Source organism: Chlorocebus sabaeus, chromosome 17 (assembly GCF_047675955.1).
Source record: "Chlorocebus sabaeus isolate Y175 chromosome 17, mChlSab1.0.hap1, whole genome shotgun sequence".
NCBI classification, from domain to species: domain Eukaryota; kingdom Metazoa; phylum Chordata; class Mammalia; order Primates; family Cercopithecidae; genus Chlorocebus; species Chlorocebus sabaeus.
Window position 1 is genome coordinate 52,395,499 of NC_132920.1, and position 252,525 is coordinate 52,648,023.

General features: G+C 42.5%; 2 protein-coding genes, 1 long non-coding RNA gene and 1 pseudogene across 9 annotated transcripts; 3 read left to right on the forward strand and 1 right to left on the reverse strand.

The window, feature by feature from the left end:
* Positions 1-4,815: 4,815 nt before the first annotated feature.
* Positions 4,816-78,315, forward strand: EFHC1 (EF-hand domain containing 1). 6 transcript variants are annotated; one of them, XM_007972258.3, is made up of 11 exons: positions 4,816-5,030; positions 8,493-8,714; positions 22,941-23,228; positions 37,676-37,825; positions 39,083-39,275; positions 50,800-51,020; positions 55,818-55,958; positions 64,552-64,765; positions 65,155-65,302; positions 76,010-76,220; positions 78,167-78,315. In XM_007972258.3, the coding sequence occupies exons 1-11, from the start codon at positions 4,968-4,970 to the stop codon at positions 78,236-78,238; spliced, it is 1,923 nt and encodes a 640-aa protein (XP_007970449.2). In that variant the 5' UTR covers positions 4,816-4,967; the 3' UTR covers positions 78,239-78,315. The 6 variants fall into 6 exon arrangements, with proteins under 6 accessions (XP_007970449.2, XP_007970450.2, XP_072862161.1 ...); XM_073006060.1 differs by lacking the exon at positions 4,816-5,030 and adding an exon at positions 8,243-8,365 and having other exon boundaries at positions 8,493-8,628; XM_073006059.1 differs by lacking the exon at positions 4,816-5,030 and adding an exon at positions 22,198-22,314 and having other exon boundaries at positions 8,608-8,714.
* A 5,772-nt stretch (positions 78,316-84,087) lies between these two features.
* On the reverse strand, positions 84,088-163,413 carry TRAM2 (translocation associated membrane protein 2). Of its 2 annotated transcripts, none has more exons than XM_073006062.1 (11): positions 163,174-163,413; positions 122,224-122,287; positions 103,688-103,797; positions 103,060-103,176; positions 96,547-96,605; positions 95,271-95,355; positions 94,577-94,647; positions 93,054-93,158; positions 92,621-92,764; positions 91,580-91,676; positions 84,088-90,273 (listed from the first exon to the last, which is right to left on the reverse strand). In XM_073006062.1, the coding sequence occupies exons 1-11, from the start codon at positions 163,291-163,293 to the stop codon at positions 90,250-90,252; spliced, it is 996 nt and encodes a 331-aa protein (XP_072862163.1). In that variant the 5' UTR covers positions 163,294-163,413; the 3' UTR covers positions 84,088-90,249. The 2 variants fall into 2 exon arrangements, with proteins under 2 accessions (XP_072862163.1, XP_007970447.1); XM_007972256.3 differs by having other exon boundaries at positions 91,580-91,743.
* Positions 163,414-163,491: 78 nt separating this feature from the next.
* On the forward strand, positions 163,492-170,412 carry LOC119626852 (uncharacterized). Its single transcript, XR_012089185.1, has 2 exons — positions 163,492-166,894; positions 169,276-170,412. It is a non-coding gene; the product is annotated as an uncharacterized lncRNA (long non-coding RNA).
* A 69,863-nt stretch (positions 170,413-240,275) lies between these two features.
* On the forward strand, positions 240,276-240,628 carry LOC103221363 (SH3 domain-binding glutamic acid-rich-like protein 3; annotated as a pseudogene).
* The last annotated feature ends 11,897 nt before the right edge of the window (positions 240,629-252,525 follow it).

Here is a 252,525-nt window from a genome sequence, read left to right on the forward strand (position 1 = left end):
CCACTTTCCGTTTCATGCTGCATATGTGAAAGGGGAAAAGGAAAAGTGGTTTGAGGTGCTCAATAGAAGGTGTCAATTTCACCACTGTTTCAAAGTTGTCATTTACCTGAATTAATGAATTCACTTCTTGTCCACATTTGGAATCTAAAACTGTAGTCAATATTACTACCACAACATACTCACACTTCTCTTTCTCCGTATTATTGAGAGCTATATTATGCCAGAGATGTCTCACAAGCAGGATGCCAAGATCAATTATCTATCCTGAGCTAAATGAGGACTATCTTTCCTAGATGTGAGAGGATTGAGGTGGAGTGTAAGAATACTCAATTGGGAACCAGTCATTAATTGATAGTTCCTTGATCTCTTTTGGTCTGGAGATTTCTCATTAGTAAAATGAGCTAACTGGATTGTGTCAATTACTTTTCAAGCATTTTGACTGTGACGATATTCATAGTGACGATATACTCTCACTATGAATATATATGTATGTATATATCTTGAAAAAACTTTCACTGAATTATTCTTACAAACAAAATGGAATGCATCCAGATAATTTCTATTCTATTATTTTTAAAAAATAATTCTGGTTGTGGTCACAGCCTCTTAAGTTGATTGTAAGAACTGCTAAAGGAAATCTGCAGCAGTTTGAAAAATACTTTCCCAGCTGACCTCTGAATCATTCATTCATTGACTGTAGTAGGTCAGTCATTTTACAGCTATTTAATGGGCATCTATGTAGTACTAGGCACTGCAATGAGAGTTAGGAAAATGGCAATGAAAAAACGAAGACCCTCTTATGACGCTTATATCTGTGAAGTATGTTTGATCAGCTTTGACAAGGAAAGAGAATTCCAATGGAATCAGCTAAAGCTATTGAATAGGTTGGACTTAAGGGAGGAAAAAGCAGAAATACAGGTTTTTCCAAACCTCAAGCAGGAGCCCACATCAAGACTAAAATAGTCTAGACCCAAATGATGTAATTTTTGTGTCAAATGAAGATCTCCTGTGGATCCTAAATCTAATTACTGGATGTTTCTCCTTTTCCCATACTTTGCAAAGATCGAAGTGGTTGACGGGGCCCTCTTTTTAGATAAAATATTTCAGAGGCCATGGAGTGATGGAAAGGAATTCTAGAGAGCACTCTGACTGAGGGACACCCCCTGGCCATCTTATCCCCATATTCACGTGCTCACCACACCCACACCCCCAGTACCTGCAAAACCTGCTGGTATGTAATCGGTTGTTTTCTTTTCCAGAAATTTTGCTGTACCATTTTTATCCAGCAGAGGGAAGCAGAACACCAAAATCACTGCAGAAATAGTCCAGGACACATGCACACACAGCCCTTTGCTATTTTTTGTCCTGTGAATTTAGGTACTATAAAATAAGAATGTCACAGTTTTGAAAACAAATTCTGGGTAAAGCCAGCTATGGGCAAAATGCTGAAAGAGGAGAGGTTTATTTTAGCTAACTACTTATGGCCTGTCCCATCAGGATTGCCTGGAAGACATCACCCAGCTCACAAGGCCCTCTTTCAGGCTTGGCTCCTGGCAGTCTGACCTTTCAATTTTTTTCCATTCCCCAAGTTTTGGAACACCTGCTAAAATCATGCAATATTTCTGTGGTCTTCTGAGTCAGGCTTTATGCAATGGCCTTTCAATCACGGCATTTCCTACTTTAACTGCCAGGAATGGTCAGTTTCTTGTCCTCTTTTATATATTCCACAAACTGGGAAATGGTGGGTACAAACTGAAGTGCAATGCATGCTAAGTGGTCATGTAGATTGGAGTGCAGTGGCACGATCTCTGTTTACTGCAACCTCTGCATCCCCAGTTCAAGTGATTCTCCTCCCTCAGCCTCTTGAGTAGCTGGGACTACAGGCATGCACCACCATGCCCAGCTAATTTTTGTATTTTGAGTAGAGACAGGTTTTCGCCAGGCTGGTCTCAAAATCTTGGCCTCATGTGATCGGCCCACCTCAGCCTCCCAAAGTGCTAGGGTTACAGGCATGAGCCACTGCACCTGACTGAGATACAAACTCTTAATCATAGCAGACCTTCTGAAGATCCAGGTACCTTTCTGAAGCTGTACCTTTCCTCCTGCCCCACTTCTTTACAGACTTGTCCCTGTGCCTTTTAAGACTGATGCAGTACTGTCTGACTTCCCCTCCTCAGAGATGACAGCATTTTTAGGAGGCCATAGACCAACAGAAGTTGTCTTCATGCATTTCTGGGGTCCGAAAGTAGTTAAAACAAACCCCTTAGCCATTTAACTGGTGTGCTTTTCTGGAGAGAAAGGCATGAGCAGAGAGCACTCCTCAAACAGAAACAGATGCAATAATGGACAATAGACTTGGGCATGACTCAGCCTTTCCAGCTCCACACGCTCCTTCTCTACCCAACCCAGGAATATAGATCCAAGTGCAACCATGCACTTAGTCAAAAAGGGCTCTTCAAAGTGTGTCCTAATGCCATGAAATTTACTTTTATTAAGAGAGTGGGTAGGGAGGGATCATGGAACTTGTAACAGTTTAAGGTTATCATGAAGAGTCAGCAAGAATTACAGTAACGCGTGATTCTGGGTAATCAGAACCAATGAGGTGGAGAGAAGTGGGAGAGGTGCCTTATCTTTGAAAGTTTAAACTTGCCATCTTTTTTTTTTTTCTTCTTTTTTTGAGACAGAGTTTCACTCTTGTTGCCCAGGCTGGCGTCCAATAGCGCAACGTTGGCTCACTGCAACCTCTGCCTCCTGGGTTCAAGCGATTCTCATGCCTCAGCCTCCCAAGTAGCTGCGATTACAGGCACCCGCCACCACGCCCGACTAATTTTGTATTTTTAGTAGAGGTGGGCTTTCACTATGTTGTCCAGGCTGGTCTTGAACCCCTGACCTGAAGTTATCCACCTGCCTTGGTCTCCCAAAGTGCTGGGATTTCAGGCGTGAGCCACTGCACCCAGCAAACTTGCCATATTGACATATTCCTCCAGTGACTGGCATCCATCCTCGGTTGGTGTCTAAGGTATAATACAACGGACAGGTACTTTAAACGTTTTCAGTAACTTCCACAACACTAATCCATGTTTTAGGGAAAGGATTACATTTCCTTTTTAAAAAATAATTTAAGCAAGTTTTGTAAAAAGCACCAAAGGCAAAAAAAGTCATTGAAGTTTTTAAAAAATGTATTCAACTGCTGCATTAAAATACCGTACTTACAGAAAAAGAAAAAAAGGTTTAAAAAAGGACAAGAACAGGAAACAGATGCAGTAAGGGGAGAAGAGTTAGAAAAGAAACTCTGTGGGCAGGGTATGGTAAGCAGCCATCAATAACTGCCTCAGGTGCCACTTAATGCATTAATGTCCTGGGCCTCCTGAGCATCATGCAAATTAGTGAAACCCAACAGGGGGATTTGCTCTGACAAGCAGCAATAAAAGTAAAGCTGCTGTCTGTATTGACAGTAAACTACCTGTGACACTGAGATATGCCTTCTGTGTCTGGCTTATTACTCTATCATGTTCCTAAACTGGCTTGTCACAAACACCTGTTACAAAAATCAGATTCCTGGCCTCCACGTCAGACCTAATGAATCCAAATCTCTCGGCACTTGGGTTTGGATTACTTTTTATTTTTAAGTTCCTCAGCAATGATGGATAGCTTTCTTCCCCCCCACCCAACTAAAAATGTTTCAGGAATAGGATTACGTTTAAGAAAAAATAATTTAAGCAAGTTTTGTAAAAAGCATCAAAGGCTATACCTATGATGCTGACAATATTTCACCTCACTTATCTGCTTCTTTCCCAAGACTTAGTCTTTCTCTTTGAAGGAGCTGTGTTTCTCCTAGTGGTTCTGATCTTTTCATTGAAGCTGCAGGTACAAACGATGGATTGAAGTGACCACCCTTCAATCTCCAGTTCTTCAGTCAACAAATATCAAGTACCTATCAGAGTGCATCCTGTCCTGCAGCAGATATTCAAGGCTCTCCCTACAAGAATGAAGAAGGTGTTTAACCGAACGGATTGGTGGTAGAATAAAGAGAGCTGGGCGCAGTGTCTCACACCTGTAATCCCAGAATTGTGGGAGGCGAGTTGGGAGGATCGCTTGAGCCCAGGAATTCGAGACCAGCTCGGGCAACATAGTGGGACATCATCTCTAAGGAAAGAAGGAGGGAAGGTTGGAAGGAGGGAAGGAGGGAAGGAGGGAAGGAGGGAAGGAAGGAAGGAAGGAAGGAAGGAGGGAAGGAGGGAAGGAAGGAAGGAAGGAAACAAACAGAAAGATTTTAAAAAAGAGTTAAAAGGGGAAAAATACAATGTGGCAGTGGGAGAATTAAGGATGAGATGATTGCATTAGTTCATTGACCATCCCTGAGCAACAGAAACACAATCATGAGTAATCCTCGGCCCCTGCCTACAAGAAGCACGAGTCTAGGTTAGTAGCACTGCCAACCGGACCAACCATTTACACTTCTGTGTGAAATGGGGCAGAGTGGGGAGAAAAGAGTGCCTGAGCTCACAGCGTTGGCGGGGCGCAGTGAGGTCCGCCGGGACTAGGTGGAGGGAGAGAAGGAAAGTCCCTCTCTGCAATTCATCTAAGGGCCTGCTTGGACCCCGGATCACACAGCGAGAACTACCGCCTCACTACACTGGCCTTTCCCCGCGCCACCCAACAGCTCTCACGTCTCATCCTCAGGGAGCGGGGCGGGGCGAAGCGGAAGGGGAGGGGCCGACACAACCAGGCCCACTAGCCGCGCTCCAAGGCCGCGGCCCCCTTACCGCGAGAAGCGGAGTCTCGCGGGCGGCGCACGCGCAAACCTCCTGTGACGCCTGCGCCTCCTGGCTCCGCCCTCCGCTCGTGGGAGTTCCGGATGTTTAGCGTTACCATGGAGCCTGCAGGTGCCCGCGAACGCTGCTTGTCGCCTGGGCAACTGGAGAGGACGAAGCAGGACCTAGGTGGCGGCGGTGGTACCGGCTGCAATGGTGTCCAATCCCGTGCATGGCCTGCCCTTTCTTCCAGGCACGTCCTTTAAGGACTCTACGGTGAGAAGTTATCTGCCAGACTCCCACCTGTCCCCACCTTCCAGCAGCCCAGGAGGGTTCCCCGCTCAGTGCACCTCCATTCTCCTCCACTCAAGTCTGCTCTCCAAACACGTCTTCTGTCCTGACCTTGTTCTTTCTTCTCGGCCGAACTTCTGCCGTTCTTCCCTAGCCAGCTTCATCCTTCCTCTCCAGTCCTTTGCCCTCCGCCTCATCCCTTTCTAGTTTTTTCCCCACTCCATCTTGACAGTGTGTTGGCGCCTTCATTCTCATCCCGTTAGCCGCGTTCTTTCTTACGGCTCTGTTCCTCCAACCCGCTGCCTCTTTTCTCTTTAGATCACTGTTTCCCCCACGCTACTCCCAAGCTATCTGGGCCCTCTCCCTAGCTCATTCTCTCACATCATAACCTGTCTCCGTCTGCCTCCACCCTTAAAACCCTCCGCCACTATGCACCTTCATCCTCATTCCCACAGGTCCATCATTCCCGCCCCACCTGCTTCCTCTTCTGAATCCTGTACCCGATAGTCTCTCCCACTCCCAGCTCCATTTCCTGTTTTGTATGTATATCGATTCCGCTCCTCTTCTTTCCGCCAGGTCTTTTTCCTTTCTTCTTTATGCTTGCTTCCAACCTCATTCTTTTCTCTCCATCTTCTACCTTTCCATAATTTAGTCCCATCCTCTCCCCATTTTTTTCTTTCTCCATTCGGTTTTTCCCCCAAAGCTTGCTCACCTTCCTCCCAAACCATCTTTCCCTGCTTTGTAAGAGATATTCCTCTCCAGTTCCCTCAAGAATTGATTAGTTGCTGTTTATTCTTCCCCGGCTCTATTCTTTTTATTCTAACGTTTTTGTAAAAAGATTCCTGTTTAGATTTTGTTTTGCTCATTCCCCCAACCTTGTATTTTTATTTGCATTTTCTAGACAAAATTTTTTAAACAGCAGCAGCAGCTTGGATTCTTTTTTTTTTTTTTTTTTTTTTTAGCTCTTAAAATTATTTAGTATTTGTTTTAATCCTAACAGGGCTACTGAAATATGTGCTGAAAAATCAATAATGAGATTCAGTAGACTGATCATCACAGATGAGCTAACAGTAGTTTATGTTTATATAGTTTAGTACTTTAAATTCTTACCTTCCTCTCCAGCTTCACAAAGTTAAGATAAAATATTTTGTCAATTTATTTTCTTTGGAAGAATAAATTTAGAATGAAATCGAAAGTTTGATGAGAGAATTTGTATTCTGAATCTCTTTGTAATTATCCCTGCATTAAGACAAAACATCATAGATTTTTAGTTTCAGTGGACTTTTCAGTTTTATGTCATTTAGAAAATGTTGTAGGCACTTGCCTGCCCTATACAGGATGAGCTTAAGCTTTTGGTGTTGGTGAGTATAGACAGGGCTGAGTTGATACAGGGAATTACGGAGGCGTGGATGGAAGTGCAAAGCTCTAAAAACATATTGCTGTATTACAAGTAAGATGAACTGTGCATTGGACATATTTCAGATTTTAAATACACTGACCAAGTGTCAACCAATTTGCCCTATTTGAAATTTGAAAAGCATCGTCAGTATATCTTCAGCAGTGAAGGACTGAATATGTGTGAATGTAATTCTAAAGACATGCAGATAAGAAGTTAAAAACTTTTTAAAGGGGAATGGGAAAATGATTAAAAAAAAAAAAAAAGACACACAGAAGGTGAACCATAATGGACAAGTGGGGTGGAAAGGGCCGAGGTTGCCTTGCCTGGTGTGTCTGTGAGTTATGGCTGAATGGTGGTAGAGACGAGACATTTGTGTAAAACAAAGAAATAAACGGAAGTTACTGATGTTGCTCCTGTCTTTGGTGGTGGAAGAAGAGCTTGAAGTTCCATAAATTACCCAATGAGGATGTCAACTCAGCGCATTTTGTTCTGTATCATGTTTACTATGTACCTGGAGCAGTCCCTGTCAACTGACTTGTGACTCTGAATACATGACCTTTAAAAACAAATGTCCAAGTTTATAACCCTTTTAGCAAAAGAAGTTTATTCTGTTGTACCTTTCATGTTAGTACAGTTCTTGAAAGATGGTAGGCTGGACTCTAAAGCAATTAGGATGTAGAAAGTTTTTTTCATAAAAATATATTTTATGATTAATCCTAAATTGTATCTATGTAACTTTATATATTTGAATGTTGTATATATAAAATTTTGAAAGTATTCTCACAACAGAAAAAGGAAAACCATTAACATAACCTCTAATTTACCTTTCTACTCTTCTTTATGTAATCTTTTAAATAAAAATGTGTTCATTGTAAAAAAAATCAACATAATTTAGAAATGTATAATACAGAGGACCAAACCAGTCTCTTCGTGCACATATTTCCATGCTTATAATTGTAGTATACATATAATTTTATATGTTGCTTTTTCAGGCTTATTAAATCATAAATATTTTCACTAAGTTGCCACATAATCTTTAAAATCAATATTTTAATGACAGCACCATAATCCATTGAGTGAGTTTTCGATCATTTACTCATGTCTTCATGTGATTGTCTTTTAGACTGTCTTCAACATTTACCATTGTAATAGGCAGCTTCAGACATATAGCTCTTTCTCATAATTCTGGATCATATTCTTAAATAAATGGTCAGGGGTAGAATTGAGTTCAAGACTTTAAATATATACCATCCAGTTGCTTTCCAAATAGTTGTAAGAATGTATCACTGTCATTGTGACAAGGGGAACATGTAAAAATAAATTCATTGCATGTAAAAATAAAATTCACAAAACCATATCTTCTAGGTTCTACAGTTTTTATGGTCACCAGATATCAGATGAAAAACATGAGAAGACTAGTGAAAAACTTAAGAGTATAGATGAGATACTCTTTTAATCTCTCGTGCAAGGTGAATTGATAGTTAAATTGGGCATTACAGAGCAGGGCTTTAAATTTTACTTTAAGCTCAGGTGGCTACTTCGCTCCTTGTTCTTGTTCAAGTGTTATAACTTAAAATACACAATCTTTTAAGGTAGGTAAGCTTTTTTTTTTTTTTTTTTTTTTAAGACAGAGTGTCACTGTTGCCCAGGCTAGAGTGCAGTGGTTCAATCATAGCTTATTGCAGCTTGGACCTCCCCGGCTCAAGTGATTCTTCCGCCTCAGCCTCCCAAGTAGCTGGGACTATAATAGGCATAAGCCACCACACCCAGCTAATTTATTTATTTCTTTTAGTTTTTGTAGAGACAGGGTCTTGTTGCCCAGGCTACTCTTGAACTCCTGGGCTGAAGTGATTTCTCCCTCTTCAGCCTCCTAGAGTGCTGGGATTATAGGCATGAGCCAGCATGCCCAGCCTTAATATTGGTAAGCTTCTTGGTGTAAGTTTCGTGATGCTTATAAGCAAATATTTAGGTTATATTTTTAAAAGTTAATTTTTTTAACCTAAAAAATATTTGTCTAATGTTATTAATGACACACTTCTTTTCTTCAGAAAACAGCCTTCCATAGAAGCCAGACGCTGGGCTACAGGAACGGCTATGCAATTGTTCGACGTCCCACAGTTGGGATAGGCGGAGACCGGCTCCAGTTCAACCAGCTGTCCCAGGCTGAGCTGGATGAGTTGGCCAGTAAGGCACCAGTCTTAACTTATGGCCAGCCTAAACAAGCCCCACCTGCAGATTTTATTCCTGCACATGTGGCTTTTGACAAAAAGGTATCATCTGGAATTTTAGGGTACCCCTTGAATTAGGGTCTGAGAGCCAACTGCTTGCAGAAAAGTTAAAACAGTAAACCACAGAATTTCCAAAGTGCTCTGAGGAGAAAATTGTTCAAATGCCTTAACCCTTAGTCATGGACAGCTGAACTCAGGCTAAAAAGAGGCTTTCTTTAGTCAGGAAGCTGATTACAGGGAGTAAAGTAATTCCCTGTAGCCTTCACCGGACTATTTTCCAAATGCAGTTAAAGAAAAGTTGGCTATAATTCTGAATTCCTGAATTTATATTCTATGTTTATCGGCCATGTGTTTTCCCCTTTTTAAAGGTACTGTATTCTGTAATGGGGACATATCTAATCTTCATGAGATGCAGAATATCATAATGAAAACAATGACTCCATCTATTGTCAGTTTTTTGCAGGCAATCTCCGTAAGTTGTTTTTCAGGGAACATTTCATGTTTGATATTACATAACCAATGGGTGGTATAACATTTTTGTTTGTTTCTCATTTATCTTTATGTTTTTGCAATGTGAGTTTCCTCATTTCCATCTGTTGACATTACCACATCATTCTTGTTTTTCCTTGTCAATGAGCCTCCTCTTTTCACTAAAGTGACCTAGCCCTGACCATGTAGCAGAATCACTGGCGAGATTTTTAAGAAAATTACATGTTATTCCAACCCTCATCAATTCTAATTTCCAGATGAGCTTTATGTGTAACTGGTTCTGAGAACTACTGATCAGTTTTGATAAGTTAGCTTTCCTAATTTACTCTTAGTCTGTTTCTTTTCTTGTCTTAATTGTTATGTTATCATTCCTGTTAAATGCCTGTAACATTTTCATCCAGCTAACCAACTTTTATTGAGTACCTGTTGTAAGCTAGAGGCTGGGGAGGAGCTATGTCATTTACATTGATAATCACTTATTTTTAAACAGTTTTAATCTCTCAACTAGAATCCATATCATTTCCTCTTCCTCACTTAACTCATTTATAGGGACACATTCACATCTGCATTCATAGGCCGAATCTAAACATCCACGAAACAGTATGATTTATATAATTGGATATATCTTTTCCTTTTGCTTGTTTCTTTTGTTTATTTGTGGCTCTGACAGGCACTGCAAAATCAGCAGAGAAGGGAGAGGGCTGAAAATACAAGAGAGAAGTGGGATAGGCACTAAATAATTACCAAGATATGAATCCTGGTATGTTTAATTTTTACCGAAAAGAATAGTAAGTAACTGTGATAAAGTAAAAGGTGATAAAGTGATACCTGTCGTAAGAAAGTATTAGTAAAATTCAGCGGAGAAATTGTGCTTGAGTAGGAAATAGGCTTCCTATGTTTTGTTTTTCTATGTTATTTTACACTAATTGTTGTTACTTACTTTGTACTTATTTAATATTCATAATTCATTTATTTAAGGATAGTGCACATAAAATACTATTTTTATTTTCCAATTAATTTTACTTGGATCATCACAATTTCTAGATAAATGAGCCTTAGCGTAGATAATGGGGTTGAGAGAAGCTAAATGCATGACTTTGAAACTAAGTTTGTTTGTTTATAATAAGGGAATTATGGTTTCTTTGAATTAAATGAAGGTTCTAATTTTTTTAGGAATACCTGGAGGTCCACATAATAGCCAACATATTTGTTTATATTTTGGAAATTCTTAGGACTGTTCCTCATAAACAGAATATAACTTCATTTCTTACTTAGGTAATAAAGACCAGGACATCTATTCCAAGTGCCCTCATCTTTTCCCGTTGCTCCCATATAATTCTGGCATCACCTACTATATTCTGTTTCCCAGACTGACCTCCAGCTCTTTATTTCTGATGTTCTTCTTTCATCCTTTTCATCTTCAAGTTTCATATTATTTCTATTTCAGACACTCTAGTGACTACTTCTCTAGCAAGAGTCATATCATCCTGTCCTCTTTCTATAATATCTTGTGACTCCTTTAAGCAAGATAACTTTGTTTCTCACTTGACTGCCAAATCACTTACAATCTGACTTCTCCCTACCCACAGCCCCAACATACTTTTTCCTAGGTAGCCAGTGCTGTCCCTTTTACCAGATCTGGAGAGGTTTACTTTGTCAGCATTCTCTTTGGCCTGTTTGTGCCACCTGACACTGTTGACCCTCCCTCCCTTCTTGAAACTGCTCTTCTTTTGCCTCCATGACTCTCGTTTTCCTTCTCCTTTCTATGTGATTGCTTATTCTTTAGCCTCCCTTCCTTTTTTCAATTCTTAACTTACAAGTATTTTCAAGGTTCTGTCTCATTCTTTATATAATTTTCTTGAGATCTCACACACTTTCATGTTTTCAGCCGTCACCTCGCTGTAGACAATGTCACTATTTAGTTCCAACTCTGACATCATTGAGACTCAAGACCTATATCCCCCTGGCCCATGGGATATCTTCACCTGGATTAACTGTTGGTACCTCAAGTTCTGTATGTCTCTAACTTATCTCTATCCCTCACTCTTTCCCATAGATCTGCTTTCCCTTTGTGATTCCACTAGGTAATCCAAGCTTGAAACCTGAGCCATCTTTGGCTTTTTCTCTCCTCTATTCTCCACACTTAATGAGTTGCCAAGTCAAATGTCTCTCACTTTCATTTCCTTTGCCACTATCGTAGTTCAAACAAGCCAAATGACTACCTAACTGTTGTTTTAGTCTCATTCCTAGTCCTTATGCTTATAACAGGTATGCTGCCTGGTTTATTCTCTAGAGTTCAGCTCTGATTATGTCATTTTTCTGGGAAAATGCCATCAGGCTTTCTTAACCAATACAGTAAGCATTACCACTATTCACCTTGCTGTTCTAGCCCCCAACTTGAAAGTCATCTTTCATTCTTCTTTCCCCTCACAATCCACATCTAATCTACTAGCAAGCTCTATTGTTTCTGTTTCTAAAATGTGTAACTAATTCATTTACTTATTTTCATCTTCACTATTACCATAAATTTATTTTCCACAGAGCAGCCAAGCTTATTTTTTGAAAATCCGATTATGTCAAATACTGACTGAAACACTTCCATGGCTTCCCCATCATCTATAAAGATCCAACTCTACAGGTTCCTCACAGGCCTACTGGAGCTGACCCTCCCTGCTATCTCCCCAGCCTCATCTTGGGTCCTTTTTCTCACCTACCATGTTTCAATACATTGGGTTTATTTTTACTGATTTCCTTGAAATGGCAGCATTTGAAAATTCCAATTCGGGACCTTTTTGTACATGGCGTTTCTCCTATCTGAAATAGTTTCCCCACCATCCTTAAGTGGCTGACTCCATCTTTCCTTTCAGTGAGGCTTTTCCTGACCACTCTACTATGGCAGTTCCTCCTCATTTTTCTATATCACTTCCCTCTCTTTTTTTTTTCCCTTCGCAGCACTATAATTTGTGTTGCTGATTTGTTTAGTGTTTGTCTGTCCCACCTGAGTGTATACTTCATGAAGGTAAGGACTTATCTAGTTTATTATATATTTAGTGCTCAATAAATGTTAGTTCTAAAATGACATGAATAATTAACAAATAAAATTTATTTCTTGTCTGTGTCACTGCTGAAAATTGACAAACTGAACACGTAACATATATGCATATAATAATGTAAAATTAAAAATGTGACTTGGCTTTTTATAGTTGTGTGTGATATGAAAATATTTATGCAGCATTTCCCCCCTTCATCTTGAAGTAAATAGAAATATTTTTATGTTTATTGTGGCATTCTGAGAACTTCCTGGGAGTTAGGAGACCTGTATTATAATTATGGGTCTCCTACCAGCTAGCATTGTGACTTTGTAGAGTCACAATCTCTAATTTCCTCATCTGTAAACTCAGAAGGTTAGACTACATGATAACCAGGAGCCCATCCTGCTATAAAATTCCATGAAAAGTATATATTTTAAACACAGTATTTAAATATAATTTTTCTTTTCTTTCTATGTAATAATCAAGTTCTTATTCTACCTGGGAAAGGTGATGTTATCCCACTACTTAAAAAAATGTTTTTTTATTTCCATAGGTTATTGGGGAACAGGTGGTGTTTGGTTACATGAGTAAGTTCTTTAGTGGTGATTTGTGAGATTTTGGTGTACCCATCACCCAAGCAGTATAGAGTGCCCCCAATTTGTAATCTTTTATCCCTTACCCCCTTCCCACCCTTTACCTGGGTCCCCAAAGTTCATTGTGTCATTCTCATGCCTTTGCATCCTCATACCTTAGCTACCACTTATGAGTGAGAACATACAATGTTTGGTTCTCCGTTCCTGAGTTACTTCACTTAGAATAATAGTCTCCAATCTCATCCAAGTAATTGTGAATGCTATTAATTCATTCCTTTTTATGGCTGAATAGTATTCCATCATATATATCACAGTTTCTTTATCCACTCATTGATTGATGGGTATTTGGGTTGGTTCCACATTTTTGCAGTTGCAAATTGTGCTGCTATAAACATGCATGTGCAAGTATCTTTTTTTGTATGATGACTTCTTTTCCTCTGGGTAGATACCCAGTAGTGGGATTGCTGGATCGAATGGTAGTTCTACTTTTAGTTCTTTAAGGAATCTCCACACTGTTTTCCGTAGTGGTTGTACTAGTTTACATTCCCACCAGCAGTGTAGAAGTGTTCCCAGTTCGCTGCATCCACACCAACATCTAATAATTTATTATGTTTTGATTATGGCCATTCTTGCAGGAGTAAGATGATAGCACATTGTGGTTTTGATTTGCATTTCCCTGATCATTAGTGATGCTGAAGATTTTTTCATATGTTTGTTGGCCATTTGTATATCTTCTTTTGAGCATTGTCTATTCATATCCTTAGCCCACTTTTTGATGGGCTTGTTTTCCTTGCTAATTTGTTTGAGTTCATTGTAGATTCTGGATGTTAATCTTTTGTCAGCTGTATAGATTGTAAAAATTTTTTCCCACTCTGGGTATTGTCTGTTTACTCTGCTGACTGTTCCTTTTGCTATGCAAAAGCTCTTTAGGTTAATTAAGTCCCACCTATTTATCTTTGTTTTTATTGCATTTGCTTTTGGGTTCTTGGTCATGAAATCCTTGCCTAAGCCAATGTCTAGAAGGGGTTTTCCAATGTTATTTTCTAGAACTTTAATAGTTTCAGGTCTTAGATTTAAGTCCTTGATCCATCTCGAGTTGATTTTTATATAAAGTGAGAGATGAGGATCCAGTTTTATTCTCCTATGTGTGGCTAGCCAATTATCCCAGCACAATTTGTTGAACAGGGTGTCCTTTCCTCACTTTATGTTTTTGTTTGCTTTGTCGAAGATCAGTTGGCTGTAAGTATTTGGCTTTATTTCTGGGCTCTCTGTTCTGTTCCATTGGTCTATGTGCCTATTTTTATACCACTACCTTGCTGTTTTGGTAACTATGGCCTTATAAGTATAGTTTGAAATCAGGTAGTGTGATGCCTCCAGGTTTATTCTTTTTGCTTAGTCTTGCTTCGGCTATGCGGGCTCTTTTTTGATTCCATATGAAGTTTAGGATTGTTTTTTCTAATTCTGCGAAGAATGATAGTGGTACTTTGACAGGAATTGCATTGAATTTGTAGATTGCTTTTGGCAGTATGGTCATTTTCACAACATTGATTCCCATCCCATTGGCATGGAATGTGTTTCCATTATTTGTGTCATCTATGATTTCTTTCAGCAGTGTTTTGTAGTTTTCCTTGTAGAGGTCTTTCATCTCCTTGGCTAGGTATATTACTAAGTTTTTGTTTGTTTGTTTGTTTTTCAGCTATTGTAAAACGGGTTGAGTTCTTGATTTGATTCTCAGCTTGGTCGCTGTTGGTGTAAAGAAGAGCTAGTAATTGTGTATATTAATTTTTATCCAGAAGCTTTGCTGAATTCTTTTATCAGTTCCAGGAACTTTCTGGAAGAGTCTTTAGGATTTTCCATGTAAACAATCATATCATTAGTGAACAGTGACAGTTTGACTTCTTTACCTATTTGGATGACCTTTATTCCTTTCTGTTGTCTGATTGCTCTGCCTGGGACTTCTAGTACTGTGCTGAAGAGAGTGTGCTGTGAGTGGACAGAGTGGGCATCCTTGTCTTGTCCCAGTTCTCAGAGGAAATGCTTTCAACTTTTCCTCATTCAGCATTATGTTGGCTGTGGGTTTGTCATAGATGGCTTTTATTACGTTGAGGTATGTCCCTTGTATCGATTTTGCTGAGAGTTTTAAACAGAAAGGGGTCCTAGATTTTGTCGAATACTTTTTCTGCATCTATTGAGATGATCATGTGATTTTTTGTTTTAATTGTGTTTATGTAATGTATCACATTTATTGACTTGCATATGTTAAACCATCCCTGCATCTCTGGTATGAAACCCAGTTAATCATGGTGGATTATCTTTTCGATATGTTGTTGAATTCGGTTAGCTAGTATTTTGTTAAGGATTTTAGCATCTATGTTCATCAGGGATATCGGTCTACAGTTTTATTTTTCGGTTATGTCCTTTCCTGGTTTTGGTATTAGGGCGATACTACCTCCATAGAATGATTTAGGGAGAATTCCCTCTTTCTCTATCTTGTAGAATAGTGCCAAAAGGATTGGTACCAGTTTTTCTTCAAATGTCTGGTAGAATCCTTCTGTGAATCTATCTGGTCCTGGACTTTTTTTTGCTGGTAATTTTTAAATTATTTCAATCTCGCTGCTTGTTATTGGTCTGTTAAGGGTATCTAATTCTACCTGAATTAAGCTAGCAGGGTTTTCTCTTTCAGGAATTTATCTGTCTACTATAGGTTTTCTAGTTTATGTGCATAAAGGTGTTCATAGTAGCCTTTTGTATTTCTGTGGTGTCAGTTGTAATATCTTCCATTTTGTTTCTAATTGAGCTTATTTGGATTTTCTCTCTTCTTTTCTTGGTTAATCTTGCTAATGGTCCATGAATTTTATTTATCTTTTCAAAGAACCAGCTTTTTGTTTCATTTATCTTTTGTATTTTGTTTGTTTCAATTTCATTTGTTTCTGCTTTGGTCTTGGTTATTTTCTTTCTTCTGCTAGGTTTGGCTTTCGTTTGTTCTTGTTTTTCTAGTTCCTTGAGGGAGATGTGACCTTAGATTGTCTCTTAGTGCTCTTTCAGACTTTTTGATGTATGCGTTAAGGGTTTGAACTTTTCTCTTAGCACTGCTTTTGCTGTATCCCAGAGGTTTTGATAGATTGTATCATTATTGTCATTCAGTTCGAATAATTGTTTAATTTCCATCTTGATTTTTTTTTTACCCAAAACTCATTTAGGAGCAGGTTATTTAATTTCCATGTATTTGGATGGTTTTGAAGGTTCCTTCTGGAATTGACTTCCAATTTTATTCCACTGTGGTCTGAAAGACTGCTTGATATAATTTCAATTTTCTTAAATTTATTAAGGCTAATTTCGTGGCATATCATATGGTATATCTTGGAGAAAGTTCCATGTGCTGTTGAATAGAATGTATATTCTGTGGTTGTTGGGTAGAATGTTCTGTAAATACATTAAGTCCATTTGTTCCAGGGTATAGTTTAAATCCATTGTTTCTTTGTTGACTTTCTGTCTTGATGGCCTGTCTAGTGCTGTCAGTGCAGTATTGAAGTCCCCCCCTCCTCATTATTGTGTTGCTGTCTATCTCATTTCTTAGGTCCATTAGTAATTGTTTTTTCAGTCGGGTGCTCCAGTGTTAGGTGCATATATATTTAGGATTATGATGTTTTCCTATTGGACAGGCCTTTTATTATTTAATGTCCCTCTTTGTCTTTTTTAATTGCTGTTGCTTTAAAGTTTGTTTTGTCTGATATAAGAATAGCTATTCCTGCTCGCTTTTGGTGTCCATTTGCATGGAGTTTCTTTATCCACCCCTTTACCTTAAGTTTGTATGAGTCCTTATGTATTAGGTGAGTCTCTTGAAGGCAGCAGATGGTTGGTGAATTCTTATCCATTCTGCGGTTCTGTATCTTTTAAGTGGAGCATTTAGGCTGTTTACATTCAACATTAGTATTGAGATGTGAGATATCATTCCATTCATCGTAGTATTTGTTGCCTGTATACCTGGATTTTTTGGTTTTTGTTTTTAATTGTATTTTTGTTTTATAGGTCCTGTGAGATTTATGCTTTACAGAGGTTCTGTTTTGATGTGTTTTGATTTGTTTCAAGATTTAGAGCTCTTTTTAGCAGTTCTTGTAGTGGTAGCTTGGTAGTGGCAAATTCTCTCAGAATTTGTTTTTCTGAAAAAGACTGTATCTTTCCTTCATTTATGAAGCTTAGTTTCACTGAATACAAAATTCTTGGTGATAATTCTTTTCTTTTAAGAGGCTGAAGATAGGGCCCCAATCCCTTCTAGCTTGTAGGGTTTTTGCTGAGAAACTGCTGTTAATCTGATAGGTTTTCCTTTATAGGTTACCTGGTGCATTTGCTTCACAGCTCTTAAGATTCTTTCCTTCATCTTAACTTTAAATAACCTGAGGAAAGTGTGCCTAGGTGATGATCGTTTTGTAGTGAATTTCCCAGGTATTCTCTGAGCTTCTTGTATTTGGTTGTCTATGTCTCTAGCAAGGCTGGGGACATTTTCCTTGATTATTCCCCCAAATATGTTTTCCAAACTTTTAGATTTTTCTTCTTCAGGAATGCTGATTATTTTTAGGTTTGGTTATTTAGCGTAATCCCAAACTTTTTAGAGGCTTTGTTCATATTTTCTTATCCTTTTTTCTTTGTTTTTGTTGGATTGGGTTAATTAGAAAACCTTGTCTTTGAGCTCTGAAGTTCTTCCTTCTGCTTGTTTGATTCTATTGCTGAGACTTTCCAGAGCAGTTTGCATTTCTATAAGCACATCCATTGTTTTTTCCTGAAGTTTTGATTGTTTTTTATTTATGCCATTTCATTGAAAAATTTTCCCTTCACTTCTTGTATCATCTTTTTGATTTCCTTAAATTGGGCTTTGCCTTTCTCTGGTGCCTCCCTGATTAGCTTAATAACTAACCTTCTAAATTATTAGGTAAATTAGGGATTTCTTCTTGGTTTCAATCTATTGCTGATGAGCTAGTGTGATTTTTGGGAAGCATTAAAGAACCTTATTTTGTCATATTACCAGAGTTGGTTTTCTGGTTTCTTCTCATTTGGGTAGACTCTGTCAGAGGGAAGGTCTAGGGCTCAAGGCTGTTGTTCAGCTTCTTTTGTTCCATGGGGTGTTCCCTTGATGTAGCACTCTCTCCCTTTTCTTATGGGGATGTGGCTTTCTGGGAGCCGAGCTGTAGTGATTATTATCTCTCTTCTGGATCTAGCCATCCAGCAAGTCTGCCAGGCTCCAGGTTGGTACTGGGGGTTGTCTGCAGAGTCCTGTGCTGTGAGCCATCTGTGAATCTCTCAGCCATGGATACCAGCACCTGCTCCAGTGGAGGTGGCAGCGGGGTGAAGCGGACTCTGTGAGGGTCCTTAGCCTTGGTTGTTTAACGTACTATTTTTGTTTTGGTTGGTCTCCTGCCAGGAGGTGGTGTTTTCAAGATAGCATTAGCTGTGGTAGTATGTGGGGGAACAGGCAGTGGGTGGGCCCCTAGAACTCCCAAGAGTGTATGCCCTTTGTCTTCAGTTACCAGGGTGGGTAGGGAAGGACCATTAAGTTGGGGCAGGGCAAGATGTGTTTGAGCTCAGACTCTCCTTGGGCAGGTCTTGCTGCAGCTGTTGTGGGGGCTGGTGGTGAGGGTCTGAGGTCAATGGAGTTGTGTTCCTAGGAAGATTATTGCTGCCTCTACTGTGTACTTCAGGTTGTCAGGGAAGGGGGCGAAAGCCAGCAGTCACAGACCTCACCCAGCCCCCATGCAATCCAAAGGTCCAGTCTCACTCCCACTGTCCCGCCCCTCTCCAACAACACCAAGTCTGTTTCCAGGCAGTGGGTGAGCAGGGCCGAGAACTTGCCCCAGGCTACTTGCCTCCCGGCTTTGAAAGCAAGTGGGGCTTTCCTTTTTCCCCAACCTGTGGAATCTACACATTGGATTCACACCCTCTCCCGAGTTCTGGCCAGGAGACTTCTTGATTGGTTCAAATTGTTACAGAGTTCAGCTGGAGGTTCCCTTCTTCCTGTGGCCTTTTCCCAGTGCCTCTGGCTGCCCTCCCCAAGTACCCCTGTGAAGCAAGGCAGAAATGGCTTGGTAGGGGACCCCAGCGAGACCACAAGACTTTTCCTGCTGCTTCCTCTACCCCTGTATTTCACCCGGCTCTCTGAATTGACCCAGCTCCAGGTAAGGTCAGAATCTTCTGTAATCTAGACCTTCAGGTTCCTCAGTGGGGGTGTGTGTTTGGGGGCAGTTGATCTCCCTTTCCCACTTCCATGGTTTGGGCACTCACAGTATTTGGGGGGTCTCCTGGGTCCTGCAGGAGCAATCTGCTTCCTTCAGAGGGTCTGTGGATTCTCTCCGCTTTCCTAATTTACTCCTGCAATCATCCTGTAGCAAAAGTTCACCGTGTGAGCCTTCACACGCTGCTCTGCCTGTCTGAGTGGGAGCTGCAATCTAGTCCTTCCTTCCATCTGCCATGATTCCAGGGAAACTTTCCAAAGACCTTTTCTTTGTTAACTCTTCTCCCCAAGTCATTCTTTGTGGGAGGAGCATAGAACTCTTAATTCTGTTCTTAATAAATAGATAAATGCCTTTTAAAAATTAACAATCAATTAAGTAATTCTTTTTGGTTAGCGTATTCTTTACCTGAGACCTTACACACACACACACACACACACACACACATATATATCAAGGAGATATATATATCTCTCTCTCAAGGAGATATGTGTGTGTGTATATATATATATATCAAGGAGATATAGATATCAAGGAGATATAGATATAGATATCAAGGAGATATATCTATATATCTCCTTGCCTCCCATTCTGAGGCCAACTTCCTGTGGCCATAGGCATTTTCATGCCCACCAGTCTTAGAAAACAGACGGTTTGACAACATGGCTATGGCCACAGACTCGATCTTTGGTTGTCTTCTCTGTGATTCTCTTCTTACTCCTTTGGTGAGTTGCCCAGGTTCATGGCTTGAAATGTCCTCTTTATGATGATAAGTTGTTCTCTAAACATATGTATACATAAATGCCTATTTGACATCTCCTCTTGAATGTCTAATAAATATCTCAAATTAAGCATATCTAAAACTGCACTCCCAATTTTGTCTTCTTACCCCCAAAATCTGTTCTGCAGCAGTCTTCTTCACATCAATTTGATAGTAATTCTGTTCTTTCAGTTGCTTGGCCAAAAATGTTTGTATTATCCTTGAATGTTCTGTAATATTTACTTCTTCCCCTAAACCCAGTCCTGCAGTATAAATTACCCCCTGCAGTATACAACTTGTGCTGTCATTTAAATTCAGTAAGTCTAAAATCAAACTCACCATCTGCCATACCCAAATTATCTTCCTATGTTTACATTTCTATGGGATCACCACTATATCGCCAGCACTGGGTTTTCCTTAATACCTCATCTGCTTCCATCTTCCCACTTCCTTACTATCAATCCAGTCAGACTTCTGCTTTTCCATTGCTGCTAATTAATTACTGCAGACCTAGACTATTCAAGGGGCTTTCAATCTGATTGCCATACCTAGTACTTCCTCCTCCATCATAGCCTGCATACTGCTGCTGGGTTTCCTTCCTCTGCTTCTGTTATTGCCACTGCTTACAAACCCCCCTTGTATCCTCTGCTGATCTAAAATCTTCCCACTCTTCAAGTCTAATACGTCTCCTGTTTCCTCCTAGTTAAGCTTTCTCTGACTACTTTAGCTCACACGGATTCCTTCTTGGAACCACTATAGCATCTGTTATCTGAGAAGTAGCAAGATATGTGGAGAGAATATTGGGTTGTGAGTTAATAGTCTGAATTTTAGTTCCAGCTCTGGCCCTAACCCCTTACATGGCCTCAGGCAAGCCACCTTACTACCCTGGGTCTCAGTTTCCTCCTTATATAAAATAAGTGGGGTTCGACTAGCTGAACGGTTCAGCTTAAACATTTTATGTATTTATAAATATATGGCTCAGATACAGGCCATTTTATATATGAATTACTATGATCATGTCCCCACTTTCAGTTCTTTGCAGTTGATCTAAAATATTACTTCAACATTATCTGTCCTTTGTTTTTACCGTGTTATTTTTCTCCTTCAAACATTCCACTGCACTTATCCATTTTATCTTTTTATTATGAGTTTTAAGGCCTTCATTGTATTCATATTTCTTCTATGCAATTGCCAGTTCTCTTTTGGTTTTTATCTTGTTTTTCCACAGTAGTTATTCTACCTTTTTTTTTTTTTTTTAGTAGCAGTGCCCATGTATAGAATTATTTCATCTTTCCATTTATCAATTCATATTTGTGTTTCATTTAGGATCTTCTTGATTTGTTCCTCCTATTCTAGTAGAGGCTTGGGTAGACTATCTTGCCTGCTTAGAATCCCATTCTAATACTTTCTCTCCTTGAAAAGACACATTAAAAACAGAGACAAAATAACAGAAATTTAAAAATCCCAAAGCATGTCAATATATGCTTTTTATAATATTGTTTTATGTTTTTATTTTTTATTTTTTTGAGATGGAGTCTCACTCTGTCACCCATGCTGGAGTGTGGTGGCGCTAACTCAGCTCACTGCAACCTCCACCTCCTGGGTTCAAGTGATTCTCCTACCATAGCCTCCTGAGTAGCTGGAATTACAGGCGCCCACAACCATGCCTGGCTAATTTTTGTGTTTTTAGTGCAGACGGGGTTTCATCATGTTGACCAGGCTGGTCTCGAACTCTTTAACTCAGGTGATCTGCCTGCCTCAGCCTCCCAGAGTGCTGGGATTATAGGCGTGAACCACCGCGCCTGGCATGTTTTATGTTTTTTAAATGTATAATCTATATATTGATACCATTTTGACTTCACATTGATGATGATGCTCCCCAGAGGACCAAGGGTTTGCTTGATGTAATATATGTGTTCCTGAGCACAATGAGGGTATTTACACACACCTTTTAGAGATTCTGTAGTGGATTGATGATGAGGGTATGTACACACCCTGCAAAGATTCTATAGTGGATTGATGATATGAAAGTCATTCATATAAATCTATAATAATGAATGCAATTAATATACATTTACAAAGGACTACACTTCTAAAGAAGTGCAATTAACCCTCATTTTCAGTTTGAAACCAAAAATCACAATCTTTTCCAAGACTTTTTACTCTTCCCAGAAGTTCTGGGAGGGACTTTTGACATGGAGGTGAAGCCAGTAGAGTTAAGATGTATTTGAGATATATTCTCACCAAGGAACGTATGCAATAACTGTTTATACACATTGTGAGTATTTAAGGCAGATGTCAGCAAACTTTTTCTGTAAAGGGGCAGATAGCATATATTTTGGCCATTGCAGTAGTTTTAGTCTGCATAGTCTGCCACAACAAAATACTACAGATTGAGTGGCTTAAATAATAGAATTTATTTTCTGACAGTTCTGGAAGTTGGAGGTCCAAGATCAAGGTGCCAGCTGGTTTGAATTCTGGTGAGGGCTCTCTTCCTGGCTTGCATACAGCAGTCTTCTTGCTATGTCTTCATGTGGCCTTACCTTGGTGTGTACATGTGGGAGTTGGGGGAGGGAAGTAACTCTCTTTCTTTTCTCCTTCTCTTCTAAGGCCACCAGTTCTATGGGATTAGACTTAAAGGTGGCATACCCCTATCCTTAAGATCTCGTTTAACCTTAATAACCTTCTAAGGATCCTGTCTCCAAATATAGTCACATTGAGGGTTAGGGGTTCAACATATGAATTTTGGGGATGAGGGGGACACAATTTAGTCTGTGTATTTCTGTCACAACTGTTCAACTCTTCCCTTGTAATGGGAGAGCAGCTGTTAACAAAAAGGCATAAATTATTTACATAGTTATTTGTGGATTGAGAATTTAAATTTGTATAATTTCCATGTGTTATGAAATTTTTTAAAAATTTTTAAACCATTTAAATATGTAAAACCCATTCTTAGCTTGCAGGTCATAAAAAAAACAGGTGGCAGGTTAGATTTGTCCCATGGACTATAGTTTTCAGTGTCTGTAGTTTTAGAGTATCAAGATTTATAGGATAGGAGTGATGAGTGTTAAAATCTCCCTGTGTGGTTCTGTTTTCAGGAGGGTACTTGATATTTTTCAGATGACTATGACAAGCTAATAGTACACCATTTCTCCTTTCCTTGCATGTTACAGGTACTGAAATTCGATGCCTATTTCCAAGAAGATGTTCCTATGTCAACTGAGGAACAGTATAGGATCCGTCAAGTGAACATTTACTATTATCTAGAAGATGACAGCATGTCTGTCATAGAGCCTGTTGTAGAAAATTCTGGAATCCCTCAAGGCAAGTTAATAAAACGCCAGCGGCTAGCCAAGAATGACCGGGGTGACCATTACCATTGGAAAGACCTAAATCGAGGAATAAACATCACAATTTATGGCAAAACTTTCCGCGTTGTTGACTGTGACCGATTCACACAGGTATAGCATATATTTTTGACAGTTGTGGGGTCTGAGGCATCATTGTAATTTATAGAAGGATACATTTCATTTATTAGGGTAAGGGGAGGACATTGGTAATCTGTCCTGCATGAATTATTATGGTTGGGTAGATATTTGCATGTGTGTATGTGCTGATATGTGCCAACACTAGTAGTAACATAATTTTTTCAGAATGATATTGATACTTATTCACTCAAAATCAAACTCTCATCATAGATGAATCGTTTGGTAAGAAACCAGGTTAAAATGGCAGTTCAAATAGAGAGTAGGGGAATAACACCCCTGCTGGGATGGAAGTATAGAAGAGGGATTAAACGTTTTATCTTAAGTGTGAGCTTACAAAAATAGCACTACTTCTATTAGCCGATATGAGCCTAAAACTTTTTGTGTAACTCATATATTTTTGGTAAATGATACTCGCTATATTCTAGGAAAGCTTACCATCTAAAGAATTTCTGAAATAAAACCACTTTTAAATGAAAAAAACTCTTCTATATGTAAAAAGTCCTCTACTTTCTTTATTTCATAAGTTTGGATTTTTTAGTACAAAGGAAACCCTTCTTAAAGTTACATGCATAGAGGCTGTAGATGGCCTTTCTTTACTACAAAGTGTAGGAATTAGGAAGTCAATTCCAATTGTCTTAGTTAAAAAAATATTTCTAGCAGCAAAGATATAGTTTCTGAAGTATTTTATGTCCTTATTCCAGGATACCTAGTGCCATATTTGACTAATTTTTACATGCAGTGAGCTTCTATGAATCCGTTATTATTTTCATTTAGTTTATTTAACAAATATTTATTTGCATGCCTGCTTTGTTCCAGGCAGTGTTCTAGGTGCCAGATGTAAGGACTTGCCTCTATAGAGGTTCCAATCTTGTTGGAGGAGATAAACAATAGCAAATAAATAGATTGATTATATGTCAGATGATGATAAGAGCAATGGAGAAAAGTAAAGCTGAGTAAAGGGAATGGAAGTTGAGGGGCTCTTTATAAAGGCGGATCAGAGAATGCCTCAGTGATAAGATTACACATGAATAGAGGCCTGAAGGAAGTAAAGAAAGGAGCCATGGCATCAGTGCCATTCCAAAGCATTAGAGACAAATAGCTTCAAAAGTAGAGGTGCTAGACCGTCTTTGAGATATTCTCCTGTTCCAACATATTTTTATCTCTTTGTTTTTTAGGTGTCTGAGGTCTTATATATCATAGGCAGTTTCACAATTGTACCAACAGTGAGAAATTATAAAATGTTATCTAAACATAAAGGTATTAACAATTATTTTTACTGTTGTGTTTTCATAACAATTATTTTTACAGTTGTGTTTTTATGGGCAATTTGAACATTTGCAAATTAATCACTGAACAGTTGATCTATTCTATTTATAGTCAGTTCTCATTATTCACAGTAATTATGACTATAAAGTCACCACAAACACTGAATTAGTGAATACTGAACCACTGGTCTTAGAGGAAATACAGGGTTGGGTTCCCACCAATCTCTGGCCACATTTTTGTCAACTGATCAATACGTAAGTTTGATTTATATGTGTTTCTGTTTAAAAACACCTTATTTAATATATACGGTTGATTCATTAACATTAAACTCACACCCAACAGCACTATAACTCATGTCTGAACAAAGCTTAGATATGAGGTGTGTTACAGCCTTCTTGTGCTTAGAAACACTAAATAGCACTTCAGTGCTAGGCATTGGGACCCTTTAAACAGCAAAACCACCAACGAAAAACAAAAATGCAAAAAACGTGGCACGTTCATGTATATGTATGTGTATGTGTATATGTATATGTATATGTGTATGTATATGTGTGTGTATATGTATCACATTTTCTTTTTCCAGTTTACCACTGATGGGCATTCAGGTTGATTCCATGTCTTTGCTATTGTGAATAGTGCTGCAATGAACATACTTGTGGATATGTCTTTATGGCAGAATGATTTATGTTCCTTTGGGTATATACTCAATAATGAGATTCCTAGGTCAAATAGTAGTTCTGTTTTCAGGTCTTTTAGGAATCACCACACTGCTTTCTACAATGGTTGAACTAATTTATACTCTCATCAACAGTGTATAAACATTTCTTTTTCACCATGACCTTGACAGCACCTGTTATTTTTCGACTTTTTAATAATAACCATTCTGACTGGTGTGAGATGGTATTTCATTGTGGTTTTGATTTGCATTTCTCTAATGATCAGTGATGCTGAGCTTTTTTTTTCATATGTTTATTGGCCGTGTGTATGTCTTCTTTTGAGAAGTGTCTGTTTATGTCCTTTGCCTACTTTTTAATGGGGTTCTTTGCTTTTTTTCTTGTAAATTAAAGTTTCTTATAGATGGTGCATATTGGACCTTTGTCAGATGCATAGTTTGCAAATATTTATTTACCATTCTTTAGACTGTCCTTTTACTCTGTTGATGCTTTCTTTTGCTTTGCAGAAACTCTTACATTTAATTAGATGCCATTTGTCAATTTTTGCTTTTGTTGTGATTGCTTTTGGTTATGAAATCTTTGCCCATTCCTATATTTAGAATGGTGTTGCCTTAGTTGTCTTCCAGGGTGTTTATAGTCTTGGGTTTTACATTTAAGTCTTTAATCTATCTTGAGTTGATTTTTATATCTGGCGTAAGAAAGGAGTCCGGTTTCAATCTTCTGCATATGGCTAGCAGGTTATCCCAGCACCTTTCCCCATTGCTTGTTTTTGTCAACTTTGTTGAAGATCAGGTAATTATAGGTGTGCAGCCTTATTTCTGAGCTCCCTGTTCTGTTCTATTGGTCTGTGTGTCTGTTTTTGTACCAGTACCATACTGTTTTGGTTACTGTAGCCCTGTAGTGTAGTTTGAAGGCAGGTAACGTGATGCCTCCAGATTTGTTCTTTTGCTTAGAATTGCCTTGACTATTCGGGCTCTTTTTGGATACCACTGCATTTTGAAGTATTTTTTTCTAGTTCTGTGAAGAGTGTCATTGGCAATTTGAAAGGAATAGCATTGAGTCTGTACATTGCTTTGGGCAGTATGGTGACTTTAAAGATATTGATTCTTCGTATCCATGAGCATGTAATGTGTTTTCATTTGCTCATGTCATCTGATTTCCTTAAGCAGTGTTTTGTAATTCTCATTGTAGAGATCTTTCACCTCCGTGGTTAGCTGTATTCCTAGGTATTTTATTCTTTTTGTGACAGTTGTAAATGGGATTGTGTTCCTGATTTTGCTCTCAGCTTGGCTGTTGTTGGTATATAGGAATACTAGTGATTTTTGTATGTTGATTTTGTATCCTAAAATTTTGCTGAAATTGTTTATTACCTTAAGGAGTTTTTGGGATGAGGCTATGGAGTTTTCTAGATATAGAATCATGTTGTCGCCAAACAGGGATAGTTTGACTTTCTCTCTTCCTACCTGGATGTCCTTCATTTCTTTCTCTTGCCTGATTGTTCTGGTCAAGACTTCCAATACTATGTTGGATAGAAGTTGTGAGAGAGGGCATCCTTTTCTTGCGTCAGTTTTCAACAGGAATGCTTCCAGCTTTTCCCTGTTCAATATAATGTTGGCTATGAGTTTTTCATAGATGGCTCTTTTTATTTTGAGGTGTGTTCCTTTAATACCTATTTATTTATTTATTTATTATTATACTTTAAGTTCTAGGGTACATGTGCACAACGTGCAGGTTTGTTACATATGTATACATGTGCTATGTTGGTGTGCTGTACCCGTTAACTTGTCATTTACATTAGGAATATCTCCTAACACTCTCCCTCCCCACTCCTCCTCACCCCACGACAGGCACCGGTGTGTGATGTTCCCAACCCTGTGTCCAAGTGTTCTCATTGTTCAATTCCCACCTATGAGTGAGAACATGCAGCGTTTGGTTTTCTGTCCTTGCGATAGTTTGAGAATGATGGTTTCCAGCTTCATCCATGTCCCTTCAAAGGACATGAACTCATCCTTTTTTATGGCTGCATAGTATTCCATGGTGTATATGTGCCACATTTTCTTAATCCAGTCTGTCACTGATGGACATTTGGGTTGATTCCAAGTCTTTGCTATTGTGAATAGTGCCGCAATAAGCATACGTGTGCATGTGACTTTATAGCAGCATGATTTATAATCTTTTGGGTATATGCCCAGTAATGGGATGGCTGGGTCAAATGGTATTTCTAGTTCTAGATCCTTGAGGAATCACCACACTGTCTTCCACAATGGTTGAATTAGTTTAGAGTCTCACCAACAGTATAAAAGCATTCCTATTTCTCCACATCCTCTCCAGCACCTGTTGTTACCTGACTTTTTAATGATCACCATTCTAACGGGTATGAGATGGTATCTCATTATGGTTTTGATTTGCGTTTTGCATTTCTCTGATGACCAGTGATGATAAGCATTTTTTCTTTCTTTTTTTTTTTTATTATACTTTAAGTTCTAGGGTACATGTGCACAACGTGCAGGTTTGTTACATATGTATACTTGTGCCATGTTGGTGTGCTGCACCCATCAACTCGTCAGCACCCATCAACTCGTCATTTACATCAGGTATAACTCCCAATGTCATCCCTCCCCCCTCCCCCCCACCCCCCTCCCCATAATAGGCCCCGGTGTGTGATGTTCCCCTTCCAGAGTCCGAGTGATTTCATTGTTCAATTCCCACCTATGAGTGAGAACATGCAGTGTTTGGTTTTCTGTTCTTGCGATAGTTTGCTGAGAATGATGGTTTCCACCTGCCTCCATGTCCCTATAAAGGACACAAACTCATCCTTTTTTATGGCTGCATAGTATTCCATGGTGTATATGTGCCACATTTTCTTAATCCATTCTGTCACTGATGGACATTTGGGTTGATTCCAAGTCTTTGCTATTGTGAATAGTGCTGCAATAAACATACGTGTGCATGTGTCTTTATAGCAGCATGATTTATAATCCTTTGGGTATATACCCAGTAATGGGATGGCTGGGTCATATGGTATTTCTAGTTCTAGATCCCTGAGGAATCGCCATAGTGTTTTCCACAGTGGTTGAACCAGTTTACAATCCCACCAACAGTGTAAAAGTGTTCCTGTTTCTCCACATCCTCTCCAGCACCTGTTGTTTCCTGACTTTTTAATGATTGTCATTCTAATTGGTGTGAGATGGTATCTCATTGTGGTTTTGATTTGCATTTCTCTGATGGCCAGTGATGATGAACATTTTTTCATGTGCCTGTTGACTGTATGAATGTCTTCTTTGGAGAAATGTCTATTCATATCCTTTGCCCACTTTTTGATGGGGTTGTTTGTTTTTTTCTTGTAAATTTGTTTGAGTTCTTTGTAGGTTCTGGATATTAGCCCTTTGTCAGATGAGTAGAGTGCAAAAATTTTCTCCCATTCTGTAGGTTGCCTGTTCACTATCATGGTAGTTTCTTTTGCTGTGCAGAAGCTCTTTAGTTTCATTAGATCCCATTTGTCAATTTTGGCTTTTGTTGCCATTGCTTTTGGTGTTTTAGATATTGAAGTCCTTGCCCATGCCTATGTCCTGAATGGTATTACCTAGGTTTTCTTCTAGGGTTTTTATGGTTTTAGGTCTAACATTTAAGTCTCTAATCCATATTGAATTAATTTTCGTATAAGGAGTAAGCAAAGGATCCAGTTTCAGCTTTCTACTTATGGCTAGCCAATTTTCCCAGCACCATTTATTAAATAGGGAATCCTTTCCCCATTTCTTGTTTTTCTCAGGTTTGTCAAAGATCAGATGGCTGTAGATGTGTGGTGTTATTTCTGAGGGCTCTGTTCTGTTCCATTGGTCTATATCTCTGTTTTGGTACCAGTACCATGCTGTTTTTGTTACTATAGCCTTGTAGTACAGTTTGAAGTCAGGTAGCGTGATGCCTCCAGCTTTGTTCTTTTGACTTAGGATGGTCTTGGTAAGGCGGAGTCTTTTTTGGTTCCATATGAACTTTAAAGCAGTTGTTTCCAATTCTGTGAAGAAAGTCATTGGTAGCTTAATAGGGGTGGCATTGAATCTATAGATTACCTTGGGCAGTATGGCCATTTTCACGATATTGATTCTTCCTATCTATAAGCATGGTATGTTCTTCCATTTGTTTGTGTCCTCTTTTATGTCACTGAGCAGTGGTTTGTAGTTCTCCTTAAGAGGTCCTTTACATCCCTTGTAAGTTGGATTCCTAGGTATTTTATTCTCTTTGAAGCAATTGTGAATGGAAGTTCATTCATAATTTGGCTCTCTGTTTCTTTGTTACTGGTGTATAAGAATGCTTGTGATTTTTGCACATTGATTTTGTATCCTGAGACCTTGCTGAAGTTGCTTATCAGCTTAAGGAGATTTTGGGCTGAGATGATGGGGTTTTCTAAATATATAATCATGTCATCTGCAAACAGGGACAATTTGACTTCTTCTTTTCCTAACTGAATCCCCTTGATTTCTTTCTCTTGCCTGATTGCCCTAGCCAGAACTTCCAACACTATGTTGAATAGGAGTGGTGAGAGAGGGCATCCCTGTCTTGTGCCAGTTTTCAAAGGGAATGCTTCCAGTTTTTGCCCATTCAGTATGATATTGGCTGTGGGTTTGTCATAAATAGCTCTTATTATTTTGAGATACGTTCCATCAATACTGAATTTATTGAGCGTTTTTAGCATGAAGGACTGTTGAATTTTGTCAAAGGCCTTTTCTGCATCTATTGAGATAATCATGTAGTTTTTGTCTTTGGTTCTGTTTATATTCTGTATTATGTTGATTGATTTGCATATGTTGAACCAGCCTTGCATCCCAGGAATGAAGCCCATTTGATCATGGTGGATAAGCTTTTTGATGTGCTGCTGGATTCGGTTTGCCAGTATTTTATTGAGGATTTTTGCATCAATGTTCATCAGGGGATATTGGTCTAAAATTCACTTTATTTGTTGTGTCTCTTCCAGGCTTTGGTATCAGGATGATGTTGGCCTCATAAAATGAGTTAGGGAGGATTCCTTCTTTTTCTATTGATTGGAATAGTTTTCATGTGTCTGTTGGCTGCATAAATGTCTTCTTTTGAGAAGTGTCTGTTCATATCCTTTGCCCACTTTTTGATGTGGTTGTTTGATTTTTTTCTTATAAATTTGTTTAAGTTCTTTGTAGATTCTGGATATTTGCCTTTTGTCAGATGAGTAGAGTGCAAAAATTTTCTCCCATTCTGTAAGTTACCTGTTCACTCTGATGGTAGTGTCTTTTGCTGTGCAGAAGCTCTTTAGTTTAATTAGATCCCGTTTGTCAATTTTGGCTTTTATTGCCATTGCTTTTGGTGTTTTAGTCATGAAGTCCTTACCCATATCTATGTCCTGAATGGTATTGCCTAGGTTTTCTTCTAGGGTTTTTAAGATTTTTAGGTCTAACATTTAAGTCTTTAATCCATCTTGAACTAATTTTTGTATAAGGTGTAAGGAAGGGATCTAGTTTCAGCTTTCTACATATGGCTAGCCAGTTTTCCCAGCACCATTTATTAAATAGGGAATCATTTCCCCATTTCTTGTTTTTGTCAGGTTTGTCAAAGATCAGATGGTTGTAGATGTGTGGTGTTATTTCTGAGGGCTCTGTTCTGTTCCATTGGTCTGTTTTGGTACCAGTACCATGCTGTTTTGGTTACTATAGCCTTGTTGTATAGTTTGAAGTCAGGTAGCATGATGCCTCCAGCTTTGTTCTTTTGGCTTAGGATTGTCTTGGCAATGCGGTCTTTTTTTTGGTTCCATATGAACTTTAAAGTAGTTTTTTCCAATTCTGTGAAGAAAGTCATTGGTAGCTTCATGGGGATGGCATTGAATCCACTTGGTGCAGAGCTGAGTTCAATTCCTGGATATCCTTGTTAACTTTCTGTCTCATTGATCTGTCTAATATTGACAGTGGGGTGTTAAAGTTTTCCATTATTATTGTGTGGGAGTCTAAGTTTCTTTGTAGGTCTCTAAAGATTTGCTTTACGAATCTGGGTTCTCCTGTATTGGGTGCATATGTATTTAGGATGGTTAGCTCTTTTTGTTGAATTGATCCCTTTACCATTATGTAATGGCCTTCTTTCTCTCTTTCGGTCTTTGATGGTTTAAAGTCTGTTTTATCAGAGACTAGGATTGCAACCCCTGCTTTTTTTTTGTTTTCCATTTGCTTGGTAGATCTTCCTCCATCCCTTTATTTTGAGCCTGTGTGTGTCTCTGCACATGAGATGGGTGTCCTGAATACAACACACTGATGGGTCTTGAGTCTTTATCCAATTTGCCAGTCTGTGTCTTTTAATTGGAGCATTTAGCCCATTTACATTTAAGGTTAATATCATTATGTGCGAATTTGATCCTGTCATTATGATGTTAGCTGGTTATTTTGCTCACTGGTTGATGCAGTTTCTTCCTAGCATTGAGGGTTTTTACAATTTGGCATGGTTTTGCAGTAGCTGGTACTGGTTTTTCCTTTCCACGTTTAGTGCTTCCTTCAGGAACTCTTGTAGGGCAGGCCTGGTGGTGACAAAATCTCTCACTATTTGTTTGCATGTAAAGGATTTTATTTCTCCCTCACTTATGAAGCTTAGTTTGGCTGGATATGAAATTCTGGGTTGAAAATTCTTTTCTTTAAGAATCTTGAATATTGGCCCCCAGTCTCTTCTGGCTTGTAGAGTTTCTGCTGAGAAATCCGCTGTTGGTCTGATGGGCTTCCCTTTGTGGGTAACCCGACCTTTCTCTGTGGCTTCCATTAACGTTTTTTCCTTCATTTCAACTTTGGTGAATCTGACAATTATGTGTCTTGGAGTTGCTCTCCTCAAGGAGTATCTTTATGGCGTTCTTTGTATTTCCTGAGTTTGAATGTTGGCCTGCCTCACTAGGTTGGGGAAGTTCTCCTGGATAATATCCTGAGGACTGTTTTCCAACTTGGTTCCATCCTCCCTGTCACTTTCAGGTACACCAATCAGACGTAGATTTGGTCTTTTCACCTAATTCCATATTTCTTGGAGGGTTTGTTTCTTTTTACTCATTTTTTCTCTAAACTTCTCTTCTCGCTTCATTTCATTCATTTGATCTTCAGTCACTGATACCCTTTCTTCCACTTGCTCAAATCGGCTACTGAAGCTTGTGCATGCATCACATAGTTCTTGTGCCATGGTTTTCAGCTCTATCAGGTCATTTAAGGACTTCTCTACACTGTTTATTCTAGTTAGCCATTCATCTAATCTTTTTTCAAGGTCTTTAGCTTCTTTGCAATGGGTTCGAACATCTTCCTTTAGCTCAGAGAAGTTTGTTATTACTGATGGTCTGAAGCCTTCTTCTCTCAACTTGTCAAAGTCATTCCCTGTCCAGTTTTGTTCTGTTGCTGGCGAGGAGCTGCATTCCTTTGGAGGAAAAGAGGCGCTCTGATTTTTAGAATGTTCAGCTTTTCTGCTCTGGTTTCTCCCCATCTTTGTGGTTTTATCTACCTTTGGTCTTTGATGATGGTGATGTACAGATGGGGTTTTGGTGTTGATGTCCTTTCTGTTTGTTAGTTTTCCTTCTAACAGTCAGGACCCTCAGCTGCAGGTCTGTTGGAGTTTGCTGAAGGTCCACTCCAGACCCTGTTTTCCTGCATATCAGCAGCGGAGGCTGCAGAACAGCAAATATTGCAGAATGGCAGATATTGCTGCCTGATCCTTCCTCTGGAAGCTTTGTCTCAGAGGGGCACCCAGCTGTATGGGTGTCAGTTGGCCCCTACTGGGAGATGTCTCCCAATTAGGCTACTCGGGGGTCAGGGACCCACTTGAGGAGGCAGTCTGTCCGTTCTCAGATCTCAAACTCCATGCTGGGAGAACCACTACTCTCTTCAAAGCTGTCAGACAGAAATGTTTAAGTCTGCAGAAGTTTCTGCTGTCTTTTGTTCAGCTATGCCCTGCCCCCAGAGGTGGAGTCAGAGGCAGGCAGGCCTCCTTGAGCTGCAGTAGGTTCCACCCAGTTCGAGCTTCCCGGCTGCTTTGTTTACCTACTCAAGCCTCAGCAATGGTGGACGCCCCTCCCCTAGCCTCACTGCCACCTTGCAGTTTGATCTCAGACTGCTTTGCTAACAGTGAGAGAGGCTCAGTGGACGTGGGACCCTCCGAGCCAGGCGCGGGATATAATCTCCTGGTGTGCCATTTGCTAAGGCCATTGGAAAAGCACAGTATTAGGGTGGGAGTGTCTGATTTTCCAGATAGCATCTATCACAGCTTCCCTTTGCTGGGAAAGGGAATTCCCCGACCCCTTGCACTTCCCAGGTGAGGTGATGCCCTGCCCTGCTTCGTGGGCTGCACCCACTGTCTGACAAGCCCCAGTGAGACGAACCTGGTACCTCACTTGGAAATGCAGAAATCACCAGTCTTCTGCGTCACTCACACTGGGAGCTTCACACTGGAGCTGTTCCTATTCGGCCATCTTGGAACCTCTCCTACTTAGTTTATTGAGAGTTTTTCTCATTAAGGGATACTGAATTTTATCCAAAGTCTTTTCTATAGCAATTGAGATAATCATGTGGTTTTTGTCTCTAGTTTTGTTTATGTGATGAATCACATTTATTGATTTGTGTATGTTGAACCAACTTTGAATCCTGGGAATGAAGCCTACTTGATTGTGGTGGATTACCTTTTTGATGTGCTTCTGGATTCAGTTTGCAAATATTTTGTTGAGTATATTTGCATCGATTTTCATCAAATATATTGGCCTGAAGTTTTCTTTTTCTGTTGTGTTTCTGCCAAGTTTTGGTATCAGAATGATGCTGGCCTCATAGAATGAGTTAGAGAGGAATCCTTCCTCCTCAACTTTTTGGAATATTTTCTGTAAGAATAGTACCAGCTTTTGGCCAGGTGCGGTGGCTCACGCCTGTAATCTCAGCACTTTGGGAGGCCGAGGTGTGTGGAGCATGAGGTCAGGAGATCGAGACCATCCTGGCTAACATGGTGAAACCCCATCTCTACTAAAATTACAAAAAATTAGCCAGGTGTGGTGGCAGGTGCCTGTAGTCCCAGCTACTCAGGGGGCTGAGGCAGGAGAATGGCATGAACCTGGGAGGCAGAATTTGCAGTGAGCCAAGATAGTGCGACTGCACTCCAGTCTGGGTGACAGAGCAAGACTCCATCTCAAAAAAAAAAAAAAAAAAAAAAAATTGAATAGTACCAGCTCTTCTTTGTATATCTGGTAGAATTCAGCTGTGAATCCATCTGGCTCTGGGTCTTTTTTGATTTATAGGCTATTGATTACTTATTAAATTTCAGAGCTTGTTATTGGTCTGTTCAGGGAATCAGTTTCTTCCTAGTTCAGTCTTGGGAGGGTGTATGTGTCCAGGAATTTATCCATCTCTTCTAGGTTTTCTAGTGTGTGTGCATACAGGTGTTCATTATATTCTCTGATGGTTGCTTATGTTTCTGTGAGGTCAGTGGTAACATCCCCTTTGTTGTTTCTAATTGTGCTTATTTAGATCTTCTCTCTTCTACATTAGTCTAGCTACTGGCCTATCTTTTCAATAAAAAACAACTCTTGGATTCATTGATCTTTTGAATGGTTTTTTGTGTCTTGATTTCCTTCAGTTCAGCTCTCATTTTGGTTATTCCTTGTCTTCTGCTAGCTTTGAGGTTGATTTGCTCTTGCTTCTGTAGTTTTTTCAGTTGTGATATTAGGTTGTTAATTTGACATGTAACTTTTTGACATGGGCATGTAGTACTATAAATTTCCATCTTAATATTGCCTTAGCTGTGTCACAGAGATTCTGGTATGTTGTATCTTTGTTCTCATTACTTTCAAAGAAGTTCTTGATTTCTGCCTTAATTTCATTATTTACCCAAAAGTCATTCAGGAGCAGATTGTTTAATGTCCATGTAATTGCATGGTTTTGAGTGTTTTTTTTTTTTTTTTAGTTTTGACTTCTGTTTTTATTATGCTGTCATCTGGGAGTGTGTTTGCTATGATTTTGATTCTTTTGCATTTCCTGAGAATTGTTTTCTGTTTGATTATGTGGTCGATTTTAGAATATGTGCCATGTGCTGATGAGAGTAATGTATACTCTGTTGTTTTTGGGTGGAAAGTTCTGTAGAGGTTGGTCAGATTCATTTGGTCCGATGTTGAGTTAGGTCCTGAATATCTTTGTTAATTTTCTGCCTCAATGATCTGTTTGATACTGTCAGGGAAGTGTTAAAGTCTCCCACTGCTGTTGTGTGGGAGTTTAAGTCTCATTTTAGATCTCTAAGAACTTGTTTCTTGAATCTGTGTGTTCCTATGTTGGGTACATATGTATTTAGCATAGTTAGGGTTTTTTTGTTGTTGGGTTGGATCCTTTACCATTATACAGTGCCCTTCTTTGTCTTTTTTGATCCTTGTTGGTTTAAAGTCTATTTTGTCTGAAATTAGGACCACAACCCCTGCTTTTTTCTATTTTCCATCTACTTGGTAGATTTTCCTCTATCCCTTTATTTTGAGCCTTTGGGTGTGAGATAGGTCTCTTGAAGTCAGCATACCATTGGGTCTTCCTTTTTTATCCAGCTTCTTATTCTGTGTTTTGTTTTCAGTTTTTTGTTTTGTTTAGGTTTTTTTTTTTTTTTTTTTTTTTTTTTGAGACAGAATCTCACTTTGTCACCCAGGCTGGCATGCAGTGGCGTGATCTCAGCTCACTGCAAACTCTGCCTCATGGGTTCAAGTGATTCTTCTGCCTCAGCCTCCCTAGTAGTTGGGATTACAGGTGTGTACCACCATGCTTGGCTAATTTTTGTATTTTTTAGCAGAGATGGGGTTTCACCATGTTGGCCAGGGTGGTCCTCAACTCCTGACCTCAAGTGATCCACCCACCTCTGCCTTCCAAAGTACCGAGATTACAGGCATAAGCCACCATACCTGTCCTCTGTGCCTTTTAAATGGGGCCTTTAGCCCATTTATATTTAAGTTTAGTATTGATATGTGTGGATTTGATCCTGTCATTGTGTTGTTAGCTGGTTATTATGCTGGTGTGTTTGTGTGGTTGCTTTATAGTATCACTGGTCTGTGTACTTAAGTGTGTTTTGTATTGGCTGGTAATGGCCTTTTCTTTCCATATTTAGTGTTCCTTTTAAGATCTCTTGTAAGGCAGGTCTGGTGGTAATGAACTCTCTCAGCATTTGCTTATTTGAAAAGGATCTTATTTCTCCTTTGCTAAGAAACTTAGTTTGGTTAGATATGAAATTCTTGGTTGAAGATTTTTCTTCTTTAAGAATGTTGAATATAGGCCCCCAATCTCTTCTGGCTTGTAGGGTTTCAGCTAAGAAGTCCAGTGTTAGCCTGACGGGGTTCCCTTTGTATGTGACCTGCCCTTTCTCGGTAGCTGCTTTTAACATTCTTTCTTTCATTTTGACCTTTGAAAATCTGATGATTCTGTGGCTTGGGGATGATCTCCTTGTGTAGAATCTTGCAGGGATTCTTTGTATTTCCTTAATTTGATTGTTGGCTTCTCTGGTGAGGTTGAGGAGGTTTTTGTGGACGATATCCTGAAATACGTTTTCCAAGTTGTTTGCTTTCTCACTTCCCTTTCAGGAATGTCTGGTGAAATCTGAGCACTTGGTTTGTCTTTCCTATTTTGCTAAAATGTTTTCTGGTCTAATATAACCAGTGGGTATGTTTTTGTTTTTTTCTTTTTTGGTGAGGGGAAGGGACTTAATCATACACAGTATTTGTTTTAAGTGAATTAGAAAATTGGGAATATGATTTCAGCCTAACTTGGCCATTGTGCAGCTTGCCTTCAGATCTAATAGGAATTACATATTGTTTGAAACCATGGTTAGGTTCCAGATATATGGAAGTAAGCAATCCTAAGACTTACTCTGTTACAGGCACCAAACTAAATTTGATTGATTTAAATTCATATTTGAAAACAGTTATTTTGCCATTGTGCATCCCAACTAGCTTAGCAAATACCTAGCAATATAACAATATAAAATACTTCAGGTAACTCCCGATTATTATCTGCATTATGGAGTTGGCTCAGTTGGAAACTTAATACAGCTTACATGTGCTCAAGCAGCAAACTAATGTTTAACTTGAGCATAGAAATCATGATTATACTTTTTCTTTCTTTTTTTGTTTTTTTGAGGCAGGGTCTTGCTGTCATACAGACTGGAGTGCAATGTCATGATCATGGCTCACTGTAGCCCCGACCTCCTGAGCTCAAGCGGTACACTCATTTCAGCCTCCTGAGTAGCCTGGACTGCAGGCAAATGCCATCAAACCAGTCTAACTTTTAATTTTTTTTGTAGAAACAGGGTCTCACTATGTTGCTCAGGCTGGTTGTGAACTCCTGCGTTTCAGGAGTCCTCCTACCTCAGCCTCCCAAAGTGCTGAGATTGTAGGCCTGAGCCACAGTGCCTGGCCCATACACTTATTTTTATATCATCAGTTTATAACTTACTCTAAAAAGCTCTAAGAAAGATGATCATTGTTAACTTTCAATTATTTAGGTATTTTTAGAAAGCCAAGGAATTGAATTAAATCCACCAGAGAAGATGGCTCTTGATCCTTACACTGAACTCCGAAAACAGCCTCTTCGTAAGTATGTCACCCCATCAGACTTTGATCAACTCAAGCAATTTCTCACCTTTGACAAACAGGTAAGTGACAGAGGAACTGCAGTAGGCTTACTTATTTCCAAATGTGACCTATACTTATTGGCAAAAGGTTTGGGTAGCTGTATTGGTAACTATTTTGAAACATTACAGCTATAATTGAACTGTTCGGACACAGTACTGTCTTTCTGCTTTCATCAAGGATTACAGGTACAGGAATGCCTACATTTCATATGGAGATCCAAAGAAGATTGTGAGTTGCGGAGTTGTTTTGTGAATCCCACCAAACATTTAAATCTCAAAACAATTCCTGAGCTACATCTGCTTCCCACCTTACGTTTCCAATTGACAATTTCTTTCCCTTAAAATGAGCTAATTTCATAGACTCCTTTGGGAAACCATAAATCGATTATTGGGAAATTTCAAAAATATGCATATATGTAGGTTCTAATGTTAAAATGTTTAATTTCACAGAAACCCCACTACAGATGCTTCGTTGTTAAATGTTATATTAATATTGGAGTCCAGAATGTTCTGAGCATTTTCCAACTCCGTTCCAACTTTCCTAATCCTCTCCCTTGTGAGCTGATGTGTATAAGCAGATTTAAATCCTTTCCTTTCTGTACTAAAGGGAGAGAGAAAAGGAAGAGATCACCCTCAGTGCTTCTTTGCTGTTCCTTTTCTTTAGACATTTAACCCCTTTTAGTTCAGAAAATGTAAACTAGCACTAGTATGGTCTTTTAAGGATTTTATTCATATCAGTCATATATCTGTTATTATTTTGTATTTAAAGATTGTGTTTATTCCCATGATTTGAAGAAGCCTAGCAAAAAAAAAAAAAAAAAAATTGTGTTTATATTATTGCTAGAAGATATGTGTTGATGGAACCAGAAAAAGACTGGTTAATAAATAAAAAATTTTTCTATACTAATTATATATATACTATATTCACATATACCTTTATTAATATTTATAAACCACTATGTAAATAACTTCATTGCTCTTTTAATTTAGCTTCTCTTTCACTGACTAATATTTTGGATCAAAGTGAGCTCTTCTTTTCTGGCACAAACTTATAATCCTATTATTTATTTATTTCCGGCTGCTGACATATGGTACATAATTTCAGATGTTTTAGTATCTTTGATGAATATTTCTTTTTTTTTCTCAATTTACCCCATCTGAAATTACTTCATAGTCTTTCCAGCTAATCTTTTCATCATTGATACATAATTGCCAAAGTAGTCAAGTTGAACTCCCTACTTTTAAGATTCTTGAGTCACTACTTTGGATTCTTCAAAGGTCCTTCGATTTTATGCGATCTGGGATGATACAGACAGCATGTATGGTGAATGTCGGACCTACATCATTCATTACTATCTTATGGATGATACGGTGGAAATTCGAGAGGTCCACGAACGGAATGATGGAAGAGATCCTTTCCCACTCCTAATGAACCGCCAGCGTATGCCCAAAGTTTTAGTGGAAAATGCAAGTATGTTTGATTCAGTTTATTCTCTGTTACTTGGGATATTTTTAGGTTCTTAAAGGAATTAATCAGTATCCATAATTCATTCATACTTGGAAGCCTCTAGCTATTTTTGCTTAGATGCTCAGAAAATGGCTTCCCACAGCTTTCCTCCTTTACTTGCCCCTTGGTCCAGGCATGTCCCCAAGACAGTCTGGTACCCAGGTCAAGGAAACAAAACCAAAACAACAGGGTTTATTTAAAGTGCAGTAGAGCAAGGTTTCTGAACTGAAATGATTTAATATTAGATTTTTAATGCATTTTTCAAACAGGCTTGTTTTCATTCAAGGATGTGAATGAAAGCTTAGCTTTTCTTTATATGCTTTCCTAACTTTGCTTCTCATTTCAACTACCTCCTAAACAGGAAGTTTCTTTTTTTTTTTTTTTTAATTTAGTTATTATTATTATACTTTAAGTTGTAGGGTACATGTGCATAACGTGCAGGTTTGTTACATATGTATACTTGTGCCATGTTGGTGTGCTGCACCCATCAACTCGTCATTTACATCAGGTATAACTCCCAATGCAATCCCTCCCCCCTCCCCCCTCCCCATGATAGGCCCCGGTGTGTGATGTTCCCCTTCCCGAGTCCAAGTGATCTCATTGTTCAGTTCCCACCTACGAGTGAGAACATGCGGTGTTTGGTTTTCTGTTCTTGTGATAGTTTGCTAAGAATGATGGTTTCCAGCTGCATCCATGTCCCTACAAAGGACACAAACTCATCCTTTTTTATGGCTGCATAGTATTCCATGGTGTATATGTGCCACATTTTGTACCATATGACCCAGCCATCCCATTACTGGGTATATACCCAAAGGATTATAAATTATGCTACTATAAAGACACATGCACACGTATGTTTATTGCAGCACTATTCACAATAGCAAAGACTTGGAATCAACCCAAATGTCCATCAGTGACAGATTGGATTAAACAGGAAGTTTCTATGTGGTTTAACTTGAGATTGGAAAAGGCATGTCTGTGACTCATAGAGGTGAGGTCCATTGTGTCAAACCCAGCTCATTATTTGCAGTTTAAAATTACTTAGCATGGGCTGGGCACAATGGCACACTCCTGTAATCCCAGCACTTTAGGAGACTGAGGTGGGTGGATTGCTCGAGCCCAAGAGTTTGAGACCAGCCTGGGCAATGTGATGAAAACCCATCTCTACAAAAAATACAAAAATTAGCCATGCTTGGTGCTGCACACCTATATTCCCACCTACTTGGGAGGCTGAGCTGGTAGGATCATCTGAGCCTGGGAGGTCGAGGCTGCGATGCGCTGTGATTGTGCTGCTGCACTTCAGCCTGGGCAACAGAGTGGGACCCTATCTCAAGAAAAAGAAAAAAAGTTACCTACTATGTTTGAGAGTGGCAGTGCAACAAAATGGCAGCAGATATCTGCTGTTCACTAGTTCCTGGGATGAGTAGGCTTGCTTTAGTTATTGTTCTAGTAGTTTTTACATTTCTCTTAGAATAAAGTCATCTTGGTCACATGTAATGACTGACAACTCTCATGTTTGGGTGGCTGACAATTCTGTAAATGTGTTCATTGATTTTTTTTCTTTTTACTATATTTGTTGGGAATTAGGATATAAGAAATTTCAGGTATTGGGGCCGGGCACGGTGGCTCACTCCTGTAATCCCAGCACTTTGGGAGGCTGAGGTGGGTGGATCGTGAGGTCAGGAGATCGAGACCATTCTAGCTAACATGGTGAAACTCCATCTCTACTAAAAATACAAAAAATTAGCTGGGCGTGGTGGTGGGCGCCTGTAGTCCCAGCTACTCAGGAGGCTGAAGCAGGAGAATTGTTTGAACCTGGGAAGTGGAGGTTGCAGTGAGCCAAGATTGTGCCACTGCACTCCAGCCTGGGCAACAGAGCGAGACTCTGTCTCAAAAAAAAAAAAAAAAAAAAAAAAAATAGGAAAGAAAGGAAAAGAAATTTCAGGTATTGAGCAAGAAGTTTATCTACATTAGAGGTTATAAATAAACGTGTAGTCTGAGGCTAAATTCAACCTGTCCACGTGTATTGCTTCTCTTGCACAGTGCTTTTTACATAAAAAATGCATTGTTATTTGTGGGCAAGGAGTTGGAGGTTCCCATCATTGAAAGAATGGATAAGCAAAATGTAGTGAAGGTACATTTTGATTAATATACAGTAGTTAGAAGCAGTAAACAAGATGTTCCCAGAAAGCAAGTAGATCTTAAAACATAGTGCTGTGTAGGAAAAATACATAAAATTAGATATATAATGCTATAACACATGCAAAACACAGTACACATAGGACACATTCAGTCACATAGCTGCATTAGAATGATTGCATGTGAGGGGAGGAGAATGAGATTGGGGAAAAGGATAAAAGGGAGTGAAAATTGTCATCATTTTAGAATTAGGAAAGTTTATATTATATATATATTAAATGAAAATAACTGCTAATTCAACTTGTATGCTCAAGTAGAAACAACTGGATCTGTGCCCTAGTTCAACACAGTTTGGTTTCTACCTACTGTACATATTCTTATAATCAGTTCTCTATAGAACCGTCTTAGAGTTCAGTGACAATGGGACTAATATACTAATTTTGGCCTTTCAGAATGGTTAAACAAGCCTGAAATCCATACAGTTCGGAGCTAACAAACATTAGATTTACAATAGATAAAGAAAATAAATAGGAATATATTCAAGGTGGCATGAAAAGTCTCACTGAAACTAAATCCCTTTAAATGACAGATTCCAGGTTTGTCTCTGCCTTATCAATGTGACCTATATTGAAAACTTAATATATAATTATCCTCTTCTATAATTTCCCAATTAAAAATTTTTATCAAAGTTGCATGGAGAGGCAACCTGGTGACATATATAGGGTTCTTTTCAAAAGTAGGAAACGCTGGGTGCTGTGGCTCATGCCTATAATCCCATCACTTTGGGAGGCCAAGGCAGGAGGATCACCTGAGGTCAGGAGTTCGAGACCAGTTTGGCCAACATGATGAAACCCTGTCTCTACTAAAAAATACAAAAGTTACCTGGGCATGGTGGGAGGTGCCTGTAGTCCCAGATACTTGGGAGGCTGAGGCAGGAGAATTGCTTGAACCCAGGAGACAGAGGCTGCAGTGAGCGGAGACTGTGCCACTTCACTCCAGCCTGGGCAACAGAGCAAGACTCCATCTCAAAGAAAGAAAAAAAAAGTATCAGTCATGAGGTACAGAAAAGGCTATGTTTCCATCAGCTACATAATTCCTTTAACTAGAACGGTAGTGTTAAAAGAATGATGTCTAACTGACTCTCAAAGGCATTTATCCAATGGGTGATTTTTATTAAATTCAATTAAACAAGAGGTAAGTAACTTCTATGGGAACCATTTCACATGCTATGTATTATGGAGGACAAAATGTAACTCCCATTCCTAGAATCCTATCTTTCAGTCATTTCTAGTATCATTAAGAAGACAAGGCATATAAAATACATAAAGCTATTAAGTAATAACATGAGTATACCAGATTATCTGATTATGTAATTAGTTAAGTCATGCAGACAGAGGTCAGAAGGAGAAAGGTGTGGGCCTGAAAAACTAAAGAAGTCTTTGTCAAAGTGCTGGGATTGGACCCAGATTTAGAATGGCAGAGAACAAAGGGCACACTGGAAAGAAGAACAAGAACAAAGGTTGGGAATTAGGAACAAGTATGGCATGTTTGGGGGCGTCCAAGAGATGGTGGCTAGGCAGAGTTTGTGTTAGACAGTAATAGGAAATTGTGGGAGTAACTTTCAAAAGTCCTCTCAACCAGGGCCTCCTGTTAAGTAGCTAAGATGAATCAAAATTATATATTTATAATGGATGGAGTTAAAATATCAGAAATTCTGGAAGTTATTTCTTTGTCAAGGACAATTGCAGATTACCAATAGGTGGCAGGTAATGTCAAAATGGGACATTTTTTGGCTTACCAAAAGCTTTTTATTCAGCTCTTGAACTCAAGGAACCAGGTTCTGAAAGTCTAAATATGTCGGTTATCCTTCAGAGTGGCTTTCATTGTTTGATCTTGCCCTTGCCTGTTAGGTGAATCTTGAACACCCCTTGGACCTTTAGTGTTCCAGAAAGTTGAATGTTTTTCCTCACTTTCTGTGCGTCTTTATTGGCTCACTCAGTCATTCAAATAATATTAATCGAACATCCATATAGATGAAGGAAACACCATGCTAGGCAATGGAGATCTGAAACTACTATAAGCCCCATATCTCAAAGACTTTACAATCTGATGAGATCAACATACAGATCAATGAAATAGAACACATTGTCCAGAAATAGATGCACACATATGAGGTCATTTGATTTTTGACAAAGGTAAAAAAGCAAGTAGGTGGAGAAATGATTGTCTTTTTAACAAAATGTGCTAGAACAATTCAATAGCCATATGCAAAAGTAAATAAATGAATAAACATCAACCCTTACCTCACCATACATAAAAGTTAACCCCAAATGGATCGTAGACCTGGGCGACAGAATGAGACCCTGTCTCAGAACAGGGGGAAAAAAAAGCAAATGTAATCAAAACAAAAATTGACAATTGGGACCTAATTAAACTAAAGAGCTTCTGCATAGCAAAAGAAACTATCAACAGAGGAAACAGACAGCCTACAGAATGGGAAAAAATACTTGAAACAGTGCATTTGACAAATGTCTAATATCCAGAATCTATAAGGAACTTAAATCAACAAGAAAAAAAAACAAATAACCCCATTGAAAAGTAGGCAAAGGACATGAACAGACACTTCTCAAAAGAAAACATACAAATGGACAGCAAACATTTTAAAAATGCCCAACATCATTAATCATCATGGGATGCAATCATACCAGTCAGAATGGCTATTATTAATAAGTCAAAAAATAACAGATGTTGGCAGGGTTGCAGAGAAAAGGGAATGCTTATACACTGTAAACTAGTTCCGCCCCTGAGGAAAGCAGTTTGGAGATTTCTCCAAAAATAGAATTACACCAATCCCATTATTAGGTATATACCCAAAAGAAAATAAATTGTTCTATCCAAAAGATATTTGCACTATGGCCAGGCGTGGTGGCTCAAGCCTGTAATCCCAGCACGTTGGGAGGCCGAGACGGGCGGATCACGAGGTCAGGAGATCGAGACCATCCTGGCTAACATGGTGAAACCCCATCTCTACTAAAAAAAATACAAAAAACTAGCCGGGCGAGGTGGCGGGCGCCTGTAGTCCCAGCTACTCGGGAGGCTGAGGCAGGAGAATGGCGTAAACCCGGGAGGTGGAGCTTGCAGTGAGCTGAGATCCGGCCACTGCACTCCAGCCTGGGCGACAGAGCGAGACTCTGTCTCAAAAAAAAAAAAAAAAAAAAAAAAGATATTTGCACTCATGTTTATTGCAGCACTATTCACAATAGCAAAGACATGGAATCAACGCAGGTGCCCATCACTGGTGGATTGGATGAAGAAAATGTGTTAATGGTACATATACACCATGGAATACTACATGGCCATAAAAAATAAAATCATGTTCTTTGCAGCAATGTAGATGCAGGTAGAGGCCATTATACTAAGTGAATTAACACAGAAACAGAACATTGGGTACACATGGACACAAAGATAGGAGCAATGGACACGGGGGACTCCAAAAGGAAGAAGTAAGGGAGAGGGGCAAGGGTTGAAGAACTGCCTATCAGGTACTCTGTTCACTATTTGGGTGACAGGATCAATAGAAGCTCAAACTTCAGCATCATACAATATACCTGTGTAACCAACCTGCACATGTACCCCCTGAGTCTAAAATTTAAAAATAAATAAATAAATAACAAAAGTTTTGCTTTCCAAAAGACACTGTTAGGAAAGTGAAAGGAGAAGCTAAAGATTGGGAAAAATATTTGTAAAACATATTTTACAAGGTACTTGTCATAGGATATATAAAGTGGCTTTTAAAACTTAGTAAAACAACCCAAATAAAAAAATAGGTAAAGGATTAGAATAGATACCTCACCAAAAGCATGCAGGTATGACAAGTGGGCACACAAAAAGACATTTAGCATAGTTACTTATTAGAGAAATGAAAATTAAAACCATGTAAGATACTACTGTATACCTACTAGAATGTCCAAAATTAAAAAGACTGACCATACCAAGTGTTGACTATGATGTAAAGCAGCTGAAAATTTCATACACTGCTAGTGGAAGATAAACTGAAATAACCACTTTGAAAAATAGTTTGTTTTTTCAAATTGCATATATATCTACCACACAAACCAGCCATTCTTTTCTTGGGTATTTGCCAAGAGAAAGGAAAACATATGTCCACACAGAAACTTATGTGAATGTTTATGGCAGCTGTTTTTGTAATAGCCAAAAGTTGGAAAGAATGCAAATGTCTATCAACAGTTAGTGAATAAACAATTATTGTGTATCAGTACTTTGGAATACTACTGAAAATAAAACAATTATTGATGTATGAAACAACATGAATGAATCTCAAAGTAACTATGCTAAGAGAAAGAATTCAGACAAAAATACATGCCTTATAATTCCATTGTTGTAAAAGTATTGAAAACACAATATAAATAAGCAAAATAGATCAATGATTGCATGAGGATGGTGAGGAGAGTTAGATTATAAAAGGGCATGAGGAGCTTTTTGGATGTGATAGGTATGTTTATTATTTTGATTGTAATGATGGTTTCATGGGTAAATACATATGTCAAGCAACATCAAAATTGTATACTCTAAAAATGTGCAGCTTATTGTAGTCAATTACACCTCAGTAAAGTAGTAAAAATATAAATTCATATCTAGATATGTCATAGTCAAATGTAAGAACACTAGATTCAAAAAGATCATGAAAGCAGCTCCAAAGAAAAAGGGAACCCATACAGGATGGCAGTTAGAATGACAACTGACTTCCATAGCAACAGTGATTACCAAAAGACAGTGAAATAATATCTTCAGAATGCTGAGAAAAAATGGAATTTAATGCCTAGAGAAACTGTCTTTCAGGAAGAAGGTGAAATACATTTCCAGGCAAACAGATGTTACTAACAACAGACCCTTACTGGGAAAATTCTAGAGTATACTTCAAATGGAAAGAAAATGATTGCAGAAGTAAGGTCTAAGATACAAGAAGTCATGAATAAAGAAAATAGCAAAGTGTGGATAAATCTAAATAATTATTAACTATACAAATTAAAATAACAATATTGAATTTGTGAGAGTTAAAAATATCAAACTAGAACCAAAATGTATTACAGTAATAGCATAGGAAAGGGTGATAGGATTAAATATATAACAAGTTTTGAAAAATGTTGTTTTTTTAACTTTTATTTTAAGTTCAGGGGTACATGTGCAGGTTTGTTTTATAGGTGAGCTTGTGTTGTGGGGGTTTGTTGTACAGATTATTTTGTCTCCCAGGTGTTAAGCCTAGTACCCATCAGTTATTTTTCCTGATCTTCTCCCTCCTCCCACCCTTCACCCTCCAATAGACCCCAGTGTATATTGTTCCCTCTCATGTGTCCATGTGCTCTCATCATTTAGCTTTCACTTATGAGTGAGAACATGTGGTACTTGATTTTCTGTTCCTGCATTAGTTTGCTAAAGATAATGGCTTTCAGCTGCATCCATGTTCCTGCACAGGACATGATCTCATTCTTTTTTATGGCTGCATAGCATTCCATGGTGTATATATACCACATTGTCTTTATCCAATCTGTCACTGATGGGCATTTAGGTTGATTCTATGTCTTTGCTATGTGAATAGTGCTGCAGTGAACGTACACTTGCATTTCTTTATGATAGAATGATTTATCTTCCTTTGGGGATATACCCAGTAATGCGATTGCTGGGTCGAATGGGTAGTTCTGTTTTTAGGTCTTTGAGGAATCACCACACTGCTTTCCATGGTGGTTGAACTCATTTACACTCCCACCAACAATATATAAAACCGTTTTTAAAAACATACTTAAGGTATAGGCACGTATCTTTAAAAAGATAGACAAATAAGTATCAAAAGAAACTGATGAAGTATAAAAACTGATGAAGCTATATTAATATAATACAAATAGACATTTGGGCAAAAAGCTTTGATTGACATGAAGAGGATCATTACCTATTGCAAGAATATTTTATTTACTAGGAAAATATAATGATTCTAAACTTAAATGCAGTTAATAACATGGATTCAAAATATAGGAAAAATTCATAGCACCATTATTCAATGAGACTGGAAAAATACACCACAATAGTTTGAGCCATTAAAACATTTCTTTCAATAGTTATTATATCAAAAAGACAAACCAATAAACATATATAAAACTTGAATAACATAATTATTATTCATTTAATAAGTATGTATATACTTACCCAACACCTAGAAGATTATCATTCTTTTCAAACACAAATATCTGTAAAAATCAGTCTTAAGAATTTTTAAGGCTAGCTATTGTATACCATACTTTCTGATTTCAACAAAATTAAGTTAGAAGTCAGTTTTGGAAATATAACGTGAAAAAAACCATGTATTTGGAAATTGAAAAGCATATTTTCAAATAACCCATGAGTTAAAAAAAATATTGTCAGAAAATACCTAGAACTGAATGGTAGCAAAGACTCTTAAAACTCTAAAAAAAGAGGTACTTGGAGGAAAATATATAGCTTTAAATACTTACTAAGAAAGAAGAAAGATGGCAATAAGTTAGGCATATTTCTTAAAAAGTTAGAAATCTAAAGAATTTAAAAATTAAAATATTAAGAAATTAAAAGGAAGGAAATCATAAAATAAGAGTCTGAAAATAATGAAATTGAAAACAAAGGTAACAGAGAAGATTTGTCAAGTCAGAAGTCGTTTCCTTGAAAGGACTAATAAAATGACAAACTATAGACAAGATTTATGAAGGGATAAACAAAAGAAGACACATATACACAATATTAAAAATAAAAGAAGAGGCCAGGCACAGTGGCTCACACCTGTAATCCCAGCACTTTGGGAGGCCCAGGCAGGCGGATCACTTGAGGTCAGGAGTTGAGACCAGCCTGGCTAATGTGGTGAAACTCCATTTCTACTAAAAATGCAAAAATTAGCCCAGCGTGGTGGTGCGCACCTGTAGTCCTAGCTACTTGGGAGGCTGAGGCAGGAGAATCGTTTGAACCTGGAAGGCAGAGGTTACAGTGAGCCAAGATTGCGCCACTGCACTCCAGGCTGGGCAACAGAGCAAGACTCTGTCTCAAAAAAAAAAAAAAAAAAAAGAAGCATTCTTTAAAATGCCATAGCTATTAAACATAAAATAAAAGAATAATACAACTTTATGCCAATAAATTTAAAAACCTAGGTAAAATGAGCAGTTTTTTGTTTGTTTTTGTTTTTGAGACGGAGGCTCGATCTGTCGGACAGGCTGGAGTGCAGTGGCGTGATCTCGGCTTACTGCAAGCTCCGCCTCCTGGGTTCATGCCATTCTCCTGCCTCAGCCTCCCGAGTAGCTGGAACTACAGGCGCCCGCCACCACACCCAGCTAATTTTTTTTTTCTTTTGTATTTTTAGTAGAGACGGTGTTTCACTGTGTTATCCAGGATGGTTTTGATCTCTTGACCTCGTGATCCGCCCACCTCAGCCTCCCAAAGTGCTGGGATTACAGGCATGAGCCACCGCGCCCAGCCAAAATGAGCAGTTTTTAAAAAGTATAACTTGTTTATGAAGAAATAGAAAACCAAATATCTTCAACATTAAAGAAATAGATTTAGTTTACACATTTCCCACAAAAAAAGTCAGCAGATCCAGATTTTACAGAAGATTTTTGACAAATATTTAAAGAACAGATAATTCTAAGCTTAACACAAACCCTTTTAGAGAGAAGGAGAACTTCTTAATTCTTTCATTTAAAAAGGCCAGTGAAACCAAAGTCACCATGAGAAAGAAAAACTATAGTCATTCTCACTTAAGAAGATATATGCAAAATCCTAAACAAGATATCAGTAAACCAGATCCAGCATTATATGAAAAAATAATTTGTTGAGCAAACAAAGGCAGATGACTGGACAGCACACACACATATACCAGATCTGCTGGAATATTGTATACTAAGGGAAGTTCATATAGTCAGAAGCTGTGTCACCCATTGCCCATCACTTCCTGGGGAAGCTCAAAGGGAGGTAGTAGGGTTGGGAGCAGACATAGGGAGAAGGATCCCTTGGACTGTAGAGCTTTTATTAATAAGATGCATTATTAGGGAAATAGCAGGCCCTCCTTTGCCATGATCAAGGGCTGGAGTTCAAATTTTATGCCTGTTATAGCAGAAAGTTAGCCTTATTCCTGTTTTTCAATCTTAGTAATTACCAGTTAGGAGAACATCAGCGTACTTTTCATCCCCGTTGTGATCAGGGTTCTGTGCCAAAGCTTTGTGGTTACAACTATAGGATGTGGCACTCTACTAGAACTGATTGACTCTTAAGATTTCCTTGGATGCCAAGCTGCAGGTAATCAATCTTTTTTTTTTTTTTTTGGAGACGGAGTGTCACTCTGTCGCCAGACTGGAGGACAATCTCGGCTCACTGCAACCTCCGCCTCCCGGGTTCAAGCGATTCTCCTGCCTCAGCCTCCCAAGTAGCTGGGACTACAGGCGCCCGCCACCATGCCCGGCTAATTTTTTATATCTTTAGTAGAGACGGGATTTCACCATATTGGCCAGGATGGTCTCAATCTCTTGACCTCGTGATCCACCCACCTCGGCCTCCCAAAGTGCTGGGATTACAGGCGTGAGCCACCGCGCTTGGCCCAGGGAATCAATATTAAACAAGTTAATTCTTAGTTCTCATGAAACAGTAAGACAAGACTGGAATTATTTCACAAATGCAAGATTGATTCTACATTTGGAAATTATTTATTCCCACATGAATGGATTATTGTCATCATCTCATTGACTGTCCCTGCCTCCTATCTCCAGGACTAGCTTACAATGTCCTAATAGCAGTGATTACAACTGAAATGAAACCATTATTTATATAATTTTTTAGTATCTGTCTCCCTAAACAGAATATTTTCTCCATGAAGTCAGGAATTGTATCTACAGTGTTAATTATTGTAATCCCAGTATTTAGCAGTGCACCTAGTACATGATGGTCACTAGTAATTGTTGGATGAATGGATAAACGGGTAGGAAGTTGAGCTAAATGACTTCGATCTTTCCTAGACCTAAGACTTTATCCTTATAGAAGGACATTTGTTCTTTCCTCCTGTAGTGATTTCTTCTAAGCATTAATTTGCTAAAATTAGTGATTTGTAGTGATAGTTTGAGCTGAATATGGGAGAGAGACTTTACAAAAACTTTATTATGTATGTGTCCTATCAACAGATGGAAATACACAGCCATGTGTTCTAGTGGGAATGTAGGGGAGACCCTGACTCTTGACCAGAGCAAAAGACTGCACTCCCTCAGGTTCTCAAGTCTTTCTTGACCCACTCATTCCTTCTTCTTTTCTCTCTAACACCATCTTATTTTAGAGAACTTCCCTCAGTGTGTGCTGGAAATCTCTGACCAAGAAGTGTTGGAATGGTATACTGCTAAAGACTTCATTGTTGGGAAGTCACTCACTGTCCTTGGAAGAACTTTCTTCATTTATGATTGTGATCCATTTACTCGACGGTATTACAAAGAGAAGTTTGGAATCACTGATTTACCACGTATTGATGTGAACAAGCAGGAACCACCTCCAGTAAAACAGGTAATCAGATAGTACTTCTTAGGGTGGTGAGAAAACTAATTTTTTGAGGTAGAAATTTAAGAAAAAGAAAAAAGACTTCTATGCAAATATTCGATAAATAATGGACAAAGTATATGTAATACAGTAGTTCACAAAAGAAGAAATACAAATGGCAAAAAAATTATGAAAAGATCCTTAATGTAACTCATAATCAATGAAATAGAATGAAAATAATGATGTTTTTGGATCTGTTCAATTTTAAAAGATTCACGATATTCAGTGTTTGCCCTATATGAAGAAATGGGAATTTTCATATACTGTTTGTGGGAAAGCCAATCAGAGTAAACTTTCTGAAGGGCAATTTGTTGTCTATTTTATTTTTATAAATAAATAACATATATATTTTCTGGCCGGGCACAGTGGCTCATGACTGTAATCCAGCACTTTGGGAGGCCAGGGCAGGCAGATTACTTGAAGTAAGGAGTTAGAGACCAGCCTAGCTAACGTGGTGAAACCTTGTCTCTACTAAAAATACAAAAATTAGCCAGGTGTGGTGGTACGCACCTGTAATCCCAGCTACTGGGGAGGCTGAGGCATGAGAATTGCTTGAACCTGGGAGATGGAGGTTGCAGTGAGCTGAGATCACGTCATTGCACTCCAGCCTGGGCAACAGAATGAGTGAGAGTCTGTCTCAAAAAATACATAGCTATATCTGTTTCGATATATATATTATAAATCATTATGGTTTATAATATATATGATATTGGATATATATGATGATAGGACACATACATAATATGGTTTATATTATGATATATAGATATAGATGTATCTCATATCTTTTACCTAGAAATATACTTTGGGAACTCTAAAAACATGTGGAAGAATGTGTATTGTAGCATTATTTATTTAAAAAAGTGTGAGGAGATTGACAAAATAAATGATATCCATTCATGAAATGGATGTATGAAAATACATCTATTCATACAATTAAAAGATAATTAAAATACAGCCATTCATAAATTAAAAGACTACTGTGTGTGTAAAATATCACTGGGCCCTTTCTCCTCAAAAGAAAGGCATGAATAAAACGATGAAATGATTGAGTGCTTCCAGCCAGGGCCCTGCCTTCCCCTCCAACAGCTGCTCCTCTTGCTTGCACTTGGCCTCCAGTCGTACTGAGTTCTGTGGTTCTGCCAGTACAGCATCTTGTTTTACTCCCAGGAACTTTTGCTTATGCTCTTCCTCCTTGAACCACTTTTCTGTTGTTCTTACATGCAGCTCTTTTTTATCCTCCAATACCCAGTGTAGGCTTCCTCTCCAAGAAGTCTTTTCTAAAGCTCCAGGTAGGGCTAAAAGCCTTTCGTCTCTATTCCTGGGGTATTCTCTGCCTCCCTCCACTAGCTCTTCTCTATTATATTAAATTATCTGCTAGTGAATCTTTTGTACTAGATTATAACTCCCTTGAGGTCGGAGACTATGTCCTACTCATCTTTCTCTCCTAGTACCTAATACAGTGCCTAAAAAATAGGAGGCATATGTTTCTTGAACTGGACTGAAGAAAATTGGCTATGAAGGTGTTCTGCAAAAAAGAAGTGGTGTCTTAGGCAAAACTTTTAGAAACAATGTTTTATAGAAACGATTACAAAGAAGGATTTGGATTTTGGTATGCTGTGAGTTCCCAGAGGCAATACAATTTCTGGAAGGAAGTGTGGGTGATAATACCTCTTGCTGTCAGTTTTTTCTCTGGTATATTTCTTTATCAATGATGTGTTAATTGATTAAGAATGATGATAAACCCTCTCCTTGTGTATATGGATTGTGAAAAGAAAAATAATTATGATAAACCCTCTGCCCCCAAGTTTTTTGGCAGCAGTTGATGCAGTATACAGGGGAAAATAGCTTGGGATCAGATTTAGATTTTGATCAAGGGAACTATTTTACCTCTTCAGTTTATAGATAAGGATGGTTGTCTAACCAGGAGGTAGAGTAGTGAGAGACTGCAACATAGTGATGCCCTTTGCTTAGTGAAAGGACTTCGACTTATTTATTTATTTTTTTTTAAAGACTGGGTCTTGCTTTATCTCCCAGGCAGGAGTGAGTGGTGCAATCTTGGCTCACTGCAACCTCCACCTCCCAGGTTCAAGCTATTCTCATGCCTCAGCCTCCCCAGTAGCTGGGACTACAGGTCGTGCTACCACACCCAGCTAATTTTTGTATTTTTAGTAGAGACAGGGTTTCACCATGTTGGCCAGGCTGGTCTGGAACTCCCTACTTCAGGTGATCCACCCACCTTGGCCTCCCAAAGTGCCAGGATTACAGGCATGCGTCACTGCACTGGCCTGATCTATTTTTGAGCCAATGAAAGCTTTTGAGTCTTAGAGTACCTCTGTTCCCCACCTTTATTACTATCATCTTTTTTTTTCTCCTAACCTATCTTGAAGTAAAGAAAAGAGAGGGAAGCCTTGTATAAAGAGCAGAGGGAACTGAAGATCTACTGTAGATTTTAGTTGGTTATTTTGCTCTATCCCAGCCCCTATGTATAATAAAACTAATTTTATATAATAAAACATCTATACATTTGGCACATTAATTACAGTATTTGGTCAGTTTCTTTCCCGTACTTTCTCTATAATAAATAGCTCTATAGTAAACAAATTCCATCTGTCCATGAAATTTGTTGGAGATAAATCGAATGCCAATTACTAATCAGCAAACACTTTTTAGTCATTACACCTCAGTCGTTTTAACCCTAAATAACATAAATGGAAACCAGGCATAGGAATTTGTAGCAGAGTCTAGAGGGATAAAGCTAGAGCCAAGCCAGTGGAGGGATAGAAGTAGGTGTGAAATGGATATATTCAATTCGAGAGGCATGGCACTTGTAAGTCAAGCTTCTCTGCTCGATCAGGAATTAGTAAACATAAATGCAATAGCCAGATGTGTTTTCTCTCAGGCTGGCTCCATCTGGAGGCATAGTGGTAGGGAAAAGAAAGAAACCAGAATTAGGAAAGCTAATCTGCTGTGGAGATGGCCCCTGAAAGCAGTATCTGAAGGTTGTGGTGCTCTTGGGTTCTAGGTATACTACTAGCTCAGTTGAAGATGTCCAGACAGAAACTGTGGTAAGTGGATCATATGAGCGGGAGTATCTAGGAGTGATGATATCCATAGTCAGATGAGTGTTCATCTAGTTTACAACAGGACCCACCCAAGCAGTAGCTTGAAGTATGAGAAGCAAGATGCCAGGATACCATGCATACGGACTGATATTTAGGGAAGGTCTTTATTCCAGGCAGGGAAAGTGAGGTATATTCAGGAAAAACAGGTAGTCTGTTAAAATACAATAGGAATTTGAGAAGAAGGCCCAGAGGCTTTATAGCTACCTTCTTATTGCAAAATCTTCAACCCTCAGTGACCTCCCTACTGGCACCCGCAGCCAGGATGCTCTCATTGTGTGTTGTTGGTGTAAGTGCAAAGCAAGTTCAGATACCACCACTTTGCAGTTTGTGCCTAGCCTCCAGAGAAAACTCAACTGCTTAGCACATAGGCCATCAGCTCAGGGTTCCTCTGCCCATAGTAACCTGTAAATTCACTGAGTAGTGGTTTTGCAATAGAAGCAAATTAGGTCATTTTCCATCTGCTAAATCTACTAGTCATATTCTAGCCATGACTACCACCTTAACTACAGTCCCAACAAGTGATTTTGGGGTCAGTGTTCCAAGTAGTACGCCGTGGACAAATTTAATGGTCCTTTGTTGTTGAAGAAATACTCTGTTATGGATGGTACTAGGGACTATATGGACTTACTTATTAAAGTGCCTGAAAATAATATATAAAAAGATTTTGTGGAGGTATATACAAGAGAAAATGTGTGTTACAAGCTGAATTTCCTGAGAAAGCATAGCAAAGAGGAGTCAGGAATAAATAACCCTGCCGATGTTTGCCTATCATTAGATGAGGAGGAGGAAGACTTAGTCTTTGACCTAAAGTTCTTAGGGAAATAAATCTTAGCATTCTACAGTGATACTTCAGGCTCTTCATGGAGCCTAAATGAAACATACAAGCTCAACCTATATCTTCACGCAAACTCATTAAATAACCTTTGTATCTGAAAAATAATTTCCTAAATTGAACTTTTTCATGAAGAAAGGGGGTCCTGTGTGGAAAAGGGATCTGAGTTCTCAGAAAACTATAACTGTCATCCTGTTCTGTGAGGCAGAAATTAAGAAATAAAAAGATTAGAAATATGGATGTAAGTAGGAGAAAAAGTAGCTTGAATCAAGTTCTTACCACCGTTCCCCTATCACACATACACTCACTCACTCTCTCTCTCCCTCTCCCCCTCCCTCCCTCCCTCCCTTCTTCCTTCCCCCCGCCCCCCGTCCCTTTCTCTCTCTCTTACTTTGAGTGAACTGAGGAAACAGTTTCCAGGTCTGCTAGGGTGAGGTCCACATCCTAGAGCAAAGAAGTCATAGACAGAACCATGCTAGGATGACTACAGGGTCATTTGCATTGGGACTGGGGTGGGACTAGGTCTTGCTTTTGTAGTAAGGGGTCAGTTTACATCAGCAATAGTTTCTCTCTAGCCCTGAGAGTTACTTTAGAGCATCATCACTTACATCTGTGATCACTGAACATGATGCAAAATCCACAAAGAGGAAGGGGATAAGTTGTTTTTTCTGACTGTATTTGTTTATATAGAAAATATATTTGAATAAGTATTTTCTAGAGTTTTTTTCATTAAACTTATAGTTACCTTTAATGTAATTTTAACACAAGTAGCATTTGCCTTACGTCTTGCTTCCTATGTATCTCCAGGAGTTGCCTCCTTATAATGGTTTTGGACTAGTGGAAGATTCTGCTCAGAATTGCTTTGCTCTCATTCCAAAAGCTCCAAAAAAAGATGTTATTAAAATGCTGGTGAATGATAACAAGGTGCTTCGTTATTTGGCTGCACTGGTGAGGCTAATTTTTATATACTAAAGATTCTCTTCTATCTCAGTACTGTGTACGATTGTTTATTTTGTCTGTAAGCTATAGATTAACAGCTGTCAGAGTTATGTGTTGACTCAACCAACCATTGTATCATTGTATCTGTATACATTGTATACAACCATTGTATCTACCCTGAAGTACCCAGCCTTCAGGGAGGATGGATAGTATTAAGTATGGTGCCCCTGAGCTAAGACCTAGATCAAGTCCTATCTCTCCCAATAATCTTTCTTAGATCATTAATCTCTCACTCTTAACACCTCAAATGTTGACAGACCTTTTGCCTCTTTTATTAAGTAACTATGAAATTGCTTAATATTCAAACCATGTGTGTATCTGTGTCGCTTTTTAGTATACTGTGATTTCCTTGAGGTTAGGGACCATGTCTTAGTAAGTTCTGCATTTACCTGTGATATCTTGCCTGATATCTTGAGAGGTTATGTGACTAATAGTTAAGAGCATGCAGTTGGAAATAGACATACACTCAAGTTCTGCATATCCCATTAATTAGCTGAATTGTATGAGATAAATGATTGATAGAAATTCAAAGTATAAGGTCTTTAAAATGGAAAAAAAATGTAGACTAGGAACCTAACCATTTTATTAGAAATATGGACATAAATAGCAGAAGTTGAAATAAGTTATATCTGGGAATAGGAATTAGGAGCTGGGGGTAGGAGGTGTCAGGTGACTTTTCAAACTACATACATGTATTTGAAAAGATAAAAACTAAGGTAAAGACAACTGAATAATAGATTTTAGAAAATGATTGTACAAAGCTTTAAATAAAAAGGGAGTCCTGGCTAAAAACAAAATTTTTTAAGAAAACAACATAACAGCAAAATGTAGGCCAACTAGAGCACTCTCCATAAGAATTCTGACCAACAAAGGTTTTGTAGTACTAGATTCTTTCAGTTACTGTTAAAATTCAAGCGCCTTGTCGAATTATGATATGGTAACTGTAACTCCTTGAAGGGCAGGAATCATGTCTTTCTAGACTTTGTAGGTACTCATTAACTGCCCGTTCAGTAGGCAAAATAATTTATTTCTGCACACATTATCCATGAGTAAGGCAATACAATATTTTACCTATTTTATGTTTCAAAACTTAAGAAACAGAAAGGCTAGTTATCTTGTCCCAGATCCAGTGCTGCTTAGACAGGGGTAGGACTAGAACTCAGCCTTCTGGCTTTCAACCCAGTATTCTTTTGATGAAGAACTAGTTTAATACTTAGGATTAGAAAAGGGAAAGGAACTCATACGGATTTGTAAACTGCAAAATTGTAAGCTTACCTTTGATACATGAAAAACCTGGAAAAATTAATACAAAGTTGATTCAAAAACGGCTATGAATAGTGTTAGATATTGCTAACTAAGGAGAAAGGATTAATTTCTTTTGATTGCAGCCTTCTGTACTCACAAACAACCTGGTCAAACATGATATATTACAAAAAGTTAAAGCGTTTGCAGAGGACTTCTATTCCTAGCCATGATAGACCGGATAATTTGGATCAGCCCTCTTGCTGAGGGGGGTGTGTGTGTGTGTGCACGCGTGCGTATGTGTATGTGTATGTGTATGTGTATGTGTGTTACCACTTGAAGGTGTTGAACAACTAGCAAGATGTGAAGAATCACAGAACAAGAACCAGGGAAACAATGAGAACCACAGAAGTGAACCTGACATTTGGGGCCATTTTTCCGCTAGGTGCATTTGCTGATTTCAGAAGACCCACCTGTGAGGACAAACATTGGAATCTATTTAGGGCCTGTCAAAGGCAGAAGCTCCTGGTAAACCCTCTGTGCTTCAGTCTGTCTGTAGCTAATTTTTGAAGGGACTATTGTCTGTCTTTGAATTATAGTCCCTGATTGTCTCAGTTTTACAAATCAGATTAAGGTGATCCTGGATTCTAATAACCCCAGGTGACTGTCAGAAACAAACAAATTCTCTGCAGATGACATCATTTTCGGCTTCAATTTATTTCTAGAATTTTAAAAATACAATGTAAGAATATTAATAATACAGTGTTCAGAAACAAGACAAGATAACATAAAGTGACCAGAAATAAAAGACTATAGAATATACCTATAGGGACTTCAGATACTGGCATTATGAAACTTAAACTTAAGCCGGGAGCAGTGGCTCACGCCTGTAATCCCAACACTTTGGGAGGCCGAGGAGGGTGGATCACTTGAGATCAGGAGTTTGAGACCAGTCTGGCCAACATGCTGAAACCCCATCTCTACTAAAAAAATACAAAAATTAGCCAGGCATGGTGGCACGCACCTGTAATCCCAGGTACTCAGGAGGCTGAGACATGAGAATCACTTGAACCCGGGAGGCGGAGGTTGCAGTGAGCCAAGACTGCATCACTATATTCCAGCCTGGGTGACAGAGCAAGACTCCGTCTAAAAATGAAATGAAATGAAATAAACAATTTAAAAAATTTAAAAAGCCTTTGTTTAACGTGTTAAAGAATAAGATTGAGATTTTCAGCAAAAAATGAGAAATAAGCCAAAAAAGTCTGTTTCAGTTTTGAAAAATCATCACATTAACAGAATAAAAGAGAAAAATTAGATTTTGAAAAGCATTGGCTAAAATCAATCTGATTTAAAAATAAAACTCACATATACCCCTGAACCTAAAATAAAAGTTTAAAAAAGTAAAAAATAAAAGAAAAGAAAACTCTTAATAAAAAAAAAAGGAATAAAAAGGAGTTTCCTTAATCTTTTAGAGGGTATGTTGAAAAGTCTACTGCAGTTTACTTAGTGATAAAATGTTGAAAGGGTACTTTCTGAGATTAGGAACAAGGCAAGACTGCTATCACCCCTTCTGGTCAACATTGTTCTGGTAGTCCTAGCTGGAACAGTGAAACAGGAAGTGAATAAGCAAGCATACTGATTGAAGAGGAAAAAATAAAATTGTCATTATCCAAAATGAACAATTGTATGTACAGAAAATAAAAAATCTGCCTTCTACATTAGGGAAGTCAATATACAAATAGCAACGAAGAAAACATAAAGTTAAAAAATACCATTTACCATAGCATCAAAAATATTAAATTCCTAGGTGTAAATTAAATTCCTTGGTATAATATTTTAGGTGTTACATACAAAAGATATGTTACATACAAAAGATATGTGTTACATATCTTTTAGGTATTACACACAAAAGATATGTTACATACAAAAGATATGTAACATCTAAAAGATATATCTATCATACAAAAGATATGTGGTATCTTTTACATACAAAAGATATGTAACACCTAGATGTTACATACAAAAACACTTTAGGTGTTACATATCTTTTAGGTGTTATATACAAAAGATACGTTACATACAAAAGATATATAACACCTAAAATATTATTGAGAGAAAATTAAGAAGACCTAAATAAATGAAGGGATATACCATGTTCATTGGTTAGAAAATTCTGTATTATAAAAATATTTTCCCCAAATTGATCTATGGTTTAAAAGTAATTACAGTCAAAAAATCCAAAAATGTTTTTATTTTTACAGACAAATTGATTCTGTAATTTAGGTGGAGAGGCAAAGCACCAGGAATAGCCAAGATACTCTTGGAGAAGAGCAAGATCAGTGGATTTTGCTTACCAAAATATCACTCCGTATTAAAAGTCACAGTAATTAAAACAACATGTTTTTGGTGCAAGGATAGACAAACCAATAGAATAGAATAGAAAGCCCAGGAAAAGACATATGATAAATACAACACTGCAGAGGGGCTGGGAAAGGAAGATGTTTCTAATCAATGATATCAGAACAATTAGATATTCATGTAACAAAAAAGAAGAAAATTTGACCTCCATCTCACACCAAAAGTGGCAATCAAGTCTAGGTAGATTGAAAATCTAAATGTGAAAAGCAAAACAATAAAACTTCTTAGCAATAAATAATCTTAACATTATAGTGGGGAAAGATTTATTTAGTGGGATACAAAAAAGCAGTCATGTTTTAAAAATGGATAAATGGCCAGGCACAGTGGTTCATGCCTGTAATCCCAGCACTTTGGGAGACCAAGGCGGGCAGATTGCCCCAGCTCAGGAATTTGAGACCGGTATGGCCAACTTGGCGAAACCCTGTCCCTACTAAAAATACAAAAAATTAGCTGGGCATGGTGGTACATGCCTGTAGTCCTAGCTACTTGAGAGGCTGAGGCAGGAGAATCACTTGAGTCTGGGGGGCAGAGGTTGCAGTGAGCTGAGATTATGCCTCTTCACTTCAGCCTGGGTGACAGAGCGAGGCTCTAAAATAAAATAAAATGGATAAATTTGACTACATTAAGATGAAAACGTTCTTTTCTTCCAAAAAACAGCATTAAGAGTATAAAAAAAGGCAAGCTTCAAGTGGGAGCAGATGTTTAATACAGAAATCAACCAAGATCTTATATTCAGAATATGTAAAGAACACTCTGAAATCACTTAGAAAAATGAGCAAGAAACTTGAACAGGTATTTCACAAAAGAGGATATCCAAGAGGCAACTAAACATATAAGAAGGGCTAGGTGCAGTGACTCATACCTGTTTTCCCAGCACTTTGGGAGGTTGAGGCAGGAAGATCGCTTGAAGGCAGCCTGGGTAACATAATGAGACCCTACCTCTACAAAGATAAAAAGATAAATTAGTTGGGCATGGTGGCATGTGCCTATAGTCCCAGCTACCTGGGACACTGAGGCGGTAGGATCACTTGAACCCAGGAGTTTGAAGGTGCAGTGAGCTATGATCCTGCCGCTGCACTCCAGCCCAGGCAACAGAAACTCTGTCTTTAAAAATATGTACATATGAGAAGTTGCTTTGCTTCGTTAGTAACTAAAGAAGTGCAGATTACAATCATAGTGAGTTGCCTCCACCGACCCATCAGAATCATTAATATGTTGATGAGAATATGGAACCATAGGAACTCTCATACTCTTTACTAAGAGAGTATACTCACTTTGTAAAACACTTTGGCATAATCAAATATACTAGATTGTGCTAAGGGTGCAATATATGTGTACCAAAAGATAAGAATGTTTATAATAGCATAATTCATAATAGCAAAAATAGACCTAAATGTCTACTACAAGAGACTGGATAAGTTATGGCATATTTGTGTCATAATTTGATTTCTGTTCAATGAAAATTAATGAACTACAGCTACTAATAACAACATGGCTGAATCACATCAACATAATTTTGAATGTAAGAATCCAGACACAAAAGAATGCATGCATATTATGTAATTTCATTTATATGAAGATTAAAAAGCAGACAAAACAAAACTTTATGAATGTCTGCTTTATAGCAAAACTAAAGAAAACCATACAATTCAAGGCAATGGCCTGTTCGGTGGGGGAAGGATAGAATATTGATTGGGAGGTTCTGTCAGCGTTCTGTTTCTCAACCTGGATGGTGGTTATATGGTTGTTCACTTCATTAAAATTCTTTCGGCCATACATTTTGGTATTTTTATTGTTGTTTTGGGTTTTTTTGTAGTTTTCTCTCTGTGTTACTGTTCACAGTAAAAAAATTTAAAAGAAAGCCAACAGAACTATTAGTAAAGAAATAGTGGATATCTTCACGTGGGCAGGAAAAAAGAAGCGATATTCTGGTCATGGTAATTTTCAGATGTTTTCCCCTGACCTGTTTGATGAAATAGAGAATGTATTTGTTAGACTCATCACAAAAGTTCTTGAGGAAGAAAGGGTGCTTGACAATAAGGGGAAAAGGTTTATGAGTGAGGTGGGGACTTAAAAAGAAAATATATGGAAATTCAAAAAGAAGGGAGTATGCTAGAGAAATGATCAGAGACAATTAAGTCCTATGGAGGTCAGACAAAGACACGGGATGTGTTCTGAGAAAATGTATAGTAAGTTCTGATAGGCAATTGGTGCCTAAGTAAAAGTATGCTGGTAAACTCTCTGGGACTGAGAGTGGAGTGCTGGCTGAGAAACTTGGCAAAGTTTTGGAAGAGCATAAGAAACATGATCTGAACCGTGATCTTCAAAGCAGCTGAATGTCTTCCAAGAGATATGCAAGACAGTACCATCTGTGGTGTTTGTCAAGAAAATATTACAGCCTCTGTTTATTTTATTTACTATGAGTGCATTTATTTTATAGTCTCTGATATTTTTATATGTGCCTTTTAATGCACAAACTATATTTATATAGAAGAACATATGTTTCATTATTAATTCATTCAATAAATATTAAAGGACTACTCTGGGCTAGATATGGTTCTAGATACCAAAGGTACAGTGGAGAACAAGATAGACAAATATTTGCTCTCATGGAGCTTACATTCTAGTCAAATAAATACACTGTATAAGGATAGGTAGTAACATGCTGTAAAAAATAAAGCGAGACAGAGAATGATGGGAAAGGGGCTCATTTATATCAGCAGAATGGGGAAAGCCTCTCTGAAGAGGTCATAGCAGAGCAGAAACCAAAGGAATAGCTGAGGGAGCCAGCCAGGGGAATATCTGAGAGAGCTGCATGTAAGACCGAGACAGTGTGCAGTGAATGGAGGGCAAAAAGGTGGAAATGACAGGTCGGTGGCCAGCCAGGGCTCTGCAACCAGTGGTATAACAAGGCCAGAGGAATGGGCTGATGGGAGCAGTCCAGGTAACAAGAAAGTATAGATAACAAGCTGCAGAGAATTTAAAAATAAAACCAACTAAAAGTTGGTCTGTTTCTTCTTCTTATCATTTGCCTGTAATTCTAAACAACATCAGTGATACTCATCCCCAAAGGGATGGCTCCTCCGTACAGTAGAATTTCAGTTAATAAATGTAAAAGAAAAGTGGGAAGTAGAAAAATTATCATTATGCACACACTGCTGTAATCACGGTTGCAGATAAGATCCAGCAATGGCTGCTAAAATTAGTGGGAAAACCTTTGAGGAGAAACGGGATTCCCATAATCTCAAAACGTCTCCCGCAAGGTGTTTTGTAATTGCAAAGGGAAATACGGTAACTTTAAGGGAAGAAATCCAGCAGAAATCTTAACCAAGTGATCAAGGTTAGTGTCATCCATAATAAGATATACTGACTTCATAAACTCCCTGGTATACACTAAAGACATGACATCTTTTCTGGGATACTTTTGCCAAAAATGCAAAAATGAGATGCATGAGGAACATTCAAGAAAATAATTGATCAGTAGTCTTCAAAAGTGTCAAAGTCATGAAAGAGAAGGGCAGATTGAGGAACTATCTATCACATATTGGAGGAGACTCAAGAGAAATAATAACTAAATGCAATGTGGGATCCTGGATGGGATCCTGAAACAAAAAGACCATTTGTCAGAAACAGGTGAAATTTGAATAAGGACTGTAGTTTATTTATTAATGTCATACTATTGTTATTTTCCTGGTTCAGATAATTGCACTAATGGCTATATAGGATGTTAACATTAGGAGAACCTTGGTGAGGGGAGTGAGAATTCTCTGTAATATTTATGCAGCTTTTCTATAAATGTAAACCTCATTCCCAATAAAGACAATAATTTTTTTTTAAGTTTTATAGTACTCTTTCCTGCCATGGTAAACCATTACCATTGTCACCCCCAATGGCCCTGGTATGCCCCTGCTTAGAACTTTGTATTTTATTCTAAGTATGACAAGAATTCTTTGAAGGTTTGAGAGCAGAGGAGTGATATGATTTTATTTTTATTAACTATATTGTGATCGTTTAACATTTATATTTTTATTACATGGGTGTATAATCCAAATGATTTGGAAACTATTAGATGAGGGAATGATATGAGAAAATTATTTCACTAAGAGAAAAATCTAATGACTTCTTTAATAGATAAAGAACTATTATACAAACAATCCCATGGTCTTAATGAGAAGATGTGCTACAGTTACAGTATGAGTGGATTTTAGGAATAAGCAGAGCTGTATTAAGGTTTGTTGGAGCTGGAATTTCTTCCTTAGGGGTTGTGTGATCACTCTGCAATTTGATTTAGAAAAAGTCTTGTCTACAAGGTAGTTTCTTAGAATTGCTTTCAATTCTTTGATTTTATATTACTCTTATCCCCTCTTTTTAAATTTTTTTTTTACATTATGTATATACATTTGCTTAAAAAACAAAACCTTACTTAATCATCTTAGTGTTCATGAAGTTGAACATAATATCAGCCAACAGGTCTCAGCTAGCAGCCTGTGGTCAGAATGTAGCCCACATATATGTTCTAGTATACTGTGTTTGGGCGTCATGGTGCTTTAAAAGAGTTGGAGTCAGTACTTTAAAATCAGAGGTTTAAAATAGTAATCCACATTTTTATCTTTTGAAAAACTGAAAGATCTAGCAACATTGGGCCTACATTCTCCAAGGCAACAACTGAGTTGCGTTGGTGCAGCCTCCCTTGGGAAGCCTCCCTTAGATGAGGCACGTTCTTCCCAGAGACACCAGAGTTCCCCCATAGATGGTTTGTTTATATTGTAAGAACCCAGACTGTTTCATATATATCCTATACCTGGCCCCTGTAGGCATTTAAGTTTGCACATCTGCATAGACCATGAACCTTCATAATATCCTCTTTTCTTTACCTTTATAGGAATCCCCCATTCCAGAAGACAAAGACCGGAGATTTGTCTTCTCTTACTTTCTAGCTACCGACATGATCAGTATCTTTGAGCCTCCTGTTCGCAATTCTGGTATCATTGGTGGCAAGTACCTTGGCAGGACTAAAGTTGTTAAACCATACTCTACAGTGGACAACCCTATCTACTATGGCCCCAGTGACTTCTTCATTGGTGCTGTGATTGAGGGTAGGTCTAAATACAGTCCAGAGTTTCCTACTGGCTGCCTGAATGAGTTCTTAGTTGGAATTTAATTCATTTTACTCTTGTAAGAAGCAATTCGATTATATTACAACTGAGATAAAGCTACTATCCTTGTATATATGGTTTAATGTGTTAATTGCCTTCCTAATCAATTAAACTCTAAGTTGATTGCATTTGTTGGCTACAGATGTCGACAGTAAGTTTTGTAAATACTGAGCAAATGACTGCATATTAGTATGTCATTTAAAGAAAGCTCATTAGTTTCTGTCATAAATGCATAACTGTGAATTTATCATAGGAGGGTTAATACTATTTTACTTCTGATTGCGTGAGAGAACATCACCAAGCTAAGTGTACTGCTACCTTCTCTCCAGTATTTGGTCACCGGTTCATCATCCTTGATACAGATGAGTATGTTTTGAAATACATGGAGAGCAATGCTGCCCAGTATTCACCAGAAGCACTCGCGTCAGTTCAGAAACATGTCCGAAAGCTAGAAGCACCTGCTTCAGAATCAGAAAGGTATGTGTTTGATTGCTAGGGTTTGGCACACTCAAGATATTCAGGAAGTAATTCTGACTTTGAGTAATCACATTTTAGATTTTCCGATTTCTCTCACCAGGTGGGAATTATTAGACATAAACAGAAGGTTCCCTGTGTCAGTGTAATAACTAGTAATTTAGAACTTTTTCAACTTTATTTATTTAGCAAATACAGTTGACCCTTGAACAGTGTGGGAGTTAGGGGTACCAGCCTTTCTGCACAGTTGAAAATTCATGTATAACTTTGACACCCCAAAACTTAACTACTAATAGCCTACTCTTGACTGTAAGCCTTACTGATAAACAGTTGATTAACATGTATTTTCTATGTCGTATGTACTGTATCCTGTATTCTTACAATACAGTAAGCTAGAGAAAATACAATTAAGAAAATCATAAGAATGAGAAAATTATTTACTATTCATTAATTGGAAGTGGATCATCTTAAAGGTCTTCATCCTCATCTTCATGTTGAGTAGGTTGAGGAGGATGGGTTGGTTTTGCTGTCTCAAGGGTGACAAAGCAGAAGAAAATCCAGGTATCAGTGGGCCTGTGCAATGCAAATTCTTGTTGTAAGAGGGTCAGCTATAATTATTAAATGTCTACTATGTATCAGAGACTATCACCAGGCCCTTGGACTTTTATCGGTAAACAAAGTAGACAAGAAGTTGCCTCCCACATTGAGTTGACCTTCCAAGCAGCAGGAAATAGACAATAGCACAAATAAATTATACAGTATATTGGGTGATGAATGCTGTAAAAAATGGAGCAAATTAAGAGTAATAAGTGTTTCTGGAGAGTGGCAGTAGGTTGTGAAGGTAGGTCAGGGTATGTGGTTGTACCTTGAGGTGACATTGAACAACCACTTGAGGGGAGTTAGCTAGGTGGATTTCTGGAGGAAGTGCTTTTCAGGAAGAGGAAATGGTGCATGCAAAGGCCCTAAATGCTAGCGTATCTTACTTAAAGTACTCAACGAACATTGGGAAGAAGTAGGCCAGTGAGGGTAGCTGAAATGGAGTGAGTGAGAGGAAGAAGAGTAGGAGATGGAATTAGAAAATTAACAATGGGCTAGATTGTGTAGGACTTACTAGGTCTTTGGAAAGGTGCTGGCTTTTTTCTCTGAATGAAATGAGCCTTTGGGAGCACGGGCATCTGATTAGAGGAGTGGCAAGATTTGACATATATTTTAAAAGAACTATTCCAGCTGTTGTGTTGAAAATAGATTAGGAGAGAGATTAGTTAAGAGACTATTGCAGTATTCCAGGCAAGAGATGGTGATGTCTGGGCCCAGGATGGTGGTATCAGTGGAGGTGGGGAGAAGTGGTCTGATTTGGATATATTTTGAAGGTAGCACCAATTGGACTTCAGACAGATTTTCTAGGGGATGTGAGGGGAAAAGAATAGTTAAGGAGGACTCCAAGATGTTTGGCCTGAGCAACTGGAAGGAAGAAATTGTGATCACCTGAGATGGGGAAGATGCGGGCTGTGGGTAGAACAGTTGCCTTCTTTGTTGGTTGGGGTGGTGATTTCAGTTCTGGATATATTGTATATTAGGTTTAAGACAGCCAAGTCGAGAACATATAGTCTGTTGGATATGTAAATCTGGAGTTTGAGTGAGAGGTCTGGGCTGGCGATATAAATGTGGGAGTTGTTGGCATATAGTGATATTTTAGGCTGTGAGACTGGATGACATCTCTCTCTGTCTCTCTCTTGAGACAGGATCTCGCTCTGTCACCCAGGCTGGCATGCAGTGCTCGTAGTAGAATAATAGCTCACTGCAGCCTCAAATTCCTGAGATCCTCCCACTTCAGCTTCCCAAGTAGCTGGAACTACAGGTGCATGCCAGTATGCCCAGCTAATTTTTAAATTTTTAGTAGAGACAGGGGTCTCAGTTTATTGCCCAGAATTCCTGGACTCAAGTGATTCTCCCTCCTTGGCCTCCCAAAGTGCTAGGATTACAGGCATGAGCCACTGTTCCTGGCCTGGATGAAGTCTCTAAAGGAGTTAGTGTAGATAAAGAAAAGAATGGCTCCAAGAACTAAGCTCTGGGGTCCACCAACACTTAGAGTTAAGGAAACTGAAAAGGAAAACCAATGAAGCAGGAAGAAAACCAAGTGAATGTGGTGTCCTGGATGCCAAATGAAGAAATTACAGGTAGTTCCTTGTTTACATGGTAGCGTAAGACTGTAAAAAAATAACATGCAAAACAATTTTAATAATCAAAGGGAAAATGTACAATTGTTCTGTGCCCTTTAAAAATTTTTGTCACTGCCAGGCATGGTGGCTCATGCCTGTAATCCCAGCACTTTGGAAGGCCGAGGTAGGCGGAGCATGAGGTCAGGAGTTCGAGACCAGCCTGACCAACATGGTGAAACCCCATCTCTGCTAAAAATACAAATTAGCCAGGCATGGTGGTGCGCACCTGTAATCCCAGCTACTCAGGAGGCTGATGCAGGAGAATCACTTGAACCCAGGAGGCGGAGGTTGCAGTGAGCCAAGATTGCACCACTGCATTCCAGCCTGGGCAACAGAGCAAGGCTCCGTCTCAAAAAAAAAAAAAAAAATTTGTCACAACATTAAAAACTTTGATGGTTATAAATGTATAAGAACATGAAAAAATAGTAAAACTAATTTTTACTTAGCACACTGAAATTTAAAACATTGATGACATTAAGAATTAAAGTGTTTTATTGCTTTATAAAAACTTTATCAAAAGTGGTTTGAGCAGCACTTGCCTACTTCTCATTGTATAACTTATGATACAGAGTGAACATCTGTTCTATGCCTTGGTGAATTGTCATACTCCTGTTTAAGATGGATCAACTTCCAACATTTTATGATTTTTGCTTTCAATGTTATAAAATATCTCTTAGACTTCCTTTAATGAGAATGAAATATCTCTGAGAGTTCTTTTAATGTGAAGCATTTTACAGGCATCTGGGATATCTTCATTCTTTTCATTACAACCACTTTTCTCATTTGTGTTGATAGGTTTGCCTTCACCAGTTTCCACTGGCTGCACATCTAGAGTCTCTTGAAAGGCAGCTGTGCCGACATTCCTACAGTCAGCTTTCTCTTCTGTAACTTCATTTATATTTGACTTGAATTCACTTCTTGCATCTTTGCTGTACTTTCATCTTTATTGGCCAATTCTCTCTTTTGATTATCCATTTTTGTAAAATACAGTTTGTGTATCACTGAGAGACGAGGAAGCAACATAGCTACACACTTTACTGTCTGCGTGAACTATAAAACAAATATACAGTGACCAGTCACAAACAGACTTTGAAAGAAGTGATGTAATTGTCACTGATGGTGATATGCATCTGTTTAATTACATTGTGGTTAGTGGACTAAAGTCCTGACAGATAAGTTTGTACTTTATGCAATTACTCATAGTTAATAACTGTGTTGACTGAAATTTGAACCATGTTGTTGGGGGAATGGATTATTTTACTAAACGGTGGTAGTCAAAATTCATGCATCTTGGAACTGTGCAAACTGAGAAATGCCTTCATATCGAGGAAGACAGACTTGATGGAGGACAGGTGAGCTTCAAAATTAGGGCTCAGCCAGGGAGAGTTACTGGCTTTTCCCAAGAAAGAATTCCAGGGAGAGCTGGTGCTGTTAAACAGCAACTGTTTTTAAGCAACAGTGTATAGCAGCAGCTGAGGTTCTGCTCCTTGTAGAGTAGGGATACCCCCTAGGCATTGTGCCCAGAATAGTAGCTCAAAGGCAGTTCTGCACTCATATTTATACCCACTTTTTATTATATGCACATTAAGGTGCAGTTTATACAGAAATTTCTAGGAAAAGGGTGGTATCTTCCAGGTGTTCGTGTCGTTGCTATGAAAAGGGGTGGTTACTTCCAGATGTTGTCATGGCAATGGTAAACTGATATGGAGCACTGGTGGGCATGTCTTACGGAAAGCTGCTTCTACCCCAGACCTATTTTAGCTAGTCCTCAATTTGGTCCTGTGTCCGAGCCGAGCCTCCAGAGTCGAGTCCCACTTCCAACCTCAGAATGATTCATTATATCAAATGGGGATTTAGCAATATTAAGGGAATTGGGGACCTTGGAGACCTTAATGAGGAGTTTCAGTGGAATGGGAAGACGGGGAAAACCTGATGGCAGTAGATTTAAGAGAGAATGGGAGAGAGGAATTCTGGATCAGAGTGGAGACTACTCTTTTGGAGAGGTTTGGTGCAAAGGACAACAGAGAAATGGGGCAGCAGCTGGCAGAGAAAGTGAAGTCAGGAGAAGGTCTTGTTTTATTTTGTTTTTGCTTTCGTTTTAACATAGAAGAAGTCGCATGTTTGTATGTTAATGGGAATGATTCCATAGAGAAGAAAACATTGATAAGTGTGTGAGAGAGCAGGGAGAATTTCTGGAGTTTGTGAGAGGATGGGGTTTAAGTGGAGGAATTGGCTTCAGATAGAAGCACCAACCATTCACCTAGGGCAGTATTTCTCAAACTTTTGGGTCTCGAGACACCTTTATACCCTTAAAAATTATTGAGGGCCCCAAAGAGTTTTTATGTGTTTGTATCTATTGCTATTTAGCATATTAGAAATTGTATCTGAAAATTTTTCAAATATTAATTTATTTTGAAAACAACCCATTTCATGTTAACACAAATAACATAATTTTGTGGGAAAAAAAAAAACCTATATTTTTACAAACAAAAATTGAGTGAGAAGAGTGATAGTGCTTTACATTTTTGCAAACCTCTTAATGTCTGACTTTAGTAATAGATGATGACTGGATTTTCATGCATTTTTGTATTCTGCCTGCTGTGATAGCCTGTGTTGTGTGACCTTTGGAAAACTCCATTGTGTACTTGTGGGAAAACAAGAGTAAAAAGATAAATAAATGACTAAGTATTATCACAAGAAAAATTTTGACTTCACAGACCCCCAAAGGGTCTTGGGAACCTCCACAGGTCCTGGGATTACTCTTTAAAACCTTGATCTAGGGCAACAGGCAAAAGGCAGGCAGGATATGTGGGTTCAGATGCTGGTAGGTGTGTAGATATTGGAAGGCCCTTGTGATTGTTTCCTGATAGTAGTGCAGTAGAAAGAGTGAGGATAGAGGGAGATGTTGGAGGTTTCAGGAGAGAGGAGAAGTTATGAAATGTTCTTTTTATTGAATATATAAATATCAACAAAATGAATATAAAATAAAATTTTAAACAGCATATATTAGCTACTACTAAGAAAGAAAAAATATCCAAATATAATCCATATTCACCATTAATTGAAAAATGCATGTTAATTCCAGAGATGTTAAAATGTTAAAAAAAAAAAATTGTCTCATTTCATGGACACATCTTTAATTAAAAAAAAAAATTGCCTCAGGACTTAAACAAATATGATAGCTGTCCAGGAGAGTGGGAGGCTGAATGGACTGGAGAAGCATAGTTTGGTGGTTGACCAGCATTAAAGACCCACTTCATATTCATAGTCATATATTTAATTCTAATACTTCCCAAAAGTTTTTTTCTGTAATTATCCCTTGTTTATGCAAATACCAGCAGATACTGGAAAGCTTCTTGCTTCAGCATACCACTAATTAAATCATCTTTCACATTTTTTTTAAATTTAGTAATTTGTTTTTTAAAATGCAGTAATGAGGAAAAGATACCACTGTGACTCTTAGAATATGATATCAATAAAAATAAGGAGAAATTCAAATTTTAGGTTGCCATATGGATATGGTTTGTTTGGCCCCACCAAGCCTCATGTTGAAATTTGATCCCCAGTGTTGGAGATGGGCCTCATGGAAGGTGTCTGGATCCTGAGGGCAGATCCATCATAAATGGCTTGGTGCCATTCTCATAGGAATGAGTTCTCACTTGTAGTTCCCATGAGAACTGTTGTTGAAAAGAGCCTGGCACCACCTACTCTCTCTCTCTCACTTCTTCTCTTATCATGTGATCTCTGCACATGTCTGCTCTCCTTCCCCTTCCACCATGAAAGGAAGTAGCCTGACATTTTTACCAGAAGCAAATGTTGGTACCATGTTCCTTATATAGTCTTCAGACCTCTGAGCCAAATAAGCCTCTTTTTTTTAAAAAATAAATTACCAGCCTCAGTTATTTCATAGCAACATAAATGGACTATGACATGGGTTAAGAGATCCATTGCCATCCTCATTTTGATCCTCACCCTCCCTTTCTTCTCTTGTGATGGGTCAGAGAGATGAGTTAGGGAAAATGCATGGAGATGATAAGAATCCACGGTCACATCTGTGTTTCCTAGCTATTCTGCATTTAGCTCTTGACTCACCCATCTGATAAAGAATCCTGCTCTAAGGAAATGCAGTTACAAATATATTTTGCCACTCATTGCAGAGAGTCATGAAAGGGGATCATGAGTACTTGTCAGACCAGTACTGTTTATGTCAATTGTCAGTTCCAAGATGATGAAATTTGGAGTTGGCCATTTGCTTTCTCTGAGCCAGAAAATTAGAATAATGCACAGGTAACTGAGTATTAACTTCATCTTCAAGGTCTTAAATTCTCTTTGGGTTTGGGGTCCTCATTGCAGTATTTGAACTCAGACTTAAGGAGAGCAAATGCACACACTTATTAACCCACCCTCCACAGGAAATCCACCTGTGTGAATAGCATAGATACATACACACATTGGTTCATATGTATTATTCTTGTTCCATTAACATGCCCTTTTATGTGCTTCAGCTTCAAGAGGACCCGACTCTCTTACTCAATGATCTTTTTAATCTTTTTCTTTTTTACTTCCAGCTACTTTTCCCATGAGAATTGTCCAAATATTCTCTTTTCCTTTTCCATTTTCTTTAAGGAAATGGAAGTAATTTGGTTTCAAATATGAGATCAAATGATCCAATGTGGGCTTCATCAGTTTTCTCACCCTTCATCTTAGAATGTTTCTCTACTATCACTCTTCTTCTCTTTACCTTCTTTTGTCAGAGATAAGTAACTCCTCCTATTTCTTCAAATCTAATTCTTCTATTTTGTGTCTGTAACCACTTCCCTCCTGACTGCTCCAGAATCTTTATGACTTTTTTTAATGACTGCTTCATAAATTTCTTTCTTGAAGGTCATTGATTGTTTCCAAGTATAATGGACTCTTCTCATTTAGTCATTCATTCAACAGATATTTGAGCTTATACCATATACCAAACCTTATATTAAATGCTTAGGCAATTATATAAGAGAATAGGGAGCACATAATCTATTCTCTGAGAGCAAGGGTTGACAATTTTTTTTTCTTTTCTTTTTTTTTTTTTTTAGTGAAGGGACAGGTAGTAAATAGTTTAGGCTTTATGGATCATGCCTTCTTTGGCGTAACTACTCAACTCTACCCTTACAGCATGAAAGTAACCATAGACAATATGTAAATGAATAGGAGTGGCTGTATTTCAATAAAATGTTATGTATAAAAAATAGGCAACAGGTTGACTTTGGCCTGGGTGTCATAGTTTGCTGACCCCTTGGTCTAGTGTTCAGTTTTTCTGATCTGCATATAATATTGATTACTCTTTACCACCCCTCTTTTGAAATCCTCTTTTGAGTTCTGGAAACTCAAAGTTTTTGGTAGTCCTACCTTTCTTAAAGCCTATTCTGTGTGTCTTTCCTACTTCTGTCTACTAGGTTGACATTTCTCAAGGTCCTGTTTTTTGTCCTCTTGCTTGCCTTCTCTAAACTTTCTAGACATTGCAGTATCTGAATTGCTCTCCTGACCATTCTGCTGAATCTATTTTCAACATGTCTTTGTTCATCTGAGCCACCAGCATCTCCCACTCTGTACAACTAAAAATGAAGCCATTGTCATTTTCATCTTTCTGATTCTTCCTTATTCCTTCTTTTTGCTTATCTGTCTCATTTTCTAAGTGGAGAACTTTGCCAGGATGCTTATAGCAAAGTATTCGAAGAGCACACAGAAAACTGTGACATCCCTCTTACCTCTGGAAGATTAGCCACTCTATAAAACACGTTCACTTTTATGGAAGTTAAGGAAGGTCATTGGAGAACTTGGCACAGAGTCTTCACCCAGCATGTTAGGACCTCCAGCCACCTCTCAGTTGGCAGTCCCTGTTGGGCGTAACCAGCTGGCCCCTGTGTTTTCTTGTTGACCCATGTGAGCAAAGCTTGCCCTGTAACTTGCAGCTCTTTTCCAGAATGTGCCCTGACTTGGGCTTTGGCAATAAAGTAAGGGCTGTAACTTGAACTAGCTCTTCCTTAAACAGTACCACCTGTTGCTATCTATCTGTGAATTTACTCCATCTTACTCAAAGGCAGCAGATGCCATGGGCATTTTTCCTGCTGTATAAAGGAGAATGGGAATCTGGCTTCTTCGGGAAAGGGAGAGTTATTGTCTCTTTCCCCAAATGATTGGATGATCACATTTTAACTTTATATGTTTCATGGCTCTAGTTCTTGGAAACACATGGAAGATTGAGGTTTGACTGCTTCCTGCCACTAAAATAGCTCCCTGGTGGTCATTCATAATTTAGTATATGTGATTTGAATTACATTAATCAGATAAACATATTCTGCTTCTATAATGAATAATGCTAGAGAGCATTTAGATATTGGGGATTATTACAACAATTTTTATTGTTCTTGGCTTACTACAAAGGTAACACATGACCAGCATTTGAAAATTTAGGGAATAAAAATCTAGGTAATAGAAATGGAAATAAGCAAAAATTTTTGAAAATCTTATAACTCAGAGATAACTACTTCTAATATTTTTTTTTTTTTTTTTTTGAGACGGAGTCTTGCTCTGTCACCCAGGCTGGAGTGCGGTGGCCGGATCTCAGCTCACTGCAAGCTCCGCCTCCCGGGTTCACGCCATTCTCCTGCCTCAGCCTCCCGAGTAGCTGGGACGACAGGCGCCCGCCACCTCGCCCGGCTAGTTTTTTGTATTTTTTAGTAGAGACGGGGTTTCACCGTGTTAGCCAGGATGGTCTCGATCTCCTGACCTCGTGATCCGCCCGTCTCGGCCTCCCAAAGTGCTGGGATTACAGGCTTGAGCCACCGCGCCCGGCCTAATATTTTGTTTTTAAAGATGCATATAAAGTGGAAAATTCTGTAATACTATTTTGCTTTTTTCACTTGATAGTCTATCATGAACCCTTGTGAAATAAAATATTTTAAGACATATATATGAAGGGACCAAGGAGAAGCTTTGCTCCTACCCCATCTTTCATGTACCTACTTCTTACCCTCCACTCCCCATAGGTAACTACCTCTTTCATTGATTTTTTTGAATATCTTTTCAGAGTTTCTTTAAATAATATAAACAACTTTAAGTACATACTCTTATTCCCCCACAACTTTTATAACACAAGGTAACACTCTATACATACATTTATGTCTTGATTTTCTCACTAAAAATACCTTTATACTCTTTCTGCAGCATTTTCAATGGCTACAGTATTATTCCATTCCTTTATTGTAGTGTAAATTATTTAATTCCCTATTTTTGGACATTTGGGCTATCTCAAAACAATCTTATAGATGTATCTTTGCATACAACCCATGATTATTTCCTTAGGATAAATTATTTGAGATTATTTGCTGGACTGTTGCTTCATGTTTCCAAATTTTTCCTGAAAGGTTATTCCACTTTATACCTTCCCCAGCAAGACTTGCCAGCAGGTAAAAGGGGGAAATAAGTTAAAAAGAGGTTATTTGCAACAGTGAACTTTAAAAATATTATACACAAGAAAAACAAATACAGAAAAGCAATGGTAGATTGACAGTTTTCAAGTTATGGAAGGAGAGGAATTCAGTGAGAGGTGACTGGGCACAATTGAGAGAATATGTTGGAACTGGAGTAGGATGTGAGTGCTAGTCTTGCCACTGACACGGGATGTGGGATCAGTCACTCAGGTCTTCAGATGTGTTTTCTCATCACTGAAAGAGGGAAGAATGCTTACTGAGTTTATTTGGCCCATTTTGTTCTAAAAGGATTTATGAAGATGAAATATGAGGGAATCTTTCAGCTCTAAACTTTTTAATTTTATAACTGTACCTTCATTTTCAGAGGAAATAAAAATTGAGCCTCTACTTATTATTGAAGGGTTAGACCTCTCTCTTTCCAATACCCTGTGCTACTATTCTCTCTTAATTTCAGTAAATGCTAAGCCCAAACTTCTCACTCTACCTCACAGAGCAATCTCTTAGCTTCCATAGATAACCTTTCACAAAATTCAGTGTGAATTGGACAGGCAATAATATTAAAAGTATAAATGGTTGATTCTTGGCTGCAGATCAATATCAATATCTGTATCTATCTATCTGTCATCTCTCTTTATATATATCACTCAGGCATTTAGCTGTAGATGAGGAAATATTAATCTGCAACATCAGTAAGAGACAATGATGTGACTTCCACAGATGCCAAATTTGGCATGGTGGTGGTATTAGATTTGCCTCCTTGTAGTGCAGTGATTAACAGATGGCAGGAAAGGAGGCTGAGCAAGAAGGGAGGAAATTCAAAAACTGCCCCTAATCACGCCTTCCTGATGTGGAGGTCAGCTATCGGCCTGTGGGCAAGTGTCCAGTCATTGGTCAGCTCAGTCTCAAAGCTGGGATTAGAAGCTTCACTGATTTCATCAAGTAAGAACTTTGGTCACTGAGATGAGATTGGTCAAGAATAAATACCATGTGCAGTCATTTCCTTCCTTTCTCTACAGCAAGCAAACTGAAAAGAATCCAGGCGTGCAGGAATTGGAAGCATTAATAGACACAATTCAGAAGCAACTGAAAGATCACTCATGCAAAGACAACATTCGTGAGGCATTTCAAATTTATGACAAGGAAGCTTCAGGATATGTGGACAGAGACATGTTCTTTAAAATCTGTGAATCACTTAACGTCCCAGTGGATGACTCCTTGGTTAAGGAGGTCAGTATGAATTACTCTTCTGAGTTGATTGCAAAGGCTAAGCACTGATCATTCTTTCCTAAAGGCAATTGTATATGTATTTCACTACAGCTGACACAGATTTAGGATGTTCAGATCAGATCTACTATTCTGTCCTGATTAGGTATTGCCCGTTGATTCTAGCATTGGCATTCTTTTCTAATTGCTGTTGCAGGGCATCTCTTTAAGTGGGCCTGGGGCTGGACAACACAGAGTAGTTAGTAGACCAACATGTCAGGACTGAATAAGAGCAACAGAGATGATCCAGGAGGGGCAGCTACCAAGGGGAGGCTCAAAGATGTTGATTGAGCAGACTGGTTGGCAACCTTTGATATCCTTCACAGCTGATACCTACACTGGCCCATCAGTAGGGTTAGCATGGAAGAGGGCGTGGCCACTGTGGGAGGGCTGTGGCATCTGTCAGTAATGGTAGCATGACCAGCAGCAGATGCAGAAAGGGCATGGAAGTTTTCTTCCTTGAATTTTTCTAAGTCAGTTGAAGGGGGACTTTCATGCCTTTTCTTCATTATAAACCCTTTAGCCAGGGTTCCCTTGGAAGTCAGAACAAAGTCCCCCTAAGAAATGCCAAGGACTGTGGCTTATTATCATTGAGACATTCTTACTGATTAAGAATATTGAGGTTCTGTAGGCCCTTTTAAAGATCTTTTAGCCAAAACAGGTGTTCATAATTTAAGAGTCATTTAGGAACGGGTTTGGTTTAGGGCTAGTGACTAGGTTGGAGACAAGGATTTGTCATAGAAACATTAGCAGGGAGTGAGTAGGAGGGCAGATAGAAGAGTGTTTGTTTATGTGGACCAAACACACATTTAGCTCCTCAAATTTTAGGTTGACAGCATGCCCAACTTTTGATTTTCAAATTCTTCATACTGTCTGATGTGGGAACTGACACGGGAGAGAGAAATGGCAGTCATTGGCAAGTGCAGCAGGAAAGTGGGGGTGGGACAGATTTGCATATGTCTTATAAAAATAACCACAGAAAATCAGTCCGTTACCAGTCACAGTTGAGTTTCAAGGGACACAGGTTGAGCAGTGGCATAACCAGACCCTTCCGTTAGGCTGCGGTAGCAAGAGCCTGCTATTTAAAAAGTCTTACTCCTCATGAGCTGAGTGGACAGTCTTTTATTTGAATATAAAAACAACTAAAAGTGCTTTTATAAATATGGATGTTAGTTCTGAAATCTTGGGAAGTGTGGCAGACTGCCACGGTTACTACTTGAGACCGTCACTACAACAATTACTACTGTTACTACTTGAGACCGTCATTACGAGAGTTAATGAAGGAGGATGAAAGCAGAAATGAAAACTTAAAAGAAAAGTAACTATTTTAAAGGAAGGGAAAGAAGAGAGCTCCCTGCTTCTAGTGAGCAAAGACAGCTGCCCGAGCCTCTACACCCCTTCATCTTTATTGGGTAGAAAGAACAAGGAGGAGGAGGTAACGATTGGTCAGTTGCTTAATTGATCACAGGTTCACATTATTGCTAACAGGCTTCAGATGTGCCTAATCACAAGAAACACTTGTGCCTGGGTCATGACTGCCCTCAGCATTCCTTCTGGGCAGCAGATGCAGTTTGTCAGTTTGCCAACATCCTGCTTTCATGAGAAAGAGTTTGCTGTTTACTCATATAGCCTCCAGTGATATACCGAGTTGATCATGACCCTCATTCTTTTGACCTTCAACAGGGAAGGTCATTTACTCCATCCATCTTTGGTTTCATTAAGTGTAAGATGGGGATGATATCTGTCCTACCTGCCAGGTTCACAGGATCATTTCAGAATCAACTTGAAGATATAAAAATTCGGAACTGATTTACAAAGGCTGGGGATCATTATGTATAAGTGCACTCTGCAGTTGAGCTGACGGAAGCCCTGCGGATCTGTCTCACCTATTCTCTTTGCTCTCTCTGCAGTTAATCAGGATGTGCTCTCATGGAGAAGGCAAGATTAACTACTATAACTTTGTTCGTGCTTTCTCAAACTGACCTGATGAGAAAATGCAAGACAATTTCTGATATTGGAATTATGCTTTGAAATACACCTTACACTCTTCATAGAGGCATTTACAGAGTTCCTGAAGTTTTATTTCTGTTTTGGTTCTTATTTCACTACTACTGAAGTCGAAACTAAACTGGATCTAATAGGATCTAAGATTGGTGCCTTATTTAGGGCAATAGGGGTATAGCAATGTCTAATTTTGTGTGTCAAATTGACTTGGCCACAGGGGGCCCAAATATTTCCTTTCTTTCTTTTTTAAAAAATATTTTAAATTTTTTTAGATATGGGATCTCACTCTGTCATCCAGGCTGGACTGTGGTGGCACTATCCTAGTTCTGTGAAGCCTCAGACTCCTGGGCTCAAGTGATCCTCCCGCTTAACCTCCCCAGTAGCTGGGACAACAGTCTCAAGCCGCCATGCCCAGCTAATTTTAAAAATTATTTTGTAGAGACAAGGTCTCATTATGTTGCCTAAGCTTGTCTCAAACTCATGAGCTCCAGAAATTCTACCACCTCAGCCTCCAAAAGTGCTGGAATTATAGGCATGAGCCACTGTGCCCAGCCTCAGATATTTCATTATTCTGGGGGTTTCTGTGAAGGTATTTTTGGATGAGATAAACATTTGAATCAGAAGACTAAGTAAAACAGATAGTCCTCCCTAATGTGGGTTAACCTCCTCCAATCATTTGAAGACATGAGTAGAATAAAAAGGCTGACCTTCCCCCAGGTAAGAGAATTCCTCTTGCCTGACTGGCTTCAAATTGGGACATCAGCCTTTTCCTGCCTTCAGACACAAATGCAAACATCAGCTATTGGTCTGGAGCCTGCTGGCCTTCAGACTGGACCTAAACCATCAGCTCTCCCAAGTCTTAGGCCTTTGGATTCAGACTGGAATTACACCTTTAGCTCTCCTGGGTCTCCAGCTTGCCAGTTTACCCTGCAGATCTTGGGACTTGTAAGCCTTCATAACTGTGTGAGCAATTCCTTATGACTCTTTCTCTCTCTCTCTCTCTCTCTATATATATATATGTATATATAATATATACGTGTATATATAATACATATATATCTAATATATACGTGTATATATAATATATACATATATATACACATACACACATGTACATGTTTATATGTATATATGTGTATATATATGTACACATATATGTGTATACATACATCCTATTGGTTCTCTTTCTCTGGATAACCCTAATTCAGATGTAGAATGATCAAGAGCAGGAGGAATGTTAGAATTCTCTAGAAGAATCATCTGGGATGTTGGAATCAGTATGCAGTATCGCTGTTGCTGCTAGTCAATGGCCCCACCACTACCCATCTGCCCACCCTGATACTGAGGGAAATATACACCCATTTTTCAAACTGGTTCTAGGCCCATTAGACCTGCATTTAAAAAAAAAAAAAGAAGGAATATAATAGAAAATATCTGGTATACCTAGCAGGGTATTTTTTCTTTTTTTCTTTTGTTTTGAGCAAGACAGAGGCTCACTCTGTCACCCAGGCTAGAATGCAGTGGCGTGATCTCAACTCACTGCAACCTCTGCCTCCTGGGTTCAAGTGATTCAGCCTCCCGAGTAGCTGGGACTACAGGCATGTGCCACTATATCCAGTTAATTTTTTAAATTTTATTTTTAGTAGAGACGAGGTTTCACCATGCTGGGCTGAGGCTTCTGTTTCAAATGAGAGTGGATTTACTGGATCATCATGTAAAATGTATTTCTTGATGTGGGTTGTAGTAAAAAAATAAAAATAAAAAGATTTGGCTGGGAACACTTGCTCACACCTGTAATCCCAGCACTTTGGGAGGTGGAGCCGGGTGGGTCACTGGAGGTCAGGAGGTCGAGACCAGCCTGGCCAACATGGTGAAACCTCATCTCTACTAAAAATACAAAAATTGGCCAGGTGTGGTGGCGTGTGCCTGTAGTCCCAGCCACTCAGGAGGCTGAAATGGGAGAATCGCTTAAACCCCGGAGGCAGAGGTTGCAGTGAGCCGAGGCCACGTCCTGCACTCCATCCAGCCTGGGTGACACAGCAAGACTCCATCTCAAAAAAAAAAAAAAAAAAAAAAAATTAGAAAAATACCGCTTTTAGAGAGCCCAGCCTTGAGAGAGGAAGAAAAGACGAGTTGCAGTTACTATTCTCTAGTGAGCTCTGATTGGCTTTTTAGAATCAGGGCTGCTCTTTGGTTGAAGTCAGCCACTAAGTTCATCTTTAAACATGCTATCTCAAATTCCCCAAGCCACCCAAAACATGGTATGAGTGAGGATAGAGTTACATAGAATTCAGACTGCTTTGCCCTCTCAGAACTTCTAGGGAACTTCCCTTGGTGTTTCCTTCCCTAATGAGCTCAGCTACTTGTAACTAGCTTATTGAAAGGGCTGTGAATATATTATGTTGACTCCTTTTCTGTTCCAGGTTATTATCTTGGGAATAACCCATGTTTTGTTTTGTTTTACCTTCAGTCGCTCATAACTATTTAAGACAGTATCTCACTTTCAACTACAGATGCTCCTCTACTTGGGGTTATGTCTCAATAAACTCACATAAGTAAAAAATATCACAAATTGAAAACACATTTAATAACCCTGATAAGCCCATTGTAAAGTAGGAAAATAAGCTGAACCGTTGAAAGTTGGGGTCTATCTGTATTTTACAAGTTTTTTCAGTTTAAAAATTACCAAGCTCTATCCTGCCTGGCCCTGCTCAGTCCTTCCCCAGGCTTAGAAGCCTGTGGTAGAGAGTGTGTATACTGGGGTGATGATAGTGGTTCCTTCTTCCTCCCTTCTTTCTGTCTTCTCCCTTTGTTCCTATTCAGCTGTGCTGCTGTTTCTAGCCCATGTAGGCTCTGGGAAAGGTTAAGGGGGTAGAAACCAGAGAAAAAGGGCAAAGTCTTATTTCTGTGGCTAGTAATGTCATAATGTGGGGCCCAGTCTCTGAGTGACATGTGCCCAAAGGCTGACTCTTTCTCCCAGAGCACCTTTTTTCTCTTTTTGGATTCAGGGGGTACATGTGCACGTTTGTTACATGGGTATATTGCACCTAGGTAGTGAGCATAGTACCCAGTAAGTAGTTTTTCCACACATACCCCCTCCTTCCCTCCGCACTCTGGTAGTCCCCAGTGTCTATTGTTCCCATTATTATGTCTATGTGTATTCAATGTTTAGCTCCCACTTAGAAGTAAGAACATGCAATATTTGGTTTTCTATTCCTACATCAATTCACTCTAGGATAATGGCCTCCAGCTGCATCCATGTTGCTGCAGAATACATGATTTCATTGTTTTTTATAGCTGCATAGTATTCCATGGTGTAGATATACCACATTTAAAAAATCTAATCCACCACTGATTGGCATCTAGGTTGATTCCATGTCCTTTGCTCAGAGCCCCATTTTGGTGAATACTTAGAACTCTTTCCAACCGGAAACTGCCCAGTGCACCACTCTCAGGTGGAGGGGACCCAGTCAGCACCTGACCACCCCGGCTCTAATGGCATGCTCTCCAAAGCTCCTTCTGATCTTCCCAGGAGGCCCTTTCGGGCTGACACACCTTCCAGGCTGTGCATTCTCGCCATGTTCTCACCCAGATGGCTCTCTTGGCTGTGTAATTAGGCAGCTCAATCCCTTTCCTTTTGACTGTTTCAGGGGAGAACCAGGTACCCCAAACCTTGTGCTCTCCAAACTCCAGGGGACAGACACGTGTCAAACCCTGAGTCTTTTAAAGTATCCCCTCACTTAGCTTGCAGACCCAAGGTACTCTAACAGCCTCTTTCAAGCAGCTTGCACTTTCTGGTATTTTCTCCATCACTCTTGCCTCCTGTGGTAGAGTCGCTTTGGGCTCCCCCTCAGCAAATCATTCATGGATCAGCAGCAAATCTGCAACATATGGAAATATTTGCCAATTTTTGTCCTCAGCGCTGGGTCTCAGCCAAAATGGAGATTTAGGAAGTTCTCATTTAGTATCCTCTAGCCTGCTTTTGGTTGTTTTGTTTTTCTGTTTGCTCTGTTTGTTTTTTAGAGACAGGGTCTTACTCTGTTGCCAGACTGGAATGCAGTGGTGTGACCATAGCTCACTGCAGCCTCAAACTCTTGGGCTCAAGCAATCCTCCTGCCTCAGCCTTCTGAGTAGCTAGGCCTATAGTCTCAAAGGGAACTGTCTTCAACAAAGCTGGCACTATTCACATCCACTCCTTAAGTTTGCTGTCCACTTCTTGCCTTGCATCTCCTTTTAAGTTTACTTAAGATTGAGAAGCTGATCTCTGACAGCACCATCACAAGGTATAAAAGCGATTTCATGAAAGACCAAAGCCAGCAGGCCATTTCTGTGGTGTCCACACACTTGCTGCTCACCTGTTTATACAAAGCAGCAAGGGTAGGAGCCACAAATGTTAGAGCAAATCACTTTTTCTACTAAAATCCTGAATGGCAGTACAGCCATTGGATGTCACTAATTACCTTGTGCTACAGTCACAGCTGGCACGCATCTGGAGTGTCAGGCTCAGATGACAGAAGAAAGCTGAGCATTAGCCTGCAGCAAGCAATACTGTAGGAAGCAGAAATGATCATCACTTCAAATTGGCCACCAGGGAGTTGAAAGATTCTAATACACACACACACACACACAGAGAGAGAGAGACAGAGAGAGAATTAAGATTAGCGCTGGTAGCTGAAGCTATCAGGTCTAACTGAAGAATTTGACTAAGACTGCTTATAGTGCTTACGGCTTTGGGACTAATAAAAATCTGCCTTGTGGGTAAAGATGGGCTGTGAGTTAGCCACTACTCAGAAACCTGGGCCTGTACCTTGTCTGCCCCACCAGGGGGGCCTTGAAAATACCATCAAATTAAGGTGTATCAAATCCATATCTATAGGCTTTGAGGGTATTTGGGACAAACAGGTAGAGAAGACATCTCTAAATGTTGTCTCCAGAGTATCAAGAGTCACTTGGGTAAGTGACTCCTGAATATCCTGCTGGCACATCAGTTCATTTTAAAAAGCCAATTTGAGTGCTTTATATGTACCATGAACTTAGCATTCAGTATCTCTAAGTCTCTCACCACCATTCATTGCAAAACATGAAACCCTTTTGACACAGATGAGCAAAAAGACTCAGAAAGGTTAACTGCTTAGTACACCTAACTACTTATGGCAGAGCAGGACCCAAGTCTACAATGAAGCTTGCCATGCATCAGAACCACTCACCTTCACCTCAAGCAAACATTTCCTCTTTAATTCTCACACCCCATGGGTGTCCTTGACTAACTGCCACCTGTAACTGCACTCATCTTTTGAAATCTCTCCAAAGATGGTTCTGGTAAACACAGCAGGCAGCTATACGCAACAGCAGCCATGTAAGTGGCACCAGCAATCCCCACTGCCCGCCATTATTACTAACACTTGGATGTCATCTAGTCAGCACCAACATGTTTGTTGGCCTTTACACAAACGAAACCCCATTTCCTCCAAGCTAAACAACGTCATAGTATAGTAGGCATCAAGGATGATGTGCTTATTTCTGGAGCTTCCTACCCACAAAACCCCATGTTAAGAAAACCCCTTTCCCACTTTACTATTAAAGATTCAAATAAAAATGATGCTTACTATCCAGCACTTGACATAACTGACTCTCCATCCTTAATTCTAATTCTCTAATTCATATCAGCACAATGGACAAATACGGATGGAGATATGTAAGAAATGACTAATAAAGTGAAAAATAATAGACACGAGGGCTAAAATTCATTGCAAACTCCTTTAAGCAAACATAAACATCCATGTTAAAAGCATCGCTGTATAAAAGCACATCAAGGAAATTATGAGAATTCTGATCATTTTCTGCCTTTTATTATTTCAGAAAATATTTGATGTTTCAAAATGTACATTTCAAAAATCCATACAAAACTGTAATTTGTTTTAAAACCAGACAGAAACAGTGGAAAAATGATTTTGAAAAACAGTTCACCAAAAGTAAAAAGACACCCCTCCCCCAACCCTTTTACATGAAAGCATAAATACGGCAGGTACAAATTTTCCTTGAGTTCCTTGTTGAAATTTGGTCCATATGAACAGGCTAGAGTAGAAAACAGACAATTTGTCCACATTTGCATTATCAGTTGCTCAGGGCACCAGCAGCCTTAGTTTATCCTTCAGATGTTTTTTTAAACAGAGGAACTGAAAAATGAGGTTTACAGTCTCATCACATGAACACTCAAATCTGTACCCAAGGAAACGGTGGTATTATATTTACTATCACAGCCAGAGCCTATCAGGTGAACAGGGCTATCCACCTGCGGCTGCTGCTTGGCAAAATATCCTTCCTCTCACGTGAACAAGAAGCTCTAGAATGCTTTTAGGCAGAGTGATGGTGATGTTATGGGCACCACACTAATCTTACTCCTGGACAATGACTTAAGCCCCATCATGAGAATGGTTTTTTCCTCTTCAACAGATTTTGTAAAAATAGACCTCTAAGATGATGCTACATGTTCTAAAAGAGTGCCACAGAAACCCACCCAGGATGAGAATGACAGCAACAGAAGGAAAGAGGCTATTTCTTCTGTGAGGGATGATGACTACCCCTCCCATGGGTCCCATTTCTCCCCCAGTTAGATGTTCTAAGGGACAGAAAGGCTGTGGAAAGGACCACCGGCTGGGAGAGTTATTGCACAACCCGGAAGAGCGAGAAAAACGTGGACAGGCAAGGGGCAGGGGAGAGGGTTGCTGCGACTAACACAAGGTAACACTGAATTAGGAGCTCAAACCGTTCTGCAACAGTCAGATATGTATGTGTTAGCACTTGAGACTGGGAAGTAAAAGTGAACTCCTTTATCATATAAACTTTGGGCTGAATGGGAAGCAAAATAGACCAAAAGAGGTTATGGTAAGTGTGCCTTTTAAAAAAATCTGGCGGTGGGGAAAATAATGGAGAAGCAGGGCTTGCTATGTGGGGCCAGATGGGAGTTTTCGAGGAGGGGGCTGGAAACTCTGGGCTTCCCTTAATAGGTATGCTTGTGGTTGGACCACCTCACTGCCTTCCACAGCCACCCAGCTGGGCCAGAAGAGAACTGACACAAGGGAGAAACCAAAAACAGAACACGCCACAGACCCTAATGCTGGGCAGCGGGGTTTGAAACAAATGGGGTGAAACTGTCACAATCCGTGTCCCTTTTATATGTAACTGTACTGAGGTATGGTGTCTTTGGCTGCTTGTGACAAGCAGCCATCGAGCCCTGGCAGCTGGGGGCTGGCCACGGAGTACAAGTGAAAACCACACAGCAAAGTAAGGCACTTATTCTCACACACACACACACACACACACACACACACACACACGCGCACGCGCGCGCAATCTGCTTGGGACAAAAAGTCTACAGGGGTTGCCAAGCACGAAAGGCTACGTGGAGACTGCAAATCCCAATGCTCTTCTTTATAGCTCTGCCAGTCAAGGGAACTCCATAAAAGAATGAGGCAGCTCTCACTGGGGGGAACTGGTCTTCAGCCTTTGCGAGGTGGAGCTAACACTCATGCGAGAAGTGGGGTAAAGAGTGAGAAGTTGGTAAAGTCTTCCTCACTGGGACAACCTTGGGCTGGAGAGGGATCCTATTTAGGTTTTCCAGTCATCTGACAATGACCTAATCCTCCAATAATCCCTGAAGTCCTCTCCTGAGGAAAGGAACCATAAGCTTGGAAGGCAGAGCAAGGGAGGAAGAGCACACCACTGTCTTGACTCACAAGCTTTCAGCACTCCCTCTGTTAGAGGGGAGAGCTGAGAACATCAAGAACTGAAGTTTGTGCACTTGTGCCACTGGCCCTTAGGCGGGAGAATTAGTTATGTGCAGACTTCCCTCTCTCTCATACCAGGCCTAGGAAAAGCCAACTAGGAAGGCTAAAGCATACAAAGGAAATCTAAGCCGAGGCCTTTTCTAGGCACAAAGGGAGTCGGCAACCCACTTCTGATTAAAGCATCCGTGGAAGATAAGAATTTTGTTGTGGAATCCTGGGATGAGATGCACTCTTTCACCCAACCTCTTATTAGCTGCTGAGAAAAAGGTCAAGGGGTACTGACAAAGGAGGTCCAAAGAGAGACCCCAGAAGCACACACCCACCCCAAGCTTCGGGGGTTCTTAGGGTCCCAGGGTTTCCGGTCAAGACAAGGATCTGTGAATGTGGCCAGGGCAGCAAGGTGTCTACCGGGGTTTCTTACATGTTGGGAAGTTATGCCTTGGGACATGAGCAAGTTTCTCAGCAACCATTTCCGTCTGGTGGCCCAGACACACACAGGGTTAGAACTGACTCGAAAGGGAGGACAGTAGCTCCCCTCCTGGCTCAGCCTGCTCCCCCTTCGCCCAGAACCATCCCCTACCTTCAAAAGGAGCACATGCAATTTATAAATAGTGCAGCTATCAGCGCCCGGATGGTAAAAATAACTCCCATCATCACTGCACCTCCAAGGAGGGGAGCCGGTAGCACGGATCCTTGGTCCACCAGCGCCACCTCCCTCTCCTCCCACTGTGTCTGTCGGCTTCCCCACAAATTGAAGTTAGGGCTGTCGAGAGGCCACAGTTGCTGAGGTAGGTCACGTCTTTCCTCCTGCCCTCGGTGCATGGTGCCGAACTCTCAAGCTTGGAGGTGTCTGGCGGAGCCTTCACAAATGGCTTGGCACTTTGGGGCAGGAGAAAATGCATCAAACTGAGGAAAACAGCCAAAGTGACCAAAATTAGAACAGCTAGCCCAACAAGCTCATAGGATGAAGTGGAATTATTTCAGCTCTGGCAACAGAGTCTGTGTCGACCTGCCAAAGACTTGGCTCTGCTGTGAAATAAACGTGCCAGGGAGGGTGGCGGGCGGGGTGGGGGGTGACAAAGTACCCTACAACTACCCTCTAACCACCCTCCTCCCCAAACATCCCTGAAGCCCAGGCTGGCAAGATGCCAGCCCCACTCACGGTCTCAGGGTTTTTGTTTCACATAAAATAAACCCTTAGCACACCCCTGTCCACCAGGAAGCAGAGCCTAAGTTGACTCCGGCCACTGGGCTGGTGGGACCACATCCAAGGCATGAGGTACTGGCAGCACGGAAAGCTTTGCAAGAGACAGGCACATGAAGTTGTGGTGTCTCTGGCACGCCAAGTGTCCTGGGACAGAGCAACGGAAACCTACAGGCATGAGAATGAAGGTTGCTTGATGGCAAGACTTCAGCTGCTCTGCTCAACACTACCTCTCCAGCATCTGGCACAGCGCAGGCACCTGGCACATCCCAGCATGCCATACATATCTGTTGAAGGCACAACTCAACAGTTTAACCTGGGCTCACCTGAGAGAAGCCTCCTGCATGTGAAGCCCTGCCAATGACACAGCCTGGAGAGCACCCAGGATGGGTGTTCTATAATGGGGGAGGAAGGTGGGCGTAGGAGGCTGCTGACTGAACACGCCATTTGCAGTTACCAGGCAAGGTGGGGGGCCTGAACTCAATTACAGCCTCTGTCGGGGCTGTTTGACTGAAATGGCTAAGCGATCCCGTATCAGGTCTGCTGTATTGATACCAAAACTGCCCTTTCACCAACAGTTCTGCTGTGCAGCCCAGAGAAGTGTCAGGGAAGGAGAGGGAGAAATGGGGGAAATGCATATTTTCAAAAACACTGTCTCACTTCCTAAGGGTAATCAAAAGCAACCACAGGTAGCTCTTCCCATTTCTGCAACCTTATTGTGGAGAGGGATGGAGGCCTCCAAGGGCGTTAGGAAACAAATCCCTCAGTTACTGGGAAGTTAAAATTTATCTTCGATGTAACTGACTTGGAGAAGGGGAGTTGCCTTGATGAAAAGACCCATTTCCCCCTTTTTGATCTAAATTCAGGTTTGGTTTCTGCTGTGATGTCAGGAAGATGACCAGTATACCAAATGACACTACTATTCCTGCACCTACCAAGAACCTCCCCTTCGCCTCAGCACAGAGTTCGGAGGTTCTTTTTTTTTTTTTTTTTGAGATGGAGTCTCGCTCTGTCGCCCAGGCTGGAGTGCAGTGGCCGGATCTCAGCTCACTGCAAGCTCCGCCTCCCAGGTTTACGCCATTCTCCTGCCTCAGCCTCCCGAGTAGCTGGGATTACAGGCGCCTGCCAACTCACCCGGCTAGTTTTTGTATTTTTAGTAGAGTCGGGGTTTCGCCGTATTAGCCAGGATGGTCTCGATCTCCTGACCTCGTGATCCACCCGTCTCAGCCTCCCAAAGTGCTGGGATTACAGGCTTGAGCCACCGCGCCCGGCCCTCGGAGGTTCTTAATTAGGATCTTTTTTTATTGTTGTTGTTTTAGACAGAATTTTGCTCTTGTTGCCCAGGCTGTAGTGCCATGGTAAAATCTCTGCTCACTGCAACCTCCGCTTTCTGGGTTCAAGTGATTCTCCTGCCTCAGCCTCCCGAGTAGCTGGGATTACAGGCACCTGCCACCACGCCTGGCTAATTTTTTGTATTTTTAGTAAAGATGGGGTTTCACCATGTTGGCCAGGCTGGTCTCCAGCTCCGGACCACAGATGACCTGCCCACCTCAGTCTCCCAAAGTGCTGGGATAACAGGCATAAGCCACTGCGCCCTGCCATAATTAGGACCTTTTTAAAGCTGAACGCCCCTTCTAAAAGTTCCCACAAGGCACCATAAGGACTTGGAGGCCTTGTCTTCAGGTGGAGGGGAGGGGAAAGAATCTGTGAGGGAAGCAGCCAGAAAGGCGCCTATCATCTACCCAGAGAGTGATTCTCAGTCAGTCATGGTTTCATGCAGCCTAAAATGCTGTAGTTGTGCTCAACAAACGACAATTCCAAAGAACACTCAACAAGGGCGGCCAGATGGACAGTGGTCCAAGTGACCCTCCCTGGACACCAACGGACCGGCATGGGGCTGAAGCCCTTGAGGCTTAGTGTTTCTGCAGCTAGAGATGAAGTCAAGGTAGTAAGTTTGGCCCCTGATGGGGCTGGCTGGCTCTGGAGGTGAGGACCAGCGTATCTCGGGCAGGTTTATGAACCGCTGTTTGGTTTGGTTTTGAATGCTTGTGAATGTCTAAAAAAGCAACAGCGACGGGGACTGCTGAAGAAAGGCCTAGGTCGACTCCTCTGTGGGTTCTGCCACCATTACCTTTCTGGAGGGGCCTGCCGTGCAGTTTGCTCTGCTCTTGCTCTAAGCAGTGGGAAGACATGTCTCCCCCACAGAGTGACAGCAGGCTGGCTTCCAATCCGCGGCCAGCCACTGGTAAGCGCTCAAGTCATGGGACCCAACTGAGTTCACACCATCCTTCTGGGTTGAGTTGTCATGTTCCAAAGCCAAATGCCTTGGCATTTACAACGAGCAGTGGCTGCTGTGCCTCAAGATGGTACGTGCAGAACTGGAATCATATATCTCATCAGTTAATCAGCACCAAGGAGATGATGATCCGAGAGGGCCGCTCTCTCTCCTTCTTGCCCATCCACATGAGGACCACCGAGGGCCTGCTACCAGCCCCAGCCTTCTGACTGGCAGGCCCTGGGGGACCGAAAGACAGGACTGCAATCTTAGCTCCCCTCCCATTGTAAAAATCAGACAGAAAAATGGCAAGATAAGGTGAAATTAGAAAGGAAAAAGGAAAAGCAGCAGCCATGAGGGAAGAGACAGAGCAAGCAGAAAGGTGCCAGCCACCGGGGCCTGGGGTTCTGGAAAAGCCAGCACAGGACAGGAGTGAGGACAGGAGGTGGCCTGAGGGGGAGAAAGAGAAAGATTTTTGGCTTTATTGAGAATGGTTTGTGGAAGAATAAGAGAAAGCCAAGAAGAAAGAAAGCGAAACCCCACATTGAAAGACAGGTTTCGGTCGTTTGAGACGGAGCATCACAGGCAGGGAGGAGGAGGCAGGGAGGGGCGTGGGCTCCTCACCCCCTGCTGGGCCCCCACCAAGAGGATTCCTGTTCTTAGCACTTTGGCTTTAGGGAGACTTGAGTTTCTTAGTCCGTGGGGAGGTTCCGTTCTCTGCCTTCACCACTCCATTTTCATGGTAACCTGGGAAGTGGAGAGAGACAAGGATACATGGTATTTCTGCTGCAGCTAAGGCAGGAGAGGGGAGGGTGGAGCCAGGCCAAGGAAAGGGTCCAGGCAGCCCGTCTGCTACACATGGATGCACCAAAGGGGCGCAGGGCTGCAGCCTTGCACAGCAAACAGAAGCCAGCAGATGGCTCCCAGGAGGGTCCTGTCTTCCCCAGGGCCCCGTTTGGGAGGCTTGGTCTCTGACTGCGCTTTAGCAGGAAGGGCCTCGGATGACGCACAGTAACTCAGCAACAACAGAGGCCAGCCTGCCCAAGCCCGAGGCTGGGGCTAGATACTCGCTGAAATCACTGAGATGCTGTCACTGTCTCAGTGTCCTCAGTTCCTCTCAGGCCCCTGCAAGGCATCAGCCCATTTCCAGTTCAGCAAGTACTCCTAGGAGCAGCGGCCACAGAAGGGAGGGAGACGAGAGGCTGTAGGAACAAGGCCTCGCGCGGATGCCCAACACTCTTCTGGCAGAAAAATTGTGCTCTTTCTATTGTTCAAAATACCTCCGTGCGCCTGCTCAAAGTCAGAGGTACTGGCTGCAGTCTTATGCCCCATACCACCCTGCCAGCCAGGCCTGACTCTGCGACACACCCAGCTGTGCGCGTGTCTGCTTCAAACACACATACGCCTTTGCCAACCAGGTGGCCGCCTGGAGAAAAGCAGGTGAGTCAGAAAGCAGCGCCCAGTGCAGACAGGTCCCCAGGCTGGGCAGAACGTGCAGGGTTGGCAGGGCCTGGAGACCTGCTGAAGGTGGGTGATGACTGGAGTGCATGCAGGGGCCAAAGGAGAAGTGGGTGTCCTACCCCTACCCCCCACCTAGCACTGTGTCACTGTGAGTCATTCTTGGAGACAGAGGAGGAGCCAGCAAGCTGGGAGGCAGGGGCAGGCTGAGATGTAGAGCAAAAGGGCAGGTGAGGACAGAGGCCACTGTCCGGCACTGAGAATGGGCGGCGGCAGCAGCAGCAGCTGGCTGGGGTCCAGAAGCCACCCTGAGGACACGCTTCCTGCCAGAGTTCCCCGCCCAGCCACTGCCCTGCCCCACGGTGGCCAAGGCTCCCAGCCTAGTTAGGGCCAGCCCCACCCAGTCTGTCCTTGGCCCACACCCAGCCACGTGCCAACCAGGGAGCTAGGAGCCCCAGCCCTGAGGAAGGAGTCAGGAAGGAGAAGCTGGCAGGATGGGTCTGGGGAGCACCCAAGAAGCCTGGTGCCTCGGCTCCTCCCACCCATCCCAGCCAGACTTCCCTGGCTCCTCTCTGCCAAGGGCCCTGGCACTCACCAGATTCCCTCTTGATGAGCCTGGCTGGTAGTCTGGGTGTAGCTGGGACTCTCCGCTTTGCACTCTGCTCATTCCAGTATTCCCGCCAGTGCCGCAGCTGGGAGTGGATGAAGCGCCACATGAGCCACGCCTGGGCGGCACACACCAGCAGCAGCACGCAGAGCCTACGGAGGGGCGGGGGGTGGGCTTAGGCCGGGGCTTGGGCTCACAGCCTTGTGGCTGGGTTGTGCGGGGGAGAACAAGGGCCAGGGGCCCTGCCGTTGCCATGGCTCATCAGCTCCTCTTTCACCGCCAGCCCTCCCGCATACCACCACTATCACCAGGAAGAGTGTGTGCTTCAGTCAGTCTCCGCTGCAGCACACATCACACGTGCCAGGGAGATGGGAAGGAAGTGGCGACAGACGTACGGCCAGCTCTACAATCACGCTACTCCCGTGACGAGGGAGGGGTCTATGGCTGTGTCTCTTTTGCGTACATCACACAGAACAAGACTAATATAAGCTCCACAAATACTGGTGGAATTCAAATGATCTGAATTTCTGGAAGAGTGGCTTCTCATTTAACATGTCACTTAAAAGTGGAGCAACCCTGGGCAAATCACTCTCCTGGGCCTAGGGGCTCTGGGAAATAGTGGCTTCCTCGCTGCCTTTCTCACTGGTACAGGAGGCCACTGGCCAGGGCACTGAGCACATAGTTTTAAAGCCCCCACACGCAAGAAGAAGAGAATGATATCAACTGAGACACTGAGTGTGACATCTCTATGTGCCACGAAGTGCCAGACAAATGTACGGGACTCCTATTTGAACTACAGTCTGAGCAAACGAGGACCAGGGGGTGAAGATGGTTTGGATGGAACCAGAGGCTGCTATCTCTTCTCCCTTCAGGCCTGATATCCAAAGATTTCCAAAAAAATAACAACACGTGGGAGACTAAAGGGTCTGCTGCCTCCAGACCTTCTGCAGGGGCTGCGCCAAGTTCAGGAGGCTCCTTGTGGTACTCAGGAAGCCCTGGCTTATCACCTTGGACTTCTGCTCGACTCACCTGCAAAACAAAGTGTTGAAGTTCCCTTTCTCGGGGTCAAATGCCTGGTTTTCCATGCGAGCCAGTCCAAAGCCAATGGCCAGCACGGCAAGGGTGAGGATGAAGAGGCGGGTGACCCCAAAAACAGCAGCCCAGGCACTGAACCTGCCCACAGAGGCAGAAAAGGGATGTCAGTCTTTAGCGCCCTTGAAGGAATCTTCACCCACTTCTCCAGAAGACATCCCAAGTGGGAAGAGGATTCAAGGGTGGCTGGGAAAGTGCTTGAGGGATGAGATATCTAAACTCAGATGTTCCAGAAAAAAATAACGTGAGGGCACCACCTGCAGGTAAGTGGGCAGTGTGCACCCAGGGAGGGACCCTCCAACCCTCCGGGCCTCACCGGGAACCCCTGCCCAGGCCTCTAAGCAGCCCAGCCTGCAGCAGCCCCACTTACAGTTTCTCGTTGTTTTCATCTGCAAAGTAGAAGAGTCGAGCCGTGTGGAAGAGGAACTCAGTTGAGTACTGCAGCAGCAGCAAGATCAGGCCCAGGCGGCTCAGGCTGAGGGGGAAAAAGACTAGCCTTACATTCCCTCCGAGATGCTCGTGGGGCAGAAGCCATTGCATCTTGGCTCAGGCTGTCCCCTGTGCCTGGCTGAACTCTGCTTTCCACTCCCACGTTCCCTGGCTGGCTCTGCTCCATCCTTTAGGATTCAGTTTAGCTGTCACACCTTTAAGACATTTTTCCTAATACAGACCCACTGGCTGTTCAGCTGTCCTGTCTCGGTCAGATGCCCTTGCCTGCTCCCACAGCAAACCTGGCATAGGCCCTTCACAGTACTTAGCACCTTGCACTCATCACCTTGGCTGGAACCAAGCACATAAAAGGTACTCAGAACACATTTGCTGAGCTCTGAGTATAGGAATATGAAGTGTTCCTGTTGGCTGACTTTCCATTATCCAAGTCTTCACAGCTCCGAGATACATGCAGAAGCAGGAAGTGCTCCTTCTGTGTGGTCCTGCTCGTACATTCTCCCCGGTCCTCACCACTGCTACGGTGACAGTGCAGACTGGCTTCTTAGACCCATTAGGCATGTGACACATAAGCATCCAACACAAGGGCAGAGCTGGCATCACCCCACAGCCTTCGGCCCTCAAAGACCCATCCATGAACTGATGCTGCTACAGGCCACCAGAGACAGGAGACAGAGTTCGAGAGCTCCCTCCCCGCCTGAATCTCACTAATCCAAGTCAGTCATTTGCACAGGATGCCTGCTGCAAGGACCTAGTCCAATGCACCTCGGGATTTCCAGGCACCTTGGCAGAAAGTTACACACAGTGAGCTCTGTAAGTGCCAGCTTAGAGAAAGTGTGAGGTGCTCTCTTTTACTGCATGGATAACACTCAGCAAAAGCCCAAATTATCAATGACACAGCTTATTACCATCAATAGAACTCTTTTCATAAAAGAGGCTCTCAAGAACTGACATTACAGCAACTCTTTCTGCCTCTAGATCAACCAAGAGAGACCTACTCTCCAAGTCATTATAAACCAAAGGGAAAGGAATTCCAGGGCTACGAGCTGTAGCAGTGTTTACACTGGACACTGTGAGGCAAGAGCCCAGCTTTGGGAGGCCTTCAAGCTGCAAAGCCATAGTTCAAAGGCCAACATCCATTGGAAGTCTTCCTGGCTCTCTCTGTTGAGGGTCTTCTTCTGGGTTGCAGAGTAGATGATACATACTGTGTTATGGTGCTCATCATTCTAAACTCTCCTTACCTATGTCTATAACTGTCTCTTCAGACTAAGAATGAACCACTGAAGATAAAGAATCTTCCATTACCATCTTTGTATTGTCAAGTCTTAGCATGGTGCTAGGCACACAGAGGGTGTCAACAAATGCCTGATAATTATATGATTGTGTGGACAGATGCATGGACATAAAAGGGCAAGGAACTCTGGCTGGCTCCATGGTCTCACTCACTTTAAGAGGTATGCTCCAGCTATGTGCACCAGATACAGGCAAATATACTGGAGCTGGCGGGGAATTTCCTCCTGGAAACAAGAGAAGCAGATGGTAAATTTGCTAATTCCCTAACTGAAGACTCAGGGAAGGGGGAAAAGTGCAGGGGGTTGAGAGAAGGCCAGGCTTCTCTGGGCTGCTTTAACACACAGTCCCATGTCCCACGAGTCCCACAGTCCCACTGCATCAGGCTGCTGAAATTCAAGGGCATTCAGGTCCATTCCCAAATTCCAGCAGCCTTGGGTCTAGTGTCAGAGGGCGAGGTTTGGATTGAGAAAGAAGAAACAGGGACTGGAGAAGAGGGCTCTTGGAAATAATTCAGAAGGAAACTATAAAAAGTAAAAATTAAAAAAGACTATGGAAATGGCAAAGACCTCTTCTTTGACATCTAGAAGATGAGAGTTAGGTTTCCTCCAAAGCCACAGGTCTGGTGGAAGAGGCAGGCAAGAGACTGACACTGGTGGACAACACTCATGGGGGTCTACATGGCACTTCTCCAAGAGATGACTCAGCATGTTGCTCAACCCCGAACATATTCCTATCACCACCCAACACTCCATGCTTCTGGAGGAAAGGAAGGGAGGTACCCCCGGGAATAGCAGGAAGGGAGTGGTGAATGAATGGCCTCCAAGAAGGGGGAGAAGTGAGCACTCACCTTCCGTACCTTCTGGAAGTATAGCTCAGGAAGGGCGTGCAGCCAGTAGGCCAGCTGGCATAGGTAGAAAAACTTCACCTGGAAGCTGGAGACAAGGGGGCAAGTCACAAGGGCAGGATAGAGAAAAGTGTCCCTGCAGGCGCTGGCCAAGCACGGGAGGGAAAAGCATGGGCCGAGACTCTGCCTGTGAGGAGCTGGTCCAGGAGCAAGGGAGTAAGGCCTGTGACCACCGCACCCTGAGCCTGGGACCCTGGCTTCTCCGTTGGCCTGTGCCCTTGTTCCACATACAAGACCACTAAAAGGGACACAGAAAGTCCACAGAAAGAAACAAACATGATTAAAAGAGTGCAAAGGAGGAGGAATCCTTCAGCCTTGAGGAGGGAGCTGATTACAGAGCACTGTTGATGGAGATGGGGACCAACAGATATACTGACACAACGAACGGCTCTAAGCAGCAAGGGAAGATTCTAACTCAGTCCTATGTCCTTTACTATTGTTGCTCTTAAAGATCTCAGGAAAGGCAGCCAGGTGCAGTGGCTCACGCCTGTAACCCCAGCACTTTGGGAGGCTGAGACAGGTGGATCACCTGAAGTCAGGAGTTCGAGACTAACCTGGCCAACATGGTGAGATCCCGTCTCTACTAAAAATACAAAAATTAGCTGGGCATGGTGCAACATGCCTGTAATCCCAGCTACTTGGGAGGCTGAGTCAGGAGAATCGCTTAAACCTGGGAGGCGGAGGTTGCAGTGAGCTGAGATCGTACCATTGCACTCCAGCCTGGGCAACAGGAGCAAAAGTTCATCTCAAAAAAAAAGACAAAAAGTAAAGTTCTCAGGAAAGGCAAAGGGTGGCCTCCTGAGGGAGACGGCCCCAGGTATTGCCCTTGGGGTAAACTGCCCTCTTGGCAGCACTATATGAGGCAGAGGACGCTGGCTCCGACAGAGCACCAGCCATGGCAGGCCAGAAGGGAAGACACTCTACGGATGTCAGGGGGCTGCCATTATGGAGGGAGATGTTCTGCTTCTATATCTGTCTCGTGCAGCTGAGGCACCTCCGTGATGGGAGCCAGCACAGATGGAATTTCACCTGGGGATTCTCTGGTCAAGCATGGCTGGAAGAAGTGGCTTCCAGACAAGTCTACCATCCACAATAGGCTCAGGGCATGACCTGCTCATCAGGCCAGCTGGGCCTGTGGTGTTCTGGCCACACTCAGCTGGGACAGGAAGGCAGCGGGCCCGGTCGCTCCTCCCTGGGGCTGAGTCATGAGAATACTCACGGGAGGTGCACATGCGGGTAGTCCTCCCAGAGGCTTCTTGGGTTTGTTAAGTATCCTTCCTGCAGTGGGTGAGAAGAGAGACCATTTAGAGATGTGGACACGAGACCTGCTGGGGGCCCTAGGACTGGTCCAGGGGTCAGGGATGCATCCAGCCCCCACCTGACAGAAAGAGGAAGGAAGGGGAAATGCAAAAACAGAGAACTTCTCTGTGTGGGACCCCTGGTGCTTGGCTGGTTTCTTTACTGTGGAAGAGTCATGCTGGAGTAGGAAGGGCCATGGTCTGAGGTCCAAAGACCCACATCTGAAGATGAGTCTGACAAGCGAATTAGTCTTGCTCCTCTGAGCAAGCTAATTAGTCTCCCTAAGCCACAGCTGGCTCATCTGCAAAACAAAATAAAAATATCCACCCTCACAGAGTTATTGTTGGAAATGAATGAGACAGTTTATGTGCCAGTGTCTAGTCCTGTGCCTGGCATGCAGGCGCTCAGGAAATGCCTCTATAATGAATACACAAATGAACTCTAGAATCACCACCCGCTGGAAAAATGAAAAGCCTACTTTGGCTTTTCACATCCTGCTGAATAAGAAACATGGCAGGACCCTGTAGGCCTCACCATGCAGCTGGGCTCTGACACCTACCACACCGTGTCATTACTGTCCGTTGTTTCCATTACTCTTGCAAGTCCCTTCACATTAGGGCCTTTTCTTGCCTATCTTTAGGATTCTAATATCTAGCCCAGCACCTTATATGGGGTGGGGAAGGTAACATGAAAATCCTCCCATCACAAAACATCTAAAAATGCTGGCGGCAATCTAACGAATATTCTTTTAAATACAAAGAGCTGATGAGTTCACAGTAAGAAAGGGAAACCCCCCGGGACCCAAAGGAAGAGGGAGGCTAAAAGGCAGAGCAGTAAGGTGACACTGTAGCAGCCCAGAAGGCACTTCTCATGGGCCAGGGTTTTTGTGCCCATGTGAGAACAGAAGATGGTGCCTTGGGAGGTGGACCCTGAGACCCTTGTATAAGATCAGGACCTCTGAAAGGCCGCAATCTCAGAGAGAAGAAAGACTAGAAAGTGTTTGCTGATCAACACAGGGAAATGAAGATGTCTGCTCAGCCCATACTCAAGGTGAAAACAAAATCATGCATTCTAAAAATCTGCAACCTCAGGTTCACTCTGAGTTTGTAGGTGAAATATACCACCTGTGTGATCCAAAAGCCACCAAGCTAAGAAATTAGAATTAATAGCGTTGTGGGCCAGTGATACCCTAGGGACATACCCTCATTCAAGGATGCTCAGGATTGCCACAGATAAAACCTTGCTAAAGATGAATTTATAATTTAAGATTACAAAACACAGAAAGAAAAAATCTGCCACAAGCAAGAGTCAGCTGACACTACAGGAGTGCAATAAACACCAGTTGGCTGAATGAACGAATGATGAATGCTTTGTGCAATTTCTCTCTTCTGAAGAAAGGGCTCTCATTTGTCACTCAGAGAAGGCAGAGCAGATTAGATTAGGATGACTTCATTTTAGAAATGAGAAAATGAAAACACAGATAGGCAGGATCTCCTGAAATAAGATAGTTTTGTTTTGTTTTGTTTGTTTGATACGGAGTTTTGCTCTTGTTGCCCAGGCTGGAGTGCAATGGCACGATCTCGGGTCACTGCAACCTCTGCCTTGCAGGTTCAAGTGATTCTCCTGCCTCAGCCTCCCAAGTAGCTGGGATCACAGGCACACAACACCACGCCCAGCTATTTTTTGTATTTTTAGTAGAGACGGGGTTTCACCATGTTGACCAGGCTGGTCTCGAACTCCTGACCTCAGGTGATCCGCCTGCCTCAACCTCCCACAGTGCTGTGATTACAGGCGTGCACCATCACGCCCAGCCAAGATAGTTTTTCAGTAGCACAGCTGAAATCTGAGTTGGGCCACAAAACTTCTGGTCCAATAACTTCAGGCTAGGTTGCTTCAGTAAATCAGAAAATCAACTGAGCTGGTGGCTTTGATGAGAAGGCTGAGAACCTCAAATGTTCACACTGGGATTAAAGGCAGAGGTTTTATAGTGCTCAGCATTTGGCCAACAAGGTTTAGTAAGAAGCATTCTAGGTTATTGTCTATTAGGATCTTTAGTTGTATTTTCAAGTGAGGGCTGATCCACCCACCTTTGAGTCACTAAACGCCCTGTGATCTGTCAGTATGCCTTTCAGGTAGAGTCCACAGCCCTAATTCCACAAACTTGGGCCTCCATGAGCACAATAACCTAAGTGATAGGTCCAACTGGATACATGTATACCACTGTAGTCACGGTCACCTGGATTAGAAGGAAATGATCTCACCTCGAACTTACATGGCCTCATTTCTAATCTCTTCTCACTACCACGGCCCTCCTTTCTCCTCCCTGGGTCACGCGCTGATTGAGGAATAAAAGTGGACGAGGCTCTCAGGTGGTGGCATGTGTGGCGGTCGTGACAGTTGTGAGCTCTTTCACATACACTGCTTCTATCACCCCCACCCGCCCCCTCTGTCACGCACACACGCCTGCCTTCATCAGCTCTCCTGCCCTAGGCTACCTCATTCCAGGGACATCAGAGAGGTGACAATGTCTCTTCCTAGAGGAAGCAGCAATGGACTTAGCAGGAAAAATGGTACTTCTGAAACTGAGGTGGGAGAGAAAGTTTTGCCAAAACAAGACTCGCCAAGAAAAGCAGCACTGAGAGCAATGTAAAGCCCAGACAATCTCATGATTTTAAACAGGAACGCTCCTTGGCTTGCCCTCTTACTCAGAAACAAAGAGGTCAGAACTTTGAAGCCAACAAGCAAAGAAACTCCCCAGAAAAATGTTGCCTGCTTGTGAATGTCCAGTCCACTGGGACTGGAGGAGGAAAGGGGTGGAGGGAAGAGAGCAGGGGGAGCCAGAGGAAAAATGACTCACTGCTCTGAAAACAGCCTTTTCCAGACCTCTGTCCAGGCAGCTGTCTGAGGGAGGACTGAGGCTGGGGCACCCTCTGAGCTCAGGCACGCAAAGCACCTGAGTCCACAGGGGGCTGAGGGTGACCCAGCAAGCACCTGAAACCCACCCCAGATGGCATCCACTGACAGGCCCCGGCAGATGGTTTGGAGAAGCTTTTGAAATCCTTTGTTGTCTCTTGATTCTAAAAATCCACCCACGAGCTAAGCAAGGCCTCAACAAGGTGGAGAGATCCCTCCTGTTTCCCCAGCAGCCTTCCTTTTGGTGTGTGAACAAACACAACCACGAAGAACAGCGTAATTCAGACACAGCACAGGCAAGTGCTACATAAATTCAGACATACCTTATATTATTTGACCATCAGAACAACCATGCACTAAAAATCTGCCCTAAAGCAACTAGTCTGTTAGTAGAAACCGGTCCTGGTACAAACACCAGCGTTAAGGACATTCCCTCTACTTGGTTCTAAAATCTACGGTGGATTTTAGGTTCTAAAATATGAAGTCAGATGTGGCAAGGAAGTCAGACAGGGAAGACCAAACGCCCACCCATCCTGCTTTCTCCAGTGGAATGTTCTTTTCTTTTTCCCTGAACAATGAGTAGTCGATCAAAGGTAGATTAAAAGTTGGAGGCTGACATTCCCATAAAATGACTGGTGGTCCAGCCACACTCCCACTGCTCTCCTTCTATATATGCAGAGAGAAATGTCTCAGTCAAACACCAAAATAATACTGGTATTTCTGGTGGGAGGAATTTGCTTTTTGGAACTTCTCTATGTTGTTTGCTTTTTTAAAAATAATCATTTACGATATTTATTAAAACAACCAATTCATTACTTAAAAAATGTTGAAGGCTGGAGAGAGAAGATGCATTTGCAGTTTACCCACTCATTCTACAGCCAACATTTAGTGGGCACTTAGTATGCGCCAGGCACCATACCAGGGATACAGCAGTGAGCACGGTGCCTGCTAGCAGGCAGCTCAGAATCTAGTGGGAGAAACAGACAGAGAATACACCAACAAGAAAAGCACCAGCAACAGGCACAGTACAGAAAATGCCAATTGGTGGGGGATTCTCTGAGGAGATGGTATCTGGGAAGAGACTTGGATGGCAAGAAGGAGTTGGCCATGGGATGGCAGAGGACGAAGCCCTTGAGCAGAGAAACCACCAGCGCAAAGCCCAGGATGCAGAACAGCCAGGACAAACGTGGGGTTGTGGCCAGTGAGATGAGACCAGCAGGATCAGCAGGACCCAGATCACATGAGTGGGGAGGAAAAACGATTTCACTGCAAGTGTGATGGGGGCTTTTAAGCATGGGAATGTATGGTTTTATTTCTGTTTTAAAAGATCCATCTGGTTGAGCAGAAAATGGATTGGGGTGGGAGGGTACAAGAGTGGAAACAGTCTCCTAGAAAAAAAGATATTCAGTGTCTAGGCAAGAGAAGATGGTGGCTTGGACTACACAGATCAAGGTGTCTCAACCTTGGCACTATGGCTAGATAATTCTTGGTTGTGGAGGCTGTCCTGTGCATTAAAGACTGTATCATAGCATCCCTGGCCTCCACCCACTAGATACCAGTAGCATATGGCCAAATGTCTCCTATAGGCCCAAATCTCCCCTGGTCAAGGGTCACTAGACTAGGGGTGGTGGTGCAGGCAGAGAGCGGCAGACAGTTTCAATGGGTTTGGGAGGTACAGCTGGCAGGACCTGCAGATGAAATGACTGTGGAAAGTGAGAGAAAGAAGAGTCATGAAAAAATTTGCATCATAACAGAAAAATATGATTTTTTTAAAAAACAAGCTGTTTTTACGTCTTTTACAGAACTACTTCTCTTCTTTTTCAATCACTTTCCTTCCAGGAAGCACGGTTCCGACGGAGGGGGGCAAGGAGTCAAATGCTGTCAGGAGGAGTTGGGGGTCACTGGAGCTTTCTGTGGTCCCCTGGTCTCTGTGCCTATTGAATATGTTGAGTGGGGAACTGGCTCTCCCCAGAATAAAAGACTGTTAGGTGCCTCCCCAAGAAAAGCCTATGTGCTCTCAAACTAATTAGCATCATGTTCAAATCCTTGAAGAACTGCAAGAGGCAAAGACAGAGCTGCTGAGCATTTCACACCCTGGAAGGCATGCTAAGCAACTTGGCTCTAGCCTCCAAATCTGGTCACCACGTGTCACAGCTGCGGTGGAATGTCTGGGGGTGAAGTTGAAAGGGTAAAAGTGACTCAGAGATGAGGCAATCCTTCTCCTGAACAGCGGTTAAGCATCTTTGGTATCTTGAGGCTGTTCTGCTTCAAAGCAGCTTAGGCCTCCGGTGGGGGGGCGGGCACGGACGGAACGTCAAGGGACTAGGTGTGGTCTGAAACCTGGAAGTCTAGGCACTTACGTGCACAGCATGACAGCAGGGATGCACTGTTTACACAGGGTCAATCTGCCCCTGGGACTGTGACAGAGTAGCCTTGCTTGAGAGGACAGAAGTCTTGGGCCTCTCATTTAAAATTCCTAGCGTTCTGCTTAGGAAAGCTGTTCTACGATGAAATGATAACAGGAATAAAAACAATGTACAAAAGGACATGTTGACTCTGGCTTTGAGAATAGGAATTCAACATTCAGCTCTAGAGACAGAGTTCCTTGTGATGGAAGGGCCCATCACTGTCACTGAAAGAGGAGGAAGAAAGGGAGGGATCTGTGGAAGGCCAGGAAGGCAATCTTAAAGAGGTCACAGGGTTGCTGAATTTTCCAAGACCCAGGCATGGATTCCTCAGGGGCCAGGTTACAGAAAGGTGGAGCTCCAGGTGATGGTGGGTACTAACTCAACACTTCCTAGCAGGACAGGCAAGGTCTTGTTACAGCAAACTCCAAAGGACCATCCGCATTCCTTTCTATGAGGGAATTTTGCTGTATCAAAGGTTGCTTGAAATAAGAGTCCGTTTACGTAGAAAGGAGGGGAAATTGTCTGGTCCTGCAGGCATCTGTTGCAACGGCATTGACTCTCACAGGATTTGATGAGCTGAGAGAGTGAGGCTGGCCTCGTTTATAGAAGGCCAAGGTAGTAAAACAGAGAGTAAGCTGGGTTTGGAACTCTACGTCCAAGTCCAAACTATCCTTGCTGCTTCAAAACCACAGACCCAAAGGCATACTGCAAAATTTGAGCTTGGAACTCTTCAATCTGTAACACGGGTATCAGAATGAACATCAAACATATCTTATGGGACCGTGTTTGTAGAAGGGCCTTGTAAAACAATACAGTGTTAATGTAGGTACACGGTATCATTACTGCAGTATTGCATAATGATTATAATAAGTGGTGACTGTTGGCCAAGATGACTCTCTCCAGCTATAAAATGGCATCTCTCTGCAATACCATGAGAATGCAAACATAGTTTCATTTCTAAGAAGCTAAGAAGGTTCTAAGAAACTTGTTCCCCTTAACAGAAAAAGAAAAAGAGCAAGGTGTCCTCTGCAGTCATTTGATTAGCAATCCCAGAGCCGGAAGTGCCCCTTGGTCTGAGCTCTCCCACTTCAGCCGTCCTGAGAATGGCTCACCGTCACCACCACGTAGAAGCACCAAATCACCGAGGTGAAATGAAAGACGACCAGCTGTCCAGATTCATTGAACTTGCTGTGTTTGACCTTGGAGAGATGAAGCCGTTTGCTGATTTTCTAAAGAATAAAGAAAACCCCTCATATTAATACACAAATGTATCGATACTGGGCAGGTTTCAAACTCCTGTTTTCTCCCCACAAAAGGGCTGAACATCCTTAGAAGTTTGCAGCTGGCCATAATCCAAGGTATTTGGTGTAAGCCTACTGTGTGCATACAGTGCTTGGTCTAAGGCAAGCATTTTGAGGAAGTGGCAAGATGAATGCCTCTAGCTTACATGTAAAGAAAATATCCCCAATTACTCCATGTGCCACAGACCCATAAGGAGATCATCTCCAGACAGCTTTCTTTCTGGGTAATAAATACTGCTGTTCCATGTGCTGATTAAAGGAGGCTGTGAGAGGGAACAGAACTCAAAGTGTGGTGAAGGAAGCCCAGGCAACAGACCCAACCAGCGTAAGCAAGTTGGAGGATGAATGGGTGCGGAGCTGCAGTTTCCTCCAAGGCCAGGTCCTCCACCCCAAGGCACCTCCCCAGCTTCTGATCTCAGAATCCAGACATGTCACTTACATCTAAAATGTACTCCTGAACCACAGCGTGCAAGATGATGGTGATGAAGATGTAGAACAAGATTGTGACCAGGTCCTTAGGGCCATAGTGGTAGTGCACGGTCTCACTGTCTGTGGAGGTAATAAAAGTCCCATCAGCATCCCTGGGGGAAGGAAATACTCTGGGACCCCCAAACTGAAATGAGATGGGAAGCAAAATGTGCCATCAAATGGTACCCATTTGCTGTAGCCCCAGACTCAGAAGAAGGTTTCTGGTTTCTGCCCCAGATTCCTACCCACCCGCTGGTCTTAGCCCTTGGAAGCACCAACGACGGTGACTAAGGAGAACCAAGTGCATGGCTGTATTGTCGTAACAGTATCTCCCGAGTCAGTGCAGCAGAGCACAGCGGTTAGGAGCCAGGGTTGGAGACCACCGATCCCCATCACTGGCTCTATCACTCCCTAACTGTGTGACTGTGGATAATGGACTAACTTCTTTGAGCCTCAATTTCCTCTCCTGTAAAATGGGACTGTAGTTACGCTTTCTCAAGAAAGTACCGCATAAGGGCTGAAGGTGGACTCAGAAGCTGGACTCCTCAGTTTGTACCACAGCTCTGTCCTATGTGACCCAGGGCTATCTATCTCCATGTGTGACTTTTCTGTACCTCAGTTTTCTCATCTGAAAAATGAGGACAACATTTCCTGCATAGTAGGTTTATTATGAGAACTAAATGAATAAATGCGAAGTGCTTAGAACAGTGTCTGGCACAAAGTAAGTGCTATATACATACTTGCTATTATTTTTGTTGTTGGGCTATGGTAAGGATCAAATGAGGTAATTTGCTTACAACAATTTACAGTAAGTCTGTTTAAATGGTAGCTTATTAAAATACAATTTAATAGTAATCAATGAGACAGCATCCCAGGTAGAGCAATCTTGTGAAACTCTGCCGTTGCAGCCTGTGGACAGGGGAGAATCTGCATGCTTGCTCCAGTCAGTGGGCAGCAGGCTGCGGGGCTGTGAGCCTGGTGGCCGTGTGCCTGGGTTTGGTCTGCTCTCTGCAACCCCCACCTCCACCAGGCAAATGGCTGCTTTCCAGCTGTGCTGCATTCGCTCTGAGTCACACACACATGAGTCATCTCGCTGCTGAGATGCATTTACCAGAAGGTAGCCAGGCTCAGTTTGTTTCAGGGTGGCCAGGGAGCAAAGTCAAGCTGACTGGGTCACTCTGGGAGTCCACCCTAATCTCAGCCACCCTGGACTGAGGGAATGTAACGGTGGGCAGTGGTGAGGGGGTGGGAGGAGGTGGCGAGGACAGAGAGAGCATGATCTTTGAAATCAGACAAACTTTCCTTTTTCCTCTCCCTCTTCCTTTCCACAAAGACCTCTTCTGTGAGAGGCACTGGGCTAACTGTTGAAACATGGAGATAAAAGACACCACCCCTGGTTGGAAAACATACAGTGCAGCAGGGAGACTAACAGACAGATGTACAATTACACTTCAGACAGGCAGCACTCCCAAGAGGCACACACAGTGAGCCACAGCAGGCGAAGGCCCCACTCTGGCTAGGGTGAAGGTGGTGGGTAAACTGTTCACTGGTCAGGGTGAACAGGACAACATCGGAACTTGGGGACCGGCAGGGGAGGCCGTTGCGGGGGCGGAGGGCATCCTAGCCAGAGAAAGCCACATCCACAAAGAATGAAGGGACTGTGGCTGGAGTGCTGGGGGCAGAGGAGAGGTCACCATGGTGAGTGGCAGGCTGCTGTGCATGGCCTTGTATGCCATGTGAAAGGGTGTGGACTTTATCCTGAAGGCAACGTGGAAACATCGAAGAATTCAAACAGGAAAATGATGACATTTGCGTTCTGGAACATTTACTCTGGCAGCAGTGAACATGCCCAGAGGTAAGGACACCAGTTAGAAAGCTGTTCCTGTGATCCAGTTTAGAAGCCACAGGGCATGAATCAAGGCAGGAGAAGAGAAAGGAAGGGAGAAGGAGGGCTGTCAGTGAGAGAGAGCTGATGAACCTACGCCACTGAGGACTGAAGGGCTGGGATCCAGGACGGGGAGTCAGGCACTGAAGACCCAAGGAGAAGACATGAAGATGAGGGAGAGGAGACTCATGGCCCTGCCTCTCTGCTCTACCACGTGTGATGCCAGGATTACATTTTCCTTGCCTTCTTCATAAAGAGATCGATTAGGTGGCTGCATATTTTGAAATTATAAAATAACTAAACACAGTTTCATCATCAAGATCATCCTTATTAGGTAAAATGGGATTTATACTCAACCAAACAAGCACAGTCCAAAAATCAGTGAAACAGTACCTGACAAGACTTTAGATTAGCCATTTTAAAGCCCTTTAAGAGGGTCACCTGCTATTCTTGATCCCAAATAGTAGGGTTCCAAAGAGATGTGACCATAGTCTGAAATCCCTGTTGAAACTAGAATGAATGTAGAAATAAACACAGACTCGTGTTCCTTTGCTGTTGAGAGCTGCACACACGTATCCTCATTGGCTGACAAACCATGCACAGGGCTCCGTGCTGGGTGCTGGGAGATGGCAGTGAGCAAGGTGGGCACAGCCCCTGCCCTCTTGGAGCTTAGCGGGTACACACCAAATCCTCGTACACTTAAACACCAGCAGCCAAAGAACTGTAACTCAACAACAAAAACCAAACAACCTGATTCTAAAAGGGACAAAGTTCTTGAAGAGACATTTCTCCAAAGAAGAAATACAAATGGCCAATAAAGACATGAAAGATACTCAACACCACTCATGAGGGCAATGCAAATCAAAACGACAACAAGGTTATCTCCTCACACCCATTAGGATGGCTACAATGAAGAAAAATAAATAAATAAAATAAAATAAAATAAAATAAAAAACAGAAAACAACAAGTATTGGTGAGGATGTGGAGAAATTGGAAACTTTGTACATTTTGGTGGGAGTGTAAAATGGTACAGCCACTGCAGAAAACAGTATAGTGATTCTTCAGAAAGTTAACAATACAATTACCACATATTTCAGCAATTCCACTTCTGGGTGGTAGGGTAATTGAAGGTCAGATTTCAGTAAAATATTTGTACATCCATGTCCATAACAGCACTATTCACAATAGCCACAAAGATGGAAGCGACGCAGGTGTCCATGGATTGACAAATGAATAAACAACATGTGCTGTACATATACAGTGGAAGATGATTCAGCCTTTAAAAAAAAGGAAATTCTGACACGTGCTGCAACATGGATGGACCTCGAGGACAGCAGACTAAGTTAAATAAGTCAATCACAAAAGGACAAATACTGTATGATTCCATTCATATATGAGTTACCTAGACTAGTCAAATTTAGAGACAGAAAGCAGAATGGTGGTTACCACGGGCTGGGAGTGGGAGGAACAGGAAGTGCTATTTCATGGGTACGGGGTTTGTTTTGCAAGACGAAAAGAGTTCTGAAGATTGGTTGTACAATAACATGAATGTACTTAACAGTACTGAACTGTACACTTAGAAATGGTTAAGACGGTAAGTTTTACGTTATGTGTATTTTACAATTTAAAAAACAGTAACAGCCGCATGTAGGTGTGTCAATGCTCTGAAAAAACCCGCATGCAGGTGTGTCAATGCTCTGAAGTGGACTGAAGGCTGGGGGTGTGGAGCAGAAGGTTGGAGACCTGCAGAGGTGGGAGATCAGGAAGGACCCCTTAGAGGTCAGGGCAAGACATGTGGACTGTACCCTAAAGGAATGAAAACTACTGGAGGAGTTTAGTCATATGTTCATACAGAAATCTCTTCCTGCCACAGGGAGAACGGGTTAGAGCGGCAAGGCTGGAAGAGCAGTCAGGAGGCGCCCGCAGGAATTCCAGGTGGAGCAATGGGAGAAGACATGTGCGTCGGGTAGACTCCGTGACGGAATCAAAAGAACCAGCTAACACACTAGCTATGCAGATTGATTCGATCATCGTAACTATCTCATGAGATGAACAAGGAAAGTGAATGAGGAAAGAGTTCACAGAGTTAAGGGACACAGTCTGTTTCTTGGGTTTCCTCATTCCTAGAACCCAGCCACCAAATGCCACCTCAAGGTCAACACAGCCCCCCATCCCACTCCATCACCGCTCCATTTCTGGTAACATGCCATTCCTCTGACCTCTTATTCCTACTATCATAAGGAACAGCTTCACACACAAATACTCAAAACTATATTCTAATTTGCAGAAATTATCTCCATGGCTTCCCTCCTTACCTGCTACCTTCCTACTTTTTGTTTTGTTTTTCGAGACAGTCTCGCTCTGTCACCCAGGCTGGAGTGTAATGGCACAATCTCGGCTCACCACAACCTCCTGGGTTCAAGCAATTCTCTTGCCTCAGCCTCCCAAGTAGCTGGGATTACAGGCGCGGGCCACCACATCCAGCAAATTTTTTTTGTATTTTTAGTAGAGATGGGGTTTTGCCATGTTGGCCAGGCTGGTCTTGAACTCCTGACCTAAGGTGATCCACCTGCCTTGGCCTCCCAAAGTGCTGGGATTACAGGTGTGAGCCACCACACCCAGCCCTATCTTCCTACTTTTGATCAGAGGAGGAAAGTATTAGGTTGGTGTAAAAGTAGTAATAAGTTGGCTTGGCACTTTCTGTTTTCATAGAGCTATACAGGTTGGACTTTTGTCCTCTTCCAGGTGCCTATAAACAAACTGATGTTTTTGATTTTTTTTTTCTTTTTAAATTTTGGTTGCTCACTAATTCTTACAAAAATCCTCACACAAGACTGGGTGCAGTGGTTTACGCCTGTAATCTCAGCACTTTGGGAGGCCAAGGCGGGTGGATCACGAGGTCAGGAGATCGAGACCATCCTGGCTAACATGGTGAAACCCTGTCTCTACTAAAAATACAAAAAAAAAAAAAAAAAAAAAATTCGCCAGGTATGGTGGCAGGCGCCTGTAGTCCCAGCTACCCAGAAGGCTGAGGCAGGAGAATGGCATGTGGGAGGTCGAGCTTGCAGTGAGCTGAGATTGCGCCACTGCACTCCAGCCTGGGCAACAGAGCGAGACTCCATCATAAATAAATAAATATCCTCACACGACCCAGATTAGAGCTCCCACTTCTCATAGACTGCCCCTGTCGTGCATGAGCTCTCAAAAAGAACAGCAATCGTTTGGCAATAATCTATTATATTTTTTTAGAAGAGTAAGTCCAGCACATCTCTGGCCTATGAGGCCAGACAGGTGACTCTGATTTTAGATCAAAACAAAACGCCTACAAGGGCACAGGGGGAGCACAAATGAGCCAGGTGGTCCAGGTGTCTTAAGATAGCTGCTTTCAATACAGAGGCCCACTGCATTAAGCAGGTCATATTCTTCACTTCCACAGAGAAATATGCTTTACACTGTTTTCCTTTAAACACATCACCCTCTTGGTCTATCTTTCACATCTCCACTTTGAGAGAAACAAGTTTAAGAGATATCCACTGACCTTTTAACCTTACTAAATAAATACACATTAAAACTGAGATAAACGGTAGCAACAGGCAGCCTCGGTGTCAGGGACACACTAGAGAGGAGGGGCACATCCCATACTGTGTCCCGCAGGGGTGAGGGAGGCAGTGGCGAAGCTGCACCTCAGTCACTGTGGCTACGGGAGAGGCGCAACCCAGTGGCTGGAGTCCCAAGATTTCAAAAGCAAAGAAAAATCTTTACGTGGAATCATCTGATTTTAAAATGCTGGTGACTAATTCGAAATTTTTAAAAACACTGTATGGGCCAACACCAGACTGGCCAAAGAAAACACATCTGTGGGCCAACTCTGACTACAGACCACAGATGTGTAACCTCCAAACTTCTTGACCCCTGATACCTTTCCAACACCAATACTCGATGAGCCTTCTCCCTATATAACCCGATGGAGTATGCCAATATGCTCTAGTGTAGGAATTAATCTAGCTTTGGTAAAAAGCACCTTCAATAATGACCTTCCCACCGTAGTGGGTTATCCCACCTCCTACCAAAAGTGACACTCGCTTTGCTTATCTTTGATTACAGTTTAAAGGGAGACCTGAAACAGTCAGAATCTTGCCTGTTTTGACAATCTCTGTGGGCAGCTGTCCCTTTTGGGGAGTCACATTCTGCTTGACCTCCTGCTCTGTTTCCTATGACTAATAGACATTTTCCTGTTTCCTTCTGAGGTCACCTGCAAGCAGCTTCTCCTGCCTGCCTTTACATTTTCCAATCCTGTCTGGATCCCACTGTGTGGTCTCTGACCTCCTCTGCACAACCTGAGCTGGTGTCCACTTACTACTGCCATCCCATCTGCTTCTGAGAACTCGTCTGAGCGGGGACAGGCATCTGCCCTAGAAGCTTCTTCTCTTGTCTGAAAGCTAGCTGTTTAAAGAGCATCACTGTACTCCCAGTTTCTTTCCGAAGCCCTGCAAATCTGGATTTGTAAAATTTTCTTCTGTTGGTTTCTGTGCTAAGAGCCAACTCTGTTTTCATATTATTTTGAGTCTTTTACACTATATATAAATCCAGAATTAGATACGGAAACACCACCACAAACAAAAGCCGGAGGCAAATGATCACCTGGGGAAAATATTTACAATTCAGATCAGAGACAAAGGGCTAATCTTGCTAATAGGTAGTAAGTTGCTATAATTTGACAATAAAAGGATTTTTAAAAATCAAGTAGAAATGAACAAAGGATATAAACAGACAAGCTACAGAAAAAAGAAACATAGAAAAGATGATCCTTATACATTTAAAAAAAATGCTCAGCCTTACACAGAAGAGATATGCAAATTAAAACTACACTGAGATACCATTTCATACCTATCAGATTGGCAGAAATCCAAAGCTTGACAATATATTCTTGCTCAGGCTGTGGGGAAACAGACTCTTTCTTACACACTGCCAGCAGGAATGTAAAACGGTACCACCTCTTTGGAGGGCAATTTGGCAATTTCTATTGAGATTACAAACGCATCAATCCTTTGATGCAGCAATTCTACTTCTGGAAATTTATCCTGCAGCTGGTACCTGGTACAGTCAAAATGACATGTGTACAAGGTTATACACCACAGCACTGTTTTTAACGGTAAACGAATGGAAACAACCCATGTTGTTTTATCTATAGGGAACTGCTAGATACAGTTATAATACACCAGGGTTATTCAACATGTGGCCATGGGCCAATAGCATCAGTAACACCTGTGAGCTTAGAAACGCACATTCTTGGGCCCTGCCCCAGGCCTACTGGCTCAGAAACTTAAAGTAGAAATCTGTATTTAACCACACCTCCAGGTTATGCTGACCCAGCAACAATTTAAAAAATACTTATGTAAGCAATAGAGTGATTTAAAAATGAGAAAAATGAAATCAAGAACAGGGAAAACTGTAACCAGGGGATTTATGAGTCAGAACAGTGGTTACTTTAGGAGGGGTGCTGATTGGAAGGGGCAGGAGGAAGCTGGGGTGCTATATCTTGATCTAGGCTAGAGCTGCATGGGTGTGTACATATGTAAAAATTCATCAACATGGGCACTTGGCTGCATGCACTATACCTCAAAACAAAGTTTTAGAAAGTTGATGATGCTCTCTACATATTGATATGAAATGATACCTAGGATACATTATTTGTTGGGGAAAAAAGCCAGGTACAGAAGAAGCATATAGTATTCCATCTTTTATGTAAGAAAGGGCAGGAAAGAAAAATAAGCATTTGTATCTACATAAAGCAACACTGGATGGCCAGTTAAGAAAGTGTGGGAGGGTACACAGGACACAACAGGGACTGCCTACAGGGAAGAGGGGTGTGAAAGGAAGGGAGGGCAGGGTGGGAACAAGACTCCCTCTGTAGTCATGGACTGGATGGGGCACAGGGAAGCTGGGAAGTGGGAAATAGTCTATCTTGGTCTAGGTTCAATTGGTACAAAAAACCTTGACCTAGGTTAGAGCTGTACAGGAAAGTGTTTCAATACAGATTTATAATTGAACCATGTGAATGTATTTCTATTCAAAAAATAATTTTTAAGTAAGTCTTCAAATTCTTCCTGCTTTGTACAAATAAAGTGGTGTCTTCTTATCTACCTTGTTGCTCTATTTTTTTTTTTTTTTTTTTTCCATAGGAAGCCAGACCGAGCATGAAAAGACCTGAAGCTCACTTCTGGAACCGCCACACTTGTCTGTCCTATGATCCAGGGTCTCTCTGTCTCAGTTACCTCTTCTGAACAATGGGATAAAACCATCTACCTTTTCTCACAGAGCTATACATTGTAAGGTGCTATGCAAATAGATGAAAGCATTATGCCTATTTCCAACAGAAAGAATTAGACACTAAAGGAACAGAAGAGTCACTTGTTCTATGCTATGCACGGTACTGAACACCTCTCATGGGAACATTTACTCTTCACAGTAATCCCGGATTATTATCTCCATTTACTGACATGGCACTGAGGCGCAGAGGTGAGCAGTTGCTGTACCCCCAGGACCTGCAGCGAGGCAGCAGTGGGGCCAGGACTCAACCGTGCTACTAATGCCAGGGCCAAACCCATTAGCTCCCCACCAGGCCTCTCTGCCTCCTGACGTCCCTTCAAATCACACAGAAGGTGCACTCATTAAACCCTGAAGGCCTGCCCTACCCCCCAGGTGGCAGGGAAAAAAGAGGAGCTTAAGACAGGCATGGGGCAAGCAGCCTCCAAGGGCAGCATTCTGACCTCCACCCCTCCCCACTCTCCAGGCGGCTGGTCTACTCCCTCTGTGGCCTCCCAACCTGGAAGATGTGACCAACGGTGTTTTAACTACAAGCATCACCATAGTTCTCAGACACATGAGCACAGACACACACACACACATACACACACACAAAGGCTGTTATAGGTTGAATTGTGCCTCCCAGCACTTTGGGAGGCCGAGGCAGGTGGATCACGAGGTCAGCAGTTCAAGACCACGCTGGCCAACACAGTGAAAACCCGTCTCTACTAAAAATACAAAAAATTAGCCAGGCATGGTGGTGGGCGCCTGTAGTCCCAGCTACTCTGGAGACTGAGGCAGGAGAATGGCATGAACCCGGGAGGAGGAGCCTGCAGTGAGTCGAGATAGCACCACTGCCCTCCAGCCTGGGCGACAGAGCAAGACTCTGTCAAAAAAAAAAAAAAAAAAAAAAAAAAAAAAAAAAAAACGAAAAGAAAGAAAGGATACTTCCATGACATAAAACAATGTAGCAAAGATGAATGAGGGGCTGAAGAGAAGTTGATAAGATCCTAGGCTTCTGCATTGTTTTGTTTTTTTTTTTTCTTCCCCCCAGGCTGGAGTGCAGTGGTATGATCTCAGCTCACTACAACCTCTGCCTCCCAGGCTCAAGTGATTCTCATGCCTCAGCCTCCCAAGTAGCTGGAATTACAGGTGTGCCCCACCACACCTGGCTAATTTTTTTGCATTTTTACTACAGACTGGGTTTTGCCATGTTGGCCAGGCTGGTCTCAAACTCCTGACCTCAAATGATTCTGCCTGCCTCGGCCTCCCAAAGCGCTGGGATGACAAGCATGAGCCACCGCACCCAGCTGGCATTGCTTTCTTGATGCACCATTCCTTTTTATAAGGCTGTAACCCTCCCTGTAGCTTTCCAGAAAGAAATATACAAGGATTCCTAGGTGCCAGGCACATACTACAGACTCCACTGTACTTCAAAGTTCTGTGACTTCTGCAACAACATCGCCTGGGCATGACACATGCATTCCATAGGCTGCCTCATGTGAAGAATGCTTACAGCTAGGGGAATGTGTGAACATTTTAAAATTCAGGGAGAGCTGTAAAGAAAAAATAATCTCTCAAGAGTCACATACAAAAAAAAAATTTTAATTAAGGCTTTTTTTTTTAAACTTACATGAAAAAAATAACAATTTTAACAAACCCATCATTAAATTGACAAAAATTACGTCAGTAAAAACAAGTGATTAGAAAAAAAAAAAATTATCTGGCTGGGTGTGGTGGCTCACGCCTGTAATCCCAGCACTTTGAGAGGCCGAGGTGGTGGATCACTTGAGGTCAGGGGTTCCAGACCAACCTGGCCAACATGGTGAAACCCTGTCCCTACTAACAATACAAAAATTAGCTGGGCATGGTGGCAGGTGCCTGTAGTCCTTGCTACTCGGGAGGCTGAGGCAGGAGAATAGCTTGAACCCAGGAGGTGGAGGATGCAGTGAGCGAAGATCGCACCACTGCTCTCCAGCCTGGGCAACAGAGCAAGACTCCATCTCAAAAAAAATAAAAAAAAGAGAAAAATTATCCTACCTAGATAGAAGAAACAATTTGATTAGGAGAAATAGGAAAGTGAAGTTCAAGTAAAGATGTGGGGTGGGGTCCAGGTCAGAAAGGGTGCGGGGGGGAGTGGGGTAAGAGCAAGATGATTCACTAGGAGAAGAGACATTTGGGGGCTCAGTGCAGCAGTTCAAAGATGTGGGTCTGCAGGCTCTAGCCACGTTCCTGCTGACCGCAGGCTTCAGGCTGGTTAACAATCACACAGAATGGGATAAATTATCTGAGCTACAACAGGGAATTGGATAAAAATCAAGCTGCGTCTGAAGAAGACACTTCTAGGCTGCATGGGTGTTCAGTGTGTGAAAATTCGTTGAACTGAACACATGATTTGTCCGCCTTTCTGCACAATTGTTACACTTAAGTTTTAGTTATTGGGGAAAAGAATCAAGTCCAGGACTGGCCACAAGTCATGGGTCAGAGGCTCCCCATTCTTTTTCAGATGGCCAACCAATAAGGCCAGGGACACTGGGGGCCGTGGTTTTTCTCTTATTCATACACACAGAACCTCAGGGTCAGAGGAGATATTTGTGGCTATTTGACTCAACAGGGCCAGGACAGAGCCAAGTGTCTACCTCCCTGGTTGGGACTGCCTATGCCCACTGCCCCATTTGATAAACCCAGCTTTTCTAAAGCTTTCCAGAACCCTGGTGCTGTACAGGTGTGACCACCCCGGCCCCTCCTTGGCTCTCACTGGTGCATCCTTGGGAGCACGAATCAATTCTCTGAGCCTCAGTTTCCTTGGCTGTAAAAGGAGCAGGCTAGGCTAGATGAGTCTCAAGTCTCCTCCAGCTGTACGGGCCACAGATTAGGTAGCTTTCATCTATAATCAAGTATGGCTTCCATCTCCAGAGCCACCGCTGTCCACCTGTCTCTTTCCTTTCTTGACCCTCATAAGCTCATCTTACAAAGAGGGGCTCAGCTTGATATGTGATGCCAACCTTTCAAGTATATGATACAAGCAGTAGACAACACTAATTCCTGCCAGTCACCAAAGGGAACAAGAATCATTTGAGCCCTGGAAAAAGGCCTTTGGCTGAATGAGGCTTTAAAACCATCTGTCTGAGGTTGTTTTGACTGCAGCAAGTCTCATCATAGAAGAGGCTGCGAGAACAATGGCCAAGCTATGGTGTAGGAGGTTCTCAGGCCTTTCATCTCTGGCTGCAAAATGCAACAGAGCAGATGGTAGTAATAAAGCCAATTGGGATCCACAGGGCCTGGGGATGGATCCTTATTACCTTTGATCACTGCAAAACAAACCCATCTCTGGAAGAGCTCCCTCAGCCTCAACCTTGGTGTTCTAGGTGTTCTAGGCGTGAGCAGCAGGCAGGCTGAGCAACGTCAAAGCTACCAGAACTGCTGCCCACATTGCCTTACAAACATGTACATGACTTTTTTTTTTTTTTTGAGACGGAGTCTCGCTCTGTCACCCAGGCTAGAGTGCAGTGGCGCGGTCTCAGCTCACTGCAACCTCCACCTCCTGGGTTCAAGAGATTCTCCTGCCTAAGCCTCCCGAGCAGCTGGGACTACAGGTGCATGCCACCACGCCTGGCTAAATTATTTTTAGTAGAGACGGGGTTTCACCGTGTTAGCCAGGATGGTCTTGATCTCCTGACCTCTTGATCCGCCCGCCTCGGCCTCCCAAAGTGCTGGGATTACAGGTGTGAGCCACTGTGCCCAGCCACAAGTGTGTACATGACTTCTTAGCGAGCTGTAGCCCCAGCTGGAAACCAACTCCACTAGTGATACTCCCCACCTCCCCCAACCTTTCTCAGGACCCGATATTTATAGAGAAACCAAAACTAGAAAAGGACAGAAAGATGCAAATGAGTTACTGGGTTTAGGGGTTTCCCTATCTTACCTTTGAGGTTACAAGCGCAGGATTATTTGAAAGCCTAACTAGAGATTTTCGCCTACCTCACTTAAAATCACGCTTCTCGGGCTAAAGCTCCGGGCACAGGAACCTCCGGAGCTCTTGTTAAAATGTAGGTTTTGATGCAGCAGGTCTGCGCTGGGGCCTGAAAGTCTGTGTTTCTCACAGGTTCCCTGGTGGTGCCGATGGTGTTGGTCTAAGGAAAATCTGAGTAGCAAGCCCCTCAGAGGACTCCCAGGGCTTCCTGTCTACAGGAACCACTAGGGTTGAGGGAGTGGTCATCACTCTGGATTTTGCAGATGGGAGATAGAGACCCAGGTGTTAAGTGTTTTGCCCAAGACAATTCAGCAAATTAGTAGCACAACCCAAGACAACCTTGTGGCTAAATGCTTGGCCCGTTTAGGCTCACCTGTCGTAGATCAGACAGGAAGTCAACAGGCTTGGAGTCTGCCTGTGGGAAGAATCAAACTTTTCTTTTCTGACCTTTATAGTCCATACATTTCTGATCACACATGAGATACTTTGGGGTAGTTTAATTAGAAAGAAGACTCAAGAGTGTGTAATGGTAAGATCAGAAAACACACATTTTATTCCTTGCCAGAACTGAGCAGGGTGGACGGTTGTGGCCAGTTAAATTTGAATTTCAGATAAACGATGATTAATTTTCTAGTATAATTCTATCTCATACATCATTTGGGACGTACTTATACTTTTAAAAAGATATCTATTGTTTATCTGAAACTTTAACTGGCAGTGCTGAATTTTTATTTGCTAATAGAATGGCAAGCAGAAATGAGGAGAGCAGGAAGTTAGTAAAGGAATATTTCCTGCTTCATCACTGTTGTCCTTGAAGAAAACCTCAAGGATGCCAGGGTGGCAGGGGCTCCACCAGGATGCACAAGATGCATCACTGCCACTACTGTGTGCATCGTTCTGAAAGAAAAAGCTTAATTTTTTTAACCAGCTGATTATAATAATGCACAAAGTCGTAAATTTATAGCTGGTGTTATGAGCTAAATTGTGTCTCCCCCACCTCCACCAAATCTTGTGGATGTCGTAACTTCTAGCACCTCAGAATGTGACCTCATTTAGAAACAGGGTCTCTGCAGATGTAGTTAGTTAAGATGAGGTCACCGTGGAGTAGGTTGGGCCTCTAATCCAATATGACTGTGTCCTTATGAAAAAGAGAAATTTGGACACACAGACGTGTACACAGGGGGAATTCCGTGTGAAGACTGGCACTGCACTGCCGCACGCAAAGAAACTACCAGAAGCCAGGAGGGAAGCCTGGACTAGATCCTTCCCAGAGCCTTCTGAGGAGCGGGGCCCCTCTGCTGGCCCCATGGTCTCGGGATTCTAGCCTCCAGAAGGCTGGGATGGTAAATTTCTATTGTTTTAGCCACTAGGTTTGTGGTACTTTTGTTACACTGGCCCTAGGAAACTAGTACTGGGAGCTGGGAAGAAGAGAAAGGAGTATAGAAGAAGAGGGAGTTATGGCAAAACAAAACCTTCAAGAAAAGGCCCCAACCACATTACTTATTAACTTTGTTCCTTAGAACTTGAAAATGTCAGCTGAGGAAGACACAGGGATTTGGAAATGATGGACCCCCTTGTATGAAAACAGTTACTGGCTCTACTAAAATTCAGTTTTAAATGTTGAGTTGAGCAAGTTACACACTACTTAAGGAAGAAACCTTAGAAGTCGGAATTTACGCTGGTTATACAAAAAAAAAAGGTACATTTCCAAGAGTAGAGTGCGATCTAAAGAGATTTTGGGGAGAGTTTTTAAAATCACAACTTTAACAGACTTGTTATTGTACAGTGTTTTTTCCCATGAGAAGTCTGCTTTCCTCCAGTTCTTACAAACCAAACAATTACCATATTGGGTTAGTGATTAAGAAGCTCAAAACAAAATTAAGCAGGCTATTCTGATTTCATTCTCTCTCTTGATTATTTGCTTGTCATATTTCCAATAGCCCCAAATGGCAAGATTTAAATAAAAGATAGGCTACTTAAAACACTTAATCTTCTCTTTCTAAAGTAACTGAAACCCCCTCCATTTACCATGTACTTTACTGTACCTTTTCCTCTACCCAGGTCTGTTCTGGGCCTGGAGGAGGATTCCAGGAGCAGAATTCAATAGTCCCACCCTGGGAAAATGCCAAAGCCCACTGGCTCAACTCACGCTGGCCTATGTACAGTTACTAGAGCCACTGCGCCCCCCGAGGTGTTACTAGAACCCTCCGAGGTATCTGTGCCTCACTTGACGGCTTTTGCTTATGCTGGTCCCTGTGCACGGAGTGCTTTCTTGTGCCCAGACCTCCCCTCTACTCACAACACAACGCAACCCCACACTCAGAAACATCTTCTGTCACCACCCCTTTGTTTTTCCTTACCACATAACCTTGTACATTTCCTTCATCACCCTATCACAACTACAATTTAATTCATTGTTTACTTATTACCTCTCTCTCTCTAATAAATGGTAAGTTTCATGACATCAGAGATCAGATGGGTTCTGTACATTATTTTCCACCCAGACCCTGGCCCACAATGGGCACACAAACATTTGTCTAGCTTGATTAATTAAGCAAATGAAGGCATGACACGGTGGCACGCCACTACCCCCACTCCCCCTTACTCAAACACTGTAGGAAGCTTTTTCTGCCCAGAGGGTCTGAGTTCAGCTCTAAAGTGTGCCGTATCTACGCTTCTCATGCTGTTGTGAGAACAATGCTTGAGGATATCACTTGTCTTGCCAGTGTCTCTAGGGGGAAGGTTTCAAACCCAAAAATCAACCCTCTGATCATGATCTGGCTTTACAAATAGCCCTTCTTATAATAAAAGGATGCCCAATCACATGCACATCAACTTTTGAGGTCTCCAGCACAATTCTTTCTCATGGTAAATTAGTAACACAGCTCTGGGTATGTAGGGTATGATGCAGCATCCCCTGTAAGTTGACTTCAGGGAGAAATGTAATGAAAACACCAGCACAATATTTGATAACTGGCTGTCTCTGTAGACATTTATAAACTGGCATTCTGATTTTTTTTTTTAATCCTGTGCATTTTTATATTTACAAAACAACTTTAAAATTGAGGGTTTATGGGTCATGAGTATTAAATGACAGAGGATATTTTGGCAATACATACATTAAAACCTTTACATACTACTTAACCTAGAAGTTCCAGTAATAGGAAGTTATCCTAAGAAAGCAATCATAAATAAATGTAAAAATTTAGCCACAGGAAAGTTCACTGTAGTACTATTTACAATAAAAACAGGAAACTTAAATATCCATACGGGGCTGATTGGATAATTTGTGGTAATCCCTATTAAGAAACATCCTGCAGCTTTTCAGAATATCTGGTTGACTGGAATGATCATCAATGACACACAAAAAGGTTCATCATATTATAATAGCAAAAAATTGTGTTATAAATCAATATTCCAAAACATTCTAACTTTAGTTTTTTTCTGGGTGATGGGGTCCTGTGTGACTTTTATCTTCTTAATGGTTTTCTGTGTTATAATTTTTCTCTAAGACTTATGTATCACTCACATAAATGTATTTTGAAAAAGTGCTGAAGAATAATTTTTAACTAGTTACAAAAGGTCAAATACTATCTATATTTCACTTATATGAAGTACCTAAGGTAGTCAAATTCACAGAGACAAAAAATGGAATGGGGGCTATTGGGGGCTAGAGGGGGTAGGGAAAGGGGAGGTAGGGTTTGGTGGGCAGAGTTTCAGTCTGCAAGATGAAAAGGGTTCTGGAAATGGATGGTGGTGATGGTAGCACAACAATGTGAAAGTACTTAGTGCCTCTAAGTTACATGCCTAAAAATGGTTACGATGGTACATTTTATGTTATACATATTTTACAATGTTTTTAAACTAAAAAATAAATCAGTAAATCTTGAGTACCGTCAAGTCTCTGTTATTAGGATTTTCAAGAGGCAAGAGTAAATAAGCCCGGATTTAACTTAGAACACACAGCCCTGAGCTATATCATCCACGTGCCCCCAGTACTAGAGTGTGCCCTGGGATGAGCAGGCCTCTGTCTGCTTGCTGACCACTGGTGCTGGCCACAAGTCTCCTGGCCCATTGAGGCCAGAGATGCTCTCCAGTCTCTTTCGTGGCATAGTTTTCTTCCTCTCTTGCCAATGTCCCTCGGTTTGACTCTCAGATGAAGAAACTGACTTGGTTGCCCCAGAAAAACATGGCTTCCTCCCAATCCTGGCCACAGTGACTGGGGCCAGGAAACATTCATGGCTATATCCTCCATGAGCCGCAGGTTCAGGATTTGCCCCCAAAGTCTTTTAGCTAGTAGCTGGCAGAGCCAGACAAGGAAAAGAATCTCACCTTAAAGTCACCTCTCTACTATAAAGAGGAAAAGGCCGCGTGCAGTGGCACATGCCTGTAATCCTAGCACTTTGGGAGACCAAGGCGGGTAGATTACCTGAGGTCAGGAGTACAAGACCAGCCAGCCTAACACGGTGAAACCGCTTCTCTACTAAATACAAAAAATTAGCCAGGCATGGTGGCACACACCTGTAATCGCAGCTACTTGGGAGGCTGAGGCAGGAGAATCACCTGAACCCGGGAGGTGGAGGTTACAGTGAGCCAATATTGCGCCATTGTACTCCAGCCTGGGCAACAAAAGCGAAACTCCGTCCAAAAAAAAGGTCGGGTGTGGTGGTTCATGCCTGTAATCCCAGCACTTTGGGAGGCCAAGGTGGGCGGATCACCTGAGGTCAGGAGTTCGAGACCAGCCTGACCGACACGGAGAAACCCTGTCTCTACTAAAAACACAAAATGAGCCAGGCATGGTGGCGCATGCCTGTAATCCCAACTACTTGGGAGGCTTAGGTGGGAGAATCACTTCAACCCGGGAGGCGGAGGCTGCAGTGAGCTGAGATCGTGCCATTGCACTCCAGCCTGGGCAACAAGAGTGAAACTCCGTCCAAAACAAACAAACAAACAAAAACAACAACAACAAAAGAAGAAAGAACTACGTTCAGCAAACAAAAGTCCTTCCTTTGTTCATCAAGAGGCCACCCAGGACTTTGCTACTGAGAAAGGAGTGATGCTCAGGTGCTGGTGGCGGGATCTGAGAAGCCCAAAGTTGCAGACCTGTGCCCAAGGGCTGGACTCGGCCTTCAGATGATGTGTTGGTTTGGTTTACATAATGTTGACCCACATGGTGTTTGCAGAATTTCTAAATTAGTTGGCAACATTTAAAAATCAGAGTTTTTCTACCTAAAAAGAGATTTCTTTGGATTCTTTTGTGGAGGGTGGAAAAGGAAGTTCTTACGCACACAGGGTTTACACTCCTATGTGACGACTGGCTAGAAGTGAGCAGCAGCTACTCCTTTAGATAGACCCTCTCCCCTGTCCAGTTCAGCGATTTACCTGCCTGGCCCTGCTGCTCCTTGAGCTGCAGCCCCTCAACTGTACTGGGAACTGCCAGTGAGGCCGCTGTGGTACCTGGCATGATGCTGGCTGGGTTCCCTGTAAGTGCTTGGAAATGCTCAGCCACTATGGGGGAAGCTTGTGATGCAGCAGCTGTAGTCAGTGGCCCTTAACAACAGCCGTGCAACAAGACCTGGGGCTGGGCCTGAGGTTTAGTCCTTACCCCAACCCAGTCAAGAGTGCAGCACTCTGTCCCCCAACCATGCTTCCATGCACTGCCAAAACGCAACATCCTGCCCATTGTCCTCACTGAAAATGTTAAAAGAAAGCCATGCTCTGGAGAACAGATCAATGGTCACGATGCCTCATGTCCTGTCTCCAACAGAACTCAATGTTAGATGCTTTGGAGAAAGGAGTAGGAGCTGCATGAAGCACCACGTGGTGCAGCAGGTCCTCTTCTGATGAAGAAGAGAGAGCAGAAGAGAGGAAGTTCTTAGCTGTTAATGCTGCACCACTGCAATCTCAGTGGTGGAGGCTGCCAGAGGCTGGTTTTAATATCTAAAAAGATTATACACAGCTAGGTGTGGTGGCTCACGCCTGTAATCCCTGCAACTTTGGGAGGCCAAGGTGGGTGGATCACGAGGTCAGGAGTTCGAGACCAGCCTGGCCAACACGGTGAAACTCCATCTCTACTAAGAATACAAAAATTAGCAGGATGTGGTGGCACACACCTGCAATCCCAGCTACTTGTGAGGCTGAGGCAGGAGAACTGCTTGAACCTGGGATGCAGAGGTTGCAGTGAGCCAAGATTGCGCCACTGCACTCCAGTCTGGGTGACAGAGCAGAGACTCCATCATGGGGGAAAAAAAAAAAAGATTGTACACGGATGGTGAAAAGGAAGCTTTCCAGGTTCTTCAGGATTAACAGGGCCAGGAGAAGATGGAGACCAATGATTCTTACCTGCTGTAGGCACGCTAATGTTATACTGAGGTAAAATAAATAGAAAGGCAGTCTTGGCTGTGACCTGTAAAACAAACGAAAAGAGTTCCAGTTTAGCTTCTGGCCACATCAAAAGAAACAAGTGGAAGCTGCTAACCGCCCCTTTTACATCTTAGACCCTCAAACCTCTTGACTGAAGGGTTCTGCCTAATGCAGAGTTGGCACTAGTTTTTTTTCTATTTTTCTTTAATGACATGCCTCTCAATACCTGTACGCTGGGACCCAGATGGTATCTAGACTGATACTCACTGCAGATGGGATGAAACAAGCTGTGTGTGACAGGATGGGAGCTCACAAGTGAATAGTACAAATCTGTTGGCCATTTATTCATTCATTCAGATATTTATCAGTTTACTTCTGTGCATCAGCATTGTGGAAGACAGAAACTAATAAATAAAGTCACAACCTTCAAGAAGGTTAGGGACTAGCTGAGGTTTCCCCAGCACTTTGGCTGCCTGTGCATTGAAGAGCAACCCTGAAAGTCGACACCTGAGCTTCGGAAACAGAGAATTCCAGCTGCTAATTTCATATCTACCTTACTGGGAGTCATGGGACCAGATGTAACATCCCACATTGCTGGCTTATTTCAAAAACTGCCTTTAAAATCTTAGTTGTGCTGTGAAACAAAGAACTGTGGTTTCCACCTAGTTATGAATGGCCAAATCAGTACTGTGACAGTTTAGCCAGCAGGGGAGAGATGACAAAACCTGGAGGTTTGAAGCTTGGACTCAAGAATCGACTACCTGGGTTTAAATGCCAGCTCTACCATTTTCTTGCTATGTAACTACCGGCAAGTAATCTTATACGCTGAGCCTCAGTCTGCTTGTCCATAAAATCCGGGGTGTTTGTAATACCTCAGCTGGTCTGGGTACTACAGACTGGTGTGGCGCTGGCCCAGCGGTTAGCGTTGTTCAAAGATCCCCAGAGGTTTCAGATGTGCAGGTGGGCCTGAGAACCACCATCTACACTGTTCTGAAACCTGCAGTGAGGCCAGGTGAGGAGGAGGCCCAGGACCACGCCTTTCCCAAGTGCCCTCTGGAGACACCTCATCAATAAAGGGTGCTGGTTCTTCTCTAACAGAGGTTTGAAGGATGCACATGTGAGGGATGGGGTGGGGGACAAACACACTGGACAGTGGCAAAGGCAGCATGGAAACGAGTGAATGATGCATCACAGATGCCCTGTGTTGCCCAGACATGCCAGCAAAAGGTCACTATCCTCAGCTACTTCTAGAAACAACCCTCTCCTTTAAAGAGCAAATCTCCCCCATCCCCTGGTCAACAAGGCCCATCCCATTCAGTGGGTGTCATTTACTCTGCACACAGAGACGCAGGACGAGCCTTCTCGTGTTTTTGTGCTGCTGCCTTAGACATGTCCTATCAAGCTTGCAGGGAAAAATCCAACTGAGATTAGCTAAGAGAAGGATTGATAGCAAACACCAAGCCCTATCCAAATATACAGGTCTTCCTAATCCCCACCCTAAAACCTTAATACCTTTGGTCAAGACCTTTTTCAGTGTACTCAACCTACCTTCCCGTCCGACTGCCTGTATTTTCTTTAGAACAGATGTGCTGGGTTTCAGCCAATACATTCTAGTCACTACTTCCTTTGGGGAGTTTTAGCCCCTCTCAGTTTGTGTCTTACCTTTCCTATACCCACCACCACACACACAGTTGTCCTGATTAGAATCTCACACACCCCTTCATGACCCACCTCAACTGAAACGTGAAGCCATTCCCAGCTGTTCAAGGGCATGATCTCTGCTTGCCGGATGCACTCGGTGTCATGCTCTGCTGTTTCTATCGTTTCCTTACCCTTGTTCATAGTTCTCATCAGCCTCTCACCTCCTCCACAGTTCTCATCAGGCTCCTCACAGTCCCACAGGCAGCGACTGTGCTGTCCTGTTCCATTTATCCTCGCAGCCCCTCTCACGTAAGGAGCCCAGATGTACACAGTAAGTGCTCAGTAATGGCTCATTGCTTAAGATGAAAAATCAAAAGCCAAGTCAGCTTCACTCAGCTGTACTTATTCCCCCTCTGTCACGGGAGCTGTTCCCAGTGCCATCATCCAGGCTGTCCTCTGTCACCAATGGCCTTCTCTGTGAGACCTGTCCAGGCACTAAGCCACCTGAATCCAGCTCCGCCAGAGCCCCTCTTGACCACGCTAGCCATGGTGGTTCTCATTCTCTGAACTCCGCTCTATAGGTCATTCCTGGCCCAACCACCTAACACTCCATATTGTCTGACAAGACTCCTCTGAAAATAAACCTCATCTTCTCAGCCTGAAATCCCTGTGAAGGAAGATCAGAGGAGCTGGAAGAAATGAGAGAAAGGAGGAGCCAGGGGAAAGGCAGGCAGGCAGGCATTAACCACACACTGCCCTGCCTAGGCACATCTCTCTCACTTGATTTCATTCAGGAAAGGCACATGTCTTTTGGAGCACAGGGTGGAGTGGACCTCTGTGGGGCTTGGGCTGTCTGCCATCCATTCTCCTAACAGCACCAGGGTTTCCTGAGGGAAGCCTCCCTCCAGCTGTGTGTGGGCATAGGATGTGTGTGGCGTCACTACGGGGGATGGGAGGATGGAGGGGACAGACCCTCTCCTCAGGGCAGGAGCCCGGCCAACCGGACACCCTCCCCTGGGCTCTGGATCTTGAGCGGGTATGAGGAGGTGCTGCTGGTCCCCAGAGAGCCTCCTTCAGCTGGCCAGGGTCCACTTCTAAGACACATTATCACTCAATGTGAAGAGCACTGGCGTTCAACTCCAGCTGCGCATTAGAATCCCTGGGGGAGCTTCTAAAATCTCTCTGCCTGAGCCACACCCCAGTCAATGGAACCAAACTCTTTGGGGCATGGGCATTTTGTCAAACTCCCCAGAGCATTCCGATGCGCTGCCAAGTCTGAGAACTTTTGCATTTTTTTTTAAAGGAAGATAGACATCTGGTATGTGGGCTCTACATATATTCTTGCCCTCGCCCAACATATACAGTTAACTGTCATCATTCACACGAGTTATGTTCTTTCAAGTCACTGCAAACACTGAATTAGTGAACACTGAAACATTGCTCCTGGGAGAAATACAGGGTTAGGTTCCTGCGAGCCTCTGGTCCCATTTTTGTCAACAGATCAATTCATAACCTTGTTTTATGTGTGTTTCTGTTTAAAGACACCTAATTTAACACACATTGTTGATTCATTAACATTGAATTCATGGCCCACAGTGCTATAACTCATGCCAGAATAAAGCTCATCTAACCACATATGCTATCTCCATGAGGCACATCACAGTTATCCTACGCTCAGGACACTAGACGGCACTTCTGCATGACAGCTGGGGGCCATTTTTAAATAGTGAAATCACCAAGCAGCAGCATAAAAATGCAAAAAATGTGGCACAAAAGAGACTACGAAAAAGACATCTGTCTACAGGATGAGAGTTGGAACGGGAGGCAGAGTGTCACCTTGTTTGGCCTCAACTGGGAATGTGAGTGTTGGGCAACTCAAAAGCTCTGCACATGTCTGTGAATGACCAAGGAAGCTGATTTGGGGGTTACAAATAAATCTCAGCAAGTAAGCGAATTTGCAAAAACAAAATCCACAAATAAGGATCAAATGTATCAGGGCAAACCTGAACGTCGGCACCATGAGGGCCAAGATTTTTCTTTTTTAACAGCCGTATCCAGGTATAATTTACACAACAATAAAAAAAATTCACCCATTTTAAGTATACGGCTCTAAAGCATTTATCTTTATTTTTAAACTGTCTCTTCCTTGGGGAAACATAAGCTGTAGGAGCGTGGGGATCTGACCTGCCTTGATGATCTGACTTGCCTTGTTTGAGGCACACATCCACGGATGGCTTCAAACTGCCCCAGAACACAGCGGCACTCAACAAATGCTTAAATGAACACAGCGACTAAGCAGGAGAGAGCTGGTGCTGTGCTCAGCCATCTGACCCTCATCCTGTCATCTGTCCACGATTATTCTTCTACATATATCCAATCTCTCTCGGTCTGTCCCAGAGCTGGGTGAATAGTAGGTTTCCTATAAATTCCTATTCGACAAACTCGTAAGGTAAGCAGCTGTAATATTTAGTGACTACAGATGAATGCTTACCATGTTTTCTGAACATGATTCTGAGAGAACAGGATCTAGGACCATAATCATGACAAAAATACTAGATCCCAGTATTTTTCCATCCCTAGCACCCCTAGTAGTGGCAGCAGAAACCATTCTAAAAAGTGCAACTTTCTCTGTAAACAGCCATGCTTGCTCCCACATTACCATATCTCAGCAAGATGGTGTCAGTTGCTCTGGTTTATAGATGAAAAAGCCAAATTTGAGGCACAGAGAGATAAAGTAGCCTCCCGAGACCTCACAACAATACAAGCAGAAAAGGCAACATTCAACTTGACTTTTTTAAAAACTTGTCCCCAAAACAAATTTGGGAGGCACACAATACTGCACATAGAATGGTAATGTAAAATGCAAGCAGGAAAGAACACAAAAAATATGCATTTTAGGCAAAGAAAAGAAGCAAGGAATGAGGCTGATCCACAAAAATGCATTCCAGGAAGTCCTACTCATTGGCTAAAGGTGGCCAGAAATTTGGCTCCAAGCTTTTCCGCAGCCACCTGAAGGAGGAAGGAGTGATCGGCTCCTAGATTGACCATATCCATCCATTAAAAAAGCAGAAAGCACTAGTCAAGGGCAGACTTACTTCTTCAGCCTTCTTCTGTGCCTTAAAAGGGCCTTTAGCACCCCAAATCTTCACTCCATGACCCTCTCCCGACCTCAGACCAGGGATCAAACCACTAACAAGTCCCTCCCCACAAGCACCGGCTGAGTTCCTGTAGTACACAGGGCTGAGAATCAGGAGCCTATTAAAAATGTCATTCCAATTATTTCTCATCCCTCTAAGGCTGTTTATAGGAAACATTATTGAGTTTAATAGCATTTTAAATGCCAAGCTCAGTGGGTAAAAGGTTAAAAGTGACAACGTGCTAATACACTAATGTAAAAGGAGAACACTGAAATATGTAGGAAGGGTCACATCACACACACACATACACACAGAGAGAAACAGAGAGTGAGAAAGAAAGTTTCATTATATTTTTAACTAAAACAGGGCATCAAACACCAAGGCAAAGGCCTTGAGCATGCTTGTGTAGCCATAACAAACCAAAACTGTTCCACATGCCATGCTGTATTAGGGGCACATGAACCTGAGCTCTTGGCTGCAACTAGACCAAGGATGCTGGTGAAATAGCTGCTTCCAGCTAAGCATAGTGGATGTGGATTCCAGTCCCAGGTCTGCTGTGGGCCAGCTGGGTGACCTTGGGCAGGGTATTTCGCCTCTCTAGACCCCAGTTGACTCATCCATTAACAACAACAACAGTTAATGTTATCAAGTGCTTACTCGGTGCCATGCATGAGTCCAAGGTCTTCACACAAATCTATCTCATGTCATTCCCACAATGACCCTACAAGGTAGGCACTAATCATGTCCCCATTTCACAGATAAGCACGGGAAAGATAAAGCCAAAGGAGCAGCTCAGAAAGAATGTCCTTAAAGGTCCTTCTCACCCTCAGCTCGAAAAGGCAAACTTTACCTGATTCTACTTACTTTCCAATGCCCAAAACGCAACCTTACACTGACAAACTTTGTAAGAGGTCTTTCCAGAAGTTTAAAATATATTGTTGCTTCTTCACTTTGTGAAGATAAGGACTGGGTATCATCTACGTCTGACAAAGCAAGAAAATGAGGCCTCTCAGGTTAATCCACCACCTGCCAGCCATGGGCACTGGGTACGCCTAGGCTTCCAGATGCCCAGATAGGTTCTCCTTCCACTGAAAATTGTTAGTTGGTCACCAAAGACGAAAGAGAAGAACTGTGATGAAAGCAGTTTCATGGCTTCTCTTTTAAATATTAAATCTTCTGGTTTGGTTTATTCTTTTTTTTTTTTTTTTTTTCTTGGCAGACACATCCATGCATTGGCACTTGGAAGGGGTTGTGTGGGCAGACCAGCCCCCAGGGGCAGACAGGGTACAGAAGGCCTTATTTTCACAGGAGCAGCTCTGCTCTTAATGGCTTCTGTCTCACGGACACCACCCCTCCCACCTAAAGGACAAAACACAGAGACACATGTGTCCCACGACTGACGACCCTCATTTTTAATTCCTGAGAAGCACAGGATAACGCCAAGTGACAGGTCCTACAGAGGCTGGGAAATTAGGCACCTAAAACTTCCCTTCTTCTCCCAGCTTGGCCTGTTTTTGGAATCCAAAGGGTCTTCACTAAAGCTTCCCCAGATTGATTTTGCATCTTTCTGTGGAGGAAGTGAACAGGAAAAGTTCAGGCAGACAAGAAAACCTTGGAAAGTTATGCCCAGTTGGTGGTGAAGAGATTTCTGGGTTTTGTTTTTTTAAACAAAAGAGTGTTTTAGCTTTTTTTCTTGGCATGTTTACGTCCCAAGTCCACTGATCACCTGCATGCGCCAGGGATGCGGTCCGGGTGTGACGGACGTTGGTTTGCAGCCCCTCCACTGCTCGATAAAACGCAGATACAGCTGAAACAAAGACGCTTTTCACTTGCGCTTTCTACAAATCTCCGTTTTGAAGGGCCAGAGGCTGGCTGCGACAGCTAAGCGCCTGAATCGCAGGGGGCAGAGTTCGGACAGTACCTTTCTGTGTGGCTTTTAGCAACGCCTAGAGATTCTGGTTTTTCACCTGAAAAACTGCCTTGATAGGAAAATCAGGCAAAGCTAAACAAACACGCACACAACAGATTCTCTACAAGCCTGTGATCACAATGTTGAATAGACTCACTATTAACAGTTTCGATAGCAGTTTTAGATTAAAAGTGACATTGTGTATTCATGAAAAAATACTCGTAATTTGAATAGCCACGATAAAATTATGTTACTTGGTTTGTTACAGTCATCGATTTAAAAGTCTAAACTTTATACTGGGATACAGAGGAATGCAGAAAGAGTCATAGTAAAGGGTTTTAAAAATCTTTGAAGTTGGGCTTTTGAAAAAAGAGAATAAAGCTTGAACTTGCTATAAGACACATCCCCAATTTGGGAAGTTAATCGGGTACTGAAAAACAGAGGGTGGCCTAGGGAAAGCCCTTCCCCACTGCCTTTATATCCACAAGTTAATTATAACTTTAAGAAGACTGTGTATTTATGCAATTTATGCTGGTATAGCTTGAACTTGGCATACTATGCACCTTATAGATAGCCTTATATAAAATACAGGAATTTGCCTGAAGTAAATGTATTACTTCTCTGAGAGCCTTAATATATATATTCTCATTCTCCCCTAAAAAGAGCACTGAGTTGGTATTTCTAATACTTACCACTTGATTATATACTTCACTCTCACTCACACCCACCTGCCCCCACCAAGTAGCTTTTCCCCTTATCTGGATAGCAAAGCATACTCATAAACCATTCCTTATGGAAGCTAAAAACTACATAAAAATTTTTAAACGCTCAGGCAAAATAATTTTTCAGAATAGTGACATTCTTAATATTTATTTCTCCTGCATCATGGGGCAGAGCTCACATTACTGGTTGTGTCTGGATATGAGTAAAACACACATTGGTCAGAACAAAGTATTTTTACTTTTGGCCAAAAGCCACCTGTTCTGATGCAGTATCATTGATACATTAAAAATAATAACATAAAAAAGGATTATGGAGTGCAAAATTTTAGGTTGCGAGTGATTTTTTGAGAGTTGAGATTAGGTAATATTTTAGACTTGGCCACAGAAAAGAAACCCCTCATCGGTGTAGCACAGTGTCATTTCAGTGTCATTTCAGCTACAGTTTCTAAAGATGTTTTTGCTCCATAAGACAGAAAGCAAAAAGAGAGGAGGGTCATTCTCATCAGTATAGATGTGTCTGCAACATCCTGTCTGTCACTGATCTTCAGCAAGCAACAAGAGTGGGTACCAGGGAGAATCATACCCAAGGAACTTCTGGCATTTCCTGGTATTTAGGGAAATTAAAGGATTATTCAAGGTCTCCACAGACTCAGGGTAGCTGGACCAGGCAGGACCCAGGTATATTTGCCTTCATTTGCTTGTTTGCTCTTAGGGAAAGCAAGAGTTGGCAGACAGTGATCTGCTGCACCATTTTAAATTATTCTCCACCATCTGGAAAGTTTCCTGCTCAAAACATCAGCATGCTGACCCCCACATTTTGACTGAAGAGCTAGGCACGTGGATTAGAGCCTGCTAAGAAAATGAACCGTGAGTTCACACAGCGATGCGGCAGGGTGAAGCCATCTCCAGGGGCCATAAACCAGACCCGTCAGCAGGGCTGCCGGCCAATTCTCACAGGAAGCCTCCAAATTCCTCGGGGTATTTGTGTAGGGGCACATAAAGACAGGCCTTGACCCTGGGTGTCAACCTCCGCCTATCATTAAACTAAGCGAACTGAGGCCGGAAGGTGAAAATACGAGTTTTTAAAATGTTAGATGTGTGATCTCTGCTGTCCTAGTTTCCGTACTACCCCTACTCCATGGAGGAGTGTGTTGGTAAAAGAGCTTAAATGAGGGATCCCACGGAGTTGGCTACGGTACCATTCCAGTAGCTTTAGAAGTCAAGGTCAGGCTGGGGAACTCTGCTCTGTATGTCTCAGTTCTGAATCACGTTGGCTTCCTACCACTCTCTGTTACAACAGTGCATCCCCCTCCTGTGGGAAATGCATCAAAACACACTCGGCACTGGCGTTTGAGTCCATCTTGCTTGAGTCTACAAAGATCGGCCAATGACCACCTACATGAGGGAACCTGATAAGCAGAACTTCATAATGATGATTTGATTCCAGCATCTTAAACCAAGGCCAAGAACATTAATGAAAAACATCCAGCACTCAAACATCTCTGTTTGTCAGCAAATAATATTCACAAGGGGATATTCAGAACCATCTTCAAAGTGGAGAAGGAAAATAACAACACAAAAGGCAAGAGTTCCTAGGAAAATGTGCTACAGATGAACAGGAAATACAAATCTAACACCACAGGCAAGGCCTCAGGTAAACACTCCCCATACTTTGCCACAACCCAGTCTCCACATACCCCTAAGCCAAATAAACAAAGCCTGGCCAAATGTCAATATTTAAATATCATATCCCAAGGTTTCTCTCTCACATACACAGTTATATACATATAAAAGCTTATTAGACTAACTTGAAAGTGGGTTTTAACTAAAATATAAAAAGACTTGGGGATTTTTTCTCAGTCCTGCTAGGCTAGTCTCTATTCCAAGCTCTAGCATCCCAGGAATCTGACAGTGACTTCATACAGGGCAAAGATGGCCCAGGAAGAAAACCAAAAATCAGACGGAGAGGCTGGACCCCCATCTGAACTCACAGCTGGGTCTCAGAAGATGACAGCAGGCATCAGACACCCTCGGCCATGGCTCAATGTGCAAAGCCACACTTGGTGCTGAATGCAGGCCTTGGAGCAACGTCCAGGAGGCCAGGTGTCCCCCACCCCTGGCCCATTCAGCAAGTCTCTTTCAGGGGGCTACAAGAAAGGATAGGAACTGCCTGGGACACGAATGACCTTAAGTTTTTGCCAAGAAGCACAGATAATCTCTCTGTAAGAAAATCACAGAGTAAGAGCATAAGAAGGGGCAGACACAGACACACACACAGAGAAAGAAAGAGGAAAGCAGCTCTCCTGCCAAGGCCTTGCAGGAGTAGGGGAGGAATGGGGAGCATGGTTCTCTTCCTTCATTCTTCTAGTCACTGCTATGACACCCACCCCCACCTACTGCACACACACCCCAAGCAGGAACCAAGGCCATGGCCATGCCAAGAGCAGCTGGAAGAACCACCCCCACGTGCTGTTTCTGCCATCTCCCTCTGACCAAGCCCTGGAAAAGACAACAGATCTTAAAATTCCACAGGCCCTGTTCCATAGTCCTCCATGGTTCCCTATTGCTCAGGAGAGAATCAGGACCTATGCTGACATTCCGACTCCAAGGTGGCCCTATTTTGCTTTTCACACTTTGCCCCCTCCACTCCCACACTCAGGAATTTTGCTCCAACCCCACAGCAGGCACCGCCATCCCTGGTAGGAATGGCACCACCGCTGAAATGTGCAGCTCAGTCAGATAAATCAGTATGCAAATAAGTCATTTACAACACAACAGAATCATCACTCTCACAGGGCAGGTACAGACGGTACAGGTGGTTCAGGATGGAGAGGCTCCTGACTGTGAGAACTGAGGCTGCCCCACTCCAGGGAAAACTTCACCAGCAACGGTCTACCTGATCTGCACTCTGAAGGGCTAAAGAGGCAAACAGGAGGCAGGAAGGGTGCTACAGGCTGAAGGAACCGCATGCACTAAAGCAGAGAGAAGGGAGAAATGTGACTCCCAGGGAAAATGAGGGGCCTGCATATGGATGGTAGTGAGGCTGGAAGGTTGGCAGGAGGCAGGTCCTATGAAGGACCCTTTACGGCAGGTATAAACATTGAACTTCATCCTACATGTGAGAGGTAGCCACAGATGGTTTTTAAACATGGGACAACCCAGTACGATTTCCACTGCGCCAATCTCATTCTGCTCACAGTGTAGAGAAAGGGCTGGAGATGGCAGGTGAGCCGGGCAGCCCAGAGACTTAGGTTACTGCAAAAAGAGATCATCCAGGCCTGGACTTAGGCAACGGCAACAGACCTGGGGTAGTGTTAGGCAATTTTCAAAAGACCTGATGGCACAATTAATCAAGATGAGGGAATGGCCAAGTGTGGTGCTCAGGTCTTATTCAGGAAACAGCCACACAAATGTCCAATTTAAATAAAATGTGCTAGGGGTGATGACAGACATTCACAGGATGTTGTAGATGGCTGGGGGTGTGAGAGGGGAGAAGGGCACTGAGAAGGCAGTCAGAGGGGCCAGAGGAAACCCAGAAGGAGCCCAGCAGCCCAGGGAGGACACCATTGCAAGGAGTCAGCTGCACACCTGCAGATGCCCCAGGGAGGACCAGTCAACTCAGGACTGAAATGTGAGCAACACGTGAGCAGGTTTTTGTTTTGTTTTCTGATGGGTCCCAAGTGCCTACAACAGCACTTGGCACATAGTGGGGACTTAATAAATATTTATGGAATGAACCTGTGAAGTGTCCATCAGATTTGTAAACCAGAGGTCACTGGTAAATGCTGCCAAAGTTGGAGGAAAGGAGGGGCAGAGCTGGTATGCATGGGTGAGCATGGAGTGTGAGTGTGGAGACAGAAGTGTGGACTGCTCAGTCTAGCAGCTCAACTCGGAAGGAAAGCAAACAGATTGGGAGCTAGAGAGGAGTGGACAGTCAGGGAGGCATAGGAGAAGCTTGGACCACGTGTGGTGATGAGAAAGACCATGGAGAGAAATATGGTTGGACGTGCAGAAAAACATGGGGGCCTAGAGAGGATGATTTCCTGGGAATTACACCAATCCAATGGGTGTTTCTTCGGAAACTGAGATTGCAGAGAGGAATGCCCAAGAGGGAGCACTGGGCCTGGGCAGCTTTTGTTAAGACCACACCCTTTCTCAGTTCCCCAAGACCCCTGCTGCTTGTGCAGTTCAGACACCTTGTCTTGATACACACACCAGCTATGGAGAAGATGCTCAATAAACACCCCATAAATTAATGTATTTTCAGAGGAGCTGGAGGGGAGAGAGGTAAAAACAAAATTAACATCCTCCCTCCACTATATTCGCAAAGGGGCTGGGAAATTTTCTGCTATTTAATCAATTCTTTTGAACCGATGCTACACTGCCACTCTCAGCAGCTGTGACTTTACTTTCATTCATTTCTCTAGAGGGACAGGCAGGGCCACCTGGACGGATTTACAAGGGATGACTGTTCTGCACGTTCCCAGGGGGAGAATTGTCAGGGTGCCAAAGGGGTGGAGGGCCACGGGAGGCCTCCGGTCTCCTCTCAGCCTGTCAGCCTTTACTGCATCGGCTGGACAGACAGAGTTCAGAATCAGAACCCACAGACATGTAGATAAGCACCTGGCCATGGGCCAGGATCCATGTTCATGTTCTACAGCCACAGTGACAGCTGCCCACAACCATGGGGCAATTCCGGATCTGACAATGGCCACACCGGGTTTTCTAAACAGGTATGTCACGGAAAGCATTAGAAGTATGGTGTGTTTGTTCATGTGCACAAAGCTGGCTGGTAAGACAATTTCACACCCTAGTAATATGTCTTTGTTTAGCACTGTCCCTACACAACAAAATATAAAAATGTTTAAAAATCAATTCTTCAATCACAAAATATTGAGCACATGCTCTAGGCAAGGCAAAATGCTACTGGAGATGAAAAAAATTACAACATCCACTTCCTTCTCTCAAAGGCTCAGGGCCAGAATCCAGAGTCAGGCTATATGTCTAGTTCAACTCCGTTATCACAAAGACAATAAAACCAACCACTCTTCTTTGAATATTTACTGCAAGCCAGGCAAGGTAAAGGCACTTTACACAATTACCTCAAATAATCCTCAGCAACCCTGCAAGGAGCGACAATGACATCTAACGTGTGAGATCTTATGAAATGCCAGGCATTGTGCTAAACGCCAAACAGGATTACCTCATCTAACCTCCAACTCTATAAGGAACTGCTACATTACTACTATTCACTGAACTTCTATCACCTGCCAGGAACTGCTCTGAACACTTACAGAAATGATCTCACTTAATGCTCCCAGAGGCCCTAATGTGCAGAAAAGTGAGGCCCAAAAAGCTTAAGCAGCATGCCCCAAGGCACACAGTAAATAAGCCCCAGAAGCAGGACTAGAACCCCAGATCCATCTGACCGTGACATCTGCACTGTTAATCACCATGCTACCGGAACAATGTGCCTAAGATCTAATGATCAAAATGAGACCTTGGTGCACAAAGGGTTCATTTTAAGACAAGAGATGCCACAGATCAGAACAGCGTTATACAAAGGGCAAGTGGAAGCTCCTTTGCTTCCTCCAGGGCAGAGACCATGTCTTTATTTATCTCCATACCCCCAGTGTTCTTGGCACAAAGAAGAGACCCAAAAAACATCTGTTAGTGTCCTGGGTTTGGAGATTTCTGGACCTCCTCTGAGAAGATTTCTGGAAGGGGCTGAGCTGAGCCAGAAAGATGTACAGGAAGTGGATAAAAGGGGGCAGGTGAGGGTTAGAACAGAATCATAATGGCACTGAGAAAGGCCTGGAGAAGGCCTAGAGATACAATCGTTTAGCTTAGGATCGTCATGACAGCTTTACAGGGGCTGTCCACTGTGTGGTCCAACTTCAGATCTCAGCTGTGCCCATTTGTTTCAAATGAACTAGTCTAAAATGGAAGAAAGGGTATCTGGCCCTCAGACCCCTTAAAGCTTTCCTCCCCTTCCTTCTCTCCTTCCCTCCTTCCCTTCCTCCCTTCTTTCCTTCCTCCCTCCCTTCCTTCCTTCCTTCCAAAAGCTGCCCAAAATCAGCTGTCTCCTGAGTTCATCAATGGGGATATCATCTATTAAAGCATGGTGCACATTTCAAAGCTTTGCTTCCCACAATGATTCAAACCAAGATAAAGAAATGATTGTCTCTCTCCAAGTATAAAGGAGGCAACATTGTAACATAACATTTGAAACGCTTTTCAGCCACAAAACTCTAAAAAACCATCTCATATTTCATAATTAAACAATTAAATTTTATCAGTTACCTAACAGCTACCTGAGTCCAAGCCCCTGCATGTGAAACTGTCAAGAAAGCCATTTCCTGTTGGATACAGCTATTCAAAGACTAGTGGCAATTAGACACAGTGATTAGAATCCCATTTATGCTGCACCAGAAACTCCTCTTGGTCCCTGAGGGCTAGTGTGCAAAGCACTGGGGCAAGAGAAGGAAATGGGTTTAAGTGGTGCTTGAATATTATCTGAACCAGCCAAAAGATGGAAGTGGAAGCATTTAATGTGCAACCACTTTAAGAAGCAAGGGTGATTCTAACTCTCCCCAGAAATCAGGGCAAAAGTAGCTTAAAGTTAGATGTGTTGCACTATTTGGCTTATTGCAATCAGGAAACGTCTGTCCAAAAGTCCTGTTCTCAGAGATGGTGGTATTTCAGGGACATCGATTTAGCTTTGCCACCCTTTGATTGCCTGTTGTCATATATGAGGTAGGATTCAAACAGAAGGCAGAATAGCATCTGTAAGTTCTACTGGACTGCACAGTGCTCCATCCTACCCTGTGTCCCAGAACAGACAGCTTTACCTTTGAGGAGTACTTCAGTGGGCTTCCGGTGGAATCCGCAGAACAGGAGACAGCATGAAAGGGGTATTCATCACCTGGCTCCTTTCCTGCTGGACAGTTCTGGCAGTGACTGCAAGCCTCCACCAAAGCTCCAACCCCTCCCCTTCAACCACAGCTCTCAGTGGTATTTCCTCTCTCTCCATTCCCTCTTAGCTCTAGATCCATGCTATCCTCAGCCCCTTCAAGCTTAGGGATATCTCCCCACGTTTGCAAGCCTTGGAATGCTTTACTGTTCCTTATCTGTTTCCCCTGAGCCAGTCCACGCCCTTGTTAATAGTGCCTACATAACCGCTCCTCAATTACCCCACCTGTTTCCTGTTGGGACCCTGACTGATGTAGATACGCTCCTCAAATAAAAGACTTAATACTAACACAATATGATAATAATTAACCTCATCAATGTAACCGCTGGCAATGGGACACTATTTTCATTTTATTTTATTTTATTTTTTGAAACAGAGTTTCACTCCCATCGTCCAGACTGGAGTGCAGTGGCAAGATCTCAGCTCACTGGAGCCTCCACCTCCCGGGCTCACGTGATTCTCCTGCCTCAGCCTACCGAGTAGCTAGGATTACAGGTGTGCACCACCACACCCGGCTAATTTTTGTACTTTTAGTAGAGATGGGGTTTCATTATGTTGGCCAGGCTGGTCTTGAACTCGTGGCCTCAAGAGATCCACTTGCCTTGGCCTCCCAAAGTGCTGGGATTACAGGAGTGTGCCACCATGCCCAGCCGAATAGGACACTTTAAACCAGCAAAATTACCCTCCACACACATCCTGGTACTATCCCTCACGAAACGCATGGGAGGCACACAAACTGCCACTCTTTATGGGCCATCTAATTTCCAAAGGACCAACAGTGTTGATAACCAGCATCAGAAATGGTTTTCTTTAGGCAAGACACCCTGGGACTGGCTTCTCCCAAACTCAGATCAATATAAACCACCGTGGTGAACTACCACTTTCCTGCCTGAGTTTTTCAAGGGGGCCTTTACTGAGGCAGGAGGAGGTGAATACAGGATCTTGAGGACACCACTGGCCTCAGGCTGCAGTGACGAATGAGTCCTGGCTTCATGAACACTTGATCACATAGCTTTTATTATTATTTTGGAAAACCATATCCGTTATGAATGGGGACTGACTCTATACTAACCAATACTGTCTCCTAATTAATATCTGATCTGTTTCAGTCCGGAAGGCAAAGGATCTTTACCTTTATGTGCTCAGAGTGCCACACAGGGTCGCTTGGATGAAGGGATTATGCTGCTGGTCCCTAGCCATTTACCTCCCTTTCACAAAGGGATTCTTTCTAACGTTTTCAGGATAGAGCAGCAACTGGAGTGAGGGTGGGCATGCAGGGGAGGGTGAATGAGGGAGGAGGGAAAGTCTGCAAACAAACGGGCCACTTATCTCCAGGAGTCTTTCTACCTTTTCCTACAGCTGAGTAGCTTGGGGGCAGGTTGTCTGCCAAGCTTCCCTGGCCCGTGTAAACACTCTGGCACCAGCTGGGGTTTGGAATCTGCTGAGTCTCTGCCAGCTGGCAACCTGGAGATGGGTCAGATTAAAGGAACGCATAATGAAGAAGGGGGTGGGAGACAGAGGCTGTATTTACACAGAGGGGGTCTGCAGGGGTCAGTACGGCGCTAGCCAAAGGGGCCTCTGGAAGTGGAAAAATAGGAAGGGAAAAGGAAGGGGTTTCAATGTGCCCAAGCACCATGTCCCACCCAATTGGCCCAAGACTGTTATGTTCATTTATTTTTTTCCTTTTAAAAACTAACTTCTTTGTCCCCTTCTCAGTCCCCCGCAGCATCTCCCAAGCCAATTACACACAGCCCTTTGAAAGGTTTGCAGCTGGCCGCTCGAGAAGGCTCAGCATGATCAGACAACACGGACACTTGATCTTCTGAGATCCCAATTTGGGAACGTTAACACGGAAACCCTAGCCACGTGCTGACAAGCAGGCCCTGGGCCACATTCTGCCCCAGACTGAGTCCAGGCAAGAGGAGAGGGCACAGATAGCCAGCAGTACCAGGCAGCTATCCTGGCTTCCAGCCTTAAAGAGAGACAGGCTCCTGGCTCCCCCATGCAAAGCCCAGGGGGCACGGATGCAGAGAGGACAGCCCTGAGACAAGACCAACAGTCTCCCTAGCCCTTTCACTACCCTGCGGAGGCAAGGGGGACAAGAACAGACTGAAACCTGTTGGGTATTCGGTGGCCACACCTGCTAGGAAGGCTACCTGCAGCTCTACTACAGCCCATGCAAATAGGTAAAGCTCAAATGGCTGTACATATATTACTAAGAGGAAGCAGAGGGGAGAAAAGTGCAGTGAGGAGGCAAGAGACCTGTTCCCTGGCAGCTCAGCCACAAACTCGACGGGCTGCCTCCAGCTGCTCCCATCCACCTTTGCATCCATGGATTCTTCCCCATGCTTCTGGGACACGGCTTCACCTCCAGGCCCATGGTGCAAGCCTCAGCTCTTCTTGCTTTCTTGGAAATCTCTGCTATAGCAGCCACCTCTATTCCAGTGACACTCCGATCTACTTTTCCTGCTGGAATCTTTCTCCCCAGGGTGGGAGGTGCGAGGCTGCATCTTTAACTAGATAGTGTGTCATTAAGTCCCATTCGGCATGCCAAACCTGGTGCCCAGGAGAAAGCTCTATACTTGCCTACGTCCCAGGCTGCAGTCAAAGACTCCCCACCTTTCCTTATAGCCCCTTGTTGGCTTTTTCCTTCACTATTTTATTAAATCCATCATTTCTACTCCCGATGCTGCTAAGAGCTTCATATTCTCTTTGCCACCAGCCTGTAGGAGAGACTTCTAACTGGATTCTCAGCCTCAAGACTCAAACCCCCTTCCTCCCCTCCCACTATCCATAGCTAGAACAGCCAGGCATATACACACAAACATGCACACACACACCACAGCCCCTCCATGACTGCTGCTGCTTAAAGGATAATGTTAACCTCTTTAATCTGGCGTTCCTAAACCTCCCTCCCTCTCCACATTTGATTATCACAACTTTTCAAACTAATATGATAGCCCTGGATGTCCTAAAGGATATATTAAGGATATTATTCCATTAAATACTCTCCAAGATCAACAAATGTCTTTGGTAGAGAAATACATAACTCATTAATACTATATGAAGGCACTGACAAGTCCTGCAGTAAAGAAACAGCCTAACATTTCCCAAGGCAATCTGGCCCAGGAACACTTGTGTAGCAGAATACTTAGTGGCCGCTTTCTTTGATTCTCTGAATGTCCTTTCTTGCCTGCACTCCAGCAACCCAAATCTGCCTTCCATTTGTTCGTCTGCCTTGGTTTTCCTTTGAGAGCCTGCTCCAGCCTCACCTCCTCCTTCCTCCTCCCCATTCTACCATCTTGGCTGCTTCCTCCTCACACCTGAAGCACTCGCTGCCTGTACCTCTTTGTTGAGAGGTAGTAAAGTACAATAGTTAAGAGCCCAGATTTTGGATTCAGAAAGACCTGTGTCAAAATCCCAATTCTGCCCTCACTAACTCTGAAACGGAGCTGTTCAGTTGCTTGGTGTAGACAGAGATAGAATCCATAAAGAGGACTGTGGAGGGGACTAGCGGGATTAGAAGGTCAAATCTAGCACAAGGCCTAGCACATCACGGGTATTCAAAAAATAACAATTAGTCATTCTTCCTCTTCTTTTTTATCATTGCTTTGTAATTCATAATTTTCTGGGTTCTCCTGCCCCTACCCTTTGCATATATCAAGTTTAAATACGTGCTGATAAGGCCACCAGCAGCAACAGTTCCATCTTCCATGGGACAGCAGGAATACACCCTAACCTGCCAGCCCTGAACACACCATCCGCCCCAGCACACCATCCGCCCCAGCCTACCAGCCCTGAGCAAGAGGCTCTCCCAGGCAATCAAGTCCTAGAACTTCACAGAAGCCCCTGAATGTTACCACCCAGCCCTGCCCCCACCGCCTGTTTGCTTACTGCACCCCTGGGAAGGGATGCGGAGGCAAGGCATCACACTTTGGTTTTGAAAGCCAAAGTGGGCCAGGAGCAGTGGCTCCCGCCTCTAATCCCAGCACTTTGGGAGGCCGAGGCAGGTGGATCACCTGAGGTCAGGAGTTCAAAATCAGCCTGGCCAACATAGTGAAACCCTGTCTCTACTAAAAATACAAAATTAGCCTGGCATGGTGGCATGTGTCTGTAATACCAGCTACTCGGGTGGCTGAGGCAGGAGAATCGCTTGAAACCAGGAGGCAGAGGTTGCAGAGACCGCGTCACTGTACTCCAGCCTGGGCAACAGAGTGACACTCCATCTCCAAAAAAAAAGAAAAAAAAAAGAAAACCAAAGTGAACAGATCTCACCCAAAAGCTGGCTGGGTAACTTATTTCCACAGACTCTCAATGGGGCAGCAATGGGCTAATGTGTTGGGGTTTAAAAGTTTTCAAATTTTCACCATTTCAACAACCATTTCACCACAGGCCATTTCATCCATGGCTTATGCAGTCAATGTCAAGAAGAAGTTATATTTCCACTTTTAGAGTCAATCTTTTTTTTTTTTTTTTTAAATAGAGTCTCGCTGTGTGGGCCAGGCTGGAGTGCAGTGGTGCAACCACGGCTCTCACCGCAGCCTCAACCTCCCAGCTTCAAACGATCCTTCTACCTCAGCCTCTTCAGTAGCTGAGATACATGCCACCATGCTGAGGCTGGTCCCGAACTCCTGGCCTCAAGGGATCCTACTGTCTCAGCCTCCCAAAGTGCTGAAATAACAGGTGTGAGCCATTGTGCTTGGCCAACTTCTAGTCAATCCTGACTTGAGTTTTTCCTGATGCTTTTGTATCCTTCTCTGACTGGTCTAATACCCTCACTTTCACCTTCTGAGGCACTGTTCAAAAGGCTCTTGAAAAGCAACGCTTTGATTTATATTCAATGGGAATGGTAAGATCGAGGGTGTGGGTTTCTCTTTCCAGCATCCCTTGGCTGCCCTGCTGTCAAGCCCCCTCCTCCTGCCCTCTTCACTCTCCCACTTCCACTCCCACCCTCCACCTGTGCCCTGACTTCTGCCCCCAACCCCCCAACTCTCCCCCAGCAGCGGGCTTGTCACTAATCCAAACTTTCCATCTTTCCATTCCCCAAATAAAACCACTTCAACATTGCCTTTTTCTGATCATCAAAATAATACGCATTTCATTGAAACAAATATATATATATATGAATAGACAGATATAAACATGGAGAAAAAAAGTAAAATTACTTGAAATCCTACGACAGAGAAAAACACTGGTGCTATTTTGATGATCATCCGTATAGATATCTTTCTATAAAAATAAAACACATCCAAACGTTTACAGAAAAAGGCTCACACCAATATGGTATTCTGTAAGCTGCTTTTAAAAAAACCGCAACCATATGTTTTGGACATCATTCTATGATACTGCATACAGATTTATGTCACCATTTTAAACTGATCTAGCCAATCCCTTACTGGTAGGCATTTAGGACAACCTCATCTTTAAAAAATGCTAACATCTCAAAATATTTGGATATACTATTGAGTGGGGAAAAAAATCGGAATTCAGCCTGTGCATTTTTATTACAACCATAAAAAATCATAGTGTCCAGGCATAAAAACAGAGTAAAAATTAAGTCAATTTTGTAAAGTGGAAGAGCTATAGGAAATCTGCTTATAAAAGTGGTATTTACACAGAAAAGAAAGTCCTTCAACAAAAACAACATGTAAAATGCAAAATCTCCATTATTTTTAAACATGTTATGATGGTTAGGTCACGCCTCAGTATAAAATATTTCAAGCAGCTGATCTCCATTCAATTTAATCTCATAGTTTTCTTCCCAGTGGGAGAGGGAGACAGCAGTAAGTAAGCAGTGCTGAAGCCATATGATCTTTGAGAAGGGACAAGGTGAGGGGTAATTCTGGAGCTTGTGGCTCTTGGGGGAGGGCATTCATGCGCAAAGCCGGGGGCTGGGGACTCAGGCATGCAGGGAGAAGTGGGGCTCAGAGGTCACCAAGAAGCCCTCAGCAAACCCACTCAATCTGTACTTTTTTGGTTTTGTTTTGTTTTATTTTTGTTTTTGAGACAAAGTCTCGCTCTCTCGTTCAGGCTGGAGTGCAGTGGCACAATCTCGGCTCACTGAAACTTCCACCTCCTGGGTTCAAGTGATTCTCCTGTCTCAGCCTCCCGAGTAGCTGGAACTACAGGCATGCACCACCATACCCAGCTAATTTTTTGTATTTTTAATAGAGATGGGTTTTACCATGTTGGCCAGCTTGGTCTTGAACCCCTGACCTCAAGTGATCCAACCGCCTTGCCCGCACAAAATGTTGAGATTATACGCGTGAGCCACTGCGCCTGGCCCAATCTGTACATTTCTTAACAGTCTTCGGGGCCCAGGCAGCAATGTTTGAGTGTAAAAGGTATAGGCCAGGCGCAGTGGCTCATGCCTGTAATCCCAGCTCTTTGGGAGGCTAAGACAGGCAGATTGCTTGAGGTCAGGAGTTTGAGACCAGCCTGGCCAACACAGCAAAACCCCCTCTCTACTAAAAATACAAAAATTAGCTGGGTGTGATGATGCATGCCTGTAGTCCCAGTTACTCGGGAGGCCAAGACAGCGGAAATGCTTGAACCCAGGAGGCAGAGGTTGCAGTGAGCCAATATCGTCCCACTGCAGTTCAGCCTGGATGACAGAGTGAGACTCCATCTCAAAAAAAAAAAAAAAAACAACAAAAAAAACCATTTTGGGAGGCTGAGGTGTGCAGATCACCTGAGGTCAGGAGTTCGAGACCACCCTGGCCAACATAGCAAAACCCTGTCTCTACTAAAAATACAAAAGTTAGCCAGTGTGGTGGCGGGCGCCTGTAATCCCAACTACTTAGGAGGCTGAGGCAGAAGAATCGCATGAGCCTAGGAGGTGGAGGTTGAAGTGAGCCAAGATCGCACCGTTGCACTCCAGCCTGGGCGACAAAGTGAAACTCTGTCTCAAAAAAAAAAAAAAAAATACGTCTGGAGAGGAATGGATGCACCAGGTGTATAGACTGTACACAATCTATAATATGAAAATCAGAGGCACAGAAAATGGCTGCTTAATGATAGAGGCAATACTCATGGAATTAATTAATATTCAGGTACTCTGAACAAATAATATTGAGTCCTTACTGCATATCAGGTTCTATAAGGATGCCGTGCATGCATTATTCACTTACTTGGTCCTTTCAAAAACTCACTGAAGTAGGTACAAAAATTTTCAATCCCATTTTACTGATAAGGAAATGGCCACAGTTAAGTAACTTCATCATGTTATCTAGTTAAGTACAGGAGCCGGTAAAGAATCAGACAATCTAAATCAAAGCCTGCACTCGCCATGCATACATACCACCGTATTTAGAAGCCCTGTGTGATGTGGCAATGAGAAATGGAGAATCAGGGTGCATGTCCTGATAAGGCAACTGAGCCTCAAATCCGCAGCCTATTTTTCCAGGGAAGGAGAGCGTGCAAGTTAATCATCATAATAAATCTTTTCTAAAAGGAGCTCTATATACTATATAAGAATGCCCTATCTTTCACTTTCAAGAGGTCTCCATGGAAATGAACAAAATCAAATATGACCTGGAGCCAGTTCTCTGCAATCTGTTTAGTTTTACACATCCCCCTAATCTGTGACTTCGGCCACGTCACCATGGTCATTTTTTAGACACGAAATGAAGAAAAGGCACTTAGGAATAATCACAGAAGTCGTTCCTGGAGGAAGCTGAGCTTGCAAGCTGAAGGACAGTATATTTAGCTTAAATATGATGACTGGGAAGTCTAGGATACTATATTTGGGCAAACTGTTGATTTGGGGTTTGGTAAGTTCTGGTTTTGGCAGCAGCGCCCTTCTCCTGCCCTACCCCCACCTCGGGCCACGTGGGCTCAGCTATAGAGCACAGCTCTCGCACAAGCAAACTTGCAGACTTGGCCTCCCTAGAGCTCTGGGGAGCAAAGCAATTTCTCCAGGGATTGACAGGGTGAGAAACTACTTGCAATCAGCAAGTAGCCAAACTGGATGCCAGAAAAGGAGGAGCCTGGGAGCACCAGGTGGGAGCATGGTCCCATTCTGAGGCCCAAAAGCCTCCCAAGTCCAGTCCCGTAAGGAGCGCCTCACCACTCTGGCCATCCTGAACTATAATCACCAGTTTTCCTTTCTATCGTCCCCATTAGATAGAGCAGAGAGCGTATCTTGAAAATCTCAGAGCAGCTGCTCGATAAATGTGGAATGAACTGAAGAGTTCTGGAGATTGGTTGCACAATGTGGATACACTTAACACTACTTAACGGCACACTTAAAAATGGTTAAGACGGCAGATTTAATGTTACGTGTATTTTACATAATTTTTAAGAAAACACAATAGTGACACTATTACAGCAAACAAAAGGTAATGGCACTTGGATCCTTCTAATACTCACTGTGGAGTGTAGGTTGAGTAATTTGAGTTTAGGAAGTATGGGAGGGTTAATTAGGTAACCTCCCATACACCCTGTTAATGGTGAATCATGACTTGCTGCAACAAAAAGTCACAGAGCGATGGCAAATACAATCCCCCATTAGGCTTTTTCATGTGTCCCAAAGAAGGAAGAGTCAGGAAAAAGTGTCCGTGGCTAGAGATGTGGCCCCAAACCCATCCAAGAAATCACACTCTATTAATTCCAACGAATATTTTTCCTCACCCTTTTAGCCTCAAGACCTTGGAGCTGGCACTCTTATTTATTAAGAGAGAGAGAGAGAGAAACGGAAAGCTGTTCAAGAACCTGTGCCTTCCTTAAAGGACAAGAAGATGGCATTTCACAAAGTGGGATCTCTGGAATGTAACTATACACTACTTGGAAAGAGATGGTCACAGACTTGAGAAATGGTGGATACTACTTTAGTAAGTTTATATGCTCTGTGAATCTCCAAGAAAGGGGGCATGGTAGAAAGAGGTCTGCATACTTCTCTGGCCCAGAACCCCCAGCCCCCACTGTCATCCCCAGGGGTTTCAACAGCTTGGACTCCACATCAGGAAAGATCAGTGGAACACACGCGACAGACTACTTGGAATATCCTGAGTTCAGATCCTGGCTCACCAATTTACTAGCCGTATCATCTTGGGCAAGTGACTTGAATTCTCTCGGCCTCCATCTCCTTCTCCTTAAAATAGAGTAAAGGACTCAGGCTGTGAAGTCAGACACACGGACCTTGAATTGTGGCTCTGGCATTGATGAGCAACGAGAGTCCTTAGTCTGTGTAAACCTCAGTTCACTCATGTGTAAAAGAGGAGGCACCACAGTATCTGTCACACAGGCTGACTGTGGGGGCTGAATGACAGAATACAGGTAGAGTGCTTTTTACAAGACTGTGCACAAAGCCGGTAGTCAATACAGAAGACCTGCTTGTTATCTTTGATTCTATAAACTGTGAAGTGCTCTATAAATGCTACCCATCCTCTAAGGCCCAAGTCAAGTCCCATTCTTCATGAAGATTTCCTGATTGCTAGAACCTAAACACTCTCTCACCTCTGGACTTACACCATTTGTAAACTACTATGTTTACCACAAATGTATCTGCATTGAGTCATATGCCAATATGTGGTATTATATCCTACATTGCTATCTAGTGGTTCAGACATAATTCTTATCTCAAGTTTTTATTTTTGTTGTTGTTTTTTCCCAAAACAGAATGGTGGGAAGTTAACTGAATTTAAAAGCAATACACACCTACTGTAAGAAAATTTTAAAAAAGAAACATATAGGCTGGGCGCAGTGGCTCACGCCTGTAATCCCAACACTTTGGGAGGCTGGGGCAGGTGGATCGCCTGAGGTCAGGAGTTCAAGACCAGCCTGGCCAACATGGTAAAACCCCGTCTCTGCTAAAAATACAAAAAATTAGCTGGGCGTGGTGGCGGGCACTTGTCATCCCAGCTACTTAAGGAAGTTGAGGCAGAAGAATCACTTGAACCTGGGAGGCAGAGGTTGCAGTGAGCCGAGATCATGCCATCGCACTCCAGCCTGAGCGACAAGAGCGAAACTGTCTCAAAAAAAAAAAAAAGAGAGAGAGAGAAACATATAAAGTTGAAAGCTGAAGTCTTCCATAACCTATCTCCTAGAGAGATACCAATGTTGACAGTCTGCTGTGTGTGATCTTTCCAGATGTCGCCTGTGCACACATAAACATAAGGTTTTGCTTATTAAAATAGGCTCATCCTATACATACTAATTTGTAATCTATTTTTTTATCAGATATCAGTCGATGTCAACATAGAAAGATTGATCTCATCCTCTTTCCAACAGCTATAAAGTATTCCGTTGTATGGCTATCTCACAATTTACCTAATCCGTTCGTTGTAGGTGGATATTTGGGTTATTTCAAATGAATTCTGATGTTAGAGCAAGAGCTGTGTCCTGTGTCCTGTGTGTTTTGGCATCTCCATGGAGTTAGCACAGTGAGAAGCATTCAGTAAACTGTCGTATGAACTCTGACAACATTTGCTCTGAGTCACAGAGGATTACTGGCTCACAGTTTGTCAAATATAACTCTCAATAACCAGCACTGCTGGGGCAAGCCAGAATAACAGGCAATATTCATAGTACTGGCCCTGAGCTATCATTCTCAGATCAAAAAGACAAGCTGTTCAATATAGTTTTGATGCTGGCTCCTTGCCAGCATCCAAATTAAAATTATTTAATGACCCAGCAATTCCACCCCCCAGGTATATATCCAAGAGAACTGAACACATGACATCCACACAAAAACTTGCACATGCATGTTCAGAGCAGCATTATTCATAACCGCCAAAAGATAGAGACAAATGTCCATCAACTGATGAATGCATAAACAATATGCACTTTGCCATACAATAAAATGATTCCGTCATAAAAATAAATGAAATACTTATACACGCTACAACATACATGAACCCTGAAAACATGCTACATGAAAGAAGCCAGGTATTAAAAACCACATATGGTATGATTCCATTTATATTAAATGACCATTTGCGAGTCCAGAGACACAAAGTAGAGAGTTGTTGCTGGGGTGGAGATGCAAGTGGAGATTAAGGTGGGATGGTGAGCAATGGGAAATGAATCCGAACAGTTTTTTGTTTGTCCATTTGTTTTGTAGAGACGGAGCCTCGCTCTGTCACCCAGGCTGGAGTGCAGTGGTGCAATCTCGGCTCACTGCAACCTACACCTCCCAGACTCAAGTGATTCTCCTGCCTCAGCCTCCCAAGTAGCTGGGACTACAGGTACACGCCGCCATGCCCGGCTAATTTCTTTTGTACTTTAGTGGAGACGGAGTTTCTTTTTTTATTTTTTTGAGACAGAGTCTCGCTCTGTTGCCCAGGCTGGAATGCAGTGGCGTGATCGCGGCTCACTGCAAGCTCCACCTCCCGGGTTCATGCCATTCTCCTGCCTCAGCCTCCTGAGTAGCTGGGACTACAGGCGCCCGCCACCACGCCCAGCTAATTTTTTGTATTTTTAGTAAAGACAGGGTTTCACCATGTTAGCCAGGATGGTTTCATCTTCTGACCTCGTGATCTACCCGCCTCGGCCTCCCAAAGTGCTGGGATTACAGGCGTGAGCCACCGCGCCAGGCCCTAGAGACCGAGTTTCACCATGTTGCCCAGGCTGGTCTCAAACTCCTGAGCTCAGGCAATCCACTCGCCTCGGCCTCCCAAAGTGCTAGGATTACAGGTGTGAGCCACTGTGCCGGCCAAACAGGTTTCTTGTGAAGATGATGGAAATGTTTTGGAATTAGATAATGGCAATGTCATAAAGCACAGTGAATACACTAAAAATCACTGTATTATACACTTTAAAAATCACTGTACCGTACACTTTAAAATGGTAAATTTCATGGTACGTGAATTCTATCTCAATTTTAAAATGGGAAAAAAAAAAAAACTATAAAAAGGGGTTATCAACTGGTAATTCCACTTTACCACTCATGTACTGAAAAAATATGAGATTCGATAGAATGTCAAGTGCTGTGCTGGGTACTAGAGATACTATGGTAAGCAATGCCTCCTGCCCTCAAAGAACACACAAAGAGGCTGTGGAGTGTGACGGGCTGCACACGATAAACTTGGGGTCATCAGAACCATGATAAGGGAAGTACAGGGAGAAAGGAGGGCTTTCCAGAAAGACTGGGCTGCAGCTTGAAGAATGAGGAATGATTGGCCAAGTGAAAAGAGGAAGCATGTCCTGAGTAACTTGTATGAGGTGCCAGAGGCAACAGAAACATCATAGAGGAGCTGAAACATAATCAACAGGAAAAAGCCCCATGATCCAAATGTGCCCAACAGAGTAACTTTAAAACTCCAACATGTATTTTGCCTCCTGTTATATACCAGGCACTTGATAGATGCTGAGAATTTTTTTTTAATTAAAGTTCTGGGGTACATGTGCAGAACATGTAGTTTTGTTACATAGGTGTACACATGCCATGGTGGTTTGCTGCACCCATCACCCGGTCACCTACGTTAGGTATTTCTCCTAATGCTATCCCTCCCCTCGCCTCCCCACCCCGCCACAGGCCCTGGTGTGTGATGTTCCCTTCCCTGTGTCCACATGTTCTCATTGTTCAACTCTCACTTATGAGTGAGAACATGCAGTGTTCGGTTTTCTGATGCTGAGAATTTAGCAGGGAGCAAGATCAATGAAGGCACTGGTAGAACTTTCAGTATGTAACCATACATTTCCATGGGTATACAGTAAACAGTCTATGGCTAACTGATTTATTGACCTGGACACCGTATTTTAAAAGGACCAGTACAATTTGTCAATACCTATCAAAAATACAAATGCAGTTAACGTTTTGACCTTATCATCTCACTTCTGGGAAAATATCCAACAAGATAATGCCCATATAGGTACAAAATGACATATGTACCAAGATATTCACTAGTGCATTGTTTATAAGAGCAAAACACTGGAAACGACCCAACTGTCTGTCAAAAGGGGACTGGTTAAATGAATTAAGGTGACCCTGCACAATGGAAGACTGTGCAGCCTTCCACATGAATGAGGAAATTCTCTGCGTACTGACATGGAAAGATCGCCCAGATATTTTGTTAACTGAAAAGGCAAGGTGCAAAAGTGTAAATAATACACTTCATTTTGTATAGGAAAGGAGACAGACACATAGATAGACAGATATAAGTATATATCTTGTTTATAGCTGCTTATATTTGCTTAAATAAACCCAACAAGACAAATACATAAAAGTCAATAAAAAGTGGTTACTTGGGGCTGGGCGTGGTGGCTCACGCCTGTAATCCCAGCAGTTTGGGAGGCCGAGGTGGGCAGATCACGAGGTCAGGAGATCGAGACCATCCTGGCTAACATGGTGAAAACCCATCTCTACTAAAAATACAAAAAAATTAGCTGGGCATGGTGGTGGGCGCCTGTAGTCCCAGCTACTTGGGAGGCTGAGCCAGGATAATGGTGTGAACCCAGGAGGCAGAGCTTGTACTCCAGCCTGGAGGACAGAGCAAGGCTCCATCTCAAAAAAAAAAAAAAAAAAAAAAAGTGGTTACTTGGGGGCAGGGGAGCTGAATGAGAACAGGTGGGGACGGGCAGTTCTTAATGAATTCCTTTTTATGTTTTTTATTTTTGAGTCACATGAATGTATCACCTAATGGTACCGATTCCAAAACTTTTTTTTTTTTTTTTGCCACGTGAATGTATCTCCTAATGGTACCTATTCCAAAAAAAAAAAAAAATTTTTTTAAGCTTTAAAAGGCTAAGATTATAGCCTATCTGCATGCAAATGCTAAAGTAGCCAGCATTCCTAATGTGCTCAAAAGCATCTCTTACTGATTACCCGAGAACCCAGAAGAGACAGCATGGACAGAAAAGCTTCAAATGACCAGCAGCAGCAGAAAGGCAACTCAGACACACACCATCCTGTGTGTACATGGGACCATACCTGATAGATTCATCCTGACTACGTGGTAGGTACAGAGGTGCTGGGGATACTGAGAACATGTGAAACACCTGTTTCCTGAGGTTGTGGAGGGATGGCTTACGGCAAGCGCAAGGAGCCATGCCCCGCCCTAGTACAAATTGGAGTCACTCTCATGCTGAAAAATCTTCAATGGCTCCCTATTACCTAAGCTGAGGACCAAACCCAAATTTTTAAACAAACACCTCCATGGCCAGAACCCTGCCTGCCAGTCCGGTGTCACCTCTCACCACTTCCAACCTTAACCGGCCCCTACCCAGCCCATTCTGACAATATAGAGACACTTGCCATACTCCCCCTGCGCCCATGCCTTCTCTCTGCCTGGAACTCCCTCTCCCCAGCACATCTGCCTGCCCCATGCCCCTCGAGCCTCAAGGACCAGCCCAAACTTCTCCTATTTAAAATGAACGGTCCCTACCCCTCCCAGGGGGGTTATGCTCCCTTCCCAGACAAACACATTGTACCCACCACACACAAGAGCAGCAGTGACACTGTCACTCCCTAAGGACTCTCAACTCAATGGAGGCAGAATCTTCACCTCTTTCTCCTTTATCCCTAGCCCCAAGAACAGGGCTTGGCAGAGAGCAAATGTCGGTCCAAGTCTGGCTGAATGAATAAACAAGAGAAAGACAGAGGTGGGGAGAAGGGAGGAATTAACGCTCTCAGGGTAGAGAGGCTAGGAAACACCTTCTGAGCAGGGGCTGCTTTTGCCATATCTGAGGTGGGCCTTAAAAAAGAAATAGCAGTTATAGGATGAAACGGGGAATGAGATGACTTGGAGTGCATGGTGCATGAACAAAAGTAGAGAAGCCTGAAGGAGGAGGGAATGTTCAGGGAACACAGGTAGGTTGGTCTGCAATGAGGGTCAGGGCAGGGATGAGGCCTGTGGGAGGTGCAGAGTCCAGGACAAAGGCTGAGATTGCAGGGAAGCTCTGACGCCAAGCTAATGGCCCAGCCTTTAGGCAGGCACCTTGGAAGGAGTCTAAGTAGGGAGACCCAAGCTCAGCTCTGTGTTTGAAGACAACCCGTGACAGCTTTGAGGAGAAAGGATCAGAAAAGATGAGAGTGTGGGGTCCAAGTTAGGACCAACCATAGCCATTTAGGTGAGGAATATCAAGTGCCTGAGCTAAAACAAAAGATCATCAGGACGAGACGAGACCTGGGGGCAATTCAGGAGGTAAAACCACTGAACTTAGTGAACAGACATTGGGGGCAAGGCAGGGGAGGGCAAGTGATGGCTGCAGGTTTCGGTTCCGGTATATACACTTCCTGAATTTCCCTCTTCTAGAGATCATGCAAACTACAGTCATGCATGGGGATGGCGGTATGGGAGCTAATAAAATTGTGGTGTCACCAACAGGCCTTGGTAAGAAGACCCCTAGATACTCAACTAGTCTGCTAGAAATCAGACAAAGGGAAAATCTCACTGCATCTATTTCTAGGGGGTATGGCAAAAGTTTAGAGATGAACAGCATACAATGGATCAACCAGTCTTCTTCACGTTATCACACGCACTTCAAAAAATTACTTACTGACACCTTCATCGGAACTTTCAGGTGCAAAACACAGGTAGACCCCAGTACATAGTGAGTGCTAAGTAACTTTTTTGAATAAACGTCACATACAGGCCATGCCTACTTCTGTCCACCGAACATGCCATGGCCCTCCCAACCTCTACTATCTCTAGAAAAGCCTCCACAAAGGTAGTTCCCACTTCTTCTGCCTCCGCTTAACACCGGAACAAAACCAGTTTCCTTAAGTAAGGCCACGGTACTTGCATGCAAGCTTCTTTATGGCTTATTTAGCTAATAAAACAAAAGGTAGAGGGAAAAGATGTTCTAACTCACTGGGTCCCTACCTTTTAAAAAATTAGAAGTTACATGAGACGCAAACAAATACCTTTTTTATTATAATAAGTCCATTGGACCCTTCAGTGATAAAACCATATGAAGGCAATGCAAGACAGTGAAACGGAATGATGTGCATGTTACAGGAGCACCACCAGCATCATGGCACACCTCAGCATTATAAGAAGGTCTAGGGAAAAGCCCTTTCTCTCTCCCAGCTTTCACTGTCCTTGCCCACTCCACCACTGCCTTGCTGCTTGCCTGTGTTACATGAAACATAAGAGAAAGAGAGCTGAGAACGGCCTTGCATGAATCAACACCAGAGACAGTTCAGCTGCTTTGGGGGCTTACTTCCTGGTTGGGGGTTGAGACTGGAATGTCCCCAGGTGGAATTTCTCACCTGGATCAGTGCCCCAGCATCCTAACCAGACTTCCTGTCTCTAATCTTTAGACTCTAATCTCTAATCTCTAATCTCATCCCCTAAACCACTCTGGTAGTCTCCAGAGCAACCTCATCACACCGCTGTCTTTCCTAACAGTCTTTAAAGGCTCCCATTACCTCCAGGACAGTCTCAACTACACGACAGGACCTAAGGGGCCCTCGGGTGATCTGGCCCCACCTCCACCCTTGTCCCTTGTCCCTGCTGCGTCCCACCTCCAGAGCATCCTATGACACCAGTGTGCTGAGTGTCCAAAGCTCCACACCAGCTCATCTGTCTACAAAGGATGGACTGTTCTATCGCCCTCCCATATCTCCTTCTTTGGCCTTATCTAGCATCCATCTATTCCTAATCTGAGCTGGGAGACCACCCCCTCCATGTTCCCAAAGCATCCCCTCTAGCAGACTACACTTACTAAGCACCACTGTATGCTAGACCAGGAGACCCACACGGCAGCTCAAGTGGGGTAGTCATCATCAAGTGACTGTACTTGCCTCCTTTTATCTATCTCCCTTACGAGATGGTAAATTCCTTGTGATTAAGCAACGTGTCCTTTTTCTCTGTGTTCCCAGCATCTAGAACGATGGTTCACGAACAAAAGCACTGCTTAATCAACATTTGCAGAACTAGGGGCAAGAGGTTAAAACCAGCTCAGTTCAGACTCACGTCCCTTGGGCCATGTGAGCAGCAACCCAAATGGTAGGGCTGAGAAACCAACAACATTGGTCAAGTTACACTTAGCTATGCCACAGCTGCAGGCTAAAGGCGTGGTAAGTGGTCAGTGAAAATCTGGCGAGGCCATAGTTGTCATGCCTGAAGTTATCTGGACCCAGGAAATGCAGGGAAGAGTAGCTGAGACGCGTCACATTCTCTTCTTTCTGAAGCTCCAAAATGAGCACAGTAGAGAGAGTTGTATCAACAAATATGTTAGCTGGCTTGCATTTCATATTTCAGTGTTTTGTACAGAGTAAGTGTATTTGCTGAATGATCATAAATAAAATCAAACTCAATGGCCAAATGGTTGAATAGTGTTGAATGTGGATATTTCCCAGGCTGGGCGAAGAATGACAGAAATGTTTCTTTTACATTTCTTGGGTAATAAAATGTACTATGCAGCAGACCAACTTTGCTTTTTACTTCAGGGCTATAAAATTGTAGCTTTCCAGAAATTTCTGCAGATGAATCAGTCTGGATAGCCAAATTCTCCATATTGCCACAGATTTAGTTTTGAAACTTCAACATTGTTCATTATGGGTGGTGATTTTAAGGTCACAAAGCCAAGCCCAGATTCCTTTCCAATACACGGATTTTCTCCTTCTCCATCATGGGTTCTGCCTTTAAGCCGTATTTCATGCCAACCCCGAATTTGTGCTAGAATCTGCTTTCAACTCAAGTAATAAATGAAACCAAGATTAGAAGTGAGCCCACTAACCTAATGGAGGCACAATGTTTCCCTAGTTACTACTCCTAAAGCTACAGGATTGGGGGAAGGTGCCTCTCTCCTTCTCCTCCCAATTTCTGACCGGCAATTTAGTTTTATACACATTTTCCAGTCCTGTTCTACAGGCCCCTCTTAAGAAGACACAACCAGGCTACCGGACATTCGACACATCCATGAAGCACGTGAGGCCCAGAGAGGTGAAGGGCCTTGCAAGGGCCACAAGGCTATTTAATGGAAGAATCCAGGCCCTGTCCTCGCCCCTTTCACTGCACGCCTCCCTGCTGCAGGCCTTCCACTGGCACCAGCCATAACTCATCCCTTAGGAGCCCTGAAAGAAGGGCACATGTTCCAGCCATCATACCTAAACCAGAGCCCAAACTGCTATTTTAAAAAAAAAAAAAAATCAACTACCACCTGTTCCTTTCTACTTCAACATTCCTCCTCCAAACAGTCACAAAATCCACGTAAACAAGTTATTCCTTGCCCGCTGAGGTCACAAGTTGATCCAGTACAAAGCTGGACTACAAACTAAAAACACAGTCTCTACTACTCCAAAAGCGTGGGTCTGAAAAGTTCCAATTCTGCCCTGAGTTCTGAGGAATTCTTCTCAGCCGGAAACCAGGCATTGTGAAGCAGGCCCCGTGATTTCCTGCAGGACTCCAGGAATTGCTGGAGGGAAGGCCTGCTTATCCTGGGATTGCTCCTCCAGGTCAGGAGCTCCCAGACTGCTCTTAACCTTCAGGAAAGGAGCTGATAAATAATTGCATAAGTTCTGTCTCTACCCTTTGTCCTGAGGTAGGTACGTCCTTCTCCCTCTCCAATAGCCACAGAAGTCTTCATAACAGTGGTGGGCCCCTCAACAGTCTCTTTTTAAAATTCTCTATAAAAAGAAAAATTAAACACACTCTAAGAGAGAATATCTACACTTTTATAATAAAGATGAAGGAACAAACTGATTAAACTAACAATACTCTGTCCCTGCAAAATTCAGGGCCTTATTAAGAAGTCCTCTCTCCATTTCAAAGGCAGGACAATTGAGGCTCAGAGAGCTATGTCCTTCCCATCAGAGGTACAATCATCAGCTCCACCAACCCAAAAAAGACATTACAGATCATGTTTGGGTTTGATGTTTAAAGTCTTAAGAAACCATATGGAAGAGTTCTCCTAACTCCAGCCAGGGTTTCAATCAATACAGGCCAGCACCTTGGTCTTGGACTTTCCCAGCCTTCAGAACTATGAGAAGTAAAGGCAGGGCCAGGCGCGGTGGCTCATGCCTGTAATCCCAACACTTTGGGAGGCCAAGGCGGCTGGATCACCTGAGGTCAGGAGTTCGAGACCAGCTTGGCCAAAATAGCAAAACCCCATCTCCACAAAAACACAAAAATTAGCCAGGCATAGTGGCAGGTGCCTGTAGTCCCAGCCACTTGGGAGGCTGAAGTGGGAAAATCGCTTGAATTCAGGAGGTGGAGGTTGCAGCGAGCCAAGATTGCACCACTGCACTCGAGCCTAGGCGACAGAGTGAGACTTCATCTTAAAAAAAAAAAAAAAAAAAAGAAATGTAGGTTGTTTAAACCACCAAATCTATGGCATTTTTGTCATAGCAGCCCAAACAGATTGCCTTTACGCAATAACGTATGTATAAGGGTACCAACTGTGCCTCACAAGGTATCTAAAAGTGACCGCCACTCTTCTCCTTGAATACTGACTACACTACACCTAGGGCATTATTACTTAATTTAATAAACCACCCCTTCCATCAACAGCGATGGCTAGAGGTTGAGGTCCAATAGTCTGAGGACGCACCTGCCACTCACATCAAGTTGGAGACCTGACTCCTATCCACAAACAATCTATCAGCTTTAAGCTACCACACTAAGACCTCTTTGAGGAGAGGGACCCCACCTATTCATCTCTGCATTCCCAGAGCTCAGCACAGGCCCAGAACAGGCACTCAAGCACTCAATAAAAAGCTGCCAAATAAATGAGCACAGCACTCAATTTCAAGACTTCTACAAAAATATTGGCATTCAAAGGTAGAGTCTGGAATTCCAGTGGGCAGAGCTGTAGAAGACCACCAGAGATGAGTCAGAAGACTTGGATTCTAGCCTCCGTTTTGCCAAAAATTCACTCTACTATCCTGGGCAAATCTCCCAGTCAATAAGGGTCTTATTTTGTTTTTCTGTAAACACAGTAGAAGACTTCTTAGGTTTCCCTCTAAGATTTTAAACTTATAAAATACACAGCAAAGATGTGCCCTTGAGCTACAGCTACAATGTTAACTTGATGATAAGGGCAGTAAAAATATAACAGCCAGAGTCATCTTCTCTTACACAGATGCTGTCTAGCAGCAGGAAGTAACTTTACTAGTAGGTAAAGCTCCTGTGTGTTTGCTTATGTTCACACATTATATACACACACATTTGGGTCACTCCCTGTAGTCTCTTTCAGGGAGATGCAAATTTCAATAATTGTTCCAGGCAGAAAAGCCTCCAAGTGGAACAAAGAGCCACAGACATTACTTCCAGGTAATAAACAGATTCCACTCAGACAAAGAAAAATAAAGCAGCCTGTGGCTACATTCCATAGACACCCCATTTGTGGAAGCATTAGGGCTGAGCTCTACATGTGAGCCAGACGTTGCTGAGTTCTTATTTTGGCTCCGACTCTAACTTGGAGTGGATGGTCCTTGGCCAAGTCTCTGCTCTAGAAGCCAGGCTCCGGACGAGTATGGCAACCCCTATAAACCATCCCGATTACAGGGTGAGGCGAGTGAAGCATTTCACAGATGTAAAGTGCTGCCAGCCCCTCCAGACAAATGCGGAAAGCCATCACAAGGCAACGTGGCTTAGTGGAAAGTCACAGGGCAGCCCCTCTCCTAATCCTGGGCTCCTATAAACTCACCAGAGGCCTCAGAGATCTGCCTCAATCCCCCCTGCCCCCTACACACACACACCCTGCCTCCATTTCCCCTGCTGAAAAGCAAGGACTTTTTCCAAGAGTCACTTGCAAAGCTCTTTAAACCACACAGTTAACTCGCAATGTTAACCAGCTGCGACCAAGTTAGGTGTGGTTCTCCTCTACTGTGGGACATCTGAGACAGTAGAGGTATACCAAGGCAAAGTAATAGAATGTATAAAAGATAAAGGTCTGTTTGTGAAATAAGAAGGGCTGTTCAGGAACCATGTTAGTACTTTTACTGTTCCCCCCGCCCCCACCCCCGCTCTTTTCTTTAACCATTAGGTACCAATGGATACCAGATACACAGAGCTGAATAAAAAGGTTAAGAGATACTATCAGTAAAGTTTCCCACCAAAGCCTGCTAATAGCGCTCTCGCTGATTAGAAAGCACTTCTGTCATTTGGGAACTCTAATCCGCTCTTATCAACCCTCTGGCTTCGTCATTTATCAGGGTGGGAACGAGAGGTACATCAACTATGCCACAGAGTGATTTCTGGGGCCCCTGCCCATGAAGAAGCAGATCAAAAAGGAGCTCATGCCTGCCAGAGTGAAGCTTTCACCATAGCAACACATGTTATTCTACAAACAGTCGGGACTAAGGCGCTCTGTTGTGACTGGTCCGGACGGTGCCCCCGAGAAACGAGTGACTGAGGGTTCAGACAACAGAGCAGGCAAGAGAAAAGTGCTACCTATTTAACTTGCAGGGCAGTCTCCCTGTGGTTTTTGCTTCTCCACAAAGTTAATAGTGGCAGCCCTAAGACCCTCCAGTACCCACAGCCTGTGTTCTAATAAGATGGTGTCAAAGAGAAAACAGGTGTTCTCTGTGGAGCAGCTGCACCCAGGCTCCGTGGGGAAAAGAAGTTCTGGGGTAGAGAGATTGGTCTGTTTGGAGATTAGATGGCTAGCAGTGGAGAACTTGGGGGAAAGGTCTCCATCTCAAAACATATCATCTCTAAAACAAAATATAGCCAGGAAGCTCAGTGAGCCACCTGAGGATGAAACATAAGACTCCCAGACCCACCAATGAAGTCAATAACAATAGTCATCCGTGTACTTGTTGAGACCATTAAGTGTCCACGTGCCAGATACAGTGCTGGGTATTTTTACACATATTAGCCTTCACTGGGTAGTTAGGGTTAAAAAGTCATTAGCCGATCAATGTCACTTTCCTGGATATCCCATTTGTGCCAAGGAAAGAAACAGGAAAAATCAGTGTGCCCTTACATCCCATAGGATAGGATTACACTTGAGGCTTGACCAGTAGAAAATCTAGCTCCAAATGTCTGCTCTGTTGCTCATATCATGGAGGCATCCGTATAGAAATCCAATCACAGAACAAGAGCGCCCAAGAGAATAAGTAACCCTCCTTGATTTCCTGTCTAACTTCTCTAGAACACCATGGATAGAGTAAGTAAAAGGCTAAAAGGGAGATGCATAAAGTTAGGAACAAGAAAAGCTGGCAAAGGCACTTCTTCAAAAGTGCATTAGAAGTTAGTCAAAAAGGCCAGGTGCGGTGGCTCAGGCCTATAATCCTAGCACTTTGGGAGGCCAAGGCAGGCGGATCACCTGCAGTCACGAGTTGGAGACCAGCCTGGCCAACACGGTGAAACCCCGTCTCTACTAAAAATATAAAAATTAGCCGGGTGTGTGGCACGTGCCTATAATCTCAGCTACCTGGGAGGCTGAGGCAAAAGAATCACTGGAACCTGGGAGGCAGAGGCTGCAGTGAGCCGAGATCGCACCACAGAACACAGAGCGAGACTCCTTCTCAAGTTGGCCCATGTCCACAGATGTATATGTGCGCCATTTGCATACGTCTTTCTATGAACACAATAGGAGCAGGATTGTTTTATGATGCTGCTAACATTCACAGACAGGACCCGCAGCCACATTTCAGGTTATGATGCCTACAGATATGTCTGGGAGGATGTGAACCAGTGCCATGGAAGCCATGTACTAGCAGGTGGTGACATAATGGGCTCCATTATATATGCTACAAACATTTCACCCTGACAAGTCAATCAGTGTCAGAAGCAGGGAAGAAGGTGGTTCCTGAAGAAAAGGTAAATCTGCCAAATTTGCCTCCGAAACAATTAAAAAGCAAAAACCAGCCACCACCAAGAACTCCTCTGGGTCCCTAAACCTTTAAGTCATCACAGACCAGAAAGAAACCAAACTTACAAATGATAGGCTCAGAATTGTGGAAACATTTCTTTGCAGCTGCAGAGCCTGTAAATGAGCTTAAAAAAAAAAAAGTTTCAGTCTTGAAATGACATTTGAAAGGTAGTATATAAATTGCTTCCTCTCTTCAGTGCACCCCCTTTTTCCTCATTCTCCATTCACTAATGAAAGACTTTTCCTCTTCTCCTGCCTGTTTCAATTTGAAACGTGGCACAGAACGGGACACTGGAAGGAGAAGGGAAGGTGGGGGGAGGTGGCTACTTTCAAATCTGACACACATACCCTCCAACCGGCTGTCCACACCCTGGTTGACGGTCAGGCCAGACTCCACCTAAGACAGGACTGAAGGACCAAAGAGTAGAGTAGAAACTCCCCCTCGTGCCACCTCTCCCAAAAGCAGACTTAACGGTGGAAAGCAAGGAGGGGGAAATAAAGTTCCACATTCCTGACATTTTTTAGCCAAGTGCTGTGGCCGCACAGAGCAGCTTCTCTATTCCAAGCAGCCTCTAGGACTGGGAGAAAACCTGGGTTCGGGGGGGAAAGCTGCCCCCTGCCTTTGAAACAGGATGGCTCAAAACTAAACCAAAATTGGGGTAGTGATAGGGGTGGGCGGTGAGAGGAGAGACAGCCTTTCATGTGTGTTCCCAAAAGGAAATTATCCCAAGGGAAAGAATTTAGAGTCATCATCTCCCTGGGGACAGAGAACTAGTAAGCCCTGGGGTCCCTAACAGGGAAACAGAAGCCCCCTGAATGCAGAAGAGGTGACCAGTGAGTTGGGGAAAGAGCAAGGCAGGGATGCAATGCAGACACAAGCGCTGTGGCCGCCTGGGGCGTGGGCTGACAGCGGGAGAGGGACCCAGCCCATTAGCAGACGCAGGTCAGCGGACCCCAGAGGGAGGAATGGCCAAGAAAGTCGCTCTTTGTGGGAAGAATTATAATTGAGTTTTCCTGGCTCAGCTTCTGAATGAAGGCATCCTAGCTGGGGCCAAGTCAGAACCCCAAGAGCCTATGTCCTCTCACCCATTTCTCCCATTCCCCTTGCACCTCTTCCTGTCGTCACTTCTAGGAAAAGGGTGATGAGTCCCCAGTTGCACCTACCATCCCACCATATGCATCCCTACATACCCACACATGCACACCACACACTTCCAGAGGGAAACCCAGAAGATTCTAAGTGATATCCAGCCAGTCTTGTGCTGGGTTATGAGGCGTCTCCCCCTGCTTTACTCTGAGTATGACAATGCCCATATTTGTTTCTCTGTGGTACCTACAGTATCCAGGACGCTTCTGATCTCATGTGATAGAGGCAGCAGTTCCAAACTCCCCCTCTCCACCAAAAGGAACACTTATCTCTGTGGAGAGTCAGTCAGTAGGTAAAGACAGTGAGGCCGCCCGCCATGTGCCCGGCACAAAAGAACACAAGACCTTCTTACTGGAGGCTTAGGGCAAAGCCCTCTTCCTCCCAGAGAAGCACAGACTGATAATCTCACAAAGTGCCTCCAAAAGAAGGAGACAGCTGCCCTGCAGGTCCTGTAGGTTCAAGGTGCTACGGGAACAAGCGATGGGGTTGGCAGGAAAAGGGGGCCTGTAGGCATTTCAACCAGGGGCCTAGGTACATTCCCCAATCCAAGCCTAAGGGGGAGAAAGAGTAGTTTTGTTTGTTTGTTGTTTTTCTCGTCTTGGGCCTTTCTCTTTCACCAGGTGCTGGAAGTAAGAGTTCTTAGCACCTTTCAACTTCTAGAGTGGCAGGTTTAATGCACAGGACTTTCCATAAGACTAGAGACCGGGGGAACGAGGTAGGTACCAAACTCAAGCGCTGGCAGCTCTTTCTGAGCAAAGATAAAGCAGGTAGGGCCACAAACCCTAACAAATGCTAGAAATACGAAAGAGCCACAGGCTATGCGAGAAACTTGGCCGCTGCAGAGCCTGTGGCTTTGAGGTTTACAGCTGTCACGTGTATCTTTCCAGCCACACCCTCCAAGGCTGGGGACACGCACTTGGAGTCCTCTTAGAATGGAGGACAGCAAACAGACAGGAGAGAACGCACTGGGCAAAGGAAATTCTGTTATTTTGTTAAGCTGTTATTATAATAAATAATCACAGGGCTCCAGGCGCAAGAGACTTTTTCATGTTGGTAGATGTTATGGCTTTTGTTGCTGATATGATCTCAGTTAAACCTTACAATCACCCTGTGTGGAAGACCAGTTCTATTAACGTCTTTAATGATGGAGAAACTGAGGCTGCGGTCAGTTTTCAGTCAGACTAGTCACAGAACAGGGACTGAGACACAGGGATATGACTCTGTGTGATACCACACACTTCCAGGAGAGAACCCAGAACAAGGTGGAGCAAGCCTGATCCAATATACCACTAGAGAGCGCTATGAGAGGGAGAGGAAGAACAGAGGGACTGAATTAAAGGAGCACTACCAAAAACTGGAGTGGAGACCCCAGTCCTAGCAACACCGTTTATTTCCTACAGACCCTAAAGCCCAGCCACGGACACATTCATTCATCCAACCCTGACTTGGACACCACAAGAATGTTCCCAGCTTGAGAGCAGCTTCGCCAGCCAATTAGGGCCCTTGTCATTCATAGAGATACAGGGAACCCGGAGACAGAGGGACAGGGAAGGAAATTTAGCCAGGCAAGCCATCCTCCATCTCCGAGGAAGTTTGTAAATGATCACAGCTTCCTAACCCAACCATGAGAATGCAAGAGGCAACCTGGCCCAGAAGGGAGGACAAGGAGTCTCAGGAACCAGAGGAGACCGCAGTGAGAGTGAGGGGAATGTCGCTCATATATCCCACTTCTGAGACAAGTATACCGCAACAAACCCTTGCCAACCTTCCTCCAGTTCTTCCCACTTTTGAATATCACATTTTTCTTGCTCTGCAAGAGTAGGGAATCCTTCCCATCAGTCTTGTGAATTCTGACCCCTTGCTGGCTTTCTACAACTCCCTGCCTGGGAGGCCAACACCAGGACATTGCTGTCGGGGTGGGATCCCCATCCTCTGCCCGCCACTCCTACACTATAAGAGAACCAACTTCCCCAAAAAGTGGAGGGTATCCCTGTCTCTCTTCTTGTCTCTGTAAAGGGGGTGAAACTCTGGGTCGCCGCAGATGTATCTAAAGGGACAGTCCACGGAGTGGTCAAGGATATCCAAAAACTGGCCTTCTAGAGCACAGCAAAAAAGTGGGAGCGAGAGGAGTGCAGAAGGCCACTGCTGGGATGGGGCCAGGGCCACACGTGAACATCCCAGCACGTTCCAGAGCTGAGATGCAAAACACCCAGAAAATCAGATAGGAAGTGGAAAAGGGTCAGGGTCTCTCCTACTGGAAAAGCCCAGAAGAGCTAGTGGCCACCCCTCGGGGGAAGAGGGGATTGTGCAATGACTGCCGGTCTGGGAGTCTCTGGGCTTGGCTCCCGGACTTCAGAAAGGAAACCCCACGCGTCAAGCCAGGGTGGCAGCGCGGCGGTTGGTTCGAGGCCAGGCTGGGGTTTCAGGGCTGCAGACAGAGCTGCAGGATACGGTGAGTCCTCAAGGGAGCGGCAGAGCATGGCATGGCTGGCACGGCGCGGAGCTGAGGGTGCTGTCTGGGCTGGCCAGGGTACAGGCCGGAGGGATACAGTGCACAAAGCTGGGGTGCAGATAACGTACACGGCAGCCAGGAGCCCCAGATCAGAGGAGGGCCCGCTGACCCGCAGGGGTGTGCCGGGTGGCGCACGACAGGGGGCACTGTCCCTCCAGCTCCCTCCTCCCCAGGCTCTCACCTCGAACATAAGCCCGATGAGGACGCAGAGCACCAGGCAGAAGCCGATGTCCGCATGGTTGTGGATGACGAACTCCTGGCTGAAGAGCGGGTAACTTTTCGTCCTCCTGCGGAAAGCCATGGCAGCGGGCGCGCAGCGGCCGGCGGGGCCCGCACCCTGCGCTCACGAACCGTAGCGCAAACTTCTCCAGCCCCGGCCCGGTCCGCCCGCCGGCCCGCCGCCCGCTCTCCCACAGCCGCCCGCCCGCCCAGCGCGGAACAACTTCGGGGCCCGCCCCCTTCCTCCGCCCGCCCCCGCCCCCGCCGCCCGTAACCGCCCCCGGCCGCAGCCCCCGCCCAGCCCGCGGCCCGCACTCGGCGCGCCCGGCCCCGCCCTCCGCGCGCTTAACCCTCTAGCCGCTGGGCACGCGCTGGCGGCCGGGGCGGAGGCATCCGGGGGCGGCGAGCGGGACCCGGCTCCTCCTTGTCCCGCGGCAGCGCCGCGCCCGGGCGCATTCTCGGGGCCGGGGGCTCAGCCGCTCACGGCGGAGAAAGCAGGCCGCGGAGGAGGCGGGCGCCCGGGCCTGCCCGGACAGGAAGTGGGCCCAGGTTTCCCACTCCTCGCTCTGCTCCTTCCTCCGCGGGAAGGGCAGGCCCGGGAGGCAGCGAGCGCCCCGGGGGTGGCCGGGCAGCCGGATACTCTCAGGGTTGCGGGCTGTGGCCCTGGGGGTTGAGGGCAGCGCGGGTGCGGCGGAAGCAGGGAAGCTGCGAACCGGCCTTTTCGCTGGCCACAGCGCCCTGCACGGACAATCAGTGAATGGAGATTACTCAAGTATTTATCGAGAACTTGCAGTGGGCTAGGCACGGTTCAGGTTGTGTGAATGCGCAGATCAACAAACCGAAAGACCCTGCCTTAGGGGAGCTTTCCCTCCAATGCGGGGAGAGGGTGGATGATTGCAGTTTTGCCCAGTAACTTTTGGGAACCTCACGCCACCATTAATTAGCTACACACATCTCACCGAAAGTCTACCTTACATATTAATCAGAAGAAGTGGAAGAATAAACACAGAAGAAGCAAAAAAGGGAGGCACTTTCTCATTGAAAGTTTCTATTTAATATTAAATCTTAAAAGTACTCCTGGAAGGACAAAAGGTGTTTTTAATAAATTAATTTATATTCTCAAATATTGGATTTAATCCTACCAGTAATGAGGGAGTCAGTTACTTTCTAGATGTGCAGAAATACGTAATGAACAAAAAACTAATTCCTATTCCGTTTTTTATTAGGTCCACAGTTGTTTCACTTCTAAGTAAATATGATTTTTTAAAAGTGGCACGGGGTGGAATGTAATTGAGAAAGGATGGAGTTCCTAGAGAAATTTTACTTCCTCAATTTACACTCCACCTTAAGCATACAGTCTTGGGTCTGTAATTCCCTTATCTGACTCTCAAGGAAATGAAAAAGTAGTGCCTAGATTGGACTAAACCTCATTTAACTTCAAGACTGACGTTTCTCAAAGTTGAACCTTCGTCTTGTGAGGAACAGAAAAGATCAAGAACGCTGAAGCACCTTGATTTTCCAGCTGTGAAGATGTGTTCAAATTTTCAACATGCGGCCACATCTGTGAGGTTGAACTTTATACAATTGGTTTATTTATAGGTTCAGATGGTTGAATTTAACAGTTACTCCCACCGCTGCTATTATTATTATTATTATTATTTTGAGACAGAGTCTTAACTCTCGCCCAGGCAGGAGTGCAGTGGCGAGATCTTGGCTCACTGCAACCTCTGCCTCCCGGCTTCAAGCAGTTCTCATACCTCAGCCTGTAGCTGGAACTACAGGTGTGTGCCACCACACATGGCTAATTTTCGTATTTTTTAGTAGAGATGGGGGTTTCACCATGTTGGCCAGGCTGGTCTCAAACTCCTGACCGCAAGTGATCCGCCGTTTTTTGAGACGGATTCTCTATTGCCCAAGCTGAAGTGCAGCGACGCCATCTGGCTCACTGGAACCTCCTCCTTCCAGGTTCAAGCAGTTCTGCTGCTTCAGCCTCCCTAGTAGCTGAGATTACAGGTGCCCTCCACCACCCCCTGCTAATTTTTGTATTTTTACTAGAGACAGGGTTTCACCATGTTAGCCAGGCTAGTGTTGAACTCCTGACCTTCAGTGATCTGCCCATCTGGGCCTCCCAAATTGCTGAGATTACAGGCCACTGCACCCAGCCTTTTGCTACACTACTATACTATACTATACTATACTATACTATACTATACTATACTATACTATACTATGGGCAGCACGGTGTTTGTTTATACCAGCATCACCAGAAACACGTGGTTAATGCATTGCCCTACCGTGTTACAGTGGCTATGACATCACTAGGTGATAGGAAATTTTCAGCTCCATTGCAATCTTGTGGAACAACTGTTATATATGTTGTTTGACCAGAACATCATTACATGGCATATGAGTGTATGTCCTCCAGTTTTTCGATATTCCTCCTGTCAGAAAGAGGCAATTCGTTCCCCTCCCCTTGAGTGTGGGCTGGACTTAGTGGCTCACTCCTAACAGATAGAATATAGCGTAAGTGATGGTATGTGACTTCCAAGACTAGGCCAGAAGAGGCATTTGGGGTTTCTGCTTTCTTTCTCTCACGTCACTCCCTCTGGAGGAAACCAGCTGCCACTTTGTGAGGATACTCATAGTCCTGTGGAGGCATATCCTCTGTATGACTGAGGCCTTCTGCCAACAACCATCCCTGACTTGCCAGGCATGAGTGTGCCACCTTGGAAGCAGATTTTCCAGCCCCAGTTGAGCCTTCAGATGACATCAGCCACTGCTAATCTCTTGACTACAACCTCATGAGAGACCCTGAGCCAGAACTAGCCAGGTAAGCCACTCCTGAATTCCTGACCCACTGCACCTGGAAGAGAATAAATATTTGCTATTTTAAACCACTAAATTTTATTGTAATTTCTTATACAGCAAGAAGTAGTTAATACTGCTAAGCTTACAATCTTTTAGAATAGACTGAGACATCATTACAATTCAGTGTGATGCTGGTGACTCTAAGAATAACCTGAAAAATGCACACTCTGAGTACAAGCAAAAGGTAACTTAATTCTGTCTGGGGGTGTGGGGAGGAGGTCATTTGGGCTGGGCCTTTACCTGACAGATTGTACTGTCAGAAAATGCAAAAAGATGTGGTAGATGAATTTGGAGAGTTAAGACAGAGCTGGATTGTGGCAGGTTTTGCATACTGTGGTAAAGAATTGTGACTTTATTCTGCAAACAATGGGAAGGAATGGAAAGTTGATGTTTTTCGTTTGTTTGTTTTTGAGATGGAGTTTCGCCCTTGTTGCCCAGCCTGCAGTGCAATGGCAGCATCTCAGCTCACCGCAACCTCCGCCTCCCGGGTTCAAGCAATTCTCCTGCCTCAGTCTCCCGAGTAGCTGGGATTACAGGCATGTGCCACCACGCCCGGCTAATTTTGTATTTTTAGTAGAGATGGGGTTTCTCCATGTTGGTCAGGCTGGTCTTGAACTCCCGACCTCAGGTGATCCGCCCGCCTCAGCCTCCCAAAGTGCTGGGATTACAGGCGTGAACCACTGCACCCGGCAAGAAATGGAAAGCTTTTAAGCATGACCAGATCTGTCTTTAGAGAAGAACTATCAGGAGTATGGAAGACCATCCTGATTTAAACAGGAAGACCACTTTGGAAGCTATTATAACAGTCCAGTAAAGTAATTAACACTTCTCTCTTTTTTTTGAGACAGGGTCTCTGTCACCTAGGCTGGAGTGCAGTGACGCAATCACGGCTCACTGCAGCCCCAACCTCCTGGGCTTAAGTGGTCTTCCTGCCTCAACTTCCGAGTAGCTGCAACTACAAGTGCACACCACCATGCCTGGCTAATTTTTATTTTTTATTTTTTTTTAGAGACAGGATCTCCCTATGTTGCCTAGGCTGGTCTCGAACTCCTGGGCTCAAGTGATCCTCCTGCCTCTACCTCCCAAAGTACGGGGATTACAAGCATGATCCACTGTGTCTGGCTAGCACTTCTCAAAGAACAGTAGCAGTAAGAATAAAAGGGAGTCGAATGAGTCAGAACTTGCATCTGGGATGACAGAAATGATGGTGGGACCATTAAAAATTTATTTGGAATAGCAGATAAAGAGCATGTTTAAGGGAGGACAAGAAGATGGCCTCCACTTTGAGCAAGCTGAGGTTGAGGAGCCATGGAACACTTTGACAGCTCAGTTGGAAACTGTTGTATTGAATTTGGGGAGGGAAAATCACAACTAAAGTATTTTCAGTTCATCTTCAGTAGGACGGTTGAAGTCATCAGGTTACATGAGTGTTCCTGAGAGAATGAGAAAAAGTCTGAGGTCAGCAGAATCCTGGTGAACCCCGACACTCAGAATGGGGGAAGATGAGGAAAAGGAAAGGGTGGCGTAGAGGAAGCCACGTCATAAGAATTTCATTAAGGACGGGTTGAATCAGGCAGAATGAGAATGAGATGAAGCCCCTAGATTCAGCCATCCTGGCTTTTAGAGACCACTTAATTGAACATTGGAGTGGGCTTAACAGTAGGTAGAAGTTGAGAAAAGGAGGTGGGTAAAAACGTCTATTTCTAAAAAAAATGTTTTGTGAGAAAAAGAGAAATGGATGGTGTTTTGAGGGCTATGGAAGATCTAGGGAAGGATCTTTAAATTATATTTAATTTTTGAGGTTGGAACATATTTGGAGACAGAGAGGAGAAACCAGGAGACAGGGAAATACTGAAAATACATGAGATACGGGAGATCACTGATGAAACCGAGGAGGAGACCGGAGGGTGGCTCCAGCAATAGGAACAAAAGGGAAAACTCTCCTGACAAGGATCAGGGACCTAGAAATGGGTGAACACAGTTCCATCTGGATGTGGAGGAAATAACAACCCCTTACATTTATATTGCACTTTACAGTCACCCTGTGAAGGAGGTAAGACTGGTTATTACCAGCCCTTTCTTGTAGCTGTTCTGAGACATGACTGACCAAGGGCCACATAATGAGTAGGTAGCTGAAGCTGGACTCAGACCAGCCAGTCAGGCTCTCAGCACAGGGTTCCCTTTGCTGGACCATACTTCAGCCCGCTCAGGCTTCCTAAAGCACAGCACTGTCAGGTAGGCACTACCTCTCCCTGTCTACCTATCTAGTCATGGCTGCCGACAATTCGGCTATATCAATTTTTTTTTTTGGGGGGACAGAGCTTTGCTGTGTCACCCAGGCTGGAGTGCAGTGGCACGATCTTGGCTCACTGCAACCTCTGCCTCCTGGGTTCAAGTCTCCCAAAAGTACCTGGGATTACAGGCATGTGCCACCATGCCTGGCTAATTTTTGTATTCTAGTAGAGATAGGGTTTTGCCATGTTGGTCAGGCTGGTCTTGAACTCCTGGCATCAAGGGATCTGCCCACCTTAGCCTCCCAAAGTGCTGGGATTACAGGCATGGGCCACTGCAACTGGCCTCAACTCTTAACTAAATTAGATTACTCCCTCTTTACAAAACAGAACTTATGATTTCCAATCCCTATGTCTGTGTGTTTTTGTTCACCTCTCAATGTTAACCATCTTTCAAGATAAAGAGTGTGCACCTCTTCTATCACTAAGCTTCATGGCATTAGTCTGGGGGCATCGACACAGCAATTTGTGTGTAGCTATCAGCTAGGACCAGGTCCTCCTGCAATCGGTATGTTTATCTATGAGTTTTACCGCTCATTATGTGGTGCGATCCTTCAAGGCATGAATCCTGCCATGGAGAACTGTCATAGTCCAACAGCATAAAGCACAAGAGTCCCACATCTTATGTTCTCATCAGATATTGGTTGAACGCATGATTGAATGAGAGATGCTGTTGCTGTGGGCTGTGTAAGAATGACCACTATCCCCAACCTTATCTACATGGAGCACAGCATGCTTTTGTGTTGATGAATCCTTTCCAGTAGCTGTCCTTTCCCCAAAGTGGAAAATTTATTTTCTCACATAACAAGAAGCCCAGACTTAGTTCATTCCTAGGGATAAGTAATGCATCAAAGACTAGGATCTCACTATCCATCCACTTTGAAACTTGTTTGCTTTTGTCACAGGCTTACCCCTCATGGTTGCAAAGTGGCTGCAACAGCTCCAGGTCTTCTATCCTTTAACACAGAATAACTCAAACAACAAGACCCAAAATTCAGACAAGAAGGAAAGGGACTTTTGAAGGGTGAAGAAAACTTTCCTGGAAACCTCAGACTTCTCCTCATGCCTTATTGACCAGATTGTATCCCATGCCCATTTCTAAACCAATCGTTGGCAAAGTAAATGGTATTGATGTGATTAGATTAACATTACCAAGAATGCATCCTCAGGGAGGCTGAGAAAAAGTCCAGCCTCCTTTGAAGAACCTGGCTACCTTTTACCTGAACAAAACAAGAACTCTGATGAAAAGAAAAATGGAGAATTTATATGGAGCAGGCATCCAGAGTGTCTATGCCAGGATTTTTTTTTCAGTGCATTTCACCAGTTATATTTTTATCTAAATCTTTATCTTACAAGATATGTGGCACATTTGCCTAAAACAAGCCTTGCTTTCTGATTTCTGTGCACTCGGCACTTAAACCTTGCAAATATCGTTTACCTAACAGTCACTGTCAAGGACTACCTGGCTAAAGAATCTCCAGCTAGAAAAGTAGAAGTATCTGTGCTCTGGCAGTTGAATATATTGTATCAGGCTCAACAGCAGCTTTCACCAAAGGATGAGACTTCACAACCATTAGATCTTCTTTTATTTTGTTTTTATTTAAAAAAAAATTTTAACACACCATTGCTACCTTGAGGCCATTAGATCTTCTTACCCCCAATACCACAAAAATTTAGTGGAATCAGGGGTATATCAAGGCAAGTGGAGTAGGGGAGCTGGAAGCGGTCAGCCCCCAGGGCAGGCAATGACGGATTGTGAATTTGGGAAGAATTTTAAAGCAGTGATACAGCTCTAAATGCAATGTACTATCCTGGACTTAGCCCTGGGAGAGAAAAAAGATATTAGTGGAAAAACTGATAAAATTCAAATAATGTCTGTAGTTTGGTTAACAGTATTGTACCCATGTTAATTTCTGTTTTGATAAAGGTACCGTGGTTACGTAAGCTGGATGAAAGATATGTGGGAAATCTCTCTACTATTTCTGTAACTCTCCTGTAAACCTAAAAATATTTCAAAATAAAAGATTTAATGTTAAAATTGACTGAAAATTGATCCCCTTTTTTATTATCACTATGTGCTGCACATGCTAAACAATTTTAGGAATAAAATACTTCCCTCCTCCAAATCTTTCGGTCTAAGTTCTAAACAATTGCTGTTTAGAATCTTAATAATATATATGTAAATTTCAACTTGCATATCTTTATTATTTATCTTTTAATGAACTTTGCAGGCTGGGTGCAGTGACTCATGCCTGCAATCCCAGCACTTTGGGAGGCCAAGGACAGAGGATTGCTTGAGCTCAAGATTTCAAGACCAGCCTGGGCAACATAGCAAGACCTCATCTCTACTGAGAAAAAAAAAAAAAAAAAATGAACCAGGCATGGTGGCATGCACCTGTAGTTCCAGCTACTGGGGGAGCGGGGGGCGCTGAGGCAGAAGGATAGCTTGACCCAGGTGGTTAAGGCTACAGTGAGCCATCACTATACCTCTGCACTCCAGTCCGGGTGACAAAGTGAGTCCCTGTCTCAAAAAACTAAAAAAAAAATTAAACATTGCATTCTACATGCAAGTTAATCCTAGAAACTCATGTACCCAATCAGCCCCTGATGTGTGCAGTGTCAGGTACACATATTTGTTCATACCCTATTGGAATCATCTGAGTTTGTTTGGGACACAGTTCACTTCTCCAATCTGGTACTACAGATTCTTGTGTTTAAACTAAAAATTTCAAATGGTGATAGCATGGTGATTGTAAAGACAAAGAAACAGGACTGGTTACTTTAATTCTGTCATTCTACATGACCACTTGAACCTTTTATTTGTGTTTAAAACTTAAGCTAGTGAAATAGAGGGCATAATGCCAATACTATCATTTGTTTCATGGCATGCAGTGTGTGTGTGTGTGGGGGGGGCATTCTTTTCATTTTCATTGAGAGGGCAAGGGGTTAAAAATGATCTGCTCCAGGGCTGGGCATGTTGGCTTATGCCTGTAATCCCAGCACTTTGGAAGGCCAAGGCAGGAGGGTCATTTGAGCCCAGGAGTTTGAGAATCACCTGGGCAACATAGGGAGACACCCCATCTCTACAAAAAAAAAAAAAATTAAGAAAAAAATATCTCCTCCTGGCATCAAATATGCTAAATATAAGAGTGAATGCAATTAAGATTTGAGGTATTAAAAACTACCTTAGGGCTGGGCACGGTGGCTCATGCGTGTAATCCCAGCATTTTGGGAGGCCGAGGCAGGTGGATCACCTGAGGTTCGAGACCAGCCTGGCCCACATATAAGTGAAACCCTGTCTCTACTAAAAATACAAAAACTAGCTGAGTGTGGTGGCGCACACCTGTAGTCCCAGCTACTTGGGAAGGTGAGGCAGGAGAATCGCTTGAACCCAGGAGATGGAGGTTGCAGGGAGCTACGATCGCTCCACTGTACTCCCCCCTAAGCAACAGAGCAAGACTGTGTCTCTCAAAAAAAAAAAAAGAAAAAGAAAAAAAGAAACTAACTTAAACATTGTAGATCCACTTTCTCACTTTAGAAGCAAAGAAAGGAAGGCTCAGAACTTGCTGCCATTAGTAAGGATTTCGTGAGCGGGGTTGAAAACAGGCCCCCCTCCCTCCTGGTCTGTTGCTCCCAGCACTGCCTCTGAACCCTATGCCTGTTCTCCTTCAGCAGACAGGCGATAACGCAGAAAAACCAAGTCCCTTGTCCAATGGCCACTAGTGACTCAGTGGCAGAGTAGGCGTGGGAACCGGGACTCCTGACAGCTCCAGGAGTCTGACCACTGCACCCAGTTTCCCCTTTCCAGCTCTCATTCAGCTAGAGACAGAGCAATTCCCAGCAACTAATGAATGTGCCACTGGACTTTCAGATGGCAAGAGAGGAGCATTGTTAAAAACAGACTTAAAAAAAAAAGGACACAACTTGACACTAGACATGAGTAAACTTCAGCCAGAATTCCCACCACCAGAAAAATACTGAGATATGACATTTGGGAAGCAAGGGAACAATTTCAGGCACTGTTTTCCTCTAATCTGGGAGACATCTTTGTTTTGTTGTTGTTGTTGTTGTTTGTTTGTTTGTTTTTGAGACAGAGTCTCACTCTGTCACCCAGGCTGGAGTGCAGTGGTGCGATCTCAGCTCACTGCAACCTCTACCTCCCGGGTTCAGGTGATTCTCCTGTCCCAGCTTCCTGAGTAGCTGGGATCACAGGTGTGTGCCACCAGGCCTGGCTAATTTTTGTATTTTTAGTAGAGCTGGGGTTTCACCATGTTGGCCAGGCTGATCTCAAGCTCCTGACCTCAGGTGATCCGCCCCCTTCAGTTTCCCAAAGTGCTGGGATTACAGGTGTAAGCCACCGCGCCTGGCCTAATTTGGGAGGCATGTTTGGATGAAAAGTGTATTAGAAACTTAAGCTGCTGACAAATATGCTTATTCCTTACTTTTTCTTTTCTTTTTCTTTCTTTTTTTTTTTTTTGAGATGAGGTCTCACTCTGTTGCGCAGGCTGGAGTGCTGTGGCACGATCACGATTCGCTGCGGCCTTTGCCTCCCAGGCTCAAGTGATCCTCCCACTTCAGCCTTCCCAGTAGCTGGAACCACAGGTGCATGCCACCATGCCCAGCTAATTTTTAAAATTTTTTTGTAGAGACAAGGTTTCACTATGTTGCTCAGGCTGGTCTCAAACTCTTGGGCTCAAGCAATCCTCCCACCTCTGCCTCCCAAAGTGCTAGAATTACAGGTGTGAGCCACTGTGCTGGCCCTTAGTTGTTCTATGTACACAGAGAAAGCAATAATTATCAGAGGGACACTGTTAGGATGCAGTATGCCATCACACTGAGGAAAAGTTCAATAGAAAGAACTCTGTGGAAAGAAGATTTCCATGAGCCAAAACAACTCATGAACCCCTGTTACTCAACTGCCGTGCCTGCCTTCTCTGAGCAGCTATCTCCTAGGCCGCAGAGAAACTCAGAAACTATCTTGATTAAAATTAGGCATCTCTCTATGAACCTTGTTACCAGTCCTTGCAATTCATCCCATCTCTGCTTCTCAGATCACACAGCCCAGTGTTCAGGAACCATTCGCTTGTTAATTATCAGGCACAGACAATGCATGCAACTACCAGTGTTCTGCTTTACACAACTCTCTACCACAGTAATTGGTTAGATATGCCCCGCTCCCTGCTGGACTAATAAATGAACTCTTACCACATGCTTGGAAGGATGATGGATGAGTGAGCAGAGGATAAATGGATGGATATGTAAATGGATGAGTGATGGATGTGTGGGTGGATGGATGCATGCGTGGATAAGTGGATCGGTGGGTAGTAGGTAGATGGATGAATGGGTGAATGGATGGTTGGTTGTGTAGAAAGGTGGCTGGGTGGATGGATTAATGGACCAAAGTGTGGAAATCTGTACCATTCCATCTTTATGTTGATACCCAAGGTGATTCCATAGTGAAGAAGCCCCAAGTGGATTCTGCTTCCAAGTAAAAGATGTTCAGGACCAAAGTTATGTTTAGATTTGGTACAAGTTTGCCTTGGAGTAGACTTGAAGACCCTGAAAGGCAGGGATCATAGCTTTCCATCTATGAGACAGTAACCTTCATTGCCTGCCACAGAGTAGGTACTGAGTAAATATTTGTTGACAAACATGAATGAATGAATGATATGGGAAACCCAAGGACGGGCTCTCCTTGACTCTGAAGTTCAACCCCACCTTCTGATTCTTCGTGCTTATACAGTTTTAAAATTGTGTTCCTTTATAAATTGGTTAGGCATCCAGAAGTGTCCTGTTATGATGCAAAACATTCTTAGATATTAGAAATATTAAACCTTTTGCATCTGTTGTCCCTTGTCAGGAATTAGCTGGTCACATTGCTGTCTCCTTGATTCTTTGCTGATGATGTTGGGCATGGGGCAGGTCTGGCGGTTTCTCTGACTGGGCTGAAGGACTTTTGCTGACAAGTAGGAGAGGGTCCTTTACAGTAGGAATCACCACGCCTGCAAGGAAGGACCCAAAGGCTCCCGTCTGTCATGATCTCAGCAGCCAACCCCTGCCCACCATGCCTTCTTGGCAATCCTGCTCCTGATTTGAAGGGAATTCCTCACTTTGTCCCATGGGTTTCTGCAAGCTGAGCAGGACACCTAGGTGAGGACAGAAGTGAAAAGAGAAGAGGAAAGGTGAGAGCAAGAAAGGAAACATGAGAAAAAGGGAGACACACAACAGTAAGAAGAGAAGAGAGGAAAGAGAGGGATATGAGCAGGGGATGGGAGAGACAAAAAATAGATTGTATTTGCAGCACAATGCCTCTAGTAATAATAATATCATTATCTTGCCTGAACAGATGTGCGAGGACTCCCATCTACTCATTATCCAACATGAAAATGGAACGCGCTTCTATCAGCCTCATCGGAAATCTTGGCAGATGCTGTCAGAAAGTGTGTGCTGTTCCTGAGATGTGATTTTTCAACAGTGTAGACTGTACTATTTGACTAGGGGTGGGAAAAAGAGGAGAGGGAGTTGATTGTGCTTTCATTTGGTTTTGTTTTTAATTTTGAAATTCTTCTCTCCAAGGGGGCCTTGCCTTGGACTATGTCCACCTTTGCTGAATAGCCATATCTGCATGACCAGTGGTCTGGGGCTGGCTGGCAGTCCCAGGGCCCCACCAAAGCCCAGTGTGAAGGGCCCATTTCTTTGAAATAGTTCCCTCATGGTTCTCACTTCCTCTTACTCCAACATTATTCATAGCTACCATGCCCCTCTATTCCACTTCTGCCCTGACCTCAATGTCTTGCATTGAGACATTTGAAGAGTGTGGTTCAAGGAAAGAGCATGTTTGTTCCCAGCTGAACAAGGCTCAGGGAGACTAGCAGTGCCAGAGACAGGAGTGGGCACCATTCGTCTCTGAATTAAGCCATGCAGTGTGCAAGTTCCCCATGGCAAACACCACCTTATCCTGGGAAGACAGCCAAGGCCTGGAGCCCCATGTAGGAAATCTCCTGTGAGAGGCCCTTCCTGAGCCCCACAGAAAATGATCCTTTTCATAGGCACTGAGTCCCCTTCTTTTCTAGACGCAAATGCCCACATCACTTCCCCCTTCCTGGCCTTTTACACTCTGCCCCCGTGCCAAGTGCCCTCATCCAAGCCCCCTCATAGCTCATGCACCCCTTTCCCTTCCTTTCCACACTCAACTGGCCTCCCAGAGCCCTCAGAAAGCCTCTTCCACTCCCCGGCTGGGCTGTTGAGTCTCCCTCCATCCAGCACTCTATGCTTCTCACATGAAACTGCTCCATGCCGTGACCTAACATCTCCAGAGGCTCCTCTCGGGTTGAACAGACATGATTTGTTGACTTTGCCAGATTAGCAAAGGGAGCAAATTCCATAGATGCCTCTGTCCCTAAGTCTCAAAGTGCAGACCTTCATCTTGATAGCAGGAGCGAAGTGATGGAGGCAGCCTGGGATTGCATAAAACAGTAACAGCAATATGACGACTCTGTAGGGGCAATGATTCCCTGGCAGGTCTAAGGGCTAACCCTTAATCTTTCCAACAAGGCTCTGTAGTAGGTACTATTACTAGCCTCATTTTATAGCCAAGAAAATGGAAGGCTGGGCGCTGTGGCTCATGCCTGTAATCCTATCTCTTTGGGAGATGGGTGGATCACTTGAGGTCAGGAGTTCAAGACCAGCCTGGCCAACATGGTGAAATCCCGTCTCCACTAAAAATACAAAAATTAACTGGGTGTGGTGTAAACCCAGCTACTTCAGAGGCTGAGGCACAAGAATCACTTTGAACCTGGGAGGCAGACGTTGCAGTAAACCAAGATTGTACCGCTGCACTCCAGCCTGGGCAACAGAGCAAGAATCTGTCTCAAAAAAAAAAAAAAAAAAAAAAAAAAAAGGCCCAGCGCGGTGACTTATGCCTGTAAATCCTAGCACTTTGGGAGGCCGAGGCGGGTGGATCACCTGAAGTCAGTAGTTCAAGACTAGCCTGGCCAACATGGTGAAACCCTGTCTCTACCAAAAATACAAAAATCAATCGGGCATGGTTGTGCGTGCCTGTAATCTCAGCTACTTGTTAGGCTGAGGCAGGAGAATTGCTTGAACCTGGGAGGCGGAGGTTGCGGTGAGCCGAGATTGCGCTACTGCACTCCAGCCTGGGCAACAAGAATAAGACTCCGTCCCAAAAAGCAGGAAAAAGAAAGATGTTAAGTGACTTTTCCAAGGCCCCAGGTTAGCAAGAGACAGAGACCCCTACTGTGCCTGGGGAGGGGCTTTCTGCACTCATTCAGCTGCCTTTCCTGGCACGCCCTGGGGATGGCAGGAAACCTGGATCCCAGCCCGGCTCTGCTGTTTCTAGGTGGGTTACCTCAGGTCAGACACATTCATTTCCCAAGTCTCTGTTTTCTAATCAGAAAAATTAGGGGATTTGAGGAAATTTCTCAGGGCCTTTTTCATCTGGTGATGCTGTCATTTTTTCCCTAATGATAAAAGTATTCAGAAAGCTCTTCAAATTTTCTGGACTCAGGGCCAGCCCTAGGCAAAGGGAAGAAATAAGAGGCAACATTGATCTTTGGTGACACCTAAAGACTCTATCTGTGCAACCTTTTCCTCTGTCCAGAATAAGCCTTTGGTGTAATCCCTGCTGCCTCTGGGGACCCTAGGGCAAAGTCTCGGGGAGGGCGCAAAGAGGGCTTGGCCATCACCTGAGGACGCAGAGGACACATGTGCCCTGCACATCAGGATGAGTAAACCTGAGCTCCTTACTGAAATAAAGCCGTGTTTTGAGTGTGTCCTCACTTGTAACCGGGATAAAGGCACTGACCAGTGCTAGTCAAAGATGACCTCAACAACTGCTCCATTCCAACTGTCTTGGGCAAGAGGGGAGTGATCCTTCATGTTTTGATATGAGATGGAGTCATAAATACTGTTTCAGATGCCAGGGGAACACATGCTCAGAGACACCAGCATCGTACTGTTATGCCAGGAAACCTTCCGTGACTGCCTGCTAGAGGAAGTTCACATCCCTTAGCTTGGCTTCTAGGAGCTCCAGGAGCAACACTCTCACCTTCGCACCTTAGCCTCTGCCTTCCCTAGCTAGACACTCATGAGTACACATCCCCCCGATTCCCCGATCAATTTTGACTGAGCCAGCAGCACGTCAAGGGTTAACCCTTACCATTGGTAAAAATTTTGTATCATCATATTTGGTTGATTGTAAGATGCACACTTTTTCTCATTTTAACCTCTTACTCATTTAACATTGATGTTACAATCATTGACATGTCATTGTTTTGTGGCACTTTTTCTTTCTTAGTGATTTGTAAAATAACGGTGCATCGTGACTGAAGGCCTCTCGGATTTGATGAAATACTGGAAGTAGCATTCTCCAGATTTGAGCTCTAGAAGCTCAGCCAGAAGCCGGGAACCTGTGTTCCCATACGCTGAGTTTGTTTTCCCAGTTAGGACTGGCTCCTAGTGTAATGGGGTGATATCTGGGAATATCACCTATATAGCTCCCTAGTTGTAACCAAGGGTGATATTCAAAGTGTTTAATGACCATACCAGGCCAGGTACAGTGGCTCACACCTGTAATCCCAACACTTTGAGAGGCCAAGGCGGGCAGATCACTTGAGGTCATGAGTTCGAGACCAGCCTGGCCAACATGGTGAAACCCTGTCTCTACCGAAAATACAAAAATTAGCCAGGCATTGTGGCAGGCGCCCGCCTGGAGTCCCAGCTACTCAGGAGGCTGAGGCAAGAGTCTCCCTTGAACCTGGGAGGCAGAGATTGCCATGAGCCAAAATCATGCCACTGTACTCCAGCCTGGGTAATAGAGCAAGACTCTGTCTCAATTAAAAAAAAAAAAAAATTGACCATACGAATTAGAAGAGAAGAAGACCGAAAACAACTGGCTTGTGTGTCCTGGAGCTTACCTGCTGAATCCCAGGCCTACTACCGTGCTCCTTACCTGTTGGTTCTCAACTCTGCTCATTCCTTATTTTGTGGATACTTGACAGCACACTCAAGGAACACCGCCTGTCGCCCAATCCCAGGAGATATTCCCTAATCAGGCTGAGCCGAGCATGGCTACCCTAGGCTCCTTCAAGGGTGGGTATGTGTACTAGTTTTCTGTTGCTGTTGTAACAAATTACTACGACTCTAGCTCAAAACCACACACATTTATTTTCTTACAGTGATGTAGGCCAGAAGTCTGGTTCAGGTCTCACTGGGCTGAAATCAAGGTGTCCACAGGGCCGTGTTCCTTTCTGGAGGCTTGAGGATAGAATCCGTTTCCTTGCTCTATCAGGTGTTGGCTGATTTTAGTTCCTTGCAGCTGCAGGAATGAGGTCCCTGTTTCCTTGTGCGCTATCAACTGGGGGTCTCTATTATCTTCTAGTAGCCTCTCTCTGTTTTGTTTTGGTTTTTTAATGATTAAGTGTAGAGTTTTTTTTTCAGGCTAAAGCTTAAGGATAGCCATCCAAGGGCATAGATTCAAGTTGCCCTGAGTATATATTCCTATTAGCAGTAGTTACAAGTGACCCTTGTTTGTTTTTATTACTACATTATATTTGTATATATTTAAGGGATCTCTCTCCGGTTCTTACACATTGCCTCCTACATCTCAGTCCCAAATCCTTCCCACGCTGCCATCTCCCTTACTCCGCTGGGCTAATGTGATTAGATGGGGTGCACTGGTAATCCGGCATAGCCTCCCCTTCTCAAGATTCATGCCCTTAATCGTATCTGCAAAGTCCCTTTTGCCAGGTAAGGTGACATAGTCACAGATTCCAGGGGACTAGAATTTGAACATCTTTGACAGCATTATAATGCCTATTACAGTATGTAAACCATCCTTGCCAATGAAATGTAGAGCGAAATCTGCTGAGGCTTGCAGGGAGGATTTTGCTCTCTGATTAAGAAGAGAGACATTAGGAGGTCTGCTTTGATTGAGGTGGTGTGAGCTGTGGCAGCTATCTAATGACCATAGGGCCCTAACACCAAGAATAAAAGCAGACACACTGAGAACAGCAGTAAGAGTATCAAAGTGAAAAAGTAGAAAGAGCTTGGCCTTTTGTTAACAATGTTTAGCCACGAAGCCAATCCTAGAACACCTACTTCCAGACTTCTTGAGAGATACTTTGCTATCTTTATTGCTTAAGCCACTGTTAGTTAAATATTGTTACTTGTAGCTAAAATCATCCCAGTATTCTGTTACTTGTAGCTAAGTCATCCCAGATAAAATTTAACACCTTCATTCTTGGTCCATTTCAACAATACCTTGATTTACTACTTGGTAATTTCTTTGTCCTACCTATTAATAGTATCTTGGTCCTACTATAGTACTAATACTACCCACCTCCTCCCTAAACTTTTGCCTATTTAACTAAGGTCTTGGCCTCCTGCCTAGTTTCTCCTGGCACCCTCTTTAGGGGCTAGGCAAGGCCCCTATATTTCCAGTTATGGCTGGAGATTAGTCTTGGATGAACAGATCTCCCCAGCCCATGATACCGCCTGTAGATTGTACCTCCTAGTTGAGATGATTGTCTGAATTATACTTGACCTTGCTGCCTTTAAAACATGATTACTCGGAAAGCTGACTGGCTACACAGTGGCTCCATTTCCCCAGCCCTGTCCCATCCAGTTTCACGGTTTAATCCTGCATTTCCAGGGTCACATCATAATACACTCTGTCCATCTTGATATCTCTGGTGTCTCTCCTTTTGTTTTTTTGAGACAGAGTCTCACTTTGTCACCCAGGCTGGAGTACAGTGACACAGTCTTGGCTCACTGCAGCTTCAACCTCCCAGGCTCAAGCGATTCTCTTTCCTTGGCCTCCCGAGTAGCTGGGACTACAGGTATGCACCACCATACCTGGTATTTTTTTTGTGGAGATGGGGTTTCGCCATATTGCCCAGGCTGGTCTCAAACTCCTGGGCTCAAGTGATCTGTCTTAATATCCACGCATACTAGACCACTGGCCATTCTTTGACTAGTCTTTTCAGTTTTATGCTTTTACCCAATTTCTCATGCTGGTCCTTCAATCAGAAATGCCCTTTCTAGACTCTCATATCTACTCTTATATCTTTACCCCTAAATCCTTGTGACAATCTTGTGAGGAGGTGCTATTATTCCCATTTTGCAGATGATTAAAAAAATTAGGTAACTTATTCAGGGTCACACAAAGTGGCAGACTGGGATGCTAATGCAGGTGTCTCTTACTTCAAAGCTCACGTCCTTTTATTCCCGTGTTTGGCATTTTAGAGATAGATAGTGTCCAACCCAAGACTTGAAGGACTTATTTCCCTCAATGCGTTATAAGTACCCCGGGGGCAGGTCTGGTTATTTATTGACCACTAGAGTCAGTGGTGTGCTTGTAAATGGTTAACAACTGACTCTCCGAGGGGCATGGGGGATGCCCTGATTTACAGAGGTTTTCTGAGTCCTGTGGAGTAAATACTCCCAACTGACTGATTCCGAGCTACTAGCATGATGTATGTCACTGAACAAGGGGTAGGGAAGAGATGCGCAGTAGCACACGTTAGAGGGTATTTCCACTATACAGACATCATTCATCTGAGCAGCCTCAAGGGCACAGTTAATAGTAAAATGTAGGGAAATAATTAAGAAATGATGAGTTGGTATCTTTATTACCTTCATTTTAAATCTAATTTATTCAACAGTGATTTTATGTAATTTAATCTTTAATAATCATTACATTTAATAGTTTGCAAATTTCCTAAAAATTTAACAATTAGACTCATAAACTGGTTTGAACCAGCTCCAGCTCAGCACTGCTGAAGTCTATTATAATACTTTGCTTTTAATAGACACGGAATGGTGGTAAGGATGCTAATAGAAAGGACATGATTCTCCACTTACGAGCTTTGAATGCAGCTGGTAACCCAGATTTCAGTATTCTTTCCTACATCTGAGACTTTCTTAGTTCTATCTCTCACACCTAACAGAAGGCCAAACAAATGAAAAATAGTTGAGGGTGGAGACCAAAGAATAGCCAAAGTTCCAACTAAGGACTGTGAATATTGAACTCTGCCCAGGGTCAGGGTGGGGCCCGATGCCTGCTTGCAGTTGAAAATGGTCCTCTACAATTGGGCTTGAGCAAGCCTCTGAGCTATAACTGTCTTTTCTCCTCGCCTCTTTCTGACCCCGCCCACAACAAGAGAAGTATTGAAGAAAAAGCACCAGTCATAATATTCTATGACATTCCAGAAAGGGCAGCCTCCCAGGAAGTGGGGAGCCTAGAAAGAAGTAAAACCTAAATTGCATCCTCCCAAAGGAGGCGAAGTCCTGCACTTCAGCTATCTTAACCTTTTGTTATGGGTGCAGTGCTGATCTTAATGGAAATTGGAGTGGGCAGGCACAGCTTAGGGAAAGAGGGACAGCTGGTGAATCAGCTGTGTTGCATTACAGTCAGCACTATCCCTGTCATGGTTCAGGGATTATACCATATATGGACTCCAGCTCAGGACAGGCGATCCTGCTGATTTGCATCAGGACTCCCCTAAAATTGCATCTTGGGATTAGGTCATCATTACTAGAAAAGGGAGACCCCAGAGAGGTTGTCAGTATGAAAAAATCAGGACCAATTGTGGTCTGGTAAGGCAAAGATGAGAGAAGGAGGGTGCAGTCCAGCTTTGCTTGGGAATGAAGTCCAGAGCCTGAGAAAGCTGTGGGAGTGATTCTAAGAGTGGTTGCAAAGGGAGGGAGGGTTACAGCAGAGGACCGGCCCCCTTCTGCAGACTCCATCCTGCCTCTCACCCGCCTGGGGCTGCAGAAGTTGTATCCTGAGGCAGACTCAGTCCAGTTTAATAGGGATCAAGGGGAATACCTCCCAAGTTTCAAACACGAGAGGCAGTTTCTCTTACTGTGGGTGAGGGTGGCTGTGATGCTGCTGAAGATGCAGAAACCCTACTGGCCAAGTTGGAGACAGTCCAGGCTCTGAGTTATTCTAAGGTCAAGGTGGGTTCACCCAAGTAGAACAGAGCTAGTTAACCTCCATTCCCCCAACTCTCTGTTCAGGCTGGGTGATACAGCTACATGGGGCTATGGGCATCTAGGGGAAAAGAGAAGAGAGAGGGATGGGGAGTGATCTGGGAAAGTGGCTTTTAAGAGATGGCCAATAAATTGGATCTAATTTGTAAAGATTAAACTACATTTTTTTGGTGTTTGAGCAATTTCATTGCTTTAATTTTTTTGTGTGTGTTTGTTTTTAAGGACCAGCTTGAAATGTTTCAGGACACTTCTGTCTCTGTGTGCCTCTTGATTTGGTTCAGAAGACCAGTACTATGGAATACTCTATCGCAGTGGTAATTAACTACTCGATATGCAAAACACAGACAAATCTCACAAACATAATGTGGAGCAAAAGAAGCCAGACACAAAAGAGTACTGTGAAATCCCATTTATGTCAAGCTCAAAACCAGGCAAGACCAATCTGTGATGTTAGAAGTCAGGATAGTGGTCCCTTTGTTGGCGGCTGTGGCTGGGAGGGGCTGGAGGGCTCCAGGAGTGCTGGTAATGCACTAATTCTTTGTCTGGGTGCTACTTACACAATGTGGACAAACTGGGCTGTCCATTTATGATCTGTGCACATTTCTGTATGTATGCTGTATTTCAATCAAAAGTTTCAAAACAAGAAAAAAATAAGAGAGAGAGAAAGAGAAAAACTAGAATGTAATCTTGTGAAATAAGTAATCACAGAAAGTATGAGCTATGTGCCAGCCAAAAATAAGCCTCTGAGGACTGGTGAGGCTGGAGAACAGTATCATAAGGCTAAGAGTCAGAAAACCTGATTTCCAGTCCCACTTCTGTTATTCACTGGTAAAAGGATGCTGGAAACTTAGCTACCCTCAACTCATAACAGCCAGTGATTAAATGAAAGCCTTCAGGAAAATCTAAAGCTCTTCCCCATTCCATGCCTGCCAGGAAAGGTTAAGGATCCCAGCTGAAGACCAAACACCAAGAAACTTGGATGAAGAGTAACAATCTCATGTCTGTATAATGCTTCCCACTCCCAAAGCACTTTCATAATCATTATGCCATTTGATTTTTCATAATAAGGTCAGGAACGCAGGCTCTAGGGCCAGGCTGGCTGGGTTGGAATCCTAGCTCCATCTGTTGCTAGCTGCTTGACTTTGGGCACATCGGCTCTGTGCCTCAGTTTCCTCATCTGCAAAACAGGGACATGAGGGGATTTAATGAATTTAACATGAAAAGCATTTACAGTGATGCCTACCACACAGTTAGCATTTGATAAATGTTAGTTAAAACAGGAACAAAAGTCCAGATAGTGTTATCTAGATTTTATAGATGAAGAAACTGAGGCTCACAGGCTATCACAAGACTAATTCACAACAGATCCAGAACTGAAACCCAGGCCTTCTGGGTTACGACACTGACTTGTTAGGTTATCTGGAATAATCTAAATGGACTGGTCCATTTTTATGTGATAATAATAATAACAATAATAACAACAACACTACCTGTTACTGAGCACTCATTAAGTGCTTTACGTACTATATCTCATTTAATCCTCATAATAATCTATGAGGCAGGTGTTGTTATCCCCATTTTAAAAAGGGACAAATTGAGGACTAAAAATTCAGAAAGCAAACCTGGGTCACCCAGCTAGTGACAGGGAAGGCCAGATTCTGAATCCTGGTCTCTGCAAACACAGGACCTGCGTTTTCAACCACTTACATTCCATAACCTCTGGACAGAAAAATACCACCATGGTTGCTTACTTTATAAACATCTGGGGGTTTCTGGGACAAATTGGGTGATTTTTGTAAGTTCCCCAAGGTCAGGCAGAGCCCTTCTTATCCATCCTTCATCCTTCTCCTGTGCATCAGTACTGGACCTCCATAGGTGTCCCAGAGGCTCCCATGGAAGGATTTACAAATCAGGCTCCAAGAGCTTAAAAAGCCAGGCTCAGTAGTGGAGAGGCACCAGATGAACTCTTGATAGCCCAGGCAAGAACTGGGCACCAGCAGCATTACTTGATGGTGTCAAAGAGATACAGGACCAAATGCCAGGATGCAGAGGGAGCCCTGGTGCCTGGGCACACAGGCTTTGCAACAGCTATCAAGTTTGCAAAATGAAAACAAAGGGAGAGACTAATAAGACTCCACCTAGAGGCAGCCACTCCTGGACAGGATGCCCCTCCTAGATGGCTTCGGATGGCTGCCAGGGAACATCTGCCTGGTTAAAATTTCAAGTGAAGACCTAATCGAAGCAGCTCTTTGGCAGGCTTTGCACTGGCCAGCCTGATTCTGACATACGCTCCGATGCCCACACATGGTTGTGGCTGGCAGCTCAGACAGACACGACTGTTTTGGCTTCTGCTGTTTCTTTCTCTTCCTCCAGGCGCTCAAGTCCTTGATCCCAGCTCTCCTGATTAGGGGTTGTCATCAATCCGCGCGCCCTGCCTGTGCTTCCTGGGGCCCCCTGGTGGATGATCAAAGGATAAAAGGATGGTTTGAGGCAGGAAAGAGAGTTGGGGATGGTAGTGCAGTGGACTGTGGATCTTTCCCCCACAGGCTTCGAAGAGGTCTTTTGTGACTATCTCTCTTGTCCCTCACTGGGTGAATGATTTACTGTAACTAAAGGGGCCACACACACAACAGCTCTCACCCTGGGATGGACTTTGAGAGGGAAGCAAAAGGAAGCGTTGCCCTCTTTCCTGGACTTCCCTTTGGAGCACCCCACAACTCTCAGGGGATTTAGAAGGTAACACATTTAGAGCTTTCCCAAAAGAATGTGCGGCTGTGGCTTGAGCAAAAGGTGTTTACTCCCATGGAGGTGGGATTTTTATTGCTAGTTACAACATCAAGTAGGTGTGAAAGTTATATACAAATCCTGACAATCAATACCACCTGAGAAAGGCGAGAAAGAGGCTGCATGGGCCAACGCTTCACAAACTTAAGGTGCACAGCTTGGAAGCACTGAATGGTGGGGGGTGGGGATCTTGTAAAGTGCAGATTCTGAATGAGTAGGTGTGGAGTAGGGCCCACGGTCTGTGTTTCCAACATGCTTCTGCCACAGGAAGATGGCTCTGGACTAAGAGCATGTACATTTCTTAGCACCCACACTTACCTCCCGCCACCAAAAACATGAAATAAAACAAAAACAGGGATATTGCATTTCCTGGAAGTGTCTTACATGATACCAATTAAAACTCTTTTTTTCTTGCTTATAAATTTTTTCTTTTTCCTTTTTTTTGAGATGGAGTATTGTTTTTTCGCCCAGGCTGGAGTGCAGTGGTGTGATCTCAGCTCACGGCAACCTCTGCCTTCCAGGTTCAAGTGATTCTCCTGCCTCAGCCTCCTGAGTAGCTGGGATTACAAGTGTGCACCACCATGCCTGGCTAATTTTTTGTATTTTTAGTAGAGACAGGGTTTCTCTATGTTGACCAGGCTGGTCTTGAACTCCTGACCTCAAGTGATCCGCCTGCCTTGGCCTCCCAAAGTGCTAGGATTTCAGGCGTAAGCCACTATGCTCAGCCTAGAAATTTATTATTATTATTATTTTTGAGACAGAGTTTCGCTCTGTCGCCCTGGCTAGAGTGCAGTGGTGTGATCTCGGCTCACTGAAACCTCTGCCTCCCGGGTTCAAGTGATTCTCCTGTCTCAGCCTCCCGAGTAGCTGGGACTACAGGCGTGCGCCACTATGCCCAGCTAATTTTTGTATTTTTAGTAGAGATGGGGTTTCGCCATGTTGGTTGACCGGGATGGTCTCGATCTCTTGACCTCGTGATCAACCTCCCAAAGTGCTGGGATTACAGATGTGAGCCATGGCACCCGGCCGAAATTTATTCTTAAAGGTAACTTTGACTGATGTACATAAAAATCACTAGAAAACATGGTTATAGGCAAATTTTATTGTTTCTTTGTGTTTTTCTACATTTCCCAAACTTTCTACAAATGAACCTATATTGTTTTTATTTTTCTTGAAGGCTAAACTTGAAACATTTTGTGTTGTTTCAAGGCCTTTTATTTCCCTGGTGCTAGCTAGGCCAGAATGGATTGTTTAACATCTCAGGGCAGATGTCTGAACCTTTGCAGGTGTTGGGAGATTCAGAATCTTCTGGTGTTGAGGAGACCAAGCTTGGTCAGGTCGGGACCGTGTTGAATCACTGTTTAACATTGAAGGAAGGCCAGGGAAGGCCTGTGAGAGACAAGCAGTGTCTGCCTCCTGAGGTCATGCTGACCGTTTGCTGGCCCAAGTCTATTTCAGTTTCTATGTCTGTGAACAAGGCCAATTTGCATGAATGATGGTCTGGCATCTTGATCCATGTTTACAAATCAATGAGCAGACCACCTAAATCAATGAACTGTGATCTGTGCATTTTATAGATGAGAAAAGGCAAGTTGGGGGAAAGAGGCTGGAGAGGGTGGTGTAATTATAGAAATGAGACCTTCGTTTTCATCCCATGACATTTTCTTTAAATAAGGGATTCCCAGTCTTCAGAAGCGCTAGTGCAGTATAACTTTGGATAAACAGAGTTCTCTCTTATCAGCATAGTGTTTTGTATTCAATAGGTCCTCAATGTTTAATATATTAAAAAATATAATTTTTGAATACATTTTTTTCTATGATGGTCTGAGCACACAGCACAGAGCCATTTTAGGAAATAGCCATGTTTTCCCATAGTAGCTATAAGCTTTGCATATCCAGTCACCCAGGGCCTATTTGTTAGATAGGATAAAAGAACATCAAAGTGACAAGATTTGACAGAAAACCTAGGCAATACCATTCAGGACATAAGCATGAGCAAAGACTTCATGACTAAAACACCAAAAGCAATTGCAACAAAAGCAAAAATTGACAAATGGAATCTAATTAAACTAAAGCGCTTCTGCGCAGCAAAAGAAACTATCAGAGTGAACAGGCAACCTACAGAATAGGAGAAAATATTTGCAATCTATTCATCTGACAAAGGTCTCGTATCCAGAATCTACAAGGAACTGAAACAAATTTACAGGAAAAAAACAAGCCCATCAAAAAGTGGGTGAAGGATATGAACAGACTCTTCTCAAAAGAACAAATAAATGAAGAAAAGCTCATCATCACTGGTCATTAGAGAAATGCAAATCGAAACCACAATGAGATATCATCTCATGCCAGTTAGAAACGGCGATCATTAAAAAGTCTGGAAACAATAGATGCTGGTGAGGTTGTGGAGAAATAGGAACACTTTTACACTGTTGGTGGGAGTGAAATTAGTTCAACCATTGTGAAAGACAGTGTGGCAATTCCTCAAGGATCTAGGACCAGAAATACTATTTGACCCAGCAATCTCATTACTGGGTATATACCCAAAGGATTAAAAATCATTCTATTATAAAGACACATGCACACGTAATGTTTATTGCAACACTATTTACAATAGCAAAGACTTGGAACCAACCCAAATGCCCATCAATGATAGACTGGATAAAGAAAATGTGGCACATATACACCATGGAATACTATGCAGCCATAAGAAAGAATGAATTCATGTCCTTTGTGGGTACATGGATGAAGCTGGAAACCATTTTCCTCAGCAAACTAACACAGGAACAGGAAACCAAACACCGCATGTTCTCACTCATAAGTGAGAGCGGAACAATGAGAACACATGGACACAGGGAGGGGAACATCAGACACTGGGGCCTGTTGGGGGGTGGCGGGCAAGGGGAGGGAGAGCATTAGGACAAATACCTAATGCATGCGGGGCTTAAAACCTAGATTACCAGTTGATAGGTGCAGAAAACCACCATGGCACATGTATACTTAGGTAACAAACCTGCATGTTCAGCACATGTATCCCAGAACTTAAAGTAAAATTAAAAAAAAAAAAAAAGAACATTGAAGTGACAAGATTTGGGAGGATTGAAACAAAACAGACTACAAGGAACAGGAGAAATAAGACAACTGTAAGAGTGGCAATATTCCTTTATATTTATGCACATAAGATGGCTGTACTGGTTTCAAGCATCTGACTTTTGATATTTGAGGAAATAAAATTCTTGCTTAGGTCCTTCCACCTGCTGTTCAGGAATGAAGATTGACCTTCTGTTACCATCTTAGCTGATCTGTCTGCTGCTGCCTTTTTGCTTGTCCTACTCAGTTTTGAGTAATCTTCATCCTTCATGCTCTGGGCTGCAAAAATAAGTATAAGCAACATTTGCTGTCTTCATCTCCAGTCTTCATTCTTGTAGGTCCTTTATTCCCTCAACCATGACTCTTCTTACCAGTGTTCAGTATTTCCATGGCTTCTTCTTAGAAAAAAGGAGAAATTCCTTTATACAGAGGTTCAAACAACTAATAGCAGTTTACAGTAGCATAGATAAGTTCTGTTTCAGGCCAAACTGGCAGACAAAATTTTTCTCCTAAGGATCTCCTTGCCTGGTTTTGATCCTTTGTTTACAGTGTTAGGATGTCTCTGGGTCTAGGAGTACTTCCCTAAGGCTCTCTATCTGCTAGGGAAAGGCTCCCTCTTTGCAACCTTGCCCTAACCACCACACCGCTCCCACTCTCACCATCCCAACAAAACCTTCCAAACTTGTCCCGGCTTTCAGTGTCTTCATCATAAATGTACCAATAAGTCCCCTTAATAGTGAGATCAGGGGAAAGTGCACTTTTGAGACAAGAGAACTTTAACTCAGCGAATGTAAGTGGACCTGCTCTTTTGTCCAGGGGTCAGATAAAGGTTGATGGCAGATAAGTTGAACTGTGGCCTAGTATTGGTCTTCCCTCCATTCCAAAGCACTTTCCTCAGGCCTTATAGGTGTCAGTGACTTACTGGCAGCTTGGGAGGCTCAAAATGCTCCAAAAGTAAATCAGATAAGATGAAATCACAAGGTGGTGTTTGCTGAGGTGGATTATTGCCATTTAGGCATGTTTCCATTGGCTCTTTCTGATCTGAGGTCCCTGGCTGGAGTAAACTGAGACTTGACCAATTAAATTTCCCCTGTAGCAGATGTAGCACATGTCCAAAGCCTCAGTCATCATGAAGTACATTTCCTGAGCACTTTGCTAATGGAAGAGGGCTCTGCATCATATGGAAGAACGAGAAGACCAGATATGGGCCTCAGACACCCATGTCCCTTGGCAAGAACCAGCCCTGAGTTCCCCACAAACCTGCCATACCTTACGACTGTCTTACAGTGGAGTTCTGTGATTGCCCATGGAAAGCAGTCTGCCACAGAGAAAAGCAGCTGGGAAGACTCCAGGACATCCTGACTTCTGGGGTGTGCAGGATCAGCGGCTAATAAAAACAGTGCTTCATTCATTTGCTGTCAGGGTAGCGTGAACTGGAGTTCTCAGACCCAGGTCAAGCCTGCATAAACTTGAGAAGGAAGCCCTCTGTCCTTAGGGAAGAGTCTGGCATCTTTAGTTTTCTAGGCTGCAGGGATATCTGGGTCAGCATGTCAAGACCCCAATTTAGAGTACAGGTTGTACCCCTTGTCAGGAGCTTGAGCTAGGGTGCGTCACATACTCCCTAGAACTCTCCAGGGGACCTTTTTAACCAACAGTCATCCAGCTCTGACTCATTCTTAGTCCATTTAGGATTGCTGACAGGAAGGGACCTCTCAACTTAACTGAAGATGTTAGATTGGGGCAATTGGAGAAATATGTTCCAGGATATGTATGTTTGGGGGACAGGATGTACCACTCATTTTCTGATCTGAGAACAGATGTGATTCAATTAAAAAAGACTCCGGGAAGGGTAAGTTACATGCAAACACAAATGTTACCAGTTTAACTATCTTGAGAGGCCTTATAATATAGTGTTAAATCCACAGACTTTAGCATCAGACAGATCTGGGTTCAGATTCCAGCTGTACTTGCTGTGTGGACTTCGACAAGTTACTTAACTTCTCTGGACCTCAGTTTCCTTATCTAAAAGATAGAGATGATGATAATAATAGTCCCTTCTAAATAAAATTATTGTGAGGATTAAATGAGTGAATGTAATCAAAGTGGATAGAACAGTACATTATTTCATAAGCACTCAAAAGGCGTCATGTATAATGTTGGGTATGTGAAAGCCCATCCTTTTTTAAAAATAAAAGTCAGGTTTATGGAGGTCCATTTTATGTACAATAAAATCCATTTCTTTTAGTGTGTGGCCCTGTGAGTTTTAACAAACAAAATCGTGTTACCACTACCACTATCAAGATGCAGAACAGTTCTATCATCTCAAAAAGCCCCTTGGTGCCACTTTGTCATCAAATCCTCTACCCACACTTAGCCCTGGGTAACCACAGATCTGTTTTCTGTCCCTGTAGTTCTGTCTTTTCCAGAATATCATATAAATGGAACAATATAGTACCTAGCAGAAAGCTCATCATGTTTAAAGGGTGGCCTATATTTGGTATCCAGTAGATTTCTAAATGCATTTAGAGAATCAAGTTAGAATGTTTACCCCAAATCAGATTATATATTTTTTTATTGGTGTATTGAAGAGGCATAATATTTTTGGAATGGTTCCTGATTTTGTTTCTTTATTGGTGTGTCCTCCTCATATTCTGTGACTACCTATCAGTCATTTAGTCTCCAACTTGAGGCTAAACAGTTGGTAAGGAGGAGGATAAGGCATCATGAAAATCTCAGATATTCAAAAAGGGGGGGTGGGGAAGAAACATTCCCCTTCTTACCTGAATGGACAGAGGGAAAGGAACTAGAGTCACATGAGGAAGTGAATTATATGGTTCCCTATCTCTTCCTTTTGGGAGAAACCTGGGGAGGTATGGAGAAGAATGCCAAAAGCAGGGACATTTTTTTGTTTGTTTGTTTGTTTGTTTGTTTGTTTTTCCAATTCATAGCTTGCACTCTTAGAGGATATTGCCTTATAGCCTGCCTTGCACTAGACCTAGGAGATGGCCATTTCAAAGTAAATTTGGTGGCACAGTGACTGTCTCAGCTCCCATATGGTATGAAGGGGGCGCAGAAGTGCCCTCATGAAGTGGGAGGAGAGAAAGTAGCTAGTTGAGAGTGGCCCACTGTGACAAGCAGAGATGCCACTGCAGCAGAGAACATGGGCTAACCACCTAGACAGGCGTTAGAGCAAGATGGTGCTTGAGAGGGATTTCACACAAAATCCTGTCAAGAGGCCAGGAAGACCCAGGCAGCCAGGATCACCCACAAACCCTGGTTGAGAGACCAGATGTTGGAGCAAACCTACAACTGACTTAGCTGCAAGGGTCAGCAGGAAGGGCAGTGCCTAGACTAGCTGCTGGAGATCAGTGGGCAGGGAAAGGGTAGGGTAGGAGGGATGAGTAGAGCATCCTTGGATACTTCTTGGATTCCAGAAGCTCTTTAGTCTTATGATGATTCAGTTAACACACCCCTCTCCCCCGTCCCATTTTATGGAAGCAGAGAGAGAAGGTGATAAGATTGGGAAGATTGAGCATCTTACCTCAAGTACTGGTTATATTATTGCAGCAGACTAAGATGATTCAGTGAGCCAGGGCTCATGAGAAAGTCAGGTCAATTAGAGATTAAAAAAAAAAAAAAGAGCTATGTTTTCTCAGTCCTTCTGAGCATAATGAGTGTAAATCAACAGCTGCACTATAGTCTCATTATAACTTCACAGCTGCTTTACCTTAATTTCTGAGCTATTATGTCTTGACAGTGCCCCCTAATAGTGTAGCTTTAAGAATTTTGGTCTAGCAACTTCTGTAAGAGCTAGATATTTTAAGAAGTAGTGCAATGCATATATCCTCTTCAAATAATGATTTAGAAAAGTTTTGTAACTAAAGTAGGTGTTCCGTTACTCATGTTTCAGTTCAAGATTTTACCCTTCTTCCCTTCCCTTCCCTCCCCTCCCCTCCCCTCCCCTCCCCTTGTTTCCCTTCCCTCCTTTGTTCCCCTCCCCTTTGTTCCCCTCCTCTCCTTTGTTCCCCTCCCCTTTGTTCCCCTCCCTCTTGTTCCCCTCCATTCTCTTTGCTTCCGTTCTCTTTTTTTTTTTTTTTTTTTTTTTTTTTTTTTGCTTTTTTGAGACGGAGTCTCCCTCTGTTGCCCAGGCTGGAGTACAGTGGTGCAATCCTGGCTCACTGCAACTTCCACCTCCTGGGCTCAAGCAATTCTCATGTCTTAACCTTCCAAGTAGCTGGGATTACAGGCATGCACCACCACCCCCCGCTAATTTTTGTACTTTTAGCAGAGACAGGGTTTCACCATGTTGGTCAGGCTCATTTCGAACTCCTGAGCTCAAGTGTTCCGCCTACCCTGGCCTCCCAAAGTGTTACCCTTCATACTTCTTCAGATGGGCCCCTTCTCTTTCTCTTTGGATACATATAAAGGTACATTAGACTGTTAGATGTGTTTATGCATTTCCATAGGCAAACATGAGCTTTTAATAATGAGCAGTCAGAATGAAATGTTACTGCCAGGAGAAGATTAAGAAAATGATTATAAATAGCAGGAAGAACAAATGCTCTTTATTTGGGAACAAATAAACTTTAAATGTTAGGACGGGTTACAATGTCACAGTGATAAAGTTATTAGTAGTTCATATTGAAACAAACTTAACCCAAGAGAAACTCCATCAGCAGTTATGTTTCCCATGTATAACTGGGCAGGAAAAATATGAGACCTAAGAAAGCAGAAAAGAAACTTCTTTGTAGACATCCATTAAAATGGAATGTTGGAACATGAATGCACCCTTTAGTATATCATTATTTTTCTGCACCCTTTCATCACTCTGAAGCAAGAAAATCAATCTAGGGAAAATGCGAGAGAGAGTTGGCATTTTGAAATGTGCTGAGAAATTCTGAATTATGAGAGGTATTGACAAAGCTGGTATTTATAGCTCTATCAAAGGTTTTTATAATATTTACATCTATCTGGACTATAAACACAGTCAGAACTCACAATCCTATTTCAATTTATTAATGCTGTTTCTATCCTCAGAGTCACTAGATTTAAGAATCATGAGACTTGTCTTGCAACCAAATACATGCAAGACAAGAGTCACACTCAGAGGGTCACTTGGATCAAGATTTAAAATACAGACCATTTAAAATAAAGGTAATCCAAGCCAGACTATGCATTTTGACAAGTTATAAATTGGATCTAAATTGGTATCATCAAGGACATACGTTTTTAAAACTAATCAGCTGAATTTAAGATTCAAGAGATATAGCTTTGATATTCATCTGCAAGCACAACTTCTTATAGCAAAGTCAGACATTGCCCAGGCATATACAATGTCCATGGACCTGAGGGATTTCTGATTTCTAAAACTGTGGCAGAGTTTTCTCTGAAACCCCACTTTCAGATTCTGTAGCTGGAGGAAACATTCAAACAGGAAGCATTAACAATTGTCTTTGTCTTAGCACCTCTGTTCATTTCACCCAGGTCTTAATTTCCCCTTCCTTTGGTGAGGTCTTCCATTTCATTCATTTATTTATTGATACATGCATTTGTATATTGTATTATTTATCTGTTGCTGTATAACAAATTACCCCCAATATTTAGGGGCTTAAAACTGCACATATTTATTTGTTTTCAAATGTTTCTATTATTTTTTTATTTTTAAAATTTAATTTAAAATTTATTTTTAAAATTTAATTTTAAGTTCCAGGACACGTGTGCAGGACGTGAAGGTTTGTTACATAGGTAAATGTGTGCCATAGTGGTTTGCTGCACCTATCAACCTATCATGTAGGTATTAAGCGCCACGTGGATTAACTATTCATCCAGATGCTCTCCTTTCCTCCACCCCCCACAACAGGCCCCATTATGTGTTGTTCCCCTCCATGTGTTCTCATTGTTTAGCTCCCACTTACAAGTGAGAACATGTGGTGTTTAGTTTTCTATTCCTGCTTGTTTACTGAGGATAATGGCTTCCAGCTCCATCCACATCCCTGCAAAGAATATTATCTGATTCATTTTTATGGTTGCATAGTATTCCATGGTATATATTTACCACATTTTCTTTATTCAGTCTATCATTGATGGGCATTTGGGTTGATTCCATGTCTTTGTTATTTTGAATAGTGCTGTAATGAGTATACACACATGCATGTATCTTTATAATAGAATGATTTATACTTCTTTGGGTATATTCCCAGTAATGGGATTGCTGAGTCAAATGATATCTCTGTCCCTAGGTCTTTGAAGAATCCCCACACTGTCTTCCACGATGGTTGAACTAATTTACAGTCCCACCAACAGCGTAAAAGCATTCCTTTTTCTTCACAATCTTGCCAGCATCTGTTATTTTTTGACTTTTTAGTAATCACCATTCTGACTGGCGTGAGATGGTATCTCATTGTGGTTTTGATTTGCAGTTCTCTAATGAGAAGTGATGCTGAACTTTTTTTCATATGTTTGTTGGTCACATAACTGTCTTCTTTTGAGAAATGTCTGTTCATGTCCTTTGCCCACTTTTTGATGGGGTTGTTTGTTTTATCCCTGTAAATTTGTTTAAATTCCTTGTAGATTCTGGATATTAGACCTTTGTAGGATGAATAGATTGCAAAAATTTTCTCCCATTCTGTAGGATGTCTGTTCACTCTGGTGATAGTGTCTTTTGCTGAGCAGAAGCTCTTGAGTTTAATTAGATCCCATTTGTCAATTTTTGCTTTTGTTGCAATTGCTTTTGATGTTTTCATCATGAAATCTTTGCCTGTGCCTAGGTCTTGAATGATATTGCCTAGATTTTCTTCTAGAGTTTTTATAGTTTTGGGTTTTACATTTAAGTCTTTAATCCATCTTGAATTAATTTTTGTATAAGGTATCAAGAAGGGGTCCAGTTTCAATTTTCTGCATATGGCTAGCCAGTTTTCCTAGCACCACTTATTAAATAGGGATTCCTTTCCCCATTGCTTGATTTTGTCAGGTTTGATGAGTCTGTAGATGTGTGGTCTTACTTCTCAGTTCCCTATTCTGTTCCATTGGTCTATGTGTTTGTTTTTGTACCAGTACCATGCTGTTTTGGTTACTATAGCCTTGTAATATCGTTTGAACACTGGTAGTGTAATGCTTCCAGCTTTCTTCTTTTTACTTAGGATTTTCTTGGCTATACGGGCTCTTTTTTAGTTCCATATGAATTTTAAAGTAGTTTTTTTCTAATTCTGTGAAGAATGTCAATGGTAGTTACATGGGAATAGCATCGAATCTATAAATTACTTTGGGCAGTATGGCCATTTTCATGATATTGATTCTTCCTATGTATGAGCATGGAATCTTTCCATTTGTTTGTGTCCTCTCTGATTTCCTTGAGCAGTTGTTTGTAGTTCCTCTTGAAGAGGTCCTTCACTTCCCTTGTTAGCTGTATTTGTAGGTGTTTTACTCTCTTTGTAGCAATTGTGAATGGAAGTTAATTCATGATTTGGCTCTCTGCTTGTCTATTGTTGGTATATAAGAATGTTTGTGATTTTTGCACATTGATTTTGTATCCTGAGATTTTGCTGAAGTTGTTTATCAGCTTAAAAAGCTTTTGGGCTGAAAAGATGGAGTTTTCTAGATATAGGATTATGTCATCTGCAAACAGAGACAGTTTGACTTCTTGTCTTCCTATCTGAATATGCCATATTTCTTTCTCTTGCCTGCTTGCCCCAGTCAGAACTTCTAATACTATGTTGAATAGGAGTAGTGAGAGTGGCATCCTTGTCTTGACTGCACATATTTATTCTCTCTCAGTTTCTGAGGGTCAGGAATCTGGGCGCAGCTTAGTTGAGTCCTCTGCTTTGGGGTCTTTTACAAGGCTGTAATCAAGATGTTGGGATCTCATCAGAAGGTTTACTGGGAAAGGATCTGCTCCCAAGCTCATGTGGTTGTTGGCAGAATTCAGTTCCTTACAGGTGGTTGGACAGAGAGCTTCAGCTTCTCCCAAGGGCACCCTCATTTCCTTGCCGAGTAAGCTTTCCCGATACAGCAGCTTGACTCTTGAAGCATGTAAGCCAAGAGAGTAACTAGCAAGATGGAAGTTACAATCTCTTGTAAACCAATAATGCAACTGGCATACCCTCAACATCATCATATGCTATCATTTAGAAGCAAGTTACTTAAGGTAAGAAGATTACACAAGGCTGTGCAGACTAGAGAATGGGGATCACTGGGAATCATCCTAGAGGTTGCCAACCACATGTGTTAAGAATTTATTCAGCATCCCCTAGCTGCCTGACACAGCTGGATGTTGGGACTGTAGTGATAAACATCCTGCTCTTATCAGAACTTGCAATAAAGCTGGGGGAAGGGAGGAGACATTAAATAGATTATTGCAATTGTGATAAGCACACTAAATAAATACAGGGAATAAAAGACCCCCATCGTTGTCTAGGTTGAGGAAGATAGGATGTTAGGTAGGGAAATTTCAGTGGAGACTTGAAGAAGGACTGGCCTGACAGTCCCAGGCAGAGGGAATCCTGAGGCAAGAAAGATCATGCTGCAATTGGCAGAAGAGTTGCTGGAATATACAGTTTGAGAGTGGGAAGACAAAGAGAAGGAAGTAGGACTTATCTGCTGCTGTGTTAAGGTGTGTGGTCCAGAGTCAAGACCACAGGGAAGCCTTGAGAGGTGACATAGAAGTTCCCTTTGGCCACCTTTCTCCTTGTCCTGCAGGTCTTCTCTCCACTGGCCTCTTGACTGACTGCCAGTCTTGAGGTTGTGACCATGCTTGGACACTCCTGACTCCTCTTTGTCCTGTAACAATGTCCTGCCGATATTGTACCAAATGATCCCACATGGCATAGTATTATAGCAGGACAGGTTCTTCCTTCTACGTATAGTATTTTTTGAACAGTTTTCAAACAGAACTAGACATGATATACCCCTAATATATAAAACAGATAAAAGCAGAGCCACTTAGATCTGAAAGTTACAAGAGGAGAAGGGCACTCAGGAACGTGTTCCCCCACATTCCCATGGTGGTTCCCAAGAGACCCCTCTGGAGTTCTAGGACTCTGTAAATTCTCATTTGAGAGGCACATCTGTAGGCCACAACATTGCCAATGGTTGTTCTCAATGATTCATTCATTTGATTACTTGTATTTAATCCTTATGATGTGTCAGGGATGAAGTAGGCACTGAGAATACAAAGGTAATTGAAACAGTCTCTGTCCCTCTGTGAACTCACTGTCTAAGGAGGGATTCACACGGGTAAGTGAATACTATGGTGTGAATGTGTCCCCCAAAAGTTTCTGTGTTGGAAACTTAATTGCCATTGCAACAGCATTAAGAGATGGGGCCTCTAAGAGGTGATTAGCCCAATGACGACTCTGCCCTTACGACTCACTGCATTATAAGGTCGTGTGCAATTACAGAGGTTTGAGCAGCAAACAGTGGTGTGCTTCAAAGGGGTACAGGAAGATGTCACAAGCAGAGGAGGCTTGAACAAGAGGCCTGGTGGTGCCTGTCTTTAAGATTTTCTCTTGCTCTAAAATTCCTCCTGTTACTCTGCCCATTTCAGACCACACTGTCTAGATGGCTTTCTGGAGCCCTTTCTCACTAGGCTAAAACAACTCTCCTATGCTTTTTTTTTTTTTTTTTTTTTTTTAAATATATCTTTTGAGATGGAGTCTCGCTCTTGTCGCCCAGGCTGGGCGGCAATGAAGTGATCTTGGCTCACTTCAACCTCGGCTCACTGCAACCTTCTCCTCCTGGGTTGAAGAGATTCTCTTGCCTCAGCCTCCTGAGTAGCTGGTATTATGGGAGCCTGCTGGCATGCCTGGCTAATTTTTGTGTTTTTAGTAGAGATGGGGTTTCACCATGTTGGCCAGGCTGGTCTCGAACTCCTGTCCTTAGGTAATCGACCTGCCTTGGCCTCCCAAAGTGCTGGGATTACAGGTGTGAACCACCGCACCCAACCAACTCTCCTATGCTTTAAGTAGAAAAACCTCAGTTGCTCCCCTAGGTTCTATAACAACCATGATGTTAGAAAGCTTATATTGGATTTTAAATTTCTCATAGTTTCTGTATTGGAATAGAAAATGAGCAATTGTACATGGTTCTGTGCCCCAAATTGTCTTTCTTCACTTACAGGAAGGAGAGAGTGAGAACACTCCCTGTATCCTACCCTGGTAGGTATATTTTCTGCCTACCAGGGCTCTGCACAGATGAGGAACTAGCAGCCTTTGATCTCCTGTCTGATCTCTGAGAATTAACCTTGAGGTCACCTATCAGGTCTAGCATGTTCTGTTGGTCTGTTGGATCCTGCCTCATGTACTTTGACAATCCAGAATTCCAAGGTAAAATAACTTCCATTTGCTGCTTAATTATCCAGGGATTTGGCTAATCCTTCATGATGATGAACTAAAAGTCCATACTTGTCCTCAATTTTTTAAATTAATTAATTAATTTATTTATTTATTTGAGATGGAGTCTCGCTCTGTCGCCCAGGCTGGAGTGCAGTGGTGCAATCTCGGCTCACTGCAAGCTCCACCTCCAGGGTTCATGCTATTCTCCTGCCTCAGCCTCCCGGGTAGCTGGGACTACAGGCGCCCACCACCAGGCCGGGCTAATTTTTTGTATTTTTAGTAGAGATGGGGTTTCACCGTATTAGCCAGGATGGTCTCGATCTCCTGACCTTGTGACCCACCCGCCTTGGCCTCCCAAAGTGCTGGGATTACAAGTGTGAGCCACCGCGCCTGGCTCCTGTCCTCAATTTTTAAAAAAAATATGTAATATTATTTAAATAGAGATGAGATCTCGCTGTGTTGCCTAGGTTGGTCTTGAACTCCTGAGGTCAAGTGATCCTCTTGCCTCGGCCTCCCAGAGTGTTGGGATTACAGGCGTGAGCCATCGTGCCCAGCCGACACCAGTACTAAAACAGTAAATTCAGTAAATTTACAGCCCTAAAACTGTAAAGGATACAATGGTAGGCTCAGGTTATGCAAGATCAGAACAACTGGGGCATTCAGAGGAAAAGAGTGCAGACCGGATGTTGGGTTGTACAAGCCAGGCAGTCTGTTTTTTAATTGTTTTATTTCTTGGTGACCATTTGGCATCTTTTTGCTTAGCCTCAACGCATGTTTGAATAATAGCAAAATAATCCAGCTCAGCTCTCTCCTCCCTCATAGAGCTTTCTTCCAACAAAGAGTGAGCTCTGTCTTTGTCTTACAAACTCAGATCACCTCTGGATTTTTCCATATCCTGTTAAGTAGTAGCATAGTATCTTGGGATACTTCTTAAAATGTTTTATTAAAATTTTACACTGTTTTTCTTCTCCAGTGATGCACTTTGTCTGCCAGAGTAGATTGTAAGCTCTTTTTGGGCTCTGGAAATGCTTTACTCATATTGGTATTTATTATCCTTTCCCATCTCCAGAATATTTAGCGCAATGTCATACAGGGAGTAGGCACCCTATAAATATTTGTATATGAATGAATAAACATGGCGCTTGCCTCAGGCATTACATAGCCGGTCCCAATGACAGGAGGGTGACCTGTGGGTGCATTTGTGGGGGAAAGGAGTTCTAGCAGGCAGTCTGTGTGGGCTGCGTATGGTTCACAGTTGGCACACAACCTCTGCGGACCCCAGGTGGAGTATGTGTGAAAGTCAACATCTCTATGCCCTTAAAAAAATCCTTAATTAAATTGTATGGAGGGCCATTACTATTCACTTAACCCCGAGCTGAACTACACATATCACTAGGCTTCACTGGAGCCCCTTCATTTTGGTGTCATCTAAACATTTGTGCCATGTTTCACTTCTTCACCCAAGTAAGCATTTGTTGGAAACAACCAACCTGAGATTCTATTAAGAGCAGCATGGTTTTTATTTCCTTTCACTATTGCTGTTTACCTAGATGACAGGCAATTAGTTTCATCTCCTTCAATTAGAGTGTCACGATGCCCTTATTCAAAGACAGGATTTGCTTTTTAGTGCAATTATAGAGACTGTGTGTTCTTAGCCTTCGATAATCATGCCAGAAGGAGTTTAGACTTCTGTTCTTAGGATAGTCCTTCCTGGTTTTATGACTGAGTGATTCTCTCATTCATCAGGCAGCTTTCCTCCAGCCATTAAAGGTGAGAAGGACAGGGGTAATATTATGAATTGCTTGTCAGGCTTATGGACATTATGAGAATTCATTGCTTTTGGTCCACCCTTTCAGAAAAAAGATACACCGTAAAATATAGATTCGTAGACTCATCATTTTCCCAAATTGCTTCCTCTTCCTATTTCCCTTATTTCTAGCAATAGAAGCATTTTCTACTTGACAACCTTCCAGAGGCAGCCCATCGAGTCTTACCAAGTCTTCCTTTGCAAAGTCTGTGCATCTGTCCTTTTTTATGTACCTCATTTAGTCACCTAGTGACTGCTACAGAGCATCAGTGAAATGCAAGCCATTGTATTGGTAGCAAGGGATAGAAATAAGAATAACACTTGGTCTCCCAATTAGGAAGCTTGCAAATCTCTGTCAGTGTCACAATTATCAGCTATAATCTCAGGTTTTTTCCTCACACCCGAGAAAGTGAAGTTCCCAGTGTAATCTCCCTCCTGCAATCTCTTATTAATTTACTTTATCAAGCACTCTACTGACAAACTAATATTCTTAAGCAAATATTTTAATCATGTCATTTCATGGAGCAAAAACATTCAATAGCTTTTCACTGCTCACAGGATCAAGACCAATCTCTCTCTCTCTCTCTCTTTTTTTTTTTTCTGAGATGGAGTCTCACTCTGTCGCCCAGGCTGGAGTGCAGTGGCGTGATCTCAACTCGCTGCAACCTCCGCCTCCTGGGTTCAAGCAATTCTCTTGCCTCAGCCTCCTGAGTAGCTAGGATTACAGGCATGTGCCACCATGTCTGGCTAATTTTTGTATTTTTGGTAGAGACGGGGGTTTCACCATTTTGGCCAGGCTGGTCTCGAACTCCTGACCTCATGATCCACCCACCTTGCCCTCCCAAAGGGCTGGGATTACAGGCATGAGCCACCAAGCCAGCCAAGATCAATCTCTTAACACCTGAATGTTCGAGAGTTTCTAAAATCTGAAATAATCTTATTTCCTGAATTTACTTCCCATAACTCCCAATTATAAATTTTCTGTCTGGACAAATTGGTCAGATTACTACACTAAAAATATACCTCCATTTTTTTGTACTCCAGTCTATTCATTCATATATTTAAGAAAGTACTGGAGGCTGGGCATGATAGCTCATGCCTGTAATCCCAGCACTTTGGGAGGCCAAGGTGGGCAGATCACTTGAGGTCAGGAGTTTGAGACCAGCCTGGCCAACATGGTGAAACCCCATCTCTACTAAAAATACAAAAACAAGCCAGGCATGGTGGCATGTGCCTGTAATTCCAGCTACTTGGGAGGCTGAGGCATGATAATCACTTGAACCAGGGAGGCGGAGGTTGCAGTGAGCCAAGATCACACCACTGCACTCCAGGTTGGGCAACAGACCAAAACTATGGGGAAAAAAATGTATTGGATGCCTTCTATGTGGTGGTGCTGTGAAAAAACATGGTGCATAGTTTCTGCACTCAAAGAGCTTATTGTTTACTCAAGGATGCAGACAAGTGACTTGAACATGGCAACGATAGAGGGAACACTAGGTGTAATGAAGCGCTGGATGTGATAGAAGCCCACAGAACTGCACCTAATCCAGCCTTGGAGAAGTTAGAGAACATTACTTAGAGAAAGTGATATCTCATGTGAGACACAAAGATTGAGTAGGAGTTAGGCAACAAGCTGAGGAAAATGTACCAGAGCAAAAATCAGTGTATTTAATGGCCTGGGGATTATAATCCAATGGATTGGAGTAACTGAGAGAATTTGAATCAGAATGGAATGTGGAATACAAGAGAGAGAGACAGAGACAGAGAGAGAGAGAGCACACGTGTGTGTGTGTGTGTGTGTGTGTGTGTGTGTAGGGTGTAGGTAGGGCAGTTTCAGGAGGAGAGGCAGAAGAGAGAAGCAAGGCCACATCATTCAAGGTCTCATAAGCAAGGCTAAGGGGTTTAGGCTGGCAGGTTTGGAGCAGCAGAGTGTCATGACCACATTTGGCTGTCATCTGACAAATACCACACCCTGGTCCTGTAAATCAATGCTGTACCTGTCAATCTTTTTTCTTTTCTCATTATTTACACAAATCTTTCCCATGTGTCAAGCTCCAGATCAAGCCTCACATTCTATATCACGCCTCTTTTAACCATTTCAGCATACAGTCATCAATTTTTGTTTTCTTCGTGACACCATCTAACTATTAATCATATGTAGGCTTGTATTGATATCCAACTTTGTGTGCATGACTTATATCTGCAACAAAATTGTAAACCATATTAAGATAGAAACCATCTCCATACATCTTTTTATAGGAGTCAGCAAACTTTTTCTGTAAAGGGCCAGAAAGTAAATGTTAAATTTAAATTTTGTAAGCCACATATGGTCTCTGTCATAGCCATAGAAAATAGATAAACAAATGGGCATGTTCTGATAAAACTTATTTACAAAAAGAGGCAGCGGCCAGATCTAACCCACAGGCAGTAGTTTGCTAATACATGCCTTGTAACATCCACACAGTACCCAACATAGAATATGTGTTTAATGGATATTTGTCAGATAAACGAAGAGGCAAGGAATTGATGTTTTGGAGAGTTAAGTAAGGCCTTGCTTTTCAGGATCATTATTAATGATCTTCTTAAGATGTCTGCAGTTTCTCGGCATTAGTCTTGAAAGTATGAGAAATGCAACTGAATCATTCTTTGAGAATTCAGGCCTTTGTAAGATCTTAGAAGAATGATATGGAAGATTTGCCTAAATTAACACATGACAAATATATCGCTGGTGGTATTTCATACCAAATTCTTGCCTTAAAGATAATAGGTACCACTGGTTGAGTGCTTACTACATGCTCTTGTATTAACTTATGTGAGGTATGTATTAGCATACCCATTCTATAGATTTGAAAACCCAGCCTCAAATAATTATGTGATTGGCTTGAGGTCTTAGGATTGTTTGTGAATATTTGCTCATTATGAACAAGTAAAGCTGAGACTTAAGCCTAGATCTGCCTGACTTCAAAGTATAAGTAATTTTAAGGTCTTGTTTAGTTAAAATTTATTCTATATTAATCAAAGATATTTTAGGATCTTTCCCTTCCATCATAATTTCTCCTAACTCCAGGTGTATAGGCTACTCTACTCTGTCTGGGGTGGGAGGTATAAACAAATACACATAGCACTGGATAAAGAAATAAATCAAGGAGGGCTCCTCCAGGGGAAGATAGTGAGGGGTATTTTAGGGCGATTTGTACTGCTGAGACATTGGAGATCAGAATTTAAACGATGCAAAATAAGTAGGACTAATGCTTCTCTCACTAACTTCAACTTCGATCCAAGCCCTATGGTAATAACCAGTGGGTTGGAGTGAAATTGCTTCTTTCCTACGGCCCATTTGAGCGGTGTAATGAATGGTTCCTTACATAAGGCTCCCTTGTATGGTTTGACCAAGTACACAAAACTGAGTCCTCCAAAAACAGAGGCCCATGTCCAGGTTTTAAAACCACCAACCAACCTGCACCCAGAAACAGTCATTTATTTAGATGTGCAGGAACTGAACAACTTCAGAAATGTTCCAAGACAAACGGCACAGGGTAAAAGACAAACAGCAACAGCTTGCTCGCATGATGTTTCCAGGAATTACCCTGCCCAACAAAGAAAACAACTGCCCAGATCTGCATGTTAACCCATTCACATCCGAGATTGTAACTCTGGGTCTCAATACTATATTTTAAAGTGCAAAAAATAATAAAGATCTCAAGTCTTAAGACCTTGAAAATAGGTTAGGAACTCAATGAAAAATGAGAATTTCTATTCTATCACCTTACTGCCTACTCTAGGGAGCAAATATGCAAATGTTTACTATAACATTGTGTGAGGCCAGAAAAAATTGGAAACAACCTCAATATCCATTAATGGGGAATGGCTAATAAGCTAGTGTAGTCGTATTTGTAGAATATCATGCAACAAGAAAAAGGAAGTACTAATGGGTACTAATAAGTACTCAAACAGACAGCTCTTCTTATCATCCAGTTGAGTAAAAAAAGTAAATTGCAGGACATTATGTAGTTTGACAATATCAAAAAATCAAAATATCAAAAAAGTATCCAAAAATGAAAGTAAAGTTAAACTTGAGCAACTCTGTATCTTTTCTGAGAGTTAATGTACTGGAGAAAGTTATGGAAAAATACACAGCAAATTGATGAGTTGGCTCCTCTGGAGAGGAGGATGGGATATGGACTGAGGAAAAAGTGGGGATTTTAGTTTTATTTATATTTTATTTATTTATTTATTTATTTATTTGAGATGGAGTCTTGCTCTGTCACCAGGCTGGAGTGCAGTGGTGTGATCTCGGCTCACTGCAACCTCCGCCTCCCAGGTTCAAGCGATTCTCCTACCTCAGGCTCCCGAGTAGCTGGGATTACAGGCGTGCGCCACCACACCCAGCTAATTTTTGTATCTTTGGTAGAGACAGGGTTTCACCATGTTGGCCAGGCTGGTCTCGAACTCCTGACCTCAAGTGATCCACCCCCCCGCCCTCGGTCTCCCAAAGTGTTGGGATTACTGGCATGAGCCACCGTGTGCCTGGCCAATATTTTATTTTATTACAAGAAAATGTATTCATGCATTAGTTGTATAATTATAAATTAGTAATAAGTATCAAATTGATAGTAGTAATAACTTGGAAAAAAGAGGCTTCATGGTTACTAATGTGAGGATCCCACCTAGATATGTGCCAAATTCATGTAAGAAAAAACAAATCTCAAAGAAGAAATTTAGACTTCTCAAGGAAGAACTTCCATTAGTAGTGTTTTGAGACTATAAAACAGATAAACAAATGAAACTGTGAAGACTTTCTTATGAAAAGCTTTGTTATTAGGAAATATTTAATGAGTATAATTAAAGAGTAAATAAGAGGCCACCCCTCAAATGAAGTGGAGTAAAATATCTGAAGTTATGCCCAGTTTTCCAATATCCAAGCAATTAGTGGTTAGAAGACTCCGATGAAAACAATTACATTTATAATAGCAGTAGAAAACATAAAACATCCTAGAAAGTACAGGATCTACATGAACACAACTTTATTAAGAAATATAAAAGAAGATTGAGATTAATGGAGAGAGAATGTTCCTTGGTGAGAAAATGAATTGTTGTAAAGGATAAACAAATCATTTCCGAATTAATTTACAAAATTAAGTCCATGTCAATGAAATTTTATTTTATTATTATAATTTGAGAACATGATTCTAATTCACTTGGAAGAATAAAGAGAAAAGTCAAGATTTTTTTTCTTGTTTACTATATGTTAAAATGAACTATTATATGTAAAATTGAAGCACAGAGCTTCAATTTTAAAAATTTTGTGGTATCAATACAGGAGTCAAAATAGAAAATAATGTAAAAGAATAAAACAGTCTAAAACAGATTATCTATATACCTCTTTCTATATATGTGAATGAAATATCACAATCCAATGATGGAAGAAAGGATTATCAGTAGGTGATTTTTTTTTTTTTTCTTTGAGATGGAGTCTCACTCTGTTGCCCAGGCTGGCATGCAGTGATGTGATCTCAGCTCAGGGTAACCTCTGCCTCCTGGGTTCAAGCAATTCTCCTGCCTCAGCCTCCCGAGTAGCAGGGATTACAGGCGCGTGCCACCACGCCAAGCTAATTTTTGTATTTTTAGTAGAGACGAGGGTTTCACCATGTTAGCCAGGCTGGTCTTGAACTCCCGACCTCAGGTGACCCACATGCCTCAGCCTCCCAAAGTGCTAGGATTATAGGTATTAGCCACCGCGCCCAGCCAATAGATGATATTTTTAAACACAAGATTATATGAAAACAACAACTAAACCAAACTTAATTTCAGTGTTTTGACTTCACAATTTCCATACATCTTTGTATCCATTGAAGTTCAGAAAAAAATTCCATATAAACACAAGATATATATTTTTTTATTTGAAAATATGGATTAAGATATTATTGATATTTATAGAGAGGAATATTCTAAGCATAAAGAAAGAGATCATAAAAGAAAATATTATATTTCAAATTCGGAAAAAAGCAAAACTGATTCACAGGGTTTCTGAGTTCTACCATTGCAGGGGAAGAATGGGAACTCCTGGAGCCTCCACAGCCCCACGTGGGGTCTTGCTTCTGTAGATCAAAACCCAGCATCATCCCAATTAAATAGAGGCACTTCCTCAACATACATGACAAAGAGATTTAGACAGAGTAGTTATTTATCACACAGCAGGTCACCTCCCTCCTCTGTTCAGATCCTTTCAGTGGCTTTCATCACACTCCAAGTAGAAGCCGAAGTCTTTCCAGTGGCCTCAAAGCCTTATGGCCACCTCTTGGACCGCGTCTCTTTCTACACTTTTCCTTAATGACTCCACTCCAGCCACACTGGCCATTGTACCTGCAACCCATCAGGCACACTCCTGTTCCTGGGCCTTTGTGTTTTGCTGCTCCTTCTGCCTCAAGGCCCTCTCCACTTTCTTCAGCCCTCTCTGTTGCTTTTTTTAGCAGCCCCTTCCCTGGCACTTGCTTTATTTTCCTCCATACTACTAATCCCCACTGACACTATATGTTTACTCATTCCTCTGTTTTTTGTCTTCCTGGCTATGGAATGTAAGTTTGGGACAGAGTCTACTTTGATGACTCCTATATTTCCAGCATCTGGGGTAATGTCTGCATATGGTATTCAGTATTTATTGTTAAATGATTGAATAAATATACTTAATTAGTACTTTGTTTTCCAAGTAACAGAGAACCATTTGAACTAAAGTTAAAATTGGCTAAGGGTGGGGAGGGAGCTGGACCATAGAAGCAGGGACTGGAGGGTTATAAACATCTGAGGTTGTTCTCTTTCTCTGTTTTCTGCTTCATACTTGTCTCTCTCCATAGAACCCCATCTCTGTTTCTCAGAGCACATGGTGAACAAAGGACCCCAGCAGCACTCAAATTTTACCATAACTGGTCCAGTTACCTGGGGAAGAAATAACCTAATTCTGTTGATTTTCATTTCAAGTCCCTGGGGAGGCGGTGAATGACTCAGTCTGGATTGATGCCTGTCCAGGAGCAATTGACTGTGGTCAGGGTGAAGGTGGGGGTGGGAATTTCACTGTGATCCTATGGCTGCCCCGCTGCAACCGTGCATAGAGGGGAGGGCAATTCCTAACAAGGGATATGAGGCAGACAAGCTCATAGGCATCTACTACAACATAAAATTAACTCTTTCAGTTCAAGTATAAAAAATGCCAAACCCTAACTTAAAATTGGAAAAGATAAGAACAGATAATTTGTCAAAAAGAAAATACAATTGTTCAATACATTTTAAGAAGTAGGTTGGGCCGGGCGCGGTGGCTCAAGCCTGTAATCCCAGCACTTTGGGAGGCCGAGACGGGCGGATCACAAGGTCAGGAGATCGAGACCATCCTGGCTAACCCGGTGAAACCCCGTCTCTACTAAAAAATACAAAAAACTAGCCGGGCGAGGTGGCGGGTGCCTGTAGTCCCAGCTACTCGGGAGGCTGAGGCAGGAGAATGGCGTGAACCAGGGAGGCGGAGCTTGCAGTGAGCTGAGATCCGGCTACTGCACTCCAGCCTGGGCGACAGAGCGAGACTCCGTCTCCAAAAAAAAAAAAAAAAAAAAAAAAGTCGGTTGGGCATGGTGGCTCATGCCTGCAGTCTCAGCACTTTGGGAGGCCACACAGGAAGATTGTTTGAGGCAAGGAGTTGGAGAACAGCCTAGGTGACATAGTGAGATCCTGTCTCAAAAATTAAAAAAAAAAATAGCTTGGCATGTTGGTGTGTGTCTGTAATCTTAGCTACTCTGGAGGCCAAGGCTGGAGGACTGCTTGTGCCCAGGAGTCTGAGGCTGCAGTGAACTATAATCATGCCATTGCATTCCAGCCGGGGTGACAGGGTGAGACCCTGTCTCTAAAAATAAAAAATAAAGTGTTTGATCTTATTTATCATCCAAAAATACTATGTGAGGTGGTGGGTATACTATAAAGTATTGTGATACTGGCATAAACACAGACATCTAGACCAATAGAACAGAATAGAGAGCCTAGAAATAAGACTTCATGAATATGAGATGAAGTGATCTTTGACAAGGGTGCCAAGATCACACAATGGGGAAACGACAGGCTCTTCAACTAATGGTGTTGGGAAAATTGGATATCCACACGCAAAGAAATAAAACTGGACCCTTCCCTTATACCATATACAAAAATTAACTCAAAATTGATTAAAGGCTTAAAACTGTAAAACTCTTAGAAGAAAACATAAGGGCAAAGCTTAATGATAGTAAATTCGGCAATGATTTCTTGAATATGATGCCAAAAACATAGGCAACAAAAACAAAAATAGACTAATGGGACTACATCAAAAATGAAAACTTTTGTGCATTAAAAGAAACAATCAACATAGTGAAAAAACATTTGCAAATCATGTATCTGATAGGAGGTTAATATCCAGAAAATATAAAGAACTCCTACAACTCAACAACAACAAAATAAATAATCCGGTTTTTTAAATGGGCAAAATACTTGAGTAGATATTTCTGCAAAGAAGATATACAAATGTCCAAGAAACATGACAAGATAATCAACATCACTAACCATTAGAGAAATGCAAATCAAAACCATGTGAAATATTATTAGGTTAGGGCAAAAGTAATTGCAGTTTTTGCCATTAAAAGTAATGGTAAAAACCGCAATTAATTTTGCATCAACTTAATATCTGACATCCATTAGGATGGCCACTATAAAACAAAACAAAACAAAATAAAAGGTGTTTGTGAGGATATGGAGAGGTTGGAACTTTCGTGCACTGTTGTTGAGAATGTAAATTGGGTAGCTGCTATAGGAAACACTATGGAGGTTCCTCAAAAAATTCAAAATAGAATTACTGCCTGATCCAGCAATCCTACTTTTGTGTGTATACCCAAAAGAATTGAAAGGAGGATTTCAAAGAAATATTTGCACACCCGTGTTCATTGCAGCCTCATTCACAATAGCCTACAAGTGGAAGCAGCTCAAATATCCATCAAAGGGTGAATGGATAAACAAAATGTGATCTATACATACAATGGAAAATTATTCAGCCTTTCAAAAGAAGGAAATCCTTTCTCATGCTATGATATGAATGGAACTTGAGGACATTAGACTAAGTGAAGTAAGCCAGTCACAAAAAGATGAATATTATATGATTCCACTTATATAAGGTACCTGGAGTTGTCAAATCCATAGAAACAGAAAGTAGAATGGTGGTTGCCAGGGGTTGGGGGAAGGGAAAATATAGAGTTGTGGTTCAATGGGTCTAGAAGTTTAGTTTTGCAAGATGAAAAAGTTCTAGTGATATGTCGCACAACACTGTAAATGTATTTAATACCACTGAACTATACTCATAAAAATGATTAAGATGGTAACTTTTATGTCATGTGTTTTTTACCACACAGAGGAAAGGACCCTATGAGGATTTGTACATGTATTCAAGTTTGAGATGCTAATAACTTTGATACTTTACTTAGAGTTTCAGAGCTTGTAAACTGTTAAAAATTATTTTATATACATTATCTGGAGAATATAACATGTGAACAAAGCAATGAATAAGATGAGAGGAGATAAGTCATACCTTTCAAAAATTGTATCCACCAAGGAGATTTAATGTTGTTTTATAAATACAGAACAAGTAAGGTTTTCCCTCATTGAGCACAGTTCAAAATTCCAATTGTTAAAAAAAAAATGTATGGATGGTCAAATAAAGAAATTTGGTGATCTCTGTCTTAGGCATAGCAACCCACTTGGTAAGATGAAAGGAAAAAAAAAAGATACACTAATCCCATCTATCAAATTGGTAAATATAAATATTAAAATATTGAGAAATAATATGCATACAGTAAAGCACAAAAATAGTAAATGTAATATTGAATAAATTTTCATACACACACACACACACAGTGACACCAAACTTCTAATATTCTAGAATTCTTTCTCATTCCCCTTTCCAGTCAACCTCTCTTGAGAATGTTTTAAAGATAAATACTAAGTACTTGTTTGACATGCACTTTTCATACATCATTAATAGAAGTGTAATTAGTGGAAGCTTTCAATAAAGCAACTTTATAACATTTTTAAGAGTATTAATTATGCACAAATTCTTTACTAAGTAATTAAGCTCCTTGGAATCTATCCTAAACAAATAACCGGAGATGCAATAAAACGTATACATATAAGGATGCCTACTACTACAAAAACAGTATCAAAAATTAGAAATAGTCCAAGTATACATCATGAGGGAATGCTTAGATTAAAATACATTCACTTGGCCGGGTGCAGTGGCTCACACCTGTAATCCCAGCACTTTGGGAGGCTGAAACAGGTGGATCACTTGAGGTCAGGAGTTCGAGACCAGCCTTGCCAACATGGTGAAACCCCATCTCTACTAAAAATACAAAAATTAGCCAGGTATGGTGGCATGCACCTGTAATCCCAGTTGCTTAGGAGGCTGAGGCAGGAGAATCACTTGAGCCCGGGAGGTGGAGGTTGCAGTGAGCCAAGATTGCATCACTACACTCCAGCCTGGGCAACAGAGCAAGACTCCGTCTCAAAAAAAAAAAAAATATATATATATATATATACACACACACATATACATATATATATATGTATTTCCACTTGATGAAATAGTTTGCAGACATTAAAAATTAGGCTTTTGCTGAAAACAAGCAATGAAGAAGGGACTCCCTATTCAATAAATGGTGTTGGAATAACTAGCTAGCCATATGCAGAACATTGAAACTGGATCCCTTCCTTGTACCATATGCAAAAACTAAGATGGATTAAAGACTTAAATGTAAAACCCAAAACTATAAAAACCCTGGAAGACAACCTAGGCAATACCATTCTGGACATAGGAATGGGCGAAGATTTCATGACAAAGATGCCAAAAGCAATTACAATGAAAACAAAAATCGACCAACGTGATTAATTAAACTAAAGAGCTTCTGCAGACCAAAAGAAACTATCAAGAGAGCAAGCAGTGACCTACAGAATGGAAGAAAATATTTGCATACTATGCATCTGACAAAGGTCTAATATCCAGCATCTATAAGGAACTTAAACAAATTTACAGAAAAAAAAAAAACAAACCCATTAAAAAGTGGGCAAAGGACACAAACAGGCACTATTCAAAAGAAGACATGCATGTGGCCAATAAGCATATGAAAAAAGCTCAACATCGCTAATAATTAGAGAAATGCAAATCAGAATGATGTGAGATACCATCTTACCCCAGTCAGAATGGCTATTATTAAGAAGTAAAAAAATAACAGATGCTGGTGAGATTGCAGAGAAAAAGAAACATTTATACACTGTTGGTGGGAATGTACATTAGTTCAGCCATTGTGGAAAGCAGTGTGGCAATTTCTCAAAGACCTAAAAACAGAACTACCTACCATTCAACTCAGCAATCCCATTACCAAGTATATACCCAAAGGAATATAAATTGTTCTATCATAAAGACACATGCATGCATATGTTCACTGAAGCACCATTTATAATAGCAAAGACATGGAATCAATCTAAATGCCCATCAATGGTAAACTGTATAAAGAAAATGTCACACATATACATTGTGGAATACTACACAGCCATGAAAAATAGCAAGATCATGTCCTTTTCAAGAACATGGGTGGAGCTGGAGGTCATTGTCCTTAAAAAGCTAACACAGAAACAGAAACCCAAATACTGCATGTTCTCACTTAAGTGGGAGCTAAATGATGAGACCATAGGGACACATGGAGAAGAAAAACAAATGCTGGGGTCTACTTGAGGCCAGAAGGTGGGCGAAGGGAGAGGATCAGAAAAAATTACTATTGGGCACTAATCTTAATACCTGTAACAAAATAATCTGTACAACAAACCCCCATCATACAAGTTTATGTATATAACAAACTTGCACATGTATCCCTGAACTTAAAATAAAAATGATATAAAAAATTAGGCTTTTGAAAAATTTATGACATGAAAAAAACTCATTATGATTAGGTATTAATAAATAATGATGAAATAAAATGGTAAATTGAATGTGATCCTAATTTTGAAAAACATTATTTTTCATAGAAAAATGTACTATCTTGGTATTATCTTAAATTAATGACGTTATAGGTGACTTTAATTTTGTTCTTTTGTTTATTTTTTCAAAAATTTTATAATCAGAAGAAAATAGTTTTTTAAAAAAAGCAAAGAAGGAAAAAGTAAATGAATCGCCATTGATTCAGTTCCTTTGATAATGAAATAAAAGCCTCTCCATGGTTGACTGCAATTTCCGTACAATTTACTCTGGATACTAAAATAAAGAAAACAACGAAATACAGAAGAGATCAAAAGTCAAATGGGTACTTCTATGAAGAATCTCATGACACACTTTTTTTTTTTTATATAGACAATTCATAAAGGCTCATCACTGTGATGTTTTGTCAAAAGGAAAAGACCATGAAAGTTGCATAAAATTCTGTACTATTTCTTCCATGGAAAGAGAGTGGGGAGATAAAAGAAAAAGCCGAATCCTCTATAACAACTCATTTTTATCTTCTTTCTGGAGTTCATAGGAGATGTCAAAATTAATCCAATCTGGGATCTTCTGGAGGGAACCCAAAATCCTCCTAACACCCACATAACATGATTACATGCATAAGCAAACATCTAACCTGCTCTTTAATAGTTTTAAGTTCCTTATCAAAGAGCAAAATATGAGACCAGAAACTTTGTATTCCCTGGTGGACCTTGAAACAACTCTCTGCTTCATTTTTGCTGGAAGTTAAAGGGGGAAAAAATAAATTTACCAAACTCTGTACAACACAATCCATATGGATGGAACAAGATTTTAGAGTTTAATTGATATTTATTTTTATGTCACCCTTTAATGTTTTCTGTTCTCTCTGTGTACAGAATATATCAGCACAATGGTACATCTATATAACTCTCTCTCTCTCTCTATATATATATATATACACACACACACACACACACACATTGGGGTGTGTATACTTGCATTTTTTTAAATGATGGGGGTACATAAAAAACAAATTGGAGACCATCAGTCTAGACCAGAGGATCTCAGCCTCAGCCTTCAACTGTGAAGCATACTGTAATTAATATTTTATTGATAATAGGAAAACACTGTATCAGTTTAGGATCTTAAACAATCAGAGCAGATCCAAGATTATCCCTTTAATGGAATCACTGTCACTTCTTACATAGTTTATATGCTTTCTTCAGTGGAAAAGATAGGCATACATCTTGCCCAATTTTCTCCAAAGCCCCAAATAAAACCTCACTATTGAGGTACTATTAATAATTAAGAAAATTGAAAATCCTTGTAACGCATTGTAGTTTCTCATTTCTTTTAAATGAGAAATGTAGATAGATGTGTAATAGGAATAAAGGAATAGGCAAAAGATGCATAAGTGGTTAATTAACAAGAATGATAAAGGCCGGGCGCGGTGGCTCAAGCCTGTAATCCCAGCACTTTGGGAGGCCGAGATGGGCGGATCACGAGGTCAGGAGATCAAGACCATCCTGGCGAACACAGTGAAACCCCGTCTCTACTAAAAAATACAAAAACCTAGCCGGGCGAGGTGGCGGGCGCCTGTAGTCCCAGCTACTCGGGAGGCTGAGGCAGGAGAATGGCGTGAACCCGGGAGGCGGAGCTTGCAGTGAGCCGAGATCCGGTCACTGTACTCCAGCCTGGGCGGCAGAGCGAGACTCCGTCTCAAAGAAAAAAAAAAAAAAAAAAAAAAAAGAATGATGCCATGAACACTTATATTAATAATAACAACACATATCATTACTAAACCAAAGCAATGATATGAATGAAATTTGCGTTAATGCTAATTATACTAATGCTATTACTTAAAAATTCGACAGATGGAACATTAAAATAATTAAATAAGTTTTGCCTAACTTATTCTTCAATCATAATAGTTCCTTGCCTGATTAATATACCTGTGGAGAAATGTACTGAAAAGCAACTAGTCATGATTTTTAGAGTTTAAAAGTTAGACTGGTCCTGTGTTTTACCATGTTTTTGTAGTTTTTGAAATTCTAAATGACTGACAGATATGATGGATAAAATGCTTTTATGAACACCAACTCAAGAGAAAAGATCTGGGGTATATTTTCTTATTTTTTTTCTATAAAACATTTCTAGATTTTTTCAGTATCTGGATAGATCTTGAAAGAGTGTCATGATTGTGGCATCCATCATTTGCATTGTAGGAGGAAAAAGACAAGAATCTCAGGCCTATTTTTCAGTCCCATTTGAAGAGGTAATTTCTTCATCAGTATTCAGGAAATCCAGACTGCTTCTCCAGCTCTAGGTAGTTTATGTGGACTAGAATTACACAGGTGCTGATGATGTCAGGACCTAGACAGGCCCAGAGGTCAAGAATGGAAAGGGAGGCCAGGAGTGGTGGCTCACGCCTGTAATTGCAGCACTTTGGGAGGCTGAGGAGGGCTGATCACTTGAGGTCAGGCATTCGAGACCAGCCTGGCCAACATGGTGAAACCCCATCTTTTCTAAAAATACAAAAGTAGCAGGCATGGTGGTGCGCACCTGTAATCTCAGCTACCTGGGAGGCTGAGGCACGAGAATTGCTTGAACCCGGGAGGCAGATGTTGCAATGAGCTGAGATCATGCCACTGCACTCCAGCCTGAGTGATGGAGCAAGACTCTGTCAAAAAACTCAAAAAAAAAAAAAAAAAGAGGAAAGGGGGAACTGTGCAATCAGGGACAGACTGTGTCCACAGATAGATCAATGTGTTGACATTATTCAAAGCTTATTCAAAGACAGACTGGCAATTTGTCAGAATAGCATCCTAAGTCAACACTTCCAGCTACTCATGGTCTACCTTAGCCATTAATGGGATCACAAAACATGGTATTAAGATGAGAGGTCATTTCATTCCATTTAGATCTCACAGTGGTTTTGCCAAACCTAGAAAATAGTATGTGTCAGAAAGGCAAAAATCAAGAACCAGAGGAAAAAAATCAATCTAAATCAAATCAAACCCACCAACCAAACAACAAAACAAATAACAGGAGCTTTCTAGTCTTTGTACTCAAAATGGTGAACAGACGTTCCTCAGATCCACTGAGAAATGGCCTGAAGTTGTAATAATGGGAATTTAGACAGATCATAAATTTGGTACAGATGGAATGGAGAACCCAGGGGGTTAAAAGTCTCATTATAAATAGGAAAGCAGAGGTAATGGGTTGGGAAGGTGGGTGAAGACATTTTCAGAGGAGAGTTAGCTAACATGGGAATGGGTTATTGATGGAGATTGTTCAGAGAACATTTGCTCTTAGCAGACATTAAAATAAGATGGACTCTCACCACTCTGGAGCAGCATAAATAAATTCTTAGGCCTCTCAAGATTTTGCAACTCTATGATTATCTGTAGGGTGTAATTAAATATTAGTACCAGAGTTTTTTTAATGAAACGTCATGAAATGGACATCTCTCAGAAGTAGGTCTTCCCGGTCAAGATAAACCCTATTTTCCTGTCCTTAGCAGGACCACATATGGACAGATTACCTAAGATTTGTGATTTTGGGGACAATGAGAAATGCTCCTCATCTTTGGGAATTTAAGAAATGCTCCTCACCAATGGCTGCATATGGTAATCACCTGAAAAGCTTGAAAAAAAAAAAAGGATGCTGCAAGACTTATACACTGAAAACTATAAAACATCACTGAGAGAAAATAAAGAAGGCCTAAATAAATGGAAACATGTCATGTTAATGAATTGGAAGGCTTAGTATTGTTAAAATGGCAATACTCTCCAAACTGATTCAGCACAATTCTGTACAAATCCAGGCTGGCTTTTTTTTTTTTTTTTTTTTTTTTTGGTAGAAATTGAAAACCTGATCCTAAAATTCATAGGGAAATGCAGGGACCCAGAATAATCAAAATAATCTTGAAAAAGAACAACAGGTCGGGTGTGGTGTCTCATGCCTGTAATCCCAGCTCTTTGGAAGACCATGGTGGGTGGATCACCAGAGGTTGGGAGTTCAAGACCAGCCTGACCAACATGGTGAAACCCCTTCTCTACTAAAAATACAAAAATTAGTGAGGTATGGTAGCTTGTGGCTGTAATCCCAGCTACTTAGGAGGCTGAGGCAGGAGAATCACTTGAACTTGGGAGTTGGAGGTTGCAGTGAGTTGAGATCACAGCAGCCTGGGAGACAGGGTGAGACTCCTCTCAAAAAAAAAAAAAAAAAGTCATAAGTCTCACACTTCTCAATTTGGAGCTTACTACGAAGCTACAATACTCTAAACTGTGTGGTATTTGCATAAGGATAGAGATAGATCAATGGAATAGAATCACGAGTCCAGAAATAAGCCCATGTGTCTATGTGGCCAACTGATTTTTGACAAGACTCCTGAGACAATTCAATAGGGAACGAATAGCCTTTTTTGCAAATAGTAGTGGAGCAATTAGAGAATCCACATGCAAAAGAATAAAGTTGGACCCTGACCTCATATCATATATAAAAATTATCCCAAAATACACCAAAGACATAAATGTAAGTGGTAAAGCTATAAAACTGTTAAAAAGAAAGCATAACAAGATTCTATGAAATTAAAAAAAACTATGAAAAAATATTGATGCCTAGTCTCCACTGAGATCAATCAAATTCAGATGTCTAGGAATGAGGGTTGGGCATTTAAATTTTTCATCGCTTCCTGGTGATTTTGAAACACCATGAGTTTGCAATAAACCATCAGCCTGTTTTGATTATGTATTTGTTGGCAGAGATTAACATGATTTTTGACTCCTATTGCACTAGTAGTTAATTTTGACTGGGGACAGACAGCAAGAAAAGGACTTGAGCAATCCTAGCAAAAATCAGAATTCACCAGTACCATAAACAGAGGAACATGTCAATTGCTACATTATATTCTAATGTGTGTGTGTGTGGTTTTGTTTTTTTTTTTTTTTTTTTTTTTTTTTGAGACGGAGTCTCGCTCTGTCGCGCAGGCTGGAGTGCAGTGGCAGGATCTTGGCTCATTGCAACCTCCGCCTCCTGGGTTCATGCCATTCTCCTGCCTCAGCCTCCCGAGTAGCTGGGACCACAGGCGCCTGCCACCACCATTAGTCTGGCTAATTTTTTGTAATTTTAGTAGAGACGGGGGGTTTCATTGTGTTAGCCACGATGGTCTCGATCTCCTGACCTCGTGATCCACCCGCCTCGGCCTCCCAAAGTGCTGGGATTACAGGCATGAGCCACCGCGCCTGGCCATTCTAATGTATTTTTTACAAACAAGTTTTCCCTAGAGCTGTTCAGTTAGCATGTTCCCTCATATTCTCCGTGTTCCCTCATATTCTCCATATAGTAAGGTTTTTCAAAGGATGTAACATTAATGTAACATTGTCCTTAATGACAGTGTCAGTATAACAATCTGTAAGGTCCTTCTTTTAAAATTTACTCCTGCTTCAGAGTTCCCCCTGGTATACCATGGTAGACCCTAGCTGTCACCCCTAGCTCTTTGGACCCAGGAGTAAGATGCAGCCTTCAGACCTTAAGTGGTCCAAATGGTGAGGTGGGAGTACTTTAAGCAAGTAGAGCCCAAACTGTTTCACTTAAGTGAAGGCAAGAACTACAACTGTCCACTGGTTTTAAATTTTACTTTATCATTTGTTTAATATTCCCACTTAATTCCAAAAGGGAAGTTGAAGCAATCTATTTCATTGTTTGTCTAAGAAAGTAGATTTAGGCTCAGAGGAGGCCTGATAAGCAAAATATTAGGTTTCCAGCATGCTTCCTTATGCAGAGAGGCTTGAGCCTAATAATTCCCCCTTAACCTGGATATTATATATCATTTTGGAAAATGATTGTTTTTTACAGGGTCTAATCCTATGATGAGAAGCAGCAGGGACAAAGCCATGCAGAAGATACAAACATAATTGCAAAATTCTTGTGCACTCTACTGGGAAACACCTTTTTTTTCTGATAAAATGCCAGAATCATACACACATATGTTTTTTGTTAGAAAAGTTTTGTATATTTAAATGATAACCTTTCTGAAACATGTAAGTCTCTTAATAACTGGTTTCAAATGTTTAATCTATTGTTAATAAGCATAGTGAATGAGATGCAAAACATACTCCTGGGGCATGTCAGAGTTACACAAAATAACTCTATCTTTAACTTTACTACTTTTTATTCCATATAAAAAAGCCTTTTAAAATTGAAGTGAGTAAAAGTAATGTTATTTATTAATACTTGAATCTAGGTGGCAGGTATAAGACTGTTGGTCATTGTATAGTCTTTTCTAATACTGAATTATATAGTTATATGAATAATTTGGGGGTAGATTCAATGGAAATGCAATTAGTATAAAATATTGAGGTAGTTTCAATATTGGGATGATATTGCATCTGTTGACTCTAAAATTACCCTAATAATAACATCAACTTAAACAAACATTTTACTACTGACTTCTGGCCTAGTCGTGATGGAGTAACTAGTACCAGACATCCCTCCACTCTCAACAACCACGAAACCACACACAATATATAAACTAACTATGATAAGACACTGGACGGCATTCAAGGAGGACTGTGATTCCTTAAAGAAGGGAAATAGGTAAGCTATACATAAAAAATGGCTTCACTATAAATTATCTCAAACATTTAAGGAAAAAATAATAATTCTACAACACTCATTTTAGAAACACTTAAAAGCTTTAAAAAAAAAGAGGTAAAGCAATTCTGAAAAAGCACAAAAAAACAAAAACAAAAACAAAATCAAAAGCCAAAAACCAAAGTTGGAGGATGTATACTATTATTAATTTCAAAATTGCTATAATGCCATGGTAATCAAGACAATGTGGTACTGACATAAAGACAACCAAATAGATCACTGGATAGGAAACAAAATAAGAATAGTCCCATATATATTGATTTTTGACCAGGGTACCAAAGAAACTAAAAGGGGAAGGAAACACTTTCATCAAACGGTGTTGGAACAAGCTATCTATGCAGCGGGAAAAAAAAAAAAAAACACTTGAAATTCATCCCTCACGCTAAACACAAAAATTGATTTGAGATGAATCATATTGCTAAACATGAAAGCTAGAACCATGAAGCTTCTAGAAAAAAAAAACACAGGAGGTTATTTTTAAAACTTACAGGTAGGCAAATATTTCTTTTTCAGGACACACAAAGCACTAATTGTACAAGAAACAAATTGAAGAAATGAACTTTCATCAACATTCAAAACTTCTGTTCATCAAAAGACACTGTTAAAAATTGAATAAGCAAGCTACAGACGGGAAAAAATATTCACAACATATACATTTGACAAAGGACTTGTATCCAGAATAAAAAATAGCTCCTGTGACTCAATAATAAAAAAGACAAACAATCTAATTTTTAAAAAGCCATCAAGGAGATTTCTGCTTCCAGAAAAATTGAGTAGACATACTTTTCTCTTATTCTTTCTGCCGAGGACAGCTAAAAAAATCCCTACATTTTATATGAAGCAAAGAAAAGAAGACTCTGAAAGGTGGAAAGAAGGCAGACCAGCAGTTGACCTCAGGATCAGAGGAACAAGAGGGTGAGCTCCCTGGGCCTTCTTTTTGCTTCATATACATATATCCCAGACTAGTTGCTTGAGAAGCCAGCAACCTGGAAATATCAACTGAGACACACACACACACACACACACACACACACACACACACACACACACACAAAATCACCTAGAAAAAGCCTGCTCACTCTTGCCAAAGGATCAGAAAGGGACAGCCTAGGGAGACAGAACACTATTAGACAATAATGACTCTACTCCAGCTAAACACCACAGAAAAATCTGTGACCTCACCCCTATCCCTGCCTGCTAAGACCAACTGGGGACCCTACACTTGTGAGGTTATAATGAGGCACCCTACGCATCCTTCCTTCCTGCTTCCCCGCATAAGGTGGTGTCAGAAATCAGAGAGCTGGAAAAAAAGTCCTGGCTTCACTTGACTGTCTGATTTGAGTTGTTCAACCTTTTTAAAAAAACCTTCTATGAATTGATGAATCACCATTTTAGCCTAAATAACTGTAACTAGATTTAACTGAGAGCTCTAATTCAACTTAAAACTCTTTTTTCTAAGATCTAAACTCTATGTACTCTCTTATCTCAACTTTCTATCCTTCCATGCTTCTGACTACTTGATTCTTGTCTTGTCTTTAATTGCATCAGCCATGCTTGCCCCATTTCTTGTAGTGCCCAATCTGTATCCTATACTGCATCTCCTCAGTAATGCTTTTTGTTTAAATGACTTATTGAGCTATAATTTGCCTGCATTATTTAACCCCTTAAAATGTTTAATTTGTTCAAATGTCTTACCACAAAAAATGATAGGTAAGCAAGGTGAGGGATATATATATATATAAAATGTATATATACATACATATATATATACTTTTTTTTTTTTTTAGACGGAGTCTTGTTCTGTTGCCTAGGCTGGAGTGCAGTGGCACGATCTTGGCTCACTGCAACCTCTGCCTCCTGGGTTCACACAATTCTCCCTGCTTCAGCCTCCCAAGTAGCTGGGATTACAGGCGCCCACCACCATGCCTGGCTAATTTTTGTATTTTTTAGTAGAGATGGAGTTTCGCCATGTTGGCCAGGCTGGTCTTGAACTCCTGACCTCAGGCGATCTGCCCGCCTCGGACTCCCAAAGTGCTGGGATTACAGGCGTGAGCCACTGCGCCCGGCCGGTGAGGGATATCCTAATTAGCTTTGTTTAATCATTCCACATTGTATACATACATCAAAACATCATTGTACTCTAAGTGTATACAATTATGATTTGTCAATCAAAAGTAATATTAGTAATACATTTTTTTTAAAATGTAAAAAGCCAAACACAACAAAATATACAATTTGATGAGTTGTAAGGCGTGCAAATACAAGTGAAACTACAGCTACAACCAATATATGAATATTTTCATCACCCTCAAAAGTAACATCTTGCCCGTCATCACTCCATCCCACCCTCCGCCCTCAGCCCCAAGCTTTTTGTGACTGTATTTGCATTCTTACTATAGTTTGCATTTACATTTTTATGTCTGGCTTCTTTTACTTGTCAGAATGGTTTTGCATGTATGTTGCGTTTATCAGTAGTTTGTCTCCTTTTCATTGCTAAGTAGCACTCCATTGTACAGCTCGACAATACATTTTGTTCATCCACTCATGAAGTGAAAAGCATTTGGGCTGTTTCCAGTTTGGGTGATTGTGAATAAAGCTGCAATGAACACTCATGTATTTAAAAATGATGGCATAGAACAATATTTAGTGATAGGGAAAGATGTTCATGACCAATTGAATTGTTAAATGAAAAAAGTTACAAAATGAATCCTTTTTTGTAATAAATATATTTGCATAAATAAGTAAATACACAGAAAAAAAATCCAAGACGTTAATGAGGGTTGTTGCTGGGCGTTGAGATTATATGATTTTTAAGTTAAAAAACGAAGTGGGCAAAAGAGTTGAACAGGCACTTCACAAAGGAAGATGTGCCAATAGGCACATGAAAAAGCACTCAACATCACTAGGCATCAAGGAAATGAAAATTAAAGCACAATGAGATACCACTACTCATAGCAACAAATATGGGCAAGGATGTGGAGCAATGAGCACACTTATCCATTACTGGTGGGGATATAGAATTATGCAAGCACTTTGAAAACTGGTCTGGCAGTTTTTCGTAAAGTTAAACATGCACCTACTCTATGACCTGGCAAATGCACTTCTAGGTATTTAGTCAGGAGAAATGAAAACATGTGGACACAGATAAGACTTGTACATGAATGTCCACAGCAGCTTTATTCATAATACTGAATACTCTAGGAAGAAAATCAGATTTCAAGAAACTTTATTCTTTTCTCTTTTCCCAGCCTTGGCCTCGACAAAAATAACAAACTAGAAACAACTCAAATGTCCATCAGCAGGAGAATGAATAAACACCACGGTAGTTACATACAGCAGAGTTCCGCTCAGCAATAACAAAAACACAGTAGCTCCTGATAAATACAACACACGGATGGCCCTCAATATTGCTATACTGAGTGAAAGGAAGTCAAGCACAAAAGGGTACATACTGTAAGATTCCATTTATATGAAGTTCTGAAACAGGCAAATGCAATCTATTGCAAAAGCAATCAGGACAGTGGTTTCTAGTGGGGCAGGGAGTGGACAGAGATTGACTGGAATGGCACGATGAAAATTGTGGGAGTTATGGCAATATTCTGTAGCTTAATGGAGCAGATATATGTAACTGTTGAAACGCGTCCAACTGTATATTTAAGACCTGTCACTTCACTATATAAAATTATACTTCAATAAAAATGAGGAAAATTAAAAAGAAACAAAATCAAAATATTTTTATGATGAAAGTTTTCAAACATACAAAAAAGTAGGACGTATACTGTACTGAGCACTCAGTCATATTTGAGTAATCACTTGCTACCTTCAGTTATTGGTAATAAATTGCTTAAGACATATGTCACAACAGTTCCCTACATGTTTGTGAGCCAAGAATGATTGAATGTTCGCTTTCTAATGAAAGGCCTTTCTTCTCCCCTTGACAGGTCTCATGATTTGGTAGTATTTTCTTGCCTTCTCAGAGTTTTCAATGGAATATCAGAATTTGACTCATTGAGACCTATTGAATAAACTTGGTCATTTTCAAATATCAACAGGGCGTCATCTTTTAGGGTTTTTCCCCTAGTAAACATTGCCTTTTAGAAGAAAATACCCAGGATTTATTCATTTATTCTAAAATAATCTCAATATTTTTGCTATTTCACCAAGCAAAGAATTACAACGATAGTTTATACTAATACTTCATCATGTTTTAGAAGATAAATTAATAGAGGGAATGAGGCAGATCTGGGTTAGAATACTGTTTTTTACCAATCATATTCCATGTGACCCTGAAAAAGTTTCTTCTTCTTTTTTTTTTTTTTTTTGAGACAGAGTGATTTCACTCTTGTTGCCTAGGCTGGAGTGTAATAGTGCAATCCCAGCTCACTGCAACCTCCACCTCCTGGGTTCAAGTGATTCTCCTGCCTCAGCCTCCCAAGTAGCTGGGATTACAGGCCTGAGCCACCATGGCCGGCTAATTTTGTATTTTTAGTAGAGACGGGGTTTCTCCCTGTTGGTCACGCTGCTCTTGAACTCCCAATCTCAGGTGATCCGCCCGCCTCGGCCTCCCAAATTGATGATTTGTTCAGAATTGGTTCCTTCCGGTGGGTTCCTGGTCTCCTTGACTTCAAGAATGAAGCCACGGACCCTCGCGGTGAGTGTTACAGTTCTTAAAGATGGTGTGTCTGGAATGTGTTCCTTCCCATGTTCAGATGTGTCTGGAGTTTCTTCCTTCTGGTGAGTTCGTGACTTCAGGAGTGAAGCAGCATACCTTCGCAGTGAGTGTTACAGCTCTTAAAGGTGGTGCCTGTCCAGAGTTGTTCGTTCCTCCTGATGGGTTCGTGGTCTCGCTGACTTCAGGAGTGAAGCTGCAGACCTTTGCAGTGAGTGTTACAGCTCTTAAAGGTAGTGTGGACCCAAAGAATGAACAGCAGCAAGATTTATTGTAAAGACCAAAAGAACAAACCTTCCACGGTATGGAGGGGGATCCCACTGGCTTGCCGCTGCTGGCTCAGGTGGCCGGCTTTTATTCCCTTATTTGGCCCCACCCATGTCCTGCCGAATGGACCATTTTACAGAGTGCTGATTGGTCCATTTTACACAGTGCTGATTGGTCCGTTTTTACAGAGTGCTGATTGGTGCATTTATAATCCTCTAGCTAGACAGAGAAGTTCTTCAAGTCCCTACCCCACCCAGAAGCCCAGCTGGCTTCACCTGTCACTGGGACTACAGGCGTAAGCAACTGTGCTTGGCCATGAGTAAGTTTCTTAATCTTTCTGACTCTCAGTTTCCACATTGATAGGCATAAGAATACTTGTTTCAAAGTGTCATAGTAAGGATTAAATACTGTCTGTGAAAATGTCTCATGTCTGTAATCCCAGCACTTTGGGAGGCCAAGTCTGGAGGATCCTTTGAGGCCAGGAGTTAGAGAGCAGCCTGGGTAACATAGCATGATCCTGTCTCTATCAAGAAAAAAAAAAAAAATTAGCTGGACGTGGTGGTCCACCTGTAGTCCCAGATGCATGGGAGGCTGAGGCAGGAGGATAACTTGAGCCTAGGAGTTGTAGGATGCAATGAGCTATGATTGCACCACAGCACTCCGGCCTGGGTGACAGAGGGAGACCCTGTCTCAGAAAACAAAAATCAAACAAACAAGAAACAGAAAAAAAGAAAATGTCTTGGCATATGCCAGGAACTTAGTACACATTACTACCTTCTCTTAACTCCTTAATAGAAGATAAGAATGAAGAACATTCTTTCCTCTGTATTTCAGAAGTAGGTACACTCTTTGGGGGAATTTATACGAGTCCAATTTGAACTCTTTTACAGGTGAGGTTGGGAAGGATGGGTCAAGGTAGGTGGGGATGGGTGAGGGGTGAGATATCCTTACCTTTTATCTCCCTAGAACATCATGAATATTTTATAACTACTAATGATGAATACATTGTTTGTACTCTCTATTTTTCTCTGTGAAAGAGTGTTTGGAAAGTCATTTCTTGTTGTTATGTTTAGTTTCTAGTGCTCCTTGGGAAGCATTGATCTTGGATTTGGCTGCTGTGTGGGAGACCAGTGTTCCTCTTAGCTGATGGTGGAGACTCACGTCAGTGCAGGCTGCAGCGATGACTCTCAAACCGTGAACAATGCTCCCCAGTGTGTGCTTGGGAGGGCCGGCATATGGAGACCTCGCGGAGAGCCAAATGCGGGCTCTCTGCACTTCCTTCAGTTTTGTTTAAATACAGGATCCGGTTTGCCTTTGTCACCCCCTGCAGCACCACCAGGCTTCATTCACTGTGAAGCCTTGCCAGATCTCTGTAATAAATTACCTGGGAGGCCAAGGCGGGAAAAGAGGAAAGAACAAGGTAAAGCGCTTTGAAATCTGACTTTCTCCCTGGAGTGTTCAGTGTCGCCTATTCAGAAGGAGCAGGGTTGTGCTAAGGTGTGTGCTGGGAGCTTTGTAGGCTAAAGTTTGTAGGAAAAGTTTGGTTCATTTCAGTCATCACTTACAAATGTTTTCTATTAAGTGTTTAAGATTTCCAAACATTAAAACACACACACACACACACACACACACACACACACACAGGTTCAGAGTATTTTTTAGAAGGCATTGGTCATTTATACAGTTTACATTTCACTAAATCTTTACAACAATTTTGCAAGGTAGATAATACTAGTATCCCTCATTTTATACCGAGGAAACTAAGGCTCAAAGAAGCTCAGTGTTTATCTGATATCATACAGACAGTAAGGAATAAAACCAAATCCTCAACCCTGGCTTCCTGGCTCCATTTCTTTTCCTAGCAGACTGACCATCAAGGCTGAACATCCCTTTCAGTTCTTTTGAGAACAGAACTAGTTGGCTAGATGCGAAGAAAACAAGCTTTGGAGTAGTCTTCCCTCTGCACAGCCTGTGATATTGGGATCTAGTGAGTGACGGTGAGAAGTGGAGATGTGTGAACGAGACCTGAGGTGTTGGACCTGAACATCACAGCAACCACTTGCAGAGCTAAGATTCAGGGCCAGCCATCTGTGAACGCTCCCAAGTTGGATCGTCTTTCACACATCTCCTTCCTGAGGTTACATCTCTTTTCCAGCCTGGGAGCAACCAATCAAGAGCAGAGAGCAAAGAAAAGCAGATACACAAATCATCTCTAGACTATGTCAAGGGTATCCCCAAAATGGGAAAGAAATTCATGAATGTACACACAAAATATCACAATTTTTTTTTTGTTTTAGATTAAAAACACTGTGTCCCAGAAGTAAGGAGTAGAATGGTGGTTGCCAGGAGCTGAGGAGTTGGGGACACAGAGATGCTGGTCAAAGGTACAAAATTTCAATATGCAGAATGAACAAGTTCTGGAGAGCTAATATACAGCATGGTGACCATAGGTAATCATGTGGTATTGTGACATTTGCTGGGAGTAGGTTTCAGATGGTCTCACCACAAGAGGGAAAATGGTAACCATGTGAGGTGATGTTTATGCTAATTAGCTTGATTGTGGTAGTCATTTCACAACATGTATGTGTATCAAAACACCTCACTGTATACCTAAATATACACAATTTGATTTGTCAGTTATACATCAGTAAAGCTGGAAAAATGTATTCAATTCTGCATAACAGATTGGGAAATTACATAGCCATATCTGATTATGAATTCAGCAAAGCTTTTAAATATGTTTTTATTTTACTACTCACAAGAGCACTTTGGTGCATTTGAAATTAAATTCTTCAATGTGGAGAAAACAAAACACTGTGTCCCACTGAGCACAAAGCTTGTTCAATATTTTTGTCTGCGCAATGTATTTTTGTTAGCAATGTTGACCACTGAAATGATTTCCTTAGCAGATAATTTTCCAGTAAACCTCCCACATCGTTGCGAACTTCCTGTTCCCAGCTGCTCTTCCTCTTCTTAAGCCCCTCATTATAGGCAGTAGGAGAGCTGATAATCAGCAGAAAATTAAGCTGGCAGGGTGTGTGCTTAAAGGCATCAGTTTCCAAGGGAAGGAAGTGTTCATTTTGTTTTGTTTTATTTTGTTGTTATGAAGCATTGCTTTTTACTTGTGTTGTGCCTTTTGAACTTAAGCATTATTTTTTGACAATAGAGACTTTTGGTTTAGTGCCGTTCTCTGTAACTGGACAGTACTCAATACAAATTGTTGAATTGAATGTTTAACATATGCTTCTCTTTGACCAAATAAGGAATATTTTATGGGCCATTTTTCATTTTAGACGAGCTTATAGGAATAGGTACTCTTTGGAAATTGGGGAAATTAATTCTTAGGGACTGTAGTCAAAGTTTAAATTCTGGGTCTTTGAGCGATACTTTTAAAATAAGGGTCTTTGACCCTTGATTAAGTACAAAATGAGCACATAGCTAATGTAAACCTCTTAAATCAGTGGTTATCAGACTTGGCTGCACAGTGGAATAACCTCAAGTGGGATGTGTTGGAGAATTTTTTAAAAATACTGCTTCCGGGGTCTCAGACTCAGAAATCCTTGTGTAATTGGTCTAATCTACAGCCTGCCTTCAGGGTTTTTAAAAGCTTCCCAGGAGATGCTAATGGATAGTCAAAGCTGACAACCATTGTCTTTAATGAATGAACACATTTAATCAGCATGTACTAAGTACTAGGCACTGATGCTAGGCTGTTTCTGTTATCTGTCATCAATGTGGAAACTGGCACTCATAGAAGTTGATTTGTTTACCATCACAGAGCAGAAAACTGTTGAAGATGGAAAGCAAACAGCAACAACAAAACCTAACAGTCCTATGGTCTCCCCACACTCTTTGCCATTTACATCATAGTAGTTAAAAAATATGCTGGTGACTGCAGAAGCCAATGTATCAACCTTTAAAATGAAGAAACAATGAAATGAAAACTAACTTTGTTGAAGATTAGGACAGTCCTTGGGAGGGAATAAAACCTGAGTGCAAAGCCTGTTGGATATATGTCTACTTCTGCCACATTCTATTTTTCAAAACCCAGCAAAATCTTCTACCGAAATGGAAATTGTAGACTAACGTTAACAAGGGCCCAATGTCAGCCCTCACTGAATTGGGCACCAGAGATGTGTTTAGCCGCTGAGAAGTGGGACCTGGGTAACCACCACAGAGAAAACAGGGGCTGAGCTGTCCACATAGTGAAACTCACAAGGCACACGATGGCAAAGTCAGTTCATCCAATGGCCCTGTTGTAAACTGGTAGGCTACAGCACTGAGATTGTGTATCAGTTACAGATATCCAAGCTGCTTTGAAATCCAGGGAGCAGCTAATCAGTTAAAAAGCATTGAACTGAGAAAAAACAAAACTTCAACCACACTCAACTGTGACTGTGATGGAGAAGCCCAGCGCCTGCCTGAAGGTGGTTTGTGACATTAATGTGTGTGTGTGCTGTGTAGGTTTGGCCTGAATAATCCCTTATTCACAGCACTATGCTTCAGGTGCCCCGTCCATGCTTCCTTCTTCTCTCTAAATTCTCCTCCTTCAAGGTCTTGCCTCCATCCTCAAACACTGTTGGTCCATCTGCTGATAAACGTATGGAATAAGCAGGCCTTGTAGACATTTTTAGACCTTATCTGGAGCAGTGAGAACTGCCTGTTTCAGAAGAAGATAGAGACAAAGGCAGATGGAGAACGGGAGGCAGACACAAAGAATGAAAGTGCCAAGTAAAGAAAGCGACAGGCAGGTTCTTGGAGACTGAGGTAGAGAAGCACAGACAGGATAAGACAGGAAAAATAAGGCAGAGACAGGGAGAACCCCAGCAAGAGAGAGAATAGAAAGAAACAGAGACAGAAACTCTTGAGAGAGCTAGGCAGACAGTTATGACAGCTTCAGTCAGTCAGTAATTGAGGGAGAGAGGAAGAGAGAGAGGTAGCAAAGGAAGTGAGATAGGAGACAGGGGTAGTCAAAAAGAGACACATTCTAAGCAGAGGCAGACAGGGTGAAAGGGAGATGCAAGTCAGCAGAGAGCTAATGCCAGGCAGGAGTATGGAAACTTTTATGTGCATTTCTCCTAGAGAAATGAGAAACGGGACTGGTTTGCCAGGAGAGACAGCCTTTCCAGTCAGGACTCTTGAAGTGTATGATTATAGTCATCCTAAATGGAAACGGGATTCCTTCCTCCCCAAGTCCATGCCTGCTCCATCTGGAGGGCAGTCTGGTGAATGTGGTTTTCTATGCCGGCATTCTGGGCCATAGGAGGGCCTCACAGAACTGCAGAATGTTGGAACTGAGATCTGCATGGTAGATGTGTGTTGTTTCTTGGCCAGTCCCTCTTCACTTACCCTGTTTCCAGGAACGGCCTCCAATGTTTGTGGGGATCCACCCTTCCCCACTTTCCATCCCTGTGGTTTTTGTGGAGTTGACAGTCCCTGCCTACCACCCTGCATTCCAGGGATCGTGTTCAACCCAGGACTGGCATATGATCCAGAGTGTCAGTTTTGCCTGTGGTCAGTGATTGGTTCAGGGATAGGGACATAACTCAAGGGAGGCAAATCACAGCCAATCAGTCTCATTTTGGAGGGTTTGTTTGGGCTTCTGGGTTTGCCTTCAAATCCACATTTGAACCATGGAGACATGTTGGCTGGCACTGGGGCTGCCATCTTGCCGCCATGCATGGTCTGAAATGAAGCCAAACACACGGAACAGCAGAGAGCAAAATAAAGAACAACTTGGTTCATGTGGCCTCTTTGGAACACTGTTCAAGCCGTTTCTAAAGTTAGAACCATCTCTAGATTTTATTTGCAAAAGCCAATAGAGTAACTTTTTGCTTCACAGTTTAAACCAGTTTCAGTTGGATTTTCTGCCACTTGCAACTAAATCCTAATTGATGTAACATCTTAGATACCATGTATCACCACATTTTATAGAAACTGAGTTTAAGTAACTCATCTAAGACTATGGCTAGTTAGTGGCAGGATACGAACTAGGTTTTTTTTTTTTAGGCGGAGTCTGGCTCTTTTGCCCAGGCTGGAGTGCAGTGGCCGGATCTCAGCTCACTGCAAGCTCCGCCTCCCGGGTTCACGCCATTCTCCTGCCTCAGCCTCCCGAGTAGCTGGGACTACGGTTTTTTCTACTATGTACTCCCTTAAACCCACTCTCTCATTCTCTCCAGTTTATTTTATTTTTAAATTAAGATATAGGGCTCATTTCAAATATATGTTTTTACTCCAGTGACTTCATACATTCTAGAAACGCTAGCTCCAAGCAAAATTGCCACCTGATACGGTTTAGCTGTGTCCCCACCCAAATCTCATCTTGAATTGTGGCTCCCACAATTCCCATGTGTTGTAGGGGAGACCTACATGGGGTGGGTCTTTCCCATGCTGTTCTCATGATAGTGAATATGTCTCATGAGATCTGATGGTTTTATAAAGGGGAGTTTCCCTGCATAAATTCCTTTCTCTTGTCTGCCACCATGTGAGACGTGCCTTTCACCTTCCACTATGGTTGTGAGGCCTCCCTAGCCACGTGGAACTGTGAGTCCACTAACCCTCTTTCTTTTGTAAATTGCCCAGTCTTGGGTATGTCTTTATCAGCAGAGTAAAAATGGACTAATACACCACACTAGGCAATACCTATGTTTGCTCAGCTATTTCCCCTTTCTGTGTGTCCTCTCTCCCTGCCTAAGCCACGGTAAGCAGAATATGACAGATATCATCGATACTTTTATGTGAGCTTCCATACAGAACATTTACCTTTTAAAAAAGAACAATAAAAAGATGCCAAATAAATAAATTTCTAATGCAGGAATTCCAAATATTGTAGCATGTGGTTAGAGGACATGCTTTGGAGTTGCCAAACCTTCTTGGAATTCTTTGAACTGTCAGTTCTGAGCACTAGGTCCAATATTTATTTGTAAGATTATGAGAGAAATTACTGAAGAATCCTAAAATGTGTCTCTCATATAACAAAGTTTAGAGCAGTGGTTTTCAGACTTCAGTGTGCATTAGAGTTACTGGAAAGCTTATTAAAACACAGATCAGGCCTGGCACAGTGGCTCATGCCTGTAATCCCAGCACTTTGGGAGGCTGAGGCGGGTGGATCACTTGAACCCAGAAGTTTGAGACCAGCCTGGGCAACATGGCAAAACCCCATCTCTACTAAAAACACAAAGATTAGCCGGGCTACTCGGGAGGCTGAGGCAGAAGAATCACTTGAACCTTCTGCTGCTGTGGAGGTTTCTGTGAGCCGAGATTGCGTCACTGCATTCCAGCCTGGGCAACAGAGTGAGACTCGGTCTCAAAAAAACAAAACAAAACACAGATTGCTGAGCCCCATCCTAGAGTTTCAGATCTGGTGGGTCTGGAATGAGGCCTGAGAATGTGCATTTCCAACAAGCTCCCAAGTGATGCTGATGCCGCAGGTCTGGGTACCACACTTTAAAGATCACTTTTTATATGTAAGAATAAACTGAGAAAGGTCGACCATGTGATGTAAAACCTCAACACTGCTTTGCTACAGTCCCAGAAGTTAAGCCTCACCCAGCAAAGATATGGGCTAGGGCTCCTTGAGACACAGCCTGGGCAATGGAGGGTGGGGGCTGGTGTCCTGCAGGTGAACCCACTTGTGAATCACAAGCCAGACTACAGCCAGAAGTCCATGAGCGCTCAGACCGGCTGAGGTTTGGGTGGTGGGAAAACTTTTTGAAATACAAATTTAGGGTTTCCTCCTTTCCCATAATTCCTATTACTCTAGAAGCTGTCCTACCTGTGCTTCTTTCCCCCAACTGTCTCCATTCCAGGCCACAGCTAGAATAGCTCTATTCTCGTTGCATCAGGGAAGGGATGATGTAATACAAGTAAAAGAAGAAGTCTGTTCCCTGGCTTTCGTATATCTAAATATGCAGGCAAGCTGGCTTGTGAGTGTATGGACAGGGCACCACACTCAGAGGGGCTCTGAGCCTGGGGTTTAATGCTCCCTGGTGACGGTCTGGATATTTTTAATGCTTTAATCTTTGATTTTGTATCTTGTAAAATCCAATGGGACAATGGCATGTGCTCCAGGGGCTTGGAGTCTTGACTTTCCTTCAGTCTTGCGTCCCACTTCCTCCAGGAATGGGTTCTCTGCCACTCACTCCCCTGTCTCTGGGTGCCCCAGGCTCTACCTGCTTGGTCTGCCTCTCCTTGAGTCCTGCTCTCTGTCTCCTTCCATGCCTGTCTGTGGCCTTTTGGCCCCAGGCTGCTGATGCCACAGCAATTTGGTAGACAATTCTCCAGAGTCTCTTGCCATTTCCAATCCAGGGGCTAAGTGTGTGCAAGCAGGAACGTTGCAATCCCTTGGTGTTGCCTGCCTGCCCTGGGTTGGTCCTGTGGGTCCATGGAAAGGGGAGACTGATTTTGTAATCCCCAACCTGAAATTTTCATTTTTCACCAGTTTCAAAAATGGCATAGCTGGCCTGAAACAGCCCGAGGAAACGTCTGCATTTTAGAGTGGCAGTGATGTAACAAAGTGTCAGCAATAACTCCACTGAGATTTTTCACTTTTCTAGTATTGCATGGGAACAGAAGACTCATCCTTTCCCCCTCAAAGAAGTAAAGAAATGAGCAGAGAGAGAGCTGGAACTACGGAGCCTTGGGTCAGAGATGACTTAGCCAGACTAAAGTCAAAATAGAAAGAGGGATGCCTCAGGGGATGCCAGTATGGATGGAGAGTGACTCAGACTAGGTGAACCCCACAAGTGTGTACATAGTGTAAATTCCATCTTGACAGATTAAATTCCTGCCATCAGATGAAATGGGGGTTTGAAGTAGAAAATAAGTTACATTACAGAAAAATAAAAAATATTAAATTTCTTAGCCAGGCATGGTGGCTCATGCCTGTAAATCCCAGCACTTTGGGAGATTGAGACGGGCAGATTGCTTGAGTCCAGGAGTTTGAGACCAGCCTGGGCAATATGGTGAAACCCTGTCTCTACAAAAAATACAAAAATTAGCTGGGTATGGTGGTGCCTGCTTGTAGTCCCAGCTACTTGGGAGGCTGAGGTTGGAGGATTGCTTCAGCCCAGGAGGTGGAGGCTGCAGTGAGCTGCAGTTACACCACTGCACTCCAGGCTGGGTGACAGAGCAAATCCCTGTCTAAAAAAAAATTTAATTTCTGCCACACTTGCCCCCAAAATGGGAAGAGGAGTTTTCATGCATTAAGAGCATGCAAGAAAAGGAAACCTCTTACAGGCATGACAGCTGGGAGAGATTGGTCAGACCTGGCAAGAAACCACTGTTCAGGGGACTTAAAAGAGAGCTCTAAAAGTCAGCCACAACGGCCAAATTACCCCAGGGGTCAAAAAACATAAAGACTGAGGCTGGTCAGAGGAAGCCTACCAAAGAAGCAGTAAGTATGGATGCACAGTTTTCTTATAAGAGAGCTGTGTAAATTGCTCTTTAGAATATTTTGTTGTATTACAGACATATGTTCCTTTTGTACTTATCTGGGAGGAAACTTTCCTTAAAGCCATGTAGATAAATTGTTTGGGAAAAAAAAATGCTGGTTGCTAAGGGCAATGCTGGGACACAGGGGAAAAATACTTGAAGAAAATTAACAAGAACTGAGTCTCAGAAAGACTGAAAAGAGTGAAGTGACCAAGAAGACTGATTTTTATTGGAGAAAATTTTGTTTGATTGATTTTTTCTTTTGATCAATATCTTCTAATTTTTTCTTTTTATCGATGTCTTCTAATTTTTCTACAACAAACATGTTTTAGTTGTGTAATTTTTACAAGCAGAGAGACCTCTACAGTGCAAGGGGACTCATAGTGCTTGTGGTAAAGAGGCATTTATGATTCTAATCTCCCTTTCTCTGCATTTGAGAGAAGAGGAGGAAAAAAAGGAGGAGAAAAAAAAAACAGAAAAAACCCCATAGTTTCATTTTCTTCCCCATTAGCTGAGTCCAGACGTAAATGAAAGAACAAACATCTCCAGTGAGGAACCAGGAAGAAAGCAGAGGCAGGGAGGTCCCAAAGGGGACCAGGTCTTTAGAGGCCCAAAGCCTACCCTTAGGAGCCCTCCTCAAGGAGTTACTGCAGACTCAATAACAGCCTACCTGGAGGATGAACCACAGCAGGTTACTGTGCTTTTGGGATTGTACTGGTGGTGACAGGAGATGGATTTTGTGACCAGACTAATTCCATGCCAATAAAAATTCTCATATAACCAAATATGTTCCAGATTGCAGTAAATAATACAAAGCTCAGATAAAACAGAAACCACTGCATTGAAAGTGCAGGAATGGTTCCCTGGAGCTCCCTGGAACTGGATTTGACTAATGGAAGGTTTTAACTTCTCCAATGAGTGCCAAACCAGCCATAAGAGAGAACTCCTGATATGAACGCAATGCATACCTGTGATAGACCAAGACAGAATAAGCCATTCCAAAAGCCGAAGCACCCAAGGAAAACCAAAAGGGAGAAGAGAAATACAGACTCCGAAAAAAAAAAATGGCATTTGATGACTCAGAGTAGATAACTGATTTGTTCTTAGGAATCAGGTAGGGTGAAAAGAGGTTCTTCAGAAGGGGGTCAAATCCTGATCCATTCGAGAGTGTACGCCCTACTTGGCCAGGTGCCCTTCTGTATTGGGGTGGCCTGTATGCAAACAGAACTGGATTCTGGCTCTCAGAAGCTCATATTTCCTCTCTGTCAGGGATCTTGTTTAGCTCATGATGGAAATTTTGTCCTCATCAGCATCAGTTTTCAAAATTCTACACACTGATACAAAATCAAGAGGGAGGGAAGAGTCCCTTTGGGATGTTTCATATCATGAATCATCAGTCCCTTCCTAACTTTCCTGGGAATTTCATCCACATACAGAGGTCCCATTGACTTCTGTGGTTCCTGTCAAAGCCAAATTCAAGAATGGAAAAGATGAGCTGGAGTCAATTTCATGTTTTGGACTCATCAGCTAAGTTCTGTTGCAGTCGGGGGTCAGAGCAGCTTAGCTTTAAAGAGGCAGAAATAAAAGAGCTTGCTATTCAAATAGCTGGGGGTTTCTAGCCTGCTGATTGTAAATGGATCCAATGATTTACATGCAGACCATTGAGCAGGGGATGAATGAACAGCAGAGCTCTGCAGTGTCTTTTTAAATATGCAGTTCAGCCTGTTTTGGTGGTAAATGTAAACATGTGCAACTAAAGGAAGTGCTGGTGTCAAAAAGCCTTGCCAATTTTATTTTATTTTAACTCTACAACACACAAGGGAGAAACAGAGTTTAAGAAAGTTCATTCAAACCTGTGCAATCCAAATGCTTTCTAGAGACATAAAACATTGGGATTTTGAAAGACTTCTCTGACTTAAAGATGCAATAAGAAAAGTTACAGTTTTTTATTCACTTAGGCTAAAGCCTCTCTGTATAATATTGCTTACTCTTCCAGGAAGAGAATGGAGGAAAATTGACCATGGCATAGTTATCATAAATTAGTCCCTTGAAGGCATGTGTTCTATGTTATCTGTAAATAAGTCATAATACTTTGCTTCATTCACTCATTCATTCATAGATTCACTTTGTTCATTCAAAGAACATCTATTCACTCCCTTCTCTTTACCAGGCACTGTGCTAGGCACAGGACATACAAAATTAAATAAGATGGATTCAGTTTCATGTAAGGTAAAGTAAGTAATATCTCTCCCACCAAATGCAGCTATAAAACCTGGATACATTGAGCAGGTATTTAAATATCATGAGAAGTAAATATTAGCAGGCAGATTGAGGAAAAGACCATAATTTGAAGTACCATTAAACTAATGGTGAGCTTGTGACTTTTTTTCTTCTGGTATTCCCTGGCCTAGATTTAAGGCAGCCTAAAACCTAGACGTGAGCATTGCCAAGAACAGAGAGAGAGCTCCAGGAAAACCTTTTAGTCCTGACATGAGGAGTGCAAAAGAAGTCTCCTAAATTCTCCATTTTCTTTTGTCCTTCTTTTTCTTTTTTCTAATCTCTCACATCACCCAGCCTGTGATGGATGGTAGGCACTTACAACTCAGGGAGAGGAACTTCCTTTCTGATTGGAAGAACTGTGGTTCCCAAAGGGTGGCGCAAATGCCTGTTGTTTTTTTCTCTATCCTCCCACCACTTGGCGCCTGTATTAAAGAGTCTGACTCTATTTTTGATGTTTGACTGCTGACAGCTTTCAAACCTCACCACTCCCCCTTCCCCTTTGGCCCCACATCTGGGCAGGCTGATGTAAGAGCTCAGATACTCCCTTGGCACTGGATGGATGTTCAAACCACGTAAGAAACTCTCACATGCAGAAACACTCACCCAGCTTCACCCGCTAGCCATCATAAAAACAAGCCTGTACTCTTTGTTGACTCTCTCAAGCCATTTTCAGATCAACTTGGGGACTCTTTCTGCTTTCCCCAGAAAGCTTCATTATGTGTGTGATAAACCTGTTCTTACTCTCTTGTTGCATGTGTGGCATCATTGATCTCAATATCCAAACTAAATTTTGTTTTGGGGAGAAGCCCATTTCATTTTGGTTGAGTGACCATAACAACCCTAGACACAGGCCCAGTTATGGGAAATGCAGAGCAGATTAGGCTCAAAGAGGGATACTTTAGGGAACCATAATGTACCAGGGAGATCTCAGAGAGGAGAGAGCTGGGAAAGCGACCCCATCAAGTTGTTTTAAAATTTGAGAGTGGGTGCAGTGGCTCACACCTGTAATCTCAGCACTTCAGGAGGCCGAGCAGGGAGGATCCCTTGAGTCTAGGAGCTCGATACTAGCCTGGACAACATAGTGAGACTCTGTGCCTACAAAAAAAATTAAAATTAGCTGGGCATGGTGGCGTACATTTGTAGTCCCAGCTACTTGAGAGGCTGAGGTGGGAGGACTGCCTGAGTTCGGGAGTTCCAGGTTGCAGTGAGCTATGATCATGACATTGCACTCCAGCTTAGGTGAGACAGCAAGACCCTGTCTCAGAGAAAAAAAAGGCAAAAAAGAAGGAAAGAAAAGAAAAGAAAAAGAAAAAGAAAGAAAGAGAAAGAAAGAAAGAGAGAAAGAAGGAAAGAAAGAAAGAAGGAAGGAACTTGGGCTTATTCCCAAATGGTGCATGCATAGATCTGATCATAAAAAGCATATCTTTAGACTTTGAGAACTGAACTATGGGAGAGACGTGGGTAACCACGTGCCAGACTGGCCACTAGGTGGCATATACATCAGCAGGATCTGCATTGCACTGCAAAGCCTTTGCAAACAGAATTGACATTGAAGCTGCAACCCACAGAAGGCTGGTCAGAACTTGGAGCTTGAAATCAGCTGGTTTGACTGATGGCTAACGCAAAAATGTCAACATTCCATCTGATTAAAATAACACCAAGAGTCTCATAAGATAATATTCAAAATGTGCAGGATATGATCCAAAGTTATTCAGCATACAAAGAACCAAGAAAATATCAATTTACGTGTGTTAAAATTCACAAAATTCACAAACTGTACACCAAAGAAAGTCAGTTTTACTGTATATTAATTTTAAAAATGATGCCATTTGCTTGCAGGAAGTACACAATCTAGTTAGGGAGATAGAATCATAAATGAATAACAACATGATGTTTAGAACCTTATGATGATTTAAAACAAAAACATGGATAGGATAATGTGGGAGCACAGAGGGATACCTAGCCCAGTCTGGGATGTGGGGATCAGTAGGTTGAGATCAGTTTTCAGGAAGAACAGATGCTTTAGTTGATTCTGAAAGAACAAGTAAAAGAAGTTAGGCGAAGTAGAAGGTATTCACACAGAAATAAGGGGAAAAGTAGGGGTGGGAAATACACACGGTTCTATTTTATTGGGGTACTAGCTGACAGGCAGGGAGTGACAGAAAAGATGGAGGATGCCCCAGGACCAGGTCATGGAAGGCGTCAAATATCATCTTATATCACATTTAACCCTATTAGAAATCCTACTGGGAATAAGTTCTTAGTTTTGTCAACATTAACACGATGGTCACGACACAATCATGGCACCCCTGTGGGCCTTGATCTCTCATGGCAGAAACTATTGGTTTGTACCAGCATCTGTTTGGTCTTCTCTGTTTTGCAGCTTCCCTTGCAATGAGGTTGGCTGTGTGATCAATCCTGCCTATGGATGTGAGGGAAAGTGCTGCATGCCATGCTCTGGGTTTGGATGATAAGTATCCAGGGTGCCTTTCCAGAAGTTTGTTTCCCTTTCACATTGACCTTAGAGGCCATGTGTTGAAGGGCCATGAGACAAGATGGAAGGAACCTGGATCACTGAGTCATCACTTGACTGACCAGGAACATCTATGAAGTGGTTTGCACAAGTGTGCAATAAACTATCCTCCTGTTAAGCCACTGAGATTCCATACTTTGTTTTTTTAACACATTACAACCCAGCTTATTTGACTAATAGTTTCTCCATCTCTTTTTCAAGAGCATGAATAGCCTTCCTCCAAAGTCTTTTCCAGCTCCATAAATCCAACTTAGTCTAAGGAGGCCCTCCTCCAGTCAGCTGGCTCCTTCCTGGTGCTTTGTTCAGGCTTCTTTGGATCTGTCCTGCCTGTGTTCTTCCTCTCCAGGACAGTTCTATATTTTACTTTGGAGAAGGGTCATGACACCAGAAGCACTCAGGATTGGATAGGCTCTCAAAGCTCAACTAGTCTACCTCACTTTCTAGTTTCCAAGTCACCTCTACAACATCCCTGCCAAATGGTGGTCCAGGGTCTGGTTATTGAAAACCTCCAGTACTCAGAAACTCATTGCTTTGACCATACAAAAGTTCTTTCTCTCTCTACATTCTAAAAAGCACATTACACTGCCCATAAGGACTAATCACTGTAGACTGCACCTAAGTTCTCCTTATTTTACTTTTTAAATGAATAGTGATTCCATTTAAATGAATGAGTAGTAATTGCATTTGAGATATCTGAGCCTATTCCTGACCTCTTCCCATTATGGTGAGATTGTTTCTTTTTGTTTGTTTGTTTACACAATGACTGTTTCCTTGATGAATTTGTGTGGCCTGTGTATGAATTCAGAAACTCTGCCTCCCAGGTTCACGCCATTCTCCTGCTTCAGCCTCCTGAGTAGCTGGGACTACAGGTGCCCACCACCACGCCTGGCTAATTTTTTGTATTTTTTAATAGAGACGGGGTTTCAACGTGTTAGCCAGAATGGTCTAAATCTCCTGACCTCATGATCCGCCCACCTCGGCCTCCCAAAGTGTTGAGATTACAGGCGTGAGCCACCACACCCGGCCAGAAATTATCCTTATGTCCATCAACTCCATGTGCCCACTAGCAGAGAGCTCTTTCTTTGAGAATATCTTGTCTGTAATGTCAAGGACAAAGTCCGATAATAAGTCATAGCTCTCCTGCAGTTCAAATCTTTGGAATCTTTAAGTCTCTATATGTCCACGGGGAATCTCTAAAACCACAAACATTTTTAAAAAGTCAATACAATGGAAGAAGAAAACAAAAGTGAATATCCTTATCTGGATGGAAAGTTTTAACATGAAAGCTTTTTGTAGTGAGGGACTCTCTGCTATACAGGCTATTCAGTTCATAATGCTGGATAATCAAACACAAAAGTACAAAAGGAAAAATTGACCTGGCGCATCAAAATTTCAAACTTATACCTTGCAAAAGGCTGCTGACAGCATGAAAATACAGACTGGAAGAAAACATTTGCAAACCACATGTGACAAAGGACTAGTGTTTAGAATATATAAAGAACTCCCAAAACTAAACAGTAAGAGAAAAAAATCCAGTTAGAAAATGGACAAAAGACATTAATATAGTTTGGATATTTTCTCCCACACAAATCCCCTGTTGAAATGTAATTCCCAATGCTGGAAGTGGTGTCTGGTAGGAGGTGTTTGGATCATGGGGGCACATCCCTCATGGCTTGGTGCTATCTTCATGACAGTGAGTTCCCATGAGATCTGGTCATTTGAAAGGTGTGTGGCACCTCCCCTACCTTGCTCCTGCTTTTGCCATGTGAAGCGGCTGCTCCTACTTTGCCTTCCACCATGATTGTAAGCTTCCTGAGGCCTCACTAGAAGCTGATGCCGGAGCTATGCTTCCTGTACAGCTTGTAGAACTATGAGCCAATTAAACCTCTTTTCTTTATAAATTACCCAGTCTCAGGTATTTCTTTAAAGCAATGCAAGAATGGCCTAATGCAGATATAAAGAGACATTTCACTGAATAGTGGCAAATAAGCCCACGAAAATCTCATTGTTAGCCATTAGAGAAATGCAAATTAAAACCACGATGAAGTCTTCTTATAGTGCAGCTGCCATTACCGCTGCCCTCTGCCCTCTGGCCCATCAATCTACCTGCAGCACGAGCAGCCTGCACCTCTACAGCACATCGGTCACTGGCTCCCATAAAATCAAGTCCCAGCAGAGTGAGGTGACCTGAATCCTGAATAGGAAGTGCATCCAATACCAGCTAGTGGACATCTCCCAGGACAACGCCTTGAGGGATGAGATGCAAGTCTTGGTGGGCAACCCCAAGGCTGCCCCACCCCACATTGTCATGGGGACCACTACTGTGGGGACTTTGAGCTCTTCGTGGAGGCTGTGGAACAAAACATGCTGCAGGAGTTCCTGAAATTGGCCTGAGTCAAGCTGGCCCACAGTTCCCCTGCTGGACTCCATTACTACACTCTACTTACAGCTCTCACCTGGCCATGAAGGACCTTGTGACCAACTCCCTGTCATTCCTAACTTGACCTTAGAGTCCCTATCCACAACACAAACCACTTCTCCTCCCTCCTTCTAAATGTAGTCTCCTCTTCTCCATTCAAAGGCAACATTCCTTGCCCACTAGTCTCAGAAATTGTCTTAAGCAACAGCCCCAAATGCTGGCTGTCCCCAGCCAAGCGTGGGGCTACCATCCTGCCTGGCACTGGCTGATGGGCACCCCTGTTGGTTCCATCAGCGAGAGCTTAGGTCCCAGGAGGACCCTAAGGACAATTAAATGTCCTGTTCCATTGGAAAACACACATACACACACACACAAACACACACACAAAACAAAAGAGAAAACCATGATGCAATATCACTACACATCTAGCAAAAGGGCTAAAGTACAAAATAGTGACACCACCAAATGCTGACAAGAATGTGGAGGAACTGGGTCACTCATCCATTGCTGGTAGGGATATAAAATGGTACAGCTACTCTGGAAAACAGTTTGGCAGTGTCTTAAAAAAAACTAAACATGTACTTGTTACATAATTCCACTCAGAGACATTTATCTCAGGGAAATAAAAATGTATCTTCACAAAAACTATCTGTACACAAATGTTTATAGCAGGTTTATTCTTAACAACCCAAATCTGGAAACAATTCAGATGGTTAAACAAATTGTGGCATATCCATACAGTGGAATACTGCTTAGCAATAAAAAGGAATGGACTATTGATACATGCAACGACCTGGATGAATCTCCAGAAAATTATGCTGAGTGAACAAAGCTAATCCCTAAAGATTGTTCATGGTATGATTATATTTATATAACATTCTTGAAATGACAAAATTATAAAAATGGAGAACAATGAGTGCTTACCAGAGGATAAAGAGAAAGTTGCAGTGGGTGGGGAAGTGGGTGTGGTTATAAAAGACCCACAGGAGGAAAGGATCTCTGTGGTGATGAAAATGTTCTGTATCTTGATGGTATCAATGTCAACATCCTGTTTGTGATATTGTATTAGAATTTTGGAAGATATTAACATTGGGGGAAACACCACTGAGGGAAACTCTTTGTATTATTTCTTATAACTGCATGTAATTCTACAACTATCTCAATATTAAAAAATTGATTTTAAAAACACTCCCCAGCCAGGCACGGTGGCCCACGCCTGTAATCCCAACACTCTGGGAGGCTGAGGAGGGTGGATCATCTGACATCAGCAGTTTGAGACCAGCTGGACAACATAGCGAAACCCCGTTTCTACTAAAAATACAAAAATCAGCTGGGTGGGTGACAGGTACCTATAATCCCAGCTACTCGAGAGGCTGAGTCAGGAGTACCACTTGAACCCAGGAGAAGGAGGTTGCAGCGAGCCAAGATTTCACCATTGCATTCCAGCCTAGGCGACAAGAGCAAAACTGTCTCAAAACAACAACAACAAAACAAAACCAAAAAACCCCACTTTTCACACCTAGGTTGCAGCCCATACCAATTAAATTACAATGTCGGGAGAAGAAGTTAGACATCAGTATTTTAAAAACATGTCCAGGTGATCCCATAGGCAGCAAATTTGGGAACCACTGAATTAGGCATCTCAGAAGCCTCTGAGATGTTTAAGAAGAGAAAGAAACAAAAGTTTTCCTAAAGTTCTCTTTATAGAGATATCTTTGTAAAAAGGAACAACATAGACACATCCTATTACATTTTGGCCATAGCCTCAGTCAGTATGAGGGAGAAGCCTTGGACATTTCTTATTCATCTGACTTCACTAATTAAAAACTTAAGCCTAAAAGTCAACATTACTAACTACTTTGCTACTGGAATAATTTACCAAAAATGTTTTGTTTATTTATTTATTTATTTTTTGAGGTGGAGTCTCAGTCTGTGCCCAGGCTGGAGTGCAGTGGTGCGATCTCCACTCACTGCAACCTCTGCCTCCCAGGTTCAAGCAATTCTCCTACCTCAGCCTCCCCAGTAGCTGGGATTACAGGTGCGTGCCACCACACCCAGCTAATTTTTTCTTTTTTTAAAATTTTTAGTAGGGATAGGGTTTCACCATGTTGGCCTGGCCGGTCTTGATCTCCTAACCTCAAATGATCCGCCCGCCTTGGCCTCCCAAAGTGCTGGGATTACAGGCGTGAGCCACTGTGCCTGGCCCCAAAAGTGTCTTAAAAAGCCATTTCATGAATAATGCAATTTCTTCCCCTTCATCTTCATCCCAATACAGTAGATTTACAGTTTCTCTTTCTGGGGTTTTAGCCAATGGTTGTCCAAAAATATTAAATGGGAAAATTCCAGAAATAATAAGTTTTAAATTGTGCACCGTTCTGAGTAGCATGATAAAATCTCACACCATCTGCTCCAGGCCACTTGAGATGAAAATCATCCCTTTGTCCAGCATATCCATGCTGTATATGTTACCCTTTGTTTAGTCACTTAGTAGCCCTCTTGGTTACCAGATTAAAAAAACATAGTAGACTGTAATACAGTTCAATACTATTCAGTTTCAGGCATCCACTAGGGGTCCTGGAATGTACTCTCCAAGGATGAGAGGGCTACTGTAATCTTTATGAAGTGTAGTCTGAGAGGTGAGCTATAAAAATGCTCCTAGGTGTTCCACAGCCTGCGTAAGGTGTTACAGGTGTGTTGTTCTGTTTTAAAAGTAACACGTCATCTACAGCTGGCTGGCATTTCAGATCCCTTTAATATTCACTCCCCTTCTTTCCAAGATATTTTTTTTTCTCTTCTTTTAACACAGGGTCTCTCATGGAGTGTAGTGGCACAATCCTGGCTCACTGCAGCCTCATCCTCCAGGGCTCAGGTGATCCTCCCACCTCAGCCTCCCAAGAACCTGGGACTACAGGCGCATGCCACCACGCCCAGCAAGTTTTTGGTATTTTTTCTAGAGACAGGGTTTCACCATGCTACCCATGCTGGTCTCAAACTCCTGGGTTCAAGTCATCTGCCCTTTGGGGGCTCAGCCTCCCAAAGCTCTGGGATTACAGGCGTGAACCATCATGCCTGGCCCTTTCTGAGAAATTTCTTAGAGATCCCGCTTAAACTTGTTATAACAAGCAGCCCTCTTAGAACAAACTATAAAAAGAAAGGAGAGAGAAAGGGACTGAATTGTTTCTCTCATTAAACTTGTACCCAATTTGACCTTAACAGGGAGCGCGTCCCAATGCATCGTTGAGAGGATTTTAGAAGGTTCCTGAGTCGCCTATTTTCAAGTAGTATCACACTCTATTTTTCAGTCTAAGCCTTCTCTTGGAAGTTTTTCTTTTAAATTGAAAACATTGTTTAAAATGTGTTATCAGAGTAACATTAATGTAATGAGAAGAGGCAACCTTATCAGATAAGATAATCTGTTTTTCCTGAAGGATGCCATTTTCATTGCATTAGGGTTGTTTGCTCATAGAGACCTGCAGACACATAGATTAACCCTGCACACCAAGTCTTCTTTCTCACCAAGCGAATTTTCTGTTTGATTTTTATACTCCAAGAATCACAAGTACAGTAGCATCTCCATGGGGACAGACAGAATAGGAAAGATTGAGTTATCTTTAATATTTGTGTGTTTTTTTTTTAAATTTTTCAAGAAAATCTCTTTTAGAAAAGATGAAGTTGTCTTGTCCTTACATGCCAGTGAATGCATGTAAATCCATTTACCATAGAGAAGAACACAATTCTTTCACTGTTAAAGCCAAACAGAAGAGTCAGTAGTCATCTAGACAGAGGCTCTTCTGGTCTTCAATGCACAGAGACATGTTGCTTTCAATTCAGTTAAGGGTAACCAATGAAAAACAAGCTACACACAAAGATTACCTCTCACCCCATCATGCAAAGTTTCCATTCAGCAACATCTGGAGACTGCACAGCCCATTTGATTTAAATAGAAGACTCAGAGGCAGAAACCATATTCAGCCCAGATTCTCTGTGAACATAGCTTGTTGCTGAACCAATTCGCTCTGCTTCTAATTCACAGATCTTCAGCCCTAAGTAGCCTCATTTGGTCCTTATGAGGCACAGAGCCCTTTCCTCACCTAGGGCCTTTGCTTGTGCCATTCCTGCTGCCCGCATTGTGGCTCCCCTGGCTCCTGGCCTGCTGGCTCCCTCTCAGACTTCAGGTTTCAATTAAAATAACAGCCCTTCCCACTCCCCTTACTTCAGAGTTAGTCTCTGACTTGGCACCCTGTTGATTTCTGAGTCCTATTCCAGGGCTTGGCATCGCATAGTTACTTGTTGAATTAATAAACGTTAACTCCAAAAAATAATAATAAATACTTCCTCCAGTTAAAAAAGTAGATATTATACCATTTCTTTACAGAATATTAGTGACAAATAAAAACTGATCATCTTAGCTGGGTGTGGCAGTTACAACCACTTGGGAGGCTAAGGTGAGAGGATCACTTGAGCCCAGGAATTTGAGGCCACAGTGAGTTATAATCTTGCCACTGCATTCCAGCCTGGGCAACAGAGTGAGACTGTGTCTCTTAAAAAAAACCAAAAAGAGTGTGTTTTAGTTAAACATACACATGCCTGTGGTCATCAAATACCAAGACTATAATGATTAGCTCAAGCCGTTGAGAAACAGAAGCTGCTTTCTAATGGTGACACGCAGTATGCTCAGGCAGAATTGTAAATGGGTGCCACATTGAATACCTGACCACTCTATTTCACAACTCTTCCTCCTCTGGATGCTTATATGCATTTATTGTCTATTCCATTCATCCATCCAACAAGCACTACTGCTGCTTTAAGGCTCTTATGAACCTCTTCCACTAAATTTTAAGCTTCTGGAGACAGGGACAGCTCTTTTTAATAATAATGACAAATACTATTGAGTATCTCCTATGTGCTAGTCATAATGTTATGTGTTTTCCTGTATTAATAATGTATGTGATGGAGCTTTGACTTAAACCTGGACAGAATGACAGCAAAGCCTGCACACCTACACTTTTCTTAAACCTGGATCTGGGCCAGGCATGGTCGCTCAGGCCTATAATCCCAGCTCTTTGGGAGGCCGAGGTGGGCAGACCACTTGAGGTCAGGAGTTCAAGACCAGCCTGGCCAACATGGTGAAACCTTATCTCTACTAAAAGTACAAAAATTAGCCAGGCATGGTGGTAGGTGCCTGTAATCCCAGCTACTCGCGAGCCTGAGGCGTGAGAATCGCTTGAACCTGGGAGGCGGAGGTTGCAGTGAGCCGAGATCACACCACTGCACTCCAGCCTGGGTGACTAAGTGAGACTCCATCTCAAAACAAAAACAAAAACAAAAAACAAACAATAAGCCTGGATCTTAGCTGTTTGCATGACCTTTGGTGAGTTGCCTCAGTTTCCTCCTCTGTAAGATAGGGAGGATAGAGTATCTACCTCAAGGGTTGTTGTGAAGATTAAGATAATTGATACTTGTAAAATGCTTAGAATAGTTTGAGGCACACAACAGGCACTCATTAAATGTTTGTTGTTTGCTGTTGTTGTTATCATAACCATTATTGCTTAGAGGAAAGTCCCCTGTCTGGGAAACCCTCAGTCCTTGTTTTAGCATGGAAAGCCCCATGTCCTTGGTAAAAGTTCAAAATGGGTCCATATGGCAGGCTGAGGACAGAGAGTCAGCCTGGTGCCCTGGTGGTCACTCTCCACTGTCCTGCATCTTTTCAGAGCCAACCTCTGAAAAACTGCCCCTTACGTTTTGTAATTGCCACCCTCCCAATATTTCAGGACACTGTACTACTTAGCCAACAGGGTGTATGGAAATCATACACCTTTTTTGCACATTCTTCTATGCAGTAAGCTTGTCCAACCCGCCTTATTTTGTTGTTGTTGTCCTGTTTTGTTTTGTTTTAGGCTTTTAGCAGCCTGAAGCCATGGTTTTTAGTTTCTGTCTCTAGTGAAGCTGAAAAGAGGGATGAGGAAGGGGCTTTACTGGCTCAGCCAGAAACAGAAACTAAGAACCCATGACTGTATTCTGTCTCTTTAACATCCCTGATTGTAGACCATCACTCTATTTTCCCCATTTCCTGTTAACTTTTATAATTATCTCTGAACTCTGAGAGAACACTATTTGGTGTTTGCAAATAACGTGCTAAAACGCCTTTCCTTGCTGAAAGAAACACTAGCATCTAGTGCCCCCTGCTGCCCTTTCATCGGAAAGGCAAGAAGGATGAAAGTTTGATTCATTGATAGTAAAAGTTTTACTTGTAGAGATTTCAATAGGAATCAGTATAAATATCCTAAATCATATTCACGTTTCATCTTTTCTTTGAACCTACTCCTTGACTTAGTTTTTTTGTCTTGCTTTTGCGAACATTCATTTTTCCTTAATTATATTTTTCTCATTTATATTTGCTTTCCTTGAATTTCCTTTTGGTTGTTTTGCTTTTGGGATTTGAACTTGTCTTGGCTCTTTTTCATTTTGGCCATGCCTTGACACGGACCTGCGGGGGCGAGAGGCTGCGGGCTCGGCGGGCGGAGGGCGCACGGGAGCCTCTTGGCCCCGGGCCTGCACCTGCAGTCCTCCTGCGGGATCTTTGGGACCCTCTGCAGGGCCCTGGCTCTGACACGTTGCTAGAGGACAAACCCGCCGGGATTTAGAGCGCGGCCAATGGGACAGCGGTGCATGGCGGAGTATCAGGCAAAATCAGCCAATAAGCATGTAGTTTGGGCTAGGTGGGTCCGTCCCCTAACCCGTACCTTATGAAGTCCGCCAGCTGCTCCCACATAGCTGGGCCGTCCCAGGCTGAGGCGGTTGCCCGTCTGCAGGATGTGTTAGAAGCAAAGGAGAGGAAGAAGCTCTTGGGGACGACGGGAGCCACCGAGAACCCATACGAAGCCGCCCCAGACGGCGGGTCGCCAGGTGGGGACCAGAACGGCGCCAAGGCCGACCAGAAGAACAGCGGCAAGAACGAGGGGTAGGCGGGATAGATGCTGTGAAGTTGGCTGGACCTGTGGGATCGACGTCTGCGCCGTCCAGGAACCCGCCCAGGAGACAGAGCGGAGCCTCGGGAAGAGGATGTGCGCTCCGACCCGGGCAAGGCTTCCCATCCTTCCCTCCCTCCTCTCTCCTTCCCTCCACCTGGGCTGTGAGTCAGGATCTGACCGCGGGCTCTGCCCAGGAAGACTGAGTTCCTTGAGAGTGACACCTGGGCGCCAGGGAAGACAGGGATAGAAGAGACGACAGCCCTTTGATAAGAGGGTTTTTAGACTAACTTCCAGCTGTGATGAGTGCATGGGGCCTGCGCCCTGAGAGGTTGCCTTTCCTTTTCCTCTCCCAGCCTGGGGGTTTGCGGTGGTGTTAAGTTCTGTTAGGGCCAAGGTGGATCGCAGTAAGGAGGTAGAGTAGATTGGTGAACAGCTGTTGGAGGTAGAATCTTTGCAGACCCAGAGTGGGTGGGTGTAGACACTTTGCCATGGGTGGTGGCTTTATTTATAATCCTCCCAGTGAAAGCTTTGGGAAATCCAGCCTTCCTAAACTCTTGGCTTTCTTGTAAGACTTTCTTGTAAGCGCATGTCTTCGTTGTAAGACTTCTCGTGGCTGTGTGTCTCACCCTACCGTTCGGCTCACCAACAAACCAGAGCTGGGATACCAGCAAAAAGGACCCAAAAGGCTATTTTATTTTACCACATTTGAAGAGGTCCTTGACCATCTCCCCAAAATGAATCCCAGCACTGCAAGACCAAGAGGGTTGACGTTTGCTATCTTGAAAGGTGCAGCCTGTGTAGAGAAGGTAAGCTGTGTATTCCATCAAAGGTCTGTGTGTGCGGGATTGCATTTCTAAGAGAAGGCATTCCTGGATCATGATCATTTTGTCTGAGCTGCCTGTGACCAAGTGCACTGGGAGAAGCAGAGTTTAGGAACTTGTTCCTGTACGGATTAAGTGGGAAGTGAAAAGTATTAAATATATGGGCTGGAGTGGTCCAAGAAGAGGAGAGTGGACATTCAGTACCTGTTTCTGTGCCTGTTTGGGCCCCTGCGCTAAATGCTTCACATATGAGAATTAGAAAAACACTCAAAGATGCCTGAGATAGGCATTTCAGTGCCATTTTACAGAGGGAAAAACTAAGATGCAGAGAGGATTAAGCAACTTGAAGAGACCACATAGTGAGCACAGCGTGGAACAGCAAGGATTCCAACCCCAGTAGCCCAGCTTTATATCTGGAGGAAGCAAGTCTTAGATTGGGACTGTCAGGCCAGGAAGAAAAGTCAGAGCATGAACAAAGGCTCTGACGGAGTGAGGACCGTTTTATATATGTTGAGGTAAACCAGGTGGATTTCCGTTTTGGAGGAAATTGGGAAGTCAGGCTTGGGTAGAGAGTGGTATGTTTGGAGGGCGTGAAATATTTTGTGCATCTGTATTTTGTGCATGTGTATTCCACCTGTGGTGGAATCTTGTGGCTCAGAAAGAACGAACCTCCCTCGGGTAATGCTATTAAGAAATGCCAAAGAGAATTAGAACCAGAGTCTACCTAACCGCCTTCTCAGAAGAAATTGTTCAGGTTTTAGCACTGAAAGTCTTACATCTTGGAAAACTGCACCGTCCCCAGTTTTAATGCTAAAAGTCCCTCATCCTGGGAAATCCCTTAGTTGTGGTTTTAGCACTGACAGTCCTGCTTCCTAGGAAACTCCTTACTTCTGGTTTTAGCCCTGAACGTCCCCAAACCCCTTAGTCCTTAACAAATCTGGATTTGATCCACCTACGCTTCTATTGGAACAGATCCTAGATCAGGAGCACAGGCTGGGTGGCCATAGCATGGACCCCCAAAAAGCCACTGTCATGAAGAAATATTCTGTGAAGAAAATCTTTGCAGGGCATTTGAACTCCCAAAGCCACTGAGGAGAAGGTAAGGGAGTACTTTGGTGAGTTTGGGGAGGTGAGTTTCTCCCCAGGATATGGTTTATTGTTCCCCAGCAGCCACCAGTGGATGCTTTTTTCTTTCTTCCTTCATCAGTGGAGCTGCTTTCTCCTCCTTTCTTGCCTTTGGAGGGCCGTCTTTTCTGAGTTCCCTTTAGGGCCTGAGCCAGGGAAAGGCATTGGCCCTGACCTTTGCCTGTGTTTCCAGATGGAGGCCATTGACCTTTCAGTGGATCTGAAGTCTAACAAAAGACAATGTCTTATTTTCATCACACCCCAAAGAAGAGGAATCTGTGAGAAATATTGTGGAGAAATTTAACACTATCAGTGGAAGCAAGGTGAGGAGTCTCTGCCTCTATGTGCCTCCCCTCCTACCTCTGGAGTGGTAGCCCTTTGGTTAATGGCAACCCAATAGGGTAACCAACCATCCCAATTTTAGCACTGAGAGCATTGTGTCCTGGGAGACCCTTCCCTGGAATGTAAATAATCCTGGTTTTAGCAACAAGTGTGGAAAGTTGGAGGAAATGTACAAAACTCATAAGTTTTAGAGGGTCTGAAAGCAACATTGTCTTTAGTATCAAATGGATATGGCACAGGTTATCCATCATCTTTAGTTGTTGTCACCCACTTGACCACTGATATTGGCAACCATGATTTGTAGTTCAGAATGGTCATCCATCCATGGTTGCATCATTCAAAGTGATGTGGCTTAAGTGTATATAATGAATATTAACAGTTCATCTTTGACTTTGCCTGTGGATTAATTGGTGTGCTTTGTAACTAGATAGTGCCAGTTTAATTTTTTAACATTGTGAATATTGTGACCATGTTTTCTAAAAAGGTCAGATGAGAATGATTATAATATCAATGCAACCATGATCCCATCACTGAAGAAGGCGGCTAAACAACTATGTAATTTTGATGATGGATGGAAGGACACATACTATTGAACTAGGAAGGTAAATAACCAAACAGAGCATACTGCATCATATGCAGAAAAAAATTTGAGATTGGACATGGTGGAGAAGGGGATGTGCAAGCACATGTGGAGAGCAAATCTCACAAGTAGGATGGGACGGGTGAATGCTTCTAAACCAATCGAAAATACTTTTGTTTCCCAAAAGACACCAATGTTCAGTCAAAAATAGCAACTGCTGAATTAGCATGGGCATACCAGGCAAACAAGCATGAATTGTCATAGCGTTCCTTTGATTGCTCTATGAAATTGAGTACAGTTTCGTTTCCTGATTTAAGAATTGCAGCTAAAATACCCTCTGCACAAAGAAGAGGGGAAATTTTGATAACAAATGTGTTGGTCCCTTACAGTGTAAAGCGAATTTCTGTCATCTCTCACCAACAATTCTGGTTTCTATAGTACATCAGTTTTAAGTAATATGCTGAATCATGGCAGCAAAAATATGTTTCCTCCAGCTGTTAGGTACTTTGACTTGAAAACAGAAGTTTCAAATCATCTTCTTCATTTCTATGAGGATTTTAATGAAACTGCTGAAATCATAAAATATTGTTGATATTTGTCTAAATACAAACTAGACTTAGCTCATCTATCTGCATATTTGTCAGACAGTACAGATGTAAATTTTGGCAAATTCTATTCAGTCTATAAACTTCTTACCAAAGAAAATGAAAAGATCTTATTCATTCAATGCCTTGTACATCTTATATACAGCACTGCTAAAAAGGGATGTGAGTTGCTTAAATGTGATATTGAGACTTTCATAATGAAAGCTTTTGGTTACTTTTCAATTTCCTCAAAAAGTGCTGAAGCACTTAAGGAGATTTTTGACTTCACAGAAATGGAAGGTGATAACCTCTTTAGATGTGTGCCTACAAGATGGCTGTCATTGCAGCGAGCCATAGAAAAGATGCTAAAATGTTGGCCTGCCATAAGACCATATTTTCAAAGGACAAGAATAATGTCCTTTGACATTGTTTGGGATCTGAAAGAAGAAAAAAATCCAGAATCTGAAGTGGGCCTTAAAAAAATCAGTAAGTCCCTTGTGACTTTGATTTTTATGAATCTGTCTCTCAAAAGCCAGGGTGCCCCTGGAAGAACTGAGACAAACTGAGTTTCTGAACATTTGAAAATGAGGAGCAGGCTCAAGATCCACAGGGTGTAATGTAACCATCCCGTGAGGCCCTGCCTTAGCAGCCAGTCAGTGCGGCTCTTCGCCTTCTTTCCCTTTCTCGGATTCCACCTATGTACAACTTATGAAAACTTGCATTACTATAGACTGGGAGTTTTTAAATTGGAATCTGTGAATCTAAAGGGACCAGAGGATAGAAATCAGGAAATCTGAAAACTTCAATGGAGAAAAGTTTTCATTTCTTTCCGTCAGGAAAATAGGCAACAAACCACAGCAGTATTAGTACCTGTGTCTCTGTCGTCACTAGGAATCACAGATATCCATGTTACAGATATCTTAAAATATTTATGTACAGCACCACTTTGAAATTATGGTAATAATTAGATCCACCCCCTAGGTCTTGTAATCTTTAATATGTTAATAAAGAAACACATCTATTATATGACAGATTTAAATGTTTAACAATTTGATTTCAATAAAATTGCATTTCAATAAAATTGGCTTCCTTTGCAATCCTGTGTATTGTATTTTGTGCGTTTCTCCAGACTGCCAAAGGGGTTGGTGACACACTGAAAGTTAAGAGTCTCTGCTGCAGATCATGCATAGAAAGCTTTACAAAATGGTTGAGGGGAATAGGCTTTCCTGCATCCTTACCTGGGCTGCAGCCTTTCCATCAGCTGGAGAATGCAACAGCTAGTGCCTATGAGTTGAGAGGGCAGTGATCCCTTTGCATAAGAACCATCCTGTTCCCACATATTCAAGGGTATGCAATTCCCATAATATACAAAGTTTTTCTTTAGGTTTAGGTGATACGCCTTGAGTAGGAATATCATGAGGCTGTTTCCAGCTTCGAGCGTGTTAGTGG

Excerpts from the sequence above, each read along its gene's own strand:
- TRAM2 (XM_007972256.3), bottom strand. The coding sequence starts at position 163,293 with ATGGCTTTCCGCAGGAGGACGAAAAGTTACCCGCTCTTCAGCCAGGAG. Across the intron at positions 94,648-95,270 it reads ACTTCCAGAAGGTACGGAAG|GAGGAAATTCCCCGCCAGCT; the intron begins GTGAGTGCTCAC and ends TCTTGTTTCCAG. Across the intron at positions 90,274-91,579 it reads GCTCATCAAGAGGGAATCTG|GTTACCATGAAAATGGAGTG; the intron begins GTGAGTGCCAGG and ends TCCACTTCCCAG.
- EFHC1 (XM_007972258.3), top strand. The coding sequence starts at position 4,968 with ATGGTGTCCAATCCCGTGCATGGCCTGCCCTTTCTTCCAGGCACGTCC. Across the intron at positions 23,229-37,675 it reads ACTGTGACCGATTCACACAG|GTATTTTTAGAAAGCCAAGG; the intron begins GTATAGCATATA and ends TCAATTATTTAG. Across the intron at positions 37,826-39,082 it reads TTCTCACCTTTGACAAACAG|GTCCTTCGATTTTATGCGAT; the intron begins GTAAGTGACAGA and ends GATTCTTCAAAG.